This window comes from Pogona vitticeps, chromosome 15 (assembly GCF_051106095.1).
Source record: "Pogona vitticeps strain Pit_001003342236 chromosome 15, PviZW2.1, whole genome shotgun sequence".
Taxonomy (NCBI): domain Eukaryota; kingdom Metazoa; phylum Chordata; class Lepidosauria; order Squamata; family Agamidae; genus Pogona; species Pogona vitticeps.
In genome coordinates this window covers 7,810,961-8,056,868 of record NC_135797.1, presented here as the reverse complement: position 1 = coordinate 8,056,868, position 245,908 = coordinate 7,810,961, and the positions used below count along the sequence as shown (strand labels likewise).

Below are 245,908 nucleotides of genomic sequence, written 5' to 3'. Positions count from 1 at the left end.
TCTTTCTAACTGGGATTGGGCGTTTCTCAGGGTTTCCTCCTGAGCATTTGTAAATTTCTGAAGGCTTAGATCCATAGCATAACTAGGGTGAAATTCCAGTCAGTAGCTGCATGTTCTCGTTCCAGCTACATACATGTCGCTGAGCAAATAAACCTCTCGCAAATAGCAGGACCAGCCTCTGATGGAAAGTTCTTCGTTCCTATGTGGATTTTGTTCACTCCAGCCGCCTATTGTGGTCGCAAGACCAGATAGGCGGGATATAAAATAAATACAATAAATAAAAATAAAGAAGTCATTCTTTGATACCACTGCACAGTCTATGGGCACAATTCTTTTGAAAAAGGAACATAAGATTTTCAAGTTCTCCCTTTCCATTGTTAAAATATTAAGCTGTCCTTAATATTATGCCTCAGAATGCTGTAGCCCATATTTCTAGAACAGCTTGTTACCTAACTCTGTGATTTTTCCTGAAACTGCGATTTTAAATTCCTGAATGCTATAATATTCCAACAAAAGGAAATGCAAAGCTGTGCAAAATATGTTGTATTTAACTTTTCAAAAAATTGGGGGGGGGGGAGGTGTTTTCTTAGAAGCTGTACAAAGAGAAATGTATGTTTATCAAATGAAAATAATTTTTCAGAGTGAAGGCTTCACGTCAGTGAAAGGTTTGGTAAATGGGGTGTTAGTTTTTAAAATGTGCATGTTAATTTAAAAAAATGTCAACTGCTTAAAAAAATCCTGCTCCTACCTTCAAGCTATGGAGGTTCAGCAGTAGCCATTTCAGAATCTCTATTTTTATGTTTTTCTCCTTTTTTCCCCCTCTAAAAAAACAAACCAACAAATCTCTTTAGGTTGTATCTTTCTTGGTTGTTAAAATTGCACTTCAGTGCAACAGAAGGAAAAGAAAAACCTTGCCAAACGAACTCATGGCTGTCAAATTGCAAACTGCATGTGTGGGCATCAGTTACTGAGCCTCATTTTAATGAGGCCTTGTACAAAGAATTTTAATGCATTTGTAAATAAAATTGTAAAGAAAACAGAATAAAAAAGTCCTTGATTCTGAGCTTTTGACTAAATTGGACAATTGCATACATGACTACTTTTGTGTTGGGTTTTCAAGATGTCAGAAGAGTTTAAGGGCCTACAACACTAATCTGGAATCATACCTACATCGGCATAGGAACAGTCAACAGTCCCTCCTCAAGGAAAGTCTCACTTTCAACATATACCGTATTTTTCTTTGTATAAGACTATGCTTTTGTCTTAAATCTTTAGACAAAAAATTGAGGGTCGTGTTATACACGGAAGTAAGTTGCAGAGAGAACAAAGGAGAGGGGAAAGCAGGGATCAAAGCTTTTACCCCTTTCCCCCTACACTTGCTAAACCCCACTTAGATTACTTAATTTTGGATTAGAAAAGTGGGGGGCGTCTTATACATGGGGACGTCTTATACACGGGAAAATATGGTAATTCACCAACACAGACCGCCCAGTCTTTGCTTTCTGTTCATGACGGTGGTAACTGGTGATGCTCCTTGAGGGAACCAAGCCAGCATCTTGTATAGCTCTTGTAAAACTTGGCCTGTGTCCCAAAGTATTCTAGAGTCAAATAGAAGCCCATCTGTCTGAAAGCTAAAGCTTGGCCGAAATTGAGTCATACAATGGCACAATGATCCCAGGCACACCACGAAATCTCTAACAGAACAGTTGACAATTAAAAGAATCGAGGTGTTGCAATGGGCCCATCAAAGTCCAGACCTCAACATGATTAGAATGCAATGGTGGAACCTACAGAGAGCTGTCCATCAACAAATATCTGCAAACCTCAAGGAACTGAAGCAACATTGTGAAGAGGCATGGGCCAACATTCCTCCATAACTACGTGAGAGGCTGATAAAGTCATACTGAGAATGATTACTTCAAGTTGTTGCTACTAAAGGTGGTTGTACAAGCTACTGAATCATAAGATGTACTTATTTTTTCACACATAGCTTCTCCATTTTGGCTGTATTTTTGTGAAAGAAATCATGACAAAGTGTAATATGCCATGTGTTATTGTTCACCTGAGGTTGTATTTACCTAATTTTCAGACCTGCTAAGGACCAGATGATTTTTATTATGTCCTGATACATAAAACCATCGAATTCAAAGATGGTGTGCTTTCTTTTTCTCATGACCACACATCTGGAGGATCACACATTCCCCACTGAAGGAAATTCGGCTGCTGTTCTAGTTGGCTTTCTCGTACAGAAGGGAGAAGACTCCATCTTCTCCGTTGCCCCAAACATCGCCATGTCTTAGACCAGCCCAGGTCCTGGGAGAGAACTGACCCCAAACAAAGCTGCTTTCAAATTTTATTTTTATTCAGCCTGCCTCAATGTGAAGGTCAAGAAATGGAGGTTTGTCTTTCAAGGCGGGTGAGGCACCACCCCACCTCAGGCTGCCCCCAGCGCGCCCATTTCTCCCCCTCTCCTTACTTGGACATGTTCACCACAGAACGCCCGCTGAGGGCTTTGCTTGTATTCCCTTCCTGCTGAACTTCCTGGCCTCACTTGAGGTGAGGATGTGTGAAAGGGAAACTGAGGGAGGAGAAAGAAGAAGATAGTGTTTTCAAAGGAGATGAATAGTTCACGAGATCGTTTATATTACCACTCCCCATTTGTTTACATCGCTTGACAGGTGTCCAAAACCTTGTGTCCTATCCTGACCCTATGCCCACTATACTAACAAGGGCTGTCACTGTGTCTATGGGTGCATATGTATATCCATTTTTGGCCCAGCTTTCCTTGTCTCCATCCATGGTCGGCTGTTGTGCCTTCCACACCGCCAGTCACAATCAGCAAGGGCTACCCCTGAGGTCAACGGTGGAGAGCGACCCTTGGAGTTCTTCTGCCATCTGAGGTACAGCCTGTGAGCCCACAGCCATTACTGTGGCAATGCCACCGTTCCTTCTACAGAAGGACCGACCAAGCCGTATCGCTGCTTGTTCCCTGAATCCTGAAAGCATGTGGACCTTCCACAACACTTCTGCTTCAGGACTGCACAAGGACATATTTGTCCCACAAGGCTGTGAAGGACTTCAGAAGCTTTTTACCTTTTTGGGGCTATTAGTTGGGTTCTGTCCTTTATCACACTGGGGAAATGTGTGTTTTTAAATTATGATATGAAAATTCTTCATCAGTTTGTGGGTTGAATCATCTCATCTTTGTCAGTTGAACATATAATGAAAGGTCTTCTTAGTGACCAGGACTCAACATGACCGTTTTCTGCTTCATGTTTTGAACTCACACTACTGGCATCTCAAGTCACATTGTCAGGACTCAATCCATGGGGCCATTTTCTCCTCACGGACTGGTGCGTCCAGGGTGCCCTCCCTTCCACATGTCAACGGCCTTCCTCGTGAAGCAGCGCTCCCTCCCAGCCGGCCAGTGATGGAGCCCTTCGTCTGCCCGCCATACAGCCTCTCCCAAGGCTACGGGAACTCTTCCACCCTCAAGAGAAACCAGTCTGATCGTTGGAAGACTGAAAATAATTTGTTTGCAAAGTAGCCATGCTAATACATCCTGTTATTTGAGAATATTAGGTTGTTTACATAATCACAAGGAAAGCAGGAAGAAAAGAAAGGTCAAAATACCATTGAATAAAGCCATAAAGGAGAGGTTATGGTTCCCAGGGACTGGTTTTAATGGTCTGGCAAAATAGCTGGTGAAAATAAGCAGCAAACACTTCCTTGATAAGGAAGGCTCTGTTTTATCTCGAGGACCCAGGAGATCTGGTGGGGCAGCCGGGGGCCCACAGAAAGCTGGGGCGGCCTTCCTAGGGGAGCCGTGGGGGGTGGCCTCCAGATAGGTCAGGCTGCAACCCGCATCCTGCCAAGCTCGCACGGGGGGTTGAGAGTGGGCCATGGGATAGGTAGTCCAGGCCTCTTGGACACGGTGTGGCATCACCCTAGGAGCCTTGGGCTTGTGAGTCTGGAGTTCGAGTGTATGCTGAGCTGTAAAAATTCAGTAGCTTGGGGCTGGTCCTGCATTTCCAGTTTGCTCTACCTCGGAGAGTCGTTGTGATGTTAAAATAGTGAGAGGAGAGCCGTGTGTGGTCCCTGAGCTAGTTGAAGGGAGGGCAGGATAGAGACTTAGCAAAGGCATATATTAAATCCCCATGGGTTCGTTCTATTTCCCCGGCGGTGGTCTTTTTTGTTTTTGTTTTTTGGCTGACAATCTCCGGTTGCACACAGGCATGCAACCCCAGCAGGAATCCTGACAAGAATAATCCCGACAACAGCCAATCGGCAGTTCCAAAATGGCTGCCAGATGCCCAAAATGGCCACCGCAAGTGTTTTCGCACCCTGCCCTTGCTTACCGAGGGCGCGAAAATGCTTCCCATTCTCCTGCTCCTGCTTCCCGCTATCAGTGCTCCAGGCTTGTCTTCTGTGTGTACAGTGGATTAGCATTCCCAGTTCGGTTATGGCTGGTCCTCCCTTCTATGTTTGCAGGCAAAAGACCCAGAGCGAGGCTCATGTTTTTTTAAACTCAGGCGTCCTTCTTAACAAACACACAAAAACACACATTTTTTTCTCCCCCTTCCTGATTGTAGTTTCATTTGCTGATAAAGCTTTCACAGACTGGATGTTTTGATAAATGATGAACAATTATAAAAGAGGAAAAGAAAAACCCCACAGAAGGGCTTTGTGCCATCTTTTTTTCTCAGCTGCTGAAGACTACATGTGATTATATACAAGGCATGGATTTGGGCATTTTGCCATGTTGTGTTCCAATTGTACCGTATATGATGATAATATACTAGAAAACAATCAGGCCAGAAAATAAAAGGTGTAAATTAATTTTTAAACCCCCCCCCACACACCTCATATCTCTATCAGAAACAGATCACACTTTCTCAGAAGGCTGAGAGTTTTTATTTTTTAATAAAAAGGAACATTCTGGATATGTGCAGAGGTCCTCTGCCTGAGATGGCAGATCTTTGCAGAATTAAGATAGACTTGCCAAAATCAGTTTTTAGATCTTGCAAATGCATACATTTTAGTTTGGGTATTGTAATGTTCTCCTCAGAACTTTAATTTTAAATAACAGAGGAATCATCAGTTTCACAACCGATTGGCAATACTCAGAATGTTGACTCCTGAAAGGAAGCCAAAAGCTTGAGTTTACAATAACTGAGCAAGGCAGTTGAAGAGAGGGTATTTTACAGTGGCCAGAAGTTGGGAGATGACTGGCCTGTACTTAAAAATGACAAGAGTTGGAAATGTACTATCTGGGCAGGATGATATTAAATCCTCATGGGTTCGTTCTATTTCCCCTGTGGTGGTCTTTTTTTTTTTTTTTTTTGGCTGACAATTTCCGTTTGCACACAGGCATGCAACCCCAGCAGGAATCCTGACAAGAATAATCCTGACAACAGCTGATCGGCAGTTGCAAAATGGCTGCCGGATGCCCAAAATGGCCGCCGCAAGTGTTTTCGCGCCCTGCCCTCGCTTTGTGCAGGGCGCGAAAACAATCAGGCCAGAAAATAAAAGGCAAAAGACCCAGAGCGAGGCTCATGTTTTTTTAAACTCAGGCGTCCTTCTTAACAAACACACAAAAACACACATTTTTTTCTCCCCCTTCCTGATTGTAGTTTCATTTGCTGATAAAGCTTTCACAGACTGGATGTTTTGATAAATGATGAACAATTATAAAAGAGGAAAAGAAAAACCCCACAGAAGGGCTTTGTGCCATCTTTTTTTCTCAGCTGCTGAAGACTACATGTGATTATATACAAGGCATGGATTTGGGCATTTTGCCATGTTGTGTTCCAATTGTACCGTATATGATGATAATATACTAGAAAACAATCAGGCCAGAAAATAAAAGGTGTAAATTAATTTTTAAACCTCCCCACACACACCTCATATCTCTATCAGAAACAGATCACACTTTCTCAGAAGGCTGAGAGTTTCCTTTTTTTTTTTAAAGGAACATTCTGGATATGTTGCAACCCCAGCAGGAATCCTGAGAAGAATAATGCTGACAACAGCCGATCGGCAGTTCCAGAATGGCTGCCGGATGCCCAAAATGGCCGCCGCAAGTTTTTTCGCGCCCTGCCCTCGCTTACCGAGGGCGCGAAAATGCCTCCCATTCTCCCACTCCTGCTTCTCGCTATCAGTGCTCCAGGCTTGTCTTCTGTGTGTACAGTGGATTAGCATTCCCAGTTCGGTTATGGCTGGTCCTCCCTTCTATGTTTGCAGGCAAAAGACCCAGAGCGAGGCTCATGTTTTTTTAAACTCAGGCATCCTTCTTAACAAACACACAAAAACACACATTTTTTTCTACCCCTTCCTGATTGCAGTTTCATTTGCTGATAAAGCTTTCACAGACTGGATGTTTTGATGAACGATGAACAATTATAAAAGAGGAAAAGAAAAACCCCACAGAAGGACTTTTTCCCTTTCTTTTTTTTTCAGCTGTTGAAGACTACATGTGATTATATACAAGGCATGGATTTGGGCATTTTGTCATGTTGTGTTCCAATTGTACCGTATATGATGATAATATACTAGAAAACAATCAGGGCAGAAAATAAAAGGTGTAAATTAATTTTTAACCCCCCCCCACACACACACACCTCATATCTCTATCAGAAACAGATCACACTTTCTCAGAAGGCTGAGAGTTTTTATTTTTTAATAAAAAGGAACATTCTGGATACGTCCAGAGGTCCTCTGCCTGAGATGGCAGATCTTTGCAGAATTAAGATAGACTTGCCAAAATCAGTTTTTAGATCTTGCAAATGCATACATTTTAGTTTGGGTGTTGTAATGTTCTCCTCAGAACTTTAATTTTAAATAACAGAGGAATCATCAGTTTCACGACCGATTGGCGATACTCAGAATGTTGACTCCTGAAAGGAAGCCACAAGCTTGAGTTTACAATAACTGAGCAAGGCAGTTGAAGAGAGGGTATTTTACAGTGGCCAGAAGTTGGGAGATGACTGGCCTGTACTTAAAAATGACAAGAGTTGGAAATGTACTATCTGGGCAGGCTGATATTAAATCCCCATGGGTTCGTTCTATTTCCCCTGCGGTGGTCTTTTTTTTTTTTTTGGCTGACAATTTCCGTTTGCACACAGGCATGCAACCCCAGCAGGAATCCTGAGAAGAATAATCCTGACAACAGCTGATCGGCAGTTGCAAAATGGCTGCCGGATGCCCAAAATGGCCGCCGCAAGTGTTTTCGCGCCCTGCCCTCGCTTACCGAGGGCGCGAAAATGCTTCCCATTCTCCTGCTCCTGCTTCCCGCTATCAGTGCTCCAGGCTTGTCTTCTGTGTGTACAGTGGATTAGCATTCCCAGTTCGGTTATGGCTGGTCCTCCCTTCTATGTTTGCAGGCAAAGGACCCAGAGCAAGGCTCATATTTTTTTAAACTCAGGCGTCCTTCTTAACAAACACACAAAAACACACATTTTTTTCTACCCCTTCCTGATTGTAGTTTCATTTGCCAATAAAGCTTTCACAGACTGGATGTTTTGATAAACGATGAACAATTATAAAAGAGGAAAAGAAAAACCCCACAAAAGGACTTTCCCCCCCCTTTTTTTTTCAGCTGCTGAAGGCTACATGTGATTATATACAAGGCATGGATTTGGGTATTTTGCCATGTTGTGTTCCTATTGTACCGTATATGATGATAATATACTAGAAAACAATCAGGGCAGAAAATAAAAGGTGTAAATTAATTTTCACCCCCCCACACACACACACACACCTCATATCTCTATCAGAAACAGATCACACTTTCTCAGAAGGCTGGGAGTTTTTATTTTTTAATAAAAAGGAACATTCTGGATATGTCCAGAGGTCCTCTGTCTGAGATGGCAGATCTTTGCAGAAGTAAGATAGACTTGCTAAAATCAGTTTTTAGATCTTGCAAATGCATACATTTTTGTTTGGGTATTGTAATGTTCTCCTCAGAACTTTAATTTTAAATAACAGAGGAATCATCAGTTTCACGACCGATTGGCGATACTCAGAATGTTGACTCCTGAAAGGAAGCCACAAGCTTGAGTTTACAATAACTGAGCAAGGCAGTTGAAGAGAGGGTATTTTACAGTGGCCATAAGTTGGGAGATGACTGGCCTGTACTTAAAAATGACAAGAGTTGGAAATGTACTATCTGGGCAGGCTGATATTAAATCCCCATGGGTTCGTTCTATTTCCCCTGCGGTGGTCTTTTTTTTTTTTTTTTTTTTTTTTTTTTTGGCTGACAATTTCCGTTTGCACACAGGCATGCAACCCCAGCAGGAATCCTGACAAGAATAATCCTGACAACAGCTGATCGGCAGTTGCAAAATGGCTGCCGGATGCCCAAAATGGCCGCCGCAAGTGTTTTCGCGCCCTGCCCTCGCTTTGTGCCATCTTTTTTTTTCAGCTGCTGAAGGCTACATGTGATTATATAGAAGGCATGGATTTGGGTATTTTGCCATGTTGTGTTCCTATTGTACCATATATGATGATAATATACTAGAAAACAATCAGGCCAGAAAATAAAAGGTGTAAATTAATTTTTAAACCTCCCCCCACACACCTCATATCTCTATCAGAAACAGATCACACTTTCTCAGAAGGCTGAGAGTTTCCTTTTTTTTTTTTAAAGGAACATTCTGGATATGTTGCAGTGCAGGAGACACGCTTTGTCTTGGAGGAGAAAGGATTTCCTATATGTGCTGCTGCTCCTCTCTGTGGAAGTGTCTCTACGTCAGTGTCACTCTTCCTCTCCCTTTGAATATTTCTGCCTTGAGTGCTACAGCCTTCTGCTAGTAGGGGAGACAGCCCTGATCCCTGTGTTGTCCTCTTCCTCTGTCAGAGAATGCCTCCCTTCTTCTGTGACCCCCTTGGTGCTTTGCTTCAGAATGGAACTCTGCATATGCCCTGGTGGCCATCATCTGAAATCGCATATGCCCTGGTGGCCATCTTCTGAAATCGCATATGCCCTGGTGGCCATCTTCTCAAATCGCATATGCCCTGGTGGCCACCCTCTCAAATGGCATATGCCCTGGTGGCCACCTTCTGAAATCGCATATGCCCTGGTGGCCACCTTCTGAAATCGCATATGCCCTGGTGGCCACCTTCTGAAATCGCATATCCCCTGGTGGACATCTTCTGAAATCGCATATGCCCTGGTGGCCATCATCTGAAATCGCATATGCCCTGGTGGCCATCATCTGAAATCGCATATGCCCTGGTGGCCACCTTCTGAAATCGCATATGCCCTGGTGGCCACCTTCTGAAATCGCATATGCCCTGGTGGCCACCTTCTGAAATCGCATATGCCATGATGGCCACCTTCTGAAATCGCATATGCCCTGGTGGCCACCCGCCTTGAAAGACAAACCTCCATTTCTTGACCTTCACATTGAGGCAGGCTGAATAAAAATAAAATAAAATTTGAAAGCAGCTTTGTTTGGGGTCAGTTCTCTCCCAGGACCTGGGCTGGTCTAAGACATGGCGATGTTTGGGGCAACGGAGAAGATGGAGTCTTCTCCCTTCTGTACGAGAAAGCCAACTACAACAGCAGCCGAATTTCCTTCAGTGGGGAATGTGCGATCCTCCAGATGTGTGGTCATGAGAAAAAGAAAGCACGCCATCTTTGAATTCGATGGTTTTATGTATCAGGACATAATAAAAATCATCTGGTCCTTAGCAGGTCTGAAAATTAGGTAAATACAACCTCAGGTGAACAATAACACATGGCATATTACACTTTGTCATGATTTCTTTCACAAAAATACAGCCAAAATGGAGAAGCTATGTGTGAAAAAATAAGTAGATCTTATGGTTCAGTAGCTTGTACAACCACCTTTAGGAGCAACAACTTGAAGTAATCATTCTCAGTATGACTTTATCAGCCTCTCACGTAGTTATGGAGGAATGTTGGCCCATGCCTCTTCACAATGTTGCTTCAGTTCCTTGAGGTTTGCAGATATTTGTTGATGGACAGCTCTCTTTAGGTTCCACCATCGCATTCTAATCGGGTTGAGGTCTGGACTTTGACGGGCCCATTGCAACACCTTGATTCTTTTAATTGTCAACTGCTCTGTTGGAGATTTCGTGGCGTGCTTGGGATCATTGTGCCGTAGATGTTTCTTTTTTCGTTTCTTAGGTATTTCAAACATACCTATTAACCTAATTAGAGGTGAATCTTTGTTGAATGATGCTGCCAGCACAATTTTTTTCCCATTCTATTCCAACCTAGTGATCCAAAATAATCCAGAAAGATGTAAGTCTGTTGCTTCCTGTCATTTTTTTCTTGCATAAAGATACAATTCGTGCTGTGTCGTGACTCTAATTGTTAAATGTTAGAAGGGAGGTTATAAAGGAGATTAAGGAGGGAGGTTAGAAGGCAGAAGAAATAATGTAATGAAATATTTTTTCCCTAACATTGAAAAGTCCCTATGTATCTTTCATTTGTCAACGTGCATGCCACAATCTGGACATCCCCAGAGTTCACAGAGTAGAAGCGTACCAAACCAGGAGACATTGTGGAAGTTCAGGCTTTAATCAGAAATCCAGTAGAGTGGGTGTCCTTCGTTTCCACTTAAAATAGTTCAGGCTGGTGATTGGGTACCATAAGTATCTCCAGAAAAAATCAATGTGACTCTGTGGTTTTGCTAACACGTGAAAAAAAAAACCCCGTACTATGCATATCCTCATAGAAGTACGGTAGGCTCCATTGAGTTCAATAGAACTCTAGTTTTAGGCTTGATTTTAGGCTGGCTGGCTGGCTGTCAGGGGTGAAGAAAGTTCACCTGGCCAACTTTAAATGGCTTTTAGGAATGTCAAACTTGAGATCTTCCCCTGTCTTCTGTGTACACGGGTGTGATGTGCCTCTATGTGTAAATCCTCTGGGAGAGAAAGCTCTCAAATTGAACTGAGAGCGCTGAGGGCAAAATCCACGGGGCTGTCATAGAGAGACAAGCCAACGTACTGCGGAAAGTCAACCGCTCCTCTTTCTCCTTGAACCCTGAGGATCCGTTCAGTGAAGGCGAAAAGGGCAGCATGTCAGTGGCTTGAGTATAACAGTTTGCTTCAAGAAGGGGGTGGCAGGGGCACTCCAAAAAGTTTAGACTACAACTCCCACAATTCATTGCCCTTGGTCCACCTTCCCGCCCATTACAAGGGAAGCACGGAAAGAAACGGGTCGGTTTGAGGTGGTGCGCCATCTCTCACTGAGCTATTCTGCAGTTCAATTGTTTATTGTTCTGTTGGGTACTTGGAAAGTTGTTTTTAAGGTAGATTGCTATGGATGTTGTTGTAACCCTCCTCCCCCAAAGTAATTTGTGTGAGTAAATGTTGTAAAGAGTGTTAGTTACTCATTACTTTCTGACTACTGTAAAACCCTTAGGACTGTGGAGTGATTGGCATAATGCTTGAAAATTCTTCTCAAAATCTTCTGAAAAGATAATGTGAAAATGTTACATTACACAAGTTTTGTGTGTAGAAGGTTGCTTTGGTCAACAGACTTTTGCATTATTTTAACAATGCTCCTTGAATTTAAAAAAATTTAAAACTGCTACAAGGCAATATACAACCCTAATTTGCTTCTCTATTTCCTTAATACAAAATCTACTATCTACAGAATTTCTCTCTAACTTTGCTCTGCTTTTTCAAAAAAATTATTTTGAGACCCAAGTGGGTTGCTCTCTTGAATTTAGGGTTCAGGCAGCAGCAAAATCAATATTCTTTTCCTTTCAAACCAATACTCTATTATTCTATGATTCTCTAGTTCGGACTTGTAGCTGAAGTGACACAACCAATTGCTAGCATATTATTGCCAGCAATGGCAATAATATGCCAGCTGACATATTATTGGTCAGTATGAAGACTAAGTCTTTTGGTGAAACTAGAATGGGCCATTAATACATAGTCCTGGCTATGTTTTCATCAGGATGTGGCCAGAAGCCATGGAGACATATTGTTTTTAATTGCCACCCTTTAGTATCAGAGGTAGTTTGTGGAAGATAAAGTGAAGCTTTTATCAAGCTGCATTTTGGAGCTTTGGAAAACACAGGCTTGTGTCCAGTAAGGATCATCTTGCTGGTGGAAGGAGAAATGAGGCTGCTTCCCTACCTTAATTTTCTTTCTCCTGTGCTGTCCTCATTCTCCATTGCCACCACACCAAGCTCAGTTACCCAACTCACACTTAACAGCAGATCTGAAGTGGTCTGCAAGACGGAGGGGCATCACTGAAAACTGTCTCCTTCCCTCTTCTGAAAGGGAACAGTGCCTTCTATCAGTGGAGTGACTTCCACTGGATTAAAAACCTCAGCACCCTTTTTTTCATTTTCATGTCTTGTTTTGTGTTTTGCCCGTGGGTGATTGATTGATTAGGCAGCGTTCAGTCTCAAGAGACTATGGTAACGTGCTCTGTATGGAGGACTTGGAACAGCGTCTAGTGTGGCTGAGAAGGCCAATTCGAGAGTGACCATCCCTTCCACACTGTTGAGGTCCATTCCTAAGGCCTTCAGATCCCGCTTGCAGATCTCCTTGTATCGCAGCTGTGGTCTCCCTCTGGGGCGATTTCGCTGCACTAATTCTCCATACAGGAAGTATTTTGGAATCCGATGTGAAAGGGATCTGATGTTGAGCCATCAAAAACTACGGTGCCCTTCATTCCCCCATGAAAGGTCCTGATGATGTTAAAGAGTCAAGGTGGACATCCAATCTTGGGAAGTATTTTAAAATGGCCCTCCCTGCTAACCAGATCAAATGCTTTTGTAAGGTCTATGAAGGCCACAAAGAGTGGCTGTTGTTGTTCCCTGCATTTCTCCTGCAACTGTCTGAGGGAAAATACCACGTCAGTGGTGGATCTATTAGCTCGAAATCCACTCTGTGATTCTGGATAGATTCTGTCTGCAAGCACCTGGAGCCTCTTCAGTACAACACGGGCAAGCAGCCTCCCTACAACGCTGAGAAGAGAGATGTGGCGGTAGTTATTGCAGTCGCCCCTGTCTCCTTTGTTCTTCTACAACGTGACCATGTTTGCATCCTTCATGTCCTGTGGTACTCCACCTTCCCTCCAGCATAGACAAAAGACTTCATACAGCTGGGGGGTGATGATCTCTTTACAGCACTTCAGCAGGGATGTTATCTTTCCCAGGTGCCAATACTGTATATATGTATTGTATTTACAGGTGTTTATTCTTGCTGCTCTTGTATTTCTAATGAACTCTGCTTGTCTAGGATCGTTAACTCATACAATTTAGAAATGTAACTGGACCTGGGATGACAGCATGTTGTTTGAAATAATTCTTAGCACAACAGACCCTGTCCTCTCTGTGAGGTCTGTAAAAATATTGGTAAATAAGAGAAATTAGTTTTATGACGTACGATCTCAAAGAGACGTGGCTGCTTCGTATTCGTATCCCTGGGGATGAATACGAAGAGCGGCACCACAGGTGCCACGGAGGTCCATTCCTTTCCCCTAAAACCAGCCTGGAGTGATTTTACAAGAGACTAAGAGCCTTCATTTTCTATTTGCTCCTACTGTTCAGAATTGACTTTAACCAGCCATGAGGGGTGACTGCTGTGAGTGTTTCCAAATAACTACCGTTTATACTTGAGTATAAGCCGACACAAATATAAGCCCAGGCACCCAATTTTACAAAAACAAAAAACAAAACCCACCTGGGAAAACTTCTTGTCTCGAGTTTAAGCCAAGGGTGGAAAATGCAGCTGCTACTGGTAAATTTCAAAAATAAAAATTGATACCCATCAAATTGGGAGGAGGAAGGTGGGTACATAGAATATGCAGAAGGAGAGAAGGATGGGAGAGAGTCCTAGGAGCAGACATTCCCCTCAAGATCTTTAAGAGACATAGCTGACAGGGAAGAAGGAGGGAGTGAATGGGCTTCCCTGGGCTTGTAAACAAAGATGCCCTCATTGTGACTCTGTTTAGAGTGGTCTTTGAATTACCTGCTGACACACTGCGGAGGAAAAACTTTTCATCTACAACTCTTTCATTTGGACATAGACTGCTATTATCCTCCCAGCACGGCGTCTGCCTGCCAGTCTGAAAAATGCAGGGCACTTAATCCGGGTCATCGGACCACCCACAGAAGCTCCAGGTGCCCGTAGATGAGTGGGGGAGTCCGGAGAACACCAGCACTGCAGAAGGAGAACATGTGATTTTGACACTGACTCGAGTACAAGCCGAGGGGGTGTGTGCTTTTTCAGCATAAAAAATTAGGCTGAAAAACTAGGCTTATACTGGATTATATATGGTAACTGGTGGTTTTTATCAAAAAAATATTTAACAAAAAATAAATACAGTTTGATTCATCAAACCAGAATACTTACTTAGCTTTCAGGCATATTTTCCTCATATGGGGTAACAGAGTGTCACTGTGTCTACTCAGGGTTTCTGTCTGCTCATTTCTGAACTGGCTGTAGATTTTTGTGGGGGAAACCCTTCTGGAACACAGAAAGGATGGCTGGGAAGACTGCAGCTCGAATGTCACCATCTAGCTGTAACCTTGATTTTATTCTGTGGGAAATGTAGTGTAGTTGGCCCTGAAACCAGCGTTCTTCTCGAAATACAGAGGAGCAAAATATGGCTAATTTAATGGCTGTATTTGGGTGTCCTCATCAAGTACTTGGGATATTGCATTCAAGAATGGATCCATGTTTTTTCCAGAAACTGGGAAAATAAATTTGACAGCTTGTACTTTATTACAGCCAAAGACCAGTAAAACCACATCAATATAAAATAGATACATATAGTTACTTTACAAAACTGTGACTATATGTATCTTGTACAAGTTAAGATCAGAGGTTTGTAGAGATGATTTTTTTATATATTTGGACGAAACCAGGAAGCTGCAGTGTGTTGCAAATCAGGACTAGAATTTCTCTTGCCCGTCATTCACGACAGAAGAGGAAAAGGACAAAAGAGATGAATACACAAGCAGAAGATTAAGCAAATTTATTCTATGATCAAAAAATAAATAAATAAATCACAATTTATTGTTCAACCTTCAACAAGCTGATCATTCTTTTAAATGATTGTTGCATGCTGAGTGACCTTCTTAAACTTTTCACACATTGGAATCTTTTTTCTTCTTGGCCCTTTGGGCAAACCAATCGTCCTGTTTAAGGAAGAAAAAAATGATTTGAGCATGGTTAAGCACAAGCTGTAGGTGGCAAGAAGAACCATCCATCACAACTTCACCCAGAATAAAAATCGAAGAATTAGCCTCCGTTTTATAAAAGGTGGCTAAAGCTGAAGAAGTCTGGCAATGAATGCAGTGGTCCCCAACCTTGGGCCTCCAGATGTTCTTGGACTTCGACTCCCAGAAATTCTGGCCAGCAGAGGTGGTGGTGAAGGCTTCTGGAACTTGTAGTCCAAGAACATCTGGAGGCCCAAGGTTGGGGACCAGGAAGCAGACAGCAGTGACAACAGTGGTGGGGATGTTCTAGGAGGCCAATGACATTTTTGGAGCAGCGAGCTTACAAACAACAAGCGTGTTTGAGGTGCTGGGAAGCTTGGGAAGCCACTAGAAATGGAGGACGCGGATGGTCCCTTTCACTCCCTGGTAAACTGATTGAGCTGAGTTTCTGCAAGAAAGAGCCCTCTGTTTAAAGAAAGCAAAGCAGGGAGTTCCACTTCTAAAGAAGCGCTATTCTTTGGTCAGAAAGAGGCTGAAAGTGAACATGATTCTCCCCCACCACCCAGTTGCACTTGCCATTCCATCGATGGATACGAAGGGTATCGAGAGAATGGAACTAGTTAGCTAACTATGTGCTGTCAAGCTGGAAGTGATCTGCAGCTGCCCTAATAGGGCTTTCAAAGTAGGTGAGATGTTTAAGGAGCCCTTTCACCAAGTCCACACACCCCCAGGGAGGTCCCATAGCTAGGCCGCGTTTCAGACCCAGGCCTCCAGAGTCCTAAGGCGTCGTTCTATCCCCTACACCATACCGGGAGCCACCGGGAAATAACAGGCTATTTATTAATTAGCTGGAAAACGAGGTTCCAGCTTGAGATGGGCACAAACCCCATTTCAGAGGTTCGTGCTGGTTCATAGGCATTCCTCCCCCCATGATCTCCCGTTCACCGGCCGGCTCCTGTCCTTCTCCTCAGCTGTTTGACCCTTCAGACAAGTAGGCAGGACAGGCAAATCTCTGCTCCTGCCAGGGACCGGTTGAACAGCCAGAGGAGCAGAGCATGCGGCAGCTGGCGCGTGGGGGATCCAGCCGGGAGGTGGGCAAAGGCAACGTGTGGCACCTGGAGTGCCATGCATAAAAACCTCCGAACTGAGATTCGTGCCCATCTCTAGTTACCACTGAACTGATGCTCGGTTCTTGCGGTTATCTCCGCTCCTTGATTGAGCTTGGCAAAGAATTTGTCCTATCAAGTGTCCCTTTGTGTCTAGCAAGGAGATGGGGAGAGGCTGCCAGCTGCCAAAGTTGAGAAAGGGTCAGGAGGTGTCATCGGAAACCAAGACCAAGGGCATCCACACCCTTGTATTTTCAATCCCCCTGTGTGGGTGTGAAAGCTGGACAGTTTAAACAAACAAAAAAACAAAAAAACTGATCCATTTGAAATGTGCTGCCAAAGAGCTTTGCAGACTTTACCAGAAATACAAACAAGTGGGTCGTTGAGCAAAACAAGCTTGAACTTAGCCGCCTAGAGTGGTCATATCGACCAGATAGGGAGGATATAAATAGAATAAATAAATAAACTATCTCTGGAGGCTAAAATGCTGAAGCGGAGGCTGTCCTTGGTTGTTGGAAGTTTTTGGGGCTGTTTGGCCACGTTCCGGAGGTTTTTCTTCCTAATGTTTCGCCAGTCTCTGTGGCCGGCATCTTCAGAGGACAAGAGCTAGAACTCTGATAGAACGAGAACACGGACAGAGTTCTAGCTCCTCTCCTCCAGAGATGCCGGCCACAAAGACTGGAGAAACATTAGGAAGAAAAACCTCCGGAACGTGGCCAAACAGCCCGAAAAACCTCCAACAACCATCGGATCCCGGCCATGAAAACCTTCGGCAATACATTGAGGCTGTCCTTCTTTGGGCACATCATGAGAAGGCAGAGTTCTCTGGAAAAGATCACAGTGCTAGGAAAGGTGGAAGGCAGGAAAAGAGGATGTCCCAAACTGAGATGGTCTAACTCTCTAAAAGAAGCCACAGGCTTGAGTGTGCTGGAGCTGAGCGGTTGAGGACAGGGCATTTGGGAGACTGCTCATTTATAGAGTCGCCCAAAGTCAGAAGCAAATTGATGGCACATGACAGCAACAACGTAGCTTTACATTTCTTTTTGATTTCTTGGATCTTAGCAGTGTTGCAAAGCAGGGATATGAATGAATTGGCAATAGACTGGCCTGGGGGATCAAGCAGAAAGTAATAGATAGTTAGTTAGTTAATTAATTAATTACGAATTTATCTATGTTTCTGCTACCTTTTTCCTAAATAGGATCCAAGGAGGCTTACAGTACGAAAAGAAACTATTAAAAGCACAAAAAATCTAAATATTGCAATATTTAAAAAGAATTCAACCAATATATTAAAAACGTGTACTTCAAGCCAAGCCACCTGAGAAGAGAATCACTTGTGACGAAAGTTAAAGGAGTCGGTCCTGCACGTGCTCAGTTAAGTGGAAATATGGTGCAGGCAACAAGACATACCAGATAGAGGAGAAAATCCTGGGATAGAGTTCAAGAGCTTTGGTGTCATCAGCCGACAAGTGGTACTGAAAGCTGAGGAGGAACGCCTAGGGACAGAGGAGCAGACAGACAAGAAAGTCCCTGCGAAAGGAGAGATTCACCTCACAGAAGAACGGGGAGAAAAGCTCGGAAGAGAACGACACCCAGTCCAAAGGAATTAAAGAGCAAGGGGCACCTGCTAAAGAGGACAGAAAATTAAAGGTGAGAATCAACTGAATAGAAAAATCTTTAAGGTCACTGAGAACTTTTGAGGGTCGTAGATCAATTTGGAGCAGAGGGGTCAAAAGATGACAAAAGGGAATTAAGACTTTGGCAGGTTAGATGAGGGCACAAGAGTAGCCAACTTATCAAGTGAGACCAGAAAAAGCCGAAAGGTGGGAGATGGTGGAGTGGAGAAACGGGGAAGCGGAAATGAAGAGGCCTCAGAGCAGATGGCTTCAATGTATTCGCGAAGGCTTTCATGGCCCGGATCTAAAGGTTGTTGTGGGTTTTTCGGGCTCTTTGGCCGTGTTCTGAAGGTTGTTCTTCCTAACATTTTGCCAGTCTCTGTGGCCTTGGGCCTCTTCAGAACATGTCTCTCTCTCTCTCTCTCTCTTGCACACACTTCAAGATGTAACATTTCCACAGTTGGCTCTCTGAGCCTAGATACCTTGACGTTTCTTCTTTCTGTATGAAGCTGAAAACCTTTAAGAATGCTTACCCAAGTGAGTACAATAGAGAGTTCTTTATTTAATACAAAAAACAGCCTCCTGAGTATTATTTCTATGCGCTAGTGTTTGGTGAGGGACGGTTACTAAAAAGGGGAACTTCCAGCTAATTCTGCCCAACCGGCTGGCACTTCTTGCTGCGCATTTTTGAGGAAATCAAACGAGTTCCCATAACTCTCAACAGGTAATACAACCGTAACATTTGTTGTATTTTTGTGGTGGGCTTGAATACTGTTTGTAGGCATTGTCCAATATGTGGATGACACCTTAGCAATTTGGAGTCAGGGTGAAAAAAAATTGGAAGAATTTCTCATCCATCTCAACAGCATCCACCCAAATATACAATTCACCATGGAAAAAGATATAGAGGGTCAACTCCCGTTCCTAGATGTCATGGTCCTATGCAAAACTAACCTCCGACTGGGACACAAGGTCTACAGAAAACCCACCCACACAGACCGGTACCTACACAAAAACTCCAATCACCACCCACAGCAAAAAAGAGGCAGAATCAAAACACTGGTAGACCATGCAAATCGGAACTGTGAAGCTCAGTTTCTCAGCACTGAACTCAACTATCTGAATTGGGCCCAACAGGCAAATGGCTACTCCAAAAATGAAATCACAAGAGCCATCAAACCAAAAAAACAACACTGAACTGAAGAAGAAAAACATCCAACCAAAAATAAAGTATTTCTGCCATACATCAAAGGGGTCACGGAACGTATGGGGAAACTTTTGAAAAAAACACAACCTACAAACAGTATTCAAGCCCACCACAAAAATACAAGAAATGTTACAGTCAGCAAAGGACAGAAGGGACCCCCTCACCACTGCAGGTGTGTACCGGATACCTTGCAGTTGTGGCCAGGTATATATTGGAACCACAAAACGAAGCATCCACATCAGTATCAACGAACATGAGAGAGACTGCAGACTAAAACAACCAGAAAAATCTGCAGTAGCTGAACATGCCCTAAAACAAACTGGACATGAGATTCTATTTCAAAATGCTGAAATACTGGACAACACCAGCAATCATTACATCAGACTGCACAGGGAAGCCATTGAAATCCACAAGCACCAACAGAACTTCAACACAAAAGAGGAAAGTTTGAAACTCAACAAAACTTGGCTCCCAGCTCTGAAAAATACAGCGTGCAAAAGGTGAACGAACTCTACCCAGCCACAAGGACCGGAGATCACTATGCACAAAACACCATCTAATGACACACATCAATCACAGTGACAGATAATCTCTCCTCCTTATCACAACAATACACCCACAACAAGACACACTAATCACCCATCTACGGGGGGGGGAAGACAAAAGCCTATCTGACAGCCATAAATACTGCACTCCCAAGCCAACCACACCAGAGCACAGAGTGCTGTCTTCTGAAGATGCCGGCCACAGACCCTGATGAAACGTTAGGAAGAACAACCTTCAGAATACGGCCAAAGAGCCCGAAAAACCCACAACAACCATCAGATGGTTCCAGTTTCGGGATTGATGGAGACCAGGCCGTGAGAAGAGGCGGAGGAGCAGGGAGGCCTCTGGCCAGCCCTTAAGGCCTTCAAAGGCAGAAAAGAGACACAGAGAACGTCTAGAGCATATGTCGACCGGAACGCTATCGTCCTGTTAATTGCTCCAGGTGCATGGCAGGTGAATGGAATGTGATACACAAAGTCTGCTTGGTTTCTCTTCCTTCTCCTTCAAAGGCACAATGAGCTAAAGAAGACCATGAGGAAAGATAATGGGCGAGGGAGCGACAAGGAGGGAAAGGAGGAGAAAATAGCTCCCTGCAAGAGCAGGCCAGGTGTGTCCAGAGTGGCAGAAAGAGATGAACTGAAAGGGATTAAGGCAGATTCTACGGAACAATACTTTGCAGAAGAAAATGTGTGAAAGGCGCAACAGAACCAAGCAACCATTGGTATGTGTGAGGTCCACACTATTTCTGGCATTGTGTTCGAGTCTATTTTCCTCCATCTCATAGTTAATCAGGCCCAACCACATTGGGTGCTTAGTAGCTACAGTCTTAGGACACAATCTGGAGATCCATTTGTTTACTCCATGGGTAAAAAGGTGTGTGTCAACTTCACATAGGTGATGCTTTCCATGTGCTGGCAGAGCGCTTCTAACAGGCAAGGGAAGGGATCCCATGGGCAGAGTATCACATAGAGGGAAATTCAAGTAGACACTGAAGACGTGGATCCTCTTTTAAAACATACCCTCCTTGTATTCACTGTTCTTAGGGCAGAATACTGTAAAATTCTTACACAACTCCTAACATTCTTCTGAAGACATAAGACCCGAATTGGGGGGACATACTTACTAGATCAACAGTGACTGAATCAGGAGAGGGTGAATGTGAGGAAACAACACTTCCCAAGGTCCCTGTAGATTCAAGAGGAAAATGTTTTAATATTTTATTTGTTTTTTGCCCCCAAAGTATCCCCCACTTGAAAAGAATATGAAAAAACTGATTTATTCTATCCAATCTGTTTAACTATCATTGAGAAATTTGGGAAGGAACTGTTTAAGGAAGATGGAAACTTCTGTAAGGAATGGAGAAGAAAACCTCCAAGCCTGACCCCATAACCACCAGGGTCTGTCCTCTGAGGAGTCCAAGGGCCCTTCCTTCTCCGCCTCCTCCTCCTCCTCCTCAGACTTCCACTCCTTGGATATGGGAAGGTTCCAGAAACACATCTCCCCTTTCACGAGAGACAGCAAGCGACAGGCAGAGAAATCCTGCTGATCTTTCTGATTGGAGATCTAATTCTCCTACTATTCAGATCAGGGCTATTGGTGAGACTTATTATTTCCACTTCCCTCCCCCCTGGGGACACGCAGGATGAATCCACGACCATGACTGACCTCAGATACCACGAGGATTCCTCATCCCATCCCACTCCTTTTCCAAGAGAGAAGGTAAGCAAGGCAGGAGAGATCCCACAACCATCCCTGATTCAAGAGAGCAATGGGATTGCAACTAGAGATGGGGGCATGCCGGTATCCATATAAAAATAAGACTTCCCCCACACAGGTGAACGTCTTGAGGGTCCGGCCCCCGGGGGCCAGACCGTCGACTCACCTGTCCGCTGCTTCTGCAGGCTCCATGCCCCCTTCCAATTGCTCCAGAGCAGGTGAGTGGACGGGCAGGCACAAGGGGGGGGCGGACCCTCGTTATGTCTACCTGTGCGTATATGAACACGAATACCCCCATCTCTAATTACAAATTTGTGAATTCATTTGTAATTCAATTTGTAATTCATTTGTGAAGTGAGGTCTGTCACGGTATAGATTATTAAGGTTAAAACTGTGAATTATGAATGGGATTTGTAGTCATGGAATATTGTAGAAGGATCCATACTGGTTCTGTGTTAGCATGACTGGATGCTCCGAGGAAGTTTTCTCCTCGAGCCGGATGGAAAATTCCAAGTAGCAGCCTTGGCCTGAGACGATAAGGAACCAAGACACAACACCAAGACGAGGGACAACAACCCCTGTACTGGTTGTTGTGGGTTTTGGGTGCTCTTTGGCCATGTTCTGAAAGTTGAAGGACCTTCAGAACACGGCCAAAGAAACCAAAAAACCCACAACAACCATTAGAGTAGACATGGTCTAGAGGGGCGGGGTAAAAATCAAATCAAATCAATCAATAAATAAATAGATCCGGGCCGTGAAAGCCTTCGCGAATACAACCCCTGTACTTCTCGTGGGAATTGGAGGTGTGGCGAGAAGAGACAGCCCTTTACGCTGATTGATTAGCGTCTGAGAAGAGTGAAGAAGAAGAAGGGAGGTCCCAGTAAGGAGGACAATGGAGAATGGAGACAGAGAGAAAGGTTGGTTTTGGTACTGATTTTAGGACTGAGAACTAGAATGGAGTTTTGAGTTCCAGATGCTAGTTTTTAGTGTTATGCTAAGATGTGGTCCAGAGAAGGCATAGAAGAAGGGGGGGGCTATGCCTGGCCTACCTTCTAAGCAGTTTTTTAAAGAGTTTTTTCATTTTATTTTTGCTAGCTGGAATTTGTTAAGATTCTAACTGCTATACTTTATGGAAATGTAGTTTATGCTATGCTTTCGCAACAAATGGAATATCTCTAAAATACTTAATTTTTCTAATAAAACAATAACTCGTAAAATCCTAAGTTTGGTCTCTTGAACAACAAATCTGCAGAGCCAGATGGTAAAGGGCCACAGAGTGTGCTACCAAAGTCCTTTTTTTGCCTGAGTTTTGTTTGTCTTGGCAGACTCCACAACTGATGATTTTTATTTTTTGTTTTTTCTCTTTTAATTGGTTATTAGAACAGACTTGCGGAAAGGGTAAGTGTAGCTGCCTTGCTGGGTTACCGGGACTCGACTCAGCGTAATTAGGACTGCGCTTACGCCCGGACCCTCTCTGTTCAACCGTAAAGTATCTTTTAGGGGATCTTGGGGATGACAAGGTCTGCCTTCCACACAGCCATGCATTCATATAACCTCTCTAGAATTAGGGTTTACATATAATTTCTCACCATGCCTCTGGCTTGAATGATCCTGCCACAGAGGACTGAATACGCCAGTGCTCGGCCCAGCAACAGGATCGGGAGATGGTCTCACTGCAATTGTGCTCGTTCCCACATTGCTTTGTTCCTGAAATATTACCGTTTTAAGAGTTAGTCCATATAGATCTGGAGAGATGGTGCTATTTTTTTTGGCCCACAGCTCCCAACCCCACACAGCCATTGGCCATCCTGATCAAGGTCTTGAGGGAGCGACGGGCCAAAAAACGAACTTGCCCAAACTATACTCATGAAGAGTATCCAGTATAGCTAGTGATGCACATCCAGAAATCTACTTTGCTGCCCCTGTGAAGGATCAGACCCAACCTATTCTTGGTGGGGAAAGGCCCTTTTCTTTCCTCCCGCCAGAAGGAGGGCTGAGGGCAGTGCTTGCTTATTTGCTGGTCACCGAGAGCACTTTCTGGTTGGATTAGGCTAAAGACGTTTAGAGGCAGATTTTGGACGGTACCCACGAGAATACAGATAACTCTCAGAAATTCCCTATCCAAGCCATTTTGTGAGTGTCTGAGAAATTAATCGCACGCTGGTCTGTTAGCCTTGTTTGGTCAAAAGTTCCACCAATGCAGCCGCAGACTGAAAAAAATTCAAAAGCCGAAATGGGGAATGAGGGAATCTGGAGGAATCAGTGTTGAAAAATTGTCTTAGGAGGGGTACGTAGGGCCTTAGGTCCACACTAGAGATGGGGGTTTTCACATTCGTATACAAATACCACCCCCCCCCGCAAAGGTAGAGACAATGGATCATACTCAGGTATAGTAAATTGAAAGACAGATGTGTGTCTTTTTCCTTCATTTCCTTCATTTGAAATGAAACATACCCAAAAAATTGAGTAGGACTGAAATTTTCCTCAATTCTTTTGTGTAATGTTTAGAGATACGCTAAGATAGTATAGAAACCAGGAGAGCCGTTAGCAACCATTCAGAATTGACAAAAATTGAGGGGGGGGGAATTTCCAATCTATCGAAGGGGCTGCAACCCAGAGAGCAGGGTTATTTTGACACTCAGTTTGAAATTCCCGTGGCTGCTCCATCCCACTTCCCTTACTGCCTCTACCTTTCCGTCACCCCCCCATTTCCCTTTCATACACCATTTCCTTAGATTTATTTTTTAGTATGTTGGGGGGGGGTTCAAAGTCAGCCAGGCTGTGATAGCAAGGGATTCTCTGGCATTGTTTTTTTTTAAGAGACTACCATCCCTCCTCCAGTTTTTTTTACTAAAGTTAATAAAGAAACATCTCACCTAAATATCATAAATCTAACACCACAATAAAATACAATTACATAATACATCTCTGCCACCCTCATCCTCAGGGTGATTATTAATAATTTTTAAAATTTCATTCAGACCATTCAGCGTTTTGTTCTAGTCTATTTTCCTCCATCTCGTAGTTAATCAGGTCCAACCACATTCGGTGCTGAGTAGCTACAGTCGTAGGACACAATCTGGAAATCCATTTGTATACTCCATGGGTAAAAAGGTGTGTGTTAACCTCACATAGGTGAGGCTTTCCATGTGCTGGCAGAGCACTTCAAGGGGATCCCATGGGCAGAGCATCACACAGAAGGAAATCGAAGTAGACACTGAAGACATGGATCCTCTCTTAAAACATCTCCTCCTTGTATTTGCCATTCTTAGGCCAGAATACTGTAAAATTCTTACGCAACTCCTAACTTTCTGCTGAAGACACAAGACCCTAATTAGGCTGACATACTTACGAGATCAACAGTGACCGAATCAGGAAAGGGTGAATGTGAGGAAAGAACACTTCTCAAGGTCTCTGTAAATTCAAGAGGAAAATGTTTTAATATTTCATTTGTTTTTCTTTCCCAATATACACGCACTAAAAAAAGAACATGAAAATACTGATTTACCCTATCCAACCTGTTTAACTATCCTTGGGAAATTTGGGAAGGAAATGTTTCAGGAAGATGGAAACTTCTGTAAGGAATGGGGAAGAAAACCTCCAAGCCTGATCCCATAACCGCCAGGGTCTGTCCTCTGAGGAGTCCAAAGGCTCTTCGTCCTCCTCCTCCTCAGACTTCCACTCTTGGGATATGGGAAGATTCCTGAAACACATCTCACCTTTCACGAGAGACGGCAAGCAACAGGCAGAGAAATCCTGCTGCTCTTTCTGATTGGAGATCTAATTCTCCTACTACTCAGATCAGGGCTATTGGCGAGACTTCTTATTTGCACTTCCCTCCCCCTTCGGGACATGCAGGATGGACCCACGACCATGACTTACCTCAGATACCACGAGGATTCCTCATCCCATCCCACTCCTTCTCCAAGAGAAAATGTAAGCAAGGCAGGAGAGATCCCACAACCATCCCGGATTGAATACAGCAATGGGATTGCATGTAGAGATGTGGTATCAGTATTCATATATAAATAAGAATACCCCCTCACAGGTGGACATCATGAGGGTCCAGCCCCCGGGGGCCAGACTGTCCATTCACCTGACTGCTGCTGCTGCAGGCTCCATGCCCCCTTCCAATTGCTCCAGAGCAGGTGAGTGGACGGGCAGGCACAAAGGGGGGGGGCGGACCCTCGTTGTGTCTACCTGTGCGTATATGAATACGAATACCCCCATCTCTAATTACAAATGTTATCTCTGGTTGCGTTTCCCGTGTGGAACAGAAGTGGCCCAGGTGGATATTTTATTCTTATTTAGAACCTGAAAGATGGAGAATGGCCACAGGATTCCACCAGGACCACTCACTCATGTTTCCCGTGAGCAACACAAGTATGGGAGGGAGAAATCCCATCGTTCGCCTGCTTTTATCCTGAACGTGGGAGAAACAAGGCGTTTCTGTTGGGGAAGAAAGCTTGGAGGCTCAACCACCCCTCCGTAAGGAGAAGGGGAATGGTTTTTCAGGAAGGGGCAGATCTAGGTGTCAGATGAAGAGCAGATCTCAATTGATCCCAGGAAAGCAATCAAGCCAGCAGAGTTAATTTACTTTCCTCATCCCGGCTATAAAGACTCTCTAAAAATCTTCCTTGTCCAAAGGTAAAAGTATAGAATATGTATATGATTTATAACAAATGTAAAGTTGCTTTCTGTTTGCTGCTAATAAGGCATTACAAATCATTACACAGAATAGCATTTGTTTTTCGGTGAAGTATTTGTCACTTGCCATAACTACTGGAGGAGGTGCCAGAGGGCACCTAAGTTACATGAGAATGTATGAACATGGGAAGAGCCCTGCTGGATCAGGCCAAGGGCCCTTCTCGTCCAGCTTCCTGTCTCTCACGGTGTCCCCGCCAGATGCCTCTGGGAGCAACTCAGACATGAGATCCTTGTCTCCTGACCCTCCTCTCCTGCATTTGGCATTTTGAGGGGCCTTCCTTCGAAGCCTGGAGATAGTACATCCCCATCGTGGCTTGTTACCTGGGATGGGATTTTCCTCCAGAATCCTGCCGCATCTGGTTTTCAAGGCATCTAAGCCAAATGCCACCACCACCACATCCTGTGGCAGGGAGTTCCACAGAAACCAGTTTTGTTTTTTATTCCTTTAATTTTAATTTTTTGGATTAACCCTAGCACCATTCCTGGTGTTTAACCATTTAACCCTCACACCATCGGTGCCCACCAAATCCCCCAAATTGGACTTGGGTTCCCCTTCACTCCACAAAGGAGGTTGTTTTTGAAAAGGGAAAGACAGCTATGAAAAGCTAAAAGGCAAGCAGCCCACCTTGAAATGGCGCTGATGACACATCCACACCAAATTCGTAGAGGAATTCAAACCCATTAAAGGGCTATAGTTCAATTTGGGAAGTGAGGTCTGCCTTCCACACAGCCCGGCATGTCTATAAATTCTCTAGAATTAGGGTTTCTAGGTAATTTCTCACCGTGGCTCCGGCTTGAAGGATCCTCCGGCTGAGGACTGAATATTCCAGCGCTCCTCCAATTCCCTGGATCGGTATGTGGTCGGTTGTGGATTGTGCTGGTTTGCACCTTGCCTTTTTCCTGGAATATGACCATGTTCAGAGTTAGTCCATGTAGATCTGGAGAAATGGTGTGTTTTCTTTTTTGGCCCACAGCTCCCAACCCCACACAGCCATTGGCCATCCTGATCAAGGCCTTCAGGGAGCGAAGGGCCAAAAAACGAACTTGCCCAAACTATACTCATGAAGAGTATCCAGTATAGCTAGTGATGCACATCCAGAACCCTACTTTGCTGCCTCTGTGAAGGATCAGACCAAACCTATTCTTGGTGGGGAAAAGGCCCTTTTCTTTCCTCCCGCCAGAAGGAGGGCTGAGGGCTGTGCTTGCTTATTTGCTGTTCACCAAGAGCACTTTCTGGTTGGATTAGGCTTAAGACGTTTAGAGGCAGATTTTGGACGGTACCCACGAGAATACAGATAACTCTCAGAAATTCCCTATCCAAGCCATTTTGTGAGTGTCTGAGAAATTAATCGCATGTTGGTCTGTAAGCCTTGTTTGGTGAAAAGGTCCACCAATGGAAGCGCAGACTGAAAAAAATTCAAAAGCCGTGGTGGGGAATGGGGGAATCTGGAGGGGTCAGGGTTGAAAAATAGCCTTAGGAGGAGTACGTAGGGCCTTAGGCCCACACTAGAGATGGGGGTATTCGTATTTGTACAGTGGTGCCTCACATTATGATTGCCCCGTTTAACGATGAAACCGTATTACGATGAACTTTTTAACAATCGCTTTTGCAATCGCAAAACGATATTTCCTATGGGGGAATTTCACTTTGCGATTATCGGTTCCCTGCTTCGGGAACCGATTCTTTGCAAAACGATGATTTTCCAACAGTTGATTGGCACTTTCAAAATGGCCATGGGGTAAACAAAATGCTCCCCCGCTTTTTTCTGGGACAGATTCCTCGCTGCACAGGCACCGAAAATGGCTACCCTATGGAGGATCTGTGTTGGATGGTGAGTTTACAGCCCTTTGGAATGCATTAAATGGCTTTTAATGCGTTTCAATGGATTTTTTTCTTCTCGCTTTACGACGTTTTTGTTCTTCAGCGATTTTGCTACAACAAATTAACATCGTAATGCGAGGCACCACTGTATATGAATATCCCCCATAGATACAGACAATGGATCATAATCAGGTATATTAAGTTGAAAAACAGACGTGTGTCTTTTTCCTCAGATAGTATACATTTGAAATGAAACATTAAAAAAAATTGAGTGGCACTGAAATTTTCCTCACTTCTTTTGTGTAATTCATATAATTTAGAGATATGATAAGACAGTAGAGAAACCACAAAGGATCTCAGCTGTCATTCACAACTGAAAAAAGGGGGGGATTTCCAATCTACCAAAGGGGCTACAATGGAGAGAGAAGTGTTATTTTGACACTCAGTTTGAAATTCCCTTGACCCCTCCATCCCATTTCTCTTACTGCCTCTACCTTTCTGTCTCCCCCCCCCTTGATTTCCTCTGCATACACCTTTGCTTCAGATTTTTTTTGTTATGTTTGGGGAGGGGAAGTTCAAATTCAGCCAGGCTGTGTTCGCAAGGGATTCTCTGGCATTTTTTATTTTAAAGAGAGTATCTTCCCTCCCTCCTCCAGTTTGTTTTAAAAGATATTTATTAAACAAACATCTGACCTAAACAACATATATCTAACACCACAATAAAATACAATTACATAATACACCTGTGCCACCCTCATACTCAGGGTGAGCATTAATAATTTTTTAAATTTCATTCAGTCCATTCATCATTGTGTTCTAGTCTATTTCCCTCCATCTCATAGTTAATCAGGTCCAAACACATTGGCTGCTTAGTAGCTACAGTCTTAGGACACAATCCGGAGATCCATTTGTTTACTCCATGGGTAAAAAGGTGTGTGTCAACCTCACATAGGTAATGCTTTCCATGTCCTCCCAGAACGCTTCTAACCTGCAAGGGAGGGGATCCCATCGGCAGAGCCTCATGTAGAAGGAAATTCAAGTAGACACTGAAGATATGGATCCTCTCTTAAAACATCCCCACCTTTTCTTTCCCGTTCTTAGGGCAGCATTTTGCAAAATTCTTACGCAACTCCTAACATTCTCCTGAAGACAGGACACCTGAATTGGGCTGACATACTTACTGGATTAACAGTCAACGAATCAGGAGTGGTTGAATGAGAGGAAAAAACACTTCTCAAGGTCTCTGTAAATTCAAGAGGAAAATATTTCAATATTTCATTTGTTTTTCTTTCCCAATATACACACACTAAAAAAGGAACATGAAAATACTGATTTTTCCTATCCAAACTGTTTAACTATCCTTGGGAAATTTGGGAAGGAACTGTTTAAGGAAGATGGAAACTTCTGTAAGGAATGGGGAAGAAAACCTCCAAGTCTGACCCCATAACTGCCAGGGTCTCTCCTCTGAGGAGTCCAAGGGCTCTTCGTCCTCCTCCTCTTCCACCTCAGACTTCCACTCCTTGGATATGGGAAGGATCCTGAAACACATCTCACCTTTCACGAGAGATAGCAAGCGACAGGCAGAGAAATCCTGCTGCTCTTTCTGATTGGAGATCTAATTCTCCTACTACTCAGATCAGGGCTATTGGCGAGACTTCTTATTATTTCCACTTCCCTCCCCCTTGGGGACACGCAGGATGGACCCACGACCACGACTGCTCTCAGATACTTATGAGGATTCCTCATCCCATCCCACTCCTTTTCCAAGAGAGAATGTAAGCAAGGCAGGAGAGATCCCACAACCATCCCTGATTCAAGAGAGCAATGGGATTGCAACTAGAGATGGGGGCATCCATATAAACATATGAGTAACCTCGCACAGATGAACATCATGAGGGTCCGGCCCCCGGGGGCCAGACTGTCCACTCACCTGTCCGCTGCTGCTGCAGGCTCCATGCCCCCTTCCAATGGCTCCAGAGCAGGTGAGTGGACGGGCAGGCACAAGGGGGGGGCGGACCCTCGTTATGTCTACCTGTGCGTATACGAATATGAATAGCCCCATCTCAAATTACCAATGTTATCTCTGGTTGTGTTTCCCGTGTGGAACAGAAGAGGGCCAGGAGGATATTTTAATTCTCGTATCTTGAAGATGAAGAATGGCTGCAGGATTCCACCCGGACCACTCACTCATGTTTCCCATGAGCAACACAAATATGGGAGGGAGAAATCCCATCGTTCGCCTGCTTTTATCCTGAACTCGGGAGAAACAAGGCGTTTCTGTTGGGGAAGAAAGCTTGGAGGCTCAACCACCCCTCCGTAAGAAGAAGGGGAATGGTTTTTCGGGAAGGGGCAGATCTAGGTGTCAGATGAAGAGCAGATCTCAATTGATCCCAGGAAAGCAATCAAGCCAGCAGAGTTAATTTACTCTCCTCATCCCGGCTACAAAGACTCTCTAAAAATCTTCCTTGTCCAAAGGTAAAAGTATAGAATATGCCTATGATTTATAACAAATGTAAAGTTGCTTTCTGTTTGCTGCTAATAAAGCATTACAAAACATTACACAGAATACTATTTGTTTTTGTGTTAAGTATTTGTCATTTGCCGTAACTCCAGGAGGAGGTGCCAGAGGGCATCTGAGTTACATGAGAATGTATGAACATGGGAAGAGCCCTGCTGGATCAGGCCAAGGGCCCATCGCGTCCAGCTTCCTGTCTCTCACCGTGGTTCTGCCAGATGCCTCTGGGAGCACCTCAGACACGAGATCCTTGTCTCCTGACCCTCCTATCCTGCATCTGGCATTTTGAGGGGCCTTCTTTTGAAGCCAGGAGATTGTACATCCCCATCGTGGCTTGTCACCTGGGATGGGATTTTCCTCCAGAATCCTACCCATCCGGTTTTCAGGGCATCTAGGCCAGATGCCACCACCACCACATTCTGTGGCAAGGAGTTCCACAGACTAAAAACACGCTGGATAAAGAGATATTTTCTTTTGTCTCTTCTCATTCTCCCAACACTCAATTGGGGTGGATTCCTCCTGGTTCTGGTATTGCATGAGGGGGGGAAAGAGCTTCCCTCTATTCACCTTCTCTAACTGATGCATAATTTCATATGGCTCAATCATGTTCCCCCCTCCGGCGCCTTTTCTCTAGACTATAGAGCCCCAAACGGTGTAGCCTTTCCTCAGAAGGGAGGGGCCCCCACCCAGGCATCCTTTGAGTCGCTGTGCACCTGGTCAAAATGCCTTGGTCTAGGAGGCACCCAGGAGCTTTCTCAGTCAGCCCCCAGGGTCAGATGGGGAGCTCTTTTCCCTTTACTTCCAACACCCTAATTTCTTTTTCTCCACTGGAAAGATCTGTTTGACCTGTCAGGAATCCACACTCTCTATGAAATGAAGGCAGTTGAATTTTATGATGTTTTGCCCGCTGGAGGTCCATAAGATCCCTGCACTGTTTGCATGTAAGGAAACTGAATTACAATGATCCATTATATTAAGTGAAACCAGTTTTGTTTTTTTGTTCCTTGAATTTTTATCTTTTGGATTAAACCTAGCACTGTTCCTCGTGTTCCAACATTAAACATCACACCATCGGTGCCCACCAAATCACCCAAATCGGACTTGGGTTCCCCTTCACTCCACAAAGGAGGTTTCTATGTAATTCCTCACCGCGGCTCCGGCTTGAAGGATCCTCCCGCTGAGGAATGAATATTCCAGTGCTCCTCTGAGTGCCTGGATCGGTATGTGGTCGGTTGTGGATTGTGCTTGTTTGCATCTTGCCTTTTTCCTGGAATATGACCATGTTCAGAGTTAGTCCATGTAGATCTGGAGAAAGGGTACGTTTTCTTTTTTGGCACACAGCTCCCAACCCCACACAGCCATTGGCCATCCTGATCAAGGCCTTCAGGGAGCGACGGGCCAAAAAACGAACTTGCCCAAACTATATTCATGAAGAGTATCCAGTATAGCTAGTGATGCACATCCAGAAGTCTACTTTGCTGCCCCTGTGAAGGATCAGACCAAACCTATTCTTGGTGGGGAAAGGCCCTTTTCTTTCCTCTCGCCAGAAGGAGGGCTGAGGGCTGTGCTTGCTTATTTGCTGGTCATCAAGAGCACTTTCTGGTTGGATTCGGCTAAAGACGTTTAGAGGCAGATTTTGGACGTTACCCACGAGAATACAGATAACTCTCAGAAATTCCCTATCCAAGCCATTTTGTGAGTGTCTCAGAAATTAATCGCATGTTGGTCTGTTAGCCTTGTTTGGTCAAAAGTTCCACCAATGGAAGACCAGACTGAAAAAAATTCAAAAGCCAAAATGGGGAATGGGGGAATCTGGAGGGATCAGCGTTGAAAATTAGCCTTAGGAGGAGTACGTAGGGCCTTAGGCCCACACTAGAGATGGGGGTATTCGTATTTGTATATGAATAACCCCACCCACAGATGCAGACAATGGATCATAATCAGGTATTTTAAGTTGAAAGACAGACATTTCTGTTTCCTCAGATAGTATATATTTGAAATGAAACATACAAAAAAATTGAGAGGCACTGAAATTTTCCTCACTTCTTTTGTGTAATACATAATGTTTAGCGATATGCTAAAATAGTACAGAAACCAGGAGGGTCGTTAGCAGCCATTCAGAACAGACAAAAATTGGGGGGGGGGATTTCCAATCTCTCGAAGGGTGTACAACCCAGACAGAAGTGTTATTTTGACACTCAGTTTGAAATTCACATGGCTCCTCCATCCCACTTCCCTTACGGCCTCTACCTTTCTGTCGCCCCCCCTGATTTCCCCTGCATACACAATTTCTTTAGATTTCTTTTTTTGTATGTTGGGGGGGGGGGTGTTTCAAAGTCAGCCAGGCTGTGTTAGCAAGGGATTCTCTGGCATTGTTTATTTTAAAGAGAGTATCTTCCCTCCCTCATCCAGTTTGTTTTAAAACAAATTCATTAAACAAACATCTGATCTAAACAACATAAATCTAACACCAGAATAAAATACAATTACATAATAAACCAGTGCCACCATCATCCTCAGGGTGAGAATTAATAATGTTTTAAATTTCATTCAGTCCATTCATCATTGTGTTCTAGTCTATTTCCCTCGATCTCATAGTTAATCAGGTCCAAACACATTGGCTGCTTAGTAGCTACAGTCTTAGGACACAATCCCGAGATCCATTTTTTTACTCCATGGGTAAAAAGGTGTCTGTCAACCTCACATAGGCCATGCTTTCCATGTCCTCCCAGAACGCTTCTGACAGGCAAGGGAGGGGATCTCATGGGCAGAGCCTCACATAGAAGGAAATTCAAGGAGACACTGAAGATGTGGATCCTCTCTTAAAACATCCCCACCTTTTAGTTGCCGTTCTTAGGGCAGCATTTTGCAAAATTCTTACGCAACTCCTAACATTCTCCTGAAGGCAGGAGACCCGAATTGGGCTGACATACTTACTAGATTAACAGTCAACGAATCAGGAGTGGGTGAATGAGAGGAAAGAACACTTCTCAAGGTCTCTGTAAATTCAAGAGGAAAATGTTTCAATATTTCCTTTGTTTTTCTTTCCCCAGATATCCACAGTAAAAAATGAATATGAAAATACTGATTTCCCCCATCCAATCTGTTTAACTATCCTTGGGAAATTTGGGAAGGAACTGTTTAAGGAAGATGGAAACATCTGTAAGGAATGGGGAAGAAAACCTCAAAGTCTGACCCCATAACCAACAGGGTCTGTCCTCTAAGGCGTCCAAGGGCTCTTCGTCCTCCTCCTCCTCCTCCTCCTCCTCCTCCTCTTCCTCCTCAGTCTTCCACTCCTTGGATATGGGAAGATTCCTGAAACACATCTCCCCTTTCACCGGAGATGGCAAGCGACAAGCACAGAAATCCTGCTGCTCTTTCTGATTGGAGATCTAATTCTCCTAATACTCAGATCAGGGGTATTGGCGAGACTTCTTATTATTTCCACTTCCCTCCCCCTTGGGGACACGCAGGATGAATCCACGACCATGACTGACCTCAGATACCACGAGGATTCCTCATCCCATCCCACTCCTTTTCCAAGAGAAAATGTAAGCAAGGCAAAAGAGATCCCACAACCATCCCTGATTCAAGACAGCAATGGGATTGCAACTAGAGATGGGGGCATCCAGGTATCCATATAAACATATGAGTAGCCTCGCACAGGTGGACATCATGAGTGTCCAGCCCCCGTGGGCCAGACTGTCCATTCACCTGTCCGCTGCTGCTGCGGGCTCCATGCCCCCTTCCAATTGCTCCAGAGCACGTGAGTGGACGGGTAGGCACAAGGGGGGCGGACCCTCGTTATGTCTACCTGTGCGTATACGAATATGAATAGCCCCATCTCAAATTACAAATGTTATCTCTGATTGTGTTTTCTGTGTGGAACAGAAGAGGGCCAGGAGGATATTTTAGTTCTAGTATCTTGAAGATGAAGAATGGCTGCAGGATTCCACCAGGACCACTCACTCATGTTTCCCCTGAGCAACACAAGTATGGGAGGGAGAAATCCCATTGTTCGCCTACTGTTATCCTGAACGTGGGAGAAACAAGGTGTTCCTGGTGGAGAAGAAAGCTTGGAGGCTCAACCACCCCTCCGTAAGGAGAAGGGGAATGGTTTTTCAGGAAGGGGCAGATCTAGATGTCACATGAAGAGCAGATCTCAATTGATCCCAGGAAAGCAATGAAGCCAGCAGAGTGAATTTACTTTCCTCATCCCGGCTACAAAGATTCTGTAAAAATCTTCCTCGTTGAAAGGTAAAGTTACAGAATATGCATATGATTTATAAGAAATGTAAAATTGTGTGGGTTTTTTTGCTGCTAATAAGACATTGCAAAATAGTACACAGAATATTATTTGTGTTTGTGTTAAGTATTTGTCACTTGCCATAACTCCAGGAGGAGGTACCAGAGGGTATCTCAGTTACATAAGAACGTAAGAGCCTAGGAAGAGCCCTCCTGGATCAGGCCAAGGGCCCATCTCATCCAGCTTCCTGTCTCTCACCGTGGTCCCACCAGATGCCTCTGGGAGCACCTCAGACACGAGATCCTTGTCTCCTGATCCCACCCCCAAATCTGGCATTTCGAGGGGCCTTCCTTCGAAGCCTGGAGATTATACATCCCCATCGTGGCTTGTCACTTGGGATGGGATTTTCCTCCAGAATCCTGCCCCATCCGGTTTTCAAGGCATCTAAGCCAGATGCCACCACCACTACATCCTGTGGCAGGGAGTTCCACACAAAGCAGTTTTTTATTCCTTTAATTTTTATCTTTTGGATTAACCCTAGCACTGTTCCTGGTGTTCCAACATGAAACCTCACACCATCGGTGCCCACCAAATCCCCGAAATCGGGGTTGGGTTCCCCTTCATTCCACAAAGGAGGTTGTTTTTGAAAAGGGAAAGACAGCTATGAAAAGCTAAAAAGGAAGCAGCCCGGCTTGAAATTGCACTGACGACACATCCACACCAAATTCGTAGAGGAATTCAAACCTATTAAGGTAGTATTGTTCAATTTGGGAAGTGAGGTCTGCCTTCCACACAGTCCGGCATGTCTATAAATTCTCTAGAATTAGGGTTTCTATGTAATTTCTCACCGCGGCTCCGGCTTGAAGGATCCTCCCGCTGAGGAATGAATATTCCAGTGCTCCTCCGAGTGCCTGGATCTGTATGTGGTCGGTTGTGGATTGTGCTTCTTTGCACCTTGCCTTTTTCCTGGAATATGACCATGTTCAGAGTTAGTCCATGTAGATCTGGAGAAATGGTGTGTTGTCTTTTTTGGCCCACAGCTCCCAACCCCACACAGCCATTGGCCATCCTGATTAAGGCCTTCAGGGAGCGATGGGCCAAAAAACCAACTTGCCCAAACTATACTCATGAAGAGTATCCAGTATAGCTATTGATGCACATCCAGAAGCCTACTTTGCTGCCCCTGTGAAGGATCAGACCCAACCTATTCTTGGTGGGGAAAGGCCCTTTTCTTTCCTCCCGCCAGAAGGAGGGCTGAGGGCAGTGCTTGCTTATTTGCTGGTCATCAAGAGCACTTTCTGGTTGGATTCGGCTAAAGACCTTTAGAGGCAGGTTTTGGACGGTACCCACGAGAATACAGATAACTCTCAGAAATTCCCTATCCAAGCCATTTTGTGAATGTCTGAGAAATTAATCGCACGCTGGTCTGTTAGCCTTGTTTGGTCAAAAGTTCCACCAATGGAAGCACAGACTGAAACAAATTCAAAAGCCGTGGCATTGCCCTATGGAGGCGCCTTCTTCTTGGGAGGAAAGTGATGACAAACCTTGACAGCATCTTAAAAAGCAGAGACATCACCTTGCCGACAAAGGTCCGCATAGTCAAAGCTATGGTTTTTCTACTAGTGATATACGGAAGTGAGAGCTGGACCATAAAGAAGGCTGACTGCCGAAGAATTGATGCCTTTGAATTGTGGTGCTGGAGGAGACCCTTGAGAGTCCCCTGGACTGCAAAGAGAACAAACCTGTCCATTCTGAAGGAAATCAACCCTGAGTGCTCACTGGAAGAACAGATCCTGAAGCTGAGGCTCCAATATTTTGGCTGAAGGGGAAAGTCTGTAGGGGATCACCCTGGATCACTAGTAGAAGGAGGTCACAGACAAGAGCAAAAGGATACCATTTTAGAAACATTGCCATCATGCTTACAACTGCCTATGTCCACTGTCCTCCTCAGAACCCTGCACAAGGTCTTGACCCTTATACCAACACTGGATAGTCACACCCAAGTATTATGCAATTAAGGGAATCCTTAGAACCATGAAAGGCTATCCTTTAAGGGAATACTTTCTTCTCCAGATCTGATAACTTTCTATCTATGAAAAATTATTTGCACATGGAAGCATTCAAGCATAGGAGTTTCCCTGCATATGCTGGGAACTGAATCAGCACAGAACTTGGACGTTGGTCAGAATCCTACTGCTGTTCACATAAGGTTTGTGTAATTTGCCTTGGTTCATTGTGGCCAGTTGATAACATGCTGGGGCATTTCTCAGTCATTCTCCTCTTCACAGTGTACCTGAGATGCACATCAGCACCTCATCAATTAGCTGCAAAAGCTAATGTATGCAAACACTCAGAGGACTGCAGTCATTATTTTTAAAAGTAACTTATTAAACTTTGCTTTCCTTCCTCAGAGTAACTTCATTGTCATTTACTTGCTATCTGAAGAGCATCTTCTTACTGCTGAGTTATTTTTTAATACCATGGTAAAGATGTGGTTTTGGTTGCAGAAATTATCTCCTCCTTAGCGAGTATTTTGCTTCTTTTGAACTAAAATGAATGATTAGACCAAGCTAGAACACATTCACTGAATCAGTGGGACATCTGCTAGTGTGCCTCTAAAGTGATGATCAGTAAAATAGATTTTTTAAACATTGTTTTTTTTAAAAAACCAATTAAAACTATTTTCATAAACCAGACACAATATGAAATAGTAGAGAACTAGCTGCATGACAGATGCTCAACAGAAGAGATGGTCATGAGCCTCATGCCAGATTGTACACATGACACCACAGGTGCTGCGTGTTCCCTTCCTCTGCCTCCCTGGCTGGATCCCCTATTCCCCAATCAAAGCATGCTCCTCTCATCCTCCTCTTCGGTTGTTCAACCAGTCCTGACTTCCTGTTTGCGAGTGCAATCAGCCAATGAGGTGGGGCAGGGAAGGGAAGCCCATGCTCCTGCCAGCGACTTATCAGACAGGTAAAGAGGAGGAGGAGAGGACTGCAAACCAGTCTGGGTGAGTGGGGAATCCAGCCAGAGAGGTCGGGGAAGGGAACACATGGCACCACAGGTGCAAACTGGCATGAACACCTACAAACTGGCATGAACCTCCGAACCAAGGTTCATGTACATCTCTACTCAACAGGCATAGAGCCAGACTCACTTTCCCTCAGAGGGAATTCAACCATCAAGATACCCGTACAAAGAAAGCCCTGTCTCGCGTACTCCGCAACCTAGCCTCTCAAGGTAGTGGAGCACACAGGGCGTCCTTCACTGACAATCTCAAGTACCACATTGGCTCAAATAGGCTCCTGTTTACAGGCAACTTTGCACTTCAGTTGAGAAGAAAAATGTGCTGTATAGTTGGTAAAGAAATGAAACTAAAGGATCCTGACAAAACATCCGTGAAAGTGAGTGTTCTTGTTGTAAAAGGTTATGTGCTAAGACTCAGCCTAAGAATGTGCATTTATGGAATTGTTCATTCCTTCTAACACAGGGATGTTCAATACGTGTGTGTGTGTGTGTGTGTGTGTGTGTGTGTGTGTGTGTGTGTGTGTGTGTGTGTGTGTGTGTGTGCTGTATAGTTGGTAAACAAATGAAACTAAAGGATCCTGACAAAACATCCGTGAAAGTGAGTGTTCTTGTTGTAAAAGGTTATGTGCTAAGACTCAGCCTAAGAATGTGCATTTATGGAATTGTTCATTCCTTCTAACACAGGGATGTTCAATACGTGTGTGTGTGTGTGTGTGTGTGTGTGTGTGTGTGTGTGTGTGTGTGTGTGTGTGTGTGTGTGTGTGTGTGTGTGTGTGTGTGTGTGTGTGTGTGTGTGTGTGTGTGTGTGTGTGTGTGTGGATGAGACAGAGAATGTATGCACATGAGTATATCTACCACAGAAAAATCATTTGATTTTTCAACATTTTGGGCAGAAATGTCTGAAGAAGTAATGAGAATGTTACTTGTTCAGAGTGGAAGGAAGCACTGCCCTCCCTTGCAACTGGCTACATGATGTTATCATGTAGATCTCTGATGGACATACAGGGCGAGAAGAGCTAAGTTGCAGCCAGCAAGGACACAGAATCAAAACTATACTTTTGTGCCTGACTCGCACTCCACTACAGCCTGCTTCCAGAACAGAAACAAAATGTAAACTACATTGTACTACACGACAGCAGAGAGGTCTCTTGTTTTGGATATGACTTGGGGCCAATTTGTCAAAAAGACTACTACAGTATGAGATGTGTTCCCTTTTAATAATTCAATTAGTAACATCAGAAATTCCACTAGAGGGCGCCAAGTGCTCTATCTATATGCTGCATTGTGTGCATCACTGAACTGAATATGACTAGTTCACCATACTTGTATTTGAATTGTTGTGCTTGTATTACTGTAATACTTTCACAGATTTCTTTTCTGATGTCTTATTGGAGTGTGGACGCTCAGATCAAGCTCTGGTAAGTTTTACAAAGTTGACAGTCTTTAAGTGTGGTGTTGGTGGTAACCAAGGTGTCTGCCATTGATTGAGGACAACCTAGCTAAATACAGAACACAAAAATTTGCCACAAAATTATAAACTGGACACAAAAGCTGAAATCCTCTTGATTGGCATAAGTAAATTGCACTCAAGTAGGCTATCTGGCTCAGTATGGATCGGGTGAGTCAATTACTCTGTAAATTACAACTACTCTAGTTGCGATGTACTATGCTCAGCAACAAGATTTCGGACAATGACAGTGTGGAATCGTGATTAGAGATGGGGGTATTAGAGGGGGACATAATGAGGGTCCAGCCCCACGGGGCCGGATGGTCCACTCACTGATCAGCTGTGGGTGCGGGCGCCGTGGAACCTTCCAAAGGCTCCGGAGATAGCATTCGGTGAGCCATTCTTCGACTTAGCAGAGAGGCTTGAATACGAATACTCCCATCTCTAATAGTGATATAAATCCTTGTCTCATACTCTACTTTCTTGTCCTAGCATGGCAAGGAATGTGCAACACTTGTGAGTTGTTGTATCACTGAGAATTAACATTTTGTGCAAAATTTCCCATGTATGCGAAAACATGGTTCATTTTGCACAACAACGGCCTTTTAAAAAATGCTGTTTCATGATTGTGCAAATTGTCCCAAACTAATTAGTAGAATTGCTGCTTTGTTTAAACAATTGAGGGGCTGCATCTTTCTTAATAATCAACCTGTTCTTCTATAGTTGCTCTGTGTACATTTGACTTACCAAAAGGAAAGATCACAAGATATATTATGTGCAAAAAATATTTTGCACAAATTACTGAGGGGGGATGTGCCTATTAATTTACTCTCAGATGGAGGCAAGGAATCTCATGGTTCCTTTCAATTCCTCATCAAAATGTCTCCTTTTGTTAGTCTAACCTGATAGGAATGAACGATTAAGCAAATATTCTTTCCAACCCTAAAATGGAATAGCTGATACTTGCAGGGGTGGAGGGAATTGTTGTTGTCTAGTTGTTAAGTCGTGTCCGACTCTTCGTGACCCCAAGGACCAGAACATGCCAGGCCCTCCTGTTTTCCACTGCCTCCCGGAATGAAAATGATAATGATATATTCGCAAAGGCTTTCACGGCCGGGATCTAATGGTTGTTTCTGGGTTTTTCGGGCTCTTTGGCCGTGTTCTGAAGGTTGTTCTTCCTAACGTTTTGCCAGTCTCTGTGGTTGGCATCTTCAGAGGACGGCAACAGGTTGCTGTCCTCTGAAGATGCCGGCCACAGAGACTGGTGAAACGTCAGGAAGAACAACCTTCAGAACACGGCCATAGCCTGAAAAACCCAGAACAACCAATGATAATGATACTAAATGTTTCTCTGCAATCCATGATTGCCTTGAATTGGGACTTTTTGTCAGATGCAAGTAATCAAGTGGCAGCTTTGAGCCTGTTGTTTTAAGTTGTGATCTGGTGTCAGCATCAGAAAGTCAAACAAAGCATAAATGAAACAATCTGGGGGAAACCATGTATAGTATACCTTGTGTGGCCGTTGGAGGCAGCTTGGGAGCACTGTCCAATTTTTCCCAGTGGTAGGTTGGCCGAGGGATGCCTTCTTCAGAATTGCAGTTCAGTGTGATGTCACTGCCAATGTTCAAAGATCCCTGAATTCTGCAGATTGGGGCAGAGGGAGAGACTACAAACAGTAGCAGACGGCAAAGAGAAAAAAAAATTATAAGCTATGTTTGATGGCTGGGGCCACTGGTCTTTCTTTCTACAGTCTTTAACCTGTCTGGCAAAGATGCACAATTGTGGCAATCCATATTTTTCACCTACAACTTTCCCGCTCTAGCTAGAAAACCAAGTAGTGAGGGCCTCAGGGAACTGCAACTCAAATACATCTGGAGGACGACAGTTGCCTGTGGACTGATGGTCACAGAGTACAAACAATTGTGTTTGTTTGTTTTCTATACAAAGTTGAAAAGGCAGGGTGAGAAGGTAGAAGGTACAGATGGCTTAAGACTACTCAGGAAGCAACAGGCAAGGTCACCTGCTAAGGCTTGTGTAGCTAGCAAGCAAGTTCTCATAGAAACTGCTGGCTTAATGGTGGCCATATTCGATTAGTATCCTCTACAGGGAAGAACAACATCTGCAGCTCCCCACCAGCTAAGACAATAAAAATATCATTAAAATTCTTTGCTTCAAGCCTTGTTCTGTCATCTGGATGAGGATGGGAAGTTTAATGTTATTCCATATGCAGAAAGATACTACCAGTGGTGGGAGAAATAAGTATCCTTAGAAGTAACATTTTTTTTTTTTTTTAGAAAAATGATAAAAATGGACCACACACACAGATTCTCTCACTTTCTTCATATAGCACCCTCTTACAAGCACTTTACAATATAGCAATGTATACTGCAGTTGGTACAATTGTGAAGTGCCAAAATTCTGAAAGTTTATCTTGGACGATATCATGAGAGGAGACAGCAATGTAAAGGCATCCTGCCTTTGCCCAAGATTAGGGTGAATTTCACTGCTGCTCTGCCACTTCCTCATCATTCTGTGTACCCTCAGAATATCCCAGAAAAATGTGGCCTTTTCCTGAAAGTCATTCTGAGGGAAAATTAGAACTCGCACGGGAAGCTCCCATTTCAGTATATTTTCACTCAGCACTACGTCTTAAGGCATGTGGTGCCAATAAATTTCCCTAGTCATTGACCAAGCTGTTCTGAGGTCTTCACAAACATTTACCACTACTGAGCATGTGAATACCACAAGAAAGGAAGTTTGTAAATCATTCAGCTTTTTAGAGGGAAGTGAAGGGAGTAATCCCACTGCTCAGCCGCCTTGAGACACTGAAACTGCAAAATAGGATGCTGAGTGGAGAGAAGTTGCAAAAGACAGTGAAGATGAGGGAAGGAAAATATAGAGGCAGGATTGTTAAATGAATGGGAGTAAAATAGGCAACTAACTTCAGGAAATACGTAGGAGACATGCTTAAAGCAACTGGCAGTGGAAGTATCATGATGAAAGGAGAGACCCACAGAAAAAGGCTGAGGAAAGCTTATTTCTTTTTAATTAATCAATTTCTCAGTTGCCTTTCAAAACTATGCTCTCCTCAAGGCAGCCTGAAGCACAAAATAATACCGACATATTAACAAAACTGTATGAAATTAATCTGAGGGATGACAAAATGGAGGCCCTTGAGAATTTGGGGGTGGTGGTGGTATGAGCTGTAAGCAGCAATTTATGTTTACCTCCTGACCTGATCTGTATCCTAATAATTGTTGTACAAATGGAACTGGTCCTTTCCAAGTAATTTGGGAGATGGCCTGAGTCTATTTCATCTCAAGTTCATATCATTATTTTCTTGTTCCCAGATCAGTGGGTTTTTTTTTGTTAGTTTTGTTTTTTTAACTGAATGGGAAACACAAAGGGTTACAACCTGTGGGAGGACTGCTAAGCAGAAACATCAATTTTGGGAAAGTGGCCATTGTGCTCTCATTTCAGCCAAATGTGCACTTTTTAAGTTGTGAAGGCGAGTTGCCTCCAAAGAAGTGTTTTACACCGATTTGGGAACTCCCTCCCAAACTGCTCTAAATTACAAAAACGGGAACAGTGCTGAGCTGAATGCTTAGCACAGAATCTGTCAGTGGGCATTCTATGTAGATGATTCTTCCGATCCATAACAAAACTCCCAAATAGATGCCCAGGCAAGACACCAAAGGACACATTTCCTATTTATGACAAAATGCACCCAAACCCCTAACATGATTTGAGAAATAATTTTTCTTTGCTGGCCCAACTGTGAAGCCACTGGAAGGGTCTTGTTTCACGCCGTCATCAAGCCAAAAATGTGTAAATACTCTGGATTTAGTCTATTTTGCAGCTTTTCTCCAAAGACAAGGTTCATCCTGAGCTATGCCATGTGTGCCCATTTAAAAAGGGCTCCAGCTGCTTAATTCAGTGCATTAGTACTGTCATTCTCTTCTAACTACAAACCTGGAAAACTGGGCTCTAGGTTTCAAGGACACCACTGCAGTATAGGTTAACCCAGTGGTTCTTAACCTTTTTGAAAGAAACGCCCCCTTGAGCCATTGAGGAAGTTATCATCACCCCCCTCCCCACGGTGATATTTATTCATTTTTTTTATTATTTATTTATTTATTTATTTATTTATTTATTTATTTATTTATTTATTTATTTATTTATTTATTTATGACACTTAAATCCAATGACCCCTGAAAACAAAATTAAATTCCAAGAAAATGAAATGCCCCCAAAAAAGTAACATTTAATGATTTAGTTGCAAGTGAATTTTAAGACGCAAAAAGAAATATAAAAAGGGCATAAAAACAAATGCAGGAACTAAAAATTTCAAGACAAAAAGCCTGAAACTAAATTAAAATTGGAGGAAAATATATATTCATTCACACTGTAAAAAGGCTGCAGCCATCTTCACAGGTTTGGCTTGCTCCAGAGCCCCCCTACCGCCCCCTTCTGCTCCAGCGCCCCCACGCTGCCCCTTTTTGTTCTACCGCCCCCCTGAAAAATGAAACCGCCCCCTGGGGGGCATTATCGCCCACGTTAAGAACCACTGGGTTAACCAACTCCCTCCACCACCAGGGGCAGCCAAGGGTCTACCAACCAGCCTAAGGCTCTGAGCTGTTTGCCTGTATGGCAAGGACTCTGCTCATCTCTAGCCTTCTTGCCTCTGGATTATCTCTGGATCATGACCTTTGCTTCCCTTGGATCTGTGCTTCCCTCTAGCAGGCCTGGAACACAGCCCTAACTACACTGCACCATAACCCTATCTCTTCTGCCCCAGGTTAACAACTCCAGGCAGACCCCAGGGTGAAGCATAGGAAGAGATGAACAAGGAAATTTGGGGAACAAAGTGATTATTAACTAGAGTAGCCAAAGAGCACAGATTTGTCTGATGTCTTGATATGTTTCCTTTATCTAAAGGTGACAGGGATACAGAAGGAAAGTACCTGTATCATCAGGAGGGAAGGAAAAGGATTCTCTCTCCTCTGCCCCAATGGCATTAAGCAGTTGGACTAGAGATATACTGACTTTCTACATGTGGAGTAAGTACAGTAAGGATTTGGACATCACTATCAATGAGTAGAAACTGCCTTTTCACATACTATTATAACTAAGGACAACTGGGCATGATGCTAAATCTGTCACTTGCTATGCCACAGTTGTTTTTATCATCATCACAATCTCTTTTGTGGTGTATTGTTTCTTTTTTAGTGCATTCCCAGCAAAACTCAACGTACACACCTCTGTAAGTGCTTTTGGTGGCCAATGGATGCCGTGATGGTTGGGAGTAATTTTCATCAGGGTAAGAAAGGAGCACATCACGCTCTTGACAAAATACAGCCTGCTGCGGCTTATTAACAATAAGAATGAAATGAAACCCAACCATACATGGCAATGCAGCTGGTTTGTCTTGTATCATGTGCAGTTATGCCCTGGGTATTGCGGGGTGGCTACAGAGGACCAAACAAAAACTGTGGAAGACAAGTTGAAGAGCTAGCAGGGTAATGCAGTGTTCTCTCCCACAACTGAAAATTCCAGCAGTAACTTTACCCACGTAACATTTGATTTTGGACCATCAGGAGATCCTGTTGTGCACAGGATCACCATATTCAGATGCAAATACAGCATCAACCAGGAAAGGACACTGTCAATAGTTGCCTCCGTGCTGTACAACACGTTCTCCTGCTAGGCAGTGTGTTGTGTTAAGCTGTTACTGTTGCTGTTATTCAAAACATTATGTTGTTTTATTATGTGTTCTATGCTGTAAAATTCCTTTGGGAATTGGAGGGAAGAAGTAATAAGTAAAGTAGGCAAACAAATCAAATAAGGTCCCAAACACCTCCATAACCTCTGGGGGTAGGTCCACTCAGTTCCATCCCAGAAATCTATCATTCTTCTACCCATTCATCTGCCATATTCTGCCTTATCGAAGCACATACCCAAGACATTGAGCCCAATCACGCCAATATTCCGTCCCCCTCGGTCTGGTGGGTTGTTGACCAAACACTGGTATGTCCCAGTGTCCGAGAGCTGAGTGTTGTTAATGAAGATGGAGGCACTGGTGGTTGGCATTGTCATCGCAAACCCCACTCGCCCATAAAACTGGGGTGCACCATCAAAAATCTGACCCCCTTGGTAAATAATAACCTGGAAAACAAAGATACAATACTGGCTCAAGAGGAGTAAAGGTTACAATAAGGTCCCCTTCATTCATTATGCACAAGTTCCAACATCCTGTGGTTTTAGTGCAACTCACAAACTACAATTGTTTTCAATGCCTAGGACAAACCATATGGTGTGCCTGGATCCTTACTATGCACTCCATTCCTGCTTTTGCTACCATGGAGAAATACTCACACAGTAGATATAAATGGTATGGCGAGAACAATCAAGTGCCCCCTAAAGGGAAGAATCAAATCTAGTTTATTTTGTCTTTCCTTCTTTGCACCCAAGAGCAGAAAAGAAGCTTCTGCAAAGGAATGCTTCCAAACCCTCCCTCCCTTGGCTACAAATGAATTTTCCTCTGGATTTTAGAGTCCTAAAATCCTTGATCTCATTCCCCCGAAGTGGATGCAATGAACAAAGAACCTTCTGCTATTCCTCTTTTTTACTGTCAAGTTTTATACAGATAATTTGCTCATTGGCAGCTTGCTGCAGCCTTCCATTCCTTTACATCTCTCCTCCCTCTGCCTGCTCCCTTAACAGTAATGATCTGCATCCATGTGCACTGATGCAGCAAAGAGAAGGGGAAACTACCTTGACTAGGAATTGGGGTGAAATTCTGGTATTTCTCAAAATGACAGAGAAGTATGTTTCACATAGTAACATTACTAGGAACATGACGACCTGTATTTCCTAAATCTGAATTCAGTTGCCCCTTAATATCTGCACTTCTCAAATTTGTTTCAATGCAGTCATCTCAGCAAAAATGTACACAAAATTACAAGCAATGAAACTGCATTCAAAATGTGTACATTGGGTGTATACAAAGTACAATGAAGCAAAGATAAGGGGAAATTGCATACAAAATACACACATATGTATTTTTGCGCAAACAAAAAATCACTTAAATTTTCATGTGGATTGTTTTAAATGAAAAGTAGCACAGAAATGGGACACAACACACTTGTGCTTGAATAACTTTGAGTGTTACAGAAAGTAGCCTGGATAGATTCATCCAACCATAACCTTGATGCAATTTTATGCAAGACTGCAAAAACATCCTGATTTCTATGGAATCTGCACCATATTTGGTGAGTCAATGGCAGTCCCATTGACTTAAGTGGGCCCACTCGAATTGTGACTTATTACACTAAGCAACATAATTTCAACCATTATTTTATGCTTTAAGAGGACACCCGGAAAATAAAAGCCTTCAATTTTCATAGAGTTTTGGCCAAAAAACCCCACACACTAAACAAACAAACAAACAAAAAAAACATTGTTTAAGCCAATTTAATTTGAAAGTTTTAGTTACTGCATGCTCATTTGTCATCCAGTATAGAACTGCCTTGTACTACAGGTAATCTATTAAGAAGTGAAAGAAAAAAAGGGGAAATGGTGCTGAAAACAACACAATCCTCACTGGCACACCACAACTATTCTTGACTAGCAGTGTGGATTCATTTCAAAAGAATGCTGCATGAAAAAACAACAAATTAATTGTCTTTAAAATAGGGACTCTCTGCCCTACCCAGGGTGGAAAAAAATCAATGTTTTTTATAAAAACAACAAATTGATTTAAATCACAAGTTAAATACAAACAATGATTTTTAAAATTTAAATAATAAAAAAATCAATTTTAAAAATAGAAATGATTTAAATCAAATCCACCTGCCCCTATCTGATACTTGAGGAGACGGATACAACTAACCAAACTCAGACAAAACAGTTCCCTCTCTTCCCTCTCTCTATAACCTTTACGTGACCTACAGAGACCACTTCAGCTGGACTTGAAAAGAAACAGAGAATTTCTGCACTGAGTAGGGGATTGGACTCGATGGCCTTACAGGCCCCTTCCAAAGTTACGCTATGATTCTATGACCCTGTGGGGATCCCAGTATCAATAAAGGAGAAGGCAGAAATAAGCTGATTCGTGTGGTTTTGTTTTTTTCTTTCCTACCAAGGTGCAGATACCTGTTCAGGTTGGTTGGCGTTGGAAAGCGGAGTGACCATCCAGATGACGTTCAGGTTAGTGAACGAAGCACTGGTGGTGAAGGTGCAGGGCAGGATTGCCGTCTGGCCCCGGGCAACTTCAACACTCCTAGCATTCATGAACACCTCAAGGGGACTCACTAGACCTATAAAGAAAGAAGCATTAAGATGACATACCGTACTCCATTTATCCAAATAACAATGTTGAGTCTGAAAGTGGCATAACTGGGTGTACAAAGTAGGAATGTGGAAAAAAATTAATTACTTATTTGATAAGATACCTATCTCAACACACTGAAACAAACTCAAAAACTGGTCACTCCTGCAACATTTCTCATATCTAGAATGAGAACAGGTCAAGAAATTGTATTTGATTTGTTTTTTTTTTTTAATTCATTGATGTTTTCTCATTTTGTAGGAAATGCCTCTATAAAAACTAATGCCCTTGTTACCTCAGAAGCAAAAGCCACACATGTACATGCACATAAACACAAAGGAAGCATGGAAGTCCAAAGATTATTAGTTAAAAAATTGAAGACTAACCATCCAAAGCTTCTAGCTTTTAAAAGCCAATCCAACAAGGCAACAGCTATTACAACAGTACAATTTGTATAACAAAAATTATGTAACTTGTTCAAAGTGTACAAAAATGTCCTCATGAATGGGAAAACTCTATAGAATACAAGTAGAAAATGTCTCACTCCCAAACTAGCTGAAAACAGTATTTCTTTTTCTCACACTGGAGATGAGCAAGTATGTACATCCCCAAAACAAATATGATTACCCGCTTCCCAGTGTCTCCACCAGTTCCTCTTGTTTTCTCTTTTTTCCCTTTTCCTTTCCCCCCTTCCCCTCCCCCATCAACCCAGGAGCCTCCTTGGCCCACTTTTCAATCCATGTTTCTGCCCTGAGTAATAAAGAGCAGCCAGTGGTGTTTCTCTGGCTCTTGAGGTATAGGATGCAAGAGAAAGACAAAAGGCACAGATTCATATTGCTAAGCTAAATAGCACCTGCAGGGCTACAGATGGCAAAAGCACACACAAAACTGCTTCTGACAGGTAAGCGTCCCAAAGGTGACAAGGGAGTAAAGAGGGGAAGAGGAGTGTGTGCTGAGTTTGCATCTGTTTATGTTGGGACAGGCTTATTCAGAAGCACAAATGCACACAGCGCCACAGGCAAAGACATAAAAAATAAAAAGGTATTTTTTAAAGAAAAAAAAAATCCTGCAATTGTTTTCAACAAGTATTCTAATAAAGGGTTCCATCGCCACGACCACCACCATTTGTTGCTTCTAGAACCAAAAACCAATCCTTTGTATTTTATTCTCAGAGGTATGATAGCTGCATTTTCCCTTCCTTTCTTGTAAGAAAGCAAGATATTTTTCCTGGCACTATCAGCTTGATGGCTTGGCACTGGTAGCACAATTTAGGATGCAGTTACATTATTTTTTAAAAATACTTAATTTGGGTTAGCATGTTTTAAATTGATGTAAAATAGGGTGAATACACAACACAAATGGAAGTGCAGATTAATTTGACAGGGAATTAGCTCAAGTCTCTCCATTTTTTAAACAATCCCTTATATCTGGTCTAGTGAAATAACAGAATGCCACATAGGAAAAAAAAATCTTAACTGTCCAGAGTAGACATGTTCTAGATGGGTGGTATATAAATCTAATAAATAAAATAAAATAAATAAAATAAAATAAATTAAAACAGACCTTTCTTTGACACTTAATGGAGAGTGAAAGAGTAGCCCTGACCTCCCCCCCCCCTCCTCGTGTCTCCTATAAACAAAATGCTCCTGCCGAAAATGAGTCAGAGGGAGGGCTGAAACTGACAAGGTCTGTACTGGGGGAAAACACAGAGATGTCTGTCTCCCTGCACAAAAAGTATCAGGCTGCAAGGAAACCTGTTTTAAGCTCTCCCCCCCCCCATGTAGCATTTTGTTTATCACTATATCAGATGCAAGAATTAAAAAAACACACAGAGAAGCAAGAGGACAGCCACACTGACAAAAAACCACATGACTACCAGGTGACTTTAAACGAGATTAAAAAGCTCTGATCCAGGACCCGAGTTATTTTATTAGTAAATAAAGCTTTCACTCAAGTTGTGTGAAATTGTGATAGCACCTGGTTTTGTTTCAAGCACTTTTAAAAAACTGCAACATGGAATGGGTTCTTTGAATTTTTTTTAAGCAGTCAGGTAGTGCTTGCTTCTGTGCTTGCTATGCATGCTTATTTCTGTGTGTGCTTTGCTTTTTAAAAGGAAAGGACTCTGGTTTTGCACAAGCATGTTGCACTGCATAAATCCTGACTAGGAAAATAGCATTACTTGTTTTATTCTCACACTAGATCTTATGGGGCTTGAAACTCTTTCTATGTCTAGGTCTCTCATCATGTTCAAATATCCTAAACTAAAAAGAATGCACAATTTAGTGGATATTTTTTCCACTCCTATTGTAGACTAGCTATTCTCAACATTTGGGGGGGGGTGAGGGGCATGTCTCTCTAGGAGTTCTTCTCAGGTTCCAGGGTCCCCTGTCAAACAAGGATACAACAGGAACAGATATTTTTCAGAAACTTCAGAAAGTTCTCACATTTTCCAATCAATGGTTCCCTTAAAATGTGCCAAGTCCCTCCAGGGGGTCATATGGCCCTCACTGAGAATGGTTGTTCTAGATTGCTTTGCCAGTGCTATGCAAAGTTACTAAGCCTTAGACTAAATATAACAAATAAATACTCACAAATACAGAAGGGTATCAATAAAAAATGAATCACCAGATTTATTCAAAAATTGCTAATTCATCAATTCATATTTATACGAATCAATGCCCCTGAAGAATATAAATCAATGAATTTCTAGTGATTTTTGATTTTTCCTTTCATTTGGCTATAAAACCCAATCTTCACCAAACATGGAGGGATTGTGGAGGAGAGTCAGTAAAAGCTTGATTTCAGTGTCACTAGGTGACTTAGCTGGAACCTACTGTGTATAACTCAGACATCTAAACCCCGAACTTCACCAACCCTAGAAGGATTGTAATGAAGAATCAGGAGAAACTTGCCTGCAAATATGGTATCCCTAGGTGCTTGTGGGGCTATTTTATCGAGTTTTAAAGTAAAAAAATTGAAAATTTTGTAAATTCATAATTTGTGATTCATCAATGTTGATGACTCATAGAACAAAATAAATTACCATTTTTGTGATTCATGTCCATCTCTACTCACATTACTTGCCCACTAGTTTACTGTCCAATACATTTCCTCATACCCTACATTTTGTAACAGTGCAAGTACTGTATATTAAAATATTGTTTTTGTTTCAGATAGTTAAGTGTATTATTTATTTATTTATTTATTTATTTATTTATTTATTTATTTATACCCCGCCTATCTGGTCAAAATTTATTTATTCCTTCCATTTCCTCCTGTGAGTTTAATAAGGTGGCATATACAGCAATCCTACTTTTCCCTTACTTACAGTAAGTCACAACTAGAGTAGGCCCACTTGAATTACTGGAACTTATGTAGGAAATGACTTGCCAAATCCCCACTGATTCAGTGGGATTGCTCTAGTATGTCTTACTATAGGGAATAACACTTTTCAGCCACTGATTCAACAGTTTGCTTTATTATTAACTAGTAGTTGTAACTAAGACCAAGTCTAGTTTAAAGATCAAGAACCATAAGAAAGAAAAAGTGAGGGGTTTGAAATTGTCTGTCTACAGTTAGCTTCAGTAACAGCAGACCTAGTAGGATCATTTAGTCATAGTTGTTCCCACTTTGGTGAGATACTACATTTTATCTTAAATCATTACACTCACATAGTATTCCAAATGCAAATAACTCTTCATCCTTTTTGGGTTATTTATTCAGCCCATATTTGGTGATCCATATGTTTGCTGGGGTATAATTAATCACCATGTTTCTTGTGCACAAAGGAATGGCATGTACATTCTATGTCATACACATAAAAGAGGCTAGCTGCTAACAGCCGGGCCAGACTGCAAATCCTTTTTTTTTTTTTTAAACTGTGAGGTTCTCTTCAATGTTTTACATTCTGGCCTTGAAGCAAGAAGAAGCGAAGTTAATAATAAATGTTGCAATTCTGCTTCTCCTTTGTGTAGGATAAATGTTTGGCAGACCATTGCTTTGGCTGGGAAACAATTTTTTAAAGGAAGAAAAATCCATTTCCAGGGCTTTCTTTAAATAGGGGTGTATATGCTCCCCTATACACCCCACGACAATGCAGTGTTGATCCTGGCCCCCATTCTTCAATGCTCTTTTCTCTGTTTTTGAAAAAATATGGCATGCTCGTCAGGCAAAATGATCTTGGCAACAGGGTCTGGAGAGTTCCTGCACACCCATTTATTTCAGCTACCATAAACGCTCAGGATGAGTAACAAAGCATTTGATAAAAGTAGTGGAAAATAAAAATAAAAATATGATTACTGGCATCCTCTGGCTGCTTGAGTGCACATCCAAATTGAATGGGTCAGCACTGCTTCTGAAATGACTGCAGCCTCAGGACATGGGCAACCACCCAGCAAAAGGAGTTCCATAAATGTGGAGCAGCTAGCAGGAGCATCTCTTCTTGCTCCCCACATTTGGAACACATGGCTCTCCACAGGGTCTCAATAAGCATCCAGAAAAGTGAACAATTTTCTAAGGTTAAAACCAGCTGAAAGTACGAGGAATCTGCAGAAGGCAAAAGAGTCCTCAGGTGGACTGGAGATGGAGTGCTCTAGGTTAGAGGTGAGGATCCTTGTTTTCTCTCCCTGGTTGCTTTCCTGTGGGAGAAATACGTAGGGGACAGCATGTAAGCTGCAATAGGCAGGGCCAGACCCAAAGAAACCCCTTCTTCCTGTCTCATTCCTTATTACCTTTTCTTTCCCATATCCTGCCTGCCTGGTATGCCTCCATAGCAAGAGGGAAGAAAGAGGCTCTTTGCCTATTCAAGAAAGAGGTAAAACAAAAAGCAAGCTTTTCAGCCAGTCTACTTGCTGGGTATGGAGTTGAGAGTGGTTTTCTTAAAGAAAGGTACGTGGTGTATATTCAAAAACACGTATACTGAATGTACAACTTATATTACTTCTGTTTATGAAGGTAACACTAAAGATATTTCATTTCAGGTATCCATGACATGGACACAGTAAGAACAGTTAAGAAGCCAGAAGCAAAGTATCTCTGCCATGAATCCCCTGTAGCCTTTGAACGAATGAGGCAGCCTGGTGGAAGCAAGCCATCCACTTCACAGGGGGAAGAAGTGGCTCTTCTCGAGAACCAACAAATAAATTGGTACTTAAGCCCCATGTTAATCACACAAGTGAGCGAAAGGGCAATTAATGTTCCACCCAAACATGCAAAGACTCAAAGAAGCTCAGTGCAAGCCTGTAAAGGAATGTTCGAAGTGCCAGGTCCTGCATTCATGTACCCAAAAGGGCCTAGCCCTAATGAGAGTGGCGCCAGTTCAGTAGCAAACCAGTGCCGGAGTCCAAGACAGCTACACTGCCTTGACAAAGTTCACCTCACTCAAAACCTCAGATGGAAAAGTAAATAGTTCTTGCTAGACCTTCTGACGTCTCTGAACCTCTCAGGTGAGCCTTGCCAGAGTGAGATGGAGGGAGATCCGGCAGGTGGAGTCCTGATGGTGGTGTGGGGGCACTGGATCCTCACCTCTTGGGATCTTGTTCACTAGAGATGCCGCTGCTTGTGCTAAACCGGCCCAACTGTGTCAGACATCTCCTGCAAACCCCCCCACAGCCTTTTGGCTCTGGTTTTATGGGGAGTGCCCTCCAGCACATCTGGAGGAACCTGGGACAGAGCTGTTGAACTTAACACCTTGGGAGAAGTGCCTCAAGCCTTTTCCTAATCCATTTTTCTTCTTCTTCCCTTTGCCGCCAAAGAACCCAGTATCCTGAAAGAACAGCTGAGCAAGAATCGCCCCCTCGACTCAGAGGACTTGAAACTCATTGAACAGGACCTCAGCCAGCAGCTGCATTCAGGCTTTGGGGCCCCGGCCTCCCGTCTGGAGGGAATGGAGACTTGTGCTGGACTGGAGAACGGAGGTGACTGTTTTTGGGGGGGGGGCGGGGAAGGGCTTAGGCAGGTTTGGGAGTGGCCTGTCCTCTGCTCTACCTTCTACTGCCATCAGAATTGCTAAAAGATTTGAATCCCCCCCTCCAGCATGTTTCCTTCTGAAGGAGTCTAGATCTTGACTTCTCGGTTTATAGAGTCATGGAATTGTAGAGCCGAAAGGGGCTTTTGGAGATCATCTAGTCCACCTCCTGCCAACGCAGTATTTCAAAGGCATGGGTGTCTTGAGCGCTCGAAGAAGTCCCATCCAGTTCAAAGTATGCCAGCTGCTCTCTGTGTTTCCCAAGGGAAATCTGTGAAATTGCTCTGCCACATGCCTTTCATTTCCTTCCTCTTTAGATCTGGCTTGAGAGGGGTAAGAATTTCATTTCAGTTCATTCCTGTTCAGAGTTTCCCAAATACTCATGAAATCATTAAATGGAAAGAGAAATGAGCAGGAGAAAGGAATTGTGGGAGGATCCAGGAGATTCCTCCATCCAGGCTCAGGACTTGGAGTGTTTTGTAAACAGCTGGTTTGGAATCCCAGAAGTTCTTCCCCGGATCCTGAGTGGTCCCCAACCTTGGGCCTCCAGATGTTCTTGGACTACCACTCCCAGAAGCCTTCACCACCACCTCTGCTGGCCAGGATTTCTGGGAGTCGAAGTCCAAGAACATCTGAAGGCCCAAGGCTGTAGTTGACACAGGTCATCTCGAGGTACTTTTTGGGCCTCTTCTTTTCCTGTGTGAAAGGACAGGTTCCAGTTTGGGCAACCTCTGGGTGTGGACGAGATTCTTGGTGGGTCCCTTTGCTGCCCTTTCCAGGGCTAGTTCCCCGTCCTTCAGGAAAGCGATTCCTGCTGCCTTCCCCTTGGGGTACTTCAGGTAAAAACACCCCGCTGTGCCTGCTCCCCCGCCCCTTCCTAGAGGTGCTCAGGGGCAGCAGGCACCGCCTCCCTCCCTCCCCTAACCCCAAATCTGCCATTCCCTTTCAGAGATGTTCTTCTCCATGGCGCGCATGTCGAGCAGCGTGACCTCCGTGCGCTCCCTCAGCGAACTGTCCGACGCTGACCTCGAGTCCTCCGCCCACAGCGACGCTAGCGGCAGCCACCTGCCGGCGCCAGCCTTTGCCCCGGGAGTAAGAGCGTGGGCCTGGGTTTGGGGAAAGCGCCCCGCCTGGGTCAGCTGCCTGGCGCGGTGCTTCTGGTGGTTCTCGTTCTGTGGGATTGCCGACGTGGCCTCAGTGGACGCGGGGTGTTCAGAACAATTGCTTGCTGGGTTTTACTTCCAGAGATTCCACTGCCATCTTTTGAGGTCCTTGAAACTTTCCACAAACTGTTAATATAACAAGAGGGCAGCTATAAGACAGAGGCAGAGGACTGACAGGGTTTTTTGGACTTCGGGGGGCTCAGCTCTCCTGACGCCCCCAGGTTTTTTGAACTTGAAAAATCTGTGTGTGGCCTTTTGGAGACAATTTAGTGATGTTTCCCTGCTCCCCACTTGACCTCTTTTAGGCCCAGAGAGACCTTGACTAGTCCCCCCCCCCCAGCCGTAAAACAGATTGGAGGCAAACCTGTGAGAGGGCAAGAGGCCTGTTTGAATAAGCAAAAAAAGTAGATGGAGGCCCTCTAGCAGGGTCCATGGGGCCCTGGGGGTTTCATTTGACCCCGTGTAGTGCATGACCCATCTTTGCTGGCAGGGATCAGAGACCGGATGGTCCTCTGAAATCCAGAGACCATCTTGGAAATCTGATGGCTACTACCAGGGGTATTGCTGTAGCTCGTGTTGCCACCAAAAATTACTAGAAACAAAATTAAAAATGATAGGCTTTCAGCTTGGGGCTGAAAACAATAGAATGAAATTCAACAAGGATGTGTGCCAAGTCCTGCACCTTGGAAAAAGAAACCAATTTCACATTTACGCGATGAGGGAGACCTGGCTCAGCAAAACTATGAGCGAGAAGGATCTTGGAATTGTTGTAGATCACAAGCTGAATATGAGCCAACAGTGTGATGTGGCTACAAAAAAGGCAAATACTATTTTAGGCTGTATTAATAGAAGTATAGTTTCCAAATCCTGTGAGGTGCTAGTCCTCTTCTATTCAGCACTTGGTTAGGCCTCACCTTGAGTTTTCTGTCCAGTTCTGGACACCACGCTTCAAGAAGGATGCTAACAAATTGAAGGAGAGCAACAAAGTTGATCAGGAGGCTGGAAACCAAGCCTGGTGAGGAAAGACTGAAAGAATTGGGCATGTTTAGCCTTGAGAAAAGAAGACTGAGGCTGGCATACAGAGGAGAGGCAAGATGTGTTCTTGATCATCCCAGAATGTAGGAAACACAATAATGGGCTCAAGTTACAAGAAGCCAGTTTTCGGTTGAATACCAGGATAAACTCCCTAAAGAGCAGTGTGACAATGGAACCAGTTACCTTGACAGGTGATGAGTGCTCCAACAGTGGAGGGATTCAAAGAAACTTAGGCAACCACCTGGCAGATCTCCTTTGACTCAGATTCCTGCCTCGAGCAGGGGGTTGGACCGGATGGCCTCGTAGGCCCCTTCCAACTTCACTGTTCTATGATTCTATGAAATTGCAGCAGCTCTTGGTGGTTCAGGAAGAAGCCACAGATGTCCTCCCATACTATAGAGTGCCAGGGGCTGGCAGTGCCAGTTTTGCCCTTCCAGAGATGTCTCTATATTTCAGCACGTAGAAGCAGTGACAGCGAACAGGGGAGAGCAGAAATACATAGCGGTCCCCAGGAGTTGACCCACTTGGGGGGGGACACGTATTGTCTGTCCTCCAGAGACACATTTGTGCCATCCTCACCTCTTCCCTCTCCCCTCTCCCCACAGCTGATCTTGAGTAGTCCCAGGCGTTTCGGGTGCTCGCCCTTTGCTGCTACCCTTCCTTGCCTCAACAAGATTCCAAGTAAGGAGGTTTTTGCTGTGTGTCAGAGGGGGAAGGTGGGGAAAATGAGAAGGAGAACACGGGGCTGCAAAAACGCCCCATTCTCTCATCCGAACCGCTTCAAGGGGAGGTGGCAAAATGCAAACCCCCCAGCGTCTTTGGGGGCTTCCGACTGAAGGCCAGCTAGGGGATTTGAGGAGTTGTGGTTAAGCCCCTCTGGGGGGCACCCGGTGGGAGACGTTGCTCTTTGCCGTCTCTGCTATTGCTGACAACCGAGGACTTTCTCCAGTATCATCAGACAGGCCAGGACAGGACAGGCTGCCTTTCTCTTCAGGCACGCTTTCCCGCACTGATGGGCTTGCCTGGGCAGGGTTTTGAAACCCTTTTTGGTACTGCTCTTGTTCTTTTCCCTTTTTCTTTCCTTTTTCTTTTTTTGGTGTAACATTTGCTTGATCTTTTTTAGTATTTGTATACTTACTGTTTTAAGCTCTAAATGATGTAAGCCACCATGGGTCCTTTTTAAGGAGAAAGGTGGGATAGAAGTGAAAGAAGGAAAGGGAAGGAAGGAAGGAAAAGGAAAGGGAAGGATGGGTGGAAGGAAGGAAAGAAGGAAGGAGTGCCCCAGGGTCGCATCCTCACCCTGTGCAAATGTTGTAGCCTCACCTGTGTCCAGAGGTTGGAAAAGCTCTCCACCAGACGGTGGCGCGATGCGTGGGAGGGGGCTCTGCTTGGTGCCAGGATGCCAGCTTTGTGAAAGGGGCCGGATCCAGTCCTCAGTCTCTCCACTTGTGAAAGGACCAGGAGGTCAGTGGTGAGGAGAAGGGGAAAGGGGCCAGCTGGAGGCAGTTCACAGCATGGACATCTTCCTCTTCCTTCCGGTTTCAGGTAAGGCCAGCCAGCCGCCACCTCCCTCTCTGGACAGCCAGCACCCGGAGACGCTGCTGCGTTTGATGATTGGGGGGCTCACTCTGACCCTCCTGCACCAGCCCCCGAATCGTGCCACCCTGGCCGTCCTCAGCCACCCTCTGGCTCAGCGTTTCTTCTCCCGGCTGGGGGATCTGAAGGACTCTGCCTTTGGCGGCCGGGATTTCCAGCCTCTACGCCAGTGCTTTGAGCAGGCCTGCCCACAGAGCCACATCAGGTAAGGAAAAGGAGAAAAGGACCCCAGAATCCCCAGACTTTTTCTGGCTTGTTCTGCCAGGCCTTCAGCTGCCGTCTTATTCAGAAAGTTTCTCTTCAACTTTTTTGGGGCGGGTGCTGCGGAGCATAAGGGCAACAGGCTGAAATACAAAAACTGGGAGGGGGGAGGAACAGCATGTGAAGTTTGAAAACAAACTAAACCTCACTCAGTTAAACCAGCTGAAATCTACTGAAATGAGTGAATAACAGGAAATTCATTTATTTTATTTTCTATTGGTTTCTCAAGCAAATCAGCTCTCTCCATGAGGGATATAAAAGGGAAATTTACAGCTATATATAAAAGTTCACCAATCCCGGTCAAACAGACTGAATTGACCCAAACAACTGAACGGTTTTGGCTTCCAAGTAAAAACGTTAATAAAACAATAAAATACAGTGGCGCCTCGCATAGCGATCGCTCCGTTTAGCGACGAAATCGCTTTGCGACGCATTTTTTGCGATCGCAAAAGCGATCGCTTTGAGAGGTTCCCTGTGGGGGAATTTCCCTTTGCAATGATCGGTTCCTTGCTTCGGGCACCGATCATCGCAAAGTGATGATTTTTTAACAGCTGATCAGTGGTTTCAAAATGGCCACCAGATAAACAAAATGGCCGCCCGCTGTTTTCTGGGACAGATTCCTCGCTTAAGAGGCACCAGAAATGGCCACGCTATGGAGGATCTTCGCTGAACGGTGAGTTTTAAGCCCATAGGAACGCATTAATCGCGTTTTTATGCGTTTCTATGGGCTTTTTTATTTCACATTGCGACATTTTCGTTCTGCAGTGATTTTTGCGAACGAATTAACATCGCAATGCGAGGCACCACTGTATCAAGTTTTCAACAGGAAAACATGCCCTGTCATCTTCAGGATACAAACGGCGTACTAACTACATTGCACACACTGGGAGATTTTTCTTCTTGGCGCAATCTAAGATAATGCTGGTGCTCTTTTGTTTTGAATTTCAGTGCTAAAGAGGGTTGGTATCAACACTTGTTTTAGATCTTTTAGAAAGATCAGTCAGTGTGTACAGCCTGTGAAGGATTTTGGGAGTGCCAGGTGTTTATTTTATTTATTTATTTATTTATTTATTTATTTATTTATTTATTTATTTATTTATTTATTGGACTTATATACCGCCCCATAGCGCTACAAGCACTCTCCGGGCGGTTTACAATTTTAATTATAAAGGCTACACATTGCCCCCCCAGCAAGCTGGGTACTCATTTTACCGACCTCGGAAGGATGGAAGGCTGAGTCAACCTTGAGCCGGCTACCTGGGATTTGAACCCCAGGTCGTGAGCACAGTTTTAGCTGCAGTACAGCGTTTTAACCACTGCGCCACGAGGCTCTTAATGGCCGGCAGATGGTCTTTGGCTCCTTCTGGGTGTAGGCACGATGGTCTGGTGTGGTCCCAGGAGCAGCTCCGGCCTGAAAGCTCTCTCTCCCCCTAGGCCAGGTGGTTGATGTTGAGAGGGGGTGAGGCAGCCAGGAGCAGCAGGCCGCAAGGCCTGTAACCATAGAAGGAGATCCAGCAGGGGCCCAACCACAGACTCACTGCCTCTCACACAGTGAGCTATGGCCGGCAGATGATCTTTGGCTCCTTCTGGGTGTAGGCACGATGGTCTGGTGCGGTCCCAGGGGCATATGAGATACCACGTTCTTGTGGTTTGACATATAGCAGACAGACGAAAAGAAATGTTGAAAATTTAGGCCAGGAGCATCAGCATCATCTGCTTTAATGGAACAAAAAAGCTGATTCAATCACACTCCTGAAATTTGAGACTGATAAGAGTATCTTTAGAGATACGTGTGAGAAGTAATGTCTTGAACTGTGAAGAAGGGCAAAGACTTAGTGGTTCATGGCTTCTAATAATTGACCTCATTAGGACAGCAGTAAGTTGATTAAGCAATTACTCCACCTGGAATATTGTGTGATGTAATCACATTGAGTGTATATTGTCATATGCAGTGTAGTTACTACACCGTTTATATCCTGAAGATAACAGGGCGTGTTTTCCTGTCAAAAGCTTGATTTTTATTTATTTAAGTTTTTAGTTGGAAGCAAAAGCTGTGAAGTTGTTCGGATTGATTCGATCTATTTCACTGGGATTGGTCAACTTTTATTATGCTGCAAGAAAGTAGAAATTTCTTCAACAGCAAACCCCCGCCGATCAGCTGTGCTTCGGCTCTCTCTCCCCCCACCCCTCGCAGCTCCAGCCTCGGCAGGGAGACTGACAGCCTGGGCAGGGAGACTGAGGCACCGCCACGCCACCCTGGCTGAGAAAGACCCTCTGCACCTGCAGAGGGTCTTTCTCGGCCAGGGTGGCGGCGGTGTCTCAGTCTCCCTGCCCAGGCTGCAGCTGCGAGGGGTGGGGAGAGAGAGCGAGCCGAAGCACAGCTGATCGGCGGGGGGTTTGCGCTGATGGCTTCCCCACGATCAGCGCAAACCCCTGCTGATCAGCTGTGCTTCGGCGCTCTCTCTCCCCACCCCTCACAGCACAGCTGATCGGCAGGGCCTTTAGGATGATCGTGGGAAAGCGCTCCCCCGCGATCATCCCAAAGGCCCAATTTTTGCACAGCTGATCGGCGGGGCCTTTGGGATGATCGCGGGGAAGCGCTTCCCCGCGATCATCGCAGAGTGAATTTTCCCATAGGGGGCATCGCAAAGCGATCGCTCTTGTGATGGCAAAAAGTCCATTGCAAAGCAATTTCATCGTAAAATGGAGCAATCACTATGGGAGGCACCACTGTGTGTGTGTGTGTGTGTGTGTGTATTAAAAAGGTCAACAATATAAAAACAGAACTTTATTTATTGTCACTGAAAATATCAGCAACCATTGAAGTTCTTTAAGGACAGGCCTATGTTAGTTAGATTCATGAAATTACGTCTTGAGACTCCTTTCTGAAAGTAGTCTGGTACACTTCTTGGCGTCAAGAGTATCTTCTATCTGCTCCCCAGTTGTGGATTTATCTACTTGTCAAGTTTGCCTTACAAGTAACTTTGCAAATTCTCAGTGTGGTGGTCACCCCACCGGCTCTAACAAACTAGCTTCCTTTGTGATTGGGTACATTTATAGCCCAGTTTTCCTCCAACTGAGTGCAAAACGGTGTACAGGACTTTTTTATGCTTACCAGTAACACCCCTGTGAGGGTAGATCGTGCTTGGAAGGGAAGCCACCCGGGGAGTTTCATGGCTGAGTGGAGACTTGAAATTGGGTTGCCCACATCCTACTTTGACACAATATTCCAAATATTTAAAAAACACACCTAGTGCTAGCAATTGGGCAATCTCAGCAGCGGCATCCTCTTTGGGGAACAAACTTCCATTAGAAATGAGACAGGCGCACGCACCCCTCCTGCCCTTCTTACAGATTTTTAGAAGATCATTGACGACAGAATTGTTTAGGGAGGCCTTTGGTAACCTCTTATGCCCCTCTTTGAGACTTGTATGTTGTATTTGTAATCATAGTTATTGATTAATTCTACAGCAGGACCCCTGTATCCGTGGGAACAGTATCTGCTGATTCACTTATCCACAGTCTGAAAATATTAAAAGAAAAATATTAGAAATATGTACAGTATTTCTAAAGATGAAATTACCAGAACTGGCCAATAGAGGGAGCCAGAAACCGTGCTGTGTCTTGCATTCACTGTTGAAATAACATTTATTATAATATGTCGCCTTGGAACTGACCCCCCTGTAGATATGGGGGGGGGGTCCTACTGTCCTGGTATATATTTTGTCTGTTTTGTTACATTTTATTTAATTTGGTTTGATTTAATTTGTCAGGTATCAGTCTTAGGCCACCTTTCCTGTTTTGTTTTTGCGGTGTTATGTTTAGGATTTCTTTTTGATTATTTTAGGTGGTTATATGTCCCATTATGTAAACCGCCCCGGGGAGTGTTTTCACTAAGTTGGGTGGTCTGGAAACTCTTATCAATAATAAATAAAATGAAACAACCCTTTGGCTCATTTCTCATCCCAGCCCCTGTCTGTGCTTCTCCTGATTCGTGCCTTCCCTTTGCCGAAGTGATGGAGAATTTGGCCCTTGGGGGGGGGGGGCGGTCACAGGACTCCAGTTCCCATCATCCTGACTGTTGGCCCTGCTGGGTGGGGTTCAGAGGAGCCGGGAGCCCCATATATGATATGCGGAGGGCTGGAGGCTCCCCTCCCCTGAGCTACATACAGCTGTGATGATGATGATGGGGGGGTGGCTTCCCCCCCCCCCCCCCAAGCGCCCTCCCGCTCATCGTCAAGGCCTGACGGGGACCTGTTTTGGCCCCTTTTCTCCAGGCTCACGGGGGGGGGGGCTGCTGTGCAGATCAGCGGTGAGCACAAGGCCTCGGCCTGGCTGAACCGCCTCAGCTGGGAGGCCTCCTTCGGGCTGCTGGAGGCCTTGGAGGGCCTCTGGCCAGGTGGCGGCAGGTAAGCGAGGCCGGCGGCGTACACCGAGGTGAGGCTTGGCTCTGCCGGAGGGGAGAGGAAAGAGGCGGCCTTCGCAATACACTCCCCCCCCTTCCCCTGCCGCCGTCTCCCCCGGGCAACCAGAAAAGGCGCTCTCGGCAGCGGGAGGGCCGCCCGTCCCCCGCTGGACCCGGCAGGCGGCGGCGCAAGGGCCGAGGCGGCGTTTCTCCGAGGGCGCCTCTCCTCAGCTGGCGTGGCTTCCTTCCCTCCCGCCGCTGCTGGCCTTCGCCACCCCGAGGGCCTTCCCCTACGGCCAGTCGCCTCAGCCTGGCGCCCGTGTCCGTTGCAAGCACGCGGAGAAGCGGCCGTCCAGAAAGGTCAGTGTGCCAGCACGTGGGGGGGGGGGGACGGACGGGGGCGGGGTTGTTGCCCGCCAGAAACTCCAAACCAGAAGAAAACGGGCTCGGGCCCCTGCATCCGAAGGAATGGGCGGCTCACGCCGAGAGAGGAGCCTGTCGGTCTTAGAGGTGCCGCAACGCCTCCGTCTTTGTCTCGGTGTGTTCCCTCCTCTGAACTTACTCCAGTTTGTTGGCGTCCTTCTTGAAGTGGGGTGTTCAGAACTGGACACAGCATTCTAGAGGAGACCTAACCAGTGCCAGATAAAGCGGAACTAGTGCTTCACAGGATTTGAAGACTATACCTCTGTTTATGCAGCCTAAAATAATATTGAACTTTTTTGCAGCCTCTTTATTTGATGATTTAAATTTTAAAAATCAGATTTTATGACAATTAGAATTTTAAAAACTGATATTTTTTTTAAATTTTAAATTGTCATTTACATTAAATCCACCCTGGCCCTGTTTCCATCTTCCCCATGACAGACCCCATGAAGATGGCGGTCATTCTGCCTCTCCCTCTGCTCTTCTCCACACTAAATATGCTTTGCTCCCTTAGCCATTCATTACAGCACTTGGTTTCATAACCTTTCGCCATCCCTTGGTTTTCCTCTTCTTGGCACTTTCCAGCTTGTCAATATCCTTATGAAACTTACGCGAGCTGGTTTGTCTACTGAATAAGTGGGTCTGCTCTAGTTGGTCTTAATATTTGGATTAAAACCAAAGATTTTTTAAAAAGCAATTAAAAGCTTAGTGAAATAGCACACTTCCTTTAAGAGAAAAAAAATAGCCCGGAGGAAATAAAGATGTTTGCCTGAGAAGCCCCCAGTGGGAAGGGACCTCCTCCATGACAAGGAGCGCCTCAGCCAGAAAAACCTCCCTGGGACACAGGCGGGCGTCCCTCTCCTCTGAAGGAGGGACTGGCACATCCAGGAAGAGGTCGGCAGGGAGGGTTGTTCCAGAAATATTTTAGCGAAACCTTCTCTTTGAAGAGAATGGAAAAGGGTGCCAGATGAGACCAAGCCACGGAGGGAGCAGTGCCTCAAGCCAGGGCCGGCCCTATCATTGGGCAACGTGCGGCAGTTTCCCCTCAGGCAGCAGGCGCTGGGCGGTGGCAGCGGAGGGGCGTCCTCCCGAGCTGGAGGGCAGAGTTGTATTTGCGCCGCACAGTCCCTTCTGAGGGTCCGTCACTCCTCGAGTCGCCTCGGGCCCGCGGGAGGAAATGGGACTCTCTCTGGTCCGTAGTTGGATGCCGTTCTTTCTCTGGGCGTGCATCTAGGAAGGGGCGCCATCTTGTCTCTCACCTCAGGTAGCGGACGATCTTGGGGCGGTCCGGCGGCCGTCCAGCTGTTGTTCCTCGGGATGGGGCTGGCCTGCTTTTAGCCGAAGGCCTGCTCACCCTTGCCGCTGCCCTTGCAGAGCCGCCTTGTGAAAGCCGTCGCCAAGCGGACGGTGGAGCTGGCCGCCGAGCTGGCCGAGTTTTCCTCCGATGTGGACCTCGGGACCCTTGACCGGCTTTGTTCTCTGCTGCGCTGTGCCACCCCATCCTCTCCCTCCGCACCAGCCTGGCCTCCTCCCGAGGCGCACTTGGTAAGTGGGGTAAGCTTAGCAATTGGAGGAAGCGCCTTGGCACCCTCGCTCCCATCCGGTCAGGGGGAAAAAAAGGCTCCTTAACAGATTTTTGTTTGCTTCCTCTCCCTCCTTCCTGGGCGCCAGGCAGATTCTCCCCCAGCTGCCAACTGGCGGGCCACCATGCAGTGGACGGCGCCAAAGGCCACGCTGAGGCTCCAGTTCCCCGTTCCGGATCTGCGTCCGTGGCCCGAAAGGCGGTCCTGGGCAGAGAAGGCGGTGCGGAAGGAGAGTTTGCGCCTGGACGTGGCTGGTGTGGAGTTCCACACGGAGCTCGGGCCGGTGGGGGCCACCCAGGTGGAAGCCTCCTTCAGTGACCTGCATGGTAAGGAAGCACAGCGACTGCTCGCCCCCACTTGCCTGTCAGGGGCAGGGCTCCCCAAGGAAGGAGAGGTTAGCGGTGAAGCCACCGCTAAGCAGGCCCTGGGTCTGTAGAAATTAATCATCGCCTGAAAATAAGCCCTTATGCGTTTTTTGGAGCAAAAATTAATAAAAGGCCTTGTCTTATTTTCGGGGAAACACGGTATTTATTTACATGTCATAGGACACACCTTCCAAGACACCTCGTGCTAGATGAGTGCAAAAGCTGTTGCAAGGCATGGCGGACGAGATAGCCATGAAATCGTCACGTGCAGCACTAGCCCTAGAGGTATAAGAGCAGCAGCGTCAGGAAGCAGCATCAGTGGAACAAAACAGTCCCTAAACCGATGGGGGTAGAAGAAAAAAAAAACCTGAAGATCCTTTTAAGATCCGGCAGAGACGGTGTTCATAAGGCTAATCGTTCTTTGGACAGGGGACCCAAGGTTAAACCAAAGGTCCAGCGAGGACTCGGGGCAGGTTCATCAAACGCCCGTTTCGTCGGCTGGTGTTAACAGAGCCAGTGCCGTGGCATATTCCTCGCAAGAGGACTCCTGTCTGCACATCCCAGACTTTTGTCAGTCCCAGGGACTAAAAGTGGGGAATTCCAGGCTTGGGGGGGGCATTTTCCCACTTGGCTGTGGAATTCTCTCCCCCAGGACCTCCGTATGGAACCAGAGTGGGCCAAATCTAATGGAGGTTTGAAAACCTGCCTGTTCAACTTGGAGCCACAGGCGTCGGAGGTTAAGAGAGGTCAACGAGCAGTGTCTTTTATATGAGCTTTTAAGCTGGGTTTTAGCACTTGGTTAATTCCTCTCCGTCACTGCTTATTTCGAGGGGTTTATTTTGATGTACATGTTCATATGGACACACACACAATATTAAGGTTGTGGTTAAATGCTTTGAATGCTTATACATTATTGATTTCCTTGGAGGGCACTCTGGTGTAAGGTTGAGCACAGACTCATCGCTTGGCTGGGTAGCCCCGTTTCTTATTGTCCGGGCCTCTGTTTTTGTGGCTTCACAGGTGTGTACGAGGATGGCGAGAAGGTGTCCGTGCCCTGTTTTCGCGTCGGCAAAACCCCGGACCTGTCAGCCAGAGGGGCGGGGAAGACGTACCTCCTCCCAAAGTAAGTCTGGCTGGTGCGGTCCCCTTGAGAACAGGAGCGAGCCAGCGTCCGTGTCCGAAGGCTACGTTTCGGGTTCCCAAACCGTCTGAGGCGCCCCCCCCCACTTTCTCAGGAACTACTTTCTATGCACAAATATGTGCATAGAAGACGGTGGTGGTAAAGGGGGAGCGTGCGGGTGGGTTTGAGGAGTCCTGTAGGGTGCATTTCACACACCTTGGGGGTGGGAGGTTGAAAGTGGAGGGTCCAGCATGGAGTAGTGAAGCCTTGGAGGAGTCCTTTCCCCCCCCTCCAGGATCCCTCACAGCCTTTTGCTGTGGGAGCCCTTTAGCCCACCACCCATCATCCCCTTGGAGCCCCCGGAGGGTGTCGGGTCAAACGCATCCCCTCTTTGTCAGGGCTCATGGCAGCCTGAGGCGTTCTGGGGGGGGTGTCCAAGATCCGTGCAACTCTGCCTTTGCAGGGCTGCTTTTTTCAGGTTGTGTTTGTTTGGTCAGGTTCTCCACTTTATGTCCCCAGATGTCCTTCGACTGCAACTCCCAGAAGTCTTCACCACTAACTGTGATGGCAAGGACTTCTGGGAGTTGTAGTCTAAGGACGTCCGGGGACCTCCGGTTGGGAACCACTGCTTTTTAAGGGGAGGAATATAAAACAAAAACAACTGGGAGGTTGGATTCCCCCCCCCCCTTTTTTTCTGGGAGATTCTGGGAACCTCAACATAGCCCTAGTGGGCCATAGGTGGCGTGGGAGAGGGGGGGGTTGCATGATTTGCACCATTTCTTTAAAACAGAAGGGGCTTTGATCTTTCTCCAACTGCTTTGGGCATTCCCCCTCCCCAATTTTGGGTTGCCATTTGGAGACAGAGCATTTGTGGGCGATCCGGGCACTCTTGCCCAACGCTGCCTTTTCTACCCTGGCAGAATCACTTTGACCCTCCAGCCTCGGGCCAGCGACGCCTCGTGGGAGTCCACCCTGCTGAAGCCGGAAGAGATGGAGCTCTCGTCGGCGGAAAGCCCCTGCGAGCTCAAGCAGCCGGAGCCTTCGCCTTTCTCTTCCAAGCGGACCATGTACGAGACAGAGGAGGTGAGGTCCTTCTCGCGGGGGGGGGGGGATTGGAGGTGGGGAGGGCAGCGGTGCTGGAGGTTCTGTGCTCTGTGCCTCCTCCTCCTCCTCCTCCTCCTGGGTCTAGCATTCTCCCCTGCTTCTCTTTCAGATGGTGATCCCCGGGGATCCCGAGGAGATGGCGCAGTTCCAGGCCCAGACCTTGGAGGCCTCTCAGTACACCCTGGAGGTGACCTTCCCCGTCATGCACATTTTCCTCCCCAGCAAGGAATTCTACGAGAGCATCTACAACAGGGGTTCAGGTTCCACGAGAGCTAAGGCTCGACCCTGTGTGTCCTCCTTGAAACAGTTCAGCCCCCGATAGTCTCCTGTTTTGTTTGTCTCCCTTCGTATCTGCTCTGCCCAACAGCAGCAGCAGCAGCTCTCCAGAGCGTCAGGCAGTGCCTGATCTCGCCCCTCAGCTGCTCCCTTAACTGGAGTCTCTGGGGAATCAGCCGGGCACTTTCTTCAGGACTGGAGCCCGAGTGGCCGGGACTGGGATATATCTCACCTGCTACGCTGCTTCCCTCTTCTTTCTTCCTTTGCTTAGCTGCAGATCTTGCTGTCGCGAGAAGGGAAGTGAGTCTTCCCAGGAACAATATATGGTTGCAGGCTATATCCCTGTTGTAATGCAAAGTGTTTAAGGGTAGGTTGGTCTTGGATTGGCAATCGAGAGCCATTAGCTTTACATAAGACCTGCTGATTTGTTGTTATGGACCAATCCATCTGGCCACATTTTTTAACTTTCGTCATGGGCATGGAGTGGTCTATCACAATGAGTGCTTGAACTTCCGCATTTACTCCACCACTGATTCAGAGGAGTTCCTCTGCCACTTTTCCGTGGTGTCTACTCATCCCCCCCCCAAAAAAAATTTCAAAGAAAATCAGCCAGGCTTCTCCTGGCATTCCATAACAAAGCCTGCGTCCCTCTGGATGTTTGCTGAGCCACAGTTCCCAACCAGCGTTCCCTCTAATTTCCTGCCAATGCCGGGCGGGGGCCCTGCCCCACACAGGCAGGGTTCCAGCCATGACCGGCATCAAATGGGTGGCAACACTGGCTACAGGTGCGTGACACTGATGCTGTGCTGCATGGCCACGTGCATGCGCAGGTGAGAGGAAACATTGGCTCCCACCATGCCATGCGCTGCTGGCAGGTAGGGGGCAAGGGGAGATGAGCTACACCAGGAAGGCTGCAGATTCTCTCCACGCTGCGCTGATGTGCTAGCTGTGGCTGTCCTTATTTTTCTCCCTCCTCTGATATAAGATCATAGGGAACTGGATTACACCAAGGTGATCCATCTATCCCTCCCCCTCTTATTAACCCCGTGGTTATTAACTCCCCAAGGTTACAAGCATGAGTTTTTCCCGACCCTGCCTGGTGATGATGATGTTGGGGGTTGTACTTGGGACTTTCTATGGAGCATGTAATGCGGTGGAGCTACAAGAAGATGATTTAAGGAAGGGCTTAGGACAGGATGTGGACGTTGGGTGGGGAGGGGCTTCTCGTGGGGATGAGGGTCCAGCACAGAAGAGGGAAGCCTGTCAATGCTTTTCGTTTCTCCCTCCTCTAGGCTCAATAATGACCTTTTGATGTGGGAGCCCTTCAGCCCACTGCCCAGCCCCTCGGAGCCCGTGGGAGGCCCCGGGTTCATGACGTCCCCCTTTGCCAGTGGGACCCCCACGTCTGTCCACTGGCCGGAGAACTTCCAGATGTGCAAGTCAGCTTTTAAGCTGGGTAAGAGATGATGATGATGCTTCCGGGCACCATTTCAGGGCCATCGTGTCTGCCATCCCCTGTGGGGGACTGTGTCTTGGGAGGCAGGCTGGGATGGGTCACCGCTGGTGTCACTGGTCATAGTGGCTGTTGCATCCTGGGAAGTTTTGCATGGAAAAGTAGCATAGTCATGCTGCGCCAGGTTGGCTTTTATTTTAAATCAAGTCAATTTAAATCATGACCACTGGTCATTAACACTCGATTTAAATCATGATTTTTAAATGTAAAGACTCTTGCAGGTAGTTATAAACTTTAATATTTGCCACCAGATGAAGATTCCATATTTAGAATTAATAATCTGTCAGATTAGTAAAACAGCTATATCACAACTGATTAAAGTTTTAATAGGTTAATCACTCATATTTGAAGAAATACTAAAATTGTTTTATTTAAATTAAGCAATAACATAATGTAGCATGCATGTTTTTGTATTTGCCTAAACACCAGTGTTTATTAACTGAAGTGGTTAAACAAAATCCCTTTAAAAAAACTTAAACATCAGCTGGGTCTACATGAAAAACTTAAAACACTGTCTCCTGCAGCTCACTCGTCTTCATCTACGTTTCCTTTGTTTGTTCGTAATCTGGAAAAGAAAAAGGAGCTTTCCCTGCTTTATTGGACCCCAACCAATTTCCCAATTTAGAATGAACAAGTCCAAAGGAAGAGACTATTCCTTTGATGCCAGCAGAAGAGGCCACAGCTGTTAAAAGTGAAATCATTACTTCGGCAATTTCTGATTTCCAAGTGCTTAAGTGACTTCCACCCGTTCACTGGCTTGACTTTCTTTAAAACCTCATCAGCAAGACATAACATTTCTTGAATGGTTCCCCCTTAGCTCTGCAGCTTCATATAGTTGGCAGGAGAGATGGATGATTGCTGGATGCTCACGTCATGGCTAAGTCCTCTTCTTCAGCACTTAACGTTTGACCCGTGGTCCTGGATATTGCCAGTGTTTGCAAGAAAATGAGTTGGAGGCAGTGCTTGTCCCAGATTTTTTAAAAAAGCTTGTAATTTGATTCTGTCAGTGTGTCGTTCTGTTTTTAAGTGCTCACTCAGTGCCTTCCAAATTTCAACAGCATCAGCAATAAAACAGCTGTATTCTCGAAGGCTTTTACGGCGTGCTGTCCTCTGAAGATGCCGGCCACAGAGACTGGCGAAACGTTAGGAAGAACAACCTTCAGAACACGGCCAAAGAGCCCGAAAAACCCACAACAGCAAATAAAACAGCTATTTATATTTTGTTTAAAGCTTCTGAAATGATTTCGGGATGCTCAGCAGGTGTTCAACATTTCTCTTAAACCCAACATTGAGGATTTGGGCTGTGACAGTGCCATCTCTGTTTTCTTGATTTTGCTCCCAAACGGTAATAAGAATAGGCCAGTTCTTGATATATGGCTTGAAACATTTTGTGGGAGCGTTAGCTTGGTTCCACCCCTTCTTTTCAGAGCTGCGTCTGCAAAATCATTGTTCTTCTTCATGGTCTCTGTGAATGCACACTAATGGGTTTAGTCTGTGCCTGCGCAGAGGTCTCTGGAATATTCTAGAGCTCAAACATGCATTCGCTAGGACCACCCCCCTTGTACACGTGGTCCGCCCGTCCTTACAACTGCCTCTTGCTACATAAGTAAGCTCTGTTTCATGCTGAATAACCTTTGAACTATAATGTCTCTTAAGCAGAAAACTATCTTTAGATGGATTTTTCCCTCCAAAGCATTTAATTAAAAATGTTTTGATTAAAATAAAAAAAGATTTAGATTTTTAAAATCAGATTAATCTTTTTTTTAAAAAAAAAATCATCAATTTAATCCACCCTGGACCTGCCGAAACCTTGGCTTTACGGCTGATCCTGGTTTGCGGAGTAGCAGCACTCTTCCGTTATGAGCTTGCCTGTGTTTTGCGTTCTTTGCGGGAGGCCTTTCTCCCACTCCTATGATGGCTGGGGATGCATCTGGTGGGGATGAGAGGCAGGGCCTTCCTGGTGGCTGCTCCCCAAATTTGCCAAGAGAGGTTAGTCTGTCCCTGTATTGATTGCCCCTTTTGATTGGTTTCATTCAGGCAAACCTTTGGCATCTAAACTGCTCTGCGGTGGGAGCAGGCCTGGCCAGTTAGGTACATGCTTGACTTTGTGCTGTTGAGTGCTTGAGGTAGCCATTCATATGATTTCAGCCAAGGTTTTGCATTTGGTCTCCCTTTGAGCACCTCGTGGATCATCTTCCTTTAGCAGAAAAGTGGAGTGTTGGTTGCGTAATGGAGAGGAATAAGTAGAAGGAGTGTCGAGATGGGGGCATGGTCTCATCTCGGCACTCCACAGCTTCCGGGTGGCACAAAAAATGTCCCCCCTTTTTCTCACCCCCGCCAGATTCAGACTCGGAAGAGGAGGACTCTCACTTCTATTCGGTGGAGGAGATGCAGCGGAGGAAGAAGGAGGAGCAGAGGCGCCCATGCCTCCAGAGCAGTGTCTCCATCCTGCTCTGCGTCGGGAAGGGAAGGGTCACAGCGCTGTGTGAGGCCAAGGTAACAAGGCTTCTGTTAACAAGGCAAAACTCCAGACCCGTCACACATGGGAGGCTTTGTTGGACCACCGGCCACATGGGCCACCCCCAGGTCTCCCCCAAAGAAGGTAAAAAAGGGGAAGCACATTTTTTTTGCCCTTATTTGTGGTCCGAAATGGCCTGTTTCCATTTGGAAGTCAGGGACCTCGTGGGGGATCTCCTTGAAGGAGCATCACACGCAGTCCAAAGATGAAGCCTGGACATTTCCTCTTTACACTGTTTTTTCCCTTTTAAATGTCTGACATTGGCCGCTTCCAGGCTTGATGGCAACGGGGAAAGGATTTGGCCACCAAGCCCTTGAGATTGGGCACCCCTGTTTTATATTTATCCCCACCCCCAAGTGACTATTTTATCTATTGCCCTGTACAGACATGACTGTTAGGTGTGTTTTGGAAAAGCAGTTTCTAGGGTGTTTTTAAAAAGCAACTCAAAGTAAATCTTTGAGTTACTTTTAAATAAATGAGGGGATGAAAATAGAGTTTTTTTAAAAAAATTAAATGGATCTATATTTCAGCAATGGTTAGCTACTTAGGGGTGGCTATCTTGGAAGTATAACTAATTACTTCTCCATGTAATTCTCTAAAGCCCAGCATGGGTTCTGTAAGTTAAATTTGGAGGAGGGAGGCTATGTGTCGTATATGCCGTGCTACTGCAGAAGAGTGACACAGAAATCAAATCTTGATGTGTGGCGTCTCTCTCATGCTTCCTCGTTCTTATTTGTTTTCTCTCTGTCATTCTTCAGTGTTTGATAGTGGGTTTTTGGAATTTCAGCCACCTAAGTTTGGAAAAAATTTCCAGTATGCCATGAACGTTAGGGAGATGCTGAGGGGCAGGGAGCTCAAAGAGAGAGAGAGAGAGAGAGAGAGAAACGAATAAGCTGAAGCAGTAGGTCCCAACTATTCAGGATTGGGTCGGTTTCCTGCTTCCTGGCACATACTGGACCTCTGCCTGATAGCTCCACTGAGATGCTCCCTTTTAAAAATATATGGTTTTTTTCCTAACAAAGGTGTGGTTTTTTTGGCCACTGTAGGGTGAGGGAGGCAAGAAGCTGGAGGGCTCTCACGGGGAGTTGGTCCTGGATGTCGAGAGCGGCAGCCTCTTCAGCGTCTCTAAATACAAAGGCCGTGAGGATCTTGGTTATTTTTGCCTCGAGGCAGAGAAGGTTGCACTTTATCACAAAGGTAGGGCTCTGGCGACCATCGGGAGCTGAGCTGCGTCTTGCTGGGTCGCCCTCGGTCGCACCAAAAGCATTAGGGCTGCAGGGTTGCCAGCTTGCCCATCGACCCGGGCCATTTGCCCAGGCTGGCTAGAGCTTAACGGGGGAGTTTTCTTCTTCGAAAGATAAACACAAGCATGCATTCACGGCTGGGTTTTTAAAATCAAAGCTGAAAGCTCTCCCGCCATTTGCATTTCATCTTTGAGATGCAGAAGCCTGAGAAGTTCCCTGACCTCCCCCAGAGGTTTTGTCTGGCAGTTCCTGTCCAGGAGGCGGCGTGGGCAGCGTGGGGCCTGGAGGCCATTTCTCCCCCCAAAGCTGAGTGCAGGAGACACCTCTTCTACGGCACATTTTGCCACATCATTTTGCCAGCAAATGGTGCTGCTAGAGATAAAATGAGCCACTACCGGCATATTGGTAGAAACGGAATCCCTCATATCAAGGACGGGCAACCTCAAGGGATCCAGAGCTTGCAAACACCAGCCCCTGGACAGCCCCATCAGCTTCCCCTCCCCCCCCGCTCCATTTTTTTCCTTGCAAAAAAATGGGTTTGTTTGTTTTAAATGAAAATGCCTCTTGCATCCTCCAGCAGCCAACAAAAAAAATCTATATCTTTTAACTAGAGGAGGAAAGTCTCAGGGCTGCTGGAAGCCAACAAAGCGTGGCAGAATTGCCCCACACATCCCAGAAGGCATTTTGAGCCAATTGGTTTTCAAAAGAATTTTAAGACGGAGGGAGGGGGAAGTGCGAAGGGGTCCCTGAGTTGCCCACCCCTGTCTTAAATGTGTTTCACCTCTGAAAAACAGACTGTGTGTACATTACTCTGTGAGTATTCTTTTTTTTTAAACAGAGGATCAAGATAAAAATGCTTTAAAATTGATAATCAAGAAGACGTATTAACCAGATTTCTCTCCCTTCTCTCTGCAGCTGTCATGGAGGACTATTTCATGCCCGAGCAGCTGGAAATCCCCAGCTTTTTACCTCCCGAGGGGCTGCACCCCACCATTTATGCCTCGCAGGACGGCAACCTCGCCTGGCCCCCGGGCAGCAAGAAGGACGGGCCCCAGAAGATGCTCTCCCTGGCCATCCAGATCAACCTGGATTTGGAAAAGAACATCAAGGTAGCTGGGGAGCGGACATTCCCGTCTCCGTAGCTCGGGAAGGATGAGCGTTTGGGTGCTCCTAACTTTGTAACCTGGCTTTGAGGGAGAGTTTTAAAATGTGGCTCTTTCTGCCCTGCTTTGCGAGACACTTGTGAGATGCTCGCTAGTCTGGTGCTGACCTGTGGGGGAAATGGGTTCTGTTTTATTCTGTATCCCAGAGATGGGCAGAGCAAAGGCCAAAGCTATTTTTGAGGCCTCTGGCCACCCATCCACTGGAGCCCCCCTCCAAGCGGTGGTTTTATTTCCCCCCTGCAAAAATTATGTTTTCTGAACCTGGGCTCCTCTGGGAATGGAAGCTTTTGCCTAAAGGGGAGTAACAACCTCTTCCAGCCCCCAAAAATCAAAATGAGATTTGGCTGTCTCATTCCTTCTGTTGATTGAGGGCCGGGGGCCGGGGGGGGGAGTCGTTTGGGACAATTTTCCAGCCTGAGCACAGCCCAGAAGAGGTTGGGAGCAGAAAAAGGAGCCTCCCTCCAGCCGGCCAGAGCTGGCCACTCCTGCCTTCTCCCACCCTCCAAGAGCGCCCTCAAATGACCTGCCTTCTCCGTTCACACAGAGGGCACGCTCCCCCCGAAACGAACAGGGGGCGAGGGGCGCTTGGAAAAAAAAAGCCAGGAAGATCTCGGTTCCAATTCTCCTTCGGCCCCAGAGGCGACTGTGGGCCAGTCAACCTCTCCCTGCAGGCCTGTTGGGGGAAGAGCGGGTGCAGGAGTCGAGAGCGGTCGATGCTCAGGTAGGAGAGTTGGGGGTCAAAACCCTCCTGCTGGGCCATGAAACTCATTTGGGGGGGGAGAATCCTTGGGCCAGTCACAGTCTCTTAGCCTGCTCTACCTCAGAGGGATGTTGTGAGGAGTGCGGGGAAAGAGAGCCAAGTAGATCCCCCCCCCGGAGGAAAAGCAGAAAAGAAAGGCGACCAACACACAGGCAAGCAAATATCCCAGCTTCGATTTCACTGCCTTTTTTGGGGGCTCATCTCGTTGCAGGAATTCTTGGTGACATTGCGCCTGGAAGGGGCCACCCTGCGCCATTCCATGGCCTTGGCCCATCAGAGTTGGTACTCACAGGTGAGGAGGGCTGCTGCGCCCACACACCCCCCCCACACACACACCCACACACACAGTCGCGTGACGGTCACAGGCGTTCCACGGCATGTGGAAAAGGAGCTGCCTTCTGCCTGGGGGGGGGGCAAGCGAGAGCGAAGAGAAAAGGGAGAAAGGCCCACGCGTTGATTGGAACACAGCGGCGTACCCGGGCGCAGGCGTGTGGCCAGTGAGGATCGAGCCTGAGGATCGGACAGCACACCTGTGGGCTTACGACCCCCCCCCCCCCGTGTTCCTCTTCCAGCTCATTGACTTCCTGGATGTCCTGGATGACCCCATCCTGGGTTTTGTGCCCCCCCACCATCATCACGGTGCTGCACACGCACTTGTTCAGCTGCGCTGTGGATTACAGGTATGGAGAGAGGAAGGGCAAGAGGAACGCGAAGGACCCCAGAGCCAGTCCCTTGGGCCTGTTCGCTTAGTGTTGCTGGACACTGGCTGGCAGCTGCTTTTCCAGCCTGAACTTGGAATGGCAGGGACTGAAGCCAGGACCCCTTGCTGGCTGCAGAGGAAGCCCTCTGCTGCTGAGTTGAGATCCTGCCCCATTAAAGGAATGTAAGAATCTAGTCCTCATGTTTCTGAGCAGAGGGCACATTGAAATCAGCTCCACTGTGTGAAGTTACACATCTAGGTTGGGGTTGCCTGCACTGACTGGCTGGGAGGTGCTCGGATAATGGGAGAGGACACCCCTGTGAAGGTGGCGGGAGCAAGAGATAAGGCCTCTCCTGGTGATCTGAGCCTTCGGGCAGGCTCCTGGAGGGAGGGAGAGTCCTTGAGAGAGCTTGGTCTCGAGCCATTTAGGACTCGGTAGGTTAGAGCCAGCGCTTTTAATTGTGCCCGGAGGAAGCCATGCAAAGAGGGGCCTCGGAGGGGCCTGACTCCTCTGCCAAGGGCGTCTCCACCCCTGGCAGTGCAGAAGCCTTTAAGGCAGCACCTCTTGCAAAATGGGGGGGGGGGGGGAGAGCAGGGAGGAAGGCTTCCGGGTCCTTTGCAGAGGCAAGTCTGCGGAGTGCAGGGAGAGGGGGGCTGCTCAGGGCCCACTTCTTCCTGCTACACGCAGAGGCTAAGGGGATCCAGCGCTGGTTGAAGATTTCCCAAGAAGGGCGGCGGTGCTTGATCTTTCTGTCGCCCCCCCCCCACACGCTGAGGTTTGCCTTCTCTGCCCGCAGGCCCCTCTACTTGCCCATCCGTGTTCTCATCACCGCAGAGACCTTCACCCTCTCCAGCAACATCATCGTGGACACCTCGGTCTTCCTTCTCCGGTGGGTCCTGACGACCTGTTCCCATGTCTCTCCAAAGACAGTCCAGCCCTTGGCGCATCAAGGTTTTGGAGCCTGCACAATCACTTTTGCAACTCTATACATTAATTTGTTAATCAACAGTGTGAGCACATCAGTCTGGGTTTCCCGTGTCTGACAGACAACCCTGTGCCCCCTTAAACGTGCGGGATTACGCCTCCTCTCATTGCCACACAAGGGGTCAAAATGAGGAGAAAGCCAACTGGGAGCGGCCATGTAGATCTTCCGATGACTGGCTGTCGATGGAGCTGAGTTTCTTGCAAGAAAACAGTGTGTCCTAAATCAGGCTTCAGATATCAAAAATGCTTATTTAGGGTGGGATACCTTGAAGTATGTGAAAAGATTGGTGAGGGAGTTTCAGTTTTGGTCTTGAAAATGCTTGGGCTTATGATAGGGCACTCTTGGTCCTCAGCACTATTCTAACTTTAGTTTTTACACTCATTTTTTGCCTTTTTTAAAAAAAAAACTTGGGAACAGGGAAGGAGGGTACTAACTGGTCTCCTTCTTCCCCCATTCAGGTTCATTTTGGATGACTCGGCTCTTTACCTCTCCAACAAATGTGACAGCGAGACCGGTGACCTGAGGAAAGGTGACTGAAGGCGCAAGGGCCTTGGCGGCTCTCCTGCGTCTGATCCTCTTTTCCTTCCAACCAGATTCAAATTAGGGCCGCCTCAGTTTGCAGGGTACAGCGACAGTGGGGCACTAAAGGGGTCACACCAGGTCACCGAGGAGGAGGAGGAGGACAAGAGATCCTGGACTAGTCAAATGGATTGAATTAGGACTTGCCAACAGCTGATGCAATTCAGAATAAAGACCGGCCTTTCAGCCTAAAGGTATGTTCAGCTTCCCCCTTCTCTTTTGACCTCAGATTATGTTTGCGTCGTGGATGTGGACCTCCTGGAGCTGGTGATCACCACGTGGAAGGGAGCCACGGCTGGGAAGCTGGTGAGTTTTTTTGAAGCGACTGGCGTGGATGTGGTGGTGCCGTTTGCTGGGTGTGGGTGAGGTGCCTTCAGCGCCAGCTTCATAGCACAGAAAGACTCTTTCTTGGGTGGGAGGTTTCCCCACGTGAGGCCAGAGGCAGGGCCCCCGTTTCTCTCCCCTCCCTGCCTTGAGAACGGGGAGAAAGTGATAGGCTTGGTCAGACGCACCCGGATGGATGGAAGCTCAGGGGTGGGCAGAGAGGGTGCTTCTGTGGCACAAAACCCGCCTCGCCTCTGCCTTGCCCCAGATGCGGCCTCTTTTTGAGCTCCGCTGCTCCAACAATGTCATCCACGTCCACACCTGCGCAGACTCGTGCGCAGCCCTCGCAAACCTCATCCAGTATGTGGTGAACAACGGCGACCTGCACCCTCCCCCTCGGCAGGACAGTCCCACGGAGATTGCTGGCCAAAAGGTGCAGGTGAGGAAGGCCCCGAGCCTGGGGCTAAAGACAAAGCGCCCTCCTCCTCCTCCTCCCCGGTGGGAAGCTTTGTGCTCAGATGGTTGGCCCCCCCATCCTCTCCCCCCCCCCCAAACTGCCCCACCCCGCAAGGCCCACCTAACCCCCAAGACACCCTGCCCTTCCTTTTCTCCTCCGGCAGTTGTCTGAGAGTCCAGCCTCTCTCCCGCCATGTCCTCGTGCTGAGACGGCCGCTATTAACCAGCGTGACCTGACAGACGCCCTCCTCGACACAGAGCGAAGCCTGCAGGAGCTGGCCGGTGAAGCCGGTGAGGAGGCAAAGGGAAGGCAGTGGGCGCACGTGGGTTGGCTCTTGGGGTGACTTTTGCTCCCGCTCTGAACCTCCCGACTCCCCGCCTGCTTTGGGAAGCCACGCAGGGTTAGGCCTGGCGAGTATTTGGACAGGAGCCCACCATACAAGGGACTCTCCGGGGGGGGGGGGGATAAAGAATCCTGTTTGAAACCAGAGTTGGCAGTCCTGGGCTAGATGCACCCAGGGGTGTGTGTGTCACGTTAGAAGGCAGCTTCCTCCCTTGCTCTGCAGTTGTCACAAGACGTAAGCATTGGTGCGGGTGAGTGCCCGCAGTGCCGCTGGCCCTCCTTGACGGGGTCTGGACCCGATGATCCCGAGGGGCCCTTCCGGATCAGCCGTTCCCAGATCATAGCATGATCTCTTCTTCCTCGCTACAACCCAGCCACCCGTCCTAGGCTGGCACTAGAGAGGATGTCTGAAGTTGGTAAGGTCAGGGAAGAGGCTGATTTTTTCCCCCCTCCCTTTCTCCTCTCAGGATGCTTTGTTCTTCCTCAAGGACTTTTTTGCCAGTGTAGCTGCCAGCATTAATCCAGTCGTACCCCTGGACCCCGGCTCTGAAGGTAAGCCTCTGGTCTAGCAACGTCCAGAGCTCAGCCAAAATCGGGGGCCTGCCCCCCCCCACCGCAACAGACTGAATGCCTTCAAAGGGATGGGTCGTTATTTGCTTTCTTGTCACTGGTTCCCAACCCCCCCTGCCAAGGACAGGCAAAGCATCTTGTCGGATTTTCTGCTCTATGGGTAAAAATAATTTGTCTAAAATGAAAAAGGAAAGGGCCATTGTGGTTCTGAAGATCACACATTTGGCTTTTATTAGACCCCCCCCCCAAAAGTAAATAAAACAAATAGCGAGCTGCCACGGATGAAATCCACTTCATGAAGGAAACCTCCCCCCCCTTTAATGGAGGATGTTACATATTCTGGGAGAGATGATCAGTTCATCTTGTGAGGCTGGGCCTCTAACTAGCAAGATTTTTTTGGCGGGGGGGGGAATGTTAACCACACTGTGGGGCCCTGACTTGCGCTAAACGCTGCTGGGTCTCTTTGTCGTCTCCCCCCCCCCACCCCACAGCTAAAGAAAGCTTTGTTTCAAGCAAACCGTGGGGAGGTGGGAGGGCGATCAGAGGGTCATTTCCCGCCTTTTGGTCTTAAAATTCCAAACCTTTCTGCGAAGACAGCAGAGACTCAGCCTCACAAGAAGAACGGATAATCTCTCCCAGGTTGTGTAACATCAGTAACAATATTTTCTGCACCAGCCATGAAGGGGACGGGTGTGTTTAGAGCCTGAGGAAGTGGGCTTCATCCATGAAAGGTTGCTACAGTATTTGTTTTATTTGGTAGTGTTCCAGTTCTTTCATTTGGAAGCCTCTGGCTTTAAATCCTCTACAGTGGCTTGAATGGACGGGCAGGTGCCATTCTAAAGAACTCCCACCGTCCATTATTTTCTTGAAATCAGGGGAAATGCATGCCAGCTGACTGGAGGAGGGCTAATGTTGTCCTTATCTACAAAAAGGGCGAAAAAGAAGAACCTGGGAATTACAGACCAATTAGCCTGACATCAATCCCAGGGAAAACTCTGGGAAAGATTATTTAGCGGTCACTATGCAAGCAAGCACTTGGAAAACAATGCAGGTAGTAAAACAAAACAAATCCTGCCAGACTAATTTGATCTCATTTTTTTTGATCGGGTAACCTCCCCGATAGATAGAGGGAAAGCTGTAGACATAATATACAGTGGGGTCTTGACTTAAGAACGGCTTGAGTTAAGAACATTTTGACTTAAGAACCGCTCTCATAGGAAAATATTGACTTGACTTAAGTACTTAGATTTGAGTTACGAACTGAAAAAAACCCACGTGGGAGGCAGGGAAAGTGCAAAATGTGAACTTTCAGTTAACTGTTGGCCAGTGAAAAGGGTGCTTGTCTGCTTCCTCACTCCTCCCAGCGTTTAGAGAGTGGATTGGGAGACAGTCTTCGGACTGCCTGGTACTGTACTGCCTGGACTGTCTTTTCCCTGCCTTCCCTGAACCTTTCTTGACCTAAGAAAAAAAAGAAACAAAATATCCCCCTCTTGTGGTCGAAGGCGGAATAGCAGCTTCCCATTAGTTTCTATGGACGGAAAAGAGCAGATGCGGATCAAATGGTTTTCAATGCATTCCTATGGGAAATGCAGATTTGACCTGAGAACTTTTTGACTTGAGAACCGCCTTCCAATACGGATTAAGTTCTCAAGTCAAGACCCCACTGTATCTTGACTTCAGCAAAGCTTTTGACAAAGTGCTCCATGATATTCTGATTCGCAAACTAGCTGTGGGCTGGATAGAACAACAAATGGATACACAGTTGGCTACAGAATTGTACTTGGAGGATGATGATTAAGGGCTCCTTCTCAAATGAGGAGGTAACAAGTGGGGTACCCCATGGTGTAGTCAATACCCCAGTGCTATTCAATATTTTTCTTAATGATTTGGATCAGGGGATGCAGGAAATGCTAATCAGATTTGTGGATGACACAAAATTGGGTGGAATAGCTATTTCCCTGGAAGACAGAAAGAAAATTCAAAATGATCTTGACAGGCTTGAGCACTGGGTTGAAAACAACAGAATGAAATTCAACAGGGATAAATTCAAGGTACTACACCTCAGAACCACCACCACCCCAAATGCACAGTTACAAGGTGGGGGAATACCTGGCTCAGCAATACTGTGAGCGAGAAAGATCCTGGAATTGTCATAGATCACAAGCTAAATATGAGCCAACAGTGTGATGTGGCTACAAAAAAGGCTAATGCTATTTTAGGCTGCATTAATAGAAGTATAGTTTTCAAATCCTGTGTGGTGCTAGTCGCCCTCTATTCAGCACTAGTTAGGCCTCATCTTGAGTATTGTGTCCAGTTCTGGACAGTATTTTAAGAAGGATGATTAACAAGTTCAGAGGAGGGAAACAAGGATGATTACGTGAGTGGAAACCAAGCCCTTGGAGGAAAGACTGAAGGAACTGGGCCTGTTTAGCCTTGAGAGAAGAAGACAGAGGGGAGAGAGGAGAGCATTTTGCAAATACTTGAAAGGCTGTCATTCAGAGGAGGGGCAGGATCTGTTCTCCATCATCCCAGAATGCAGGACGCGTAGCAATGGGATCACGTTACAGGAAGCCAGATTTTGGATCCGCTATTCTGCCTCCGGCAACTGAAAATCTTGGGGTGGCCCTGTCCTCAGCTGCCACCCTAAAGAGAGAGAATGCCCTTCCCAACTTCCAGAAGTTGTTGGTCTGTAGCTGAGCGGTCGCGGCCATTAGCCATGCTGGCTGGGGCTTATGGGAGATGTAGTCCAAAACCACTGGCACCGACACAGTTAGGGTTAACCAGGCACGTGAAGAGTTTCCTCGTCTTGAGAGCCATTTGTTCTTTCTCCCCTGGGGAGCGATCACCCTCTGGGGCAGCCGCCCGCCCGACTTGGCGCCACCGAGGTGGGCAGCCAAACCCAAAGAATTGAACTAGGGCTACAACAACCACCCTACAAGGTAGACTGCAGCGCTTTTCTGCCCTCATCCTCCAGCCAAGAGGAAATCTGAGCCCTTCCTTTTCTAGAGGGTTGAGGCCGGAAACAAGGAGCGTCCCCAAACAAACCCAAGAAAACGGACAGCCTAGCTGAGAGGGCCAAGCTGGATTTAGCACCAGGCTTCCCAGAGCGACCCGCTGTCGATCACGCTGTCTGTGAAGATGATTGTTGTATGTTATTAAGAGAGGAAAGGAAAGCTGGATTAGATTTTATTGAGAGACCAGAGAAAAGCTGTATGTTAAAATGACCTGATTATGCCAATTTAAAGGAGGCTAATTGTAAAATATAATCCGGGAATACCTCAGAGTAAGAAAAGCTAACCAGCCAATCCTGCTTGCCTAAGCAAAGGGAGCTCTTAAGTCCGGTCCCGGTGTATACACAAAGTTGGGGCTCCCAAGACCCTCCCCAGGCGAATAACGAGTGTTTGTGACCTGAGAGGATCTGGCCTCTCCCCTTTTCGGTGCTCAAAAGCTTAATAGCAAGAGTGGGGTCCCTCCACCCACCAGGCAGAGTCTCAGGCTGGAACCTTCTCAGCCCCTGGCAGAGGGACACCTTCTCATCAGGAAGGCCACTGAAACGACTCGCTAACGAATCCCCAGCCCGAGTGGCCGGGACTGCAGCCGATACAGATCACCCCTAGGGAGCTTCTTGGGGGAAGGCTCCCGCTTGTAAGATGGCTGTAAGTGGCCCTGGGCTGGAAGCCTTGTGGCTCAGCTGAATAGCTCACCGGCTTAGGTCTCTCTGGCTGCGGAGCCCTCAGAGGTTGGGAGTTCGATTCCCCCACGGGCTCTCCTGCGAGAAAAGAGCCAGCCTGGGTGGCCTTGGGCAAGCTGCACAGTCCTCAGAAGAAGGGAATGGGAAACCGCCTTTGAGTATCCTCTTCCTGGAAAACCCCATAAAAGAAGTTGCCACGAGTCAGAATTGACTGGAGGGCGCACAATTACTATTAGGCTTCTGAACCGAGAATCCGGTTCCAGATTTCTCCACAGGAGGAATTTGGGGGGGGGGGGATGTTAGAAAAGAGCCTCGTGGCGCAGTGGTTAAAACGCTGTACTGCAGCTAAAACTGTGCTCACGACCTGGGGTTCAAATCCCAGGTAGCCGGCTCAAGGTTGACTCAGCCTTCCATCCTTCCGAGGTCGGTAAAATGAGTACCCAGCTTGCTGGGGGGGCAATGTGTAGCCTTTATATTTAAAATTGTAAACCGCCCGGAGAGTGCTTGTAGCGCTATGGGGCGGTATATAAGTCCAATAAATAAATAAATAAATAAATAAATAAATAAAACACCACTGACTGCTCACAGTAACTACAAGCAGGCCAAAACGTTGCAGATGGATAATCCGTGGCACAAGGGATGTAGCTGCATCACGCTTGAAGCTGGAAGGGGAACCCCTTCTTAGTCATTTCTTTTCTTTTCAAAAGCCTGTTTCCCTTCCAGCATATTTCACATGCCGTTGTAGGTGCCCCGCTGTCTAGGAATCACTGCCCGGGAGGCTCTTTTGGAGGCGCCTGTGTTTTCTCACTCGGGGGGTGGGGGTGGGGATGGGGGGTACAGGGTAGCAAAGCCACGGGGGGGGGGTCCGCTCCCTGTTGCCAAGGCCCGTCCTTCGTGTGCCTCCTCTTCCCCAAAGGTCCAGCAGACGCCTCAGGGAAGGAGCCCGAGGGAGCTGAGGGCGAGATGACTGCCTCGGTGGAGACCACCGCCAGCGAGACCAGCTCCGTATCCAACGCCTCCTCTTCCTCATCGGAGCAGCCCATTTACTTCCGGTGGGAGCGCCTGCGGGAGAGTCAGAGCCCTGTTGTGTATTATTGTGATGATCGGCTTTGTGTTCGGAGGGAGGGGTTGGTACTGGCAGAACCGCTCCTTAAATATCTCTCGCCTCGGGAGTCGCTGGGAGTCAAATGCGGCATGTGGCAACAGCAAGAAGCGCCAAAGCCGCCTTGAGCGGGATCAGGCCAACCTCTGGTCCAGCCTGGCAGCACCAGCAGCAGTGACTCTCCCGGTGATTTGTGCAGGATCCTGTCCTCCTGCCCTGCCAGGAGATCTCTGGTGTTCCCCTGGGAGCCTCCCGTCCCCCCTTCAGGCCTGGCTTGGCTTCCAGAATCAGACGAGGTCTGCTCCGGGTGGCGAAAGAAAGGAAGGAAGGAAGGAAGCCTTTTTGTGTTTATCTGGGCAAGGTCTTCATGGTCCACCTCAGAAGCACCCTCTGCAGCGTCACACCAAAGGCCTCTCTAGTCCAGCAACCCTGTTCCTCCTCGTGGGCAACCGGATGAGGCCCTAGAGGGAAGCCCACAAGCAGGATGTCAGGACAAGAGCTCTCTCCCCCCCCCCCCCCGGTCCCTGGTCCTGCTCCCCAGGAACCGGTATTGTGCTTTTACAACGGGGGGGGGGAATATGGGTCATGGCCAAGTTGGTCCCCAGGTGGTAGAGGGCTTGTCTCTGGCTCCAGCTGTTTTCTTTCGTGGTCGCCTTCAGGAGGGGCACCCGTGGCCTTGCCGTCCCGTGAGCCACCCCGGCCAGGCTCCCCGGTTAGAGGCGGTGGTGGTGGAGGGGGAAGCGTCTGATGGAGAGGACCTTCCTCCGCAGCAGGCACCTCACCTCTTCCTTCCCCCTCCCGGCTTCTTCCTTCTCTTCCAGGGAGTTCCAATTCACCTCTGAAGTCCCCATCTGGCTGGACTATCACGGCAAGCATGTGACGGTGGACCAGATGGTGAGCCCCCAGCCAGCTGCCGTTGCGCCTCCCAACCCCAGAAACTGGGCTCCAGAAATCCAGCCGCCTCCTATCCCCCCCCCCAAAAAAAACCATCCACTCAGGGGACCCCAAGTGATGTCTTGGAATCAGTGCTTCGCAGGTTGCCAAAAGGAATCAGAGATGCCAGCCACCCCAAAGCACGCCAATGGACGGGGGGATCTGCTGTGCGCCCAGTTCTTCCCTTCTGGGGCCTCTTTCTCTTGTTGGGGGAAAAGATCGCCCCTGCCCGAGCGAGGCCCGGAGGTTCCTCTCTGAATGTTGCAGGGACTCTTGGCGGGGGGGGGCAGCCATTCTATTTCATAACATCTGTCTTCCTCCCTCCCTCCCTCCCTCCCTCGTTTCTTCAGGGCACTTTTGCCGGCATCCTCATCGGCCTGGCACAGCTCAACTGCTCTGAGCTCAAACTTAAGAGGCTCTGTTGTCAGCACGGGTAAGGCCCCACCTCTTCCCCCCAGGGTGGGCTGGGAGGAAACAGTGGGGAATACAGGAGGAGGAGGAGGAGGTGGCATCCACCAATGCCCAGGGGCAGGATGGCAGACCCAGGGCAGTCAGCGCAGAGGAAGTGGAGCTGCATGCGCGCGGGGGGGGGAGAACGCTGTTGGAGTGAAGTGGCAACTTCTGGGTTGGTCGAGAGGCAGCGGGCGGGATGGGCGAGGGGACCTGCAAAACCTCTCGGCCTCTCTGCTCCCCTCCAAGGCTCTTGGGTGTGGAGAAGGTGGTGAGCTACGCCCTGACCGAGTGGCTGACGGACATCCGCAAGAACCAGCTCCCGGGCATCCTGGGCGGCGTGGGGCCCATGCACTCCGTCGTGCAGCTCTGTAAGTCGCCCCTTGGAAGCAGAAGGGGAGCCCCCACACACACATATACACACCCCACACGCACAGACACCCACCCCCCACGGGGGCTGATTGGAAGCGGGAGGAGGCAGGACCAGTCTCTGTGCGTGCGCAGGGGGTGGGAGTGGGGTTGGGGCTGAGGGGGAGCCTTCCGAAAGCCCCCCAGTTTCTCCATGCCCTTCCTTTCCCCCCCCCCCCGCCAGTCCACGGCCTGCGTGACCTCTTCTGGCTGCCCATCGAGCAGTACCGCAAGGATGGCCGGATCATCCGGGGCCTGCAGCGAGGGGCGGCGTCCTTCGGCACCTCCACCGCCTCGGCGGCCCTCGAGCTCAGCAACCGCCTGGTGCAAGCCATCCAGGTCTGTGTGTGTCTTTGTGCGTGTGCGTGTGTGTGAGAGAGAGATACGAAGGGGGTAAGATGCTCGGGGGGGGGTCTGTACAGGATGGTGGCCCAGAAGCACTAGCCTAGGGGAGAAGGATATTAATTAGCCGGACAACCTTCATAAGAGTGGAGGGTCCTCAAGTCAAGTCTAGAGAGAGACTACCTGGGAGTGGTTTTCCCGATCCTCTTCTTTCGGTGGCCGCCCTGAGACGGTGCGGCTTGCCCAGGGCTAGCTCTTCGCCACGGGGGGGAAGGCACCGGGGGAACCAGCCCCTTGGACTCAGCTGTTTGAAGGATGAGGTTCTGCCCAGAATCATCCCACCCTGGCTTGCTTTCTACCACAGACAGCCCGGGTGCCACTCTGTGACGGGGCCTCTCTTCCCAGACGTGACCTGCTGTGAGGGTGTGGGTCCCCCGGAGGAAAGTAAAGAGCTGGGGGAGGACACCCGCCCGCCCCCGCGCAGAAACACCCCCCCCTTCCTTCAGCTCTGCCGCCTTCGTCTTCCTTCTAGGCCACGGCCGAGACGGTCTATGACATCCTCTCCCCGACGGCTCCCCTCTCCACACGGACCCTCCTGGACAAAAAGTCCACCCGCAAGCTGAGGCGTGGCCAGCAGCCGGCCGACCTGCGCGAGGGGGTGGCCAAGGCCTATGACACCGTGAGGGAGGTAAGGGGGGTCCCCCAGGCTGAAGCGGTTTATGGGGGTGGGGAGTACGTGGGTGTCCCCCTTGCCCAGATTTGGAAACACCGCTTTGTGGCTACGTCTCCGCTGTTCTGACCGAGAGAGGACGCGGGGCGACGCCACTCTCCCCTCCCTCCGAGAGCCGAAGGGCAGGACACGAGGCGGAACCCGACAGAATGGGGGCTGCTAGAGATAATTTCAAGTATGGGGCTGCTCCTGTTCTTGACCCTGTCCACCCGCCAACGGATAGGTCCTGCCCCACCGTTTTCTTCTCTCTGGTTTTCTGACCTCCATCAAATGACACTCAGGATCCTGAGACTGCGCTGTCCGCACTGGGCCGCTCTCTTAGTATTTCTGGGAACCCTTGTGCCTCCTGGGCATGGGGCTCCCTCCCTCCCTCCCTTATGAGCCTGTAGTCAGTGGCAATTAATTGCATGGGTTTGCTTGTGTCTAACCTTTCAAGTAAACATTTACACAATGACTCGTGTAAAACTATGGTAATGATACCGGAGGCCTTCGTGGAGGGAGGGAGGGAGGGAGGGAAAGATCCTGCCCTGTAGCAAACAAAGGTGTCCATGAGAAAGGAGGATTCGCCATTGCTGACCGTTGTGTTCTCCTCCTCCTCCTCCTCCTCCTCCTCCTCCAGGGTGTCATTGACACAGCCCAGGCCATCTGTGACGTGGCCGCCCGTGGCCACGAACAAAAAGGCATCACGGGGGCCGTGGGAGGGGTCCTGCGGCAGATCCCGCCCACCGTGGTCAAGCCCCTGATTGTGGCTTCGGAGGCCACCTCCAGCCTCCTGGGAGGTATGCGCAACCAGATCAAGCCCGACGCCCGCAAGGAGGAGTCCCTGAAGTGGCGGTCGGAAGAGGCCCAGGAATGAAGACGCTTCCCCCTCCCACGGACCCAGACAAGCAGTCAGCCTCTCCCTTCGCCCCACGGAGACCACGGAGGGCTGGAGAACACCCCTCGCCCCCTGGGCCAACCTTACCACGTCAAGAACCGTGGAGGAGGAGGAGGAGGAGAGAGGAAAGGCGCCCTTATGGGCAGTCGAAAGCTTTCAGACGGTCATGGAGCTTCCCAGCATGGCAGCCATACATGGGATTGCCCAGAGAGGGTGGTGCCGCCTCATTCATTGCCTCGCCCCATATTTTTGTACTTTCGAGAATGGTGTGTCTGCCAGCTGTTTGGTACACGACCTTCCGCTGTACTCTCTGACCTCAGTAGAGCAGGGTTTCGGGGGGGGGGGGGAAGGAGAGGATGAAAGTTGACTGAACATTAAAGGACGTGACACGTTTTCAGCTCCGTCTTTGCGTGGAGGTCGGGTTGGAAGGCTGTTAACAGAGTAAAACCTCTCCTTCATCCTGCCCTGGAGCGCCTTCCCTGCTTGCGGTGTGGCTGAGGCTACAAAGAGAAGAATTTCTTTGAGGTGCACAGAGATGATGGTAGAGGTGAGCAGAAGGCAGGCCAGGATCAAATGAATCTTAAACATTACAGTGGCCGTTACTTTTATTAGGACTGGTTATGAATACACACACAGAAAAATCATGAAATATAAAATTCATCCTCAAAAAAAAAAATCCAAGCCTTTAAATTCTTAGAACAACTCATCAGAAAAGTCATTTTAAACACTGGGCTGGCGGGATGCCACAAATGTCCAGAAGTTTGGCTAGGTACTTTGAAAGCCCTCAAGGTGGAAAGTGGGGACTTGGAGAGTCAGTCATGTGGGTATCACATGACCCTTGGCAACACGCAATCCGGGAGAAGCTGGCACGGAGGCGACCCTCTTAGTCTGGAGGACTAAGCACAGGGTTCGTTTACTGCCTGCTGCTGAATTATGCCAAAGAAACCCCCAGATCTCTAGGGTTTAGAACATCTGGCCAAATTTTGGGTTTCTGTGCCTTTGTCTGCCCTCCCTGATTTTGCATCTAGCTTGGGGTAAAGTTCTGGTGAGATAAGTGTTGTTCCTCTGTGGGTTTGTTCTGTTGCTTTTTTTAAGCCTATGGACCAACACAGCCATCGCTAGAACCACTTAAGGTTTCTGGCTCCCGGTTGCCCGACAACAACAGCAGCTAAAACGTTCCTCTGCTCCCTGCTTTGGATACTGAAGAAAAACCTGCACGGAGACAACAGGAACATGTTTTCATGTGAAAAGATTTGTGAGTTTGCTTCTCATGTTATGTTATGGGCCGCCAACTCGCGTCCAACTTGTGGCAACCCTAGTAGGATTTTCAGAGTATGAGAGATAAATGTAAGGAGTGTTTTTACCAGTGCCATCACCTAGTGAGGGTCCTTGGTCCAGAGGGGATTTGAACCCAAGTCTCTTGGGTCCTCGTTTGTCAACCCTGCCCTGGAATGTTTGGGCCTCCCTAACCGAGTTGCTTTCTTGCCCCGGCTGTTGTTTGCAGAACTGACTGATTTCATCACACACACACACAATATCCTTGCAATCCGGATTGTGCCTAACCTGGTTAAGAGGAGGGTTTGGCATGGGTGGGGGATCAAAATGCCGGCAACATCTGGCAGCACGTTAGAGATGGACAAGGCAGTGTGATTCCTTGATTACACTCAGCTAGAAAGTGGGAAGACAAGAGGAGAAAGGGGACGACAGAGGATGAGATGCTTGGATAGTGTCATTGACAGCTACCAACTTGGATTTGACCCAACTCTGGGAGACCGTGGAAGGAAGACAGGAGGGCCTGGCGTGCTCTCTGGTCCATGGGGTCAGAAAGAGTTGGACACGACTAAACAACAACAGAAAACAACAACAAAAAAGTGAGAACAAAGTCTGTGATCACTTGGATTCTCCTTTCCAATGGGTGTCGAAAGTCCAAGAGCGAGAGAGATGCTGGAGCCAGAAGGGGAGCGGAGAGGAGCCTGATCAGGTGGGGCTGTGCCGGCTGGGGAAAAGAAGAGGAATGGGGGGGGGAGGCTGCGAACCAGCCAGCCAGGGGTTGCCCCTCCAAGGCTAGGTGGGAGGAGGGGACCGAGGGGGCGCCCTGTGTCGGAGGAGGCAGGACTTTGGGGGCATCCCTTGGCAAGGCCCTTCGTGCCCACCGGGAGGGGGGGGCAGAGGTGGGCCACTGAAAGAAACAGGGCCTCCCCTCAGCCGCCTGGAAGGAAAGGCTGCTCAAGGGGTCCCGGAAACAAAGCAGAGGCAGAGAAAAGAGAAAGCAACAACACACACATACACACACACATATCCTTATCCCACTCCCTGCCACCACAACATGGGTGCAAATGACCTGCACGAGCAGATGGGTGTGTGTGTGTGGGTGTGTGTAAGAGAGAGAGAGAATCTTGTTGCCCTCGGATCCTCCTTGCGCTGTGGCAACAAGCCTTCCAGGGAGGAAGGAAGGAAGGAAGGGGCCTTCAGCCTGACCTGGAGACTTTTTTTTTGGGGGGGAGGGTTGAACCCAGGATCCTGGGCATGCGAGCACACCCCAGTAAGCGGTGGCCTTTCCCGTAGAAAGTTTCTAGGCACCTCTTCCGGATCAGGGAGTGCCTTTCCCTCAAAATGGAGGCAGGCCCCCTCGTCCAGCTCCTGGAGGGTTTTCTCCACAGACCTGCAAAGGGGGGGGGGGCTTGGCGGCCTCTCCCCCTCCCTGACCTGCAAAGGCCAGTCAGCCGCTGGAATGGAGCCTCCTGCCTGCCCCAGGCTCAGCTTTCCCCCCCCCCCCGCAGAAGTCCTGGCCCAGGGGAGGGGAGGGGAGGGCTGGCTCCCTCCCCCAGACCCTTCCCTCCACCCACCACCACCACCACCCCGGTGGTCACCAGAGGAGCCCCTTCCTTCCTTCCTTCCTTCCCAGGAGCCGAAGCCTGCTTGGGCCCCTGCTGATCCTCTTGTTCCCCCCCCCCCACAACACACACACCCTGGGCTTTGATGGCGGCTTCTCTTCCTCCCACTCTCTTCCTTCCCCTGTCAGGAGGAGGGAGGGATCTCCCTGGCAACCAAGCTGACTAAAAAGAGCTCAAAGGAGGGCAGGGGAGTTGGGGCTGCACAGTCTGGAGCGGCCGGGGGGGGGCTCGCCCATCTTGCCCGCTTGCCTCGGCTTTGCCAACCGGGCAAGGATGAGGGGCCTCCGCAGCCTCTCCCTCTCTTGGCATCCCCTCCGGGAACGGTCTGTGAGCAGGACTTGTTTGTACATAAACTCTCTGGCACGGGTGCAGATTCTGCTTCCAGAGGAGAGCCGGGGGGGGGGGAGAGATTCGAGGACAAGGAAGCGACACGTTGGCCCAAGACAGCATACGTTGTGGTGACCTATCCCTCCATTTCCCAGGATTAAGAAAGCCTTTCACGTGTGGTTGGACTACAACTCCCATCAGCCCTGGCCATCAGGGAGTCCAGCAACAGGAGGCCCATTGGGCCCCTTTCACAAGGAGCAGAGCAGCCGGAAATCAACCCTGAGTCCCCGCTGGAAGGACAGATCCTGAAGCTGAGGCTCCAATCCTTTAGCCGTCTCATGAGAAGAGAAGACTCCCTGGAACAGACCCTTGATGTTGGGGAAATGAGAAGGCAAGAGGAGAAGGGGACGACAGAGGATGAGATGGTTGGACAGGGTCGTTGAAGCACCCTCCCGGACTACAACTCCCATCAACCCCAGCCAGAGAACAGCAGCTTGCCTAGACAGCACCGTGAGGGATAGAGTGCCAGGTGGGAGGGGGGGGAGAAAGAATCCCTGGAAAGGAGAGATGGTGGGGAAACAACTTTATGGCCCCTTCTCTTTCCGGCTTCTTCTTCATTTAGATACGGCCCGATCCTGACCTTGCTCTCTTGTCCGGCATAACATGGGGGCAGCCGTGGAGCGCCGGATTTCCTCCTGGCCCCCGAAGAGGAAGCATCCCTTCCTGTCGTTTTTTTCAGACACAAGCTGACAAGCCTTGTATGCCAGTTCGCAGAAACAGGCGGGCGCTGCAGCAGTCTGCACCCGACACCCCCCCTGTTCGCCCACGATCTGTGGCACAGTTGCTGTCCTACGTGGCTTTGTCCTCCTGTCCCTGTCCCCGGGGGGGGGGGCCTCCATCCGCACGAGTCTGCCAGCCGCTCCCCTTCTCTGGGGTGGAGGGTCGCCCGCTCAGGGCAGGGCAGGGGCCGACTCTTGCCCTTGGGCTGCCCGATGCAGGGTTGCCCCCACCGTGTCGATGAGGTGCTGCAGGCCAACGAGGTAGCCGTCCTCGTGGTTGCCCTGGGCCCAGGCCACGTCGTGGTGGAGGCGGACGTCTCCCGGGGTGGGCAGCGTTTTGCCAAAGTCAATCATCCAGATGCTGGCCTGGCCTTTCCGGTCGTGGAGGAAAAGGAGGGAACTGCCAATCACCTGGTCGAGAAGGGAGAGGAAGAGGCGCCTTCAGGAGCACAGCCCCCCCCCTTACTGCAGGGGTTGCCCCCCCCCCGAGGGCCGTCTATGGAGGAGGCAGCAGGAACACGGTGAGAGACATGCTTTCCAAGGACATCAACAGGCTATCCTGGCACTTCTGTCCGTCCTCGGCGAGGCAGCTGGCCCTGGGTGCCGACGCTGCTCTGTTTAGCCGCCATAGCACGGCTTGCAAGCGAGCAACAGGCCTGCCTTCCCACCTGATGGGAGGATGTCAGTAGTTCCCAGGTAGGGAAATGGGGTCTGTCCAGAGGCTCTCGGACTACAGCTCCCATTACCCACAACCAGTTCCTGTGGGCCATGGCTGGCGTTGCCATCCCGCCACCCTGAAGGGCCCTTCATTTTGGGGAAAGCCGTTCCTCAGGGCGAAAGGAACACCCCGTCAGTCTGCCCCGAGGGGGAAGGGGGGAGGCTGCAGGCCTTACCTCGTGGGTCTTGAAGAAGGTGGACTCGTCCAGAGCCTGACGCATACTCTCCAGGCGAGCAAGGTAGGCGCTCTGCCAAGGCAAGGACGAATGTTGAAGCAGAGAGGCGTCATCATCCTAAAACACACACACATGGCCACAGCCTGTGCCCCTCGCTAGAACAGACCCTGTCCTGGGGGTGGGGGGTGGGGTGGGGGAGAGATCGCCGACGACGAGCAAGGAATGAAACTGGTCAGACTTTTAAATGCTTCCTTTAGGCCGGAGCTACAGACATTTCAGTAACCACAAATTCCCCGCTGGACCCTTAAACTTGCCCCAATCCGATCACCGAGGGATGGCCCAAGATGGTGGCATTTAAAGGCTGAGAAACAGTTTGCAAGCCTACTCCACCGGAGCTGACTCCTGAGCAGGCAAGCTTTAAACTGGATTGTGCTCCGTACGTTCTGTGGAAACGCTGTGCACGCGGATCGCCATTACATTCGGACCAACGTGGTTTTCACTGGGCCCACCTCATCTACAATGCGGGTAGGGGCCCACTAACTAACTTTACTTGCTGTGGTGGAGCCTTGTGACTCTGATGTCAGTGAGGTGGTGTGTCTCCTGTGGCTTTTAGTCCGAACTCCACAGGAACTCTCCACAGTGCTGAACGCTATTGCCGAAACAGGCCGGCCCCTTTAAAGTTCAGACTAAAAGCCAGAACCAATTCACTGCCCCCACTGACATGGAGTAACCAAAACCTGCCTCGCTCTCAAGCTGAAACCAAACTGCCTTTTTCCAGTCCGGAGACACACAATCCATGATGTCCGAAAGGAAAACAAACAGCACACAGGCTGGTGAGGGCGGAGGTGGGAAGAGAGATGAAGGTCAGGGAGGAAACCCTCATTTGGGTCGTTCAGACAGCATTTCCCCAACCCGGCCGTTTCTGGACCCCACACCCTTCCAAACCCCCACCATCTCTGGCTAATCCATCGGAGTGCAGGATCCGAAGGCCCAACCCAGCTGGAAGCCCCCAGTTTGGGGAAGTTCAAAGAGACGGCTGCATCAGCCTCTTTCACTAGGCACAGCAAAACAAAGCAGTTCAAATCTCAGCGCACCCTGAAGGCAATTTTTTTTTTTTTTGCAAGATCAGCTTTCAAGAATTACAACTCACTTCTTCAGGCACATGAAAATGTTATGTCTCAAGAAGTGGATCACAATCTACAAAGCCTGACACTGCAGTTAAAAGTTCCCACAAGGGTCTGGTGGAAGGTTAGCCTCAACAAGGACAAAACATGCCTTTTTTTCCTTTACAGAGTGAGAAAAAACGAGGGACGGGACAGTAATAACTGAACATGTCATGCTTTATAAATCCTTTGGTTTAAATTGAGATAGCAAATAACAATAATACCACAGCAGGCATCCTGTTGAACAGTTATGCAAAAGGCAAAACTTTTAGATGCAAATTGCTGCAAAGTTAAGCAATCTCCATAGATATGGCGCAATTCCCCATGCAAGAGATGACGCTGGAGACTTCTTAACTTAATGGCGTTTGCATTGAAAAGCTGTGCCTTTTGTGTGACTGCACAACAGGATTTTAGCCAATGAATGGCATTCCACTCTTCCCAACATTATCAACGACCGCTTGATTTCCTATTTATTTCTTATTTATATCTCTCATTTATAGGCCGCCTTTCTGCCCATTGAGGGGAACTCAAGGTGGTCATGATTAAAAATAAATAAAGACACAAGAAACTACACATGAAACAAACCCAAAACAAACTATAATAATTAAAAATGTATGGAATGATTAAAAACTTTTAAAAACAGACTTAGCTAAAAACCAGCATTCAAGTTATGGGTATTAAAAGCCTGCCCGAAGAAGTGAGTCTTCTGCTCTTGGTGGAAGGAGAAAAAAGAGAGGGTGCAAACATGAATCTTCTCTAAGGGAGGGCACGCCACATCCTGGGCGCCGCCACGAAGAAGGCCCCGTCTCAGGAGCCCATCAAATGTCCCTGCGAAGGCCCTGGGACCCCAAGGAGGCCTTCCTCCGAAGAGCTTAAGGACGGGGAAGGCCAGTGTGGGGAGGAACAATCCTTCCGACAGCCCAAACCCAAACTGTCCAGGACTTGATAGGTAAGGATCTCTTGTTATGCGCCATCAAGGCCCCTCCTTCATAAGACCATCATCATTCCTGCCATTGCCAGCTCTACGCTGCTCTTGCAAGCCCAACACTGTGGCCTTAATGGACTATTTTTTACAACGAACGTCCCAGTCTTCGCGCCGGGCAGGCCAACAGGATCTGGCCTGGTTCTCGTTCGGGATCTGGATTTCGACCCTCTTCTCCCCTTCGATTCCAGGGCTCACCAGAACGTCCGCGCGGCTTTTGGTGAACATCATAAAAATCTCCACAATGTCCTCCTTCGTCCGGGTCCTTTTAAAGTCCCGCTGCACCGCTCCCCCCTCGATCTGCAAAGAGAGGGTCGGGAGGCCAGGCTCAGAGATACGGAGGGATCGCGGGATGCCGCGGGGCGGGCGGGCGGGCCACATAATGCGCGCAGGCGATTCAGACAGGGCTGTCCGTCAGCCCGACTCCTCTCCTCCCCTGTCCGGCTGGCTACTCACCGTGATGCCCTCGATGCGGAAGCCAAGGGTGGCGCTGGAGCTGATCCCCTCCCGCCATTGCATGTAGCGGGGCTTGGTGACAGCGGCCTGGGAGTGCTCCTGGGCCGTGGGGGCCAGCGGGTCCACCTTGACCATCTTCTGGTACAGGTCCCGGCGCGCCACTGGCCGCTCATGCGCCTTGCACAGCTCTTCCTCCAGGTAGGTCCTGGACGGGGGGGGGAGGGCATCCGAAGGGGCAACAAGAAAAAGAGGGAAAGGCTGTTAAAGAGGGGAGTGCCGGTCCCCCAAAACTCCCAGGTGTCCCAGTTAGGAGCATGTGGTACAATATATGGAGGGACACATTCCCATTTCTTCCGGCTGTCATTATTGCTATGCCCTGCTGTCAACTCCCTTCCAAATTTTGGCAAGCCTAGTCGTGCGAGATAAAGACCAAGATCATCTACACTCCTGTACGTATTTCAAAACACCATGTATGGGTGGAGAAAGCTGGAAAGTTAATAAAGACGACAGGAGAAAAAAAAACTGATTTGTTTGAAATGCTGGAGGAGAGATCTCTGGAAGCCCTTGACTGCCGGGAAGACCGACAAGGGGGTCCTAGATAAAATCAACCTTAACTATCGCTGGAGGAAAAATGTTGAAGCTGAGGCTCTCCAACATTGGGCACCTCACGAGAAGACAAGATTCTCTGGAAAAGACCATCATGATGGGAAAGGTGGGAAAGGGAGCGGGAAAAGAGGAAGGCCAAATGCAAGATGGACTAACTCACACAGGAACCCTCCACATAGCCATGTTCGGATGCAAAACATATCCCTCGGCTGTTTTTCTCTATTTTCTGCCAACCACGTTGCCTGGTTTTTACTTGCTTGCCTTGAACTCAGGTGAGTAGTGAGCACATCTGCCCTTTTCTGCGTTGGAGAGTCGTCCCCCCCCCCCCGGAAGAGATGCTGAGAGTGATGCACACCCAAATTTCGTGGTGAAACTGGTGGCTCAAAACAATGCATGGGGAGACCAAGGCAACCCCCAGAAAAGTCCAGAATGTGGGCAGCCGGAACCCAGCTAGCCGTGGCCCTTTATCAGCTCAACGAGGAGCAGGTATTTGGTGAAGCTAATGGCTTCTAACTGCCCATTCGAGAGCAAGGCATGCCAAACGCCCCTCAGCCTGGGACCTAGGAGAAGTCACAACAGCATATTGTCTCTGGGGGGGGGGGAAATCATCCTCCCTGCCCCGCAAGAGCGAATGTGAGGATTTCAGCTCAGCTCCAAAGGGGGAGAGGACTAAGGACCTCCTCGCCGGAGCTATGGGGGAAATGGGAGCCCAGCCTCTGCTCTAAGGCAGGATGAGGCCCTGACCTTGTGCCCATCTTGCAGTCCATGATGCTGGGCAGGTCGAGGCCGCGCAGCAAGTCGTCCATCTGGATATAGCGCTCCCCACCCATCTCCACCACGCCGTGGTAGGCCGGCACAAAGGGGCGCAGGGCGTCGGTCATCAGCTGGGCCAGACAGGCGTCTTCCACCGCGCTGAACTTCTTCAGGATCTGTCCCCTTTCACTGGGCTTGAAATTACCTGGGGAGGGAAGGGAAGGGAAGGGGAGGGAGGGCCGACTGTTGGAAGGGACTCATCCAGCACACGGGGAAAGGGAGGCCACTGCAAAAGGCAGGCCATTACATTGGGCAACGAAGCGTCAGCAGCTGTCTTGCTGCCAGGAGCATGCTTTTTGCAAAGCCAACAGCTCTTAATTGCCTTTTCATGACCAAGCCCCTCCGCCTACTTTGCATTACAACAGAAATAGGGCACAACAGTGAATCCTTGATGTCAAAATCCACCCCATTCCTCCTACCCAGGCAGGCTGTGCTGAAAACTGCAGCTTAGCTCTGGTGGACTGGAAGGCTGGGTAGGTGGGGGGGGGGGAAGGATGCTACTGATCCCGTGACCCAAAACAGCCCCAGTGTGCAGGCCCCGTGAGCCCTGGCCCCACTAGGCCCCACTATCTCTTGGCGGGTGTTTCGCACTCGAACCTTGGTGGCCGGCCAGCTGCACCCAAGAGCCGCGTCTCCGCAGGGACCAGTGGACCATCGTGAAGAAAGTCTTCCAGGATTTGGTCTAGGAGAAAAGCAGGACCAGAAGCGTTAGAAGATTTTTTTGGGGGGGGAGGGTGGGAAGCAGCTGAAATGGAAGAAGCAGCACAGCCACCCCTTCCCAAAAGTTTGTAATTCCACACCTTAAGAGACACAATGAACGGATGTGAAATGGCTCCTAATCCGAGGTGTTTTAACTGTGGGCGTCTTCCACAGGGAGAGGTTGACCTAAATGATCCTTGGGGGTCCCTGGCAGCTTCCGGGTTCTACGTACAGTCTTTAGGGTTCTAGATTCTGGCTGGCCTCCCCAGGGCTGAAAGGGGACCACAGAGCGAGCGAGGAAGCGAGCAAGATTTGCGCTGAGCGGCCCTTTTCTACTCCGCAGGCCAAAGGTCTGCCTTTCCGTCCAGCCTGGCCGCGCAGCCTCCTTTTTCGGCACCATCCTCTCTCCCAGCAGCTGCGTTTTGCTTTGTTCTCTTTGATTTCATACCTTCTTTCACCAAAACCCCTCTGGGTTGTGACAGATGCCTATATCAGCTCCGAATCCCGAGATCCTTTGGGAACAAGCGCCCCCAGTGAGTGCGTGCTTTCTCCTGAGCAACCCTCCCTTTCCTCTCCTCTCCCTCTGGACCCAATCCGCAGATTTACTTTCCCGGACTAGAACCCGGGCCGGCCTGACTGGGGGAAGTCAAGGAGTTTTAGGCCAAAAGGATCCACATTTTGAAGCGTTCGCTGGCCGGGAAAGGGGACTCTCCATCCTCAGAGCAATTCGTCTTCAAACTCCCCTCAGGTTTAAATAGCTCAAATTTATCGTAATATAGCTGGATCACCGTCTATAAGGAGATGCCCCCCCCGTCCCATAAGGAGGCCCCACGCTGAATGTGGGCCTTGGCAGGCACCCAAGGAAAGCCGCTCCAGATTTGTACATGAGGACCGGAGCCTTGGGGGTTGGAGAGAGCAGGAGGGGCGCCAAAGGAGGGGTTTCTTTCTCCCTGAGCGCCACACACCCAAAAACGTGCATTTTATTTTTGGAGGCAGGGGCCCAGGAGGCAGCCTCGGTCTTTCCCTTCCCCCTCGCAACCCTTTTGTCAGGCCGTTCCCCAGCCTCTGTCACCACAAGAAAGGGAAGCCGGCATTCAAATGTAAGAAGCCTCAAGAGGAGGTGCTGAAAAGGGGAAGGAAAGGCTTTGCCAAATTGGGGGGAGGCGTTAAGGGGAGGGAGCAACAGGCTTAGCAACGGGGGGGGGGCAGGCAGGCAGGACCCAAGCTTGCCAGAGCTTGAAACACACACACACACAACACACACACACACACAAACGACAAAGAGCCAATTCCCTACTTTCTCTGGAACTTACAGTCCCAAGGAAAAAAAAATAACATTTTTGGGCACTACCTCCTGCAAAACTATTGTTCCCGCTGGCCATGCGCTGCTGGTACAGATCGACCTTGCTGCGCATGCTGGAGGTTCCAGGGCACAGCGGCAGCCGCGGTCTGCTGTCAAAAGGGCAGCTGATGATGATGCAGAAGTAGCGAGGAGGCCCCTGCAAAAAAAATTGAAGGGGGCCATTTCCCCCCAATCCGCCGTCCGGTCTGTGTGCAACGTCCTAGCTGGTCAGAAGGCAAATGCACCGTTTCCTGCGAGTGTTTATCCTCCTCCAGCAGCAGAGGATTGCAATTGCCTTGCGCACAAGCACACGCCTTGGCGAGAGGCGAAGCCCAAGGCCTGGGCAGCCCTCTTGGTTGCCATACGCTGTGGGTGGCATGTTCGTTCAGGGCTGCTGTGGGTGTCCTAGGAAGGGGGGGCACTTAAAGACGTTCGGTCTCCTGGCAGCGAGGGCAAATAACACCACCAGGAGCAAAAGCGGTGCCGCGGGCCGTTTCAGCGATCACCCCCCTCGCCAGGCTGCTCACGGGAGTCCAAACGTACAGGTAGCTGGACTGATCCATACCGATAAACCAGTTCTAGCCAATCCCAACAGAACCAGATATTTTGTAAGGGGTCTTGTGTACCAGACAAAGCCCCCCCCCCATCAATTGCATTGCATTTTCTTTGTTTTTTGTGTGTGCTGTTTGATCCCTTTCTGACTTCTGCTACAAATTAATGAATTAACAGCCCTTGTTAGCACGAGGCCATGGCCTCCTTCAAGGAGTCCATCTCACATTTCAGTCGTCCTCTTTTCCTGCTCTTCGGCGTGGTTGTCCTTTCCGGCAAGCCTTGCCCTCTCAGGAGATGATCAAGGCATCACAGCTTCAGTTTTGTTGTTTCAGCTTCTCTAGTGAGGCAACACACACAGCTCCCAGCAAACAGCTTCTGCTGAAAAAAGCTCACCCCCCCCCTCAACAGCTGCCCCTTCCTCTCACCTCAGAGGGAACCAGGAAGCCTCGAAAGGAGTGGGTGAGAAACCATCCACGTTACTTCAAAAAAAAAAAGAAAGAAAGAAAGGCTACTTCAAAGTGGAAACCACTGTCACGGCAACAATGAGGGTTAACATAAGCCACGTGGAGTGGAAATTGCAGCAGTATATATACTCCGAAGGTTCCTTCAAGCAACACATGACAATTTTTTCCTGGGTCAGCATGTGAGGGGCAGAGAAAGAAGTAAAGTCCAAACTATACATTTCTAGCTTCTTCCCTCAGGATAAGCAGAAGTCATCACCCGAAACCCATGTGGAGGAAATATATTAACCCCCTCCCCAAATCTTGTGCCATCTACAAACATTTCGGCTTTAATTTATCTGTTCATCGCAACAAGAACAGATCCAACGAACTGATGGGAATAGTACAGGAAAGCGACTCTTTTTTACATTTAATTCATCCAGTGTCCCTTCTCTAATGGATTTGGCCCCAATTTAAAAAAAAATAACTGTGAGTTTTCATGGAGAGTCCATGGAGTGCAATATCCAAGGTGCAGACTTCTATGGGATGCTGAGAAGAACAAAAAAAAAACAACTAATTGAGAAAATAAATGTCAATTAAGTGATGCATTTGTGTTTTTGAACAGCAATATCCAAAATTTTCCAGGCAACTATAGCCGTAGTTTTCTCTATCACATTTTCTCCCGATGCTAATTCCCCCCTAATGATTCCTTTTTTTTTCATATCATGAGAAGGCAAGATTCTCTAGAAAAGACAATAATGCTAGGAAAAGTTGAAGGCAGCAGGAGGAGAGGAAGACCAAATACAAGATGGATTGACTCCATGAAAGAAGCCACAGGCTTGAGTTTACAGGAGCTGAACGTGGGGGTGGGGAGTGGGGGGTGGGGGTTGAGTTCAGGGCATTTTGGAGATTCCTCCTCATTCAGAGGGTTGCCAGGAGTCAGAGGCAACTTGCCGGCAGAGAAGAACAACAACAGCAGCGGTTTGGGAAACGTGTTGCTTATAATTTCTCAGAGAAACCAAGGCATAAATAGCCAACAAAGAGAAGTAAAACAGGCTATAGGTTTTTTTAAAATTCCCATCAAGCGAAGTTTCAGAAAAGGGCATGAAACAGAAACGTTACTCCCTTAGCCAGCTGGGAGCTGAAATTTTTACTAGTCGTCGTTAACAGGGGCCGGGGATGAAATGAAAAGAAAACGGTGATCCCTTCCTTGCACTTCGCAAAGGACAGGAAGCTCATGTTTTGAGCTATTTTAAGTCCAACTGTGCGAACAAAAAAAAAAAAAGATTTTAAATGGGGTGAAAAGTCAGCCTGGGATTTAGGCCCATCATCTCCTTGAATCATCCTCCAGCCATGTCCAGAGAGCCTCCGTCTGTCTCTTCAGCCCCCCAAGAAGAGCTGGCAGAAGTCAACCAATCCTCAGCACAGAGACATCTTAACCGCGGCCATGATGACATTCAACTACCCTCCCCAGTACCTTGCTGGCCGGGGGATTATGGGACTTGCACTCCATCAAAATGAACTTTTCAAGTCTATTGAGTCATACCCTTCTTAAAGAAAAAAAGAGAAAGAAACCAACTGCAAATAATTGTCTGTATTGTATTAATTCGGAGTTGAGATCCGCAGGTGACAGGCCTAAGACTGGTTTAAAGAGAAAGAACCCCCAAAGAGCCGATCATGGGTTGGGGTGGTTTGAAATTATCCATCTAAAGTTAGCCAGAACAGAGACAGGTGGGCAGGTACGCTGGTTGCGAAGTCATAGACCTCCCCTTCTGGAGTAAAATGTACTACACTAGGATAAAAAATATTTCCCCCCCCAAATGTTCGTGTAATATAAATCAGGAAAAGCTGTTTTTATGCAAACCTAAGTCTTCGCTTGCCCTGCCTTTTGGCACGCAGGGACACCATTGTATAGACGGGCTCTCTGCTCATCGGATGGGCCTCTGGGGGTTTGGAGGTCCTTCCCTTGCCAGCAAAAGCCAGGAAAGGGGCTGGCAAGACTCACCGAAATGCGCATTCTGGGCCGAATGCAGCTTCCTGTTCCCGTTCAAATTCAACCTTATATTCACAAGTTCATATTCACAAGAATCTTCTTTCTAGAAAGTTTTTTTGGGGTGTGTGTGTGTGATCATATTGCCCTTAGTGAATGGCATGTGTTTTATTTTGAAGACTGTCACGGAAATCCTACCTTCTCAGTCATGGCCTCATCCGGACAAGGTTGTTAGGGGGGCCCCCTCCTCCCTCCGAATCCCTTCACAAGGTATGACAGACTTGTCCTGTTTCAAGAGACATTCAAAAGCATCCTCTCCTCAGCTATTCTACATGCGTTCCCAGTGTCACAATCATTTAGGGGTTTGTATTTATTGCTTGGTTTGAGAAATGTAATGTCGGGTGGTTGAGTTATTGTTTTATTTATCTGCTGTAAACCGCTTTGCACGCCATCAGTGGTCTATACAGTCGTGTGAAAATGAAAGTACCCCTTTTTTGAATTTTATGGTTTTACATATCAGGACATCATATAACTCATCTGATCCTTAGCAGGTCTAAAAATTATGTAAATACAACCTCGGATGAACAATAACACGTGACACAATGTCATGATTTATTTTACAAAAATAAAGCCAAAAGGGAGAAGCCATGTATGGGAAAACTAAATACATCTTATGATTCAATGGCCTGTAAACCACTTTTAGCAGCAATAACATGAAATAATAGTTGTTTCCTGTATGATTTTTATCAGTCTCTCACATCGTTATGGGGCAATTTAGGGCCACTCTTCTTTAGAATGCTGCTTCAGTTCATTGGAGGTTTGCAGACATTTGCTTATTTCTACACAGCTCTCTTAAGGTCCTGCCGAAAGGTATTGAGGTCTGGACTTTCACTGGACTCCTCTCTTCTTTTTCAGCCATTCCGTGCTCAGGATCCTGCTGCGCACTATGGCCAAGCATCTCCACTTCAGTCTCATCTGTCCAAAGGACACTGCTCCAGACGTCTAAGTGGTTTGTCTACAGTGGTTCTTAACCTTTATTACTTGGATGTTTTTGAACTGCAACCCCCAGAAACCCCAGCCAGCACAGTTGGTGGTGAAGGCTTCTGGGAGTTGCAGTCCAAAACTCCTGAGTAACCCAAGGTTAAGAACCAGTGGTCTACAAGATGCAACTATGCTCTGCTGCCATGTTCTTTTTAAAGAGAAGAGGCTTTCTCCTGGTAACCCTTCCTAACAAACTGTACTTGTTCTGTCTTTTTCTAATTGTACTGTCATGAACTTTAACATTTAAACTTAACTCAAGGCCCGTAGCGTCTGAGATATAACTCTTGGGTTTTCTGCAGTTTCTCCAAGCATTTGCACCGTTTGACTTGAGGGTGAATTTGCTTGCATGGCTACCAACTCTGGGAAAACTGGCAACCGTCTTGAATGTTTTCCACTTGTGAATAATCTTCCTCACTATAGAATGATGAAGTTTAAATTGTTTGGAAGTCGTCTTACAATCCTTCCCAGATGTACAGAAAGCAACAATTGCTTCTTAACAATCGCTGCTGATTCCTTCCTCCTCAGCATTGTGGTAACACACACCTGAATGCTCCAGACCAGCAAACTGCTAGAAACTTCAGCTTTTATGAAGGTGGTCACACTTACTGATGATCAATTACTCCAGGGCATTTGGTTAGCAGCCTTTCGCTGCTACTTCGACTCTTAATTTCTATGGAAGCACTAAAGGTGTACATAGTTTTTCTCACATGGCTTTTCCATTTCGGCTTTATTTTTGTTAAATAAATCATGACACGGTGTAATATGCCGTGTGTTGTTGTTCATCTGAGGTTGTGTTTATCTAATTTTCAGACTTGCTAAGGACCAGTTGATTTTTATTATGTCCTGATCCATAAAACCATATCATTCAAAGAGGATGTGCTTTCTTTTTCACATGACTGTAAGATTTCTCTTTTTCTTTTGTATTATTTCCTGCAGATGAACTGCTAAGGATGATGTACTTTAAAATTCATCTGTGGATGACTGATTGTTCTTGCTCATTTACTATTGTTGTTGTCTACATTTGGAGTGACCCTTCCTGCCCCCCCCACCCCACTCACCTTCCGCAGCACCCGCTTCTTCTCTGCTGGCGACGTTGGGCTCTGCTCCGTGTCACTAAAGACCTCGTCTGACTCTTGGGACGACCCGGTCAGGGAGGAGCAGGTAGACGAACCAGAGACGGGAGGATGATGATTGGGAGAACAGCTGCCCCTGAGAGGGACTGGGGACACCCCCGGATGAGCGCAGCCCAACAGGGCCCCCTCAGGGATGGAAGAGAAACCCTGGGCTTCTGGCGAGGGGTCGCTGGGGAAGGTGCCCGGGGAGGGCGGTGGGGCACCTTCTCCCCTCTCCGCGGATCCTTTTGCTTCCGATCTTGACCCTTCCGCTTCAGGAGGTTTGGGAGGTGCCTCCAGGGTGTCCCATCGCTCCCGCTCTGGAGGCTGAACGAGAGCTTTCGCAGAAGACCACTCTAGGCTGCTACCACCTTCCATGGGTTCCTCAACGGGGGGGGGGGCGCAGTTCGACCCCCTCTGAAATCTCTCCTGGGCTCAACTCTCTTAGGCAATATCAGCCGTTGTAACCCTAACCCCGGTCCAGTCCCTGCTTCCTTCAGGCACGCTGTGAAGAAAAGCAAAAAGGGGAGGTTGTTTCAGAGCCTTGTGGCACAGGAGTTAAACAGCAGCACTGCAGTGAAGACTCTGCTCACAACCTGAGTTTTGGTTCAAGGTTGGCTCAAGCTTCTGGGGTTGAGTATTTTGTTTGTTTGTTTAGAATATTTCTATGCCGCCTTTCTCCCCAAAGGGACTCAAGGCGGTTTACATCACTAAAACAAGATTTACAAGCTAAAACAGTAAGTATAGAATTTTTTAAAAAAGTAAACAAAAAATAGTAACTAAAATCAATATTCAAACACATTTGAAACTACAGAGCACAAAAACCCATTTAAAACCCCTCTCAGATTGCTAGTCATTTGTGGTCTGAGAGGACCATTGAAGATAAAAGTCTTTGCCTGCTTGCAGGAGGACAGCAAAGATGGGGCCAACCTGGCCTCCAGTGGGAGGGAGTTCCAAAGTCTGGGAGCAGCAGCAGACTCAGCTTGTTGGGGGTGGCAGTGTAAAACCACCCAGAAAGTGTATTAAGTGCCAGGGCTTCCTAGTGTTAGGCGTCTTATCTGTTATTCCCGCCGGAGAATCGGGACCGAAATTGGGTGGTAACACTAGAACGGCTGTGTCCCAAATGGAGAGCCGCCCCCAGTCATTTTGCTACCTGAGGCAAAGGGCAAGATGGCGCCCCTGGACTGGCAGCGATATTTCGTTTCCACAGAGGCAACAGAATCAATTCTCCACCACATATGAGGCCAGTAGGCTAGTTTAGAGGAGGTCAAAATGGCGTCTTCCAAAGTGGGTTCAAGATGATGGACATCAGTCAGCAACCGTCTCCATTGTTGTTTTGATGATGTTGTTGTTGTGCCATCAAGTTGCCTCTGAATCACGGCAACCTTGTGAACGATCAGCCTCCAGAATGTCCTCTCAAACCTCGGCCCTGCTTAGATCTTGCAAACTCAAGCCTGTGGCCCTTAAAATGCAGGAAGTCACTTTAATTAGCAACTTCCTGCGTTTGTTCTCTCCCAGATTACCTGCTCTGGGTGCCTCTTCTAAAGGAAGCACAATTTACAAGGCACAAATCAAAACTATAATCCAAAGAACTGAACCTAATGTCCTTGTGTTTTTTTTAAAGTATATTTTTAAAAATCAGTGCAATGATGCACTTTTCCAGAAAGCAGTTTCTAAATTGTCTCCCCCCCCCCATGCATAAGAAATAAAGTTGGATTAACATTGGATTAACAGTGTTTCTATTGAACACCAAAATAGTTTGTCGGTTACTACTAAATTGTGTCCCTGGTACAAATACCCTGGGAGAAGCCCTCCAAAAATAACGGCACAATATTTGTATATGCTGACAACTCCCAAATACAGGTGGGCCTTTTAATGTGCAAGACCTAGCGTTATCCCTTCAGCACTACTTCAGGGCCGGATTAAAGGAACCCCATTACAAAACCGTGTGTGTCCTTGCACACATGTTGTTGAAACGCTTGCCTATATTTAACTGTTCTGTCCTTTTTACACAGAAGTGTACAAAGAGTTAATTTGCCCTTTGTTAATCAAGGAGCCAAGGAGGTTCATCCGAATTCTGTATATTTTTATTTCTCCTAGACTAAGATAAACAAGTAACAGCACAGATAGCCAAATTTTTAGTAGTAGCAATTAAAATTAGCTCAATTATGGTTCTAAAGGAGTAATCCTATATACTTTTGGTAGGTATAGTTATCCGATGCATATGTATTCATCGGTTATTTTGGCTCAGATGCGTTGATTCTGCATCTTTGTAGATTTTATACTTACCTAGCTATGGCACATGGGTAATGCAAATAAAGGTTGATGGATTGATCTTCCCCCAGAGCAAGACCTCAGAGGACGCCTACACAGCAGAAGAGCGTCCCAAGGGCAAACGGGGGAAACGGATCGAACCCGAAAAGGGGACGCCATGCCCCAGGAGAAGGCGCTCCCGGACAGACTCCCCGACACCCCCCCTCCACTTCCCCCCAAGGGGACCAAGAGGGCTTGGCTAACCCACACTGGGCAGGCGGGCACGACACCTGCGAGCAGAGCCCAAAACTGGCTGCGCCACCGGGCATGAGGCGAGCCAGTCGGGCAGGGTGAACGAAGGGCACAACCGTCTGCACTCTCCAAATCTTCCATATCAATCGAGGGTCCTCCAGGGATAGAGACCCTTTCCGAGGAAGCAGCAGGAAGCCCTCCCTTGTAGAAGGTTTGGAACCAGAGGTGAGATTCCTCCATGGGCCTGTCCGTCCTGGGCCGGTCCCACCATCAGGGAGCCAAGCAGCAGGTCCTGGGTCCTGGGAAGGTGGCGACAGGGGACCCCCCCCCGGGTCCGCCCTCCCCTCTTCGGGAAGGCCGGGATGGGCATGTTCGGCAGGCGACCCTTCAGTTGACTGGAAAAGTCCCTCCTCCAAAAAAAGAGACACTTTTTTCCAACTGGGGCCACCATCCCTTTGCTCACCTCGAAACGAGGTCCGACTCCCTTTCCATACATGGAGCGGGGGATGCGGAGGGGACGCTGGTTTGTCCTTGGCCTCAGGCAGCCGGAGGTCTTGGGTCATCTCTATCCCCTCGGCCAGTTTGGTCTTGGCAAGGAAGTGATTTTAGGGAGAGCTGGAAAAGGGTGATCAATGAGACGCTGAAGCCATCCATAGCCAGACAGTGTGGCAGGATGATGCTCTGAGACCCAAAGCATCCTGGAGGCAGTGGAAGGGGACGACAGAGGACGAGACGGATGGAGAGGGTCACCGAAGGGACCAGCATGACTTTGACCCAAATCCGGGAGGCCGTGGAAGACCAGGAGGGCTGGGGGGGGCTCTCGGGTCCGTGGGGGTCCCGAAGAAGAGTGGGGGCACAACAAGAAGGAAAGCACCCGGAGGTGCTCTTGGCCGCCTTCCTCGCCCTGCCCTGAGAGCAGTTTCTTCTAGGACCCCCCCCCTTTGGCCCTGTTCCCCCTCCCAAACCCGGTCAGGTCAGGGGAGAAGAGCCCCCCCCGCACCCCCGGGGCACCTTCACACCCTCGCCCGCAGCAGGGGGCGCCTTTTCTCCGCTCCTTCTCCCCCCCCCAAAAAGGACCCTCCAAACTAGAGGTCCCGACTCCCGGTGAGTGACAGCCAAGCGGGGGGGGCACGGAGGAGAGCAAGGTCACCCTGCGAGTAGAGGACGGCGAGGGGGAAACAACCCCCCCCAGACACACACTTCCATTCCGGCTTCCTCCCTCCCTCCTCTAGCAGGGCTGGGCAGTCCAGCAACCGACAGGAACCCCCCCCCCCGAATCTCCTATTTTGTGCTCGACCCCCCCAAAAAAAGTCCCCTCGAAGGACACCTCCTCATCCCCCCCCCCCCGTGTGAATCTCAGCCTCCCTTTGCTTTCTGCAAAACCACCCCTTCTCTCTGCTTTGCTGGCTCTCTTCTCTCCTCGCCCCCCCCCGACCACCTCCGCCCCCCCCCCAGCAAACGTCTCACCTGGAAAACCGGCACTGGGTTACCTGGCCGGGGGGGGGGGACCCCCGGGCGCTGCGCACCCCATCCTTGGCCGCCCCGAAGGCGACTCACAACCGGCACGGATCTCGGGGGGGGGGGGGAGGCGAAAGGGAAGCGAGGCGGGGGGGGGGGAGGGAGGGGGAGGGGAAAGCCTTGTCTCGTGCTGCCCCCTGCTGGACCTCGGAGGGACAGCACCCTCCTGCGGGGAAATCCCGGCAGAGCTGCGCTTCAAGGGGAGGAAAGGGAAGAGCGCCCTTGCCATGTGCAGAGTGCCGCCTTCTCTTCGCTCTCCACCTCCTCCCCCTTCTGAAGAAAGCAAGGGTTGAGAATATTATGACCCGACGGGCATTTAAAAGCTTTTAAAAACCCTTCATTTCAAGATTCTGTGTGTTTCAAAGGAAAAACTAAAGGTTGTCGTCCTTTCCTTAGAGATCAACTCTCCCTCTCTGCTGTCCTCTTCAAACTACAGTATCACCACTACCACCACCATCATCCCCAGTCTCTCGGGAGTGTCCAGAAGCCTCAATTCAGAAGCCTGGGACATGGAGAAACAGCTGGAGAGGCTTCAGTTGTGCTTAAAAGGGGGGGGGGAGAGAGGGGGCCTTGTATGAGGACATTTTTTAACATAGCCCAAGCAGGAGTGAGGAGCAAGTAGGCCTGCTTGCCTCTCACCACGAGGTGGAGGTGGTTGTTTAGCCGTGCCCGACTCTTCTTCGTGACCCCCACGGACCCGAGAGCACCCCAGGCCCTCCTTGTCTTCCACGGCCTCCCGGAGTTGGGTCACATTCACGTTGGTCGCTTCAGTGACCCTGTCCGCCCATCTCGTCCTCTGCCTTCTCCTTCTCCTCTTGCCTTCACTCTTTCCCAACATCAGGGAATTTTAGGAAACTGGCCGTTTCTTCTGCACACACACCCAGCTCTGTAATGCCCAGCCTGATAAAAAAAAATTTGGGCAAAGTTAAGAGCTAACCTTGGTAAGGGTTTGGTCCCATAATTGGTGAGCCTTTTCTGCAAAGAAAGGGTGGGATCAGATAACAATATAGCTTGTGTTTCGGATTGCTGGTGACACAGTTTAGTCTGAGTTATTTTCTGGTCATTACGTTTATTTTGCTGTTTATTTGTTGAATTGCATACCATCCAATGAGCAACGAACAGTACTCCAGATAAGGCACAACGTGCTTACCCACTTGAGGCAGTATCCTCTCAAAGGCCATTTAGTTCTCCATTGACTAACTTTCTGAATACTTGCAAGGAGAGCGCCTGGCGCCCCCCCCAGGGTGGTTTGTTCCCTAGCGACGGGGCCACCACCGAGAAGGCCCAGTTTCGTGTTGAGGCCTTCCTTGCCTCTCTCAGGGTGGCCACTCTCGGCCACAAGGCCCGGGAGGAACAAGTGATACAGGGCGGTTATGGTTTTTTTTGGACATAATGGCATAAACCATTTCTGAAATATCTTCCTTACCTTGAAAGCCCTGTTAAGGTTGTTTCAGTCGATTCCAACTTGATTGCAGGTAACAACAACAACACATGACGTACAGGAGATTGTGAGCCAGCCAACCTTGTGCTCCGGGCATAATCCAGACCTTTTTGGTCCAGTATTAGGAGGGGCTGCTTTATTATTATTATTATTATTATTATTATTATTATTATTATTATTATTATTATTATTATTATTATTATTATTATTATTATTATTATTATTATTATTATTATTATTATTATTATTATTATTAATTTTTGGAGCTTGGATGGACCAATCAGGATTGGATTGCATGTGCAAAGAAGGTTTGCTTTAAAGGAGATTGTGCCCAAGAAAGGGACCTTTCCCACCTGGATATGGTATGATCCAGCCTCCCGGTCTGATTGCACCCAAAGGCTCTTCTGAGAGCAAGACAGGCTGCACGCATTTTAAATGGTAGGGGGAAATGGGAGGAAGTCACGAGGAATTTGGGGAAGGGATTCTATCCCTCAGTAACAAGGATCTGAAAGAGTACAGGTTTGTAATAGGATTCCCTTCTGTAATGGTTTGCTGGGTCAGTTTGGGAGAGCAGGTGTTCATCCTGGCAGTCCCCATAGTCCTCCAGAGGTAGAGACCAAAAATATAGGTAGCTGAATCAGGCCCTGTTAACCATGGAGGAACAGGTGTTTTGTCAGGTTAATGGCTCTGAATTGCCCACTGAAGACCAGACCACCCTCAACCCCTTGCAACAATAGGTTCACTCCTTGTTAAGAAGGGTATCAAAGGAGGAGCAGCAACGCCACTTACTATACACCGTTCTTATTTCAGTGGATTCTTAATCTGACTGAGAGCTGGAAATCTGGGATCACCAGGCTGGTGCCTTGACTCTAGTTAAATACCCAGCAGAATAAACACATTGGGCCACCACACCGATTTTTCTCTCTCTCTCTCTCTCTGCAGAGTTTATTTGCGTTTTTTGCTGGTGCACCTCGTCTTGCAGTTTCTGGGAGGGCTTTGGCTACGGCTTCTGGGGACCTCGTGGATGATAAACAGCATCCAGGGCTGAATCTCCTGGCTGTCCAGGGAGCTAGACGCTGCCTCGGCCTGAGGATTTGGTGCCTCTGCAGCTGGAGGGGGATGTGGTGCCTCTGGAGCTGGAGGAGGGGGCACTGGGGGCTCCTCGTTCGGTAGTTTGGGGGGCTCCTCGTTCGGTAGCTTGGGGGGCTCCTCCGGAGGGGTTGGCGTGCTGGAGTGGTGAAGGCGCAAGGCCCCCAGGAGTCTCTCCAGCTCTTTCTCCATGAAACGCCAGAGGTTGCCGCTGCTGGCTTCTTCGCCCCAGCCAGGCCACTGTGGAGGTGGCCCAGAGGCCCCCAGAGAGTCCGGCCCTTCGGTTGTTTGGGTGGAGATTTTATTTTCCAGCTGAGGGACGCTTCTGCTCCTCTCACTGGCAGGGAGACGTGTCTCCTGAGGAGGAGAAAAGCCGCCCATCCTCTCCCTTGCCGTGTTATTCTCCAGCAGAGCAGCGCTTCCGATCCTCTCGCTCAGAGCATTATTCTCAAAGTAGGTAAAGCTCCCGACCCTCTCGGCTACGGCAGGACTTTCCAATGGCTGGCTAAACATCCCAGTCCTTTTGCTGGTGGCTTTCCGCTCCAGTTGAATGGTGCTCCTCTCTGGCTCCCTGGCGAGGTTATTTTCCAGCCAGGGAGAGCTCCCGATCCCCACGTTGGTGAATTTCTTTTCCAGCCGGTCCGAGCTCCCAGTCCTCTCACTCCCGGCCATGCCTTCCACCCAGGGAGAGTTCTCCGTCCCCATGTTGGAAACGTCAGGATCAGCTCGAAATAATGTCCTGCTCCAGGTTTTCTGGACATCCTGTGCCCAGGAGGGAAGGAGGGGAAAAAACACTCTTTGGCAGATGTTGGCTACTTAAAAATATCTGCTTATTTTTTAAATTCAGGCCAAAATCCCATTGCTACTCTCACCAAGAGGAGAGCCACTAACTCAGTGGGTGAAATTCTGTTGCTTAATGTAGTAAGTTGTACCAGAGTAGGCCCATGGAATCAGTGAAGCTTTGGTGAGCAAACTCTATAAATTCCATAGATTCAAATGGGCCTACTCTAGTTTCAAGTTACTTCTCAACGATTCAATGGGTCTCTTCTTAGCTAGGACCAGCAACCGGATCTTGACCTCACCCTTTTTTTAACCGCTATGTTAAAAACTGCTACATTTTTAATGTTTTTTTTAAAAAAAACAAACATGATCAAAAGCCAGCCCCGAAATGACCATGAGAAACAAAATGCTACTCATTACACTTAAAAAGATAGCATCTCCATCTGCCCATCCTTTGTTCCTGTGCTGTTATGAACAGAACTGGTTGTTATACTTTTCCATTTTGAAAATCAGAAATTTGAGTCGTCACTGGCGGGGTGCTGGATGCAAACGGTGACTCCGCCGGCCCTCTCTAGAGGTGCTAAGGATCAAACTCTCAGACCTTCTACCGTGCAATGTACGGCTCTCAGCCACTGATCTACAGACTCTTCTCAGGAGAGGATGAAAACAGGAGAGGGACTGAAGCTCCGTGCGTTTGGGTGCCTGGTTATGGAACCAGGAGGTGGGATTTCAAATCTCCACTGTTTCTCCTAGGAGAGGAGTCAGCTGGGAGGCTCCTGAGCAAGTGGGTGACTGGATCGGGTTATGTGCCTTGCTATGTGTGGCATCTCAGAGCGCCACCAAGAGGAGGGACTGGGGGCTTCTGTAAGTCTGAATCCACCTTAATGGTGGATGAATCTGAGGCTGTCAGGGAGAAGCTCACCAGGGGTACGGCTGGCTCTTCCGCTTTGCTGGGAAGCTGCGATGAATCCTCCTGTCCTCTTTGGCTGATGTTGTAGGTCATGTAGAGGATGCACCAGGCCAGGCCACAGCAGCCCCCAATGATGATCATCAGGGGCACCCAATACCCTGGCCACGGAAGGGTGTCCAGGGAAGACTTGCGGTATCGGATCTGCGGCTTACAGGATGATTTTGAGGTGGCTGCCTCTCTCATCAAGGAAGGCACAGTCGAGAGAGTCAAGGCCAAGGTGGCAAGCAGGAGGAACTTGCCGGTAGCCATGGGTGGTAGCCCGGTTGGCCAGATGGCGGGGTGGGGGAGAGAGGCTGGCTCTGCCTGGTGTTTCCTGCAAGCCGGAGGCCCCTTGGGCTGCCTTGCCTCACTCCTGCCCTCCTTCACAGCTCCCCCCCCCTTTGTGTCATCATCGAAGAGGGCACAAAGGGAGCCACCTCCAGCCTCTTGGCATCACTAGCATTGGCCTCCAGGAAGGAAAGGCTCCCCCCACCCCCTGGGCTCCTGCGTCCCCTATCAAGTTTTACTTCTTGCACACTGACAGCAGCTTGTACCCCTTTCCCTGCCATCGTGCCATCCTCTGGAATGCTGGGGCTTCTCCTTTGAGGGGGAGGGATTTAAGACTTCTCCACTCTAGTCTAGGGAAGCGAACGAAAGGGTTCCCGCAGAAAACTCTCGAAGCCGGTTGTTCCCAACCTTGGGTCCCCAGATGGCCTGCAACTCCCGGAAGCCTTTACCGCTAGATGTGCTAATCAGGATCTCTGGGAGTCGCAGTGCAAGAACGTCAAGGAACCCAAGGTTGGGAACCACTGCTCTAACTCTTTCACTAAAGTATGAATTTAGGAAGGCGCCATGCTACTTAAAGGGGCTTCAACCTGCTGCAACTCGGTAGTTTGAATACATACATGGAATCAAAGAATTATAGAAGTTGGAAGCTACCTCCAAGGGAAATTACTGTATTTTTCACGCCATAAGACGCACCTTTCCATAAGACGCACCAATTTTTAGGAGAAAAAAACAGGGAAATATAATCTGTATTCTTCGCTCCATAAGACGCACAGACTTTTCACCACCCCCCCCTATTTTGTGGGGGAAAAGTGCGTCTTATGGTGCGAAAAATACGGCAGTCCAATTCTCTGCCAATGCAGGAAATTTTTGACTGGTGGTCATCCAACTTTAAAAGCATCCAATTCAGGGCCCTGGTTACCCTCCTTGGCCATTCTACTTCCAACCCACTTTTGCCATCAGGAAGCTCTTCATAATATTGAGTTAGAATCTCAGTATCTTGTAATGTGAATCCACTGGCTTGGGTTCTTTCCTCTGGAACTGTGTAAAACAAAATTACTCTCTTTTCCATGTTGTGTGTGTATATGGCTTATCAGAGGGGAAAAAGGAGAAGATGCTAAATTTGGGGGTGTCTCCTGATAAGTAATTCGAATATTTAGTGTTTTATGGCTCTGAAATGGAAATAACTGCATTGGATTCCCATAGTAAAAGAAAAAGTGGAGGAAGTATATTTCTTGTTTCAGGAAGCTGCAACGAGAGATAGAATAAGAGAGAAAATAAAAGAATCTAATCAAAGTTGATAAATGTGCCTTTAGGACAGAAGGGAATGCTAAGAGGCATGCTGGATAAATGGGTAATAATGACCCCCCCAACTTACTTCTTTACTTAAAATATTTCTATGCCGCTTTTCTCCCCAAAAGGATCCAATCAATCTTACTTTAAAAAGGTCACATTTCCAAAACTGGATCAGACCCCTCTGATTATGTGTCTCGGCACTATTCCATGTAGAAGAGTGGGTGCAGCAGAACAGATGCTGTTTGCAGCTTGTATGGTTATTGAGATGATCTTGCAACTTTGTGGTTCTTCTCTTGAAGCAGGGGACCAGCTGAGATGATTCCTGCCCAAGGCAGAGCAGGAAAGGACACCTGACTTGCAAGGCGGGACAAGTTGTTTTGGTGCCTGTTGAGGCAGGAAACCTCCAGAGGTGACTCTCCTTGTGACAGTGCAAATACAGTGGTGCCCGGCATAGCGACGATAATCCGTGCAGCAAAAATAGATGCAAAGAGATTTCATCGCTATGCGGTTTTAAAAAGCCCACAGCAGTGCATTGAAACCCCTTCAGTGCGTTCCTATGGGCTTAAAACTCACTTTTAAGTGAAAATCCTCCGTACGGCGGCCATTTTCGCTGCCCGGTAAGCGAGGAATCCAGGCAAAAACACAGCGGGTGGCCATTTTTTTTACTTGGTGGCCATTTTGGAACCCCCCAATCAGCTATTGGAAAATCATCGCTATTCAATAATTGTTAAGCAAAACAGTGAACCGATCATCGCAAAGCAATTTTTTCCTATTTAAATCATCGCAAAGCAGCCGCTTTTGCGATCGCAAAATCTTCATCGCTATGCGGATTTGTCGTTAAACAGGGCGCCCGTTAAGCGAGGCACCACTGTATAAGAACAGCAATGTAAATGAGGGAGCCATTAGACAGAAGGTTGTCCTGTGTTGGCGTGTGGTTTTCTATACCGCAACTTGGCACTTTATGCCAGCAGCAACAATTGTTCTTATTCTCTGGACATGTTTATGTACTCTTTGCAAGTGTCACAGCAGAAAATCAAATATGGATACATTTATCCTTGTAGTACATCACACCTTCCTGGCATTATCCTTTCCAGCTCCCTCTTTTTTTTATTGTTGTTCAGTCTACAAAGTGACATAGCGCCGCACTGACACTTCTGAATTACAGCTGTATCACTTTTCTGACATAGCCCCAAACTGGCAAATTTTCATAATTAAAATAATTGATTAAAAAAATTAAGGGGTGTCAGTCTTAGCCTGAAGACTTCTGTGTGATCATGAAGTGCCCAGACACTGCTCCAAAGGGCCAATATAGGCAATCATGCAATCCAGAAAGTAAAACAAAACAATACAAGCAAACAAACAAACAAACAAACGAAAAGCTCTGCCAGTAAAAGATGTGGCAAAAAATTATGGAAAAAGAATAGGTCTGCTCACAGTTAGGTTTATATTGTGCAGTTTATAGGGGGGAAAAAACCATCAGAATACTGGGAAAGTCCCGCATGAACAGCAGGACAAATGTCCTTCTAATCACATCCTAGGACGGTGTTGTTTCATGACACTCCAGAGATGTTATCCCCGGCAGCTCCATCCCCTTGCCTGGTGGTGGAGCCGGCCCTGAAGTTTAAGACTTCTTCTCTTGGAGTTGAGAGGACATCAGTAGGATTGGAGGCAACCCTCCAATTGGTGGTGTAATCTTGAGATTACGAGCGGAAAGAGGATCTGTTCAAGAAGGGGTGATGGGGAAAGGCCTAGATGCGTTGAAAAGGAGATTGGACTGATTTCTGGAGGAAAAGTCCATCGCAGGTTACAGGCCATGATGGGGATGTACCTTCTCCAAGCTTAAAAGGGATGTAGGGGAGGGGGATCAGGAGACAGGGATCTCATTGTCTCGTGTGCTCCCAGAGGCATCTGGGGGATACAGGAAGCTGGAGTAGATGGGCCCTTGGCCTGATCCAGCAGGACTCTTCTTAATTCTCTCTCACACAAAGGTCGCCGGTGTTCAGATGGAAGGAGAAACCAGGTCTATGTAAGCAGGCAAATGGTTTTTGAGTGAGCTGGAGCTGGTACAGTGGTGCCTCACTGGATGATGTTAATCCGTTCCATTGAAATCACTGTCTAGCGAAAAGCGTTTCCCCATTGGAATGCATTGAAACCCATTTAATCCCTTCCAATGGGGGGAAATAGTCGTTGTCCAGCAAAAATCGCCCATAGGGAAACATTTTGCAAAGCGCTGATCAGCTGTTTAAATCACTGTCTTGTGAAGCATTGGTCCTGAAAACACCCGTTTTGTGAAGATTGCCCATAGAGAAGCCATTTTGTGAAGCTGCCGACCAGCTATAAAAATTGTCGTCTTGAGAAAAAAACAGTCTGCGAAGCATGGACCAAATCATCGTCCAGCAAAATCCCCCATAGGAAAAACCATTTTGCGAATTGCTATAGTGATCGCAAAAAGTCAACGTCTAGCAAAAAAAACGTTTTGCGGGGTAATTGTCCTGCGAGGTACCACTGTATAGCTCAGTGGGTTGGAGGTTCTGACTCTAGAGGCAAGCGTTTGCATCCCCACTGTGCTTCCTCAGAGAAGGGCTGATGGGATGACCCTGAGCGTGTGTGGCTGGTAGGATTGCAAGCCCTGCCACCTGTGTGGCCTTGGGCAAGCTGCCCCCGACTCCCAGAGCGCCGCCAGGAGGCAGGACTGGAAACCACGTCTGAATACATGACACCTCGGAAACCCTGGGGTCACACATCAGAATCCAGGTGGTGGCCCAATAGAATTCTTCACTGACAGGTATAGTTGCTCATCTGGACACAGATAGAAATATGATCAGCACAGTGAGGAATATTAGGACAAAAGCTGCTTATTATCTCTGCTGAAAGAAGATGATCCCACTGTAGTTAAGACGGGAGATATCTCTAGAGCTGGGATTCTCACCCTCTGTTATTCCACACATCCCCCAAGGGGGGTGGAGAAGATGCCATTTGATTACTTTTAAGCTGTGAGCTTCTCTTTTGCATTAAACCTCTGTGCAAAATGTGCTGTTTGCAGATCAGAAGTCCCCCCCACCTCCCCCAATTTCCCCCCCAATTCCCCCCCACTGACTTAGCATAGATCCCCCTGGGACACCTATATTTGATCTCCTCCTTCGCCAGCATAAAGACTGATAGGCTGAGCTCCCTGTCCCCAGTTTTTGTACCATTATCTATATCTGAAGAAGTCTACTCTGGAGGAGTCACAAGCCTGTTCTGTGCACAAATTCAAAGAGGTCCACGAAAGGCTTGCCCCAACTCAGAATTTTCTAAGGACGGCCAAAGGAAGGTTTCCACCCCTGGAGTTCTCGTCTCTCGGAGGAGAGGTGCAAAAAGTAAAACCATGACAAGAGGGCAAAAAAAGGGGAATTTACATTTAAGGAATTCCCAAGCATGATGGCAAACCTGATGGCTAACATTCATAGAGAAAAGGGGACAGCCAGCTAGCCTTTTTCTTTATGAATTGTATGAACTGAAAGCCAGATCCTGTCGAAGAATCTACTGGGGGCTTAAGTTCTTTCTGCTCTTTCTTGGCTTACGTTGATATATGGTTTGGCACATTTTTTAAAAAAACGAAGATGAGGAAGGGGTGATGTCTTTGCTTAGATTACTAAAATATCCCAAACAGAAGCTAGCTTTTGAGTCCCGCAGGAGTCTTCACCAAGCTGGGTGTTAAACAGCAGAAGGTGACACATTAGAAACACAAAAGTGATCCAGATCGTGGCCAGACTAAAATATATGTATACATATACACAAAAGGCAAATGAGTCATGATTCTGATTGGTTTCATATATATATATATTAATTTTGAAACAATCTGTTATTCTGCTTGTTAACAGGTGTGGTCATTTCTCTCTGGCATGTTTGTATGTATGTCAGACAGATCCCACGCCTATGACACATATGTGTTGCTCTCTCTGGCAACGCTCTCTTCTCATTTCAGCTTCCGTGCGCTCCTTCTCTCTTGCACCTGGCCTGCTCCCTCGCTGTCGGCAATTTCATAGACGGTGATGCGCAGCTTGTTGGAGTCCCGCTTCAAGTTGGCAAGATGCTGCTCATCCAGCAGGATATCTCCCAAGGCGCACCTCCGGCCCCGCACCTCATGCAGAAAGCTCTCCAGCTGTTCTTCCATGGAGGCCAGCTGATGGGCGTACGCTTGCTGGATGGGGTTGTACGCAGGCTTGCAGGAACTGGATTTTGGCTGAATGCAGGCAAGGGCCTGAGGTGCTGCGCATGTGGTGGGAACGTCCGGGGTGATCTCTGTGCCACACTCCTGGTTTGCCTGCCCGGGAGGGAAAGAGGAAAAAACATTTGTTTGTTTGTTCATTCCTTCGTTCGTTTGTTTATTCATTTCACTTGTATACTGCGCTGGGCAGTTTACAACCAGAATTTACCTAACATGAAGTAAAACAAAACATAAATATAGTATGAAAGAAGCACAACCTATAATCAATTTAAAAAAAAAACCTCAAATAAATTAATGAAAACCAAACAATGGAGAACAGGCAATGTAAAAATAGTTATATTACGTTAAGAAAGGATGCTCTCAAAGGCTTCAGTATACAGCTCCTTGTCTTGAGCATCCTCTTCAGGGTAGTAAGGGAAGACGCCGGGCGCAGCTTCACTGCCATGGCCCCATTCCAGAGGGGCCCCATTCCTGTTTTTGTTTGACAGCTCCTTATCCCCCTTTCGGTGTGGCGAACAAAAAGAGCACGGACGCTTTTAAGGGAAACCATGAAATCTGCAGTTTGATGAGGGACTGAGAATTCTCTGCTTTAGTTCAAGGGAAGGAGCTAGAGCACTCCAGCAAAAATAAAAAATAAAAATAAATTTAAAAAACCCCAAGCACTTCCTCTCCAAACTGCAACTCCCAAGATCTCATAGGCCATAAGAGTCATGGGGGTACCAAAGCCGGATAGGTGCAGAAAACAGGGATGGGATTTTTACATTTTTTTTAACACCACCACTGAAAAGTGTGCTGGAATAGCTCCAGCTAGAATTCTGGGGGCTTTGCTTCCCCCCCCCCAGCCCTATCAGGTATACATTATGTTTGATATAAATTATGACTGGTGCATAAATGAGAAAGAAAGAAAAATCCCCATTTCAGGTGTCTTCACCTGAGGACCTGGCTGGGCAAGGCTAGGCTTTGTTGCACTGCAAAGCATGAGGGGCATTGTAGTCTCCTTGTATTCTCCAGACAGGGTACCTCTCGGGAAACTGCCGTGCCCTGCATGTTTTGCGGGGCCACAGAATCAAGACCTGCCCTACAACTTGGAAATGGAAGGAGTTTTTACTCATGTCTGCACCAGGTGTCAATTATATTAAACACCTAAGAGGGCTTGGTAAAGGTAAAGGTTCCCCTTGACATTTAGCTCAATCGTGTTTGACTCTAGGGTGCGGTGCTCATCCCCGTTTCCAAGCCGCATAGCCAGCGTTTGTCCATAGACAGTTTCCGTGTCACGTGGCCAGTGTGGCTAGACACAGAACGCCGTGGCCTTCCCACTGTGGTGGTACCTATTTATCTACTCGCATTTACATGCTTTTGAACTGCTAGATTGGCAGGAGCTGGGACAAGCGATGGGAGTGGATTCATGTGGATTCGATCTTACGATCTTACTGGTCTTTCGACCTTGCAGCACACAAAGGCTTCTGCGATTTAGCCCACAGCACGCCCTTTCAGCCAGCCCTCTCTAGAGGTACTAAGGATCAAACTCTCAGACCTTCTAGCATGCAATGTACGGCTCTCTGCCACTGATCTACTGTACAGACTCTTCTCAAGAGAGGATAAAAAGAGGAGAGGGACTGAAGCTCCGTGCGTTTGGGTGCCTGGTTATGGAACCAGGAGGTGGGATTTCACATCTCCACTGTTTCTCCTAGGAGAGGAGTCAGCTGGGAGGCTCCTGAGCAAGTGGGTGAGTGGATCGGGTTATGTGCCCTGCCATGTGTCATCTCAGAGCGCCACCAAGAGGAGGGACTGGGGGCTACCGTAAGCCTGAATCCACCTTCATGGCGGATGAATCTGAGGCTGTCAGGGAGAAGCTCACCAAGGGTACGGCTGGCTCTTCCGCTTTGCTGGGAAGCTGCGTCGACTCCTCCTCTCCTCTTTGGCTGATGTTGTAGGTCATGTAGAGGATGCACCAGGTCAGGCCACAGAAGCCCGCGAGGATGATCATCAGGGGCACCCAATACCCTGGCCAGGGAAGGGTGTCCAGGGAAGGCCTGCCGTATCGGATCTGCGGCTTACAGGACGATTTAGAGCTGTCCGCCTCTCCCATCAAGGAAGGCACAGTCGAGAGAGTCAAGGCCAACATGGCAAGCAGGAGGAACGTGCCGGTAGCCATGGGTGGTAGCCTGGTTGGCCCGAGAGAGGCTGGCTGTGCTTGGTGTTTCCTGCAAGCCGGAGGCCCCTTGGGCTGCCTTGCCTCACTCCTGCCCTCCTTCACAGCTCCCCCCTCCTTTGTGTCATCATCGAAGAGGGCACAAAGGGAGCCACCTCCAGCCTCTTGGCATCACTAGCATTGGCCTCCAGGAAGGAAAGGCTCCCCCCACCCCCTGGGCTCTGCGTCCCCTGTCAAGTTTTACTTCTTGCACACTGACAGCAGCTTGTACCCCTTTCCCTGCCATCGTGCCAACCTCTGGAATACAGGGGCTTCTCCTTTGAGGGGGAGGGATTTAAGACCTCTCCGCTCTAGTCTAGGGAAGCGAACGAAAGGGTTCCCGCAGAAATCTCTCTAAGCCGGTTGTTCCCAACCTTGGGTCCCCAGATGGCCAGCAACTCCCGGAAGCCTTTACCGCTAGATGTGCTAATCAGGATTTCTGGGAGTCGCAGTGCAAGAATGTCAAGGAATCCAAGGTTGGGAACCACTGCTCTAACTCTTTCACTAAAGTATGAATTTGGGAAGGTGCCATGCTACTTAAAGGGGCTTCAACCTGCTGCAACTCGGTAGTTTGAATACATTCATGGAATCAAAGAATTATAGAAGTTGGAAGCTACCTCCAAGGGAAATTAGTCCAATTCTCTGCCAATGCAGTATCAATAGTCCTTCTCTAAAGTTAACACATCGTCCTGGTTCACTTCAGAATTCATTAAACTGCACTGAAGTACCCTACATTTAATTTTCCTTAACATGCCATTGCTCTATAATATAAATCAGGTGTTCAAGGGAAGCCACAGTAGCCAAAATAATATTTGTTGTAAGAGAAAGAAGCTTTCCTTTGTGTGTCTATGAAGTGCCAAGTGGAGTGGGTCCACAGCTGGCATGAGAGGAGCTGGATGTCAAGGATTTTGTTGATCTTTGCCCAAAGCTGCGATTATCTGGATTATTGGCAGCTTGGAGGCAATTAATGAGCAGGGATCCAGGTTCCCCTCACCTTCCACTCATCACCTGAGCAGATCAGCGTCTGAGCCGGGACGCGAGCTTCTCCGCTGCTGCGTTGACGCGCTCATGTCCACTTGACAAGGGAACTGCTCACCTACTTGACATGACAGATTTTATTTATTTTATTTTATTTTATTAAATTTACACCCTGCCCATCTAGACACATGACTACTCTGGGCGGCTAACAATAAACATGTAATAAAAACAGTATAATAAAATTAAAAACAATAGTAATATAGTTCAAGATTGGAAAAAAATAAAAATAATCAAGTGATGACAGGAAGGAAAGCCTGCCTAAAAAGCCAGGTCTTAAGTTGGCTCTTAAAAACACCCAGCAAGGGAGCCAGCCAGATCTCTGAGGGCAGACTGTTCCAAAAGCGAGGGGCCACTGCTGAGAAGGCCTGGTTTCTTGTTCTTTCTCTCCAGGCCTCCCTCGGTGTAAGGCCCCTCAGGTGCCCTTCCTGGTTAGAACAAGTGGTTTGGGTAGATCTAAGTGGGAGGAGGCGTTTCGCTAGATACCGAGGTCCTAAACCATTTAGAGCTTTATTTGTCATCCTTAACACTTTGAAATCAATGCACAAATGAACGGGCAGCCAATGCAAGGCAGCCAGAGTGGGGGAAATATGCTGATACTTTCGCGTCCCACTGAGAAGACTGGTCGCCGCATTCTGCGCCATTTCCGCATCAATCTCAAAGGTAGCCCCAGGTAGAGCGCATTACAGTAGTCTAATCTCGAGATTACAAGCGCATGGAGCAAAGTGGTGAGCGCCCCAACATCAAGATATGGGCGCAGCTGGGCTCTGAGTAATGAACGGTTGCCAACAGGATGAGAAGGAAATGTCCCTGCCTGCCCCTGCATGTGTACAAAGAAATTAATCTGCAAGGTCTGACAGGTTAAACATCGTTGCAGCGTTTAGCCCATTCTGTCATCTGGCCTGGGCTTGTAGCTCAAATTGGGGTCGAACTGCACAGGCCATGAGGCCCGTTCCGAAGGCTGGCAACCTCAGATTCGTGTCACTCTTGAAGTTATTAGAACACAGATTAGAACAGTTCAACAACGCATGGCATTTCCTATAGAGCTATGGTGTCATCAACACAATCTGCACAGAAAAAGGGTTCCCTGCTCCAAACAGCTTGCAGGGTTAAGTCCAAAATTATTCCCTGAGAGAATCTGGGTAACTTATTTTTCTTTTACATCAAGAACCGATTGGAAAGTATGTAGACTGTGCTAAATAATAGCATCCAACTGTGCCGGTTAGGTGGAGAAATATACATTCAAATATACAAGATAGAAACACACACACACACACACGACTGCCTTGACTATGCCTGCCCTTGCCTTAAATTGACGTGTTTCATGTACCCTCCTTTCCAGCCTGTCTCCTGAATCTTGGGGACAATCGCTCCTGTTTTCCTTCGCCCACTTTCCCACTCATTTGCCCTTCCAAAGACTCTGAGGCAGCTGAAGCAAGAACAATGCAAAAAAGGCACAAAAATACAACAGTCAGTGCCACCTTGTGAATAATCTGTGAACATCACCGCATGGAAAGGCTGCTTGACTTCAAATACTATTTATTGTATATTTACTCAAAATGTGCTTGCTGTGTCTTGAATTTTAGGTCTTGTAAACAAACAAAAGCATACATAGAAACACACACTCATTCCAGGCTTGTTTTAGTGGCACCAGATCCGTGTCCTCAAAGTAGGCCAACCTTCCATTCTTCTTGGAGGAATTCCCTGACAGGGAGGCTTTATTGCATTTTCCAGCACCGTCCCTCTGAGCATAGGGTAGTACACATCCCTCTCATTCTGATCCATCTCTCTCCTGTTTGTCAGGGTGAAAGGCTGCAGCCCACATGCCGAACACTGTATTTGTGGATGCTGCCCTTTTCTTGCCCTCAGAGCCAAGGGGATGATGACTGAGTTGATGGACTGGATGGAGTGATGGATTAGAACTCGGGAGATCTGTGTTCAAATCCCTGCTTGGATTTGAAACTTACTTGGCAGATGGCACAAGTAAAACCGCTCCAAAATACACTATCTCATATACCCCTAACTCTCTGTTAGGGCTACTTTACTGTACGTTGAGTGCAACTTGACAGCATAGAGCAACAACCCAGAGCTGTGAGCCGCCTTGGGTCCCTTTATCAAGAGAAAGTGGCCTATAAATTAAATAAATAAATAAAACAGATAAACCAAGAGAAGGCAACTTGTCATGCTGGAGGTAACAAGAGCTTCAACAAGCAGGCAGCAGTGGTTACTGTTTGGGAAACAGCAGGCCGTGCTCATATCTACATGTATGTTAATTTGCATACATTAGATAGAATCGTAAAGTTTGGTGGGATACTGGAGGTCATTTAGTCCAACCCCTCCCAGCTGCTGCTTAAGCAGCTCAAGGGAATGAGAGGCCCTCCCCATGTCTTGTGGCAGGCTGTTCCACTGACGTAGATGCTCTTTTCCATTAGGATGATTTGTCCTCGTGTGTCTAATCTGAGCCTATTAATAATATGTAACCTACAACGTTGTGGAGTAATCACACAGCAGCGTTCATATCTATGAGTGGTTTATTGTACTGATCTCCACAATTATCTAGTATAATTCTTTTTTGGTCAGTGTTTTTCAGTTCATCAAAATAAATTGCATATTGGATACTGATTTATCCTGTTTTCAAATTAATCACTCTATATCCTTTGATCCATATCTTATATTAATCATATTCAATTACTATAGTTTGTTCCGCTCTGCAATCTAACGCTTGACTTTTCTGTTTGGCTATATAAGCATAAGCATGACTTCTGAAAACTCTTACGTATGTTGTACAGATGGAATTTTTCTATGCCAAATCTGATACACTGTTTTTTTTTATTGTGCTTAGTTGGCAGTTTATTTTGAATATATGTTGCTGTCCCATAGCTTCACTGCAAAATTTATTTGGCAATCCAGCATCTGCTAACACGCATCTTGTCATTTCTAAAATATATCTTACTTTTCTCTCTGCTAATCCATTTTACTCAGGAGTATAAGCAACTGTTTTCATATGCAAAATTCCTTGTTCCTAAATTGTTCATTTTCTGTGAAATATATTTACCACCATTTGACTATTAGTATTGCTGTTGGTTTTATCCCAAATTTAAATAAATAAATAAATAAATAAATAAATTTATGACTGACTATTGCCACATACTTTTTTAAAAAGTCACAATTGACGAGGTCATTTACACTGACCCCCAAATACATCGCAATTCTTTGGAAGCCGGAAAAGCTTGGCTGCAGCATCCTCGCCCTTCGTACGTTAGGCTCGAGGTCCACTCCACCTGCTCAGAACAAAGGGTTTCTTCCAATCTCAAGTTCCTCATCCACAAAACCTTCCTGAGGAAGAGGTGCGCCTTGCGTATCAGGACAGCATGGCCGGAAAGTTACATAAGACACATCCATTTTGTTCATTCGCCTTAATATTTCTTTATCAGTCAGCCTCTCAATCTAAAGGAATCTTCCCATTCAGCAGTAGGTCCAGGCTTTAAATGTTTGCGCCTGTTTTATGTCACCTGCTGAAAAGTCCACCCATTCAAGCCGTGTAGCAGAAGGGAGAAGACCTCACAGGGTACAATAACATAAGGCACCCTCTCAAAGCATTGGGGGGGGAGCAGGGGGGGAGACCCACGCAGGCCCTGCTTGCAGTGGAGACGTCCGAGCTGGCAGTCCACGTCCCAGGCATCTCTCCTCCGCAGGGACGGTGGCATCCGTCGCCCCCCCTCTCAGGCTGCCCGGTTCCCTGGGACTTCCGCGGCGTTCCTCAGAGCAGCTGGGAGAGAAATGGACGGCGGGCTTTCCCTGCTGCCCTCCTGCAAAGCCTCTTGGGGGGGGCTTCGTTGCCGAGGGCTCTTCTTGGCCTCCCTTCCATTCACCAAAAGCCCTGTCCCCCCCTTTGGCCCCGTCCCAGAGGTGGGGGAGGGGAGGGCGTGGGCTGGCCGTGGATGGGGACAGGCCGGAGGCCCTCCTGCCCTTCGAAACCCGCTCCCCTCGCGGCTGTTGGTAGGGAAAGGAAGGGAGCCATGCAATCCAAAGCAAAAGCGGGCGCTCCCGGTTTCTCCACCGGCAGCAGCTCTGATCATCCCCCCAAAGAGGCTTCCCTGGGGGGGGGCTCACCTCATCTGCCCCCCCATGACTCGTCCTGCTCTCCTTGCCTCCTTCCCCTTCCTCCCAGGCCAGCGAGAACCTTCCCTTCGGAATGCGGGGGGCCCGGTCCGTTGCCGTGGAGATGCATCCTCCTGACCAAGGCCGGACCGTTGGAACGTCAAGGTGGACCGTTGGAAGGCGAAGGCCTCGAGGTTTCCTGCGCCGACGTCTTTCTACCTCCTGGCTTTTTTGGAGCAAAAGGGAGCTGGCAAGGAGGCAGCATGAGGCCTTTAAAGGTCGTGTTTCTGCTGATGGCCGCCTTAACTGTGGGGGCCGTGAGGAAAATCGATTTAATTCCCCTGGGTTCCCCCATTCCCACGACTCCTGAAATTGTGGGTGAGGATCAGGCGTGGTTCTTCCAGCTGAAACCCTGCCTCACCCTCCTATTGGTGGTGTCCGTGATCTTCTTGGTCGGAGGTAGGATTTATTCATCTTTGATTTTTTACGTAAATGGAATTTAGCCATTGGGTGTATTCTTGGTTCCCCATTTTAATTTTCAGCACTGGTCTCTGTCCCCGAAGCCCAGGCCTAGGAAGTAAGTCAGAAGAATCCCCTGCGTAGAAATCTGTTTGAAACAGGAGGAAGAGAGAGCACAGCACGGGAGCAGCGACCAAAGACAAAGAGGAGTTGGAAAGGGGCTCTTAAGGCCATCCAGTCCAACCCCCTGCTCAGTGGAGGAGAGAAAGGCCCCAAATCCTTGAGGGCATAAAAAAGAGCTTCCCCTGACACACACAAAAAAAGAGAAGGCTTGAAATTTGGAAGACAAGCCATTTGAGGGGAGGGCACTCCAAATTTGAGGAGATGCTTTTCAGATTTCCTCTGGTATCGCTTGCATGTTCGTGAGAAGACAAGCCAGGGGATATCCTGGGAAGGAGACGACTTCGCCTCAGTTGCTCACTCAAAGAAGGCGACTTCTGTGGACAGTGGAGTTAAGGTTCATCATCTAAATGGGAGGGCCAGCATCACTTTACTTTTCTTACAAGCATCTTGCATTTTCTTTTCCGTCTTGTATCTCAGAAATATCTGTTTACACATTTTCCTAAAGCTCCTGTATGCAAAGGGACGTGGAGGCTAATTGGGTCCCTTTCCTTTCACTGCTTTCTGTCTGAGGATCATCAATATGTGGCATGAGGCCAAGCTAGAAGTAACACCATGACTAGATTTCTTTCTTTTTTAAAAAAATAAGATATGAGATGGGATGATTTAATCAGACAGCAGTATTGGGAGGGAAGGGAATCCTTTCTACTGTGCTTGTTTAACCAATGAGAATCTCTTTGGCAAAGCGGCTATTTGTCTTGCTGTTTGTCCATTTGTGCTTGGAAAATGCCTTTCTAAACTCTTAATCCGAGAGTCTTCGGCAAATTCATGTTGGGGCTTCTCTGGATTTGCCTGGCACCATATTTTGGAATTTTTGATGGTTTTATTATTTCTAGAACTGCTAGAGGTAGTGCTGTGTAGTCTACCAGAAGTGTAATAGTTATTCCTCAAGGACATAAAATAAGAGCATCAGTTCTATATTTGAAATGATATCCCATTTTACCGGAGTGCACTGAAAGAGTGTGGGAAATGTTTTGCTTCAGTTCATGATGCTGAATCTGATGAAACCGAATTTCTTTTCATTAGGATTTTGTAAACACAGAGAACTAAATAAAATAAGTTCAGCCAATATTCAGATCTTATATTCCAACTTTCTTTTGCAGTTGAAATGCTAATATTAGGCTTAGTCAAGGGTGGGCAATTAATTTCTATGGGGGGGGGGCTACATTAAAAATCTGAACGGTGTTCAGGGCCCGAACCAACTTTACTTAAAAATAAAATGAAACAGTGATGTTATGATTGCTTTTATTTTAAACTCAGTTAATCTACAGAAATACTAAAGAGGTTTTTGTGGTATGTTAAAGATAAGCAACTGAATAACTTTAGACAAAAAGCTATAAACGGTCTTGATGTTCAAAGCGGTCCAGGGGCCGGACAGGAGCGGTTCGTGGGCCGTATGTGGCCCTCGGGCCGCACTTTGACCAGGTCTGGGCTTAGTGAAGAGCTTCAGGTGTGTCTTTCTACACTGTGAAGTGAAGCAGCTGGTTGGCAGGGTCATGCTTTAAATTTTAAGAAATATTTTTAAAGTATAATTGTCAAAGAAAAATCCAATTTTAAAAACTTAAATTCTGATTTAAATCCAATCCACCTTGCTGGTCACTAAAGAGAAGGCCACGGCTACAGGATGTTTATAAAATAAAAATGCAAGAATAGTGTGATCCCTTTATTGAACCACTAAAAATATCAAATGAATTGCCAGCGTTCATGGGGAAAATTCCCCTTCGTCAGGCTGGGCATCACCGCTTCATGGTACCACAGAAAAACTGTTGCTCAGAGTCCTAAAAATCCAGGGCAGGTCTCCGTCCTGGCCTGAGGTGAGTTCAGGCCTGCGTTGCAAACACCAGCCCGGGGTGGGGTGGGGTGTCCGCGGCCTTGAGCGCCATTCCTTGCCGCAGGGTTAGAAGGTTCCACCCCAAACTTCAAATAAAGGCTTATCTGTGCCGTTCGTGAAGGGGATGGTGCCCAGCCAGATGAAGCCAAATTTTCTGTATGAAAGCTTCCAATTTGTTTGATTTTTTTTTTAAATGGCTCAAAAGGTATCACCCTGCTTTTGCATTAGGGCAATTGTAAGGGCTACACAGCCTTTTCTCTAGGTCAGTCTTACAAAACAGCGTGGAGAAAAATTAACAGTCTTTTAAAAATCAATGTTTTTAAAACTTCAAATTAAATAATGATTAATCTAAAAAAAAGATATTTGATTTAAATTGTCCAACCCCCCCTCCAATTTTTTAAAAAATTAAATCTTGATTTGAATCAAGATTGGCAAACCCCTTTTAACTCGTTGTAGCATTGTTTTCACATAATTAGTACCCCTTTGACCCTTTGTAGTCCTGCACATTCATATTCAAGGAACTGGTCTCAAACTACTTGTCAAAATTTATTTGATTGGTATTCCACGAGAGTCTCTTTCAATGTTTGATCAACGGCAGTTTTACTGCCGATCTTTCCCGGCCCTAATGATTGACGCTGAAGAAGATGTGAGTGTGCGGAGGGTCTCTTCTCGCCAGAGTCAATGCTCTGCCCTAGAGACGGGCACTTCCCGCTGTCCCGGCAATTGGGTGCCACCTGGCAGGTCCTCACCCGCCGGTGTGGTGCCAGCGCCCTGGATTCTGCCCCCGCCTCCTCCCCCAGGCGCCCCCCCAGAGAAGGAGGCGGAGCAGGAAAGGCTGCAGCATTGCTTCCAAGAGGGTGCCTGCAGGAGGAGGTGGGGGGCAGGATCTGGAGCAGCTGTGCAACACCTGTGGGCCCGATCCACCGAACTGCGCTAAGTACCCATCTCTATTCTGCCCACATCACTGTGAAATTTTTGAGAATCCCTTTTTAGCATTGACTGAACCCAGGCAAGACAGGATTCTCTGGAATGATAAGACATGGGCTTCAATATGATCTGAGATGTCCTTTTATTCATCTTCTGATCCGCTTATCAGGATGCTCTGATGAGAAGATGATAATATACTGTTTATCGAACGAGGGTTCAGGTGTTCCTGATTGGGTCGCTTCCCCACCCCCACCCCTGCCTTGCCAGGCATATGAAAGCCCAGCTGGGTTACTTGCATTGGATATGTTGTCCATTTCTGGCTCTTTGAGTCCTGTTGCTTAATTTCCACTTACTGCATGTCTATTTAGCAGTCCTTTCTTTCTTTCAGCTCTGGTGAACATACTTTTTGTACCAAAAAATACTCCTGCATATATCATCACATTTTTCATTGGAGTCGCACTTGGAACAGTATCCCGTTTGACGTCGCAGGTACTGTGTCTGCACTTAATGAAGTGGGAGAAAACAAAGAAAGCAGAATATATATTTTCTTGTACGCATGAATAGAAAATAGTAGTTTGCAATTTGGGAAGTTTGTAGTTTGCGAAGGGTGTTCTTGCAGCATCAAAAATAAATTCCAGCAACAGGAAATATTTTTCATTTCGTAGCACAATAAGTACTGACGGACTGGAATATCCCCACCCTCATGCCGTACATAATGTGATAGCATATCAATCCTCAAAAGCTTGGGCCAGTTGGAATCTGACCCTTTGTTGTTTCAGTTGAAAAATACAGATACAGTTGCACCTGGCCTGCTAGCTGCCTTATTACTTTGTGTACATTTGTAGATATAAGCTGGTGGATCAGCTAATAATGTATTCAACAGGAAACAGAAGTTGTCCTTTGTTAGCATTTATTCCTGGATTTCTTTGCTAGAGGACCTATGCCTCCTTGTCCTCTGCTTCTTAGGAATGTGGCTTGATATGTTCCCCCCCCCCCAGGTTCTGGATCATTGTTTAGATCAAATTGATCCTTCACTATCTGGCACCTTGAACACTTTAGTGTATCTTTCCCCAAAGCCAGGGATCTAGTGAGAGATCATTTTCTGGAAGATCCAAATCTTGAGTATGAATCGCAAGCGCCTTGCAAAAAGCATGTCTCAGAATTCAGGAGCCATTCTACGTACCGAGGACAACATCTCGAGAGTGAAGAGCTCTGCTGGGAAATTTTAGATCTAAAATACACCTTAGAAACGAGCCGTCTCCTGTCCTTTGTGCCCTTAACCTGCCTGTGGAGGGTTTCGGGGTCCCAGGGAAGGAAGCCCCTCTGGCCCCCAGCAGAGCCGTCTCCATCCTCCAGAGAGAGGTGGGAAGAGAAGGCGGTGGGAAGGCCGCCTACCAGGGCTTGGAAGGGAAACGGCTGGGTGTTTGCGGGGCGACGGCCGGATCCGAGGGCGCTGCTTATCCAATTGGGAGGAGGATGTGATCTGGATTTCAGAACTGGTTTTGGGAAAGTCGGTTCTCTTCTGGGAAAGAGAAGAAAAAAGAAAGGAGAGAAAAAAAGAGAAAGATAGTGTGATTTCCCCGGTACAAATCCAAATAGAGTTAAGATCAGTTCTTCCACTGTATCAAAAGTGTCAGGTTTTAAGTATTTTTAATGCTTTCGTTGCTTCAAATGTTTATGTGTTTGTTGCTCTATCAAAAAGCACCCTAAGCTGCTCTAGAAAAGCAACACCAATCTACCTTCTCTCTGGTATAGAATATAAATAAATAGAGGCCTCAATTCTGTGGGGCAGAAGGAGGGAAGTATGTAATATCTTATCTATATTTTATAAATAAATCATTCTCAGCTAATGATATCTTCTTTTCATTTATATTGTCAGTTACCTATGGTGAAGACCTTTTCTGAGATTGATACAGAATTGTTTTTCCATCTGTTTACACCAGTAATAATATTTACAGCGGCATTTCAAATGGATTTTCATGTATTCAAAAAATCATTTTGTCAGGTAAGTTGTATAATGTCCGGTTTCTTATTTAGAAGTTTACTGTCCTCACACATGAGGATAAGGACCGGATTGTCCAGAAATGTGTGTCGTCAGGGCAGTCCTTTTGAGGAACAACAGGGGCTTCAGGAGGGGATAATCCGAGGAGGAGGAGAAGGGGTGCAGACTGCAGATGTGCTTAAGTACCAGCTGTTTCTCCTCCAAAATCTCCTCCAAAGTCATTCCCCCATTGGTTCTGCATTATTGTTAAAATTATATAAATAAATTTGAGGAATCCTGTTGGAATAAATCAATATGCAACAAGTGGCTGAGAAGTAAACTGAGATTAATAGGTGGGGAGTTCCAAACAGTTGAAGTTTCCATTATATGTGATATATAACATAAATTACTAAGGATTACTGAGAAAGCTATCAGAAAGTGAAAATGTTTTTTTTTTCATTTTTAAAATATATATACACATATCCATACATAGACATATATATACACACATATGCCTAAATCTCTATCTACAAACGATACATACTGTAGAGCTTAGCCTAGAAGCCTTTTGTATAATAATACAGTTCTTTCAGCAGTGTCTTCTCCTCATTATTCCTTTCGGTCACTTACTTTCTATTTATTACAAAGTTTTTGTTTTCCACAAAAGAAAGTGAAAATGTTGACCCAGTGTGTAGCTGCTGTGAAAAGGCTTTTAATTTTGTACTGGATTAATGCGGATCCTTGGGCATAATAGGTTGATTAGGGAAGTATTTCTTTTATATATTTTGGAAGATTAGATTTGTTTACAATATTGTCAAATAAATAGCTATTGCAGGACTTGAATGGATGCACCATTTTAAAATGATTGGCCAAGGAGCCATACGTCTTGTTTTGGGAACCATCTTTAGTTAATTTAATCTCTGTTTAACCTTTTTCTTCCTCTTTAAATCATCATATTTTTGAGTAATATATTGGATGCTTTTGACTGTTTTTATCTCTTTGAAGCATTTTGAGCTAAGTAAAGTCGTGTATCTCAACATGCACTAGATAAATGTCCACAGAGATTTCTTAGCGTGCAGGAATTCACTTTAAAAAGTCATGCCTTTTGTGTAAGTGTGCAACAGGATTTCAGCCAATATCTTTAAAAATGAAACCAGGAAATTGGGCTGCGGGCTTCTCATTTCACAAACTAAAACGCTTCTGAAGTCCTTCACAGCCTTGTGGGACAAATATGTCCATGTGCAACCTGAAGCCGAAGGGTTGTGGAAGGTCCACATGCTTTCAATGCCTGCTGCCAGACTGTTGGATGGCTTCAGGGAACAACCTGAGCATCCACTCTTGCTCAGAGCATTACGAGCATCCTCTACAGCTCAGGAAGAAGGAAGTGCAGCCACTAGAACGGAGGACTTGCTCGGGACCCCTGTGAGCAGGCTGTATATTTGACAAGAATGTATTGATTATCTGCAGTGAATGTTTGGTGGGAGTCCCCCGTGCCTGAGCTATAGGGCCATCCTTGCCCACTCTCCTGTTCTGATGGAGGTGCTTCTTTCACCCCTGATTCTACTGTGGGTTGTGCTTTTTGTCTCTGATGTGTGGGAACTGAGCAAATAGGCAGGAGCTGTGCCTAGTGGAACATATGCTGAGGGGATAGAGTTGGGTGCCGTCAGGACGTTAACCGGGCTATAGCACTGTCCCAAACTGAGCTTTACTCAGGTGTAGAACCATTCAAGGGGTTATGGGAGGTGAGTGAGTTGTCTTGTATGTGTTCATGAACTGTTGTGAAATTGCAGTCAGACAAGGGTGAAGGGGAAACCTCCCTAATGTGTGTAAACGGGTTGATTGGTATAAATACATACAGTGGGGTCTCTACTTAAGAACATCCCTACTTAAGAACAATTCCACTTAAGAACAGCTCCATTTGCTAAATTTTGCTTCTTCTTGAGTACAAAAATCCAGATAAGAACAGGAAAAAAAAAACTTTCCTGCTCTTTTTTTAACCGTAGGTCATCTTAGGTTAAAAAAAGTTCTCCCCCTAGTGGTAGAGTACATATTAACCAGCTTTGCATTAGTTCGTATGGGAACTAATGCTTCAATGTACGAACGCACCTCTACATAAAAAAAAAACAGCCAGAACGGATTAATTGGTTTTCAGTCCATTGCTTCAAAATTAGCTTCATCAGAAGTGCTTTGAACACTGTTCCCTGACCTAAGGGGAAAAAAAAGAAAAAAATATCCCCCTCTAGTGGCAGAAGGCGGAATAGCAGCTTCCCATTAGTTTCTATGGACGGAAAAGAGCAGATACAGATTAAATGGTTTTCAATGCATTCCTATGGGAAATGCAGATTCTGCATAAGAACTTTCCCACTTGAGAACCACCTTCCAATACGGATTAAGTTCTTAAGTAGAGACCCCACTGTAATTCTTACATTCCCAAACTTTCAGTCATTTTGAGTTTCTTAACATTCATACTCCTATGACATTAAAACTTCAATCCTGCCTCCCTTCATTTAATATAAATGGATGTAGTAAATAATTCTGAGATACTGTAAATGATCTGTGTACATTTTAATTCCAATACTGTATATATATGTATTGTATTTACAGGTGTTTATTCTTGCTGTTCTCGGATTTTTAATGAATTCTACTTGCATAGGATTGTTATCATATAAAATTAACGCACATAGCTGGTCCTGGGACGACAGCATGCTGTTTGGCATTATTCTTAGCACAACAGACCCTTTGCTCTCTGTGGCTTCAGTAAAAAATGTTGGTAAGTAAGAGAAATTGCTTTTCTAAAGAGATGTGCATCCCTGGGGACACAAGTATGAAGAGCAGCACTGCAGGTGCCACGGAGGTCCATTCCTTTCCCCCCAGAACCAGCCAGGAGTGATTTCACAAGAGATTAAGAGCCTTCATTTTCTATTTGCTCCAACTGTACAATATTGGTTTTAACTAGAAATGGAGGTATTTGTATACGAACATGAATACCCCCGCACTGGTGGTGGACATGACGAGGGTCCAGCCCCATGGGGCCGGTTGGTCCATGAACAGTTCTGATCCTGCTGCGGGTGCTGTGGATCCTTCCCATGGCTCCGAAGATCGCAATCAGCTCGCCACTCCTGGCAGGAGGCAGGACGACAAGCCTCTCTGCTGGATCGGAGAGTGGCTCGCCATACGCAATCTCCGGAGCCATTGGAAGGCCCCCCAGTGCCTGCTGCGGATCAGTGAGTGGACCGTCCAGCCCCATTGGGTTCACTCCTCATTATGTCCACCTGTGTGTGTGGGGATTCCTATTCGTATACAAAAACCCCCATCTCTAGTTGTAACCAGCCATGTGGAGTAACTGTTGTGGGTGTTTCCAAATAACTAACTGATGGTTTTATAAAGAACAATCAAATGAATACAATGTCACTCATCAAATCAGATTTCATACTTACTTAGCTTTCAGGCGTATTTTCCCCGTACGGGGAAGCAGACTGTCAGCGCACCTACGCAGGGTGTGTGACTCTGCTCATTTCTGAACTGGCTCTAAATTTTTATGGGGAAAACCCTTCGGGAACACAGAAAGGACAGCTGGGAACAGTGCAGCTCAAATGTCGAGGTCTAGCTCTAACCTTGATTTTATTCTGTGGGAAATGTAGTGTAATTGGCCCTGAAACCAGCATTCTGCTCAAAATACAGAGGAGCAAAATATGCCTAATTTTAGGGCTGTATTTGGGTGTCCTCATCAAGTACTTGGGATATTGCATTAAAGAATGGATCCATGTTTTTCCAGAAACTGGGAAAATAAACTTTGACAGCTTGTACAAGTTAAGATCAGAGGTCTGTCGAAATCAGTTTTTTATATTTGGAGAAAACCAGGAAGCTGCAGTGTGTTGTAAATCAGGGCTAGAATTTCTCTTGCCTGTCATTCATCACAAAAGAGGAAGAGAACAAAGGAGATGAATACACAAGCAGAAGATTAAGCAAATTTATTCTATGACCAAAAAAAGTCACAATTTGTTCTTCAATCTGCAACAAGCTGATCATTCTTTTAAATGATTTTGAGATCTTGGATGAATTCCCTAAAATGCCTGCAACTGAACTACTGTATTAATTTAATATTATGGGAAAATCTGGAAAATGAGCTTCAAATTTACAAAATGTTTATAATTGTAGAATTAATTGCAATTTTAAAAACACTGGTGTCGTGAACTTTGGGGAAACTATTTTAATTCTTCAGGTCAGTTTTATTACCAAGTGGAGATGGGCTATTGATAGGTGGCAAAGAAAAAAAGATAATATTAATGACAAAATCTATAGGTAAGCAATTTTTTTTGTTCGTTAACAATTGGAAGTTCACAAATGTGAAAGCCCACAATTTTCTGCAGAACTCTTTTAAAGTAGAGGTGGCAAAATATTACAGAAAGTAAAATAGGATGGAAAATAGTTTACCTGTTTCAAGCCATTAAGGTCTCTCACTGAACTCAGTTTCAAGATAGACAGTATGGATTTGATGGAGTCAGTCATGCAGATAGCACACAACTGTTGCAAAGCCCACTGAGAAGAAGACAAGATGCTGGTTCTCCTCTGGAGAAACAAAGATCATAGCAATGTGTTCGCGAAGGCTTTCACGGCCAGGATCTAATGGTTGTTGTGGGTTTTTCAGGCTCTTTGGCCGTGTTCTGAAAGTTGTTCTTCCTGACGTTTCGCCAGTCTCTGTGGCCGGCATCTTCAGAGGACTGGAGTAGGAACCCTGTCCAACAGAGACTGGCGAAACGTCAGGAAGAACAACTTTCAGAACACGGCCAAAGAGCCCAAAAAACCCACAACAACCAAAAGAGCAAAGCAATTGGTTTCTGCAAGTAGCTTTAGGTGAAACAAGTCGGTTTCTCTGGAGGCATTCAACAGAAGGGCAAAGAAATAACCAGACTTTTGTAAACAAAGCTGAGGATTACATTTTAGATGCACGGCTACATCACCCGTTAAAACTGGATGGATTATTTTTTTACTTACTTCAGAATCTCTTGCGCAGTCCCTCTTCAGTAGTAGAACGTTTTCTTTCACAAAAGTTCGCTTGTGGCCTTTACAGCTAAATGTGGCATTTTCGAGAGCAGTTCCGAAAGGGAAAGGTTGGGGCCATTTTAATATTTAATGCTGCTTTAATGAAGGGTATTTCTCTGAGTTTCATTGGCTTGCCGCATAATCTCTCACTTAGCCAGACCTATCTAGAGGCCGGCTAACCTCGCCAAGCTTGCCACAGAGTTGTTATCACCGGAGGTCTTACTCAGAATGCCATTTCCCAAGGGTAGGGTCTTGCACTATTTATTGTGAAAACACTTCCTCTGTTTCTTGAAGCCCACAAAGGACGGATCTGCCTTGCAATGAGACCATTCGAGTGTCGCCTGTTGCTTGAGGAAGAGAGGAATACCTGTAACGTGTGGACTGGTAGAGTTAGTTGCCATCTGCCTCCTTTCTGTCTAAAAAGGGTATAAAAACCATCTGAAATAGCCTATTGGTGTGCATCCCGGTCTTTGCACCGGCTGTATCTCCCCCGGTGGAATACAGCTGTTTTGAATGCCTCGCGCGCTCCAGTTGTCTCTGGCTCCGACCCCCACTTAAAGAGCAAACCTCGAGGTATCGGTTTAGCACACCCACAGCAGGAAAGGAGACACTTTGAAGCACAGCAAAATGAAATCCAGTATCCGCAGATGGACAGTGTCTTTATTAGAGTAAACCTGCAAGTTTTTTCATCCCTGAATCCTTTTCCTGTCCTGGTGGGGTGCCGGAGAATGTGGAGGGGTGACTCCCAGGTGAACCGCTGGTGCTTAAGCCTTTGGCGTAGAAGAGGAGAACCGAGGCCCCGGAGGCCAGAAGGCTGAGAAGAGAGAGAGAGAGGAAGAGAAGGACGGTGAAGTAAACAAGGAGAAGGAAATGAATCAAACCTTCTTTGCCTCGGAAAAAACTGGGGAGAAGAATTGCCTGTCATTTGACGGAGCTTCGCAGTTCTGTGAAACTGAATGGCTCTTTGAATTAAAAATGTGTTAGTTCTACATGACGTAATGTTTGCGTGCGGCAGGGAAAGTATATCTACATTTTCCCACAGAGTTTATATCAGCTGAAGGATATAATGAAAGCCAAACTGCATATTTATTTTCAAAAAAGAGTACATTTCCTAATATTGCAGATTTCCTCTTCCAGACATGCAGTTCTCGCAAAGCTCCACATCTCCACCATCGGACTTACAAACAAAGGCTGTGCTTCTCTTCCTCTGACCAAGCAAAGGCGGTAGAAAGCATCTGAAACAAGTTTGTTCAATGTTAAAAAGATGCATTTTACATGTTAAAACAGCCTTGCATCTAATTGTGTCATCTAATTTTTAGACAGTGGGAACTTTAGAGTAGGTGTAAGGAGACTTAAGAATCTTTAAATCAGGATGTTATTCTTCATTTTTTTTCTGGTTTATGATGTTATACATGATAAAAATACAGCTGGATTCAAATTGTGGGAATTCACACTTCTTTAAACTGTCTAACTACTTGTCAAGCATCAAATTAGACATGTTTCTTTTTTCATTTCTTAGGTATTTCAAACATACTTATTAACCTAATTAGAGGTGAATCTTTGTTAAATGATGCTGCCAGCACAATTATTTTTCCACTTTATTCCGACCTAATGTTCCAAAATAATCCGGAAAGATGTAAGTCTATTGCTTCCTGTCATTTTTTTCTTGCATAAAGATACAATTTGTGCTGTGTCGTGACTCTAATTGTTAAATGTTAGAAGGGAGGTTATAAAGGAGATTAAGGAGGGAGGTGAGAAGGCAGAAGAAATAATGTAATGACATTTTTTTTCCGAACACTGAGAAGTTCCTATGTATGAGTCTTTGATTTGTCAACGTGCATGCCACAATCTGGACATCCCCAGTGTTCGCAGAGTAGTAGCGTACCAAACCTGGAGACATTGTGGAAGTTTATGCTTTAATCAGAAACCCAGTAGAGTGGGTGTCCTTCGTTTCCACTTAAAATAGTTCAGGCTGGTGATTGGGTACCATAAGTATCTCCAGAACAAATCAATGTGACTCTGTGGTTTTGCTAACACGTAAAAAAAAAAATACTGTACTATGCATATCCTCATAGAAGTACGGTAGGTTCCACTGAGTTCAACAGAACTCTAGTTTTAGGCATGATTTTTTTAAAATCCCAAAAGAAGACTGCAATCTTCTACCAGTAAACTATCTTACACGTGCATATTCTATATTAACAACGATGTTTAATTTTTAGTTTTCTGCATATTGCCCTCTGTGAAAGATACTGGTTTGGATCAGAATTAATGATAAAATCCTGTGTTTCTCTACTCAGAGGTAACTCCCAATGAGTGTCATTGTACTCCCAGATAAAAATAGAGGATGAGTCGTGCTTTGGGCTGGGCTTAAAAGGTGCTTTCGTGTTCCTACTAAAGTCAGCACAAAACATTTCACTGAATTGAGTGGAGAAGGACTGAAGTCTAAGAGCCCAAGACTAGATGGTCAAGGGCCAGATAAGCATCCCTAGAGCAGATGAAGTGATGCGGCAGTCCAACCCCTTCTTTCTTTCGGGCCATTCTTGCCTTAGCCTAACTTTTGACAGCCTGGGGGCTGCGTTCCTGGGCTGCAAGAGATTTGGATCAGACCCTTTCACTGGGCAAATCTTAGCCAGCAGGGCAGTTCTGCCGGCAGATTTATTCTGGTAGGAGATTTCTGAGGTTAGCTGAAAAGGTTTATATTTAATCTAATCCCTTCAGCCAATGGTCTTTGTGTGTCCTAATGATTTAAAATGGGATTAAAAGATGCCTTTAAATACATATATAATTGTCCTGTGTTAACTTATGCTTTTTATAAAGCATTTGGTTTGTTTAAATCTTAAATCAGACAGACAGACAGACAGACAGACAGACAGACAGACAGACAGACAGACAGACAGACAGACAGACAGACAGACAGACAGACAGATAGATAGACAGATAGACAGATAGATAGATAGATAGATAGATAGATAGATAGATAGATAGATAGATAGATAGATAGATAGATAGATAGATAGATAGATAGATAGATAGATAGATAGATAGATAGATAGATAGATAGATATTTAAAAGCATCTTATAAAAGATATAAAAAAGCATGAGTTAACACAGGCCAGTTGTTTGGTGCATAAGAGTCTTGAAGTACAATTAACTGTAAAACAGTACTTATAATTCTTTGAAAATTAAAATAGTGTAATGCAAATAGCAAATGACTGAATTTTGTTTCCTTTCACAGTTCAAGCGATTTTTTTCCAACTGCTTTTACATATTTTTGGAAGTGCGGCGTTGGGATTTCTCAGTTCGAAAATAATAACTTACTTGTTCACCACCGTTTTCAATGATGAGATCCCTAGAGCAATTTTGAGTCTGTCAGTGGCATACACAAGTTTCATCTTGGGTAAGCCGACCATGTTAATTCCTACCAAATGCAATGACTAAGGCTTAACTTTTAAAAGAGACGTGTCTGAGGATGAATCGAACTGCAGTAGTGATAATAATCTTTGGTCCTTTCTTCTGTCTCCAGCTGAATGCTTTGGGATGTCTGGCGTTATTGCTGTTTGTGCATTAGGTCTTTGCCTGGATGCGGTAAACTTTAGTCCAGGAATGGATGTGCTCCTTGCTAAGTAAGTAGTATATTTACTATATTTCTACTTGAATAGTTTTGAATAGTTTTGTAAATACTTGCCCTTCCACATGTCATTTAAGGAACTTAAATGCAAAGAATTTGAAGTGGTTGCTGAGGCTGAAAGCTATTTTCAGTACATTGTGATATTTATAGAATTTATAAATAAATAATTTATAGAATTTCAATTGTAAATCAAACTCTTATAAAGTAAAAGATGCATAGTACTGAAGCACTAAAGGTAAAGGTAAAGGTTCCCCTTGACAATTTTTGTCCAGTCGTGTTTGACTCTAGGGGGCGGTGCTCATCCCCATTTCCAAGCCATAGAGCCAGCGTTTGTCCGAAGACAATCTTTCCGTGGTCACATGGCCAGTGCGACTTAGACACAGAACGCTGTTACCTTCCCACCGAAGTGGTCTCTATTTATCTACTCGCATTTGCATGCTTTCGAACCGCTAGGTTGGCGGGAGCTGGGACAAGCGACGGGAGCTCACTCCGTCGCGTGGATTCGATCTTACGACTGCTTGGTCTTCTGGCCCTGCAGCACAGGCTTCTGCGGTTTAGCCCGCAGCGCCACCACATCCCACTGAAGCACTAAAAGCCTTTCAATAGCATTAAGCGGTCACTAGAAACACTGAATACTATTTTTGCATTTTGTAAAAGTAAGAAGGACACTTACAACTTGATATAGTTGTAATTGAATAGTTTATTAGAGGCACAGAAGAAAAAGATGTTATCAGATAATTTGCCAATCTCGCGGCGTGAAAGGGAGCGATCTGTGGTCAGTGCCTGAGACTGCTTTAGCTCTGCAGTGCCTTTGGGCGCCCCAGACTGCAGGGAAGCCTTTCAGATTTAAACAAACCACATGCTTCTCGATTGCCACTGGCAGGACTACGATGGCTGGCAGGGATCTGGCAGAATTGGTTTTACTCTGAAAGGCTTCCCCTCCCCAGCCTGAGGGTCTCAAACGGTTCCCGAGGGCAAAAGGGAGCCCCAGGGAGCCTCTTAATTCAAAAGGAGCGAGATAAGGAGGCTTCCAGTTCCGAATCCAGATTAGGGTGGCACAAAGTTCTGCTAACAGAGCATGAATTTCTGCTAACAGGATTTTGCCCTATATGTTGTTTCTTCCCTACTATTCATTCATTCATTCATTCATTCATTCATTCATTCATTCATTCATTCATTCATTCATTCATTCATTCATTCATTCATTCTTTCTTTCTTTCTTTCTTTCTTTCTTTCTTTCTTTCTCATTTTTCCTTTCTAATCTCCAAATGCCAAATTATCACTTGAGATGCCCAGTTGCTATAAAAGACAGTAGAATGTTCACCAAATAGTGAATCCACAACTGAACCAGTGGGGCAGGAATGTAAGAACGAACATTCACAGTTGATTGAGTCCAGCCCTGACTGACATGACAGAATATGTGCAGTGTAAACATAAATGGAGAGTACGTACAAAACATAGAGGTTATACCCCAACACTAAAAGCATTATATTTTTGGAAAGAGGTGGGGCACATGATATAAACTCAGATGAAACCTACTGATGAGAATTTTCTATAATATAAATTTATATAATATTAATTTATATTCCTGAAGGTGATGAGTTACACTGTATATTTGAATTATGATTTAATTTGTCATTTATGTTTTTGTTATATATTGTTATATTAAGAAAAAGGAAAAGGGAAAAAAAAACATAAATGAAGAAGAACCTGGATGAAATCCACTCAAGTACAGATTAGAGACCATAAATACTAGTTACCTCTAGTTTTGAAGGCAATGTGCCTCTGAATATCAGGGTTGGGTTTGTTTTATTAAATGGGGATGGTCTACCTCTTCAATTTGTTCAAAATATAATCCCAATTGCATCATTGAACAACCTTTACTAATAGAAATCTTTGCAGCAGATGGGCAAGAGGTGGAAGATGCTCTAGATACGTTAATGTTTCATGTGATAAGTAATTACTGTATAACATTTCCCCAAGTGTCATGATTTAACATGTGCTTTTTCTTAAACAGATTATTGTCATTCTTGACCTTTGTGGCACAGTTTTTGGTTTTTTTAATAATGGGAATTGTGATTGGACAGAAGTCCTTTCCTTATATCGATGTCCACACTTTCTTTTATACAGTAACGGTCTACCTTTCACTTATTCTTATACGGTAAGAATTGTTTTTCTTTTTGTCTTGTTTCATATTGCCCACCTATTCACAACTCCTTAGCTAAACACTCTTAGATTCCAGTCCTATGCATGTTTACTTAGGACTAAACCCCATTGAACACAACAGGATTCACATTTGAGTAGGTCCAGTATATCTAGCATCACACTTATTTTTTAGATTTTCAATCTCCTTGAAACAGTCACTCTTTTTAATGTGAGTGAAGCTTTCTTGGGTGATCCACATGCTGAGAACCAGAGAGATTAGAGCAGGGCACCTTCAGAAGATTCAGGAGCCATTTTGGCTTTCTCCAAAATCTCAATACTGCTCTTTACATAATTTGGCTCCCTCCATCCTGGGGGGAGATCAGCTCCAGGCTCACCTGGATGAAACAGATGCCCTGGATCCATTTCAGTTGGGCTTCAGGCCGCGCCACGGTACTGAGACGGCATTGGTCGCCCTGTATGATGACCTGTTGAGGGAGGCCGACAGGGGCAAAATCTCTCTGCTGGTCCTCCTCAACATCTCAGCGGCCTTCAATACCGTCGACCACGGTATCCTCCTGGGGAGTCTCTCCAAGTTGGGAATAGGCGGCCTGGCTCTGGCCTGGCTGCGTTCCTTCTTGGGGGACCATCCCCAGAGAGTACAGCTTGGGGAGAGCATCTCGGCCCCGTGGAGTCTCAACTGTGGGGTTCCACAGGGGTCGATTATCTCCCCAATGCTGTTTAACATCTATATGAGGCCGCTGGGCGGGGTCATTAGGGGATGTGGGGCTTCGTGTCATCAATATGCCGATGACACCCAGCTCTACATCTCCTTTTCACCAATAGCAGGTGATGCTGTCCTTTCCCTTCAGCGCTGCCTGGGGGCCGTACTGCAATGGATGCAGGAGAATGGGCTGAGGCTGAACCCGGACAAGATGGAAGTTCTGAGGGTGGGTGCCCCCGTGGTAGGTGGCTTGGGTGACTCTCTCATGTTTGGGGGGGGGCACCTTGGCCGCGAAGAGTGGAGTCCGCAGCCTGGGCATATATTTGGACCCGACGCTCACCATGGAAACCCAGGTGGCATCGGTAGTCTGCACCGCATTTTTCCATCTTTGGCGGATTGCCCGGCTGCGACCCTATCTCGACACGGGAGCGCTCACTACCTTGGTGCATGCACTCATAATCTCAAGATTAGATCACTGTAATGCGCTCTACGTGGGTCTGCCTTTGAGGCTGACACGGAAACTTCAGATGGTGCAGAATGCGGCAGCCAGGCTCCTTACAGGAGTGAGGAAATCCCAACACATCTCTCCTATTCTGGCCAAGCTGCACTGGCTGCCCATCCGTTTCCGCGTCGACTTCAAAGTGTTAATGCTTACATACAAGGCCCTAAACGGTTTAGGACCTCGATATTTGGTGGAACGCCTGCTCCCACCTAGATCTACCCGGATCACCCGCATGAGCCAGGAGGTGAGGCTGGGGAGCCTGACGCCGAGGGAGGCCCGGAAGGAGCGAACACGAAATCGGGCCTTCTCGGCGGTGGCTCCTCACCTCTGGAACAACCTGCCTCCAGAGATTCATGCAGCCCCTACGCTGGGCACATTTAAGAACCAGCTAAAAACATGGTTATATGTTCAGGCCTTCCCTCCTGTCAACACTTAATTTCCTTTCTCTTTCTATCTATTTGTTTTATTATATGTGGTGTTGTTTACTTGTAATAATTTTTATGCTTTATTGTATATTTTTTATGGAAGCCGCTCAGAGTGGTCAATCTGATCAGATGAGCGGGATATAAATCAAATTAATAACAACAACAACAACAACAACAACAACAACAACAACAACAACAACAACAACAACAACAACAACAACAACAACAACAACAACAACAACAACAACAACAACAACAACAACAACAATAATATGCACTGGGTTCAAATCTATCTGGTGGTCTATGTTCTCTGGGAGATCTCCTTGGTATTACCCTCTCTTCCTCATGAGTTTCCCTTTCCTCTGAAACAGAAGGGATTTCAACAGGTTCTCTCTCTTTCTTAATCTCTTTTTCTGGCTGTAAATTTTCATCTTCATCGTTTTCCTTATTCTCTTGTATGTCTGGCATGTGGATGATAGGTTCAGGTGGCAAACTAATCTTATCCCAGTAAGCATGCTCATTAAAAGATGCACTGCTACTTATTATTACTTTGTTTTTATTAGGTAAACCAAATCTAAATGCTTTCTTATTCTGTTGGTATCCTAAGAAATACATTAGTCTAGCCTTCCTGTCACCTTTCTTTCTATTTTCTTTAGGGATATGCACCCATGCTGGTGATCCAAATACATGCAAGAATTTTAAATTTGGCTTTCTCCCAGTCCAGATTGTGTAGAGAATGTTGTTTATTCCAGTATGTCAAAGTATATTTAAATAAAATTTTGCGCAAAGAACAGCTTTTTCCAAAAATTTATCAGATAATTTACTACCTTTTATCATTGCCTCAGGCATAATTTGTAGAGTTTGGCCTCTCCTTTCAATAAAGGCATTTTGGCTTGGGGTATATGGTGCTGTCTTTCTTCGTATAATACCATGTTTATTCAGAATTGACTGGAACTTTGCATGAGTAAATTCTGTTCTATTGTCAGTCTGAATTTGTTTAACTTTCCTGTTTTTATTTCAACAAATCTCAACCATTTTTCAAATTCTATATGGGTTGAGCTCATATCTTTCGTTAAATAACAGAAACCAAACCTAGATTTCTGGTCCTATATAGATAGAATGTATTTTGCTCCTCATAAGGATGCTTGTTTTGGACCAATTAAATCCATAGATACTAGATCTAAAATATTCTCTACTTGTATATTACTGTATTTATTAGTTGGAGTACATTTACTTTTGGCTATTTGACAAGCTTGGCAATTTATATACTTGTCACTTAGTTTTAAATGTACACCAATTGAATTTTCTATCGTTTTACACAATGTTTTGTACTTAACATTGTCAGCGATCAGCTCCCCTAGAGGATGCTTGACCGGTCGGACAGAGAGTAATTAGAAGCTTGTGTTCCCTCATTAGGCTGAGTCGAGCCCTGGTAACTTCAGCCAAAGGCTGCCCCAACACTTCTGCGTACAAGTCTGCCCTAAAAATATACTTCTGCAACCTTAGAAAATTCCAAAAAAGAAAGACACATAAGCTTTATAGTCAGTAGACATACTTAGCTCAGTCTGGGTGGGACTCAGTAGCAAAATGTGGCCCTATAATTCTCCCTTAGGGTAATGCTAAGGCAGCTCCACTGTTCAAGAGACCAATTGATTTTTATAATTATTAATTTATTAAGAAAAATATAGAAATTCACAAAAGAAAGTCAGTTTAATGCATAAGCCAGCATGTTATCATTTTCAAGGAATGATACAAAGTATAAATGAAGCAATAATTCTCTTTAAATACAAAAACACTAAAAATCCTAGAAAAATCACTAAAAAGCTCTATTAGAGTGGGCAAAAGGCTTAAAGCCCCCCTTTTCTACCTAATCCCCTACATCTCTATCAGTCTGTTACCTGCACTGCACAGCAGGCAACAAGACCTAGCAAACTGTAGTCCAACAAGCTCCAAAAATGAGAAATCAGGAAAAAGGCTTTTGTCCACAGCAAGAGTTCCTTTTTCAAGCTTAGCTGGAAACCCCCTGTAACGGCCTCCCTCGGCCTCACAAAGGGGGGTCGTTACGTCACTCTACTTCACTCTTCTTTTCCACTGCCACCAACCATTCCCTCAAATAAGTAGCTTCAGGCCAAAATAGGATTCAAAATAAAAACTCAAGTTTATTGGGTACAAATAAAAGGAATGGTAAATCACTTATTATTAAATAATAATTCAATCACTATAATAAAGGCACTAGCATACACAGACTCTCACAATATATCACAGATCTCCTAACTCCTCTCTAAACCCTATCCAAGCCCTATCAGTCCCTATCTAAAATCTCTCAAACACATTCACTCCCATTTATATAACAGCTCCACCCCTTATGTCCCACCCTCCGTCACACCATTGGTAGATGACTCACAGCTTTAGCAGTGACGGACAGGTGAGGTCATAGCTGTATGGAACACCCCCCTCCTTCTCCGTCTCTCACGCTTTCATCCAATCACGGCATGAAGTCAGGTAAACAGACCCTCCTTCTCTTCTCTCTTCTCTTCTCATGGGAAACAGGTGTTGCTTTCCTAGATCCGTCTGCACTCCGCCATAACAAATGACCAGTCTTCTTATCTAGGAATGTCCTCCTCAGGCCTACAAGAGAACATTCCCACATCCCTCTGCAAAAACACGCTGTCAGCATGCAGAAATCATTTATACAGAGAACCAATATGGAATCCATTTTACATTGTTCACTACTACATATCCCATTCAGAAATTACATTCTAGCTTCAATAATCTAAACCATGACTTAGCCTTAAATGCCATAAGTGAATACAATCCTTATGGGGACATACATTTTCATAAACATTATTTACATTCACATTGCTTAACCTGTATACATTGTTTCTTATGTAACAAGTTAGCATTTGATGATTTTCTCCTTTAATTACACATTTGTTCTTATAAAATGTGCTTGTAAAACCTTCTTTTGCTAATGAGCTGACTGATATTAAATTATGCTTTAGCTTAGGTAGACATATCACATTAATTGGTTGTATTAGACATGGTAGTTTCACTTTACCTTTACCCATTATTTTGGCACTCACAGCATCAGCCAAAAATACCTGTTGGTTAAATACAGCTTGGAAATTGTAGATCAGCTTCTTATTTTTGCACATATTAGCTGTGGCACCCGAGTCAATAATCCATTCCTCATTGTGGTCTTTAGAGTTGTAAATAGTCTCTGTTAGATGTGATTCGTTGTCTTGTTGTGGCTGTTTTCTTTCTCTCTTCTTTTTAGATTTGCAATTTCTTATCATGTGTTGTCTGGAACCACAGGCAAAACATCGCCTTCCAGGTTGAATAATTGCAGCTGTGACCTCCTCCCCCCCAAGTTCACTTGGCTTGTTTCTTTGTAATTTATGCTGATTAGAGGGTTTAGTGTCACTGAGTTGCATATTATCTTTCCTTTTCTGTTCCTCCTCCAAAAGCCTACTAGTAACATTCAAAATAGTCAGTTCAGCTGGAGGATAGAACCTCTAAATTTGACACAAATTGGTCATATGTGTGGTCCAATGAAGAGAGAATTATGAAACCTTCTTGTAGCTCTGTAAATACTATATTCTTTTCTATTGAATCCACGAGCATTGTTTTCATTTGCTCTAAATGTTGTAACATGCTCTCACCAGTTTGTAATCTGGTACAGAATAATTTCCTTGCTAGCTGTATTTGACTCCCAACACTCTTACAAAGAGTCCCCTTAGATCCTCCCACGCCTGCTTCGCTGAAGTTAGACCTCTAAAATGGATTAGGAGACGGTCTTCTAGAGTCAAGCCGATTATTGCAAGTGCTTTGCTATTCTGTACCTTTTTTCTTTCATTTAACACAGCTGATGGATTTTCAACTATGTCCCATAATGACTCTTTTTGGAGAAGTAGCTGGACTTTCTGCAGCCATGTGGAGTAATTCTCCCCATTCAGCTTCTTTATAGTCAGTCCTGACATCATCATTTCACTGGGCAGTTTACAGACTGTATTTTAAAGCTGTTTTTACTTACTGCTGCAGCTTCTGCTCATTTTGGCTCACTGGATTCTCTCAGGTCAGCATTTACCTTGGCTGCATATTCCTGGGCCCATAACCAGTGACAGAGTTGTAGCAGGTGCCAGGTGACACTAACAAGTAGAATTTCCAGATTGATGAAGTCACCAAGCAAAGATACAGTATTGATAGCAGAATATATACATACAGCTTTGTCCTTCTTCAGTCCAATGGTCATTCACAGCAATATCAACAGAGTTTAGGCATTAATCAGTTCAGAGTCCTTGTAAATCAGTCCAGCAGTCAGAGTCTTCTCCAAGTTCTCTCCACGACCTCACGTCAACACACCACCACCATAATGTGTGCTGAGGATGCGGGCTTTATTCTTGGCTCAGCCAACCCTTGGTTTCCCTTCCTAGCTGATACAAGTATCTTGTATCATCCCAGCTGTATAAATTGTTACCTTTAAATTCATTCTTAGCGTGGATCCTGACAAATATTTATAGCATTTTTGCTCTTTACAACTGCTTTATACAAAACGGAATTAACAATTCCTTTCAGGTTTATATCAAACCTGTCAGAATACATCAATAATGATTTAGTAACAGGTTCCTTTATCTATTTTTTTGTACAAATGTAGAATTTATTTATTATTTATTTTATTTATTTCATTTATATCTCGCCTATCTGGTCAACTAAGGACCACTCTAGGCGGCTAACATAAATGCCGTATATGTCTTGGTGTGGGCTTTTGGATTAAAGAATTTAAAGAATCAAATATCTCAAATGGACTATACCTCCTCAAATGTATGATTTTTAAATAGTTTTAAATAGTCTAGTGCAGAAAATGGAAAGCATAGTTTTAAGCTGCAAATTCTTTCTTGCTATTGAAATAATGGGGAGTTTTTTAACTGACCTACTGAAGCTTTTATCATTCATTCATTCATTCATTCATTCATTCATTCATTCATTCATTCATTCATTCATTCGTTTGTTTGTTTGTTTATTTGTTTATTGGTTTATTTTTATTTATATACAGTACATACTGGTTTATTTTTATTTATATACAGTACATACATAAATACATACATACTCACTCCATCTTTCCACTAAGAGCATTCAGCAGCTTACAAACTTCCTAGGAGAATAAAAACAGATTTAAAAAAACAGATATTTCACTAAACTGTTCTTCAGTAGCTGTCATATTTCTGGAAAGAAGGTATTTGCCTTTCCTCCCATTGCAAGTAGCAGTGTGGCTTCCTTGACTTGTGGACCAAGGGAAGGGTTGGTGGATGATTGTAAGGACCTCGTTTTGTCCATTTGGACTGGGACACCACAGACCTCCTAATTAGTAAAGCACTGTAAAAGACAGCATATTGAAAAATCAATCAAAGTGATCTTGGATAAAACGGAAGAGCATTAAAATTAGCAAAACCTCTCAGCTAATGCACTTAATTAGAGTTAGAGTAATAAGTTCCTTCTTGAAATACAAGGAAGTGGAATCTGAGACTTCCAGCAATCCATCTCTAGAGGCCATTCTCCAGGTCATTCTGATATATTGAGACATATCACCACAAGCCAAGGGGTAATAAGAGGATCAATAAATGCCATGACTTATTATATGAAAGCTGATATAATATGGATCTCTTGTCTAACGAATACATTTGGTAGTCATTTGCTTAATTTTTTTAAACAAATGCAATATAAATACATCCTCATTAATTATTATTCTTTCTCTTTTTTTATTCAGTGCATTAGTTATGTGCATACTGACTCCTTTCTTGAGCCATTTCGGCTATGGGTTTAACTGGCGCTGGGGAGCTGTCCTTGTCTGGAGTGGCATCAGAGGCACTCCCACTTTTAACACGGTTCTGGCATTCAGTCGAACCCCAAGTGTAAGGGCACAAGACCTTGAGATTAAGACTACGGTAAACTTAAATACTTTGGAAATTACTTTATATACGTACATCTATATGGTGCATTCTATATGTATTGTGACAGAGGGATTGCAGGGAGTGATTACTGGAGATGGAAAACGAGTAGACCCTCCTGGAGACATCTTGCAAAAGTTCAGCTCCAAGTGACCTGTACTTTTCTCACCAACGGATGGTAAGATTCTGCAGGCATCTGCCACCGAGAACTGGGCTGTTCTTTGTGGGCAGAGTAGTGTTGCGCAGAGGATTTACCTTTGCATAGACATTTGCAGAATACGATTGTGCTTTGTATTCTTGATGAGAAAATGTCCACACTGGTAATCCTTACATCTGGTCCACTTTATTTTGTCCTTATTTCTAGAGTGCCAGTTCTGTTAACTCGCCACTTAGATCTTGTTCCCGCAAAAGCACCTCATTTAGTGTTCATCAGTGGCCTCAAGAGAAAAATTGTGTCCTTCCACCAAGACCCTAGAAGGATGAGTTTTGGAAGAGCATTGAGCTTTGGTTAAAAACCTCTAGGTGCACAGCAGAAGTGCAGGGAGTCACGGTGCAGAAGTCTCCTCAGAGGAGACCCCCCTTATTGTCTCCACCAGTGGCTCTTTCAGTCTCAGTAACTCACCCTGAGACACTGGCAAGAGGAAGAATCACCAGCCGACGGTACAAAAAAGGGACCGTTTAGAGCAACAGGCCTCAACAGACTCACAGCCGGCTTCCAGCCGACATCTGCAGACTACATTCGCAGGGCACTAAGGGTGCACGAAGTACCAGCAGACTAAAAAGGCTGCTAAGCGGAGAGGGGAGGCTCCCTTTGAAATCAGAGGCGGGTCTCTGCTCGATGGATTGACAGTGGCCCTAGACCAGGAAGGTCCCTCCCAGGCAAACTTAATGAAAGGCAGCATGCAAGGTTGAAATAACTCTGGGGCTGGATAATCTGTTGGTCCTGGTTAAGGTTCCCTCTAATTTTCTGCTGTTCCCCTGTGAGGCCCCCTCCCCTACTTGCAGGGAATTTTGGCCGCAACCAGAAGCCAATGGGTAGCAACACTGGCTCGGCTGTGCGGTCCCAATGCAGCCCAGCGTGGCCTCCCAGCTTAGAGGGAACGTTGGCCCTAGTTTTTCACAAGAAATGGTGTAAGAGGTATTTAAGGGTGAGATTAATTGTCTGTTGCCCAGGCCTCAGATCCGTTGGTATAGTAAATATTGAAGTTAATGTCTTCCCCCTTGGGAATGTTCGTAAGGAGATTCCATATGTGCAGTTTCCCGTTTTGATCTATATTTATCTGTTAGTTCAACTTCTATATCACCCTATCAGTGCTGACACTTTCTAGGCGGTTCACAATGCATCAAAACATAATTGCAGTCCTCAGAGAAGTTTAACCGGTTTTCAGCCACCACAAGAGCGTCTTGAAAGCCAAGGCACTCAAAAAATACTTTGCCTTAGAACTTGGACAGCTTGCAATAACGGGCCAGGTCCTGCGGGTGCTGTTCTGCTTCTACTGGATCTCAGGGTGCTGGAAATCGTCCATTTCAAGGAATTCCAAGCTTCCTGTCTGCCTGTTTCAGCTTTGGAGACTCCCTAGGACTGCTTTTGCCCTGGGGAAGCTTCTGGGAAGATGGGAAAGGGCATTGCAGAACTTCAGTGCTCACCATTGAGCCTTTTAATGTATGCCTTCAATTTTACTGACCTTTACTTTTTTGATACACACTTAAGGGCAATGTAAATTCAAATATGTCCCTTGACTGCTGTGATACAGAAATCATCTTCATTTTATATAGGTACTTTGCTGCCATTGACATTATTATTTTAAGTTAAAGGGAGTTAAAAATTGTCTTGCTGTTTTGGTGAAAATAGCTTTAATCTCTCAAAGGTAACTAGATAATTTTTGTAAGTGAAGTTACTGGGGAGTAAGTGCTAGTGAGCACACTGGGACTGAATCAATATGCTTAGGATCATTGTATCAGAAAATGGCCTGATACGGGGAGGGGGATTAACAAAATATTGTAGCATTTTTAAAAAGTATTGAAAGCAAGGACAAGCAGATTCAAGAACAGTTTTTACCCAAGTGCAGTATTGAGTTTAAACGCGGGGCCATAGGTTTTTGGTGGAATTTTAATTGCTGAGAGAAAACGGGGTATCTATATTTGGATGGTGAAAGTTGTGTATATTTTCACTTTTTTTTTGTAGTGTTGTCCAGTTTTACCTTGGGGAAGAGCACCTCATTTCGTTGCACCCACTTGTGGGCGCAATGACAAATAAATTTCTTATGTCTTATGTCTTATTTGTTCTCTGCTAATTGCACGCATTTTTATATTTCAGATATTTTTCTATTCTGTATCATCATCTTTGCTAACCTTGATAATTAATTCTACCACTGTGAAAAAGCTGGTTATCGCATTAGGTAAAATGTTTAATATATTCATTGTTTCTTTTGGAAGAATAATATATTTGTTGATCCTCTGATATAGTTTACAGAACAATTAAATAGTTATGGTCAGTTAAAAATTAGTTCTTGAATGATGAAATGTGCTTTTTAAAGTTGTCTGTTCTGCCCAGAATATAAATTTGTCAACCCCTTTTCTTATCTCAGATACGTTATTTGTCAGAGGCCACCTATTCATATGCTTTATTCTGTCCGTCTTTTGTGCTTGTTTCACCGTCTAACCTTCAATGCTTAGACAGATATCCCATTTACTCATTCCTGGATTGTCTGGGACATACTTTTGAGTAAGCAGATAGGGTTGTCCTGGTTGTCCCATATTATTGCCATAAGGATGATGATGATGTAAATTATTATTTCATGCTAAATGTGTGTAATTTAATTAATTCAGGCTCTAACTCTAGTAGGAAAATACTGTAAACCTGTTTTTTTTTCTCATGGCTGTGTAAAATGCTGTGCAGAGATGGTGCGATAATGGGGTGGATTCTGGTTCTGAAAATCTGTCAGCATCTCTTAGCTCCTCCATTTTCTCTAGTTTGTTTCTGTCCCTTTTCCAAATGGGTTGTAACATTTATTTCACACATAGAGACGTGTGTGATTTTTTTTGTGTGTGCATACTGTGAGTGGGTTCAAGTTCGGGCAATCTCCATCCTCCCTTCCCCCCCCCGAAAAAACTGGCAACGAATCTTTCTGACAAACAGTCTTTTTATTTTCTAGCATTGGAGAAATGTGAACCGTAAACTCTGTAGGACCACATTTTGTTTTATATAACTGTCCTTTAACTCGGGTGGGATGAAAGAATTCACCAGCGGGGGGGGTCACTCCAAAGCGCTCTCCATCATCTCTATCAGTAGTTTTTCTCCTTGGCAGGGACATCGGGTGCCACAACAGGGGTGTCGAGCCCACTGTTTATTTTAGAAGAGATGTTACTATAAAACTATATTTTAACTCTCTCTCTCTCTCTCTCTCTCTCTGTCTCTCTCTCTGAGTGTGTGTGTGTGTGAGTTGGTGGCTAAGGCCTCGGTTCCACTGACAATAAAAACCATGTTGTATGAGGTTCTGATGAAAAATAACCACTACGCAAATCTAACCATACACACAACGTACGTACAGTTATTCTGCTCTCCTGCCAGAGGTCAGTCTGTTATGGGGGGATTTGGAATCATTTCCACCCGTGTAAACACTGCTGCTGCTTTTAAAAAAAATCCCTTCTATCTGATATAGCGCTATACCAGAGAGCAGGAATTCAAAGAAATAAAATGAGAGCACTCCCGCATGGCTCACTCCCTGCCCACTCTTCAATCACCTGTCCCTCCCACCTTTAATCCATGTTTCCTCTTTCCCTTCTCCCCCTTCTCCCTCTTGTCCATTCCCCACCACCACCACCACCATCTGATTGCTCATCACCCATAACTAACTAGCCAAATGTATTAAACTACAGCTCAGGTTTTTACGGTTTTATTATTTAAAAAATCGTTCTTGAAGATTTAAAATAAAATTTGGCTTGAATAATAAAAACTATCTCTCATAATTTTAATGTCTAATTCAGATATAATTATCTACCTGTTAATATACAATGAATATATAATTCAGACAAAACTGACAGAACTATATTAATTCCCCTGTTTAAAATTCACCTACCTGACCATTAGATCTGAAATTACGCTTGTAACTTGCCCACTGGGTGACTTTGCTGAGCCTAAGCTATTATGTTCATCCGAAATAAAGCAGTCATAAGCAAATAGTCTTGTTTTCCGTCTGTCTCACTTCGTTTGTTTAGTCGTTTAGTCGTGTCCAACTCTTCATGACCCCACGGACCAGAGCATGCCGGGCCCTCCTGTTTTCCACTGCCTCCCGGATTTGGGTCAAATTCATGTTGGTCACTTCGATGACCCTGTCCAACCATCTCATCCTCTGTCGTCCCCCTTCTCCTCTTGCCTTCACACTTTCCCAACATCAGGATCTTTTCCAGGGAGTCTTCTCTTCTCATCAGATGGCCAAAGTATTGAAGCCTCAGCTTCAGGGACTGTCCTTCCAGTGAGCACTCAGGGTTGATTTCCTTCAAAATGGATAGGTTTGTTCTCCTTGCAGTCCAGGGGACTCTCAAGAGCCTCCTCCAGCGCCACCATTCAAAAGCACCAATTCTTCAGCGGTCTGCTTTCTTTATGGTCCAGCTCTCACTTCCATACATCACTACAGGAAAAACCATAGCTTTGACTATTCGGACTTTTGTTGGCAAGGTGATGTCTCTGCTGTCGAGGTTTGTCATTGCTTTCCTCCCTAAAAGCAGGCATTCTTTAATTTCGTGGCTGCTATCACCATTTGCAGTGATCATGGAGCCCATGAAAGTAAAATCTGTCACTGCCTCCATATCTTCCCCTTCTATTTGCCAGGAGGTGGTGGGAAGAGTGGCCATGATCTTAGATTTTCAGACCATTTTTTGTGCTCTCCTTTTTCACCCTCATTAAGAGGTTCTTTAATTCCTCCTCACTTTCTGGCATCAGAGTGGTATCATCTGCATATCTGAGGTTGTTGATATTTCTTCTGGCAATCTTAACTCCAGTTTGGGATTCCTCCAGTCCGGCCTTTCGTATTATATATTTTGCATATTTTTGTTGGCCATGCTTTCTAAGGCCCACTTGACTTCACTCTCCAGGATGTCTGGCTCAAGGTCAGCAACCACCCTATCTGGGTTGTCCAGGACATCCAGATATTTCTGGTATAATTCTTCTGTGTATTCTTGCCACCTCTTCTTCATGTCTTGTGCTTCTGTGAGGTCCCTACCATTCTTGTCCCTTATCATGTCCATCTTTGCACAAAATGTTCCTTTAATATATCCAGTTTTCTTGAACAGATCTCTGGTTTTTCCCTTTCTATTCTTTTCCTCTATTTCTTTGCACTGTTCATTTAAGAAGGCCCTCTTGTCTCTCCATGCTATTCTTTTTAAGTCTGTGTTCTGTTTTCTGTAACTTTCCCTATCTCCCTTGCATTTTGTTTCCCTTCCATTCTCTGCTATTTTTAAGGCTTCGTTGGACAGCCATTTGCTTCCTTGCATTTCCTTTTCTTTGGGGTGGTTTTTATTGCTGCCTTCTGTACAGTGTTTCGAGCTTCCATCCATAGTTCTTCAGGCACTCTGTCCACCAAATTCAGTTCCTTAAATCTGTTCTTCACTTCCACTGTGCATTCGTAAGGGATTTGGTTCAGATCCATCTTTGGCTGCAGGGAATATAATCAGTCTGATTTGGGTATTGCCCACCTGGTGATTTCTATCTGTAAAGTCACCTCTTGTGTTGTTGGAAAAGTGTGTCTGTGATGACCAGCTTGTTCTCTTGACAAAACTCTATGAGCCTTTGCCCTGCTTCGTTTTGAACTCCAAGGCCAAACTTTCCAGTTGTTCCTTTTATCTCTCAACTCCCTACTTTAGCATTCCAATCCCCTAGACTGAGAACATCTTTCTTTGGTATCAGTTCTATAAGGTGTTGTAGGCCTTCATAGAATCGGTCAATTTCAGCCTTTTCAGCATTGATCATTGGTGCATAAACTTGGATTATTGTGATGTTGAAAGTTCTGCCTTGGATTCGTATTGAAATCATTCTATCATTTTTGAGATTGTATCCCAATACACCTTTTCCCACTCTTTTGTTGACTATAAGGGCTACTCCATTCCTTCTATGGGATTCTTGCCCACAGTAGTAGATATGATAATCATCTGAATTGAATTCTCCCATTCCCGTCCATTTTAGTTCACTGACACCCAGGATGTCAATGTTTATTCTTGCCATCTTCTGTTTGACCACATCTAGCTTCCCAAGGTTCACAGATCTTACATTCCAGGTTCTTATGCAGTATTTCTCTTTGCAGCATCGGACTTTCCTTTCACTTCCAGGCGCGTCCACAGCTGAGCGTCCTTTCGGCTTTGGCACAACCACTGCATTAGCTCTGGAGCTACTTGTACTTGTCCTCCGCTCTTCCTCAGTAACATGTTGGACGCCTTTTGACCTGAGGGTCCCATCTTCCAGGTCATGTCTTTTAGCTTTTTTGTTTCTGTTCATGGGGTTTTCTTGGCAAAGATACTGGGGTGGCTTGCCAGTTCCTGCTCCAGGTGGATCGCGTTTAGTCAGAACTCTCCACTGTGACCTGCCCGTCTTGGGTGTCCCTGCACGGCATAGCCCATAGCTTCTCTGAGTTACCCAAGCCCCTTTTTCACGACAAGGCAGCAATCCGTGAAGGGGTTGTCTCACTTACTCTGGTACAAATTTTGAAGATTTTCTTCTTTGTGAGAGATGTTCTGTCAACCATGGCAAATAGAATTTGTATGAATATTCACAGAGAGTATTTTGCTGGCCACTTCCTTAGATGTGGTCATTACACATTTTACATGCCTAGAAATCTATAGGACTAGAGGAGAAAATGTGTGAGAGAAAACCACATGTGTTGCCTGCAGAGAACGGCCTTCTGTTTGATACAGAACAAATACAGGCTTGCTGGAGTAAGCTGGGCTTGACGTGAGTGCTGATATTTTGTAAGCTGCGTTTCGACTTTTTGGGCTAAATCTCATCAAATAGCTCTGATTTCTCCCTTACAAACATACTAGTTGCGTAAATCTGCTAGAAAGGGAAAAACATGTCCGTCGTTGTGATGCTCTTCTGTACAGGAAGAGAAAGAGAGTATATGAGGCAGGTGAAGTTTCTGTTTGAGTTAGTTTCTTGAATAAGGACTGTTTAGCCTAGGAAAGTGAAGCTGCACGACTCTCATAGTTTAAGACTGTTTATATTTAACCATTCAAATAAAAATGTCCAGAGTAGTTCTTGTAGGTATTTGCTGTTTCCTTACACTTCTTACAGGGAATAATTCATTATATTTCTGTTTTTACAGGACTCTGTAATGTTAGTTTTCCAAAGCGCATGGCAAGGCATAATGTTTTTCAACATTTCAAACAATTGCTGGCCACTGCCTTTGCAATGTTGAAGTTCGATAGATTCTTAGCTGATGCAAACTGGGCACTGGCTGAAAAAACTATAACAGACGAAGATCTTGATAAAGTAAGTCTTGTTACGTTAATGCGAACTGGGCCTCCCTGGCCTGTTCTCCATCCCCTCCACATCCTACTTTCATCTCCCCAGGCTGGTCTGAATTGCCTCCCCCCCCCAACAAGAACCGATCCCCCACACATAGGGGGGTCCTGCTGTACCAATAGTTAAGGCATAACATGATCAGTTGCCTGGGCCCACAGACTCACACTCGTATTTTAGTGAAATCAAACTTCCATCTAGTTGCACTGAATCAGATTTTTTCTCATCATGAAGTGGAATTGAAAAGGAGTGCAGAGAAGGAGGGAATGAATTTGAGGGTACTTGAGTTATAGCGGAGCAAAAGAAGGCCAAAGCGTTGATCTATCAGGTGCAGCTCTCTTTAGGTATGCAGCCTTAGAAAGTGTCCTTTCAGGTGTAGCCATGGTTTGTTTACTATTCTGGAAAGATATGTTGCTCTCTTTATATACGTTGTTCTCCTTATTTTATTACAACTATGATTCTGTTTTTACTTTTTCTTTTTTAAATAAACACACACACTTCATCAGCAGAAACATAATTTCCAGATTAAAAGAAGTAAGTTTAGCATTTGACTTGCTTTGGTCATGACCTCACCTGGAATATTGCGTCTAGTATTGGGTCTCACACTTCAGGAAGGGCAGCGATGAGCTTTCACCTAATCCAGAGGAGGGTAGCAATGAGAGTAAAGGGTTTGGAAACCAAGCCTTATTTATGAAGAGCAGTGGAGGGAGTCGGATATGTCTAGCTTGAAAAAGGGATAACTGAGAGATGATATCCTAGCTATCTTCAAACACTTGATAACAGCTATGGAAGATGGACCAAACTTGTTTTCTTCAGCTCCAGAGGATAAGGCGCAAACTAATAGAATCAAATTAAAATGAAGGAAGCTTTTTAACTAAACAAGAGAATTAACTACCAGACAGGGACTGAACATCAAAAGGAAGCCGCAGTTACAGTTGGGCCATCACATTTATGGAATTTTTGGAGGAGTTGATTCACCAGATCCTCACTGATTTAATAGGCCTACTCTAGTTGTAGATTTGAACCACTGGATTTGAACCCTTGAGAGCTCTTCAATAATGGAATGCCCTGCTTCAAAAGGCAGTGGACTTTCTTTCATTGGAATTTGGACGGCCATCTGTCGGGGATGTTTTCCCAGCTTTGGCAGGAGGTTGGACTTGGTGACCCTTGAGATTCCTTCTAGCTTGACCATTGGATGATTCTGCGATTTCTCTCATTCTTTAAGCAAGGGTGAGCAACGCTTGGTCCTCCTGATGGCGTTGGAGTCCTGATGAATCTCTGAGTCATGATTCTTCTGGCTGGAGCTGAAGAGAGTGGCCGATGAAGGTCATCTGGAGGGCCACAAGTTGTCCAGGACTCTCTTAACCAAACCTTTAACAGCAAAATACTCTACTTCTTTAAATCTTAGGGCAAACCTTTTTCCGTTCATAACAAGGCTTAAATAGCTCTTCTCGAGTTCACAGAACCAGGAACAAAACCAGTAAGCACCAAAATATAGTTGAATTAGGGTGGCACCAGCTAACTATAATTTTAATGCCGAGATCGTTGATTTCATGTTGAGACTTCTAGTGAAAGTAAATTTACTTTCTTGTTTTTCCTCTCTGCAGTTAGATTCAGAAGAATTCAATCAACAGATGAAAAAATTTAGATGTCCAGCATGCAATGTAGAAAATCCAATTGATATAAATTCTGAAGAAATGGCTGAATTAATGGAGGAAGCCAGGCTGCGTCTCTTAACAGCACAAATAGTTTGTATTTTTTCCTTTTTTATGTCTTTCTTCTAAGCTTAGGGCTGCAAATACTTAACATGTTTGAATTTCTGATGGTTTAAGAAAAAAAAATCGAAGGCCTAAGAATTTTTGAGTTTTTAAAGATATATTTAACTATGAATTTAAAAAATCCATTCTCTCTGACGTGTGCCACTGCTACAAATTTTAGCGAGTCTCATAGCCAGAATCAAAGTCTTAATGTTAAATGACCCTGGATCATTTATTACGCAATGAGGACAGAGTTTTTCCTTAACAATTACGATTCCTGACTTGTTGTTGTTAAGGAAATATGGCTCGGAGTGTCGTGGTCAGTTTGGAGCTGCGGGTGCGCATGGCGAGTGTCGCCAAAGGGTCAGGCCTTCCCAAAGTGTGTGCCATCATGCTTTGGTGCCCCTCCCCTGTCAATTCTGATGGAGTGCTGACAGCCCTCCTGGTTTACACTGCCATCCTCGCCTCAAGTAGGGAAACTTTATCATCAGCTTATTGGACAGAATGAAGGGTAAAAAAGGGGCTAAAGTGGGAAAGAAGGGCTGAATGTTCCCCCTCCCTCTGGCTGGAGGTTCTGCTTGGCTGTTGGGAGCCCCCCTCCCCTTGATCAAGCCACCCAGTCCTTTGCAACCGCCCTCCTCGCAAGGCTCCCAGATGGAACATCTATCGGGCCGTTTCACATACAAAGGACATGAAGCTTCTTTCACTGATGCAGGTATCTTGCGTGTGTTCAGAGGCTCCCTTCTTGGAATCAAGGAAAGAACATGGAGATTCGAAAGAAAGGCTCTTGTGTGGTTTTCCTCTTCCTTTAAAACACCTCATGAGGCCCATCTCTAAGGGATAGAGGTCAGGAGTCTCTAGATATGTTATTTTCAACCACTGCTGCTGCTGCCATAAACCTCTCTCTTCAGCAGATGCTGTTCGCTTCCTCCCCTTGACACATCTTTAGCAGATCAGAAGCTGCCCTCAGAAATCCTCCATATAGGAAATTCTTTGCTTCTGAGGAATTCTCTGTTTCAGTCTTCTCTCTCTCTCAGGATCCCTGTTGTTAGTGTTAGCACCCAATTTTAGGTTTCAGTTGGTTTCAGTTCTCCGGCAGGGAATAACAGATAAAGATAGTGCATCAATCAGACTATATGCGAGTCAATTGTTATTTTTATTAAACATATAGCTGGACTCCCGTCTTTAAAAGTCAGATTGGGTGTGTTCATCATACATTGGCAAAGCATTTTATAAGTTTCTTACAAAGGACCATAAAGCACAGCATCCCTTTATTGGTCTCCTGAACCCTATGTGTGCCTGTTGGGTCATCCTATTGGCCGTGGTAGATGTGAGGAAAAAAAATATCCAAAATTGCATCCCAGGGTTAGTGGCTGCCAAGTTTGTGAATGTGTGTGATCCATTGTGCAGTTTATCTCTAAATATGTTAATGACGGATTGTCCTCCATTGTTGGAAGTTACAGTCTTTGCCCTGAAACGCTGTGAAAAGGAGTTATTCTGAGTTGGCCTTGAAGGGGGGGGGGTTTCTTACAAAGCTGTGTGATATTGTAGGAATGTCTGTGAGCGCCAGGCGGGAAGGGCCAGGAGATTCAATACTTTGAGATGACATGAGGATACAAAATACATTGACTATAGAGAATACATATAAATAGAGATACAAAAATGCATATAGAATATCATTATAGTAAGGAAATAGTAGGAAATCATATTTGCCCCCATTCATGAGGACCTTGTGGGGGCATCTCTGATTCTGATTCTGCCAAGGCATCATCCCCTTCCTTTGAAAGGTGTGGATTCTAGCTGGCCCTCCTGGTTTTAGTGGCTGCTCTCCTCACAGGCCTCTTTAAAGCGATAAATTATAATTAAAGCAGTTAATTAAAACATAATGGAAGGAAGATCAGATCATCCTTCTCCCCATTCAAATTTTACCCAACAGAGTCATTCCAAATCTTTGGTTACCAATTTAAAACACTTGCTTGAAGCTGCTAATTTTCTTCCTGAAATACAAAAACCAGAGGTTTTCCCAACATGAACGTTTTAGGACTTGACTTTGGGACTGAGTCCAACGCAGGCCGGGCTTCCTGCTCCCTTCTTCCCGTCCCCCTTCCCGGCACCCAAAGGATCACATTGGGGAGCCACGGACCGCCAGCGGCCAGTAAGGCCAAGGGAGCTAGACGCCGACAACGTTTGAGAACCGTGCCAAGCATATTTATTCCGTCCTGCAAGGAGAGTCCAAAAATGCAGGATGCTGGTTTGTTGCATATAAATGACTGAGTAGAATGTCTCTTTTTTAACAGAAAGACTTTGCAGAAGAGTTAAGAACTCTAAATTGTTTCTTGAAGAATAAATAATTAGCTTTGCATTAGCTTCTGACAAGACTCTGTGTGTGTGTGTGTGTGTGTGTGTGTGTGTGTGTGTGTGTGTGTGTGTGTGTGTGTGTGTTGGATAGGCTTTAGTCTGTGCAATTGAGAAAGTGAGAGGGCTTCTGCCTGTGGGCCCTGCCCCACTCCATCCTTGGCCCAGTGGAGGAAGGGATGGCTGCACGGCCAGTGACTTTTGTTCTGCCCAGAGGGCTCAAAGGATGAACCTGATGCTGAGGGAGGGAAGAGAGACCGAGAGAAAGGGAGGGAAGAGAGATCGAGAGAAAGGGAGGGAGAGAGAGGGAGAGAGATAGTTGTGACATCCAAGTGGGGCAGATGAAGAAACTGTGTGATGAGGAGAGAAGGATAAGAGGCTAACTCCCTCATCCGATCTCGGTGCCGTATCCTGCGTTGATGGGAGGACGGGCTGTTTGTCCACTCACCAGATGGACGGCTAGTGCGTTTCAGGATTCAGCTGATGGGATTAACAAGGTGTGTCGCTCTCATGGCGGTGCCACTACGTCTTCTTACACCCCCTCCCCAGTCAAAGGAAAGTGTACTTTTCTGCCCTCCCTGACTATTCGGAGGAGGAGGAGGAGGAGGAGAAGGAGGAGGACTTACACTCCCCAGCTTCCCTCACGCTTGCCATACATATCCAGAAACCAGCGAAGCTTCCTCTCTCCGGCCCTGGTCACCTGAAGGAAATGTTCTCCAGTTCTCCCCCAGTTCGTTTGCTGATTTCTTTCTTTTCTGGTCACAGAACCCACAGTCAAGATCGAGACATTTTCCCAGGCAGTGGTGTAACTTGGGAACATTTCCCCATCGCCAGGAGGGTTGTGTTATTTTGCAGTTTTGTTCTAACTGTGCATTCTTTATCAGGATGGCCTTTGTGCCCCATTCCTTTTCGGAACTGAAGCCAGGAAAGTGGGCACCATGACTCCGGCTCGTATATCCATTTTTTAAAAATTGTCCTGCCCAGTACATTGATACGTTAGTAAAAGTATGTCACCGGTGTGTGTGTGTGTGTGTGTGTGTGTGTTTGTCCTTGCCATCCCATGACTGGCGAGAAAAGATTTTTTTTTATGTCTCTGGGAAGATACATTGAACCACTGGTACGCCAAGGTCCCCGGGGTCTTTGTCGATCGCCGGTCCTGCCACGCGGATATCCCGCGGCCATTGTGTGCAATGCACTTTTACAGGAGCCGTCAGTGTCACAGAAGACACATTTCTAACCTCCTGCATTTGTGAGATGTGTGTGTTGGACTAGATTACTCTCATGTTCTCCTTGAAGTCCAGAATTCTGTGTGTTTTTTAACTTTCAAGAAGAGTTCAGTTCCTCTCACATGTGTCACTTCCTTGTGGGTTGCCTTCTCTTTTTCTAAATTCGAAGCCAGTAGCTATTATTGGAAATCTGTTAAAGAAAAGAGTCCCTGGGAAGATAACGGGGAAGCTTAATTGGGGCTAAGAGGAGGGACTGATCTCTGCCAACACTGCACTCTTTTTCTTCTACAAATTGGCTACTGTGCAGTCCAGAGACGAGTGTGGGTTTCATGAAACAGGTCTTTCGCTATCCCGCCTAGTTTCGCCCTCGGTTTTGGAGCACTTGAAAGGCTGGATGGTCAGAATGGTTCAAGACTCCAGCGTAATTTGTTGACTTGGACATGTGAAATAGGACATTATGACACATCAAGCAGTACACATAGATCTTTCATGTCACTTTCGGGGGTAGAGTGGAGCCAGGGCTGACGGGATTGCTACCTCCTGAGTGGCTTTATCTGCCACCACTACCCTTCAAGGTTTCCCGTTCCCCCGAACTTAACTGAAGTCCTCACCGGAGTTGGGTGAGAGAAGTATTTTGGCAAGAACAGTCTACTGTTGTGACCCATCCTGTTGCAAAGCAAACGATTTGAGGGTTGTTTGGTTTTGAACATGGAACTAAGAGCCATTGACTTTACAAAAGACCTGTTCCTCATTTGTTAATACGGACCAGTACAGGCTGCCTGCATTTTTGGACTTTGACTATCGGGGCTGGACTTCCAGAATTACCACTACACCGCTGGTCCACGCTGGCCATACTTTTCAGCAGAATCAATTAATAGTGTTAGTAGTTAGTTCATAGTCAAATGATAGGTGTTGTATTGATGTGGAGTTACTGGTGATTAAGTACATTGCGTGGATACATATTGTCACACAGCTATTGCTATATGAACAATTTAATAATTATATCTATATATGCATCAAAGATTTATTTTTTTCGTAATGTAGGCCAGTTATCAGAAGCAATACAACAGTGGAATGCTGAGCCAAGAGACGAAGCGGACATTAATAGGGGCAGCGGAATGCTCTGCTGATGTTGCAGGAAAGTAAGTGTCTCCGTTTGGACAAAGCCATTTTTTAAAAAGTTGCATTATTTTTATTTTTATTCAGTGATTGCTATGACTATTTACCTGTGCCTCTTCTGAGCCTTAATATTCTAAACTTACAATGTAGAGATGCCGGTTTCTAGTTTTGCTTCAAAAAGTAATCCTTTCCTATTTGTGCATGAATTCATGCTGTGTTCAGAGCTTACTAATCTAAGACCCACGCGGCGTTCCTTTTATCTTCCTCAACAATTTCCAGAGGAATATCTGTGTTAATCTGATCAACATAGAAAAACAATGATTGCTTTTGTTCTACTTTGAAAACCAATTCTTTTCAGTGTTCAGACCATCAGCTTGGTTTATCTTTCCTCTTTTATTTCATACACATACCTAGAGTATGCAATTTATTATATATAGTAAACTCGTCAAACCTCTTGAAATGTTCACTCAAGTGGTGATGGTGATATAAAGTGAGTATCCATACGGTCCAGTGTTACCTGTCTAATTGTCTGGCTGTAGCATAATCTATGGAGGAATTTTTCATTCCTGAAACTTGACTTCAGCTTTTTTTGACGTGCGGGTTCTGATTCCCTTTCAGACTCCACCCTTTCCTAGAAAGGAGAATCCTTTAAAGCAGGGATTGGCAACCCATGAGCCACTTTAAACAGGATGTCTGCCATTTCCAAAATTTGGAGGTGTGGCAGCAGTGTTTAGGTGGGGGGGGAAGTCCTCCTTTTGGAAAAGAATTGAATTCCTTCAAGGCTTCTGATAGTACAGTTTCCCTTTAGAACAGTGGTTCCCAACCTCGGATAACCCAGATGTTCCCGGACTGCAAACCCCAGAAACCCCGGCCAGCACAGCTGGTGGTGAAGACTTTTGGGAACCACTGGTTTAGAACAAGAAAAATGCATTTTAAAGTGAAAATGATTATTTGTAAAAAAGGGGAGGGCAATATTTTTGCCCTTCTTCTGATGTGTGAGAGGGCATGTCAGTTCCAGGCAGGAACGGAAGAAAGAGGAGGTCCCCTGGACGTGACGCAGTTCAAACACCTCTCAGCTTCCAGGGAGGGGCTCCTGCTCCTCCTGGCATTCCGAAGGGTCCCTGCTGGGGTCCAGCTGGGGTTGGCGCACGAGTCCCGCGATCCATAGAGTTCTTCTGGGCAACAGGTTCTACTTGCAGAGACCTTCGCTTTCCTCTCCACTCGGTTTACCTGACCTTTGGAAAAAGGCTCTGCTCTAGTGGGGTTTTTTTTGGGGGGGGGCGTTTTCCAGCCAGAGTCCAACGTTTCTGGCATTTTGTGGCCAGAGTTGGGGAACTTCTCTGGATTCACATCCGGCTCACTACTGGATCCCAAGATCATGACACAAAACAACATTAAATCCTGAGGTTTATGAAATGTTACAAAACATTAAAATATTATTAAATATTGTTAGAGAGATTGTTTTACAATAAGAAACGTACACTGAATCCCCAAAAAGAGAAACAGCAGAACACCTTTAACTATTCCAGAATGGAAAAGGCACTTTTTTCTTCCCAGGGTCTTCTGTGGAGGATTAAGATTGAGAGCGATCCGCTCTCTTAAGGAGGTAACATGTCGTTGAGTCTTCGGGTTTTGCAAAGAAGTGTGTGTGTGGCTTGTAGTTTAGTTCTGAGAAGAGGAGATTTTCTTCACTGCTTTTCTTTAAGCGGCCACTTCATAGCTCTTCTTTAAACCATTCAGAAGCCGCCCCTGCGTCATACTGCTTCCTTGCCATAGTACATTGTACGAGATGGTCTTAACGACTTGGATGACGGGGTGCAGGGAATGCCTATCAGATTGACGGATGACACAAAATTGGGTGGAATAAGTAATACCCAGATGACAGACACAAAATTCAAAAAATATCTTTAGAGGCTTGAGCATTGGGCTAAAAAAAAAAAGAAGAATTTTAATAGGACGAAGTGCAAACTTCTACATTTAGGGAAAACAAATGAACAAATGAACAGTTATTAAGATGGGGAATACGTGGCACTGTAATACTATGAGTGAGGATGTGTGAGAAGGCCCTTGGGATTGTCACAGATCAGAAGCTAAATGTGAGCCAACAGTGCAGTGCGGCTGCAAGAAAAGCAAATACTCCTTTAGACTGCATTAACAAAAGTATAGTCTCCAAAGGAACCGTTTTAGCTCCTTCAAAACGACAACCAATGGTCAACTCAAAATGACTTTGAGTTCACAGTCCCTCCCTCAGCCATCCTTTCCTTGTTGTGGTGGTCTGTATATTCCCCATTGATCTGCATTTTCCTTTGCAGACCCATTTGCTTCCAATTGCTTTATGTTCTGGTGGCAATGTGGTTCCTGTAAACCCTCCATGGTCATCCATGGATTGTGACTCTTCTTTCATGGCTTGTTGCCATTTCATTTTCTCTGCCTCAGGCAGAAGCAACACCTCTTCAGAAAAAGTCCTCTGCGGTCCCCCAAAGCTCTTCACAAGACACCGTTATTGATCAGAACTATTTCACTAAGGCCTTTTGCCAGTCTGATCCGTCTTGGAGCAGTGCAGGTAAAATTCCACTCCTTCCCCCTCCAAAGTAAGATCCTGCAACTCAAAGGATGGCCTCCCAATCTTTGTGCAATGATGTCACCAATACTCTAATCCGATACTCCCTAAAGAAGCCTATGAGTGAGGCCATGTAAAGTACCACAATTTTTGAAACTAGAAAGGCATATATGTCTGGCCAGCAAATTCCCAGCTCTCTCAGCCTATTAGGAAACAGCAACACCCTACTGACTTTGGCCTACCCGCCTCCTTATTCCATCCCTCCAGCATTTCTCATATCAGAAAATCATGCGTAGAGTCGACATGTCAGGCCTCAAAGCATTGCCGGCCAGGTCCCGACACAGCTGCATCTGTCGGCAGGACAATGCACCAGCAATGCTGTTGTCCAGTCCCAGCACATGCCTAGCTAGGACTAAAATGTTGTAGCGTAAAGAGCGCAGCATGAATTCCCTGACCAGCCTCATCACCCGAGAGGAATCGGAGGGCAAGCTGGTCACAACATGAACCTCCACCACCACATTCTCCCACCTGAAATGCACCTAGGAGTTGGTCCACAGAGGTTGCCCACAAACACATCACCAGGAGCAAAAGGAGGGGGAAAACCCAGAAATGGCCTGTCCTGTGTGAAGTCCGAACTCAACCAGTCCGCAAGCCACTGCCCATTGTACCACCGGCCTTTTAACATAAACCCCCAAACCAGCAGGACCAGTTGTGTCTGAAGGCCCCTAAATCGCACCCTCAGGCGCATTTCCTCATGCTCGAGGGAGATACCGTTAAATTGGTCCAGGAAAAGCTTCCCCACTGGTGTCCTCCCTCAGCTCAGCCATCACACAGCACCTCCAGGGTGGCAGGACTCCCTCCAAAAGGCCCTCCCTGACACCACAACCTGACATACCAAATTCGAGGGGCTGACTGGCTCTGGACGTTCCTTCTTAAGGGACCTCCTGCTGCTGCTGCTGCTCAGAAAGCCTTCTAGAACGTTCCCTGGACAGAGAATGCCTGTGTGGCACCTTCCACTCTTGAACGACAGAATCAGTGTCAGTGCCTGAGGAAATCAGCACGCTCGCGGGGCCTTGGGTCTTCTCCAAGGCAAAATCTGTCCTGGTGGACCACCTGATCTTCTAGGCAGATGTTCTCAAGGTGCTCACCCTGACTGGAACGCTGAGCCCCTGGAATGCTTTCTGAAACAAGATCTCTCTTCTTTACATTTATTTTCCTTGTAATGCTATAGAAATTCTTTTTTAAAAATTTTGCGTGACAGTTTTTGGGATGGTGGTGGTATATTTTAGGTAAGAATTCAATCTGCTTTTACACTAGTTTTCTGCAGATTTTGCATTTTATGATGCTGTTTTAATACTGAATTTTGTGATCTGACCCTAGGTGAATTTTATGAGAGGGATGTGATTTCCACTCCTTTTGAAAACCTTTCTGTATTCATATAGTGGTGCAAAATATGCTGCATTCAAAACATGTTGTTTTAAACTTCAGGTTCATGAATATTGAAGAAGTAAAGACATACTGGGAAAGCCAAGGAATACTACTGTCTCTTAAGAAACTTCTGTCTGACTGGGTTTACAATGTGAGGCCTGAAACATCAACGGCATCAAAGTTAGTATATCATGTTTACTAAAATGTGATCTAAGCAGAAGGTATTACATGTATGCACAATAGAAATGACATACATTTTATTTTAAGGTAAGATTACTAATAAGTGTTGGGTCTTGTTCTGAAAGTGACTGAATGAGGTCTGTGGGGAACCAGTTTGTTAGTCTTGTAAGGCTAGAGAAAAGAAGAAGTGTCCCCGATAGTTAGTGGTTAAATCCTAAAACATCAAGTGACGATCTGAAGGGCCAGAAGCGGGCAAACGCTCCAAAACCAGGATCCAGCCCTCAGGAAGCTTAAGGCAGGCAGGCCGACCATTTATCCCACAGGCAGTCATGTGGGGGAAAGGAGCAGAACATTCATCAGATATGGTCCATGTAAAGAGGATAAATTTTCAAAATGAAAAATAAGCTAGGGAGCTGACTTGATAGTCAGGACTAGCTAATAGTGCTCGGTTCGTGTGATAGCCTCTATATGGATTTCCTGAGACATGCAGTTCGACCTGCAGGAATGAAGACACGCAACTATAGTGGTACAGGAAGCGAAGTCCGGTTGCCCAGATTTTTGGCTGTAGGATCTTCCTGAGAAGAAGCTTTAGCAGTAGATAAGGAGACGATTTTTGGATTTTGAACTACAAGTCCTAGAACTCTGCCTGCTGGGAATTCTGACAGACACCTTGGAGATGCCTAAATATGGTTTACCTGGAAGAAAGGCCTAAAGTATATGTCTTTGAAGCTTCTTCTGTACGGTCCATTTATTCAATGGGCCTACTCTAGTTGCAACTTAAGATACACGTGGCCACGGGATGACACCCACCCATTCCTTCCTGACCTGCTCCACTTCCCCTGTTCTCCCGGTCACTCTCCCCTCAGGGCTGGCATCTCCGAAGGACCATTTCTGAGCAGGAGAGTCGCCGGCAGCCTCTCCCGGAATTTCCCCTCGGCTTTCCTGCCGGAGAGACCGTGGTGTGGCCGGTTGATGTCCTCTGGCCGGTTGAGTGGGAGGCCGGGATTAGTCTCAAGGGTGATGGCTGCCTCTGTATATTGTGGAGAAAAGAGAAACGAACTGGCAGATTTCCTAAGTGGCTTTCTGATAAATGACTGAAAGTGAGAATCTTTTTTTCCTCTTCCACAGAAATAGGTTCATCAGGTTATGCCGGCGAATTGTATTTAAGCGCATATTTGAACATACAAGTTCCCTTATAACATTTACAAACTGCATTCCTATTTTTCTTCACTTTGTACCGGGCGTGAATATGGAATTTCTTCCACAACTTAAGATGTGCAGTTACTATTTTCTCAGTTTATATATAATGGAAGCCATCTTGAAGGTACTGACTCTATAAGCTGTTTAAATGTGTATATTAATATAATGTTGTTTACTGACTACTATATTTTAAGAAATATATAGAATTCCATTTTACAAACTGAGTGTGAAATAATCTGGAAATAAAGAGTAATATGCTTTATTTATTAGGGTGACTTTTAGTGCTTGTTCTCTTTTAGAGTTGATTATTCTGATACTTATAATGATTTATGAAGCAACTACGAACACTTAATTCCTGGGGATCATCCAGGCCGTCTCTGGATCACTCCTTGCCAGGTCACAGATATGTTCATAATGGAGCAGGTCCATTATACTGTAGGACCTCCTGATCCATAGGATCAATATCCACTGATGCATTTATCCATAGTCTGAAAATATTTAAAATATTAATAGAAAAATCCAGAAAAAAATTCCACATGTATTACCAGAACTATTCACTAGAGGAAGCTAGACACCATGGCATGAATACTTGCTAGTGAAGAATACATAGCGTAGTCTCTTCCCCCCTGTACTAGCCTAGTTCTGGTAATGCACATGAATATAATTTTTTCTGTTTTTTCCTTCCTTTTACCATGCTATATACATACTGTTTCTTATTATCCATGGCTTTCAGTATCCGTGGCCATCTGGAAGCAATCCTCAACTTATATGGGGTTGGGGTCTTCCTGTATCAGCTACCATATATGTAGAGTATCCGTGCATTGCTACACAGTCAGAGGAGAGCCCGGATTATCCCTCCCCTAGTGATTTATAATCGGCTAGCTTTATATAGTTGTTTTGCTATTTGTCTGAAAACTGAACAATCGTTATTCTGTGTTATTACTTTCACAGTGATTTAAAGTATATGTACCATCATGAGGCAACAGATTTCGATAGACCAGTTCTTTATGTGTTTGATTAATTCCCTTTTAAACCCATTTAAGTGAGGAGCCATCGACACACCTTGAACAAATGTTTCCATCAACTAACTATTGTTTATCAGACCAAATCCAAAGAAACAAACCAAAAAATGCAAAGGCAAAAACTTGTGGCACCTTAAGGACTATCATATTTCAATGTGAGCTTTCGTGGACACGTCCACTTTGTCAGACCTATGGCTCTTGGATGTCCAGTTGTCCTCAAAATTATTCCATTTCCATTGCAAATTCAGCTTATTGTCAGAATTTACAGACTTTCAGCTGTTTGCAATGAACAGATCAAACAAAAGCAATTGAAACAGCTCAACACAATAGATGGTTCAAGGGATTTCTCCAAATTCACCTGAAAATGCAACTTTTTCTGCAGTCTCAAAATTATTCAAATCATCCTCACAACAGCACATATGTGCAAAACAGGTGTTTTCTCAAGCACACCTGATGCAATGAATCAGGGGCTCCCTTAGTTGACCGGGTGTGCTTGAACTGGAACACACAAAATATCTCAACTGGTTAGGGGTTGAGTGAGTGTGACTTTTGACGGCATGTTAGAAATATGTCTAAGTAAAAAAAAAATAGTCCAAAGCCTGAAAAGAAGAGATCATCAGCCTTCACAAGCAAGGAACAGCATGCAAAAAGATCGTGAAGGCACTGAATGTTCTTCTTTGTGGCCTCTGTGAATCACGCGCTGGGAGATCCGCACATGCGTGGAGCCTCGATGGAATATTCTAGAGCTTCTGCGACAGCAAAAAGATACATTCGTGAAGACCCCTCCCCCCCCGATGTATGTACCTTGGCGCCCAGGCTCTCCCTTCAGTTTCTTTTCAGCCACCATATTGAGAGCCTCGATCGCAGCTTCTGTGAGTTTTTTGTAGAAAGAGAAAGAAAGAGAATTATTTACTACTTTATTATTTCAAAACTTCTTTCTTTACCATCCCTATTATTATTATATTCTTTAAAATACCGCTCTGCCCCTCGAGAGGAAGCTCCCGCTCCCCCCTTTCGGTTTTTGGTTCATGGCCTCTTCAGGCCCGTTCAAACATCGTGAGGTCTGCAATAACAAAATCCCGCTCGCTGACAACCACGCTAAGTGCCTGTTTTGCCCCAGTGAGTCTGATCAAATCCCTTCCTGCCCTCACTGCAAAAATGTCAGGCCCAACCTTCCTGTAAATCCATACACCGTGCTAAAGCCATGGATAAAGCCATTTCCGAGGTGGCAAATCAACGCCCTTCGGCTACTCCGGCTCTTTCTGAGCAATGAGAAGCCGTCTTGCCCTCGACGTCAACTCTATCGACCGCCCTGCGGGCTCACAAAACCAAGCCTTCGATGTCGAAAGCTTTGACATCGAAGTCAGCCACCAAACAGAAACCGTCGACCAACGTTTCCTCAGCACCTGAACCTTCACCACCAAAGAAATCAAACTATGAGGAGAGACATTCAAGGTTCAGGCCTTTGCGGATGACCTTCTTATCTTGGTTGAAAAACCCAAAGAATAAATAGCGGCTTTTATGTTGGAGTTAAAGGATCTTGGCGAGATGGCAGGCCTAAAAATAAACCACAAGAAAACTAAACTCTTTACTAAAAATATGAAAAAAACAGGAGACAGATGAAAATCACATATTTGCAGGAGGGAAGAAAAGTAAAATATTTGGGCATATTCTTTACAGAAAAGTCAAGTACCCTTCTGAAGGACAACGATCTGAAACTGAGAGACAAAATCAGGAAAGATCTTTCCGGATGGGCAAATTTACAACTGTCTATGATGGGTAGAATAGCAACAATTAAAATGAAAATCTTGCCAAAAATGTTATTTCTTTTTCAAATAATCTCAATTATAGGAAAATAAACAATATGTAAAGACCTGGAAAAATGTATCTCTAAATTCACCCCAAGAATTAGAGCTAAATTTCTGCAAGACCTTACATCAAGAGGAGTAATGGGACTTCCAAATTGACTGTTATATTCTACAGAAGTGGTCCCCAACCATTTTGGAACCACGGACTGGTTGGGGTTTGTGGCACCCCCATGCTCACGGGTGGGCATGTCACACTTGTGGAGGGGCGTGTCATGCTCACATGCATGTGCATGAGTGCAACATATGCACCCATGAGTGCAACACGCCCACCTGCAAGTGCAACACGCCCCCATGCATGCGGGGGGAGGGTGAGATCCGTATCCACGGCCCAGTCGCAGGAAGCCTACGGACCGACACCAGGCTACGGGCGGGGGGGTGGGGATCCATGTTATAGAGCATCTGCATTGGTTTGAATTAAAGAGTGGATAGCATTCCGTGTCTACTTGCGCTGGTCACGTGACCACGGGAAATGTCTTCGGACAAACGCTGACTCTACGGCTTGGAGACGGGATGAGCATCGCCCGCTAGAGTTGGACACGACTGAACTAAATGTCGAGGGGATCCTTTACCTTCAGCTAATGTTGGGAAATACAAGGCTATTGAAATTAGAAGGACATGATCTGAAGTGGGGTTGGCATGCATTCCTGTGGTACATTAGAACAGCGGATTTTAAGCAGTTCAACAACCACACGCTGAGGAAAGCACTTTTATGGACATGGAGGAACTGAGAGCCAAAACTTTTGAAACTGCAGAAATGGACAAATTATCAGAATGGCTAGATGAAAGAAGGAAAAAGAACCACCAGAAATGTTGGGGAAAACTATATGTATGGTTTCAAAAGAGAAAGAGTAATGGATAATATAATGGACCCTTCATGCACGGCATGAGAGAAAGCTGAACACGTTCCATATGCGTTGCCTCCGACTCATTTTTGGTATCACCTGGCAGGACAAAGTTCCAAATAGAGTAGTCCTAGATCAAGCTGGAATTTTTAGCACGTATACATTACAGAAACAGCGACGTCTACATTGGCTCGGGCATGTTGCAAGAATGGCTGATGGTCGGATTCCAAAGGATCTCCTGTATGGAGAATTAGTGCAGGGAAATCGCCCCAGAGGGAGACCACAGCTGCGATGCAAAGACATCTGCAAGCGGGATCTGAAGGCCTTGGAAATGGATCTCAACAGATGGGAAACCCTGACATCTGAGCGCTCAGCCTGGAGGCATGTGGTACATCATGGCCTCTCCCAATTTGAAGAGATCCTTGCCCAGCAGGCTGAGGCAAAGAGGCAGTCATGAAAGCAGCAAAATCAGGGAGTTAGATGGGGTACAGATTGTATTTGTCCTCAGTGTGGAAGGGATGGTCACTCTCAAATTGGCCTTCTCAGCCACACTAGACGCTTTCCCAAGACCTCTGTGCAGAGCATGATAACATAGTCTCACGAGACTGAAGGATGCCTATGCAATATTAAAACATAGACAGTCATATAGCCAGTGATTAGATTAATACTAAATATGTCTGGAACAGATTGTGTAATTGCATTTTAATTATTTTGCCCTTTTATTTTGCCTTTTTATTGTATTTTAAATGCTGTAAGCCGCTCAGAGACCTTCGGGTAGTGTGGGCGGCATATAAGTTAAATAAATAAATAAATAAATAAATAAATAAATAAATAAATAAATAAATAAATAAATAAATAAATAAATAAATATTCAAAGTATAATTTGAATCGATTGTATACTATATGGAAACTCTATTAATTGTAAGGTACCTTTTCAAGCCCACTTCCCTTCTATCCTTATCCTCATTGTTCCCCTCCGTTCCTTACCCTGATATTAAAATCTTAAAATTATTCAAATATTAAAGAATATTAAAGACTTTTTAAAAATTTTAAAAATGTTCTTTAATACATGGCTATTTTATTTAGGTTTTATACTATAGGCTGTTTTAGCCGCTCAGAGTGGTAGAGATTTACCAGATGAGTGGGATATAAATCAAATAAATAAATAAATAAATAAATTCATTTTTAAGGTTTTTTTGGCACTACATGCTGTGGCATAGTTTCAATTCCTTCTTACATGATGTTGCATAGTTTTAATTTCTTCCAACATTTATAGCTCAGCTCTAATATATCAGATAACCTGTTCGCATATTTATTGAATTTTGATATAGGAACCTATTCTATGAATTGCAGAGTTGCAGTATGTAATGGTCAGTGTGTTCGATCTAATATAAATGTAATATTTGTTTTTAACAGGTTATTGCAATGGGAAGAAGGTACATGTATTACCACTGGAATCAGTTTGATTTTTTAGTGATAATATTGGGAATAGCAGATGTTGTTCTTATTAATATCTTTGGAGCCGATGACCCATCTTACGCTATTGTCAACTCTCTTAGAGTATTCCGGTTTATGCGTGTTTTAAGATTGTTTCGACTTTTGAAGGTAAGCAAGTATTTGTCAATGTTCTGCACTGTAGTTTTGTGCAGTTCAAATTTCATTTTTTTTTCTTGTTTCAAATATGTAAAGAAAATGAGTTTGTTTCCAATGAATTGGAAAGTTTCCTTACATTAATTATGGTTTGGCTTAAATCCATTCAGTTACATATTAGTCTGTCGCTCTGGCTAAAGTAACGTACTTTACAGTTTGATATTATTAGCACCCCCTTCATGAATTGATGCCTTGTTGTGGTGAAGGGGCTTGAGTAATTTAGAAAAGCTATGGGCTATGCCATGCAGGGCCACCCAAAGCGGACAGGTAATAGTGGAGAGTTCTGACTACACGTGATCCATCTGGAGCAGGAACTGGCAAGCCACTCCAGTATCTTGGCCCAGAAAACCCCATGAACAGAAACAAAAGGCTTAAAGATATGACGCTGGAAGATGGGCCCCTCAGGTCGGAAGGCGTCCAACATGCTGCTGAGGAAGAGTCGGAGGACAAGTCCAAGTAGCTCCAGAACTAATGAAGTGGTTGTGCCAAAGCCGAAAGGACACTCAGCTGTGGACGCGCCTGGAAGTGAAAGGAAAGTCCGATGCTGCAAAGAGAAATACTGCATAGGAACCTGGAATGTACAATCTATGAACCTTGTTAAGCTGGACGTGGTCAAACAGGAGATAGCAAGAATAAACATTGACATCCTGGGCACCAGTGAACTAAAATGGACTGGAATGGGTGAATTCAATTCAGACAATTATCATATCTACTACTGTGGGCAAGAATCCCGTAGAAGAAATGGAGTAGTCCTCTTGGTCAACAAAAGAGTGGGAAAAGCTGTACTGAGATACTGGAATGAATTAATGTCGTTAAGCGAGGCACCGCTGTACATCCCAAAGAAAAGGAAATGCAAGAAAGTGAAGTAGCTGTCCAACAAACCTTACAAATAGCAGAGAAGAAAAGGGAAACAAAATGCAAGGGAGATAGGGAAAGTTACAGAAAATTGAATGCAGACTTCCAAAGAATAGCAAGGAGAGACAAAAGGGTGTTCTTAAATGAACAGTGCAAAGAAATAGAGGAAAAGAATAGAAAGGGAAAAACCAGAGATCTGTTCAAGAAAATTGGAGATATTAAAGAAACATGTTGTACAAAGATGGACATGATAAAGGACAGGAATTTTACAGACCTAAATAAACAGAAGACATGAAGAAGAGGTGGCAAGAATACAGAGAGGAATTATACCAGAAAGATGTGGATGTCCCGGACAACCCAGATAGGGTGGTTGCTGACCTGGAGCCAGACATCCTGGAGAGTGAAGTCAAATGGGCCTTAGAAAGCTTGGCTAACAACAAGGCCAGTGGAGGTGATAGCATTGCAGTTGAACTGCTTAAAATCTTAAAAGATGATGCTGTTAAGGTGCTACATTCAATATGCCAGCAAGTTTGGAAAACTCAGCAGTGGCCAGAGGATTAGAAAAGATCAGTCTACATCCCAATCCCAAAGACGGGCAGTGCCAAAGAATGCTCCAACTACCGTACAATTGCACTCATTTCACACGCTAGCAAGGTTATGCTCAAAATCCTCCAAGGTAGGCTTCAGTGGTATGTGGACCAAGAACTCCCAGAAGTACAAGCTTGATTTTGAAAGGGCAGAGGAACTAGAGACCAAATTGCTAACATATGCTGGATTATGGAGGGCCAGAAAAACATCTACTTCTGCTTCATTGACTACACAAAAGCCTTTGACTGTGTTGACCACAGCAAACTATGGCAAGTCCTGAAAGAAATGAGAGTGCCTGACCACCTTATCCATGTCCTGAGAAATGTATATGTTGGACAGGAAGCAAAAGTAAGAACTGTGTTTGGAACAACTGATTGGTTCAAAATTGGGAAAGCAGTACAACAAGGTTGTATAGTGTCTCCCTGCGTACTTAACTTATATACAGAATACATCATGTAAAAGGCTGGAATTGATCAATCCCAAACTGGAATTAAGATAACTTGAAGAAATATCAGCAACCTCAGATATGCAGATGATACCACTCTGATGGCCGAAAGTGAGGAGGAATTAAAGAACCTCTTAATGAGGGTGAAAAAGGAGAGCGCAAAAAAAAATGGTCTGAAGCTCAACAATAAAAAACTAAGGTCATGGCCAGTGTTCCCATCACCTCCTGGCAAATAGAAGGGGAAGATATGGAGGCAGTGAAAGATTTTAATTTCTTGGGCTCCATGATCACTACAGATGGTGACAGCAGCCACGAAATTAAAAGACGCCTGCTTCTTGGGAGGAAAGCGATGACAAACCTAGACAGCATCTTAAAAAGCAGAGACATCGTCTTGCCAACAAAAGTCTGAATAGTCTTAGCTATGATTTTCCAGTAGTGATGTATGGAGGCGAGAGCTGGACCATAAAGAAAGCTGACTGCTGAGGAATTGATGCTTTTGAATTGTGGTGCTGGAGGAGACTCTTGAGAGTCCTCTGGACATCAGCATACACATCAGCCATTTTTCCACTCAGGAGAGACCTCAAAATTATCATTTTCTCTGTCTCCCTCACAGAAAAATCAGCACAACTTCGTTCAAAGATTTTAAGGAAGTTTTCAGGACAATCCCCCTGTTTATATGTAGGAAATTTCTTCAAATCTGATTTTGATAACTGGCTTGGTTCAGTACCAGAATCTCTGTTGTTGTTGTTGTTTTGGTTCAATATTTCCAATTTCCTAAGTTCAAAAGCCATACGCTCCTTCTCCAGTTCAAATTGTCTTTGTCTCTCTCTTTCTCTTTCCTCTTTTTCTAATTCTAACTGTTTCATTTGAAATTCATGTGCCTGGGCTAATTGAATTTTCCTCAGTTCTAATAACTGTTCACCATTAGCTTCTTCTTGCACTGAGGCAACTCTCCCCTCACCATTTGACTCATCCCCAGACCAGTCTGCCATTGCTTGGTCTCTTTGTTCACTCACTTCTGCCATTTGACTGCGCGTGAGAGGCATTTTAATCACACAGAAGGCTCTTTTCTATTTTCAAGCCTCTGTTTAAAACGTCACTTTTTCCTTTCCTGTGCTAAGGTCTGACACTCTCTAACAGGGTATACAAACAGATATGGCTAGGCTTGTTACTGTAGTCTCTAATGGCTTCTGCCCCTTCACTGGGCCTCCTGCCAGATTTAGAGCTACTTTAATTTTCTGCCCTTGGCTCTACTTCTGAAATCCACCACAGCTTCACCTTCTCTCAGGTTCTGCAGTTCACTAGAGAGATCCCAAATCTTTGCTGCCCTTGGTCTGTCTGTCCCTTCCGAGTTCTCCCAACTCTGGACCCTCAGACCAAGTCACAACAGCCTCCTATTTTGGGCCAATCTCCCTCACAAAATGGACCTTCTAGAGCTCATAAGTCAGTTCCCTCACTCTGAAGTTTAGGTGCCTCTCTACTAGATCTGCTCCCCCCTGGAGACAAATCCTAGAGAGTTACCCACACCCCACTTCAGGTGCACCTCACTGAAATCCTTTTGCTCTGGTCACACTAGCCAAGGCTTTTCTGGGCAACTGGGCAACTGGACAACTCGTATCCCAACCGCTGGCACCAGTTTTGTCGCGACTGCCACCTCCTCCTACGTCACCACAAGAGATGACAGGCCACGATCCTTCACTCACATACACACAGTACTTCTTCGCTGCCACCAACCACACATAAACCTGACACTTCAGACTTATTGTGGATTTAAAAATAAAAATGATGTTTTATTGATTACAAAAATAAAAAGGAAATCACTGGGTAAATGAATCACTTGTCAAACTATATTTCTCAGACCTTAACCCTGCACAGTTCTTGGTTACCTAACACACAGTTACCTAACCTATATCTAACCCTCTCACTCTCCCACTAATTCCCCAACAACAACCTTTTCCCTCTTTGCACACACCCCTTATATACACCAACTCCACCCCTTTAAGACCCACCTCCTGCCCTGCCATAGGCCAGGAAACTCCAGCCTCAGCCAAGACAGGCAGGTGACGTCATGGCACACGTCACACCTATCCATTCTGAAGGAAATCAACCCTGAATGCTCACTGGAAGGACAGATCCTGAAGCGGAGGCTCCAATACTTTGGCCATCTCATGAGAAGAGAAGACTTCCTGGAAAAGATGCTGATGTTGGGAAAGTGTGAAGGCAGGAGGAGAAGGGGACGACCGAGGACGAGATGGTCGGACAGGGTCACCGAAGCGACCAACATGAATTTGACCGAACTCCGGGAGGCAGTGGAAGACAGGAAGGTGTGGCGTGCTCTGGTCCATGGGGTCACAAAGAGTCAGACACGACTTAACGACTAAACAACAACAATTGTTAACGCACTTCCAAACTTCTTCATACTCTGCCCTCTCAGGAACCACCACTTCCCTGTCGCCTCTGCATACTCATTATTGTATACGCCTTATTACTCATTGTGAAGCATTTTTAAATAAGCAAGTACATAATTGTCTTAGAAATGATTAGTTCAAGGATGCTAGAAAATCTTCTAAATGAATACCAGATTGCGAACTGCTGCAAACTGCTGTTGTCCTTCGTCCTAAAGATCCAGGTCTAGCTGCAGAATCCCATTGCTTCAATCGCGTCTTTCTTTCTTTCTTTCTTTCTTTCTTTCTTTCTTTCTTTCTTTCTTTCTTTCTTTCTTTCTTTCTTTCTTTCTCCGTCCATTCATTTCATAATGTCCTATCCATCCTTTTCAGTTCCCATACCCGAAATGACTTTGCAAGGGCTTCCAGGTTGTAGATCTTTTCCATCCTTGCTATGTAGCCACAAAGCTTGCTGTGTCTCTGCTTCCGAGGTATTGTTGCCCTTGTATTGAAACCATGGGATTGTATGGACTTAAGCAGTCAGTCTTTCAGGAGCCAAACAACTGGACGATCAAGGTTGATTCAAAGTCTTGTTGAAGACTTTGCATTGGGCTCGCGTGGTCCCTCCTGACTGACATATACTACTGCAGACACATCTCTTTTTGTATACATTATTTTGTAGATATATTCTGGATTTATAGATTTTATAGGTTTATAGGTTCTGAATGTGTTTAATGTGTTCTATGTTTTAGCATATAATACCCAAACTGATTAAATTACTGGAGAGGCAAATAAACAAACAGCTCTCTTTGTGTTATGAGATCGCCAAAGGCTACATACAAGCTCAAGAAGATATTAAATGTTTAATTGAACAGATTGCTGGTCATGAGACAGTTTACGTAGTAAGTAAAATAACTACATACTTTTTTTAAAATAGAAACATAAATTATACTTAATCTATATTCTTTACTAAGTTAAGAATGTATTTTGAGGAAGACTCTATACAAGGGTGTCACAGAAATACCGTAGTAAATATGCATAAATAATGACTCGAGAAAAATACTTGAGGATGTAAGTTTTTCAGAAAAGCAGGTATCAACAGAAACCAGTAAAAAGAGATTCTGTTGCAACCCTCTCAGGGGTCCATTCCATAGGATAATCTCCTTCTCCTCTGTAGCCTCTAGACTGACAAAGCGTTTTCTACCCAGAATCTGTCCGCGGTTCTCTTACCCAATTTGCAAGGAGAGGGAGATAAAAATACAAATAGTAATAAATGCATTGAAGATGGGGTTTTTTTTGCTACAGAGGACATTCTGCACCTCAGGATGGCATCTTTTCCGGGAGTTGATAGGCAGGATCTCAATTCAATCTCGTCATTTCAAGGGAGTGGAGAGATCTTAGGATCCAGATAGCTCTTGCCTAGGAAGTAGACAGTTGCTCATGTCTGGAGTTCTGAGAGTCCAGCCTATCTTTCTTTAGAGTTGAAAGGCAATAGCTCTCTTCAGTGTTTTGTTCCTTCCTTTCTTTTAAGCCTTTTCTTCTGATAGCAATCATCTTCTGATCCCAGCACCCAACAGATAGGGCATAGGGTGATCTGAGACAGGAAGAGAATCCATCGGACTCTTTCTGTGGTGCCTTTCCCCCCGATTGGGGGGAACATCCCTTTTTGAAAAACACGTTTCAAATTTGGACAGAACAAATATTACCTCTTTTTTTTTCTCTCTCTCTCCAGTTTGATGGTTTCCTGGGATGGGGGGTCTGTTCTTTCTCTTTTCAATCTCCTCTACGAGGAGCATCAACTTTTCCCATTCATGACGCTCAAAGTCTCGTAGCATGGCTGTTGTTCATGCTAACACCTTGGGAGTGGTTGTTTGGAAACTCTTCCACGAGCAGCATTTTGGAATTAGTCTCCCATCTCTTCCAAGAAAGAATCGCCAAGCATCGTGTCATGTAGTGGACCACTCTTGGTTGCCTGTAGGCTTAGACAGTAGCAGTTCCTCCCTATAGCATTCCTCGCCAGATGAGAGAATGAGGATGTTGCTTCTATTTCACCTGCAATGGGAGCCTCTTCATTCTCTCCAAATGCTTTAAACTCCTGCTCCATTAGATGGCGTCACTCTTTGCTCCTTGGAGGTCAGGAAGACCCTTGCCTTCTATGGCAACTTCTCCATTATTATTCTGTCAAGACTGAAGGAAGAAATGTCTATTTCTACTCAGTATCCAGCCAGATCGGGGATGTCCACAGCTACGCTACCCTACCAACCCACTGGCCAATCTTTCCCAAGGGCTCTCATTCAAGTAGACCACTAACAACTTCAGCAACCTATTTGAGGTTATAAGGCTGTCACTGGACATGTTCTTCAGATGCTACTGCCTTTGACATGGAAGTGAACAGCCATACCGCTTTTAGAGAGGTCGTTCTGTTGGCTTCTTTGCTGGGATTCTCCACCTGTCCCTGTTAGATAGCCATCTTGCTCATCACCTGTGTGTGTGATGGACAGAGACCAGAAGTAGGAACAGCTGACTTGCTTCTAGGGTGCTTCAGGTGCTCAAGTGTGCATTCCTTTATATCGAACCCGTGATCTCTTTGGAGGTGTCCTTTTTCATACTATTTCCCCTCTTGGTCTGGATCTGAAAGCTGCTAACTCAAGGGAACTTGAAGAAAGTGCAGGAACCCTGAAAAGCACGCAGAGGAATTTGGAGGGGATGAGCTACCGTGAAAACGGTCCTAGATGTTTTCAAATGGTTCTGCAGAAAAGCGTATCTGTGATTCACAGAAATCTACTGAATAACCACAATTAAGAGGAGATCAATGTATTCGCGAAGGCTTTCATGGCCAGGATCTAATGGTTGTTGTGGGTTTTTCAGGCTCTTTGGCCGTGTTCTGAAAGTTGTTCTTCCTAACGTTTCACCAGTTTCTGGCAAAACGTTAGGAAGAACAACCTTCAGAAAACGGCTAAAGAGCCCGAAAAACCCACAACAACCAAGAGGAGATCAGTTAGTGCGAATTCATATGTTTTCAGATGGAGACAGTACTCAGGATTTTGCGTGAGTGTATCCTCCTTTTTTGGGGTCCTCATTCTGGCAACAGTTCAGTGCTTTGGTGCAGTTTTTTCTTTGTGTCGTTATTTCAAATGGGGAAAGATGGGATTAGTCTCCTGTTTTCCCAGTCGAGTCTGGGAGACAGGCTAGCTCCTCTCCCTGAAGAAGTGAAAAAGACATCTTTAGGACACCCTGTTAATTCAAGGAGAAGATGCCATCCTGTCATTCCTTTCATATGATTCAAAACACAGAAAAACACGGTAAGATATTCCCCTTATATCTATCACCACCAAAAGAATAATTGCTATAATTACTTGTGATTTTGTGCAGCTCCCTTTTCTCCATCTCAGGCGTTCTGGTATAAGGGTGACTCAGGCTCTTCTAACAAAACGTCTTTATTTTCTAACCACTGATCAAATTCCCTGTTAACTACAGATCCTGTCTCTTGCTTCGGGGACAGGCTATCGCTTCTCTTCCCCTCAAACCCTAACGAGTCCCCATTCAACAGTGAGGGCGATGAACTTAAATCTCTGCCATGCCCCTTCTGTGGAACGCCCGGTTCATCGGGGTGCAGCCGTGCTTGAGGCGATTGGGGAGGGTGGAAAACCCAGTCCCACCTGTGGCTCCCACACCTTCTTGCCCGGGTTTTGCCACAACCACGGCCTGAATGGACTTGCCCCGCGGGGTTTTCCAGGACTCTCTGTACATGGTCTGTGTCCTTGTCTCTGGCTCTCCCGTTGTTGCCACGCTTTGAACCTTTCTTCTCCTTTCTCTCTCTTCACTTTCTCCCCAAGAAGGTGGCTTCCTATAGACCAGTGGTCTCCAACCTTGGGCCTCCAGATGTTCTTGGACTTCAACTCCCAGAAATCGTGGCCAGCAGAGATAGTGGTGAAGGCTTCTGGGAGTTGTAGTCCAAGAACCTCTGGAGGCCCAAGGTTGAGGACTACTGCTATAGACTGGTCTCTTCCACTCTTCTTCTGTGTCCCCCCTGGGGACCTGAAACTCAGTCCACTCCCCCGTCCAGGGGTCCTCCTGTATTATTTCCACCCAGTCTTTCTTTCCCCCATCTTTCTCCTCCTCCTGCGCCCATCCAGCTTCTTCCTCTTCTATTAACTGCCCCCCTTTCCCCTCTCCTTTTATCTCTTCTCCTTCTTCTTCTCCCACTGGAATTCTGCCCTCTAGTGACTCCTTCTCCAAACACCGTCCCTGTACATCTCCTACCAGGGAAGAGAGGTGTCCCTCGGTGTCTCTGATCGAGGAGAGGGACGGTGCACTCGGAGGAGGGCCTCTGGAGGTACTCCCAGCCTCACATTGCTCAGTGGTAATGATTTAAACTTAAAGCATTCACAAAAATGGCTTTCAGACCCACAGCAACCAAGTGAAATGGGGAAGGGACAAAGATAGCCAGTGTCATAGCAGAGGTCATGGAAAAGGACGGCCTGGCGTTCATTCTAGAGATAACAATAACTTGAAAGTAAAATTTTACTTTGTTCTTTTTTAAAACAGGAAATAAATAAAATCCTGGAAAAAAACAAAGAAGATGCTTTGAAAGAGTTAGGTAGGCATTTAAACATATATCCTGTGCATACAAGTAGCTGCATTGTACTTCTGTTGAAATGACGTGTGCATTCAGTTACAATTTCCAAAGCTTCTATAACCTTCTGAGGAAATATTAAAGTACTAACATTGTTGTTGATGATATTCTACAAAAACTGAATGTATTCCGTGAGTGTTAAACCTTCCTTCCCCTTGATGTTCCAACTTTTTGATTTGCTTGTGGCTAAAATAGTTTATTATCTTTCTCATCACCCTACGTCCATGTTGTTTGGTATTCCATTCAGCAGCGGCCATATCAAAGTTGTTCGCCCCTGTCTTTTATTTTTTTTAAAATCGGGCTATAACCATATGTAAAATGAATGGAATGAGCTGGCAGATTTTCAGGCGGGATGGTGAAAGAAGAAACGAGAGGATTGCTATAGCAAAACAGTTCTTTGGCTGATTGGCACTTAATATTCCTTTGCATGAAAAACAACACCTTTATTTTTTTTAGGTTTAATGCAGCGCAATTATCCAGATGTTGTGACTGCTGTGAAAACTAAACAAGCAGGCCAAACGGTGCTAAACATAGCTTCTGAAGAACTGAAGTTTATGGCGTCAGGAGGTATTGTTGATAAAACTGAAGGAGCTCAACTTCATGAGGTAACTTCCAAAAACCATGTATATACATACAGTTCACACGTTTACGTTTATTATGAGAAAGTTTTGAATGTACCCAAACTCGTTTCCCTATGTGGGGAAGGTGAGGAAGGTGCGAAGCCAGCACTTTGTGGGCTTCCCTGCAGGTAAGCTGACGAAACCTGACACTGGGAAGCGACAGAGAAGATGGAGGCAGCCTGAAGGTCACTCAAGGGGTCCCTCAGAGCGCCCTGTGCATGGCTCCTTCTGAGGCAAAGCCACGGCTTGAGTCCGTTCCTTCCCTGTCCCAGCCCATCCTCACTTCTCCTCTTGGTCTGCCTCCTTTATGAGAAAGTAAAGCCCTTCTGAGACCCTGTGGACTGACGGGGGCCGATCTTGCAAGTGACCTGTAGCTTCCCCATTCTTGCACTTGAAAACAGAATCCTTGTGAACTCGACGGGTGGACCTTGGGAGTCAAATTTAGCCCATAGTTTTCCCATCTTGACTTTCTGGAAAAAGATTGTTCAGGTTCCATTGTTTGTGCTCACTGAGGCTGCAGGGGTTGGACCTCAGCATCACAGCTGTAAAACTCTAGAAAGCTGGTGCTAAAGAGTGGACTAATCCTTCTGTGGACCTTAATGGAGGAACGTTATGTGCTTCGAAGAGGCCCTTGTCCAGCAGGCTGAGGCAAAGAGGCAGCCCCGAAACCAGCAAAACCAGGGAGCTGGAGAGGGGACAGATTGGATTTCTCTTCAGTGTGGAAAGGACTGTCACTCTCGAATTGGCCTTCTCAGTCACTCTAGACGCTGTTCCAAGACCTCCATACAGAGCACGTGACCAAGTCCCTTGAGACTGAAGAATGCCTACGACTATGTGCTTTAAGGCTGCAGACTTGTGGCCTTGTAAAGACAGACTTGAGCTCTGTGAATTGGAGCCCAAGATTTATTCTGAGTAAATTTTCATGACTTTAAAGCAGGCTTGTCCAACCTGCGGCCCGAGGGCCGCATGCGGCCCAGGTCAGCTCGTAATGCGGCCCAGTGCAATTTTTTATTTTAAAAGAAATTCCAAAGTTTCAAGTTACACTGCCGCTGCTTGCGGATGGAATGTGGCCAGGGCATGTCACAACAGTAGAGGGGGAGAGAGGGGAGGAAGGAGTGGGAGGGGAGGGGACAGGGGGGCTGCGTGACTGCATTGCGCCATCCCCGTCAATAGGTGGACCCCCTCCCGGTCCCATAAAGCCACCAGAGTCGAAGCTGGCAGCCTCTGCTGTCCGAAATCGCAGCTGCCGGTAAGCGTGCTTGGAGTGGGGCTGCGGAGGACGGCTAGGGCTGCCCCCCATGCAGCCCAAACCAAATTTTCATCTTCTAATGTGCCCCAGGGAAGGTAAAAGGTTGGACACCCCTGCTTTAAAGGTTTGTCTATCTTATTTTTTTTCTGCGAACATTCCATCAGTTTTCCACAGCCCCCAAATATTGGGTGCATGTCGATGTCGTTGAGGGACTTATAAAGGCCTCCCCTCAATCTCCCTCGCAGTGAATGGTCAGGAACGGGCGGTGGCTGCGCCGTCTGAGGAGGTCCCAGGTGAAGCGCTCTGTGGGGCCTTCAAGTCCTGCACTGGACACCCCCCACCCCCTTTGCTGGCAAGCAGAACTGGTCACAAAGGGGAGGGAGACTCAACCGAGAGGGACATCTTCACAGACCCCCCCCCTTGCAAACAAGCTCAGACCATTTCACAGTCACTGAAAAGTGCCCTCCATTTTCCAAGAGCGGGAAAGGTTGCAGAGTTCTCCTTGCACTTTTGCTCAGGACACCTAGGACGCTTCCATATTCTACTGTCGCCTTGCCAAGACAAAAGGAAGTCCGTCTCAGCTCCATTTGGGGATACTCGTAACAAATGTCTGCCTGGAGTGTGAGTGATTTTGTGGTGCCCTTGACCACTCTACCCACCGTGTTAAACAGTTATAACGAGACAGTGGGAAGAAGGAAAACTCTTTTTTGTCCTGTCGTGGTTAAACACTTGAGTGATGGCAAGACTGGTTTCCTGAGCAAACCCCATTATTTCCAAGCCCCCTGTGGCATTTCCCCACCAGGCGTACCCACTGTAATGGGCAAAATGGTTTCCGTGCCCATGTTCCACTCTCCGAGACTGGAGCAATAGTCTTTTAGTCAGGAAAGGCTGCCTGGCTTCTTCCTGTTCACTTGAGACAGTTCTTCTACGAGGCTCTTTCTGGGGAAAAAAAGATGTTAGAATAGAAGAGGAAGATCCTTGACTGATAAAAAACATCTGAGTGTCACAGCAAGAGATTTTCCCACCTCCGTGAGTGCAAAAATCAGCTTGATTTCTTTGGTGCCCAGACTTCAGTATTTAAGCACAGTCTTCCTGTGACGTCTGACGTTGCAGGTAAAACGGGTGGCATCGATGGTGTTCTTTCAACATTGAAAGAACGCCGCAGTTGCTTCTCTCCAACATTAACGTGTTTACAGCTCTAACTACAAGCTCCCTACAAGGGGAGCAGTGGGGTGGAGATTAATTCATTAAATACTAATTAAAGCACATAATATCTGAGTTTTGCCCTCGTTTATTATTTAATTCTATTTTGTAGTTCAGTAATTTCAGAAGACGATTAAACTGATGTCTATTCAAAACAGCTTGGATGTGTAAAAACATTTTTGTCATGGATCGTTCTTAATATCTAACAAAACTTAAAATCTTTAAGCCTAAAGTGAATTTTAAATGGTCTGTACCTTTGAATACTTTTCTTGTTTAGATGATTGTAAGTAAAAGGAAACGGCTTGCAACCCTCCCACCGACCATCGCACCTCGTACTGCGCTGGAGCTTTTGCATAATGTGATGTGGCTGTACAATGACGCACACCAAATCGACTACATTAAGGTGATGTTTCTATAGCGGTATTTTAAAATACCCTGACCAGAACTCTGTGCAGTCCTGCTTTATTCCCCCGTTGGCTTTCTTGCCTGCCTGCCTTTCATCTGTACACTAGATATGTTTCAAAGGTTTTTCCACCGCTGATTACTGATCATATTTACCATGCACTGCAGTTAGGGATCAGAAAACAATAATCTGTTGTCATGTAGGTCAAAGCAGCCCTAGAAGTGTAACGTGTAATTAGGCCCTTAAAAGGACTGGGGATACCATGGTAACAGGACCACGTTTTCATTTTTTTTTTCTTCCTGGTGAAATTCTGGCCTTGATCCACTCTCATAATGAGACCAACAGGCTGATGTGTCCTCCCTCACTCTTCTTTTATGTGCATTTGAATGTCTCCTTTTCTCTCTCTGTTCGTACAAAGGATAAAATTTATCCCAGTTGAGGTAAACTAGAAGTTTATTGGGGCAATTTAGAGTGGAAAAAAAAGGCCACCAGGGAAAAAGTTAAGAAGGTGCTGCATGGTCAAAATGAATATGATGGACAAAACTGTGTCAACATTATGTTCGAGTTGTAAAAAAGAGAAGGGGACGTATTTACATATGTGGTGGCTATGTGAAAAAAGAAAGAAAGAATGGAAATTAATATTTAAAGAAATATCTGAAATAATTGGATTGAATATTCCAATGTCTCCAATAATAGCTTTATTGAATATGATTAAAGATCAACTGGCGAAAGAAAATAAGGATTTAATAGTAATAATGATTACGGCAGCAAGGGTAATTATGGCAAGGAACTGGAGAAATGAAAATCAATTTAACCTGGAGGAATGGTATAGAGAATTATGGGACATGGCTATTAATGATAAACTGACATGTGATATGAAAATAAGTAAAGGCCAAATGAAAAATAATGATTTTAAGAAAATATGGAATGTATTTTTAGAACATGTATTTCGGAGAGGGAGGGGGTTTACACCGAGGGAAGAAACAATGGAATTTTGGAGTGAAAATGGATGGAATGAAGTGTAATGCTAGTCCTGAAGGTGATGGGTGCACATGGGTAAACGTACTGTTTTGTTTTGTATTTTATAGTTTTTTTTTTCCTGTAGTAGTAGGTGTATTTTGCATTCTTTTAATAATAAAAAAGAAGGTGCTGCATCTTTTTTAAAAATGCAGAATTCCAAGAATTAATTTTTGAAAAAAGAAAATGTTCTGCACATTTGTATTTAATGTCTCATTTGTCCTTGGAGTTTTCAGCTTACATTAATATGTCGGTATTTCAGTTCAAAATCAACATAAATAGTTGTATCTGCTTTTTATCATTATATCTTCCTTTGGTGAAAGTCCTCTTGCTTGAGGATTTCAGAGTCTCTCTATTAGGAAGCAACAATATAAAGTTGTGACTTTATCATAGTAGGTTACAGTTAAGGCTGCTGTCACACCAGCAAAATGTATCCTCGTGAGGTTTGACCCTTTATTGGGGGTTCAGACAATGCACAGCCATTACTGATTCTTTTGTCTCCCTCCGTGCTCTTTCCACATCAAATCCAGCCTGCAGAAAGGCCACTACTATATGTGTCCTGCATTTCATCACCCAGTACAACCAACATTCCTTAGAGTGTGTGCTACGAAGCAGATTCATTCCCTTTACATCTGCCGTACAGTCCCACCACCACCAGCAGCTGTTGTTCAACATTCTTAATTTAAAAAAAAATTTCAAACGGGAATGTTGCCATGTTGGTATGTTTCTGTCAAATGGGCTGTGGGTTCTCCACCATTGAGCGTGGAAATACTTCCCAAGTTTGGATGTCCACCTCGACTCCTTAACCTCATCAGGTCCTTTCATGAGGGAAAGAAGGGCACTGTAGTTTTTGATGGCTCAACATCAGATCCCTTTGACATCCGAAGTGGAGTGAAACAGGGCTGTATCCTTGCACCAACCCTTTTTGGGATCTTTTTTGCTGTCATGCTGAAGCACGCCTTTGGAGCTGCAACAGAAGGTGTCTATCTCCGGACTAAATCAGTTGGAAAGCTCTTTAATCTCTCTAGATTGAGAGCGAAGACCAAAGTCCAGCTGAAATGCACGCGGGACTTCCTCTTTGCCAATAATGCAGCCATTGTTGCCCACTCTGCTGAAGACCTCCAACAACTCATGAATCATTTTAGCAAGACCTGCCAAGACTTTGGACTAACAATCAGCCTGAAGAAGACAGAAGTCATGGGCCAGGGCGTGGACTCACCTCCCTCTATTACCATCTCCATGCAAGAATTGGAGGTTGTTCATGACTTTGTGTACCTTGGCTCAACGATCTCTGACACTCTCTCCCTAGATGTCAAGCTGGATAAACACATTGGGAAAGCAACTACCATGTTCTCTAGACTCAAAAAGAGAGTATGGTTTAATAAGAAGCTGAGGGCATATACCAAGACCCAGGTCTACAGAGCCTCTGTCCTGAGCATACTCCTGTACTACAGCGAGTCCTGGACCTTCTGTGCAGGGGAGGAGAGGAAGCTGAACACCTTCCATATGCATTCTCTCCGACGCATTATCACCTGGCAGGACAAAGTTCCAAATAGAGTAGTCCTAGAATGAGCTGGGATTTTTAGCATGTATACATTACTGAAACAGCGACGTCTGCGTTGGCTTGGGCATTTTGTGAGAACGGCTGATGGTCGGATTCCAAAAGATCTCTTGTATGGAGAATTAGTGCAGGAAAATCGCCCCAGAGGGAGACCACAGCTGCGATGCAAAGACATCTGCAAGCGGGATCTGAAGGCCTGAGGGATCGACCTCAACAGATGGGAAACCCTGACATCTGAGTGTTCAGCCTGGAGGCAGGCGGTGCATCATGGCCTCTCCCAGTTCAAAGAGACCCTTGTCCAGCAGGCCAAGGCAAAGAGGCAGTCATGAAAGCAACAAAATAAGGTAGCTGGACAGGTGACAGATTGGATTTGTCTTCCGTCTGGAAGGGATGGTCACTCTCAAATTGGTCTTCTCAGCCACACTAGATGCTGTTCCAAGTCCTCCATATAGAGCACATTACCATAGTCTCTCGAGACTGAAGGATGCATAATCAGTCCTGGGCCCAGTGCTCTTCAATATTTTTATTAATGACCTGGGTCAGGAAATACAGGGAATGCCAACCAGATTTGCGGATGACACAAAATTGGGTGGAATAGCGAATGCCCTGGAAAAAAATTCAAAATGATCTAGATAGGCTTGAGCAGTGGGCTGGAAACAACAGAATGAAATTCAGCAAGGATCAGTGCAAAGCACTGCACCGAGGAAAAAGAAACCAAACCCATTGTTGCAAGATGGGGGATATCTGGATAAGCAATAGTGTGAGCGAGAAGGATCTTGGAGTCTCCATAGATCACAAGCTGAAGATGAGCCAACAGTGTGAGGTGGCTACAAAAAAACAGGCAAACGCTATTTTAGGATGCATTATATTCTTCAAATCCCACAAGGCACTTGTTCCCCTCTGCTCGGCTGCGTACTGGTCATGAACTTACAGAAGGAAAGACCCATCGTCGTCGTCATCATCATCATTCTAACTCAGTGGTTGGAGGGAAGAAAATCTTCCCCTATTGTAGTTACATTCTTGTGGGGGAGCTGAGAATATTTTTGTCACTTTCATTTGTTTGCTTCTTTGTCTTCGTTTTTGGGAGACACGTGTGTGTGTGTGTGTGTGTGTGTGTAATGTGTGTGTGTATCCCTGTGCTATCCCTGCTTTTGTGGTAGTTTGAGGATTCTTTAGAGCTCTTAGACGAGTCCAAGACGCAACATGAATAGAGAAATGTGAAATGAAAGAATCTGAAAGAGCCAGGCCCTTTTGTATTTCAATGAAAGGACGTTAACCGGAAAGGCCGGAGAGCAAAGGAGACACACCCCTGAAGGAAACCCAAAATGTTTTCCCCGTGAACATCCCTCCTTATGCAGAGATTTCGAAACTTTATGTCTCAGGATTGGTTTGGCATTCTCTGCCCAATATTGAAGTAATAACAGTGACTATGTTGGCCTTTTAAAGGTAACAAAATTTTAAAGCGTGCATTATTATTGCCTCATGCTGCATTCTAAGTTTTAAAAAAAGTACTTTAAACGTTCCATAATTCATCCTTACTGAACTCTCAAAAGAAGCCTCACAGCCACTGCTTTTAAAAACCTTCATTATCATCATCTTAGATCTGGAACGGAAGTACATTTTTAAAAAATCCTGTTCTCTGTGTGTGTACTAAGCAACACGCAATCTATTCTGAATTGTGCAATCATCGTTATATTTATTTTCTATTTTCAGGAAAAAGCATACATTGTTTATTTTGACTATGGAGATGTCATATCTGAAGAAGGTTACTTACCGGAAGGAATCCATTTAATTGTCTCCGGGATGGTTAAGGTAAGCTTCAGTTACAGTTGACCGAATTAACAGACGAGGTGTAAAGGAACGCCACAAAATGGGGTTCAGCTAGTTGTATCTCATACCACTTGTAACTTTTAATTGCTAATGATTCGGCAGTTGTTTATTAAAGCATACTCCAGTTTTTTCATTGGTTATTTCCTCCTCATGCTGTTCTATCACAGAATATTTCCATTTTTTGTCCAGAATATGGACTGTTAGTTTTTACCTGACCATGCTCTCCAAATTCATTCCCTGTGGAGTTGGCACTGTGGTGATATTCTATAATGGACTCCATTTGGGAAGAAGCATTATTCTGTAGTAGCGTCAGCTCTTCAGATAACTAGCTGTGAAGTATATATGACCTATGTCAGCTCTTCATGAATCAACTTTTTTAAAGCACCTCCAAGAAGTATCAAAGGTTCTGGGGTCAAAAACATTCCCTCTGTAAGGGTGAAGGACTGTTTGCTTTTTGACATTACCACCTCTGTGGATTGTAATCAGTCACATCTACGGGTAGATCTAGTTTGTTGTTGTTTAGTCATTAAGTCATGTCCGACTCTTCGTGACCCCATGGACTAGAGTACTCGAGGCCCTCCTGTCTTCCACTGCCTCCCGGAATTTGGTCAAATTCATGTTGGTAGTTTCAGTGACACTGTCCAAGGGCGGGGGGAGGGAGAGTGGCTGCTTGTTAGCCGGCTGCTCCCTGGAGAGGGAGGGTGGGGAGCGAGTGAGCAAAGAATCAAAGCCGTGCGTCGGGGCACTCCCCGGGCTGGCTGCCCCACGGCAACTTTCCCATAGGGAAGGGGTGCTGGGGGAAGCGTTAGCATGAACACCACACACCCACCAGCAAGCATGACACGCCCACCAATAAATGTGTGTGGGAGGTGCCCAATCTCCCAATGGAGCACACAGACCCCAAACGGTCCACGGACCGAAAATGGTTGGGGACCGCTGGTGGTCACCTCTGGGCAAAATCGAGTGTTCATTTCTTTACTCAGAATCACTATTTGTGTTCTTTGTTCTCTAGCTTTCTGGTTCTGCACCTCGTTATGGAGTTTACAACGAAGAGATGGAGGAACGTCTGGCAGCCACTCCCTATACAGACTACCTGGCCACTGGGGCCATCATAGGAGAGGTGAACTGCCTAACCCGGCAAGATATGGAATACAGTGTTACCTGTGAGACGGCTGTGCAGGTGGGAAAAGAGCCCCCCCCCAACCCATTCATGACCTGGATTTGAAACTGTAATTCCAATGACCATAGATTTCAGCCAGGGCTGAAATGAAATTCTCCGTATGTTTTTATCTTGAGTTTTTGCGGACAAGTCCCCAGACATAAGAATGGGACTACATTTGTGTACTACTGTTCATTAGGCATCCTTCAGTCTTGAAAGACTATGATAACGAGCTCTGTATGGAGGACTTGGAGCAGCGTCTAGTGTGGCTGAAGAGGCCAATTTGAGAGTGAAAGTCCCTTCCACACTGAAGACAAATCCAATCTGTCCCCTGTCCAGCTCAATGATTTTGCTGCTTTTGTTACTTCCTCTTTGCCTCAGCCTGCTGGACAAGGGTCTCTTCAAATTGGGAGAGATCGTGATGCACTGCCTGCCTCCAGGCTGAATGCTCAGATGTCAGGGTTTCCCATTTGTTGAGGTCCATTCCTAAGACCTTCAGATCCTGCTTGCAGATGTCCTTGTATCGCAGCTGTGGTCTCCCTCTGGGGCGATTTCCCTGCACTAATTCTCTGTACAGGAGATCCTTTGGAATCCAACCATCAGCCATTCTCAGTGTTACATACAGCACTGATGTTACCTGTCTGTCATGGGTTTGGAGGGAAAGTTCCATCCTATGGGGAGTGGAAGGCGGGACATCAGGAGGAGGGGCTGTACTGTATATATATGTGATGCCTGTGTGGTGAGAGAGATGATGCTGTGAGACACTGGGATGTGACGAAGCAGCAGCTGGGAAGAGGAAGCTGTTGTGGGAGTCTGTGTGTCAGACAGGGTACTACTGTGTGTCAGAGTACCAACCTGATAGGTTCAGGTGTCTGTTGGGTAGCCAGAACTGATAGGTTCAGGGTCTGTGCTTCAAGTTAAGGGTTCTGTGTGAACCAAACTGTATGCTTGTATGAGTGAGAATAAGCCACGTTACTTTATCTTATTCACCTGATTGTTTTATTTTTCCCTGTGTGTATTTAAAATAAACCTTATTCTTTTTATTGTTCAAAAATCCATCCCTGGTCTGTGTGACTTCTTACAGGGAATGGTTGGTGGCAGCTTAGTGTAACTGTGTGACATATCCCAGTAGGTCTGGGTTTGTCACATTGATTGGTGTCCAGCGTGTGGGATACGACTGGTCCAGTTGTCCAGCGGTCCAGCAAAGCCTTGGCAAGTGTGCCCAGAGCAAGGGGGGTCTAGTCAGGGACAGTCTGAGGCGCGTAGGTAATCTTCTAGGTGTACCTCACGGGGAGGTGCGCTAGTAGAAGAACGTGCCAACTGGGGAGACTTAGATTAAGGTGCTCTGAGGCAGCCTAGTTTTGGCGGGAAAAAGCTGAGGCAAAACTGCATAGTAACAGTGAGCTAGCTTGCCAGCTGAGAGGCCCAGCAGAGGGGGGTAGGCTCTGACTCGATACTGTTGCAAGTTTAGTGCTGAAGAACAGCAGCAATCTCTAGGGAGAGCTGGTTCTGAGGCAAGAAGGAAAAAAGTGGTCGTTTTATTTTGAGGCTTGACTTTTAAAGCAGCCTGTTCTGAGGGGGGATTATGCCCTTGACTCGAAGCCAGATAGCAGACATGAGTGAAGTGAAAGACCCCCAGATTGACCAAGGTTCTGAGGATGAATTTGGCTCAGTGCAGGGTGACAGCACAGGAGAGCAGAACCCAGAACTCAGAAAATTGCTCATAGTCCAACAGCATGAACTGAGGATGAGGCAATTTGAAGTGGAGGAAAAATTAGAGAGAGAGAGAATGGAGAGGGAAGAAAGAATGGAGAGAGAGAGAATGGCGTTTGAATTAAGAAAACTGGAACTGATGAACCAGAACAATAATAACAATAGGGATTCTGAGGGAGGCCAACTGTCTAAAGCTGACCTGAAGAAATTCCCTGTGTACCACAAGGGAGATTGTCCTGAGGTGTTCTTTTCCTTAGTGGAAAGAGCGTTTGTGGACTTCTCAGTGAGGGAAACTGAGAAGATGACCATCATGCGGTCTTTAATCAGTGGTAGCCTGGCTGAGGTTTATGCCGAGATGCCTGAGGAACTGATGAAAGATTTTGCAGAGTTTAAAAAACTGGTGTTTGCCAGACATGGGATAAATGCAGAGCAGCTGAGACAAAGATTCAGGTCCCTCACCAAGAAACCAGAACAGACATTTACCCAGGTGGGGGCCCAATTGGTGAGGCTGCTTGAGAAATGGCTATCGCAGGAGGGGACAGAGAACTTTCAACAGCTTAAAGATTTGATAGCGCTGGAACAGTTCTATTCAGTCCTGCATGGGGAATTGAAATTCCAGGTGAGGGAAAGGAAACCGAGGTCTGTGGCAGAAGCCGCAGAGATCGCAGATTTTATTTCCCAAATAAGAAAGCCCTTGGGTGAGGGGAAATCTGTAGGTAAACCCAAAGAAACCTACAGCAAGTACTCTCAGGGACCAGGGAAAAGCCAGCAAGGGGGAGGGGCCCATGGTGAAGGGAAGCCCTCAGACATGAAACTAAGACCTCAGATTTTGGAGGGAAAACCAAAACAAGATGAGAGAGAATCAAAATACACCAGAAAATGTTATTTCTGTCAGGGAAAGGGTCATCTAATCTCAGAGTGTGAGAAATTGAAGCAGCTAAAAGGAATGGTGCCTCAGAATTCTAGTGGGACCAAGCCAAAAGCTGTGTTCTGTGTCCAGAAAGAGCAAGACTCAGTGTCGCTAAGGGAGCCTGTTGCCATGGCTACTCAGTCTGGAACAGCTACCTCTGCTGATCAGGCTGAGGAAAATGGTCCTCTTATAGAGGTAAAGCGCTGCTTGCTGGTGAAAACAGATTCTCAATTGTTTGAGACAGCCGGGGTGGACGTAGGAATACTTGACCGTCAGTATAGGGGGCTGCGGGACACTTGTTCCCAGGTAACCCTGTGCCATCCAGATATCATTCCTAGGGAGTATATAATCCCAAATGAGAGCATGAAGGTGGCAGGGATTGAGGGGCAGGTAATCTCTCTGCCAGTAGCAGAGGTACCTGTCAACTTTCAAGGCTGGAGGGGAGATTGGCGGCTAGCGATTTCATCGACTCTGCCAGCAGCCGTGCTCGTGGGAAATGACCTGGCTGAACATGTGAAACGGGTGCTAGTGATTACACGCTCACAAGACACCACGGGGACAGTTCAGGGGGGTAATGATGAGCCAGAGACGGAAGCAGAGGGGAGTTCAGAAGCTGTGGTGGAAACCTTAACCACAGACAGCAGATTTGGACAGGAGCAAAAGGCAGACGCCACTCTCCAAAAGTGTTTTGAACAGGTGACTGACGCCCAGCTAACACCTGAAACCCCAGTGAGATTTCTGGAGGAAAAGGGGGTTTTATATAGAGAGACCCTGAGGAATATCTCAAAAGGGGGAGAGGGGATCAGAAGTCAGCTGGTGGTACCTGAAAAGTATCGCCCCATGATCTTACAAAGGGGTCACGCTGACATGTTTGCTGCACACTTAGGGGTGAAAGGGCCCCTTGATTTGATCAAGCAAGATTGGGAGCAGATCACCCAGGATGACCCACAAGACGTTGTGACATACATCGACACCCTGATGAATGACCTAAAGAGAAATCTAGAGCTGGCAGCAGAAAACCTGCAAGCTCAGAAGGTCAGACAGAAAACATGGTATGACCACAAAGCTAGAGAGAGGCACTTTGACCCAGGGGAGGAAGTGCTTTGGCTTAGGCCCTGCAGAGAGAATAAACTGCAGCTCAGATGGGCAGGACCATATAGGGTCATTTCCAAGATGTCAGACCTGAACTACCTAATAGAGCAGGAGGAGAACCAAGCAAGGAGGGTGGTTCATGTGAATGCCCTAAAACCCTACTACAGAGGGGAACAGAGGGTTCTATTTGCGATAAAAGCAGCTGAGAGTGAGGAAGCTGAATTACCCTTCTGGGAGGGTAGAGGGGAAGTAAAATACAACCCAGAGGAGGTAAAGATCAGTCCTGCACTCACCCAAGACCAGCAGCAAGAACTAAAAATGCTGCTTAGTAAATATCAACAGGTGTTTTCCAACAAGCCAGGGATAGTGAAGGGAGTGATGCATCGGATCCACACAGGGGATGCACCCCCGCAGGCAGTATCCCCATACCGAGTAACGGGACCCTATAGGGACAAGGTGCGGAAGGAGCTGGACGAGATGCTGAGGGAGAACATAATCGTCCCCTCTTCTAGTCCTTGGTCCTCTCCGATAGTCCTTGTGGACAAGCCTGATGGGAGCATTAGGTTTTGTGTTGATTACAGGAAATTAAACCGTGTAACCACTCCTGATGCCTACCCAATGCCCAGGCTAGACAACCTGATTGAAACCATAGGGGGTTGTCGGTTCATCTCATCATTGGACCTGGTAAAGGGATATTGGCAATTAAGAATTGATCCCAGGGATCAAGAAAAAACTGCCTTTTGCAGCCCTTTTGGTCTCTATGAGTTTCGAGTCCTGAGCTTTGGTCTCAGAAATGCACCAGCCACATTCCAAAGGCTGATGGACCAGACCTTGGCAGGGCTCAGTGACTTTACAGTGGCCTACATTGACGACATAGGGATCTTCAGTAATACCTGGGAAGATCACCTGATACACCTGGAGTTAGTGCTGCAGAGGTTAAGTGCAGCAGGGCTAACAGTAAAGGCCAGCAAGTGTCAGCTGGGTAGCCCAGAAATAAAATACTTGGGTCACATGGTAGGGGGAGGAATGATAAAACCCCTGGAGGCCAAAATAGAAGCAGTTCGTGATTGGCCTAGACCCAACACCAAGAAAAAGGTCAAATCATTTCTTGGGTTGGTGGGCTACTACAGAAAGTTCATCCCGAGGTTTAGCGAGATTGCGGCTCCGCTGACCGATCTGACGAGGAAGAAGGCTGATGACCGCATCCCGTGGACCAGCGACTGTGAGGCGGCGTTCCAGAGGTTGAAGGAGGCGTTAATCAACTATCCTGTCCTGCGTGCTCCAGACTTCGACCGGGAGTTCATCATCTACACCGATGCGTCTAACAGCGGCGTAGGAGCAGTTCTGTGCCAGGAGGATGAGAATGGTGACCAGCATCCAGTGTCCTACCTGAGTAGGAAACTTCAAAAAGGTGAGAGACATTTGGCAACCGTGGAGAAGGAGTGTTTGGCCATAGTCTACGCGATCCAGAAGGCCAAACCTTACATCTGGGGAAGACATTTTATTCTGTGTACTGACCATTCACCACTGCAATGGTTAAAGACAATGAAAACCCACAATAGCACACTTATGAGGTGGGCTTTAAACCTACAGGACTATGACTTTGAAGTGAAGGTGGTCAGAGGGTCAGTGAACTGTGTTGCTGACGCCTTATCAAGAAGACCTGAAGAATGAAGACGGCGAAAGAACATGGACTATGTGTATATATGTTGACAAAAAGTAAATGTACCTGGTTTTGAATTTGGTTTGTATGAATAAAGGTAAATTGATGTAATGTATATGGTAAATGTTTAAATGCCTAATTGCTATGGTTAACTTAGAATGTAAGTATGAGTAAGTATAATATGGTATGTATAACTGTTGTTGTGTATTTTATACAGGTTGTTTTTTGGTGAAAAGCACGTTAGCTTTCCCCCTACAAAACAACTTATAAAGAGGGGAGGTGTTACATACAGCACTGATGTTACCTGTCTGTCATGGGTTTGGAGGGAAAGTTCCATCCTATGGGGAGTGGAAGGCGGGACATCAGGAGGAGGGGCTGTACTGTATATATATGTGATGCCTGTGTGGTGAGAGAGATGATGCTGTGAGACACTGGGATGTGACGAAGCAGCAGCTGGGAAGAGGAAGCTGTTGTGGGAGTCTGTGTGTCAGACAGGGTACTACTGTGTGTCAGAGTACCAACCTGATAGGTTCAGGTGTCTGTTGGGTAGCCAGAACTGATAGGTTCAGGGTCTGTGCTTCAAGTTAAGGGTTCTGTGTGAACCAAACTGTATGCTTGTATGAGTGAGAATAAGCCACGTTACTTTATCTTATTCACCTGATTGTTTTATTTTTCCCTGTGTGTATTTAAAATAAACCTTATTCTTTTTATTGTTCAAAAATCCATCCCTGGTCTGTGTGACTTCTTACAGGGAATGGTTGGTGGCAGCTTAGTGAAAGTGTGGCAGATCCCAGTAGGTCTGGGTTTGTCACACTCAGGACATGCCCAAGTCAACGTAGACGTCACTGTTTCAGTAATGTATATATGCTAAAATTTCCAGCTCGTTCTAGGACTACTCTATTTGGAACTTTGTCCTGCCAGGTGATACCAAAAATCCATCGGAGGCAACACATATGGAATGTGTTCAGCTTCCTTTCCTGCTGTGCACAGAGGGTCCAGGACTCACTGTAGTACATGAGTATGCTCAGGACAGGCTTTCTAAGGTCCACTAGATTCACTCTCCAGGATGTCTGGCTCAAGGTCAGCAACTATATTTCTGGGTTGTCCGGGATATCCAGATCTTTCTGATATAATTCCTCTATATATTCTTGCCACTTCTTCTTGATGTCTTCTGCTTCTGTTAGGTCCCTCCCACTTTGTCCTTAATCATGTTCATCTTTGCACAAAATGTTCCTCTAATATCTCCAATTTTCCTGAACAGATCTCTGGTTTTTCCTTTTCTGTTATTTTCTTCTATTTCCTTGCATTGTTCATTTAGGAAGGCCCTCTTGTCTCTCCTTGCTATTCTTTGGAAGTCTGCATTCCATTTTCTGTAACTTTCCCTATCTCCCTTGCATTTTGTTTCTCTTCTCCTCTCTGCTGTTTCTAAGGCTTCGTTGGACAGCCACTTTGCTTTCTTGCATTTCCTTTTCTTTGGGATGGTTTTTGTTGCTGCCTCCTGGACAATGTTACGAGCCTCTATCCATAGTTCTTCAGGCACTCTGTCCACCAAATCGAGTTCCTTAAATCTGTTCTTTACTTCCACTGAATATTCATAAGGATTTGGTTAAGATTATACCTGAGTAGTCCAGTGGTTTTTCCTACTCTCTTCAGTCTAAGCTTGAATTTTGCTATGAGAAGCTGATGATCAGAACCGCAGTCAGCTCCAGGTCTTGTTTTTGCTGACTGTATAGAGCTTCTCCATCTTTGGCTGCAGAGAATATAATCAATCTGATTTCGATATTGCCCATCTGGTGATTTCCATGTATAGAGTCACCTCTTGTGTTGTTGGAAAAGAGTGTTTGTGATTACCAGCTTGTTCTCTTGACAAAACTCTATGAGCCTTTTCCCTGCTTTGTTTTGAACTCCAAGGCCAAACTTCCCTGTTGTTCCTTTTATCTCTTGGCTCCCTACTTTAGCATTCCAGTCCCCTAGAATGAGAAGAACATCTTTCTTTGGTGTCAGTTCTAGAAGGTGTTGTAAATCTTCATAAAATTGTTCAATTTCAGTCTCCTCAGCAATGGTGGTTGGTGCATAAACTTGGATTATTGTGATGTTGAAAGGTCTGCCTTGGATTCGTATTGACATAATTCTATAATTTTTGAGATTGTATCCCATCACAGCTTTTCCCACTCTTTTGTTGACTATGAGGGCCACTCCATTCCTTCTACAGGATTCTTGCCCACAGTAGTAGATATGTTAATCATCTGAGCTGAATTCGCCCATTCCTGTCCATTTTAATTCACTGATGCCCAGGATGTCAATGTTTATTCTTGCTATCTCCTGTTTGACCACCTCCAGCTTCACAGGGTTCATAGATCTTACATTCCAGGTTCCTATGCAGTATTTTTCTTTGCAGCATTGGACTTTCCTTTCACTTCCAGGCACGTCCACAGCTGAGCATCCTTTCGGCTTTGGCACAACCACTGCATTAGCTCTGGAGCTACTTGTACTTGTCCTTCGCTCTTCCTCAGTAGCATGTTGGACGCCTTTCGACCTGAGGGGCCCATCTTCCAGCATCATATCTTTTAGCCTTTTGTTTCTGATCATGGAGCGTTCTTGGCAAAGATACTGGAGTGGCATTGCCATTTCCTACTCCAGGCGGATTGCGTTTAGTTGGAACTCTCCATTGTGTCCTGTCCGTCTTGGGTGTCCCTGCACGGCATAGCCCATAGCTCCTCTGAGTTACTCAAGCCCCTTCGCCACGACAAGGCAGCAATCCATGAAGGGGTCCTTTATTCCTACCGGCATATTTTTAAACATGCTCTTACCTCCATATATTCTCCCATACTTCTTCTTTTAATTCTTGCCCCAAATCCATTTCCCATCCTGTTTTTAAAGCCTTCTGCTGACCTTCCAGAATTTTTATTTTATTCCATTCTCCTCCATTCCAGTTGTATCATCTTGCTTTTCTCTTTGGAGTCTTTCCACAGCTACTGCAGCACAAATCCGCAGGTGAAACTGTGCCCAGCATGAAAGAAATGTTTATCACTGTCAGCGATCAGCTCCCCGAAAGGATGCTTGACCGGTCGGACGGAGAGTAATCAGGAGATTGGACACCCTAAAATGTGCTGAGAGAGTCCCAGAGCTCAGCTAGGCGTGTACAACTCTCCATCTTACAAGCCTGCCCTAATAAGACTTACTATGCACCACAGGCAGGACTCCTTAATTATGCAAGGCCGAGGCAAGCACCATCAGATGACCTATGACAAGTTTACTGTTCAGGGAACCAATTGATTTTTATAATCATTATTTTATTAAAGAGAAAGTAAGTTCCTTAAAGAAAAAAGTCAAATTATGCAAAAGCAAACGAATAAGCATTATGCTGGTTAATTACAAAGCCGTAGTGAGGCAAAGAAAACATGAACAATATATAAATGTCCAAAAACATTAAAATAATTCAAAAAGTCAAGAAAAAGAATAAAAACAGTTCCAATAAGGTAATACACCAGGAAAAACAAAATAATCCAATCAGGCAAGAAAAAGTCCAGAGTCCTTCATTATCCTGTAAATGAAAATCCTGTACAAAAGGAAAAATCCTGTAAAAGAAAATATCCCATTGTCCTAGAAATAATCCACGAGAATAGTCCATAGGAATAGTCCATAGAAATAGTCCATGAAAGAGACAAGAATATTCCCTGTGTGTGTGTATGAGTAATCCATACGAGTAGGCCATGAGAGACATTAGAGTGAGTCACGAATGACATTGTCCATAGGTAAAAGTTCCTTTTTCAAGAGTAACTGGTAAGTCCTTATCTGCTCCTTCCCACGATGTCATCCAAAAAAAATCCGTGGTTAGCCAGACAGTCCTATTGTACCACCTGACCTTCTTTCTCATGGGTAACAGATATTATTTGGGTTTCTGTGGTTTGGCCACGAGTCACAACAATACCCATCTATCTTATCACAAAGTTTCTTTCTCCTGCTCGCACCAAAGTATTTTCCCAGCTGTCACTACTAAACACCCTGTCAGCATAGCAAAGATCCTTTATGCAGAGAAACAAGATGGAACCTCTCTTGCACATTTCTTAATTACAAAACCCATATTCAATATAAGATTTTAATCACATATCCCATCTCATCACAATCACTTGTAAATTAAGTTGAAAGACAGACGTGTATCTTTTTCCTCAGGTAGTATACACTTTAAATGAAGCATACAAAAAAAATTGAGTGGCACTGAAAATTTCACCACTTCTTTTGCAGAATTTGGCAACTTTTGTGTAATTCGTAATGTTTAGAAATACGCTAACACAGTACTATAATAAATGTTAATAAGAGTTTATTATTTTGCATGTCTTTGCTTTTTTTTTCTAGACGTGTTTTATCCCATTGAATGATTTGCTGGAAGCTTTTGATGCATTTTTAGGACCGCCCAGCTTAGAAGAAAAAATATGGCTGAAAATTGCAGTTGATGTTGGAATCAAAACACTTAAGGAAGCCCTTCCGAACCAGGTGGGTAGGATTCAGTTTTTGACCTACATATTGGTGGGAATTCAGTTCACCTTTACTTTTGACAACGTGCTGAGACAGACTAACCCAGCTACTTCTTTGGAAATTGTTTTAAAAAAAAGAGTAAATGATTCTGTTTAAGTCATTCCGTTAGGGCATTTGGTTGAAGAGAAATTGAGAGCTTGAGAAAAGAAACACAAATGTGAGCCAATAGTTTATGGCTGCAGGTAAACAAATGATAAGATGTTGAAACTATATATACACGTAAGAATATAACTGAAAATGGAATATGGATTTAAATAGAGGGATAGCAGATAATATTTAGATGTATGCATGAAACGAAGAGATGAGAGTATCCTTGTGTGTTGATAAACAATGGTTGCTCATTAGGGCTCCAGAATGGTCAGAGCGGGTTAGAAGAAATGGTTGGAATCAATTTACAATACTGAAACAGGTTGAGGACAAGAAACTGAATTAATTCATTACAGTGGTGCCCCGCATAGCGAGGTTAATCTGTTCCGGATTAACCGTCGCTATGAGGAAACATCGCTAAACAGGACGCAAAATGCCATTGGAATGCATTAAACTTAGTTTAATGCGTTCCAATGGCTTCTATAGCCACAGTTAAGTGAAGTTTCCTCATAGCGCCGCCATTTTCGCGCCCTCGGTAAGCGCTTACCGATCTTCGCAATGCGAGTTTTGGGCATAGAGGCCATTGGTAAGCGATCACATTAGCAATCAAAAAAGAGATCGCTATGCGATTTTGTCGTTATACGGTGCACTCGTTAAGCGAGGCACCACTGTATTTGCTTACCATCAACACAATTCTGCTATTGTAGCACTAACAAAAAAACCCCCAGATCTCCCATCTGTCAGGTAGAAGGAAATTTATTTATTTATTCATTTATTTATTTATTTAACTTATATGCCGCCCACACTACCCGAAGGTCTCTGGGCGGCTTACAGCATTTAAAATACAATAAAAAGGCAAAATAAAAGGGCAAAATAATTAAAATGCAATTAAATATATATTCTAAAAATTGCCATCAGACCTACAGCTGATATTATTTCAGTTAAAAAGCCATTTGGAACAGGAAGGTTTTGACCTGGCGCCGAAATGTCATCAGTGTCGGCGCCAGACGAATCTCAGTCGGGAGAGCATTCCATAGTCTGGGGGCAATCACTGCCCCAAATGAAATCACTGCTTCTTCTTTGTGCTCTCCGTGACGTACACCTCTGGGTCCTGCACCTTCATAGAGTTATTTCTGGAATGTTCCAGAGCTGAAGAGATTGTTTTTCCTCCTGCATACATGTTTAGCTGCTTCCAAAGGCTCTCCTACCAATGCTTAAAATTGACATGCCGGTGCTATATATGGAAGATAGAAAAATATGCATGCTTTTTTTCTTCAGTACTGAAAAAGGAATGATAATTCTAAATCATATAAAGGTGGGATTTATAAGCAAATAATTTGGGTAAACGGTTGTTACACATTCAAATGGATGTGCATTAAAGTAGTGTTGTAGTTGTGATTGAAATTTGACTAAATTCCTCAAATGCAAGAATAAAGTGATACCTTTATTGAAGCACTAAAAATCATACAAATTGCAAGCTTTCATGGATAAAATCCTACTTCATCCGGCTGGAAATCATCTTTCTTGGACAGTGCAGAAAAAACTGCAGGTTAGATTCTTCAAAATTAATGGCAGATGTCCATATTGAGTCTGGTGGTATGAGGTGAATTAGGTGAGTTACGGTAGTTTGTAAAGACTTGATTACATTCAAATTGCAAATGGTTTCTGTTTGTAATACTTTGTGAAGAGAAGACTTAAGAAAATGTCAGAGAATATAATTTAAGTGGGCAGAATATGTTCAGAAATTTTAACAGTCTGCTTGTACTGAATATTTAGGCCTATAACTTACTTTCTTAGGAAAAATGGCCAAAGAAATTACTAATAAAGATAAAAGGATACGGTGTCATCATTTACGAAAGTCTTGTATTGTCACGTGTGAAAATATGAAAAAGTAAGCATCAAAATATAACCAGATTTTTTTAAAAAAATCTTTCCTAGGTCAAGATAATGTTGTGTGTCGTCCTTAGAATGGAAAATACTGAGCTTCTGAATTTAAATGCTGAACATAAATTATAGAATTTGAAAATATGAGACTTTGAATAAACGAAGATATACAGTTCCCTTTCACTATTTTCTAAGCTTCTTTTCTTAAGAAAATGAATCACGGATCAGTGTTTTCATACTGCAGTTGGTATAACTGATTACATAGATGAAATTCCGTGGTTTTGTCTTGCAGGATTGGACATACAAGCTGTGTGCTCACTATTCTAACATATATCTGATGGATGTCCCAAACTACGAAAAATGTGACATTTATGATCCACTGATGGATGTTGTCGTTCTTGTCTATGGAGCCGTACAAGATTGTCAACAGGGGCAGTGTTACTACGCACCCTGTATTCTACCGAAAACATGCCACCAGGTAAGGAGAATTGGTGTCGTCATTTAGTCCGTAGCACAGCTTCAGCACCGGAAGGGAGAGAGCACAAATCCTGCAAATTGGTAGGTTGCCTGATGGGATTGTGAAGACCGAGTCTTCGCTCCTCCCCTCTTTTCTGCTCTTTGGTGCCCTTGTGCCTCTTGAATCCAAATGGGACTGAGCTTTCTCTCCATACTCATTCTAAACATCGTAAAATCTCATTTCTTTTCTCTTTCAAGAAATAAGCACCTTTTAAAGAAATGTGTCAGAAATATTTCAGAAACCATGAAGAAACTGTTTAAAACCTATAAAATGTTCTCTTCTGATAGGTCTTTTCTCCTCTTTGCTTTAATAGATTACTGTTAAATTGAAACTTCTCATGCTGGCAAGCTGCCGCAAACCCACTTTGGAAATCAGCTCTATCCAAAAACAGCTCTTAAAAATCTTAAGGAAATGACTCTTAGCCCTTCTCCTCTCAGCTGGAGTTTTTTGTTTCGTTTTGTTTCTGTTTTGCAGGTTTGCTTAAGTCAAATACAGTGGTGCCTCGCTTAACGACAATAATCCGTTCCAGGAAAATCGCTGTTAAGCGAAAACATCATAAAGCGAAATAAAAAACCCCATTGAAACGCATTGAAACCCGTTCAATGCGTTCCAATGGGGTAAAAACTCACCATCCAGTGAAAATCCTCCATATGGCGGCCATTTTCACTGCCCGTATAGCGAGGAATCTGTCCCTAAACAAAGCGGGGGCGGCGGCCAATTTGTAACCGCCGATCAGCTGTTAGAAAAACATCGTTTTGCGAAGAATACGTTCCCGAAGCAGGGAACCGATCATCAGAAAGTGAAATTCCCCCATTTAGACCATAATTTTGCAAACGCTTCCAGCCAGGAAAGCCCTTGCTGTCAAGTCCACTTTGGGATACAAAGTATAACAAACAAAAAAACAGACAGAAGCCATGTTGGAACTTGTTATATATGGTTATGAAGATGCAGTTTTGTTGATTTGTGATTGGTTTTGTGCATTGACTCAATGTTTGGCTAAAAATTGAACAAAAATCAATTCAACAGACATACAGCCAGCATTTTTGAGACACATCAGTATTTTAAGGGGGGAAATCCAACAGAAACGATATCACAGTTTTAATTACCTCATCTGAAGACCCACATGAAATGACTTAGTTTTTAATAGTGAAATTACATTTAATCTTTTTGTATTTTGTTTTTAACCCAGCATTTTGGAGACCATGAGTATTTGTTTCTGTACTTTTAAATCTGCTAGCATTGTATCTGGTCAGCTGGCACTATGTTTGTGTATCTATTATTATTTGTACTTATGTTTTAAATTGGTGGAAGTTGGATGACCAAAGTGGTCAAAACAATAAATAAAAGCAAAGGATGGCCAAAGGCTTTGTGGGGTTGGGAGCTATGGGCAATAATAATAATAATAATAATAATAATAATAATAATAATAATAATAATAATAATAATAATAATAATAATAATAATAATAATAATAATAATAATAATAATAATAATAATAATAATAATAATAATAATAATAATAATAATAATAATAATAATAATAATTTCCCCAGATCTACATGGACTAATTTTTACTATGGTCATATTCCAGGTCCAAGGCAATGCTTCAACAACTAAACTCCTACTTCTATTCTCTACCCATCGAAGTCTTGGGATGGTCTCTGGAACGTGCAGCCCTCCGTGCCAGGATCATTCAAAACAGGGGCACGGTGAGAAATTACATAGAAACTCTAATTCCAGAGAAGTTATAGAAATTTATGGCTGTGTAGTATTTTACAGTGCCTTATTAGCAGCAAACAAAAAACAACTTTATATTTCTTATAAACTGTACGCATATTCTGTACTTTTACCTTTGGACAAGGAAGATTTTTAGAGAGTCTTTGTAGCCGGGAGGAGGAAAGTAAATTAACTCTGCTGGCTTGATTGCTTTCCTGGGATCAATTGAGCTCTGCTCTTCATCTGACATCTAGATCTGCCCTTTCCCAAAAAACCATTCCCCTTCTCCTTACGGAGGGGTGGTTGAGCCTCCAAGCTTTCTTCTCCGCCAGGAAGGCCTTATTACTCCCATATTTAGGATAACAGCAGGCGAACAACGGGATTTCTCCCTCCCACACTTGTGTTGCTGATGGGAAACGTGACTGAGTGGTCCTGGTGGAATCCTGTGGCCATTCTCCATCGTTCAGGTTGTAAATAAGAATAAAATATCCTCCTGGCTCACTTTTGTTCCACACGGGAAACGCAACCAGAGATAACATTTGTAATTAGAGATGGGGGGTATTCGTATTCGTATACGCACAGGTAGACATAACGAGGGTCCGCCCCCCTTGTACCTGCCCGTCCACTCACCTCCTCTGGAGCAATTGGAAGGGACGGTGGATCCCGCAACAGCAATGGACAGGTGAATGGACAGTCTGGCCCCCGGGGGCCGGACCCTCATGATGTCCACCTGTGCGGGGCTATTCTTATTTCTATATGGATACCTGGATGCCCCCATCTCTAGTTGCAATCCCATTGCTGTCTTGAATCAGGGATGGTTGTGGGATCTTTCCTGCCTTGCTTACCTTCTCTCTTGGAAAAGGAGTGGGATGGGATGAGGAATCCTCGTAGTATCTGAGATCAGTCATGGTTGTGGATCCATCCTGCGTGTCTCCAAGGGGGAGGGAAGTGGAAATAATAAGAAGTCTCGCCAATACCCCTGATCTGAGTAGTAGGAGAATTATATTTCCAATCAGAAAGAGCGGCAGGATTTCTCTGCGTGTCCCTTGCCGTCTCTCGTGAAAGGGGAGATGTGTTTCAGGAACCTTGCTATATCCAAGGAGTGGAAGTCTGAGGAGGAGGAGGAGGAGGAGGAGGAAGGGCCCTTGGACTCCTCAGAGGACAGACCCTGTTGGTTATGGGGTCAGGCTTCGAGGTTTTCTTTTCCATTCCGTACAGATGTTTCCATCTTCCTTAAACAGTTCCTTCCCAAATTTCTCAATGATAGTTAAACAGATTGGATAGAATAAATCAGTTTTTTTCATATTCTTTTCAAGTGGGGGTATCTTGGGAAAGAAAAACGAATCAAATATTAAAAGGTTTTTCTCTTGAATTTACAGAGACCTTGGGAAATGCTGTTCCCCCTCCTTCACCCTCTCATCATTCGGTCACTGTTGATCAAGTAAGTATGTCAGCCATTTTCGGTGCCTGTGCAGCGAGGAAACCGTCCCAGAAAAAAGCGGGGGAGCATTTTGTTTACCCCATGGCCATTTTGAAAGTGCCAATCAACAGTTGGAAAATCATCGTTTTGCGAAGAATCGGTTCCCAAAGCAGGGAACCGATAATTGCAAAGTGAAATTCCCCCATAGGAAATATCATTTTGCGATTGCAAAAGCGATCATTAAAAAGTTCATCGAAATGCGGTTTCATCGTTAAACGGGGCAATTAAAAATGTGAGGCACCACTGTACAACTGCGAAAACCCCCATCTCTAGTGTGGAACTAAGGCCCTACGTACTCCTCCTAAGACAATTTTTCAACCCTGACCCCTCCAGATTCCTCCATTCCCCATTTCGGCTTTTGAATTTTTTTCAGTCTACACTTCCATTGGTGGAACTTTTGACCAAACAAGGCTAACAGACCAGCATGCGATTAATTTCTCAGACATTCACAAAATGGCTTGGATAGGGAATTTCTGAGAGTTATCTGTATTCTCGTGGGTACCGTCCAAAATCTGCCTCTAAACGTCTTTAGCCTAATCCAACCAGAAAGTGCTCTTGGTGAACAGCAAATAAGCAAGCACAGCCCTCAGCCCTCCTTCTGGCGGGAGGAAAGAAAAGGGCCTTTCCCCACCAAGAATAGGTTGGGTCTGATCCTTCACAGAGGCAGCAAAGTAGATTTCTGGATGTGCATCACTAGCTATACTGGATACTCTTCATGAGTATAGTTTGGGCAAGTTGGTTTTTTGGCCCGTCGCTCCCTGAAGGCCTTGATCAGGATGGCCAATGGCTGTGTGGGGTTGGGAGCTGTGGGCCAAAAAAGACAACACACCATTTCTCCAGATCTACATGGACTAACTCTGAACATGGTCATATTCCAGGAAAAAGGCAAAGTGCAAACCAGCACAATCCACAACCGACCACATACAGATCCAGGCACTCGGAGGAGCGCTGGAATATTCATTCCTCAGCGGGAGGATCCTTCAAGCCGGAGCCGCGGTGAGGAATTACATAGAAAACCTAATTCTAGAGAATTTATAGACATGCCGGGCTATGTGGAAGGCAGACCTCACTTCCCAAATTGAACAATAGTACCTTAATGGGTTTGAATTCCTCTACGAATTTGGTGTGGATGTGTCGTCAGTGCAATTTCAAGGTGGGCTGCTTCCTTTTTAGCTTTTCATAGCTGTCTTTCCCTTTTCAAAAACAACCTCCTTTGTGGAGTGAAGGGGAACCCAACCCCGATTTCGGGGATTTGGTGGGCACCGATGGTGTGAGGTTTAAATGGTGAAACACCAGGAATGGTGCTAGGGTTAATCCAAAAGATTAAAATTAAAGGAATAAAAAACTGGTTTCTGTGGAACTCCCTGCCACAGGATGTAGTGGTGGTGGCATCTGGCTTAGATGCCTTGAAAATCGGATGGGGCAGGATTCTGGAGGAAAATCCCATCCCAAGTGACAAGCCACGATGGGGATGTATAATCTCCAGGCTTCGAAGGAAGGCCCCTCGAAATGCCAGATTTGGGGGTGGGATCAGGAGACAAGGATCTCGTATCTGAGATGCTCCCAGAGGCATCTGGAGGGACCACGGAGAGAGACAGGAAGCTGGGTGCGATGGGCCCTTGGCCTGATCCAGGAGGGCTCTTCCTAGGCTCTTACGTTCTTATGTAACTGAGATACCCTCTGGTACCTCCTCCTGGAGTTATGGCAAGTGACAAATACTTAACACAAACACAAATAATATTCTGTGTACTATTTTGCAATGTCTTATTAGCAGCAAAAAAACCCACACAATTTTACATTTCTTATAAATCATATGCATATTCTATACTTTTACCTTTCGACAAGGAAGATTTTTAGAGAATCTTTGTAGCCGGGATGAGGAAAGTAAATTCACTCTGCTGGCTTCATTGCTTTCCTGGGATCAATTGAGATCTGCTCTTCATGTGACATCTAGATCTGCCCCTTCCTGAAAAACCATTCCCCTTCTTCTTACGGAGGGGTTGTTGAGCCCCCAAGCTTTCGTCCCCACCAGAAACGCCTTGTTTCTCCCGGGTTCAGGATAACAGTAGGCGAACAATGGGATATCTCCCTCCCATACTTGTGTTGCTCAGGGGAAACATGAGTGAGTGGTCCGGGTGGAATCCTGCAGCCATTCTTCATCTTCAAGATACGAGAATTAAAATATCCTCCTGGCCCTCTTCTGTTCCGCACGGGAAACACAACCAGAGATAACATTGGTAATTTGAGATGGGGCTATTCATATTCGTATACGCACAGGTAGACATAACGAGGGTCCGCCCCCCCCTTGTGCCTGCCCGTCCACTCACCTGCTCTGGAGCAATTGGAAGGGGGCATGGAGCCCGCAGCAGCAGCGGACAGGTGAGTGGACAGTCTAGCCCCCGGGGGCCGGACCCTCATAATGTTCACCTGTGCGAGGCTACTCATATGTTTATATGGATACCTGGATGCCCCCATCTCTAGTTGCAATCCCATTGCTCTCTTGAATCAGGGATGGTTGTGGGATCTCTCCTGCCTTGCTTACATTCTCTCTTGGAAAAGGAGTGGGATGGGATGAGGAATCCTCGTGGTATCTGAGGTCAGTCATGGTCGTGGATTCATCCTGCGTGTCCCCAAGGGGGAGGGAAGTGGAAATAATAAGAAGTCTCGCCAATAGCCCTGATCTGAGTAGTAGGAGAATTAGATCTCCAATCCGAAAGAGCAGCAGGATTTCTCTCCCTGTCCCTTGCCATCTCCAGTGAAAGGTGAGATGTGTTTCAGGATCCTTCCCATATCCAAGGAGTGGAAGTCTGAGGAGGAAGAGGAGGAGGATGAAGAGCCCTTGGACTCCTCAGAGGAGAGACCCTGGCGGTTATGGGGTCAGGCTTGGAGGTTTTCTTCCCCATTCCTTACAGATATTTCCATCTTCCTTAAACAGTTCCTTCCCAAATTTCCCAAGGATAGTTAAACAGATTGGATAGGGGAAATCAGTATTTTCATATTCGTTTTTTACTGTGGATATCTCGGGAAAGAAGAACAAAGGAAATATTGAAACATTTTCCTCTTGAATTTACAGAGACCTTGAGAAGTTTTCTTTCCTCTCATTCACCCACTCCTGATTCGTTGACTGTTAATCTAGTAAGTATGTGAGCCCAATTCGGGTCTCCTGCCTTCAGGAGAATGTTAGGGGTTGCGTAAGAATTTTGCAAAATGCTGCCCTAAGAACGGGAAAGAAAAGGTGGGGATGTTTTAAGAGAGGATCCACATCTTCAGTGTCTACTTGAATTTCCTTCTATGTGAGGCTCTGCCCATGGGATCCCCTCCCTTGCCTGTCAGAAGCGTTCTGGGAGGACATGGAAAGCATGGCCTATGTGAGGTTGACACACACCTTTTTACCCATGGAGTAAAAAAATGGATCTCCGGATTGTGTCCTAAGACTGTAGCTACTAAGCAGCCAATGTGTTTGGACCTGATTAACTATGAGATGGAGGGAAATAAACTAGAACACAATGATGAATGGACTGAATGAAATTTAAAACATTATTAATTCTCACCCTGAGGATGATGGTGGCACCGGTTTATTATGTAATTGTATATTATTCTGGTATTAGATTTATGTTGTTTAGACCAGATGTTTGTTTAATGAATTTGTTTTAAAACAAACTGGATGAGGGAGGGAAGCTGCTCTCTTTAACATAAACAATGCCAGAGAATCCCTTGCTAACACAGCCTGGCTGACTTTGAAACACCCCCCCCCCAACATACAAAAAAAAAAATCTAAAGAAATTGTGTATGCAGGGGAAATCGGGGGGGGGGGGCGACAGAAAGGTAGAGGCCGTAAGGGAAGTGGGATGGAGGAGCCATGTGAATTTCAAACTGAGTGTCAAAATAACACTTCTGTCTGGGTTGTACACCCTTCGAGAGATTGGAAATCCCCCCCCCCAATTTTTGTCAGTTCTGAATGGCTGCTAACGGCCCTCCTGGTTTCTGTACTATTTTAGCATATCGCTAAACCTTATGTATTACACAAAAGAAGTGAGGAAAATTTCAGTGCCACTCAATTTTTTTCTATCTTTCATTTAAAATGTATACTTCCTGAGGAAACAGAAATGTCTGTCTTTCAACTTAAAATACCTGATTATGATCCATTGTCTCTATCTGTGGGTGGAGTTATTCATATACAAATACGAATACCCCCATCTCTAGTGTGGGCCTAAGGCCCTACGTACTCCTCCTAAGGCTAATTTTCAACGCTGATCCCTCCAGATTCCCCCATTCCCCATTTTGGCTTTTGAATTTTTTCAGTCTGGTCTTCCATTGGTGGAACCTTTGACCAAACAAGGCTAACAGACCAGCGTGCGATTAATTTCTCAGACATTCACAAAATGGCTTGGATAGGGAATTTCTGAGAGTTATCTGTATTCTCGTGGGTAACGTCCAAAATCTGCCTCTAAACGTCTTTAGCCTAATCCAACCAGAAAGTGCTCTTGATGACCAGCAAATAAGCAAGCACAGCCCTCAGCCCTCCTTCTGGCGGGAGGAAAGAAAAGGGCCTTTCCCCACCAAGAGTAGGTTGGGTCTGATCCTTCACAGAGGCAGCAAAGTAGATTTCTGGATGTGCATCACTAGCTATACCGGATACTCTTCATGAGTATAGTTTGGGCAAGTTCGTTTTTTGGCCCGTCGCTCCCTGAAGGCCTTGATCAGGATGGCCAATGGCTGTGTGGGGCTGGGAGCTGTGGGCCAAAAAAGACAACACACCATTTCTCCAGATCTACATGGACTAACTCTGAACATGGTCATATTCCAGGAAAAAGGCAAGGTGCAAACAAGCACAATCCACAACCGACCACATACAGATCCAGGCACTCGGAGGAGCGCTGGAATATTCATTCCTCAGCGGGAGGATCCTTCAAGCCGGAGCCGCGGTGAGGAATTACATAGAAACCCTAATTCTAGAGAATTTATAGACATGTCGGGCTGTGTGGAAGGCAGACCTCACTTCCTAAATTGAACAAGAGTCCTTTAATGGGTTTTAATTCATCTACGAATTTGGTGTGGATGTGTCGTCAGCGCCATTTCAAGGCGGGCTGCTTGCCTTTTACCTTTTTAAAGCTCTCTTTCCGTTTTCAAAAACAACCTAATTGTGAAATGAAGGGGAACCCAATCCAATTTGGGGGATTTGGTGGGCACCGATGGTGTGAGGTTTAATGTTGGAACACCAGGAACAGTGCTTGGGTTAATCCAAAAAATAAAAATTAAAGGGAAAAAAAAGAGAACTGCTTTCACTTAAGATAACGGATCATTGTAATTCAGTTTCCTTACATGCCAACAGTGCAGGGATCTTATGGACCTCCAGCGGGCAAAACAACATAAAATTCATCTGCCTTCATTTCATAGAGAGAGTGGATTCCTGACAGGTCAAACAGATCTTTCCAGTGGAGAAAAAGAAATTAGGGTGTTGGAAGTAAAGAGAAATGAGCTCCCCATCTGACCCTGAGGGCTGACTGACAAAGCTCCTGGGTGCCTCCTAGACCAAGGCATTTTGACCAGGTGCAGAGCGACTCAAAGGATGCCTGGGTGGGGGCCCCTCCCTTCTGAGGAAAGGCTACACCGTTTGCGGCTCTATAGTCTAGAGAAAAGGCGCTGGAGGGGGGAACATGATTGAGCCATATGAAATTATGCATCAGTTAGAGAAGGTGAATAGAGGGAAGCTCTTTCCCCCCTCATGCAATACCAGAACCAGGGGGAATCCACCCCAAATGAGTGTTGGGAGAGTGAGAAGAGACAAAAGAAAATATCTCTTCATCCAGCGTGTTGTTAGTCTGTGGAACTCCTTGCCACAGCATGTGGTGGTGGTGGCATCTGGCCTAGATGCCTTGAAAACCGGATGGGGCAGGATTCTGGAGGAAAATCCCATCCCAGGTGACAAGCCATGATGGGGATGTACAATCTCCAGGCTTCGAAGGAAGGCCCGTCCAAATGTCAAATGCGGGGGGGGGGGGATCAGGAGACAAGGATCTCATGTCTGAAGTGCTCCCAGAGGCATCTGGCAGAACCACGGTCAGAGACAGGAAGCTGGACGCGATGGGCCCTTGGCCTGATCCAGCAGGGCTCTTCCCATGTTCATACATTCTCATGTAACTCAGATGCCCTCTGGCACCTCCTCCTGGAGTTACAGCAAGTAACAAATACTTAACACAAAAACAAATAGTATTCTGTGTAATGTTTTCTAATGCCTTATTAGCAGCAAACAGAAAGCAACTTTACATTTGTTATAAATCATATGCATATTCTATACTTTTACCTTTGGACAAGGAAGATTTTTAGAGAGTCTTTGTAGCCGGGATGAGGAGAGTAAATTAACTCTGCTGGCTTGATTGCTTTCCTGGGATCAATTGAGATCTGCTCTTCATCTGACACCTAGATCTGCCCCTTCCCGAAAAACCATTCCCCTTCTTCTTACGGAGGGGTGGTTGAGCCTCCAAGCTTTCTTCCCCAACAGAAACGCCTTGTTTCTCCCGAGTTCAGGATAAAAGCAGGCGAACGATGGGATTTCTCCCTCCCATATTTGTGTTGCTAATGGGAAACATGAGTGAGTGGTGCGGGTGGAATCCTGCAGCCATTCTCCAACTTCTGTTCCACACGGGAAACACAACCAGAGATAACATTGGTAATTTGAGATGGGGCTATTCATATTCGTATACGCACAGGTAGACATAACGAGGGTCCGCCCCCCTTGTGCCTGCCCGTCCACTCACCTGCTCTGGAGCCATTGGAAGGGGGCATGGAGCCCGCAGCAGCAGCGGACAGGTGAGTGGCCTGTCTGGCCCCCCGGGGGCCGGACCCTCATGATGTTCATCTGTGCGAGGTTACTCATATGTTTATATGGATGCCCCCATCTCTAGTTGCAATCCCATTGCTCTCTTGAATCAGGGATGGTTGTGGGATCTCTCCTGCCTTGCTTACATTCTCTCTTGGAAAAGGAGTGGGATGGGATGAGGAATCTTCATAAGTATCTGAGAGCAGTCGTGGTCGTGGGTCCATCCTGCCTGTCCCCAAGGGGGAGGGAAGTGGAAATAAGAGGTCTCGCCAATAGCCCTGATCTGAGTAGTAGGAGAATTAGATCTCCAATCAGAAAGAGCAGCAGGATATCTCTGCCTGTCGCTTGCTATCTCTCCTGAAAGGTGAGATGTGTTTCAGGATCCTTCCCATATCTAAGGAGTGGAAGTCTGAGGAGGAAGAGGAGGAGGACGAAGAGCCCTTGGACTCCTCAGAGGAGAGACCCTGGCAGTTATGGGGTCAGGCTTGGAGGTTTTCTTCCCCATTCCTTATAGATCTTTCCATCTTCCTTAAACAGTTCCTTCCCAAATTTCCCAAGGATAGTTAAACAGATTGGATAGGGGAAATCAGTATTTTCATATTCGTTTTTTACTGTGGATATCTCAGGAAAGAAGAACAAAGGAAATATTGAAACATTTTCCTCTTGAATTTACAGAGACCTTGAGAAGTTTTCTTTCTTCTCATTCACCCACTCCTGATTCGTTGACTGTTAATCTAGTAAGTATGTGAGCCCAATTCGGGTCTCCTGCCTTCAGGAGAATGTTAGGGGTTGCCTAAGAATTTTGCAAAATGCTGCCCTAAGAAAGGGAAAGAAAAGGTGGGGATGTTTTAAGAGAGGATCGACATCTTCAGTGTCTACTTGAATTTCCTTCTATGTGAGGCTCTGCCCATGAGATCCCCTCCCTTGTAAGCTACCCCCGTCTCCAAGGAGATTTAGGGGTGCCAGGGATGGAGAGATTTCGGAATTTAGCCAGTCCTTATTAGCTAAGATGAGCCCAATTTCTCAGCCAGGCCGTGACTAACACTCCTTCCTCAAGTCCATCCCCTTGGTTAAGAAAAAGCAACCAACACAGACAGTCCATGAGTTTACACTCAGGCTAATCTGGGCTCTATAAGGTAGCAAAATATTCGTGGCCAATTAGGCTAGTTTCTACAAGAGACCAATGCATGCAATCTTAAACATTATTGCTTTTATTCAGAAAGATAATTCAGAAAAGAATTCAGATTATAGCAAAGTATTTCAGTCAGTAACATTTCCATATCAAGTCAGACAGACCACCCCACAAACTCCAGCGAAGAAAAATAACACAAGAAAACATACTAAGCTAGAATTATGCATAGGCGTTGTCTTTCTTACGTATCCTGTGACTCCATAGTCCATAGTCCGTCAGGAAAGGTTAGATTCTTGTTGTAATCCAAAAGTCCTTGCGGGCAAAAAGCTCCAGTCAAAAGTTATAATGGATTTTGGGAAAAACCATATGTCTGTCCTTTCTCAGTCAAACGCCATCTTTTTCCCAACTCCTACCAACTTCCTTCTTCTTCCCAGGATGCCTCATAAGGAACACCTCCTCCTGACTTTCTCATGGGAGCTTGAGTTGTTATCATGTTTTGTGGCAGAATTATTATGACTACCAGGAATGTAACTCCCTGGCTCTCCTTAGCAACTAGATAATCAGAGAACGAAGCTTCTCTGACACAGCATGTAAAATTTTCCTACCACAGACACAGACATTAAATCAAGATGGAGGCTATTGGGACAATCTTAGGACTACATATCACATTCTAATACATATAAAAACACAAATCATCACATCCCTTGCCTCTTAGAAGAGCTCTGCCAGGACATGGAAAGCATGGCCTATGTGAGGTTGACACACACCTTTTTACCCATGGAGTAAAAAAATGGATCTCCGGATTGTGTCCTAAGACTAGCTACTAAGCAGCCAATGTGTTTGGACCTGATTAACTATGAGATGGAGGGAAATAGACTAGAACACAATGATGAATGGACTTAATGTAATTTAAAACATTATTAATGCTCATCCTGAGGATGATGGTGGCACTGGTTTATTATGTAATTGTATTTTATTGTGGTGTTAGATTTATGTTGTTTAGGTCAGATGTTTGTTTAATAAATTTCTTTTACAACAAACTAGAGGAGGGAGGGAAGCTACTCTCTTTAAAACAAATAATGCCAGAGAATCCCTTTTTAACACAGCCTGGCTGATTTTGAAACATTCCCCCCCCCAAACATACAAAAAAAAAAAAGAAAGAAATCTAAAGAAACAGTGTATGCAGGGGAAATGAAGGGTGGGCGACGGAAAGGTAGAGGCAGTAAGGGAAGTGGGATGGAGCGGCCAAGGGAATCTCAAACTGAGTGTCAAAATAACACTTCTGTCTGGATTGCAGACCCTTCGAGAGATTGGAAATCCCCCCCCCCAATTGTTGTCAATTATGAATGGCTGCTAACGGCCCTCCTGGTTTCTGTACTGTTTTAGCATATCGCTAAACATTACGAATTACACAAAAGAAGTGAGGAAAATTTCAGTGCCACTCAATTTTTTTCTATCTTTCATTTCAAATGTACTGTATACTACCTGAGGAAATAGAAATGTCTGCCTTTCAACTTAAAATACCTGATTATGATCCATTGTCTGCACCTGTGGGTGGGGTTATTCATATACAAATATGAATACCTCCATCTCTAGTGTGGAACTAAGCCCCTACGTACTCCTCCTAAGACAATTTTTCAACCCTGATCCCTCCAGATTCCTCCATTCCCCACCACGGCTTTTGAAATTTTTTCAGTCTGCGCTTCCATGGGTGGAACTTTTGACCAAACAAGGCTAACAGACCAGCGTGCGATTAATTTCTCAGACACTCACAAAATGGCTTGGATAGGGAATTTCTGAGAGTTATCTGTATTCTCGTGGGTAACGTCCAAAATCTGCCTCTAAACGTCTTTAGCCGAATCCAACCAGAAAGTGCTCTTGATGACCAGCAAATAAGCAAGCACAGCCCTCAGCCCTCCTTCTGGCGGGAGGAAAGAAAAGGGCCTTTCCCCACCAAGAATAGCTTTGGTCTGATCCTTCACAGGGGCAGCAAAGTAGGCTTCTGGATGTGCATCACTAGCTATACTGGATACTCTTCATGAGTATAGTTTGGGCAAGTTGGTTTTTTGGCCCATCGCTCCCTGAAGGCCTTGATCAGGATGGCCAATGGCTGTGTGGGGTTGGGAGCTGTGGGCCAAGAAAAAAAAAGCACCATCTTTCCAGATCTATATGGACTAACTCTTAAAATGTTAATATTTCAGGAACAAGGCAATGTGGGAACAAGCACAATCGCAGTGAGACCATCTCCCGATCCTGTTGCTGGGCCGAGCACTGGCGTATTCAGTCCTCTGGGGCAGGATCATTCAAGCCAGAGTCATGGTGAGAAATTATATGTAAACCCTCATTCTAGAGAGATTATATGAATGCATGGCTGTGTGAAAGGCAGGCCTTGTCATCCCCAAGATCTCCTAACATATACTTTACGGCTGAACAGAGAGGGTCCGGGCATAAGCGCAGTCCTAATTAAGCTGAGTCAAGTCCCAGTAACCCAGCAAGGCAGCTACACTTACCCTTTCCGCAAGTCTGTTCTAATAACCAATTAAAAGAGAAAAAACATAGATAAAAATCATGAGTTTTGGAGTCTGCCAAGACAAACAAAACTCAGTCAAAAAAAGGACTCTGGTAGCACACTCTGTGGCCCTTTATCATCTGGCTCTGCCGATTTGCTGTTCAAGAGACCAAACTTAGGATTTTAAGAATTTTTGTTTTATTAGAAAAATTAAGTATTTAGAGCTATTCCATTTGTTGCGAAAGCATAGCATAAAGTACATTTCCATAAAGTATAGCAGTGAGAATCTTAACAACTTCCAGCTAGCAAAAATAAAATGAAAAAACTCTTTAAAAAACTGCTTAGAAGGTAGGCCAGGCATAGCCCCCCTTCTTCTATGCCTTCTCTGGACCACATCTTAGCATAACACTAAAAACTAGTATCTGGAACTCAAAACTCCATTCTAGTTCTCAGTCCTAAAATCAGTACCAAAACCAACCTTTCTCTCTGTCTCCAATCTCCATTGTCTTCCTTACTGGGACCTCCCTTCTTCTTCTTCACTCTAATGAGACGCTAAGCAATCAGCGTAAAGGGCTGTCTCTTCTCGCCACACCTCCAATTCCCACGAGAGGTACAGGGGTTGTATTCGCGAAGGCTTTCACGGCCCGGATCTATTTATTTATTTATTTATTTATTTATTTATTTATTTATTTATTTATTTATTTATTTATTTATTTATTTATTTGATGTTTACCCTGCCCCTCTAGACCATGTCTACTCTAATGGTTGTTGTGGGTTTTCCGGTTTCCTTGGCCGTGTTCTGAAGGTGCTTCAACTTTCAGAACACGGCCAAAGAGCCCCCAAAACCCACAACAACCAGCACAGGGGTTGTTGTCCCTCGTCTTGGTGCTGTGTCTTGGTTCCTTATCGTCTCAGGCCAAGGCTGCTACAAGGAATTTTCCACCCGGCTCGAGGAGAAAACTTCCTCGGAGCATCCAGTCATGCTAACACAGAACCAATATGGATCCTTCTACAATATTCCATGACTGCAAATCCCATTCATAATTTAGTTTTAACCTTAATGATCTATACCGTGACAGACCTCACTTCACAAATTGAACAACAGTCCTTTGATGAGGCCAGCCTTGGAGGTTTTCTTCCCCATTCCGTAGAGAAGTTTCCATCTTCCTTAAACAGTTCCTTCCCAAATTTCCCAAGGATAGTTAAATAGATTGGATAGGAGAAATCAGTATTTTCATATTCTTTTTTTTTTTACTGTGGATAACTTGGGAAAGAAAAAGAAATGAAATATTAAAATGTTTCCGTCTTGAATTTACAGAGACCTTGGGAAATGCTGTTCCCGCTCCTTCAACCTCTCCTGATTTGCTCACTGTTCATCAAGTAAGTAGGTCTACCCAATTCGGGTCTCCTGCCTTGAGCAGAAAGTTAGGAGTTGCGTAAGAATTTTGCAAAATGCTGCCCTAAGAACGGCAAATGAAAGGTGGGATGTTTTAAGAGAGGATCCACATCTTCAGTGTCTACTTGAATTTCCTTCTATGTGATGCTCTGCCCATGGGATCCTCTCCCTTGCCTGATAGAAGCGCTCTGCCAGGACATGGAAAGCATGACCTATGTGAGGTTGGCACACACCTTTTTACCCATGGAGGAAAAAAAAAAGGATCTCCGGATTGTGTCCTAAGACTGTAGCTACTCAGCACCCAATGTGTATGAACATGATTAAATATGAGATGGAAGAAGATACACTAGAACACAATGCTTAATGGACCGATTGAAATTTAAAACATTATTAATGCTCAGCCTCAGGATGATGGTGGCACTGGTGTATTATTTAATTGTGTTTTATTGTAGTGTTAAATTAATCTTGTTTAGGTCAGATGTTTATTTAATAAATTTCTTTAAAAAACAAACAAACTGGAGGAGGGGAGGCAGCTTACTCTATCTAAAAAACCAAATGCCAGAGAATCCCATGCTAAGAGAGACTAGCTGACTGTGAACCCCACTCCCCACCCCCAAAAACATACTAAAAAAGAAATCTAAAGAAATGGTGTATGGAGGGGGAATTAAGGGGGGAGACAGAAATAACCCTGCTCTCTGGGTTGCAGCCCCTTCGAGAGATTGGAAATCCTCCCCCCCCCCTCCATTTTGTCAATTCTGAATGGCTGCTGACAGCCTTTGTGGTTTCTGTACTGTCTTCGCATATCTCTAAACATTACGAACTACACAAAAGAAGTGAGGAAAGTTTCAGTGCCACTCAGGTTTTTTTGGTATGTTTCATTTCAAATGTATACTACCTGAGGAAAAAGACACACGTCTGTCTTTTAACTTACTTTACCTGAGTGTAATCCATTGTCTCTACCTGTGGGGGGATATTCGTATAGGAATACGAATACCCCCAAATCTAGTGTGGACCTAAGGTCCTACGTACTGCTCCTAAGGCTAGCAGACCAACATGCCATTAATTTCTCGGAAACTCCCAAAATGGCTTGGATAGGGGATTTCTGGCAGTTCTCTGTATTCTTGTGGGTACCCTCCAAAATCTGCCTCTCAACGTCTATAGCCGAATCCCTCCAGAAAGTGCTTTTGCTGAACAGCAAATAAGCAAGCACTGCCCTCAGCCCTCCTTCTGGCGGGAGGAAAGAAAAGGGCCTTTCCTCCTGCAAGAATAGGTTTGGTCTGATCCTTCCCAGAGGCAGCAAAGTAGACTTCTGGATGTGTATCACTAGCTATACTTGATACTATTTGTGAGTATAGTTCGGGCAAGTTCGTTTTTTATTCCATCGCTCCCTGAATGCCCTGATCAAGACGGCCAATGGCTGTGTGGGGTTGGGAGCTGTGCCCCCCCAGCACAATTTTTCTAGATCTTCATGGACTAACTCTTATTCTGGTAATATTTCAGGAAGAATGCAACGTGCGAAGAAACATTATACACGTAAAACCGTATAATGGTCAAGGCCCTTGGAGGAACACTGGAGTATTTAGTCATCTGTTCCCAGATCCTCGAAGCCAGAGGGGAGGTGAGGAATTACATAGAAACCCTAATTCTAGAGAATTTATAGAAATGCATGGCTGTGTGGAAGGCAGACCTCACGTCACAAATTGAACAATAGTCCTTGAATGAGTTTGATTTACTCTATGAATTTGGTCTGGATGTCAACTCGGCACCATTGCAAGGAGGGATGGTTTTTATAGCTCTCTTCCCCTTTTCAAAAACAACCTCCTTTGTGGAGTGAAGGGGAACCCAAGACTGATTTGGGGGATTTGTTGGGCACCGATAGTGTGAGGTTTAATGTTGGAACACGAGGAACAGTGCTAGGGTTAATCCAAAAGATAAAAATTAAAGGATCAAAAAACAAAACTGGTTTCTGTGGAACTCCCTGCCACAGAATGTGGTGGTGGTGACATCTGGCTTAGATGCCTTGAAAACTGGATGGGGCAGGATTCCTGAAGAAAATCCCATCCCAGGTGACAAGCCACGATGGGGATGTACAATCTCCAGAAGGAAGGCCCCTCGAAATGCCAGATGTAGGAGAGGAGGGTCAGGGGACAAGGATCTCGTGTCTGAGATGCTCCCAGAGGCATCTGGCGGGGCCACCGTGAGAGACAGGAAGCTGGATGAGATGGGCCCTTGGCCTGATCCAGCAGGGCTCTTCCTTGGTTCTTATGTTCTTACGTAACTGAGATGCCCTCTGGCACCTCCTCCTGGAGTTATGGCAAGTGACAAATACTTAACACAAACACAAATGTTATTCTGTGTAATATTTTGCAATGCCTTATTAGCAGCAAACAGAAAACAACTTTACATTTCTTATAAATCATATGCATATTCTATACTTTTACCTTTGGACAAGGAAGATTTTTAGAGAGTCTTTGTAGCCGGGATGAGGAGAGTAAATTAACTCTGCTGGCTTGATTGCTTTCCTAGGATCAATTGAGATCTGCTCTTCATCTGACATCTAGATCTGCCCCTTCCTGAAAAACCATTCCCCTTCTCCTTACGGAGGGGTGGTTGAGCCTCCAAGCTTTCTTCTCCCCCAGGAAGGCCTTATTACTCCCATATTTAGGATAATAGCAGGCGAACAACGGGGTTTCTCCCTCCCACACTTGTGTTGCTGATGGGAAACGTGACTGAGTGGTCCTGGTGGAATCCTGTGGCCATTCTCCATCTTTCAGGTTGTAAATAAGAATAAAATATCCTCCTGGCTCACTTTTGTTCCACACGGGAAACGCAACCAGAGATAACATTTGTAATTAGAGATGGGGGGTGTTCGTATTCGTATACGCACAGGTAGACATAACGAGGGTCCGCCCCCCCCCTTGTGCCTGCCCGTCCACTCACCTCCTCTGGAGCAATTGGAAGGGGGCATGGAGCCCGCAGCAGCAGCGGACAGGTGAGTGGGCGGTCTGGCCCCAGGGGGCAGGACCCTCATGATGTCCACCCGCGCGGGGCTATTCTTATTTTTATATGGATACCTGGATGCCCCCATCTCTAGTTGCAATCCCATTGCTGTCTTGAATCAGGGATGGTTGTGGGATCTCTCCTGCCTTGCTTACCTTCTCTCTTGGAAAAGGAGTGGGATGGGATGAGGAATCCTCGTGGTATCTGAGGTCAGTCATGGTCGTGGATTCATCCTGCGTGTCCCCAGGGGGGAGGGAAGTGGAAATAATAAGAAGTCTCGCCAATAGCCCTGATCTGAGTAGTAGGAGAATTAGATCTCCAATCAGAAAGAGCAGCAGGATTTCTCTGCCTGTCCCTTGCCGTCTCTGGTGAAAGGGGACATGATTTTCAGGAACCTTTCCATATCCAAGGAGTGGAAGTCTGAGGAGGAGGAGGAGGAGGAGAAGGAGGAGGAAGGGCCCTTGGACTCCTCAGAGGACAGACCCTGGCGGTTATGCGGTCAGGCTTGGAGGTTTTCTTCCCCATTCCTTACAGATGTTTCCATCTTCCTTAAACAGTTCCTTCCCAAATTTCCCAAGGATAGTTAAACAGATTGGATAGGGGAAATCACTATTTTCATGTTACTTTTTTAGTGAGGGTATCTTGGGAAAGAAAAACGAATCAAATATTAAAACGTTTTTCTGTTGAATTTACAGAGACCTTGGGAAATGCTGTTCCCGCTCCTTCATCCTCTCCTGATTCGCTCACTGTTGATGAAGTAAGTAGGTCCGCCCAATTCGGGTCTCCTGCCTTCAGGAGAATGTTAGGAGTTGCGTAAGAATTTTACAGTATTCTGCCCTAAGAACGGCAAATGAAAGGAGGAGATGTTTTAAGAGAGGATCCACATCTTCAGTGTCTACTTGAATTTCCTTCTATGTGATGCTCTGCCCATGGGATCCCCTCCCTTGCCTCTTAGAAGAGCTCTGCCAGGATATGAAAAGCATGACCTATGTGAGGTTGGCACAGGTGTATTATGTAACTGTTTTTTATTGTGGTGTTACATTTATGTTGTTTAGGTCAGATGTTTCTTTAATAAAGTTAGTTAAAAAAAAACAAACTGGAGCAGGGAGGAAGATACTCTCTTTAAAATAAACAATGCCAGAGAATCCCTTGCTAACACAGCCTGGCTGACTTTGAACTCCCCCTCCCCAAACATACAAAAAAAAATCTAAAGAAATGGTGTATGCAGAGGAAATCAAGGGGGGGGGAGAGAAGGGTAGAGGCAGTAAGGGAAGTGGGATGGAGGGGCCAAGGGAATTTCAAACTGAGTGTCAAAATAACACTTCTCTCTGCATTGCAGCCCCTTTGACAGATTGGAAATCACCCCCCTTTTTTTCAGTTCTGAATGGCAGCTGAGATCCTTTGTGGTTTCTGTACTGTCTTATCATATCTCTAAATTACATGAATTACACAAAAGAAGTGAGGAAAATTTCAGTACCACTCAATTATTTTTAATGTTTCATTTCAAATGTATACTACCTGAGGAAAAAGACACACATATGTTTTTCAACTTAATATACCTGATTATGATCCATTGTCTGTTCCTATGGGGGATATTCATATACAGTGGTGCCTCGCATTACGACGTTAATTTGTTCTAGCGAAATCGCTGAAGAACAAAAACGTAATGCGAAAAGAAAAAAATCCATTGAAACGCATTAAAAGCCATTTAATGCATTCCAAAGGGCTGTAAACTCACTGTCCAGCACAGATCCTCCTTAGGGTGCCCATTTTCGGTGCCAGTGCAGCGAGGAATCCGTCCCAGAAAAAGTGGGGGGGGGCATTTTGTTTAAACCATGGCCATTTTGAAAGTGCCAATCAACTGTTGGAAAATCATCATTTTTCGAAGAATCGGTTCCCAAAGCAGGGAACCGATAATCGCAAAGTGAAATTCCCCCATAGGAAATATCGTTTTGCGATTGCAAAAGCGATCGTTAAAAAGTTCATCGTAATGCGGTTTCATCGTTAAACGGGGCAATTATAATGTGAGGCAGCACTGTTCAAATACGAATACCCCCATCTCTAGTGTGGAACTAAGGCCCTACATACTCCTCCTAAAGCAATTTTTCAACGCTGATCCCTCCAGATTCCTCCATTCCCCACCATGGCTTTTGAATTTTTTTCAGTCTGCGCTTCCATTGGTGGAACTTTTGACCAAACAAGGCTAACAGACCAGCATGCGATTAATTTCTCAGACATTCACAAAATGGCTTGGATAGGGAATTTCTGAGAGTTATCTGTATTCTCGTGGGTACCGTCCAAAATCTGCCTCTAAACATCCTTAGCCTAATCCAACCAGAAGGTGCTCTTGATGACCAGCAAATAAGCAAGCACAGCCCTCCGCCCTCCTTCTGGCGGGAGGAAAGAAAAGGGCCTTTCCCCACCAAGAACAGGTTTGATCTGATACTTCACAGAGGCAGCAAAGTAGGGTTCTGGATGTGCATCACTAGCTATACTGGATACTCTTCATGAGTATAGTTTGGGCAAGTTGGTTTTTTGGCCCATCGCTCCCTGAAGGCCTTGATCAGGATGGCCAATGGCTGTGTGGGGTTGGGAGCTGTGGGCCAAAAAAGAAAATGTACCCTTTCTCCAGATCTACATGGACTAACTCTGAACATGGTCATATTCCAGGAAAAAGGCAAGGTGCAAGGAAGCACAATCCACAACCGACCACATACAGATCCAGGCACTCGGAGGAGCGTTGGAATATTCATTCCTCAGCGGGAGGATCCTTCAAGCCGGAGCCGCGGTGAGAAATTACATAGAAACCCTAATTCTAGACAATTTATAGACATGTCGGGCTGTGTGGAAGGCAGACCTTGTGACAAACACGGTTCCCTAGAGAACGCGTGAATGCTCGGACAGAGAGTAATCAGGAGATTGGACACCCTAAAATGTGCTGAGAGAGTCCTAGAGCTCAGCTAGGCGTGTTCAACTCTCCATCTTACAAGTCTGCCCTAATAAGAACACCCTTGTACCTTTGAATATTGCTGATTCTAGAGAATTTATAGACATGCCGGGCTGTGTGGAAGGCAGACCTCACTTCCCGAATTGAACAAGAGATCTTTAATGGGTTTGAATTCCTCTACGAATTCCGTGTGGATGTGTCGTCAGCTCCACTTCAAGGCGGGCTGCTTGCCTTTTACCTTTTCATACCTGTCTTTCCCTTTCAAACACAAAATCCTTTGTGGAGTGAAGGCGAACCCAAGCCCTATTTGGGGGATTTGTTGGGCACTGATGGTGTGAGGGTTAAATGGTTAAACACGAGGAACAGTGCTAGGGTTAATCCAAAAGATTAAAATTAAAGGAACAAAAAACAAAACTGGTTTCTGTGGAACTCCCTGCCACAGAATGTGGTGGTGGTGACATCTGGCCTAGATGCCTTGAAAACCGGATGGGGCAGGATTCTGGAGGAAAATCCCATCCCAGGTATCAAGCCACGATGGGGATGTACTATCTCCAGGCTTCGAAGGAAGGCCACTCAAAATGCCAGATGTAGGAGAGGAGGGTCAGGAGACAAGGATCTCGTGTCTGAGATGCTCCCAGAGGCATCTGGTGGAATCACGGTGATATACAGGAAGCTGGACAAGATGGGCCCTTGGCCTGATCCAGGAGGGCTCTTCCTTGGTTGTTATGTTCTTACATAACTGAGATGCCCTCTGGCACCTCCTCCAGTAGTAATGGCAACTCACAAATACTTAACACAAACACAAATGTAATTCTGTGTAATATTTTGGAATGCCTTATTAGCAGCAAACAGAAAACAACTTTACATTTGTTATAAATCATATTCATATTCTGTACTTTTACCTTTGGACAAGGAAGATATTTAGAGAGTCTTTCTAGCCGGGATGAGGAAAGTAAATTAACTCTGCTGGCTTGATTGCTTTCCTGGGATCAATTGAGATCTGTTCTTCATCTGACACCTAGATCTGCCCCTTCCTGAAAAAACCATTCCCCTTCTTCTTACGGAGGGGTGGTTGAGCCTCCAAGCTTTCTTCTCCACCAGAAACGCCTTGTTTTTCCCGAGTTCAGGATAACAAAAGGTGAACACCAGGATTTCTCCCTCCCATACTTGTGTTGCTCATGGGAAACGTGACTGAGTGGTCCGGGTGGAATCCTGCAGCCATTCTTCATCTTCAAGAGACGAGAATTAAAATATCCTCCTGGCCCACTTCTGTTCCACACGGGAAATGCAACCAGAGATAACATTTCTAATTAGAGATGGAGTTATTCATATTCGTATATGCACAGGTAGACATAACGAGGGTCCGCCCCCCCCTTGTGCCTGCCCGTCCACTCACCTGCTATGGAGCAATTGGAAGGGGGCATGGAGCCCACAGCAGCAGCGGACAGGTGAGTGGACAGTCTGGCCCCAGGGGGCAGGACCCTCATGATGTTCATCTGTACGAGGCTACTCATATGTTTATATGGATACCTGGATGCCCCCATCTCTAGTTGCAATCCCATTGCTGTCTTGAATCAGGGATGCTTGTGGGATCTCTCCTGCCTTGCTTACATTGTCTCTTGGAAAGGAGTGGGATGGGATGAGGAATCCTCATAAGTATCTGAAAGCAGTCATGGTCATGGATTCATCCTGCGTGTCCCCAAGGGGGAGGGAAGTGGAAATAATAAGAAGTCTTGTCAATAGCCCTGATCTGAGTAGTAGGAGAATTAGATCTCCAATCAGATTTCTCTGGCTGTCGCTTGCCGTCTCCAGTGAAAGGGGAGATGTGTTTCAGGAATCTTCCCATATCCAAAGAGTGGAAGTCTGAGGAGGAAGAAGAGGAGGAGGAGGAGGAGGAGGAGGAGGAGAAGGACGAAGAGCCCTTGGACTCCTCAGAGGACAGACCCTTGTGGTTATGGGGTCAGACTTGAAGGTTTTCTTCCCCATTCCTTACAGATGTTTCCATCTTCCTTGAACAGTTCCTTCCCAAATTTCCCAAGGATAGTTAAACAGATTGGATGGGGGAAATCAGTATTTTCATGTTCTTTTTTTTAGTGCGTGTATATTGGGAAAGAAAAACAAATGGAATATTAAGACATTTTCCTCTTGAATTTACAGAGACCTTGAGAAGTGTTTTTTCCTCTCATTCACCCACTCCTGATTCGTTGACTGTTAATCTAGTAAGTATGTCAGCCCAATTCGGGTCTCCTGCCTTCAGGAGAATGTTAGGAGTTGCGTAAGAATTTTGCAAAATGCTGCCCTAAGAACGGAAAATAAAAGGTGGGGATGTTTTAAGAGAGGATCCACATCTTCAGTGTCTACTTGAATTTCCTTCTATGTGACACTCTGCCCATGGGATCCCCTCCCTTGCCTGTCAGAATCGTTCTGGGAGGACATGGAAAGCATGACCTATGTGAGGTTGACACACTCCTTTTTACCCATGGAGTAAAAAAATGGATCTCCGGATTGTGTCCTAAGACTAGCTACTAAGCAGCCAATGTGGTGTGGACCTGATTAATTATGAGATGGAGGGGAATATTAATTAATTAATTAATTAATTAATTAATTAATTAATTAATTAATTAATTAATTAATTAATTAATTAATTAATTAATTAATTAATTAATTAATACCCCGCCTATCTGGCCCACCGGACCACTCTAGGTAGCTTCCAAATATAAAATCAAATAATAAAACATAGACAAATACATAATAATCAAACAAGAACAGCAGTAAAGATAAAAAGGAAAAGTAGGGAAAAAAAATCAAGAGTTGGCTGGAGGGAAGGCCTGAATAAACAGCCGTGTTTTTAATTGAGTTTTAAAGGTGCCCAGCGTGGGGGCCGCGTGAATTGCCGGAGGGAGATTGTTCCAGAGGCGAGGAGCCACCGCCGGGAAGGCCCGGTTTCGTGTCTTCTCCTTCCGGGCCTCTCTCGGCGTCAAGCTCCTCAGCCTCACCTCCTGACTCGCGCGGGTGATCCGGGTAGACCTTGGTGGGAGGAGGCGTTCCGCCAAATATCGAGGTCCTAAACCGTTTAGGGCCTTATAAGTAAGCATTAAAACTTTGAAGTCGACATGGAAACAGATGGGCAGCCAATGCAATGTGGCCAGCGTTGGAGAGATGTGTTGATATTTTCTCACTCCTGTAAGGAGCCTGGCTGCCGCATTCTGCACCACCTGAAGATTCTAATGAATAAATAAATAAATAAATAAATAAATAAATAAATAAACTAGAACACAATGATGCATCGATTTAATGTAATTTAAAACATTATTAATGCTCACCCTGAGGATGATGGTGGCACCGGTTTATTATGTAATTGTATTTTATTGTGGTGTTAGATTTATGTTGTTTAGGTCAGATGTTTGTTTAATAAATTTCTTTTAAAACAAACTGGAGGAGGGAGGGAAGATACTCTCTTTAAAATAAACAATGCCAGAGAATCCCTTGCTAACACAGCCTGGCTGACTTTGAACCCCCCCCCCACAAACATACAAAAAAAAAGAAATCTAAAGAAATGGTGTATGCAGGGGAAATGAAGGGTGGGTGACGGAAAGGTAGAGGCAGTAAGGGAAGTGGGATGGATTGGCCAAGGGAATCTCAAACTGAGTGTCAAAATAACACTTCTGTCTGGGTTGTAGACCCTTCGAGAGATTGGAAATCCCCCCCAACCCAATTTTTGTCAATTCTGAATGGCTGCTAACGGCCCTCCTGGTTTCTGTACTGTTTTAGCATATCGCTAACCATTACGAATTACACAAAAGAAGTGAGGAATATTGCAGTGCCACTCAATTTTTTTTGTATGTTTTATTTCAAATGTATACTATCTGAGGAAAAAGAAATGTCTGTCTTTCAACTTAATATACCTGATTATGATCCATTGTCTGAATCTGTGGGTGGGGTTATTCATATACAAACACGAATACCCCCATCTCTAGTGTGGACCTAAGGCCCTACGTACTCCTCCTAAAGCAATTTTTAAACCATGATCCCTCCAGATTCCCCCATTCCCCATTTTGGCTTTTGAATTTTTTTCAGTCTGGTCTTCCATTGGTGGAACCTTTGACCAAACAAGGCTAACAGACCAGCGTGCGATTAATTTCTCAGACATTCACAAAATGGCTTGGATAGGGAATTTCTGAGAGTTATCTGTATTCTCGTGGGTACCGTCCAAAATCTGCCTCTAAACGTCTTTAGCCTAATCCAACCAGAAAGTGCTCTTGATGACCAGCAAATAAGCAAGCACAGCCCTCAGCCCTCCTTCTGGCGGGAGGAAAGAAAAGGGCCTTTCCCCACCAAGAGTAGGTTGGTTCTGATCCTTCACAGAGGCAGCAAAGTAGATTTCTGGATGTGCATCACTAGCTATACTGGATACTCTTCATGAGTATAGTTTGGGCAAGTTCGTTTTTTGGCCCGTCGCTCCCTGAAGGCCTTGATCAGGATGGCCAATGGCTGTGTGGGGTTGGGAGCTGTGGGCCAAAAAAGAAAACGTACCCTTTCTCCAGATCTACATGGACTAACTCTGAACATGGTCATATTCCAGGAAAAAGGCAAGGTGCAAACAAGCACAATCCACAACCGACCACATACTGATGCAGGGACTTGGAGGAGCGTTGGAATATTCAGTCCTCAGCGGGAGGATCCTTCAAGCCGGAGCCGCGGTGAGAAATTACATGGAAACCCTAATTCTAGAGAATTTATAGACATGCCGGGCTGTGTGGAAGGAAGACCTCACTTCCCAAATTGAACAATAGCCCTTTAATGGGTTTTAATTCATCTACGAATTTGGTGTGGATGTGTCGTCAGCGCCATTTCAAGGCGGGCTGCTTGCCTTTTACCTTTTTAAAGCTCTCTTTGGATTGAAGGGGAACCCAAGCCGATTTGGGGGATTTGCTGGGCACCGATGGTGTGAGGTTTAATGTTGGAACACCAGGAACAGTGCTTGGGTTAATCCAAAAAATAAATATTAAAGGGAAAAAAAAGAGAACTGCTTTCACTTAATATAACGGATCATTGTAATTCAGTTTCCTTACATGCCAACAGTGCAGGGATCTTATGGACCTCCAGCGGGCAAAACAACATAAAATTCATCTGCCTTCATTTCATAGAGAGAGTGGATTCCTGACAGGTCAAACAGATCTTTCCAGTGGAGAAAAAGAAATTAGGGTGTTGGAAGTAAAGAGAAAAGAGCTCCCCATCTGACCCTGGGGGCTGACTGACAAAGCTCCTGGGTGCCTCCTAGACCAAGGCATTTTGACCAGGTGCAGAGCGACTCAAAGGATGCCTGGGTGGGGGCCCCTCCCTTCTGAGGAAAGGCTACACCGTTTGCGGCTCTATAGTCTAGAGAAAAGGCGCCGGAGGGGGGAACATGATCGAGACGTATGACATTATGCATCAGTTAGAGAAGGTGAATAGAGGGAAGCTCTTTCCCCCCTCATGCAATACCAGAACCAGGGGGAATCCACCCCAAATGAGTGTTGGGAGAGTGAGAAGAGACAAAAGAAAATATCTCTTCATCCAGCGTGTTGTTAGTCTGTGGAACTCCTTGCCACAGCATGTGGTGGTGGTGGCATCTGGCGTAGATGCCTTGAAAACCGGATGGGTAGGATTCTGGAAGAAAATCCCATCCTAGGGGACAAGCCACGATGGGGATGTGCAATCTCCAGGCTTCGAAGGAAGGCCCGTCCAAATGTCAAATGTGGGGAGGGGGATCAGGAGACAAGGATCTTGTGTCTCAGGTGCTCCCAGAGGCATCTGGCAGAACCACGGTGAGATACAGGAAGCTGGACGAGATGAGCCCTTGGCCTGATCCAGCAGGGCTCTTCCCATGTTCATACATTCTCATGTAACTCAGATGCCCTCTGGCACCTCCTCCTGGAGTTACAGCAAGTGACAAATACTTAACACAAAAACAAATGGTATTCTGTGTAATGTTTTGTAATGCCTTATTAGCAGCAAGAAAACTGAAACAATTTTATATTTCTTATAAATCATATGGATATTCGGTAACTTTATCTTTAGACAAGGAAGATTTTTAGAGAGTCTTTGTAGCCGGGATGAGGAGAGTAAATTAACTCTGCTGGCTTGATTGCTTTCCTGGGATCAATTGAGATCTGCTCTTCATCTGACACCTAGATCTGCCCCTTCCTGAAAAACCATTCCCCTTCTCCTTACGGAGGGGTGGTTGAGCCTCCAAGCTTTCTTCCCCACCAGGAACGCCTTGTTACTCCCAAGTTCAGGATAAAAGCAGGCGAACGATGGGATTTCTCCCTCCCATACTTGTGTTGGTCATGGGAAACGTGACTGAGTGGTCCTGGTGGAATCCTGTGGCCATTCTCCATCTTTCAGGTTCTGAATAAGAATAAAATATCTCCCTCGGCCACTTCTGTTCCACATGGAAAACGGAACCAGAGATAACATTTGTAATTAGAGATGGGGGTATTCGTATTCGTATACAAACAGGTAGACATAACGAGGGTCCGCCCCCCTTGTGCCTGCCCGTTCACTCACCTGCTCTGGAGCAATTGGAAGGGACGGTGGATCCCGCAACAGCAATGGACAGGTGAATGGACAGTCTGGCCCCCGGGGGCCGGACCCTCATGATGTCCACCTGTGCGGGGCTATTCTTATTTCTATATGGATACCTGGATGCCCCCATCTCTAGTTGCAATCCCATTGCTGTCTTGAATCAGGGATGGTTGTGGGATCTCTCCTGCCTTGCTTACATTTTCTCTTGGAAAAGGAGTGGGATGGGATGAGGAATCCTCGTGGTATCTGAGGTCAGTCATGGTCGTGGATTCATCCTGCGTGTCCCCAAGGGGGAGGGAAGTGGAAATAATAAGAAGTCTCACCAATACCCCTGATCTGAGTACTAGGAGAATTAGATCTCCAATCAGAAAGAGCAGCAGGATTTCTCTGCTTGTCGCTTGCCGTCTCCGGTGAAAGGTGAGATGTGTTTCAGGAACCTTCCCATATCCAAGGAGTGGAAGTCTGAGGAGGAGGAGGAGGAGGCGGAGAAGGAAGGGCCCTTGGACTCCTCAGAGGACAGACCCTGGTGGTTATGGGGTCAGGCTTGGAGGTTTTCTTCTCCATTCCTTACAGAAGTTTCCATCTTCCTTAAACAGTTCCTTCCCAAATTTCTCAATGATAGTTAAACAGGTTGGATAGGGTAAATCAGTATTTTCATGTTCTTTTTTAAGTGCGTGTATATTGGGAAAGAAAAACAAATGAAATATTAAAACATTTTCCTCTTGAATTTACAGAGACCTTGAGAAGTGTTCTTTCCTCACATTCACCCTTTCCTGATTCGGTCACTGTTGATCTCGTAAGTATGTCAGCCTCATTAGGGTCTTGTGTTTTCAGCAGAAAGTTAGGAGTTGCGTAAGAATTTTACAGTATTCTGGCCTAAGAATGGCAAATACAACGAGGAGATGTTTTAAGAGAGGATCCACGTCTTCAGTGTCTATTTCGATTTCCTTCTATGTGATGCTCTGCCCATGGGATCCCCTTAAAGTGCTCTGCCAGCACATGGAAAGCCTCACCTATGTGAGGTTAACACACACCTTTTTACCCATGGAGTATACAAATGGATTTCCAGATTGTGTCCTACGACTGTAGCTACTCAGCACCGAATGGGGTTGGATCTGATTAACTACGAGATGGAGGAAAATAGACTAGAACAAAATGCTGAATGGTCTGAATGAAATTTAAAACTTTATTACTGCTCACCCTGAGGATGAGGGTGGCAGAGGTGTATTATGTAATTGTATTTTATTGTGGTGTTAGATTTATGTTATTTAGGTGAGATGTTTCTTTATTAAAGTTAGTAAAAAAAAAAAACTGGAGGAGGGATGGTATTCTCTTAAAAAAAAACAATGCCAGAGAATCCCTTGCTATCACAGCCTGGCTGACTTTGAAACCCCCCCCCCAACATACGAAAAAAGAAATCTAAGGAAATGGTGTATGAAAGGGAAATGGGGGGGGGTGACGGAAAGGTAGAGGCAGTAAGGGACGTGGGATGGAGCGGCCACGGGAATTTCAAACTTAGTGTCGAAATAACTCGGCTCTCTGGGTTGCAGTCCCTTCGATAGATTGGAAATCCCACCCCCCCAATTTTTGTCAATTCTGAATGGTTGCTAACGGCTCTCCTGGTTTCTATACTATCTTAGCGTATCTCTAAACATTACGAATTACACAAAAGAATTGAGGAAAATTTCAGTCCTACTCAATTTTTTGGGTATGTTTCATTTCAAATGAAGGAAATGAAGGAAAAAGACACACATCTGTCTTTCAACTTACTATACCTGAGTATGATCCATTGTCTCTACCTTTGCGGGGGGGGGGTATTTGTATACGAATGTGAAAACCCCCCTCTCTAGTGTGGGCCTAAGGCCCTACGTACCCCTCCTAAGACAATTTTTCAACCCTGACCCCTCCAGATTCCTCCATTCCCCATTTCGGCTTTTGAATTTTTTTCAGTCTGCGCTTCCATTAGTGGAACTTTTGACCAAACAAGGCTAACAGACCAGCGTGCGATTAATTTCTCAGACACTCACAAAATGGCTTGGATAGGGAATTTCTGAGAGTTATCTGTATTCTTGTGGGTAACGTCCAAAATCTGCCTCTAAACGTCTTTAGCCTAATCCAACCAGAAAGTGCTCTCGGTGACCAGCAAATAAGCAAGCACTGCCCTCAGCCCTCCTTCTGGCGGGAGGAAAGAAAAGGGCCTTTCCCCACCAAGAATAGGTTGGGTCTGATCCTTCACAGAGGCAGCAAAGTAGATTTCTGGATGTGCATCACTAGCTATACTGGATACTCTTCATGAGTATAGTTTGGGCAAGTTCGTTTTTTGGCCCGTCGCTCCCTCAAGGCCTTGATCAGGATGGCCAATGGCTGTGTGGGGTTGGGAGCTGTGGGCCAAAAAAAATAGCACCATCTTTCCAGATCTATATGGACTAACTTTTAAAACGGTAATATTTCAGGAACAAAGCAATGTGGGAACGAGCACAATTGCAGTGAGACCATCTCCCGATCCTGTTGCTGGGCCGAGCACTGGCGTATTCAGTCCTCTGGGGCAGGATCATTCAAGCCAGAGGCATGGTGAGAAATTATATGTAAACCCTAATTCTAGAGAGGTTATATGAATGCATGGCTGTGTGGAAGGCAGGCCTTGTCATCCCCAAGATCTCCTAAAAGATACTTTACGGCTGAACAGAGAGGGTCCGGGCATAAGCGCAGTCCTAATTAAGCTGAGTCGAGTCCCGGTAACCCAGCAAGGCAGCTACACTTACCCTTTCCGCAAGTCTGTTCTAATAACCAATTAAAAGAGAAAAAACAAAAAATAAAAATCATCAGTTGTGGAGTCTGCCAAGACAAACAAAACTCAGGCAAAAAAAGGACTTTGGTAGCACACTCTGTGGCCCTTTACCATCTGGCTCTGCAGATTTGTTGTTCAAGAGACCAAACTTAGGATTTTAAGAGTTATTGTTTTATTAGAAAAATTAAGTATTTTAGAGATATTCCATTTGTTGCGAAAGCATAGCATAAAGTACATTTCCATAAAGTATAGCAATTAGAATCTTAACAAATTCCAGCTAGCAAAAATAAAATGAAAAAACTCTTTAAAAAACTGCTTAGAAGGTAGGCCAGGCATAGCCCCCCCTTCTTCTATGCCTTCTCTGGACCACATCTTAGCATAACACTAAAAACTAGCATCTGGAACTCAAAACTCCATTCTAGTTCTCAGTCCTAAAATCAGTACCAAAATCAGCCTTTCTCTCTGTCTCCATTCTCCACTGTCTTCCTTACTGGGACCTCCCTTCTTCTTCTTCACTCTTCTCAGACGCTAATCAATCAGCGTAAAGGGCTGTCTCTTCTCGCCACACCTCCAATTCCCACGAGAAGTACAGGGGTTGTATTCGCGAAGGCTTTCACGGCCCGGATCTATTTATTTATTTATTTATTTGATTTGATTTTTACCCCGCCCCTCTAGACCATGTCTACTCTAATGGTTGTTGTGGGTTTTTTGGTTTCTTTGGCCGTGTTCTGAAGGTCCTTCAACTTTCAGAACATGGCCAAAGAGCACCCAAAACCCACAACAACCAGTACAGGGTTTGTTGTCCCTCGTCTTGGTGTTGTGTCTTGGTTCCTTATCGTCTCAGGCCAAGGCTGCTACTTGGAATTTTCCATCCGGCTCGAGGAGAAAACTTCCTCGGAGCATCCAGTCATGCTAACACAGAACCAGTATGGATCCTTCTACAATATTCCATGACTACAAATCCCATTCATAATTCACAGTTTTAACCTTAATAATCTATACCGTGACAGACCTCACTTCACAAATGAATTACAAATTGAATTACAAATGAATTCACAAATTTTTAATTAGAGATGGGGGTATTCGTGTTCGTATACGCACAGGTAGACATAACGAGGGTCCGCCCCCCCTTGTGCCTGCCCGTCCACTCACCTGCTCTGGAGCAATTGGAAGGGGGCATGGAGCCCGCAGAAGCAGCGGACAGGTGAGTCGACGGTCTGGCCCCCGGGGGCCGGACCCTCAAGACGTTCACCTGTGTGGGGGAAGTCTTATTTTTATATGGATACCGGCATGCCCCCATCTCTAGTTGCAATCCCATTGCTCTCTTGAATCAGGGATGGTTGTGGGATCTCTCCTGCCTTGCTTACCTTCTCTCTTGGAAAAGGAGTGGGATGGGATGAGGAATCCTCGTGGTATCTGAGATCAGTCGTGGTCGTGGATCCATCCTGCGTGTCCCCAAGGGGGAGGGAAGTGGAAATAAGAAGTCTCGCCAATACCCCTGATCTGAATAGTAGGAGAATTAGATCTCCAATCAGAAAGAGCAGCAGGATTTCTCTGCCTGTCGCTTGCTGTCTCTCGTGAAAGGGGAGATGTGTTTCTGGAACCTTCCCATATCCAAGGAGTGGAAGTCTGAGGAGGAGGAGGAGGAGGAGGAGGAGGAGGAGGCGGAGAAGGAAGGGCCCTTGGACTCCTCAGAGGACAGACCCTGGTGGTTATGGGGTCAGGCTTGGAGGTTTTCTTCTCCATTCCTTACAGAAGTTTCCATCTTCCTTAAACAGTTCCTTCCCAAATTTCTCAATGATAGTTAAACAGATTGGATAGAATAAATCAGTTTTTCATATTCTTTTCAAGTGGGGGATACTTTGGGGGCAAAAAACAAATAAAATATTAAAACATTTTCCTCTTGAATCTACAGGGACCTTGGGAAGTGTTGTTTCCTCACATTCACCCTCTCCTGATTCAGTCACTGTTGATCTAGTAAGTATGTCCGCCCAATTCGGGTCTTATGTCTTCAGAAGAATGTTAGGAGTTGTGTAAGAATTTTACAGTATTCTGCCCTAAGAACAGTGAATACAAGGAGGGTATGTTTTAAAAGAGGATCCACGTCTTCAGTGTCTACTTGAATTTCCCTCTATGTGATACTCTGCCCATGGGATCCCTTCCCTTGCCTGTTAGAAGCGCTCTGCCAGCACATGGAAAGCATCACCTATGTGAAGTTGACACACACCTTTTTACCCATGGAGTAAACAAATGGATCTCCAGATTGTGTCCTAAGACTGTAGCTACTAAGCACCCAATGTGGTTGGGCCTGATTAACTATGAGATGGAGGAAAATAGACTCGAACACAATGCCAGAAATAGTGAGGACCTCACACATACCAATGGTTGCTTGGTTCTGTTGCGCCTTTCACACATTTTCTTCTGCAAAGTATTGTTCCGTAGAATCTGCCTTAATCCCTTTCAGTTCATCTCTTTCTGCCACTCTGGACACACCTGGCCTGCTCTTGCAGGGAGCTATTTTCTCCTCCTTTCCCTCCTTGTCGCTCCCTCGCCCATTATCTTTCCTCATGGTCTTCTTTAGCTCATTGTGCCTTTGAAGGAGAAGGAAGAGAAACCAAGCAGACTTTGTGTATCACATTCCATTCACCTGCCATGCACCTGGAGCAATTAACAGGACGATAGCGTTCCGGTCGACATATGCTCTAGACGTTCTCTGTGTCCCTTCTCAGCCTTTGAAGGCCTTAAGGGCTGGCCAGAGGCCTCCCTGCTCCTCCGCCTCTTCTCACGGCCTGGTCTCCATCAATCCCGAAACTGGAACCATCTGATGGTTGTTGTGGGTTTTTCGGGCTCTTTGGCCGTATTCTGAAGGTCGTTCTTCCTAACGTTTCATCAGGGTCTGTGGCCGGCATCTTCAGAAGACAGCACTCTGTGCTCTGGTGTGGTTGGCTTGGGAGTGCAGTATTTATGGCTGTCAGATAGGCTTTTGTCTTCCCCCCCCCCGTAGATGGGTGATTAGTGTGTCTTGTTGTGGGTGTATTGTTGTGATAAGGAGGAGAGTTTATCTGTCACTGTGATTGATGTGTGTCATTAGATGGTGTTTTGTGCATAGTGATCTCCGGTCCTTGTGGCTGGGTAGAGTTCGTTCACCTTTTGCACGCTGTATTTTTCAGAGCTGGGAGCCAAGTTTTGTTGAGTTTCAAACTTTCCTCTTTTGTGTTGAAGTTCTGCTGGTGCTTGTGGATTTCAATGGCTTCCCTGTGCAGTCTGATGTAATGATTGCTGGTGTTGTCCAGTATTTCAGTATTTTGAAATAGAATCTCATGTCCAGTTTGTTTTAGGGCATGTTCAGCTACTGCAGATTTTTCTGGTTGTTTTAGTCTGCAGTCTCTCTCATGTTCGTTGATACTGGTGTGGATGCTTCGTTTTGTGGTTCCAATATATACCTGGCCACAACTGCAAGGTATCCGGTACACACCTGCAGTGGTGAGGGGGTCCCTTCTGTCCTTTGCTGACTGTAACATTTCTTGTATTTTTGTGGTTGGCTTGAATACTGTTTGTAGGTTGTGTTTTTTTCAAAAGTTTCCCCATACGTTCCGTGACCCCTTTGATGTATGGCAGAAATACTTTATTTTTGGTTGGCTGTTTTTCTTCTTCAGTTCAGTGTTGTTTTCTTGGTTTGACGGCTCTTGTGATTTCATTTTTGGAGTAGACATTTGCCTGTTGGGCCCAATTCAGATAGTTGAGTTCAGTGCTGAGGAACTGAGCTTCACAGTTCCGATTAGCATGGTCTACCAGTGTTTTGATTCTGCCTCTTTTTTTGCTGTGGGTGGTGATTGGAGTTTTTGTGTAGGTACCGGTCTGTGTGGGTGGGTTTTCTGTAGACCTTGTGTCCCAGTCGGAGGTCAGTTTTGCATAGGACCATGACATCTAGGAACGGGAGTTGACCCTCTGTATCTTTTTCCATGGTGAATTGTATATTTGGGTGGATGCTGTTGAGATGGATGAGAAATTCTTCCAATTTTTCTTCACCGTGACTCCAAATTGCTAAGGTGTCATCCACATATTGGACAATGCCTACAAAGAGTATTCAAGCCCACCACAAAAATACAACAAATGTTTCGGTTGTATTACCTGTTGAGAGTTATGGGAACTTGTTTGAATTCCTCAAAAATGCGCAGCAAGAAGTGCCAGCCGGTTGGGCAGAATTAGCTGGAAGTTCCCCTTTTTAGTAACCGCCCCTCACCAAACACCAGCGCATAGAAATAATACTCAGGAGGCTGTTTTTTTGTATTAAATAAAGAACTCTATATTGTACTCACATGGGTAAGCATTCTTAAAGGTTTTCAGCTTCATACAGAAAGAAGAAACGTCAAGGTATCTAGGCTCAGAGAGCCAACTGTGGAAATGTTACATCTTGAAGTGTGTGCAAGAGAGAGAGAGAGAGAGACATGTTCTGAAGAGGCCCAAGGCCACAGAGACTGGCAAAACGTTAGGAAGAACAACCTTCAGAACACGGCCAAAGAGCCCGAAAAACCCACAACAACCATCAGATCCCGGCCGTGAAAGCCTTCGCGAATACATTGAAACCATCTGCTCTGAGGCCTCTTCATTTCCGCTTCCCCGTTTCTCCACTCCACCATCTCCCACCTCTCGGCTTTTTCTGCTCTCACTTGATAAGTTGGCTACTCTTGTGCCCTCATCTAACCTGCCAGTCTCTTAATTCCCTTTTGTCAGCTTTTGACCCCTCTGCTCCAAATTGATCTACGATCCTCAAAAGTTGTCAGTGACCTTAAAGATTTTTCTATTCAGTTGCTTCTCACCTTTAACTTTCTGTCCCCTTTAGCAGGTGCCCCTTGCTCTTTAATTCCTTTGGACTGGGTGTCGTTCTCTTCCGAGCTTTTCTCCCCGTTCTTCTGTGAGGTGAATCTCTCCTTTCGCAGGGACTTTCTTGTCTGTCTGCTCCTCTGTCCCTAGGCGTTCGTCCTCAGCTTTCAGTACCACTTGTCGGCTGATGACACCAAAGCTCTTGAACTCTATCCCAGGATTTTCTCCTCTATCCGGTATGTCTTGTTGCCTGCACCATATTTCCACTTAATTGAGCACATGCAGGACCGACTCCTTTAACTTTCGTCACAAGTGATTCTCTTCTCAGGTGGCTTGGCTTGAAGTACACGTTTTTAATATATTGGTTGAATTCTTTTTAAATATTGCAATATTTTGATTTTTTTTGTTTGGCTTTTAATATTGTTTCTTCTCGTACTGTAAGTCTCCTTGGATCTTTTTTAGGAAAAAGGTAGCAGAAAATATAGGACATAGATAAATTCGTAATTAATTAATTAACTAACTAACTAACTATAACTCTCTGCTTGATCCCCCAGGCCAGTCTATTGCCAATTCATTCATATCCCTGCTTTGCAACACTGCTAAGATCCAAGAAATCAAAAAGAAATGTAAAGCTACGTTGTTGCTGTCATGTGCCATCAATTTGCTTCTGACTTTGGGCGGCTCTATAAATGAGCAGTCTCCCAAATGCCCTGTCCTCAACCGCTCAGCTCCAGCACACTCAAGCCTGTGGCTTCTTTTAGAGAGTGAGACCATCTCAGTTTGGGACATCCTCTTTTCCTGCCTTCCACCTTTCCTAGCACTGTGATCTTTTCCAGAGAACTCTGCCTTCTCATGATGTGCCCAAAGAAGGACAGCCTCAATGTATTGTTGAAGGCTTTCATGGCCGGGATCCGATGGTTATTGGAGATTTTTCGGGCTGTTTGGCCATGTTCCGGAGGTTTTTCTTCCTAATGTTTCTCCAGTCTCTGTGGCCGGCATCTTTGGAGGAGAGGAGCTAGAACTCTGTCCATGTTCTGGTTCTATCAGAGTTCTAGCTCTTGTCCTCTGAAGATGCCGGCCACAGAGACTGGCGAAACATTAGGAAGAAAAACCTCCGGAACGTGGCCAGACAGCCCCCAAAACTTCCAACAACCAAGGACAGCCTCCGCTTCAGCATTTTAGCCTCCAGAGATAGTTTATTTATTTATTTATTCTATTTATATCCTCCCTCTCTGGTCGATTTGACCACTCTAGGCGGCTAAGTTCAAGCTTGTTTTGCTCAAGGACCCGCTTGTTTGTATTTCTGGTAAAGTCTGCAAAGCTCTTTGGCAGCACATTTCAAATGAATCAGTTTTTTCGTTTGTTTAAACTGTCCAGTTTTCACAACCATACAGGGTGATTGAAAATGCAAGGGTGTGGATGCCCTTGGTCTTGGTTTCCGATGACACCTCCTGACCCTTTCTCAACTTTGGCAGCTGGCAGCCTCTCCCCGTCTCCTTGCTAGACCACAAAGGGACACTTGATAGGACAAATTCTTTGCCAAGCTCAATCAAGGAGCAGAGACAGCCGCAAGAACCGAGCATCAGTTCAGTGGTAGCTAGAGATGGGCATGAATCTCAGTTCGGAGGTTTGTATGCATGGCTCCCCCAGGTGCCACGCGTTGCCTTTGCCCACCTCCTGGCCGGACCCCCCATGCGCCAGCTGGCACATGCTCTGCTCCTCTGGCTGTTCAACCGGTCCCTGGCAGGAGCAGAGATTTGCCTGTCCTGCCTCCTTGTCTGAATGGTCAACAGCTGAGGAGGAGAAGGACAGGAGCTGGCTGGTGAATGGGAGATCATGGGGGGGGGATGCCTATGAACCAGTACAAACCTCTGAAACGGGGTTTGTGCCCATCTCAAGCTGGAACCTCGTTTTCCACTATTTAATAAATAGCCTGTCATTTCCAGGTGGCTCCCGGTATGGTGTAGCGGATAGAATGACGCCTTAGGACTCTGGAGGCCTGGGTCTGAAACGCGGCCTAGCTATGGGACCTCCCTGGGGGTGTGTGGACTTGGTGAAAGGGCTCCTTAAACATCTCGCCTACTTTGAAAGCCCTATTAGGGCAGCTACAGATCACTTCCAGCTTGACAGCACATTGTCAGCTAACTAGTTCCATACTCTTGATACCCTTCGTATCCATCGATGGCATGGCAAGTGCAACTGGGTGGTGGGAGAGAATCATGTTCACTTTCAACCTCCTTCTGACACAAGAATAGCGCTTCTTTAGAAGTGGAATTTCCTGCTTTGCTTTCTTTAAACAGAGGGCTCTTTCTTGCAGAAACTCAGCTCAATCAGTTTACCAGGGAGTGAAAGGGATCATCCGCGTCCTCCAGTTCTAGTGGCTTCCTGACACCTCAAACACGCTTGTTGTTTGTAAGCTCGCTGCTCCAAAAATGTCATTGGCCTCCTAGAACATGCCCACCGCTGTTGTCACTGCTGTCTGCTTCCTGGTCCCCAACCTTGGGCCTCCAGATGTTCTTGGACTACAACTCCCAGAAGCCTTCACCACCACCTCTGCTGGCCAGGATTTCTGGGAGTCGAAGTCCAAGAACATCTGGAGGCCCCAAGGTTGGGGACCACTGCATTCATTGGCAGACTTCATCGGCTTTAGCCACCTTTTATAAAACTGAGGCTAATTTTTTTATTTTTATTCTGGGTGAAGTTGTGATGGATGGTTCTTCTTGCCACCTACAGCTTGTGCTTAACCATGTTCAAATCATTTGTTTCTCCCTTAAACAGGACGAATGGTTTGCCCAAAGGGCCAAGAAGAAAAAAGATTCAAATGTGTGAAAAGTTTAACAAGACCACTCAGCATGCAACAATCGAGCAGTCTCCAGATATGTACTTTGTGATCTTCAAGCATGCCGGCAAGAAACAGAGGAAGGATTCTGCAGCCTTTCACATTGTTTAATCTTCCAGTTTTTAACAAAAGCCACTGGCAATGGTGCGGCTAAAAAATATTGTAAATAAATAAATTGTAAATAAATAAAAGAAAAAATTGCTTACCTGTAGATGTTGTTTAAAATTAACTTTTTTTCTTTGCCACCTATCAATAGCCCATCCCCACTTATTAATAAAACTGACCTGAAGAATTAAAATAGTTTCCCCAAAGTTCATGACACCAGTGTTTTCAAAATTGCAAGATCTCAAAATCATTTAAAAGAATGATCAGCTTGTTGAAGGTTGAACAATAAATTGTGATTTATTTATTTATTTTTTGATCATAGAATAAATTTGATTAATCTTCTTGTGTATTCATCTCTTTTGTCCTTTTCCTCTTCTGTCGTGAATGACGGGCAAGAGAAATTCTAGTCCTGATTTGCAACACACTGCAGCTTCCTGGTTTCGTCCAAATATATAAAAAAATCACCTCTACAAACCTCTGATCTTAACTTGTACAAGATACATATAGTCACAGTTTTGTAAATTAACTATATGTATCTATTTTATATTGATGTAGTTTTACTGGTCTTTGGCTGTAATAAAGTACAAGCTGTCAAATTTATTTTCCCAGTTTCTGGAAAAAACATGGATCCATTCTTGAATGCAATATCCCAAGTACTTGATGAGGACACCCAAATACAGCCGTTAAATTAGCCATATTTTGCTCCTGTGTATTTTGAGAAGAACGCTGGTTTCAGGGCCAATTACACTACATTTCCCACAGAATAAAATCAAGGTTACAGCTAGATGGTGACATTCGAGCTGCAGTCTTCCCAGCCATCCTTTCTGTGTTCCAGAAGGGTTTTCCCCACAAAAATCTACAGCCAGTTCAGAAATGAGCAGACAAAAACCCTGAGTAGGTGCACTGACACTCTGTTACCCCATATGAGGAAAATATGCCTGAAAGCTAAGTAAGTACTCTGGTTTGATGAATCAAACTGTATTTATTTTTGTTAAATACTTTTTTGATAAAAACCACCAGTTACCATATATAATCCAGTATAAGCCTAGTTTTTCAGCCCATTTTTTATGCTGAAAAAGCACCCCCCCTCTCGGCTTGTACTTGAGTCAGTGTCAAAATTACATGTTCTCCTTCTGCAGTGCTGGTGTTCTCCGGACTCCCCCGCTCATCTACGGGCACCTGGAGCTTCTGTGGGTGGTCCGATGACCCGGATTAAGTGCCCTGCATTTTTCAGACTGGCAGGCAGACACCGTGCTGGGAGGATAATAGCAGTCTATGTCCAAATGAAAGAGTTGTAGACGAAAAGTTTTTCCTCCGCAGTGTGTCAGCAGGTAATTCAAAGAGCACTCTAAGCAGAGTCACAATGAGGGCATCTTTGTTTACAAGCCCAGGGAAGCCCATTCACTCCCTCCTTCTTCCCTGTCAGCTATGTTTCTTAAAGATCTTGAGGGGAATGTCTGCTCCTAGGACTCTCTCCCATCCTTCTCTCCTTCTGCATATTCTATGTACCCACCTTCCTCCTCCCAATTTGATTGGTATCAATTTTTATTTTTGAAATTTACCAGTAGCAGCTGCATTTTCCACCCTTGGCTTAAACTCGAGACAAGAAGTTTTCCCAGGTGGGTTTTGTTTTTTGTTTTTGTAAAATTGGGTGCCTGGGCTTATATTTGTGTCGGCTTATACTCAAGTATAAACGGTAGTTATTTGGAAACACTCACAGCAGTCACCCCTCATGGCTGGTTAAAGTCAATATTGAACAGTTGGAGCAAATAGAAAATGAAGGCTCTTAGTCTCTTGTAAAATCACTCCACGCTGGTTTTAGGGGAAAGGAATGGACCTCCGTGGCACCTGTGCTGCCGCTCTTCGTATTCATCCCCAGGGATACGAATACGAAGCAGCCACGTCTCTTTGATATCGTACTTAATGAAACTGATTTCTCTTATTTACCAACATTTTTACAGACCTCACAGAGAGGACAGGGTTTGTTGTGCTAAGAATTATTTCAAACAACACGCTGTCATCCCAGGTCCAGTTACGTCTCTAAATTGTATGAGTTAACCATCCTAGACAAGCAGAGTTCATTAGAAAAACAAGAACAGCAAGAATAAACACCTATAAATACAATACATATATACAGTATTGGCACCTGGGAAGGATAACATCCCTGCTGAAGTGCTGTAAAGAGATCATCACCACCACCCCCAGCTGTATGAAGTCTTTTGTCTATGCTGGAGGGAAGGTGGAGTACCACAGGACATGAAGGATGCAAACATGGTCACGTTGTATAAGAACAAAGTTGACAGGGGCGACTGCCATAACTACCGTGGCATCTCTCTTCTCAGCGTTGTAGGGAAGCTGCTTGCCTGTGTTGTACTGAAGAGGCTCCAGGTGCTTGCAGACAGAGTCTATCGAGAATCACAGTGTGGATTTCGAGCTAATAGATCCACCAATGACGTGGTATTTTCCCTCAGACAGTTGCAGGAGAAATGTAGGGAACAACAACAGCCACTCTTTGTGGCCTTCATAGACCTTACAAAAGCATTTGATCTGGTTAGCAGGGAGGGCCTTTTTAAAATACTTCCCAAGATTGGATGTCCACCTTGACTCTTTAACATCATCAGGACCTTTCATGGGGGAATGAAGGGCACCGTAGTTTTTGATGGCTCAACATCAGATCCTTTTGACATCGGATTTGAAAATACTTCCTGTATGGAGAATTAGTGCAGCAAAATCAACCCAGAGGGAGACCACAGCTGCGATACAAGGAGATCTGCAAGCGGGATCTGAAGGCCTTAGGAATGGACCTCAACAGTGTGGAAGGGATGGTCACTCTCGAATTGGCCTTCTCAGCCACACTAGACGCTGTTCCAAGTCCTCCGTACAGAGCACGTTACCATAGTCTCTTGAGACTGAACGCTGCCTAATCAATCAATCACCCACGGGCAAAACACAAAACAAGACATGAAAATGAAAAAAAGTGTGCTGAGGTTTTTAATCCAGTGGAAGTCACTCCACTGATAGAAGGCACTGTCCCCTTTCAGAAGAGGGAAGGAGACAGTTTTCAGTGATGCCCCTCCGTCTTGCAGACCACTTCAGATCTGCTGTTAAGTGTGAGTTGGGTAACTGAGCTTGGTGTGGTGGCAATGGAGAATGAGGACAGCACAGGAGAAAGAAAATTAAGGTAGGGAAGCAGCCTCATTTCTCCTTCCACCAGCAAGATGATCCTTACTGGACACAAGCCTGTGTTTTCCAAAGCTCCAAAATGCAGCTTGATAAAAGCTTCACTTTATCTTCCACAAGCTACCTCTGATACTAAAGGGTGGCAATTTTGTTACTCGCCAGTAACTCTACATCAATACAACCACACCTATCATTTGACTATGAACTAACCACTAACACTATTAATTGATTCCACTGAAATGTATGGCCAGGGTGGACCAGCGGTATAGTGGTAATTCTGGATGTCCAGCCCCGATAGTCAAAGTCCAAAAATGCAGGCAGCTCTACTGGTCCGTATTAACAAATGAGGAACAGGTCTTTTGTAAAGTCAATGGCTCTTAATTCCATGTTCAAAACCAAACAACCCTCAAATCGTTTGCTTTGCAACAGGATGGGTCACAACAGTAGACTGTTCTTGCCAAAATACTTCTCTCACCCAACTCCTGTGAGGACTTCAGTTAAGTTTGGGGGAACGGGAAACTTCAAGGGTAGTGGTGGCAGATAAAGCCACTCAGAAGGTAGCAATCCTGTCAGTCCTGGCTCCACTCTACCCCTGAAAGTGACATGAAAGATCTATGTGTACTGCTTGATGTGTAATAATGTCCCATTTCACATGTCCAAGTCAACAAATTACGCTGGAGTCTTGAACCATTCCGACCATCCAGCCTTTCAAGTGCTCCAAAACCGAGGGCGAAACTAGGCGGGATAGCGAAAGACCTGTTTCCTGAAACCCACATCATTTCCAGGACTCGTCTCTGGACTGCACAGTAGCCAATTTGTAGAAGAAAAAGAGTGCAGTGTTGGCAGAGATCAGTCCCTCCTCTTAGCCCCAATTAAGCTTCCCCGTTATCTTCCCAGGGACTCTTTTCTTTAACGGATTTCCAATAACAGCTACTGACTTCGAATTTAGAAAAAGAGAAGGCAACCTACAAGGTAGTGACACATGTGAGAGGAACTGAACTCTTTTTGAAAGTTAAAAAACACACAGAATTCTGGACTTCAAGGAGAACATAAGAGTAATCTAGTCCAACACACACATCTCACAAATGCAGGAGGTTAGAAATGTGTCTTCTGTGACACTGACGGCTCCTGTAAAAGTGCATTGCACACAATGGCCGCGGGATATCCGCGTGGCAGGACCGGCGATCGACAAAGACCCCGGGGACCTTGGCATACCAGTGGTTCAATGTATCTTCCCAGAGACATTAAAAAATCTTTACTTGCCAGTCATGGGATGGCAAGGACACACACACACACACACACACACCGGTGACATACTTTTACTAACGTATCAATGTACTGGGCAGGACAATTTTTTAAAAATGGATATACGAGCCGGAGTCATGGTGCCCACTTTCCTGGCTACAGTTCCGAAAAGAAATGGAGCACAAAGGCCATCCTGGTAAGGAATGCACAGTTACAACAAAACTGCAAAATAACACAACTCTCCTGGCGATGGGGAAACGTTCCCGAATTACACCACTGCCTGGGAAAATGTCTCGATCTTGACTGTGGGTTCGGTGACCAGAAAAGAAAGAAACCAGCAAACGAACTTGGGGATAACTGGAGAACATTTCCTTCAGGTGACCAGGGCCGGAGAGAGGAAGCTTCCCTGGTTTCTGGATATGTATGGCAAGCGTGAGGGAAGCTGGGGAGTGTAAGTCCTCCTCCTTCTCCTCCTCCTCCTCCTCCGAATAGTCAGGGAGGGCAGAAAAGTACACTTTCCTTTGACTGGAGGGTAAGAAGACATGGTGGCACCGCCATGAGAGCGACACACCTTGTTAATCCCAT

General features: G+C 45.5%; 7 protein-coding genes across 19 annotated transcripts; 4 read left to right on the top strand and 3 right to left on the bottom strand.

Annotated features, from left to right (window-relative positions):
- Window positions 1-14,959: 14,959 nt before the first annotated feature.
- LOC144584852 (immunoglobulin superfamily member 11-like) lies at window positions 14,960-57,154 on the bottom strand. 3 transcript variants are annotated; one of them, XM_078382016.1, is made up of 9 exons: window positions 49,009-49,106; window positions 47,271-47,434; window positions 45,074-45,281; window positions 40,627-40,782; window positions 26,839-26,956; window positions 24,702-24,763; window positions 22,939-23,056; window positions 20,757-20,818; window positions 14,960-15,137 (listed from the first exon to the last, which is right to left on the bottom strand). In XM_078382016.1, the coding sequence occupies exons 2-6, from the start codon at window positions 47,406-47,408 to the stop codon at window positions 24,721-24,723; spliced, it is 663 nt and encodes a 220-aa protein (XP_078238142.1). In that variant the 5' UTR covers window positions 47,409-47,434; window positions 49,009-49,106; the 3' UTR covers window positions 14,960-15,137; window positions 20,757-20,818; window positions 22,939-23,056; window positions 24,702-24,720. The 3 variants fall into 3 exon arrangements, with proteins under 3 accessions (XP_078238142.1, XP_078238143.1, XP_078238144.1); XM_078382017.1 differs by lacking the exon at window positions 49,009-49,106 and adding an exon at window positions 48,073-48,138; XM_078382018.1 differs by lacking the exons at window positions 14,960-15,137; window positions 20,757-20,818; window positions 22,939-23,056; window positions 24,702-24,763; window positions 49,009-49,106 and adding exons at window positions 33,331-33,392; window positions 35,488-35,605; window positions 56,932-57,154 and having other exon boundaries at window positions 26,910-26,956.
- LOC144584854 (autophagy-related protein 2 homolog A-like) lies at window positions 49,133-57,413 on the top strand. The gene is made up of 5 exons (XM_078382020.1): window positions 49,133-52,889; window positions 53,199-53,360; window positions 54,360-54,502; window positions 56,214-56,289; window positions 57,154-57,413. The coding sequence occupies exons 2-5, from the start codon at window positions 53,330-53,332 to the stop codon at window positions 57,411-57,413; spliced, it is 510 nt and encodes a 169-aa protein (XP_078238146.1). The 5' UTR covers window positions 49,133-52,889; window positions 53,199-53,329.
- Window positions 57,414-61,768: 4,355 nt separating this feature from the next.
- LOC144584933 (autophagy-related protein 2 homolog A-like) lies at window positions 61,769-66,787 on the top strand. Its single transcript, XM_078382218.1, has 6 exons — window positions 61,769-62,230; window positions 63,668-63,838; window positions 63,969-64,202; window positions 65,262-65,364; window positions 66,282-66,444; window positions 66,575-66,787. Exons 3-6 carry the CDS (start codon window positions 64,001-64,003, stop codon window positions 66,785-66,787), a joined length of 681 nt encoding a protein of 226 aa, XP_078238344.1. The 5' UTR covers window positions 61,769-62,230; window positions 63,668-63,838; window positions 63,969-64,000.
- A 659-nt stretch (window positions 66,788-67,446) lies between these two features.
- Window positions 67,447-87,484, top strand: LOC144584932 (autophagy-related protein 2 homolog A-like). Its single transcript, XM_078382217.1, is given in 19 exon segments — window positions 67,447-67,571; window positions 68,034-68,197; window positions 70,596-70,750; window positions 71,819-71,969; window positions 72,932-73,125; window positions 74,151-74,231; window positions 74,512-74,559; window positions 74,561-74,619; window positions 75,437-75,529; window positions 76,084-76,154; window positions 76,434-76,566; window positions 77,728-77,879; window positions 82,505-82,640; window positions 83,512-83,584; window positions 83,974-84,056; window positions 84,323-84,444; window positions 84,666-84,820; window positions 85,356-85,511; window positions 86,173-87,484. Coding segments are annotated over 19 exon segments (2,388 nt in total). The 3' UTR covers window positions 86,410-87,484.
- Window positions 87,485-90,219: 2,735 nt separating this feature from the next.
- LOC110091107 (inositol-trisphosphate 3-kinase B-like) lies at window positions 90,220-106,600 on the bottom strand. Of its 5 annotated transcripts, XM_072983948.2 has the most exons (9): window positions 106,492-106,600; window positions 105,488-105,639; window positions 102,466-103,024; window positions 95,941-96,025; window positions 95,275-95,488; window positions 93,925-94,129; window positions 93,667-93,768; window positions 91,324-91,395; window positions 90,220-90,841 (listed from the first exon to the last, which is right to left on the bottom strand). In XM_072983948.2, exons 3-9 carry the CDS (start codon window positions 102,895-102,897, stop codon window positions 90,602-90,604), a joined length of 1,350 nt encoding a protein of 449 aa, XP_072840049.2. In that variant the 5' UTR covers window positions 102,898-103,024; window positions 105,488-105,639; window positions 106,492-106,600; the 3' UTR covers window positions 90,220-90,601. The 5 variants fall into 5 exon arrangements, with proteins under 5 accessions (XP_072840049.2, XP_078238133.1, XP_078238135.1 ...); XM_078382007.1 differs by lacking the exon at window positions 105,488-105,639; XM_078382008.1 differs by lacking the exons at window positions 90,220-90,841; window positions 105,488-105,639 and adding an exon at window positions 90,931-91,098.
- Window positions 106,601-116,097: 9,497 nt separating this feature from the next.
- LOC144584844 (uncharacterized) lies at window positions 116,098-118,940 on the bottom strand. The gene is made up of 2 exons (XM_078381987.1): window positions 118,451-118,940; window positions 116,098-116,688 (listed from the first exon to the last, which is right to left on the bottom strand). The coding sequence occupies exons 1-2, from the start codon at window positions 118,745-118,747 to the stop codon at window positions 116,341-116,343; spliced, it is 645 nt and encodes a 214-aa protein (XP_078238113.1). The 5' UTR covers window positions 118,748-118,940; the 3' UTR covers window positions 116,098-116,340.
- Window positions 118,941-123,663: 4,723 nt separating this feature from the next.
- Window positions 123,664-241,004, top strand: LOC140702815 (solute carrier family 9 member C1-like). Of its 7 annotated transcripts, XM_078381980.1 has the most exons (41): window positions 123,667-124,378; window positions 127,705-127,805; window positions 129,196-129,321; window positions 131,902-132,067; window positions 135,860-135,976; window positions 137,576-137,737; window positions 137,864-137,963; window positions 139,986-140,129; window positions 147,526-147,703; window positions 150,024-150,105; window positions 155,020-155,186; window positions 156,824-156,964; window positions 161,599-161,696; window positions 165,722-165,841; window positions 166,970-167,165; window positions 172,190-172,378; window positions 177,448-177,597; window positions 181,244-181,295; window positions 181,788-181,936; window positions 184,681-184,806; window positions 189,098-189,196; window positions 190,227-190,394; window positions 200,108-200,245; window positions 202,551-202,736; window positions 204,367-204,484; window positions 205,871-205,932; window positions 206,850-206,967; window positions 209,045-209,106; window positions 210,779-210,896; window positions 213,467-213,528; window positions 216,125-216,242; window positions 217,751-217,812; window positions 219,329-219,446; window positions 221,524-221,585; window positions 223,499-223,616; window positions 225,933-225,994; window positions 228,358-228,475; window positions 231,077-231,138; window positions 232,796-232,913; window positions 235,046-235,107; window positions 240,733-241,004. In XM_078381980.1, exons 1-41 carry the CDS (start codon window positions 123,760-123,762, stop codon window positions 240,781-240,783), a joined length of 5,265 nt encoding a protein of 1,754 aa, XP_078238106.1. In that variant the 5' UTR covers window positions 123,667-123,759; the 3' UTR covers window positions 240,784-241,004. The 7 variants fall into 7 exon arrangements, with proteins under 7 accessions (XP_078238111.1, XP_078238110.1, XP_078238109.1 ...); XM_078381985.1 differs by lacking the exons at window positions 228,358-228,475; window positions 231,077-231,138 and having other exon boundaries at window positions 123,664-124,378; XM_078381984.1 differs by lacking the exons at window positions 225,933-225,994; window positions 228,358-228,475 and having other exon boundaries at window positions 123,665-124,378.
- Window positions 241,005-245,908: the final 4,904 nt, after the last annotated feature.

Coding starts and splice junctions, on each gene's coding strand:
- LOC144584852 (XM_078382018.1), bottom strand. CDS start 47,408: ATGAATGCTAGGAGTGTTGAAGTTGCCCGGGGCCAGACGGCAATCCTG. Junction 45,282..47,270: donor ACGCCAACCAACCTGAACAG/GTATCTGCACCT, acceptor TTTGTTTTCCAG/GTTATTATTTACCAAGGGGG. Junction 33,393..35,487: donor TCCTTCAAGCCGGAGCCGCG/GTGAGAAATTAC, acceptor TTGAATTTACAG/AGACCTTGAGAAGTGTTCTT.
- LOC144584854 (XM_078382020.1), top strand. CDS start 53,330: ATGGAGACTTGTGCTGGACTGGAGAACGGAG. Junction 53,361..54,359: donor TGCTGGACTGGAGAACGGAG/GTGACTGTTTTT, acceptor ATTCCCTTTCAG/AGATGTTCTTCTCCATGGCG. Junction 54,503..56,213: donor CGCCAGCCTTTGCCCCGGGA/GTAAGAGCGTGG, acceptor CTCTCCCCACAG/CTGATCTTGAGTAGTCCCAG.
- LOC144584933 (XM_078382218.1), top strand. CDS start 64,001: ATGCAGTGGACGGCGCCAAAGGCCACGCTGAGGCTCCAGTTCCCCGTT. Junction 64,203..65,261: donor CTCCTTCAGTGACCTGCATG/GTAAGGAAGCAC, acceptor GTGGCTTCACAG/GTGTGTACGAGGATGGCGAG. Junction 65,365..66,281: donor AAGACGTACCTCCTCCCAAA/GTAAGTCTGGCT, acceptor CTACCCTGGCAG/AATCACTTTGACCCTCCAGC.
- LOC110091107 (XM_072983948.2), bottom strand. CDS start 102,897: ATGGAAGGTGGTAGCAGCCTAGAGTGGTCTTCTGCGAAAGCTCTCGTT. Junction 95,489..95,940: donor GCAGCTGGCCGGCCACCAAG/GTTCGAGTGCGA, acceptor TTCCCTCCCCAG/GTAATTTCAAGCCCAGTGAA. Junction 90,842..91,323: donor CCTTCTTCAAGACCCACGAG/GTAAGGCCTGCA, acceptor CTTCTCGACCAG/GTGATTGGCAGTTCCCTCCT.
- LOC144584844 (XM_078381987.1), bottom strand. CDS start 118,747: ATGGCTACCGGCACGTTCCTCCTGCTTGCCATGTTGGCCTTGACTCTC. Junction 116,689..118,450: donor AAGAGCCAGCCGTACCCTTG/GTGAGCTTCTCC, acceptor CCTCCCGGGCAG/GCAAACCAGGAGTGTGGCAC.
- LOC140702815 (XM_078381980.1), top strand. CDS start 123,760: ATGGGGACAGGCCGGAGGCCCTCCTGCCCTTCGAAACCCGCTCCCCTC. Junction 161,697..165,721: donor TCTGCTGATGTTGCAGGAAA/GTAAGTGTCTCC, acceptor TTTAAACTTCAG/GTTCATGAATATTGAAGAAG. Junction 231,139..232,795: donor ATTCGGTCACTGTTGATCTC/GTAAGTATGTCA, acceptor GTAATATTTCAG/GAACAAAGCAATGTGGGAAC.